This window comes from Athalia rosae, chromosome 5 (assembly GCF_917208135.1).
Source record: "Athalia rosae chromosome 5, iyAthRosa1.1, whole genome shotgun sequence".
Lineage (NCBI taxonomy): Eukaryota > Metazoa > Arthropoda > Insecta > Hymenoptera > Athaliidae > Athalia > Athalia rosae.
Window position 1 is genome coordinate 11,384,280 of NC_064030.1, and position 240,088 is coordinate 11,624,367.

Below are 240,088 nucleotides of genomic sequence, written 5' to 3' on the forward strand. Positions count from 1 at the left end.
CGGCGATGCAGGAATGAACCCCTTAGACACCGCTTGCAGGGAACACGATATAGCATATTCGAAAAATCGTGAAAATCTAGAGGCTCGAAGTGCTGCGGATAAAATATTAGTAGAAAAAGCCTGGAGGCGGGTTCTAGCGCCAGACGTAAAACTTGGTGAAAAAGCAGCTGCCTGGACGGTTACCAACATTATGAAAGCTAAAACGAAATTGGGTATGGGTATCGAGAAGCCGAAGCCTACGGCACTACGGGAGATCGTAGGAGCAGCGAAAAAATCTATGGTTCCGAGTAAAAATGCTCGAGTAGCCGTTAGGACGGCACTCAAGGGGGCTCGGAACGCGGTGAAGAGAGCGGGGGGTAAACGCAACGTACGCGCACCACGCATCCTACCGGTGCCAACAAAAGTTGGAGGCTTCTTACCCTTCCTGGTGCCCCTCCTTGCGGGCCTGAGCGCCACGGGTGCGTTAGCCGGAGGGGCGGCAGGTATAACGAAGGCGGTGAACGACGCGAGTGCCGCTAAACGAGATCTCGAAGAAAGTCGGAGGCACAACAAAACAATGGAGGCTATCGCGTTGGGCAAGGGACTCTACCTCAAACCTTACAGGAAGAGACTGGGACTCCACCTTAATCCAAACAATCGTATCCGTTCAAAAAACTAATAGCGAAGCTACCGCAGCGAGCGTTACCTGATGTGGATCTGTTAAAGTATGCAAACATCCTTAAAATTCCCCATTTTCGCGGGGTCTTTATGCGCACCGGATTACCGCATCGCGGTCCTCGTAGAATCGAATCAGCAATTGTTAATCTCGACGACGAAGATGGACCAGGCACGCATTGGGTGGCGTACAAAAAGATCGGTGACGACGTTGTTTACTTCGACAGTTTCGGTAATCTTCGACCACCTTCAGATCTCATCAGATATTCTGGTGTTGGTAGCGTTAAATATAATCATGAAAGATATCAGAAATACGATACAATCACATGCGGTCATTTTTGTTTGAAATTCCTTTGTAATCAATTGGATCGAAAGAATGTATATAAACTTGAAGCTTACGTGCCACGATCAGTTTAGAATTTGCGTTCATGGGTGATTCGTTGACGCTAACCATTTCGGGAACATCCACGATCCTTGAAACGCAATACTTTCCGCCAATTGAACTTTCCACCCAGAAGAATTATGTCTTGGGATTGGTTGAACTGTTGACCTTCAATTCAATTCCCAACGTGGATTTCGGTCAGAATAAAATTTACGTGGGGGATGAGGTTATCACTATACCTACAGGTAGTTACGAAATAGAAGACATTGAGAGCTACATACAGAACGCGCTAGTGGATAAGAATATCACCATAAAACCAAACAACAATACGTTACGTAGCGAAATCAAGTGTAATCATACGATAAATTTCCAGCCCAGCGACTCTATTGGTCGCTTGTTAGGGTTTGCCCCACGCATCTTACAGCCTGACGTTGTTTATCAATCGGATCTCCCCGTAGCTATTCCGAAAGTAAACTCGCTGCGGGTGGAATGTAATATTACAACGGGTGCTTACGCCGACGGACGTCAGGTGCACACGATTCACGAGTTCTTTCCAACTGTCCCACCAGGATATAAGATCATCGAAGTACCTTCGCACGTCATTTACCTTCCGGTCACCGTCAAGACCATAGATCACATTCAGCTGCGAATCGTTGATCAGAATGGAGATTTGGTTAATTTCCGCGGAGAAGTTATAACTGTGAGATTGCACATCAAATCGCAGTAATGGGAATCTGTATAACAAAAAAATTGGAGGTGATTATAATCAGTTACCATGCACCCGAGGAGTCAGTCGTGCACCTGTTCCCACCGCGCTAACACGTCAAAACGTGTTGCTCCTGAAAAGTTTAGGTCTCAAGGTTGGAAAAAAAGTTTTAATAGATTGAAGCGTAGGTTTATTTGCATCTGTATCCTCTTCTGTGAACCATGGAAGAAATCTTGAACATTCAAACACCGGTTATGTTTGATGAGTCTGTCGCCCACGACGAGACTCACTCACACAAACCGTATGCCTCTTCGAGTTTCAATAACAGCGATGAGATAAGGATAGCCGTACAACATCAAGATCTCACCCTACTACCGAGCAAGAGCTCGCTGCATGTTTACGGTAAACTTATGAAAACGGATGGAACTGTAGCGGTGGCTACAACTCTCGTAAACAATGCAATCTGTCATTTATTCGAAGAAGTGCGCTACGAATTGAATGCTATAGAAATCGATATTAGCAAAAATGTAGGTCTCACCAGTCTGATGAAAGGCTACGCTTCTCTGAATCCCAGTCAAGCTTGGTTAATGGAGAATGCGGGTTGGTTAGATGTTGAGGAACGGAATCAAAAACTGACCGATCCTAACGGATATTTTGATGTGTCTGTACCGTTGAGTACGATTTTGGGGTTTGCTGAAGACTACCGTGAGATCGTCGTTAACGCTAAACATGAGTTAATCTTGACAAGGTCTAAAACGGATGCAAACGCGGTACTGCAATCAGCGGACGAAGATTACAAGATTCGGATCGACAAAGTGGAATGGTTAATACCTTACGTGCAACTGTCCGATCAACGAAAATTAGGGCTCCTGAGTTTCATTGAAAAAGATTTACCTATTTCTATGAGTTTCCGGACTTGGGAATTGTACGAATATCCGATGCTGCCTACAACATCGAAACATGTATGGACCGTGAAGACATCGACGCAGTTGGAGAAACCGCGATACATATTATCGGGTTTCCAAACAAATCGGAAAAATAACGCAAGAAGAAATGCCAGTCGTATCGATCACTGTGACATTACCGACGTCAAACTGTTTTTGAATTCTCAAAGCTATCCTTACGGCAATATGAATCTTGACATGAATCATAATCAGTACGCTCTGCTGTACGATATGTACGCACATTTCCAAGCCGTTTACTACGGTAAGGACCCCGAACCATTGTTGAAAAAGGGTGAATTCTTACAATTCGCACCTATAACCATTATTGACTGTTCGAAACAAAACGAATCTCTGAAATATGGTCCAGTCGATATTCGTCTGGAATTTGAGGCTAAGGATAACTTCCCTACTGAAACATCAGCCTATTGTTTAATTCTACACGATCGTGTAATAGAATATAATCCAATAAGTGGTGGGGTGAAAAAATTGGTATAAGACTCATAGCGTTCGACTGCGCTCTTCAGTCAAACTCAGGATGGATATGATTTTAGATGTCCAAGGTTTCGCGCAGCCTACCGAGAATTTTGTGGTAAAAGATAAAACTCGCGCAGCCCTATCGCAAACTTCAACCATAACCGAGATGGATATGATTTTGGACGTTCAAGGTTTTGTGCAACCTGACCACAAATTCGTGCTGAAAGAACTCTCCGCGATTAACGTAAAACGCGATGTACAAGGTATATTGGGCCTCGCGTGTATCCTGTTTGGACCCCCCTGCTCTTGGGATGCTCTGCCGGTAAAATATAAAGCTACTGAAACCTGGCTAATTCGCAATTTTCATGGAATACCTTGGGATGCTGGAGACGTGCCTTATAAGAATATGGAAAAAGCGTTGAAGACGATTGTGAAAGATGCACGATTCCTGTACGTAAAGGGATTGGAAAAAAAGCGTTGGGTTGAATCTGTAATCGGTAGTTCAAATCTGGTCTTCAACTTGGAAGATCTGGGCTGTCCAAATTTGCGCAACCCGGACCCTACCAACTGTTGGTATCACGATTATCATAGCACCGTTCCCGATTACCACTGCCGCCTTTGAAAATGTTCTTCTGCTGAAGACTTGGTTTTTGATGAACGCGACTAGTATCGTTGAAAAATTGTTGGAACAGATTGTTTTCACCGGGAATTTGAACGAGCTGAGTACGGAGGATTTTGCGCTCGTACCGAAGGGTGTTTTTCTCACGCACTTCTCAAACTTCATCGATTGCGTATGGGACAAACTTCCCGATTCGATGAGAAATGATGGAGAAATCGCCAATCATCGTAGATGCTCGAAACATTGCGAGTCGGTCTGGACGACGACGACGACGACGACAACGAAGATTTCGACGATCAAGACGATCCAGACTTCGATGAGGGGTGCTACGTCGACTGATGTATACATAATAACAACACTAAAAATTTTTTTTTTGTAACATGATTTTTTAATAATACAAAAAGTTTTTTTTTAATATAGTTCTCTTACAATTAGGTGTGTGTGAATATATATATATTTTTTTTTCTCAATTTGTCTTACAATTAGGTGTGTAAATATTTATTTATTTTTTCTAAATATACAAAAAAGATAGAAAGATTGTTTAACAATAATTAAATGTAGTGGAATTCCATCTTGTGGTATTGGCCTCCAAGGTATTTCAGATTCAATTGTCCTTTTGATGCCGCCTCCAGCATTTGGTCGAAGAAACTACTATCTCCAGCGAAGGTGTCATCCCCCGCAAAGAGTGTGCGAGCCAAGCGGGTAGGCAAATATACGCTGTATTCGTTTTCAATATCTACCACCACCTTAGGTCCGTATCTTGTCTGGACTTTGCGGAGGTCGCTTATTTTGTAAGTTTTGTTTACTTCGAATTCGGTCAGTTTTTTGGTTGGGAGAAAATTATCCAACCTGGCTACTTTGTTTAGCTGTGACAAATCCATTTTTTTATTTGTATTAATTGGCTCTGGTTCTACTTTTTTACTAACGTTTGACAGTTAACTCTAGAATTGTTGTGATTATCGTTTTGATTCACTTTTTCTCAATGTTCCACAAAAAAATTCACTCGACAATGATGAGCTTGGTCGATCACTTGCAAAAAAAGGTAAGTGTGCTGAGCGACTGTGCTTGAATAGTACGCTGTCTAGAAGTGTTCCGATTATATACTCTAGCCCTTAACCCCTCTATACCAGTTAGAAATCCGTAATTGTTTATAAATAAAGTAACAAACGCTCACACTAATGCATCGGTGACCCGCCTGACCGTCGGTTCTTCCCCAGCGGGGTGGAGTACGAGGGATCGAGAGGACCCGTTCGATGACCCCCAAAGTTTCCGTCTAAGCGAGTTCGAACCTACCCGCCGACGCTCCAGAATTTGTTTGTTTGCAAATAACAACGACACCGACGATCGTCCCATGTAAAATGATCCCCTTCGATTCGACGAAAAAAAATATTTACGAATTCCTTTCATCTCGGCGATAGCGCTAAAGAGAAGGGCTGAGGGGGGCTGCGGGTCAAAACCGCCAGCGTTTTTGAAAGACCAAAATTGCGGTATCACGAGGATTGTTTTGTTTGCAAATAACAACGACACCGGCGATCGCCCCATGTAAAATGATCCCCTTCGATCGGAAGATTCGACGAAAAAAAATATTTACGAATTCCTTTCATCTCGGCGATAGCGAGAAAGAGAAGGGTTGAGGGGGCTGCGGGTCAAAACCGCCAGCGTTTTTAAAAAAACAAAATGGCGGTCTCACGATGACCGCACACCGCGGGCTACCTCGCCAGCGGGGGAGGGGGAATCGACGGTGAGACACGTGCGTCTCGGCTGACGGGTTTGCGTCTCAGCTAGATTGTGGGTTATGAAGGAATTTTCATCCAGAACCCCCCTTGTATATCTACTAAACAGGCCGGAGTATAAGTGTCTATGCTAAAGATTTGGAGCTGCCCTTGCTACACCCTGGAAATCTACCCTGTAGAGCAACTGAAGAGCCTTCCATGTGATTACCTCATCTCCTATCACAAAATTATATTTCATTAAGTTATTTCGCAAAGATTTTATCAAGTGCGGAACATCGAAGACCGCGTAGATTTTCCTACCACCCACAGAAATGAACGAGTTCTCTCTGCTAACTCCTAGCAAGCGAAACAGTTTTTGGTTTGGACCACCCTGATCACAAGCGAACGCCCTAACATGCAACCCTATTTCAAACAACGCTTCTAAAACAGGATTAAAAATTTCAGCTAATTTGAACGCGGTTACTGGACCTACCGATAAATAGTACGCTACGGGAATTTTCCATTTGTATACCAAACCACAAGCCATAAAAACTAACGCATGTGAAGCGGATTTCTCATTCCTGCCCAACTCCCCAAGATCCTCGAAGCCCTCAACACAATCGAATTTCTTATTGTAATTTAGCCAATTTTTTATTCTTATTTCATCGAAAATTAGAACGCACTGCTTCTCCCGCCTATCCATCATTTTGACTGCACCCCCAAATTGCTTCATCAACTCACTGGATATCCCTGGCAACACATTTAATGAATTCACTCAATCCCTAATAGTACGAACACTTGGCAACTTGAAATTCATCTTCAACATAGCTTTGTATAATTTTGGTGACCTGTAAAACATCGCTAGACCTAATTCCTTCTCTTCCTTCGACCATTTAGAAAATTTTTGCTCTACTCGAAGCTGCGATTTCACAAATACTAGAGGAGCCCCGCTAAGTTGTCTGTCGATTTCTGCTAAAACGCCCTTACCTACCCTGCCCACATCCGAGCTACTCCTACGCAACATTCTCAACTTCAAATTACGAAGGTCTTTCCTAAGTCTGCGATTATTTTTGACCACTCGGTCGTGACGAATGTTATTGTTTGTGTCGTCCGCGTTTGTCGCCGTAACGTTCGTCACTTCCGTCACAGTCGCTTCGGGAATTCCTGCGGAAGTCGTCGGGATTTCTATGGGAGTCGTTGGGATTTGTGCGGGATTTTCCTGAAGAATTACAGAAGTTTCGATTTCCTCCCTAACACCATCTACTTCGATCACTAAATCTACCATAAGAGGAACTGCGTTGTGAACTAACTTCTTCCTAAGCGAGTTTTGAAAAGCACTATCTGCAAAATGAATTTGGCAGATGCGTTTTTCCCTAAGCCTCGAAGACTCGAGATCTTGAAGATCGTCATTCCCACTACGAAGAATCCATTCCAGACACCTGTTGACAAAAGATGTTTGGTATTTATTCTGAATCGTAAGAGTTTGAATCGACGTGAAATTTATAGAGTGATTTATGTTCATATGTATGTATAAGCCAAAGCGCCTAACACTGAAGCGAACCTCGGTAAATCGGCGAAAACAGTGGCTGTCATCATAGAGTCAGCGAAGTATTATTTATGGGATCATACATATAATCTTAAAAAAATTATTATAGCCACTGTTTTCAGCAGCTCATAGCATGTCGCTATAATGTAGTGTGCTGACCCTCTAAACCATAATAAACATCGCGAGACGAATACATTGTATGTAGGCGACACGTATGAGGCATATTGCGTTACTTGAGCGTAAGCGCCAAAATATCAATTCGAACTCTAGAAAGTCATAGAATATTTCTTTCCAAAGTTTTACCTCGGAAGAGACAAATACACGTAAATGGATCTGAAACGAACAATTTGATCATTAAAAGAGGTAGGTTGTATGTACATACAATGTCTGTACAAACACAACCACTTCATAGCTTCAATTTTCTTAAGTTTTTGATAAGAATTGAAGCCGAAAGGACGTATTTTCGAAAATGTTACAAATAATATGATTGACGAAACAAGTATCAAATAAAGCGATGGTAGACAAAGCAGAGCATGAAGATAAGTAGTTGCAGATATGATCTTGGACCTTTACTTTTGAGAGAAAAATAAAAAATTTCATATTGTTAATTTGTAGTTTTTAATTTTCTTGTCAAACTAATAATTCCATCGGAGGCATCAAAGAAAAAAAAATTCGAGTTGACAATAGGCGTAATGGGGTTGAATCATTTTCGGAAACTCACCTGTTATTTCCGACTACGATTTAATAAATATAATTATGGGTTTGAAGTGCAACATATACATACCTATCGTCATCTTTTACGGGGAATCTGAAGAAACTAACCGAATCCCCTTGCAAATTTCCCTGACACCCCTTATAACAACACCTATGCTTCGGCATGATTTCACAAATTCTACTACACTTGGTCAAATAATCCAAACGATGATCCTGATTCCAGAAATCAATAATAAAGTACGATAGACACTGGATATCAACTGCTATAATATGTTTTCACAAAAAAGAATCAGCAAATTGCAAAATAGTCTCAGTAAGCGTATCACGTGTTTTGAGTTGTTCGATTGCTCTGGTTCTGAGTTGAAAACGCAGAACGCCGCGCGCCAGCGAGAATCGATTGTGTGCGTGCATATCATTTACAGGGACCCGTATGCGGTAAGTGACCGACTGCAGCGCACCAAGTAGTGGGGAGGGAAAGCTCGGGGCTTCCGTGAGCCTTTGCATGTGGTGAGCCTTCTCATGTACGCGAGACCGCTCTGTGTGTGCGTAAAATCAGGCAATTTTGGAAAACTGCGAGTTATGAGACCAGAATTGCAAATTAATTAATTCCAAAACTTCGAATTAAAACTGGAAATTAGATTTTCAGTGAAAAATTATATATGTAATTTTGAATTCGAATCATAATATTAAAAATCAGAAACGGGTTTTTAACTCAAAAATTAGGATTAAGGAGTTGCAACATAAATTTCTTATTCGAATGACAGAACTAAAAAATTTATAATTACTTTTTTATTCGAATGATATAATTAAGGATGCAAATAATATTGTATTACTTAGTTCTTATTTTGACAGTAACAATTAGGAAATAAAAAAAAGTCACCTAGTGCTAATTCGATTACTTTCTGTATGCGCTTTTTGCAACCCCGCAAGCTACACAATTGCCAGTTCTCGATTGACGCGTAAGATCAAAATCGGAACGCCGCGCGCCAGCGCGGATCGATTTTTACGTGCATATCATTTACAGGGACCCGTATGCGTGTTAGTGACCGACTGCAGCGCACCAAGTAGTGGGGAGGGAAAGCTCGGGCCGTCCGTGAGCCTTTGCATGGGGTAATCTCATATACGCGAGACCGCTCTGCGTGTGCGTAAAATCGGGCAATTTTTGTCAGCGCCATCTACTAGTGGGGAGGCAAAGCTCTTGTATTGTAACGTGGTGCGCCCAATCTTCTAAAAAATAGTAAGAAAACGATACGTAGAACCATTGAGTAACTATACTTCGTACTAAAGAGAGCCAGCCCTGGGTAAATTTTCGTGGAGAGTTAGTGGGCGAAGTGGGCGAGGCGTTCAGTCGGTAACTTCCGAATGGGCGAAGCGTTGAGAAGGTAACTTCTGAACTGGGTGATCGTTTAATCGATAACTGGGAGCGGGAAAGGCGTTGGTCGATAATGATGAAAACTGAATTAAGTGGCGCGCCGAGATTTCAATTGTTTAAACATTGTTCATATTGCTAGCATCAAAAAATGCAACAAATTGGAGAAGAAAGCATGGCGGTAAGTAAAAAACGAATAATAGTAATATACATGACTAGTTTCAGTAGCAACTAATCAATATTTGCGAGTAATTATAACATTGGGTATATTAATGTTATTGTTTTTGCTTTTAACAGCAATATTGTTATCGTTAATGTTTATACCTAACCTAACCTAACCTTTAAATTTGCATGGCATATCCATTTTCTCCATGACCCATATCAGATTTTTTCATCTTTCGGGAATATTTTTGCAAGTCATTATGTGATCAGTGTTCAGGGGATATAACATACACCTAGAATATGGAAGAATATGGTGAATTTTGAACATTTTTTTTCTTGTGAAAAATCAATTGCCTGACTCAAATGATCGCAATTTTAGTGATTTCCAAAAAAAGTCTAGAGAATTGACATGTTACACCAAATATTTTGGAATGCGTATGAAATTTCTGTTAAAAAAAATGTTCACTGGATGAGAATAATTGTTGAAATTGACCATGCTTGTGCTTTTCGAGGGTGTTATGTAGCTCATAACAATTTACAATTGAAATTGGCTGTATTTTATAATTTGACGATTTCACATCAATGAAGAACATGGACTTGGCAATTATTGAGTCCAGGCTCAAAGAGCTGGATGAAACCAGGGCGCTTCTCCTGGCCATGAAGGCGGCCCAATAGCCGAATCCCACCGAACACAAAGGTGAAGCCGGTGTGGGAGAAAAGGTAAATCGATAGAATAGGTCAATAGTTTTTTTTTATAGGTCGTAAGCCGTGAAATCGACTTCTGTTAATGGTGAAAACGAAGGTCTCTACTTCCTTATTTTATTCTATTGATAGGTAATTACCTTTGGTACGCTATATTGATTTGCAGTGCAAAATGAAATCTATGATGTAATAGGTTGAACTTTTTTCAGAAGTGTCTATTTATTTGATTCATGCAAAATTTCACGTTGTTTACTCATGCTTCGCATCGCAAATATTTTGTTGTATTTTTTTCTCCTTGAAAGATTGTTGTATTATATTCGCACGATTCCATCGAGCCGATCAATCGCCTCTTCTGGATCAATATCATGGTTATCCTAGGCCAAAAGTTATTAACATGGATCGTGTATTGTGAGATAAGTAAATACAGTAAATGCAGAACCATAAATATATTGAACTAGATCGGACAAGTTGCTGGCAAATTGTAGTGTCGCGACATGAATGTAGTCAGCGCGCTCGGCGAAAATATCTTTTTTGAGGATTTCGCTTCAGGACGCTGTTTTACTCACAGAATTACCTAAAACCCCATGATTTGCTTAACAGGTCGATATGATAATTTTATGAAACTGTTCGACTTGACCGACAGATATGTGACCAAGCGACATGAGCCATGTTATACACGGTATCCATAAATTTTTAACGTGATATATTAGATATAGTTATACATGGCTGTTTTACCCGTGATAAATTATTGCAGTAATGTCTCAACAAGCAGAACACAAAATCCAAAAATGCACGAATGCACGGCATAGTGGATTGTACCCTCCATATAAACAGGATATATTTTTCGAAGTGTTACAAGGTGTTTTCTCAAAAACTGAGGATTATTTTGGAAAATTTTTGAAACAAAAATTGCAGAATCATAGAAGGAAAATTCAATAATACCATGGATATTGAAATTTAGCTGGATTGTATGGGGGTTTTGAGGGTCACTTGGTTTTCCGAGCGGATATCCATATTTTGTATTGCAGATTCGTAATCTACAAGAAAAGCTAAGCAGAATTCGAACAAAACATTTTTTTCATAATCATCATTTTGCAATTATAATATACAAAATTAATTTTACACGCAAAAACTAAAACTTCTGAAGAAAAATCGCAGAAGTCAAAGAGAAGATATTAGAAAGTTTAGAATTCTATAAATTTCTGAACGAGGAATTTTGGCACTTGAAATGACCGAGAGGGTCATTTTAAAGGCCATGGAAAGTCAAAATCAATTTTTTCAAACAGTACGGAAAATTTGGTAAAAAAAAAAGGTGTATCGAGATTTTTTTTCATTGTTCCGAAATATGACATCCTTGCCTATCTTTGAACTGCTGAAATTAGAATCAATAATTTTCAAAAATCTAAAATTTTTACACAAATCTCAGATGAATATTCTCACAAGGTTCAGAGAAATTTTTTTTTGCCACATACGTACCCATATGTATTCTGTATTGCCTATGTATACAGCTTACGATGCATTGTACACCGAGGATGATTGTAAGATCTAATATCTGATCATAGTGTATCAATCTTAGAACACTGAAACAAAACCTGTGATTTGGCAATGTTGCACCGAGTATATATAATATATATTTATACATATATATAATTCCTACTTTTGATTCTACAATATACTCGAGATAACTTTATGCGCAGCGTTGCCGGATCACCATTGACCACGAAAATAACGTGTTGGAATTAAAAAGAGAATGATATTTCAAATTATCGTATCGCATCCACAAAAACGGTGAAGTGCTTTTTTTTTTTTTCTTTAAATTTGTTTAAAGAACTTTTTTTTTTACTCTCATAAATTTGTTCAAAAAATTATCTCAGAAAAATTATTTTTACATTTCACATCAGATTCTACCTGGTAAGAAATAATTTCATTCTGTATAGAGCTTTTGTGGAATCTATTTTGTTTCAATTGGTGATACGACTCTGTAACGAAGCGTTCCTCTTTATCAAGTTTTTATTAACCCGCTTTCTTGTCTATCTGTTTGTCTGTTCAGTAAAAATTTTGCAATCGATTTTAAACCAACTTCCCAATGAGCTAGATATTTGAAACTTCAAACACTCCTCATAACTGGATGACAATACAATATGAACTTCTTTTCGTAAAAAAAGAAATAAAAAAAAACGGATCGATAATCAATGAGATTTATAATAATGAAATTTAACAAAATATAGTTATTGACACGATTAAAAGCAAATAGCTTGTTCTTCGAATAAATTTTGTTCCAATATACCACGTTTGGTTTTTTGCGGATATCTCGGAAACTATTGCAGATATCCCGAATTTGAAAGAAGGTTCATGAAGAGCAGAAAACATACTAAAAAAAAGTCCAACCTTCCTGAACTGTACCGCGAATATTCATAACTTTAATTGAGCTATGAAAAAATGACCGATGACGCCTGATTCGGCTCCCGCGCGCGATGATTGTTTCAGAGGCATATGCGAAAAAAATGTATCCAACATTTTATATATGAATATTAAGGAATGAAAAAATTCGAGTACGTACTGGACACTCTAGTAAACAATAATCAGTTGGAAAAAAAATTTATTCATCATTTTTCAATGTAATATGCTTTTGTAAATTGAAAACTCTTTCTCAATAGGCAAATAACAAAAAAACTCGGATAATTAACAAACCGAAAGTTTCAAATTCCTTCCACTTCTTGAAGCTATGGAGAAAAATTAAAAATATAAAAAAAGGAGTGACATTTTTTTTTAAGAAAACATTTTCTTGTTTAAATCATAATTTCAATTGTTATTTGACATTCTAAAGGAAAAAAATTTCTCAGTTATTTTCAAAATGTTTTTCGCATAAACAATTTGTTATAAACAAATGAATTTTCGAGCGAGATTTTTTTTTATTACTAAATATGATACAATAACAACTGTGTGTGGGTTTCTGAACAAAAAAAATTCCAGTTTTTTTTTAATTAAAAAAATTTATGGATCTTGAATTTTTTCGTTCTCTTCGAGTTTCTTACCTTTGTTACCAAAATTACTACTATCGTATTATTACTTGCCGTATCAACAGTTAATGAGTAATTCTGGTTCTAATTTTTTTCCAACTGATTATTGTTTATTAAAGTGTCCAGCAAGTACCTAAATTTTTTTATCCCTCAATATTCATATATAAACTGTTGAATAATTTTTTTTTTTGCTCATGTCTCCCAAACGAGCATCGCGCGTGGGAGCCGAATCAGGCGTCATCGGTCATTTTTTCATAGCTCAATTAAAATCATAAATATTCGTGGTGCAGTTCAGGGAGGTTGGACTTTTTTATTGTGTGTTTTCTGCTCTTTTTGAATCTTTTTTAGATCAAATTTCAGATAGCCGCAATAGTTTTCGAGATATCCGCAAAAAACCGAACCCTACTTTTTTTTCCATTAAATTGTTTATTACTTTTGTAATTTTTTCAACCGCGTTGTCATGCGATTTCTGAAGTTTCTCGATCTCATTCTGGATCCAAAAATCACCTTTACATTGAATTCGGCGAAGGCTAACTCAAATTTGACCAAAAGGCACTTGTTGACTAGACTATAGGACTAGAAGGACGAAAAAAGAGCGAGGTGCAAAAGTGATAATTTGCTGGGAAGCGAGTGTCGTCGCTTTGATGCGCGGCGAGCTAAAGCCTGGTTGCTGGTGCGAGTGAGGTTAGTTTGGACAGAAATCGTTTAGACAGAATCCGTTTCTACGGAGAAAGTTTGCCCAGGGTTCGTTTGGACATAAGAAATTTCGACTTAGGTTCGTTTGGATACAAATGCAAACGACCCTAAGTCGGTCGGTAGAAAATAAACTAACTAAAGAAAATGAATCGAAGAAAATGACAACACGTTAATGATAGAATTAAGTTCCAGTGAAAATTAATTGAACAATCTAATTTCTTTGAAAAACTTGTTACAAGTTTTCTTCTCACTTAGAAATCATTATTTCCCAATTGATTTTCAATTAATTCTCCTTTCCTCGGCATCTTTGGATTTTGATTTTGGTTTTGTTTTTCTAAATTTTTTCTGTACTCGAAAATCTTTCCATCGTGACATATTAACAAGTTCACAAAAAGCTGAACAACGAACAAACTCCTACTCGCAAGCCCCAACAAAAATAACAGTTATATTCAGTTTTTTTTTTGACCGATAGTTTGTGTTAGCGAACATGAAATACTACTTTTTTCCAAAGCCGTAATATTGCGAACTATACTGAAATTTTTTTCAACCGAACAAGAATAATTCTCCTTACAGAAAATATTGTATTTCAGATTTTTGTATTCAAATGTGAACAAATTATCATAATATCCATTTGCACTGAAATCATCCTAGTGATGAGAGAAGCTCATCTGCTGCACCGTAATACCGATAGTCCGGACGAGCGTGTTATATTTGTCGCGCGTCACCGTCTATAAGGATGAATTTGAAGATTGGATCTACAGATCGTTCGTGCGGTTGACCGATAATCTCTCAGAGGTCGATGAAGGGTCTGTTTTACCATGAAACGCAGAGGGCGCTCTGGGCTGGCACTCTTATTTTGCGACTTAATACCCTATGACTCTCACTTTTCGCAACTTGTCCGATCTAGTTCAATATATCTATGGCAGAACAATCTTCCAACAGAAAATGAAGATCGGTAAATGATCGCGTTATAAATGATCAGCGAATATCGTGCAATTTTCTATAAACCACAAAAAAGACACTCCTGCGACAATTCTAATTCTTTACATCATGAACTTGATTTTTCACATCGAATTTAATGTAGGGAGACGACAATATGGAATAAAAATCTGGAAAAATTGGAGTTTTTGTTTTCGCCATTCGGGGCTGATTGAACTTTTTCGAAATTTCGGATCCATTTAGGGACTACCCTTACTGCCCATAGCAATGAGAAGCATGAGATGAATCGGTAGATTAATACAATAACAGCATAGCTGTTAACAAAAATACAAGAATGCAAAACTTAACAGATCAATTAACGAATTAACAGGCAGTTGAAAAGGCTCAAGCGGCTGGTGGAGGCGGGAGTATCAAAAGAAAGCATCGGGCCGGAAAAGATAAGGATGCGAGGAGAAATAAGTAAGTGTTCCAAGTAACATTGGCATGTGGCATTATCGGATACGACGGAATTATCATGCCGCATACAATTTGCTGTTCGTTGAAAACTTCATTCATGTAAAAGTATCTCGAATACCTCACTTAAGTACCATTCTCATAATTAAAAAATGTAGTCACAGCCGTTTGTCAAGCGTTTTGGCGTAATGCAATTGTGTGAATTGGAGTGGATTTGCTCTAATGATCGATATTGTTGAAGGTACAAATGGTCAGCACGTAAAGCTGCTGGTAAAGGAGGGGAAAAAAGCGGCAATGATCGGAAGAAAAATGAAAAAGAGGAGACGAAAAAGTGGAAGAAGAACAGAGGGCATGAAAAGAAGAGTTGCCATAAGAAGAAAAATTGGCCACTGAAGAATGTCGCGAGTGCAGGTGATGGGCCTCAGCCCATCACCTACACAAATTGTATCTTCGGTGCCCAGGGGCCGCCAGCGCATTAAAGGCGCGTTTTATTAATATTATTATTACTGTCATGATAAAAATACCCATTAAAAATTATTTTTGAACAAAGAACGACATTTTTTATTTTTCTGGCCAATTAAGATATACTGCGAGAAATCCAACTATTATTTTGAAGAGCAGAACCAAGCCTAATCCAAAGCTAGTCTACAAAGTACTTTGGTCTACAAATTATCTACCATTATATACAAATGTCTTATACCACATCCATACATACGCACAATCTTTAAATAGTCTATCATTTCACGTTAGATCCGCTCTTTAAATAATCATGACAACCTAATAATCATGACAAAAAAAACTTTCAATAGTTTCATCGATGGATTTCATTCTTCACAACTAACAATAAGTCGACTCGATAAACTTTGTCAAAGGAATAACCACTTTACTTTGCTAGTAAAAGATGATTCAAAACATGGATAATGAGGGGCACACCCTCCAAACACTCCCTGTATTTATCAAAATTTAACAGAATCCTGAATTCGCACACAAATATCCATTTTTTAATACTCGTCAGCGTACGCACCCCCTGAACAGCGTTGGATCCATCCAATTGTCTCATATTAGTTGATTTAAAAATTATGTTTCTATCGAATATACATTTCAGAATCTCATACTTTTTGTAACAAATGGAAGTTGGGGAAGTCGCAAAATCACCAAGTTTTACAATATAATAACGTTAACATATTTTTTTTTTTTTCAATGAGGATTTTAATCTTTACCGTAAAGATTATCTTGTTGGCTCACCGGATCAATTTCTACGTGCGATGCATTCAAAAAAATTGCGAAAACAAATGCGGCGTCTGTGAAAATATCAATAGCGGATAAAAATTCGATAATCGATTCGACAATCGATTCATCGCCACCCACTTCATTGCTTATATCAGACGAATTTGATTATTCATGTTTGTTATTCTTGAAAAATCAACATCGTGTCAGGGCTTTACACGCGACAATCATACCTTTGTATAGAAGTCCAAAAGTGTAAAATATCGTGATCCAACGACTTTGGTAGATATTTCATAAACAATACACGACCCTTCCACAAATATAATACAATTTAGGTTCGTCTCAAGGGCCCGCAATTTTCGGTGAGTTGAATCGTGTCTCCTAAAAATTAGCGACTTCTTTGAGTCGAATTTCTATAAGTATTTGTATCTTTTCTGATTCTTCGCTCAAATTGGGCGGAAAGAATTGTACAACCCCAATTCATCGCCCCAACTGGGCGGAAAGAATTGTACAACCTCAATTTATCGCCCCAACTGAGCAAAAAAGATCATAACATTTCAATTCATCGCCCCAACTGGGCTGAAAGAATTGTACAACCCCAATTCATCGCCCCAACTGGGCGGAAAGAATTGTACAACCCCAATTCATCGCCCCAACTGGGCGGAAAGAATTGTACAACCCCAATTCATCGCCCGAACTGGGCGGAAAGAATTGTACAACCCCAATTCATCGCCCCAACTGGGCGGAAAGAATTGTACAACCCCAATTCATCGCCCCAACTGGGCGGAAAGAATTGTAAAGTAATTTGAGTGATTTCTTGCCTCACCTGTGCGAAAAGAAATTCATAATACATTACACACATTATTTGTGAACATGGACGCTCCGGCTGCCAAAAAAAAATTGTCACACAGTACCACATGCATTTATTATCGCTGTGGCGCACGAAGTAGAGAAAATGTCCCTGGTCTCCGATTTCATGCTCTTCCGATTAGGGATAGAGACCGACTAAGCACGTGGCTCGTCAATAGTGGACGAGACGACTTAGCTACCGAATCTGATCGAGAATTGCAGAAGCTCGCTTTATGTGGTATGCATTTCTCAGAAAACGACGTTTTTCCTCGATCAGGGTGGTTGAAGCGTGATGCTGTGCCTCGCCCTTTCGAACCAGATTATGAAAGGGAACCGAGCGAAGTTCCGTCTTTCGAGATGCAGCAAGAATGGCGCAGAACACGGCACGTCTTGCGTACAGGGCTGAAAACACAGCGCAGCTTGATTGTAAAGCTCACAAAACAAAACCTTCGTCTACGCAAAAGAGCAAATGCGCAAGATGAGAAGATAAGACGTTTGCGAAAATGCATTCGTCAAGGATCATTCTCTGACGAGAGTTTGGTTGAAGCATTACGTCGTCGCATTCATGGTTTTCTTTTGACCTTTGTGATGATGCAGCTCTTCCATAAGCCAGGAAACTCTTTTACGGAAGAGGAGCGGCAACTTTCGATGAAGATGCATTATGCATCTCCCAGTCTCTATTGGAAAATGAGAAACGAACTGGGTTTTGTGTTACCATCGATAAGCATCATTAAGGAATGGTTTAGTTTGATCCGCTTATGGCCAGGTATTTGCTCGACAGTTTTTCAATCCTTGAAAATTAAAGCCTCCGTTATGGAGCCCAAAGAGAGGAACTGCGTACTGATTTTCGACGAGATGAAAATCAAAAAAGGTCTCGATTTTCATGAATCGCTTCAAAAAATTGAAGGATACGAGGACCTTGGCAGTTTGGGCTGTTCATCCGCGGTGGCGACTACTGCGCTAGTTTTCATGGTGCGAGGATTGTTATGCAACTGGAAACAGCCGCTAGCATATGTCCTAAGCGGTACAGGTGTAGATTCTGCTAACTTGGGCTCACTGTTGGACATGATTTTGCATAAAATCAACGAAACGGGTCTACGAGTCCGGGCTATAGTATGTGATCAAGGTACTAGCAATCAAAGTGCCACGCATGCGAGGACGCGCGACGGTGAACCATACTTCATGTTTAACGGCGCGAAAATTTACACGTTCTTCGATATTCCTCACTTATTCAAAAGTATAAGGAATCAGCTCATACTCCACAACTTCCAACTCGGTGAGAATACGGAAGTATCATGGATGGATCTCAAATCCTTATGGGCTATCGAAGAAAACAAAACTACAAGGGCAGCTTGTAAACTAACTAGAAAGCACGTCTACCCTCACGACTTTGACAAGATGAAGTGTCGTCTGGCGCTTCAGGTATTTAACCGCAGGGTAGCCGCGGCTCTGGAAACTGCTTCGGTAACAGGTCAAATAATTAGCAAGACCAGCATGAACACGGCTAGGTTTTTTGAGCTGTTGAACGATCTTTTTGACAATTTGAATAGTCACAGTCCAATAGATCCGAATCGAAACAAGTGTGCGATGTCTGACTTTTGTCCTAACGTTCAAGAACACTTAGAACGGGCACTAGAGGTATCTTCCAAGTGGCGAACTATCACTAAGGATGGTTTGAAGATTCCTCCATGCTTCCGAGGCTTGCAATCGACCATCAGAGGTATCTTGCAACTGTGGCAAGATTTGAAAGCAGAGGGTGTCAGATTCTTCCTAGTAGCTCGTGTCAATCAAGACCCCGTTGAGAATTTGTTCTCCATGATCCGTACGTACGGAGGGACTTTTAATCCCAATCCCACGGCGAAAGCTTTCCGGCAAATCCTACAGAAAAATATGACTCTGAATTTGCTGAGACCAGCACAAACTGCAAATTGTGTTGACGACGAGGACGAGATACTGGTTCAGAGAACAATCTCAGAACTACGAGCACACAGCAGTGAAGCTCGTGCTCACGAACTAGAGAATACGCTTGACCGTTTCTCCGTCGACATTGAAGACGAGTCGCAGGTGCGGGCAAATGTCAACCATGTTGTCATCGACGTTGACGAAAATCCCGAGGCAACTCTCGAGATTTGTGCCATTGAGTACTTCGCTGGCTATATTGCTAGGCGGTGTATCCAGCGTACTGAATGTGCGCGTTGTCACGAGACTCTGCTCGACACAACGCAGCAGCTGGAACGTAGTGAGCAAGTACTCATATATTTTCGGGCTTACGAGACAGCCGACGGCTTAGAGCTCGGACATCTCTGCACTCCATCGAAAGAATTCTCTTTCGTCTTTTGGCTGCTAACTGCTGCATTCGATAACATATTTCCGGTTATCAAAGGAGAGTACGGAATCCTGGACAAGGCTTTCAGTCTCATTGTCTCGGTAGTGCACAGCCGTTTTCCCAGCTGGTTCGATGATCAAGTTTGCAAAGAACATCGAAAAGCCATGGCATACGACGTGATGACGATTAAAGTTCGTTACCAAGTGGCAGGGAAACGCCGAAAGAGTCCCGAAACCTCGGGGGCAGGCCTCTGAGACACAGCGGAAGCTGGCGATTCTTAAAAGCGCTTAGCTTCTTCCTCTCGGCTGGAATGCATCTCGGACGGAATATTCTGCACATATTTAACGCTCTGCTAAGCAGAGGGGCCGATGTTTCTATTGATTCGCGGCCCCTTAATTGAGCGGTGACGAGTAGCATGTGTGGTACAAATGCGTAGATATTTTACGCATTGTTTAACTCAGGGTTCACAAATCGGGAATGGACACTAGTTTTATTTTCATGTTAATGTATGTTATAAATTTTTGGTTTCATTAGCGAAATGCACTCGCTTTTATTGGATTTCATTTAAAATTAGATTTAAATCAAATAAAATTGACATTTCTCATACAAACATAAGTTTACGGGTACAATTTCAATTCAAATATCATTCAAACATTCGCGGAGGGTTTTGACACTTTTTATTTGCATCATATTCATTAGACCGCGCCAAAAAAACGACAATTTGTTTTTCGCTTCACGTTCTCTATATCATTCCCAGTTCGGACAAAACATCCCCGATTTGAGTTCTGGAGACTTAGAATACCGTGTACCCCTTTTTGGATCACTTTTACTTTCGTTCCCAAAATATCGTGGATATTATCCAACCACATTTCGATATGAGAACTGAATGATCCAATTCCTATGAGGCAAGCTGCCATATGGGAGACAAATCCGTGGTGAAAGCATACGAATGCCTTTTACTCGGGCTATTGGACAAATTTTCACTAGTGAAGCCTGTAATTTCTTTTCGCAAAAAAAACAAAAATTCTAGAAATACTTCAGCGTAGATTCAACATATACATGTATAATTCAGCGAGTTGTAACCGGAAACGTACGAGCGGTGAAAGTACTCAATAATTGGTCGCCAATTGCCATATGATATACAAATATTCCAGGTAGACAGAAATTACAGGTTGCAAATCAATCGGCCTCCACGTGGCGTTTCCTGGAAATACTCGTAGTCGAGTAGCTAACAGATTGATTGATTGGGCGAAATCCCTTTTTCGGATTAAAAAAAAACTTTTTTTTTACGGAATCTTGTACTTAAAGGTCTGAAGTAAATGTGTGGTAAATTTCATGTCGAAATTTTTTAAATTGCTTTAGTATTAGCAGGGAAATAATATACAATATATAAAACTTAATATGTGTTATCATAAACTGTACTTGAAATTTCAAACGAGTTTTTCTCGACATAGCTTTTTGGCAATTGGTTGGCATGATATCTAAAAAAGTATTGACCGATCGGCATCAAATGTTTACTGCATAACGAGCATTGTTTTTTTATAAGCTACAAATCCTACCCCCGACCTAAGAAATTTTTTTTTCGACCCACCCTAATGTATATGGAGTGAAACACCGTTCGTTCTATTGTATCAGACCAACTGGAGGGTAAAAAACATGCCAACCATTGCCGGACGCACTCGCGCGGCGTCATGGTCGAGGACGGATGGCAAGCGTGTTTCTGCAGGAAACTTATTGAAAAAATGGTGCAATTGCCTGAATATATAACAAATACATGTGCAAAGCTCGAATCCAGTCCACCGAATAGTTTCGTCAATAAAAAATGTCAAATGAAGCCGTAATTTCACCTCAATAAAGCAGAATGCCCCCTCAAGTTTCGTTTAATTTCTTTCAATTCTTATATTTCCTACTTATTTTTTTATAATAACTACTTTTTGAAACTCGTCGAAAAAAACGGCGAAGTAGAATTACTTGGTTTGGTACGTAACATCACTGCCTATTCGGGAGCAAGCAGAACAAGTGATAACTTGTATAGTTACCTAGCGCGCGCGCGTCAGTATAGTTAGCGGTGCCGCTACGGCAGACGTGTTCTGCCGGACTCCTGCAGACGGCGCCTTAGTACGGTACACTAAACTCTCCACGCGGAGTTCCGTAAGGCTGGCTCTCTTTAGTACGAAGTATAGTTACTCAATGGTAGAACAACGAATTCAGACCTTCTGAATTCGTTGACGTAGAAGTAAGCGACACGAATACTGATCCACGGAAGTGTGTAGGCCAGTATACGTGAAGCGCGCTTGCACTTGTTTTAATTTCGCGATCGCCGGGAGTACCTCAGAAGGCCCCGAGCAAATAGTTTAAACAAGCTAAGTTGAATATGTGACTCCTAGAGGGAGATGAACGAAGAGGGGCTCTCGTAAAAACAAAAGGATGAAGGGGATTTATAATCCGCCGAATTCCCCACTCAAACAGACTTCCATATCCCTTGTACCTGATCACCCAGACGAAGTTGCTGGCATCGCGGAGGGGCTTCGGTTTCTCTGCCTGTCCAGATCTTTACCCGTAAAATCCTGCAAAATCTGAGTTGCTGGCATCGCGGAGTGACTTCGGTCTCGCTGCCTGTCCAAATCTCTGATTTTTCCCCTATTTTTTGGTTCGCATGCCGGCATCGCGGAGACGCTTAGGTTTCTCTGCCTGTCCGGAGTTATAACCACCTCAAAACACAATGTCCGAAGAACTGCCCAGCAGGAGCAATACTCTTTTCCCCCTAAATTCAATTGAATTCGCGAAATACTAAAAGTCAACGCATTGAGGTTGCATTAAATTCCCTCCTTGTGTCTAGAATCCGGGATATGGTTGTTCAAAAATTGCCCGATTTTACGCACACGCAGAGCGGTCTCGCGTACATGAGATTACCCCATGCAAAGGCTCACGGACGAGCCTTGCTGGAGATAACGTAGTCACCGGCGTAGACGTCTTGTTGTGGGATGTCACCCGCGAGAGCTGATTCGGCAGTAGATCAGCCCTTATAGGTGACATCTCACAACATTATGCCTACGCCGGTGGCTACGCAGCTCCAGCAATAACAAGGCTCGGGCTCGCTCGGAGACTGAGAAATTCGAATATTTCGACGCATGCTCTGATCGCGGCCACTTTCAGGTGAAACGCACGGTATAAGCGTGTCATGTGAGCGGAGTACTGCGTCCCACAGTAATTGCTGCACATGACAAGCATCAGAATGATTGATCTATTTGACGTAGCAGTGATCGCATCGAATGGTAATAAATGGGTATTCGAAACAAAACACACCATCAATGTTATTTTCAGTTCTGGCGTTGCATTGAAATTGCTGTATTGTAGTCATCTGAAGGTCAAGGACGGTTGGAGCGGTATCCAAATGTCAAAGGAAAATCGAAGCGGGTTTCCATATAGCGACGGGGCAAAATAACGTACCGTTGACAGGCCAACTTCGATGTTATAACAATTGGCAATCAGAAATCGAAATCGTCGTTCGAATAAATGTCAGGCTGATCAAATAAACGCATCGAAACAAAATACAAGCGCAAATAATGGTTTATATCCTCCCCGAACACCGTCCATAGTCAAAAGTCAGGCTTAAGACTGACTATCGTTGTTTACAAAACAAAGACCTTCAGTCAATAACCGAATATAATTCGGGGGTAAGTTCAGTAGGCGGATATAAATAAAACGAGCATCATCCGGCAATGTCGACATTTTTGACGAGGAGGATCATATGTGTGACGTTCATCTTATTTTTGCAGCACCAAATGTGAAAATCAAACATTGTCCATAAGTACAACAAAATCTTTAACGCATCAAATTAATAATACCGGCACAATTACGATTGACAAGGAGGGAACTCGTTGAATAATCGGTAATTGTAATCAGCAGAGATCGCGGAGATGAAAATGATTTCAATTCAAGATTTATGGCTGTACGAACTGCAGCCCAATCATGTCCAGGTCACCTGTCTAGCAATCATTTCTGAGCCAACTACAATCTATGCCCTTCGTCATACCAAGTATACTGATTCATGAAGTTTAACATTACCTTCTCTCATTTAAGCTGTAACGTGGCGTTTTCAGCCCCGTTACTACGGCACCCAAATCTCCCGGAATTTCCTCCCGTTTTTCGTTAATAATATAGAAAACTGCAGCACACCGAAACGAATCACCAAGGCTAAATTGAAATAAGAGATATTCCGTATGCTAAGCTAATTTTCGTTGTTGTTCCGAATATTCTCTTATGTGACCTGGGAAAATACCGACAAGTTGAGCCAGGACGACCTACGAGGACCTCCCGGGCCCTTTCCTCCAAGGGTACAACTCTGACGTCATCCGTGCCATTCAGAATACCGATGTGCACTCTCCCGCGGTGGACCGGACCACCAGCTGATGACAGCATCGCCAACATCTCCCGCCTCCTGATCTACCGAATGGCTACCGGCGTATAGGACCGCAAGACGACCCGTCTACGATCTCCCGCTAGACGATAGGTGCGTAAGACGCTCTGCTATCGACGAATGGATGCTACGGAAGGCGGCGTATAGGGTGGCATCAACCGAGTAGTGTCACCTCCCGTCCCGTAACTTACTGGCCAAGAGCCAGACCAAAATAACATCTACCGTTCCGGAACTGATCCTGTCACCGGGTAAAACTTGGTAACCTCCAGAAATGACGTTCTGCCTAGGAAGACATGTAGGAGCCGAGGCACAAGTGAGCCCAGGACTACATTCCGACTCCCGAGACGACATAGGATAGAGATGTTGCTCTTGAAGATGAGGACTCTAAGTGCCTGAGTCGACGCAGCCTTGGATGGCCTTCTGAACGCAGACAGCCAGCCGGTCAGTACTCAAAAGCGAGCGCGGCCGATGAGGAAGCATGGATGATGACGTCAGAGGAGAGGAGAGGCGCCGAATAGGCAAATTCATTTGTCACGCGAAGAATTGCGCCCTACACCTGTGGCCTAATTAGGAGAGGGAATCGCCAATCCGGACGATTTCCGAGTAAGAAGATCCTGGACACCGGCGCTCAACTCGTCCTACTCTGCGAGATACCGCTGTACCGACAGGACGTTTTTGGCTGGATCCTTCCTCACCAATTCAGATCTTCCTTCTCCGCTTTCCAAAACCTACCGTCTCTCTACCGTTTTTCACCTAACGCTACCGCTACCGTTGTATTTAGATTCATTCCCATCCGCCCTTTAGTTGCAGTATATTTAAATCTAGAGTCCGTTAGAATATTTGTATTAAGTTAGAGTCAGTGGGTGCCGAACTCCTTCGATAAGGTAAGGTTTTCCACCTTCCGAGAGAGGCACGAAGTAGCCACGTGGGGATTGAGAATTGCCTAAAGTATTACGTATTTTTGTTTTATTGTTTTGTAAGTCGGTGAGAACTAGCCCCACCGCAGTTTATTTTGTGTGTGAGTCAGTGGGTAAAAGGCCCACTGCATCCCGTTAATTTGATAAGTCGGTGGGAACGAGCCCCACCGCAATTTGGTACGGTCCGGTCCGTTACGTATTTCGGTTTTTGGGCAATTCTGTAATTCCTCCCGGTGCACCTCGTGGCCGAATTAAGTTACCGTACATTTTGTATTTCTGTTATCTGAGTTTTTAATTGGTCTTCTACCGTTCTCCCGTGCATTTGCTGCACGTGGCATCATTCAATACGTTCAGGAATTAAGTAAAATTTAAGTAATACGTTAAGGAAAGCCTTGGTGATATTTGGTGGTGCTGTATGGTATTTTGTTATAATTTATGTAATATTTTCTCCCGTATTAATTTGTCATTTCTTTGGGTAATTTGTTACCCCTACGGTAAATCTTGCGTTCCGTTACATTCCCGATCAATGTGGAAAATCTATTGTCTGTTACCGTAGAGTAGCCACGGAAAAGCGCTCCGTGTAAAACCGCGCCTTTTCTCCCGTTCGTAATGATCGCACATTCGGATAATTTGTAAAAGAATTAGTGAACTCCCGTAGGCCTTTCGAATATCGAAATTATAATTCTGTACTCCCGTAAATGACCTCCCGCTACCGTTAAACGAATTATATTTTGTTACTCTCGACCTATTGTAAATCTACCGATTCTGTATTTCCTACCGAATTTGTTAAAATACAGTCTCCCGAAATTACGAATTTGGTTTTACGTTATCGTTATTTTATTCGTGCCCGAATTGTTGTTGTGAATCCACGCCACTCTACCATTTATTTCGCTGTTGAACAGCCTGTGCCTAGCCAGCCACTCCGCCGGATCTGCATTCGTTTATTCTGTAAGTTTTTGTTATTTCGTTAAGTGACGCGACACGCGTCTGGCGCCCAACAATCTTTTCGTTCCGTTTTCCGTTTTCAGTTTCGTACAGATCGCGCCGAAGGCACGTGGGTTTTCCCGGGTCCAACCCGCCTGGGGGAAAATAAAAAACCTCTACGTCGCAAAGCATACCGATATTGAAGGACGTATCAGTTTCAATTCCAATACCACAAACCAAAAGTTCCTGCTTTCTCAAACAAATAAACTGAAGTTGAATTGAATCAAATGTATGAAGTTAAAAAATCTCTACGTTACCCTTTGGTATAATCTGCAGCCAGACTGAAACCTGGTCATCTGCTTTTTAGTTGTTTATAAGTCAACATTAATTGTTTTCTTTTAGTTCATACTCACTGTACTAATTCATTATGACTAACGCTCTCCTCTCACCCACAATCATACGGATTATGAAAGAAGTATCATCTTCTGTTTTGGTATCACAAATCGAGCTAACTGATGCGGCTCAATTGGACGCTTACTACCATCTTACCCAAAAGGAACTGATCTCTCCCTTGGTATGTTGTCAAACGTTTATAAGATGCAGCTTGGAATCCAAGATCCATTTCGTCAAACAAATGATCCGAGGATACTGCGCCTGGTGACTTGTAATATAATTGCACAAATACACCTAGTGAACCGAAAAACCGTGTAAGCCAATTCGCAAAATAGCAGCTATCAAGCCTTTATTCAAATTGGACACATGATCTGATGTATATAAACTCAACCTATAGAGTAACTAATCGTTAGAATAGAAACCCATAGTACTTCACGGAATCTTTTGATAATTGCTTAACTCAGATGTGGTAGTAGCGGAATGTTTCCTCACCCGATGATCATCCTACCACAATAGGATACTAAAGGATCCGTAATCAATACTGCAATATTCTTTGAGAACATACAAAAAGTTATGAAGTCCCACAGAAGGCACCTATGGTGCAAAAAAGTTTGCCAAGTACATCAAATGTTCAACAGTAACTACCATCAAAATATATCTAATTATTAATTAGAAGAATTCATGAATAATAGGAAACAAAGAATCCAAATCAATTACTGTGCCGAGTACATGGAACTTTGCTATACGAATAGAAATTCTCGAGAAGATTGGAATAAAAATAAAACAACCCCAATAATTATTTGAAAGATGTCGAAATTGGAAAGCAATTGATGAAAATCAATTCAATGAATCAAAAAACAATTTTGATGGTAGTTACTGTTGAACATTTGATGTACTTGGCGAACTGTTTTGCATCGTAGGTGCCTTTTGTGGGATAAAGCTATAGATATACGCCAGTAGAACTATGGATATGCACGTTCATGTCCGTTAAGATTACATTTGATAATACGATGATAATTTTTTTTTTTTTTTAAGTTTATATTATTTTTTCAACTGTTATTTTACTTTATGATTTATTGTTATTATAGCTGGTCAGCGCCAAATATCTGAGATGAAAAAAAATTTATTGTTGTTATTAAGATTAGTCAAAAAGTGTAATTGTCACACTGCGATCGACATTTTATTTAATGTCTATGCCTTATTCAAATTGTAGAGGTAAGTAAAACCATTGAGTAACTATACTTCGTAAGTATAGTTACTTAATGGTTTGGTAATTGACGAGTTTTTGTCGAACCCCAGTATGCCTGGCACTTTGAACATCGCGCGCACAACTCGCTAGAACATGGCGTCGCGTTTGCCAGTTGTAAGAAGGATTACATCTTGAGGGACTCCGTTGAGTGTAGATAGGAATAGAGGTGCGGAAGACGTGGTGGGGGTATGCTTATGTACTTTTCCTCATATACAAGAGCTTTGCCTCCCCACTAGTAGATGGCGCTGGCAAAAATTGCCCGATTTTACGCACACGCAGAGCGGTCTCGCGTACATGAGATTACCCCATGCAAAGGCTCACGGACGGCCCGAGCTTTCCCTCCCCACTACTTGGTGCGCTGCAGTCGGTCACTTACCGCATACGGGTCCCTGTAAATGATATGCACGCACACAATCGATTCTCGCTGGCGCGCGGCGTTCTGCGTTTTCAACTCAGAACCAGAGCAATCGAACAACTCAAAACACGTGATACGCTTACTGAGACTATTTTGCAATTTGCTGATTCTTTTTTGTGAAAACATATTATAGCAGTTGATATCCAGTGTCTATCGTACTTTATTATTGATTTCTGGAATCAGGATCATCGTTTGGATTATTTGACCAAGTGTAGTAGAATTTGTGAAATCATGCCGAAGCATAGGTGTTGTTATAAGGGGTGTCAGGGAAATTTGCAAGGGGATTCGGTTAGTTTCTTCAGATTCCCCGTAAAAGATGACGATAGGTATGTATATGTTGCACTTCAAACCCATAATTATATTTATTAAATCGTAGTCGGAAATAACAGGTGAGTTTCCGAAAATGATTCAACCCCATTACGCCTATTGTCAACTCGAATTTTTTTTTCTTTGATGCCTCCGATGGAATTATTAGTTTGACAAGAAAATTAAAAACTACAAATTAACAATATGAAATTTTTTATTTTTCTCTCAAAAGTAAAGGTCCAAGATCATATCTGCAACTACTTATCTTCATGCTCTGCTTTGTCTACCATCGCTTTATTTGATACTTGTTTCGTCAATCATATTATTTGTAACATTTTCGAAAATACGTCCTTTCGGCTTCAATTCTTATCAAAAACTTAAGAAAATTGAAGCTATGAAGTGGTTGTGACTTCACTTGTTGTTTACTGACTGTCAGTAAAGGGTCTCTAAGGTCCCCTATGAATTTAAAAGTCAAATAAAATCTAAATTTTATAAAATTTTTTTTAAAACCACGATAAAGAACGATTTTCAAAAACCAAATTTAAATAATCATATTTGGAATAAATATCGTTGACGCAAAAAATTAAAAATTATTTCTTGAAGAGAATAGCAATTATCAGAAATAGAAATAATAAATTAATTGTTTCATTCGCAAGTTTGCAAAATGGTCACTTTTTTGAGTTTTTAAATAGAAGTCTCAACAGCAGCACATTTAAGCTTTTGATCTTTAATCAATTGCGATAGTTCATTATTCTGCAAAAATAAGAAAATATACTTAGGTACAACAAAACTATTTAGATGCTTAATAAATTACGTATGAGAGTTTACTACCTTCCGCTTTAAGCATAAAGTCTTTCTCTTTTGGGAAATTAATTCACGTTTAAGCTTATCACATTGAATTTTTAAATTTTGGGTACTTTTATTATCTCGATTTCGGAGTTGACGCCAAAGAGTTCGGCAAGGTTGACATCGGATGATACCCTGATAATATCGTTGATTTTCATTTAACAATGAATTTTTACAACTAACTAAACACCTGTTGAAGATCCACTACAAACAAAAATTAAAAATATTAAAATATATACCACAATATTTAATGCTTTATCAATCTTAACGTGAAATTTTGATGATAAAGATTTAGGATCAGCATAAAATAAAAATATTTTTTGATTTTGTTTCTCCTCGACTCAAATTTTCACGTTGAGTATTTTCAGACTGCTATTAAATAAAATATAAAAGAAATGTGTAATTAGCTTTAATCTAAGAAAAAAAAAATTTACTTTGATAACTGAAGAAACAACTTACTTCATTAGGACCCGGAGCACTACTATAAGTTTCAACTTCGGGAGTTCTAGCGGCTGGAAGTACGTATGTACATACGTACGTATACGTACGTACGTAGTACGACATACATTATCAGGATCTATTTGCGAATTTGCATCTTCCACGAGATTTGGAATTCTATCAACTTTCGGAATGGCATTCGGCTTCAAAGTATATTTCTTTCGACTTGAAATATAACAATCTTGATTAAATATTGGTATCACATCTGTTTTAATGTGATCGTCCGAAAAATGTAACTCGCAAACAAATTTGTCTGGTGTCAAATTTTGATCTAATGCTAAGCTCCATTTGCGCAATTTATCGGCATCCTGTATGAAATTTTATGTTGAATATAATACAGCGACATTGTCTATAATAAATTGTTACGTCCGATCGGTTTAGTTTTGTTTGGGATGGATCTTACGTGAACAGGAGAGTGTGTGTCTCGATTTTTTGGGTCCAAGTGCTAGCACTTTTCACCTGGGACTCGAGACCAGTGCAAAGTTGGAAATAGCGGTGGTTAATAATAACACGGGAAATTTGAGGATGATGTTTTACTCGAAGAGGGATTTGGTTTTATATGCTTGTCTCCTCGGATCTGATTTATTGACTTGCTTATAATCGGGAAAATTAGGTTTAAACTCTACTGGTATTTTATATAAAAATCGAATTTACTCGTAAGAATCACTTGGTTCTTGAGATAACTACAGCCGGGTTAAGCGAGTTTCTCAATAGCCGCCTGATTCATAAGGAAAATCTAGAGGAAAACGAACATCAGCCGGTTAAAGCGAGTCCGTTTTGACACAGACTTTTCCTTTTGAATAAATTCGAAATTGGTAAAATTGAAGAATTAGTGATTGGAAACAAGGGTGAATTTTGAATGAATACGTGGTTATATTTCCAGAATAAAATATAAAATACAAAATTTATAACATAAAAATACTAACTAACAGTTGATCAAAGGAAAAAAAAACTCAAGTTAGAATCGGGAGTGGAATGAATTGGGGAAGTAAGAATTTTGGAAAGAGTGGAGAATGTATGAGAATAACACCTTGTTCGAATTGGTTTGGAATTGGAGAAGATGGTGCGAACTGCACTGGTGGACTTCCGATTCAACTTTTAGAAAACTAGACTGAAGTTAAGTTTTTGGTGGATGAGTTAAGTGAGTGAGTTTTGTCTGATACTTTTTAGTCTGTGACTGGAACTGTATTACTGAGACTGGAACTGAGACTGGAACTGAGACTATGTAACTGAACTGCGTAACTGAACTGGGCTGTCTGATCTTATTCTGTGATTTTTTGTTGAGTTCCAGTTTTTATACCAAGATTTTGAGGGCGGTGTTTTGTAAATTCCTACAATTGGTTGGAATTTTCTTTTGGGGGTTCTTCCAATCGTGTGTGTTTATCTATTTTGTTCGAAATGTGTAAAATATCCCATTGGTTGAGTTTTTCTCCCACTTGGGCCTGGTTATGCTGGGGTAGTTTTCTGGGGTACAAACACTTGAGTTTTATTACTATCCTCGGGAAATTGTTCGGTTTTTGAAAGTTTACTATTATTTAATGAACAAACTGGATTTTTACCAACTCCGGAATGGAAAATTCTTAGTGAATTTGAATCATTGATTTGTGTTTTTGAACGAACCTTCTATCATGTTTTTTACGGATTTTATATTATAAGATTGAAATTTGACTGAATTCTTTCAATTTAACAAGGGTAATGAGTGTCTGATAATGTTTTATTAACGCGGAGACGGTTTAAAATTGTTCATTAGTAAATGTTAAAAATTGGTTCTTAATAATTGAAGCAATATATGAAGCTAATGGAATATTTCGAACTCGGAGTGGTTTACAATATGAAGAAAAGGGTCTTGGCCTGAAAATGTGCGTGCGGACCAGGGATTTGTTTAGACTATTCTAGGGTTTTACGACCGACTCTCCAGATTCCACATCTGCAAGATCTCAGGTTCAAACGGTCATCTCTGGGACCTTTGTTTAGTTAAAACCTAGAGGATATTAAAAATTTTGAATTTAGGAGTCCCGTGGGACGTAACAAAATACAACTAATTATTCCAAATTGAATATTGTTACTAAAATTCTTATAAGTAAATTTATTAAATAATACAAAATCTATTATTTATAGGTTACTTGTGGAATTTTAAATAAAGAAGTCTGTCGAAGATTGGAGTCCTTATTTTTCTTACGCACTTTTTTTACCAAATTAAACAATCTAGAACAGCACAACACTTTACCATTTTTATTTAAATTTAATCCGAAAATAATTAAAAATTACATAAAATATATGAACATTTAGCGAATTTAACGTATTCTCAGAATTCATATTTTATTAATAAAAATATTGGGTTTCGTCGTTCCTGTAGAAGATCTCCTGAAGGTCCTTCACAAAAAGGTGTCTGGCGGTGAGGAAGATATCTCTGATCCAAATTATCTGAATTAAAAAAAACCAGAAGGATTACTTTTAAGATAGATGAATGCAGGTAATGATCGAAGAAATAGTCAAAATTTTGATTCTAGACAAATTGGCGGCTTCCCAACAAAAAAAATCTTGTTTGGCACGAAAATTTACACTTCAGTGACTTAACAAATCGAAATTTGGATCAGAAACTTTATTCCTTCGATCATTACCTGATAAAAGTATCTAAGAAGATCCTGTGAAAATTTCAAGTCAATCGGTCAAGCCGTTTCGGAGAAATATTCCTCACCGACTTTGAAAACATCGTTTCGATAAAAACGCATTTAAAGTTTTGGCTATTATTTAAACTAAGTTAAAAAAATTTTTTTCAAACTTATTGTTAGATCGAGTCGTCTACTCCAGGGCCATAAGATGAACCCTCTGCTTCATCGTTTGCTTCTAATATAGCCAATTGTTTTTGTGTACGTGACATTGTCCCCTCGCGCGTGCACTCTTCCACTCTTGCGTCAGCGTTGGGGATGCGCTTTGCGTCCTCTTTTTCGACGTAAGCATGGGCATTAGGTCCAAGCAATAGTCCCAGTGCGTTCATAAAATATAAAAGAGATGTTTTTCCTTCATTGAACATGCCGGCAGCAAGGTAGGCAGCAATTTCAACAATATTGGAATCACACGGAATTATTTTTGGAGGTCTTTTTCATATCAGCTGATTGTAACTTTCGTTATTGTTTTGCGTGAAACCACCAACGCATCTTTCTAATAATTTTTCATTGCTCAGATCTGTATAAATTGGAAGTATAGCTTCAGCAACATCAGGTGGTAAGGGTTGATAATCATGTTCGTAGCTTGATAATGTACCCAAGGCTCGCGCTTTCTGCCAAGAACACTTGTAAGCCATAATACACAGTCAATTTAGTGATGATTTTACTAGTCAGTTTACCCTTTCCACCAAGTACCTTTTTCTGTCGTCTCTTTCCATTTTTATCTTCAGTTTCAATTGTAGTTTTGTTCACACACTCCCTTAATCGTTTACTCATTTGCTTCTGAACATGGCCTATGCATTCTTTCTTCATTACTTCAATGTCACCATAAGGTGCAGCCTTTAAAATTCCTGAGTAAGTTTTGGAGTCACCATCTCCAATGTAGTTTCTGTAACGAACTCCAAGATTTCCTAATGAACGATTAAACATTTCAATGAGCGCATCAACTTCCATTTTTCCCGATGATTCAGCGTGATTAGCAAAACAAACCTCTTTATGCTCATCCCACCACTCTTCATATTCAACCATATCTTTTAAATTTTTCCAAGGTTCACAATGTTTATAATAAGAACTTTTTACACAAATATCAATAATTTGACCAGTATAATAGCCAATCAATTAAGTCACACCATATAGAGAACTAAACCCTCTCTTTTTCCAGGTACCATCTCCAGAGACTGTTGGGTCATTTTTATTTTCATTACCCTGGCTTTTCGACGTCGCTTCTTTTTCCTCAGTACAAGCTTTCTTTAGCAATTTTTCGTTAGTTATTTTGATACATTCGTGTATATTTTTCATTATCATGTCATATGTACTCTGTAGCATAAAAGCTGGGATATCCATTAATCCACAAAATTGAGTTACACCTTTTAAACCGATCCCAAGAGTTCTCATAACAAATAAAATTCTCCGATTTATTTCATAAGAATGTTTGACAAAGGCACATGAATTTACGCTACGACGATCACACTTATCACAGATGATAACAATTTTAAAACCAAGTCCCCGATGTGATGCTGTTTCAAATTTAACTGGTCCATTACACGACTTACATTGAACATATTCACTGATAGCCGCAAATACTGTAATAAAATTTATAATTCGATATTCAATCGAAGTATCGCGAGTCACTAGTATTTCGTCTTGGGCCCTGAATTTTTTTGCTGACGCACTGAAACTACTTTCATCATATTCCGCTGTTTTTGGATTATGAACAACTCTACGTTTATTCGGTCGTGATAACTGTGCACCGCTACGTCTTCTACTTTCTCTGCTGATTTTACGAGGCATTTTTATACGCAAAACGATGTACACGCTGAGAAGATGAACAGAATACTGGCACGACTTGAAAACGTGGCAGTTCGCTAAACTCATAAAATTGACTGCCTTGGTCCCTAAAACTTCTAATTATAGCTTCCAGGTATAAAATAACCATTTCATATTCTTATTCTAAGGAGAAAGTCATTGCGAGAAGCATGGACAAGGACATAAGGGTAATACAATAGACGAGCAGCTGCTACTCCGGGTTACGGTTCAGCAGAATGGTACTCTTTTACATATGTCGAGACGCAAGGCTGGCTTTGTCGGATTTTATACAGCTGTTCTGGCAGTGATAAATATCTATGATGCTTACGTCAAGCCGCCAAACTCACAGATGTTTTACTTGATGCCATACCAAATGAGTCAGGATCACTTGGAGCTATTTTTTTGTGCCGTCAGGGCACGAGGTGGTCGGTGTCCGAATCCTACAGCATCTCAATTCATTTCGGCTCTCACAAGGTTGCTAGTGCGTCATGATGTCCAGATGTCTACCGGTAATGTCCAACCCATGGATAATAGAAAAATTTTGACTATTTCTTCAGCTTGGTCAAAGGTAGCTCGGATTGATAGATATGATATCAGTGTTTACAATGCGATGGATAATCTTAGAGTTCAAAACAAATATGGTTTAGATACTCCAGAAGATACTCCTAATGTACTAGATGAATTTGTCATCTTTGCATGGTCTATACCGAGTAGCCTGAGTGAATTTTCCGAACAGACCGTCAGATACATTGTCGGGTTTATTGTTCCTACCATTCGTAAAAAGCTAAAATGTCCTGATTGTTTAAGTGCTTGTGAATCGATAGCTGCTTCAGATATGTCCGTTAATCGACACAATAAGATAGCTCTCATAGCATCTAAGAGTAGAGGTGGATTAATAGTACCTTCAGCTAGCGTTATAACAGTCTGCATTGTCGCCGAGAATTTTTTTAGAAAAGCTTGTAACGCAAACATGGGTAAACCTCCAATTGAACCGAACTTTCCTGCTGTTCTGGCATCTCTTGCATTTCGTGAATTATTTTCATCTAAGTACAATCTACTCGCAGATCTTACCGAGCATGTTACCGATATGTTTGTCACTGAAGAATTTTCACATCATCTCCATAAGCTGGTCAAACATATTGTCGTAGCTTATGTTGAACTTCGGCTTTATGCTCTAACGAAAAACTGTGCTCTATCTGTGACTGGTACAAACATACGCCATTTTTTGAGTCGACAGATCATTTGGGTGCATCAGTAGCCCAAATCAGTAGTAGTAGCTATATGTATAACTGAATCGGCAGACCATATTATTACCATTACAATTACATTCATCACGTTTATGTCATATATTATATTTTTGTGTAATTGAATTCTATAATTGCATATCTCAGCAGAATTTACAGTCAAATGCTTCTACTTGATTACCTGGTGTGATTGTACAAGGACCTTACTTTTGATTTCCCATGATTTTGCACTTCCTATTATTTTTATAATGCTCTCATGTCTGTCCAATTTTATAATTGCATGCTACTGAAACAAATTTCATGTAATTAGTTACCTGGTGTAATTGTGGAATGACTACTTTTAATTTTCTATGATTTTGTACTTCTTATTATTTTTATAATGCTGTCATGTCTGTTCAATTTTATAATTACATGCTACTGAACCAAATTGCTTCTATTATGTTAACTGGTGATTGTCTAAATACATTACTGTCAAATTTTCATGTTACTTTTATCAAATTTATAATACATTTTCAACATACTAACCCAATCGTTGTGATCCTAAAAGATTTGAACCCTACTTTGATAATAAGCATGTATATGGTGTTCTACAGTTTCAATTTGTTCTAATTCGACATATTCTTTTGATTCTGCACAGGTACAAATTTTATTATCGCTAAAGCATCTCAAGGCACTGGAACACAACAGGACAAACAATTGAAATTTCGGAAACAGTAATGAACATTGATCAAACCACATGTGATGAAACTCGTGAACTCCCGTTGCAGTAAAGATACTCGGTAGCAACGAATTCAGAGCTGAATTCGTTGTCGGTAGTGCGCCCGTTTTTTTGGAATGTACTTGGCGCAATCACTTGATGCGAGATTCTGACGAGTCTCTTGATGAATTACGCTTGAACTTTACAATTTACCAATTCCACTTACAACTGCGGAACAACTGTAACATACTTTTGTGGTTATTCATGAATCGATTTCCAGCCTTTTGAAAAATACTTCAATCTGTTATTAGAATTAAATTATTTCATTGATGGTGTTACATAATTTTGTTTGTACAATAATTGTCTCATTGTACGTACGTACGTACATACGTACGTACTATACTACTATGTATGTATAATAAGCACATTCAGTTTATACGGAAGCCCGGTGGGGACCGTTGAGTGTAGATAGGAATAGAGGTGCGGAAGACGTGGTGGGGGTATGCTTATGTACTTTTCCTTATATACAAGAGCTTTGCCTCCCCACTAGTAGATGGCGCTGACAAAAATTGCCCGATTTTACGCACACGCAGAGCGGTCTCGCGTACATGAGATTACCACATGCAAAGGCTCACGGACGGCCCGAGCTTTCCCTCCCCACTACTTGGTGCGCTGCAGTCGGTCACTTACCGCATACGGGTCCCTGTAAATGATATGCACGCACACAATCGATTCTCGCTGGCGCGCGGCGTTCCGCGATTTCAACTCATTGCCAGAATCAGAGCAATCGAGCAACTCACAAGGGGAGGTTGAGAACTCGTCGTCATCGATTTCGGCCAAATTCACAGTATATGTTGGGCTCGACTAGAACTTAAAGTGAGCCAAGTAAAAAGACGAGATGGCCAAGCGTTTTGCAGATATTATTGTTTAAACATTTTATGTGTAGTACACAAGCTTTTTAAGATTACGTGTGGAACAAATAATGGTCAGCGCAGCGGCAAGCGTTCGGATTCATAGCATGAGGCTCGTGGGTTCGATTCCGTGTGCGTGGGGTTTTTCTTTAGGTTTTTTTTTTTTTTCAATGTTTATCTCATTTACGTCGAAAATAAAATGAAATGATGTCAAATATGTAGTATCCACTCTGTTCCAGGCACAGAATCAATTTTACTGTCTGCCATTTTCGAAAGATTTGATTCTCGCTGGCGCACGGTGTTCCGATTTTGATCTTACGCGTCGATCGAGAAACTGGCAATTGTGTAGCTTGCGGGGTTGCGAAAAGCGCATACAGAAAGTAATCGAATTAGCACTAGGTGAATTTTTTTTATTTCCCAATTGTTACTGTCAAAATAAGAACTAAGTAATACAATATTATCTGCATCCTTAATTACATCATTCGAATGAAAAAGTAAGTTTCAATTTTTTAGTTCTGTCATTCGAATAAGAAATTTATTTTGAAACTCCTCAATCTTAATTTTTGAGTTAAAAACCCGTTTCTGATTTTTAATATTATGATTCGAATTCAAAATTACACATATCATTTTTCACTGAAAATTTAATTTCCAGTTTTAATTCGAAGTTTTGGAACTAATTAATTTGCAATTCTGGTCTCATAACTCGCAGTTTTCCAAATCACCCGTGAGGAACCCGCCATGTAAAATAAAGGGAAACGAATCTGTCGCAGTACCTCACGGGTGATTTGGAAAACTGCGAGTTATGAGACCAGAATTGCAAATTAATTAGTTCCAAAACTTCGAATTAAAACTGGAAATTAAATTTTCAGTGAAAAATGATATGTGTAATTTTGAATTCGAATCATAATATTAAAAATCAGAAACGGGTTTTTAACTCAAAAATTAAGATTGAGGAGTTTCAAAATAAATTTCTTATTCGAATGACAGAACTAAAAAATTGAAACTTACTTTTTCATTCGAATGATGTAATTAAGGATGCAGATAATATTGTATTACTTAGTTCTTATTTTGACAGTAACAATTGGGAAATAAAAAAAATTCACCTAGTGCTAATTCGATTACTTTCTGTATGCGCTTTTCGCAACCCCGCAAGCTACACAATTGCCAGTTTCTCGATCGACGCGTAAGATCAAAATCGGAACACCGTGCGCCAGCGAGAATCAAATCTTTCGAAAATGGCAGACAGTAAAATTGATTCTGTGCCTGGAACAGAGTGGATACTACATATTTGACATCATTTCATTTTATTTTCGACGTAAATGAGATAAACATTGAAAAAAAAAAAAAACCTAAAGAAAAACCCCACGCACACGGAATCGAACCCACGAGCCTCATGCTATGAATCCGAACGCTTGCCGCTGCGCTGACCATTATTTGTTCCACACGTAATCTTAAAAAGCTTGTGTACTACACATAAAATGTTTAAACAATAATATCTGCAAAACGCTTGGCCATCTCGTCTTTTTACTTGGCTCACTTTAAGTTCTAGTCGAGCCCAACATATACTGTGAATTTGGCCGAAATCGATGACGACGAGTTCTCAACCTCCCCTTGTGAGTTGCTCGATTGCTCTGATTCTGGCAATGAGTTGAAATCGCGGAACGCCGCGCGCCAGCGAGAATCGATTGTGTGCGTGCATATCATTTACAGGGACCCGTATGCGGTAAGTGACCGACTGCAGCGCACCAAGTAGTGGGGAGGGAAAGCTCGGGCCGTCCGTGAGCCTTTGCATGTGGTAATCTCATGTACGCGAGACCGCTCTGCGTGTGCGTAAAATCGGGCAATTTTTGTCAGCGCCATCTACTAGTGGGGAGGCAAAGCTCTTGTATATAAGGAAAAGTACATAAGCATACCCCCACCACGTCTTCCGCACCTCTATTCCTATCTACACTCAACGTGGGGACATCCAAGTGTATCACTCACTGTGTTCATAAACGTATCCTAAGTCGATTGAACGACCACAGCCGACCGACTCAGTCATTCGCAGTCATTCGATTTCCGGCAATCGCACGTGAATTGACGGAGGTCGATGCTGTTCACGGATAATAATATTCGGTTTAAACTATTAAAGGTAGGTCGTATTTTTTTCACGCAGGAGGAGACTAAAATCAATTTCAACTAGATTTTTAATATTATATTTTTTACCCTCTGGAAGCATGGTCAACGGGCATGGAGCCGAAACACGTGCTACCGACGCCATCAACGCATTTGCAGTCATTTGTGACCACGCCAGAATGGCATCTTCTGCAACTTTTTTGTTTCCTGAAGATATTTAAGGTATTTATACCCCCATGTGATAAATTTTAACATCAATATGTAAAAAAAATTCATGAATCATTTAATCAGGAGAAAGCAAAGTGCAATGCTCGCACCCGAACGCGTAATTTATGAATGATTCCCTTCCATCCTAATAAATTTTACTTTTCAACATAGCAAAGGTCAACGCGCATTATTCCGAAATCAAGGTATTGAAAGGTTTTTAAAAGTGGAGCAATGTATTTTATTCATACTTCTGATTTTTCTAATCTGTAGTCAACAAGCATTTGGAATTATGAGATTACTTTTTATTACCCTTTTCCTTTCTATTTTATTATTATTATTATTATTATTATTATTATTATTATTATTATTATTATTATTATTATTATTATTATTATTATTATTAATATTATTAATTTATTTTTGCAGATGGCTAACATCACGGTATTTGATGAGTTCAAAGAAATTGTTTTTACTCTTAATAGTCGCGGTAACTTGACCTTCATTTCCTTGCGACAATATTTTCCAAATGCTCAAGGTTTATGTTATTACGATGATGTTCATAACATACATGGCTTAACAGTTTCATCTGGGGAAATTATAATAAACCCTGAAGTAGATAAATATGAGGTCTTTATTACCAAAGGTATGAGTGTTTTCATTTTAACACTTTTACAGTTGAAGGTATGTATCAATAAGTCAAACTTGTTTCATGATTCAATATTACATTACAGACGATATTTCAACAATCAAATCCTCCGAACGTAAGAGACGCCGAGTTGATGAGATATTGCGTGAACTATGTAGCAGTAGAGGTAAAAGTTCCGGTAAACAAAATCAACATGAAAGTGAAGAGAAGAAGATTAAAATGGTGAGTTTGAGGGCACAAAATATTGTAGATTGTCTTTATTACTTCCATTTACCTTTTCTCTTACCTTTTCTACTGTGAAAAACAGTCCGTGTAGTTGGTGACCACTTCAGAACAAAGTAAACTACGTATTCTATGATTTTACTCTATCTTATTTCTCTTTCTGAAATACCCCTTCTCTAACTTTCTTACTCCATCTTACCTACCAGTATCCGTGTCATCTTGGCTGATTCTGCTTTTGCTTCCACTTTTCTTTTACTCCAACTTCACCCCTTTGTTTCTGCGCTCATCGTAACGTACTCGACGTTCTGTGAGAACGTTATTTATTGTTCTTTTGTTACAGAATCATTCCACAAAGGTAACTCGCCATTTATCAAAACATCGAAGCATCCATGTAGGATGGCTGCATAAATTGGGACCTGATGGTAAATACCTCCAGATGAAGAAGCCTGTAGGTGGCATCAAGGAAATCACATTGCTCACTTCACAGAATTACTTAGTTGAAGATATAAAGGATTTGGCCATTCAGGCTTTTACAGTAAACAACAATTGCCCCAACCTTAAAAAGCTTCAGGTAAAACTTGGATTTTTCGATGGTACTGTGATCACAAAATTTCAAAAGCACGATGGTGAAGCTTGTGATTTATGGACCTATTGTAAAGTTAACGATCAAAAATATCATTTCTATCTTTTAACCATTGAAACTGAAATTGTCCAAGCTCTTGCTCAAAATGAAGATAAATTTGGCCGTGCAATTTTATTTAATAATGATAGTTCAACTAAGGATGATACAAACTTTGACACAGATTATTCATATGATCAAAGCAAAGAGAACAATGAATTATCAAATACCCATGATATTGAAGCACAGAAAACCACTTACGTCAATGATATCCAAATTTATTATCATTATATTCGACAGTCGAAATATTCAGGATCAGCATCAATCATGGAGGTTGATAAGAAAGATCTTTTTAATAGATACCAAAATAATTCTCACCATCAAGATCTTCTGTTTGGCGATTTTGACCCTACAGACTATGGCTTTCAAATAAGCAAGATAGTTAAAGATGATCGAGTTCTACTAGATATTCAGATAGGAGATGATTTAAAAAGAATATACTCGTTTCCTTCAGCCGCTCCTGAAGCTAATGAACATGGTATTTTACATAACATTGATGAAATCCAAGGGAAATATTACGGCAAGTTTGGTTTTGGCATTATTCCAAAATGCACTGATGAATGTAACCCTACTTTTACATGGTATAAGGACGGGAAGGTATTCAAATCAGGGAAATTTTTGTACTGGATCAATCATGATTTAAATATATTGGACAATGTGTTTAACAGTAAGTGGAGTTGTACTATAAGCTGTGAAAAATTGTCTTCAATGAAGTCAGATTCAGTTGATAATAATGAACATGCGAAAACTTCTATCATAAGTCCTTACCAAAATGTTTCAATGCCTATCATAAAACGGGATCAAATACAGTTAACTAGGACTATAATAGGAGCTGGTGCGCAAGGGACCGTTCGTAAAGGAATATGGCTTGCTACGAATGTTGCCATCAAAACGATAAAACTTTGTACATCAAATACAAAGAATTTGTTGAGAGAAATTGAGTTGTTGGACCGCATACGCCATCCAAACATCATACAAGTTTTGGGAATTTGTTTAGAAGCCAACCAATTTCATATTGTGATGGAATGTTTCGATAGTTTCTCATTGTCCGATATTATTTTTGAACAGTCCACTAAGGAAGAGTTTATTTCAACTACTGAAAAGAAAAATCAAATTGGAATTCAGATATGCCAGGCAATAACATATTTGCATAGTCAAGAAAATCCGATCATTCACAGGGATGTAAAGCCAGATAACATTTTAGTGAGTAAGGAATGTCTCGTTAAACTTTGTGACATGAGTTTAAGTAAATTTACCCAAATGTGTTCCGCAGTAAGAAGTACTGTGGGTACAAAATCTTTGAAAGGAACTCCGCTTTATATGGCACCCGAATTACTTCTTAAAAAAGGAGAAGCCACTATATATTCAGATATGTGGGCTTTGGGTTGTACGTTGATTGAGATGTATAGTGAGAAGTTTGTATGGGATTTGAATGATACTGATCTTAAAACAAGTTTGGAACAACAATTAACAAATGAAAAAGTACCTGATTTTAATGTAGTTCCTTTTCAACTCACAACTATAATCAAACAATGTTTTGATTACGAACCAAAGAAGAGACCACACGCCATCGATATCGTCAATGTTTATGAAAGCATCAACTAAAAATTGGTGATATTAGCCATCTTACCTAGTATTAGACTATGCTGACATTTATTTCGTATTTTCTATATCATATTTGTAATGCCTACAAACTTTTCAGTTGTTTACGCGCGTTCCTACTCTTTGTGATAATATAACCCTTTCTTTGTAGGGATCCACCACTTTGTATCAGTGGGTTGTCAGTAGCTGACTATACAAAAAAAAAGTTCAGTTTTTATTTTGTAAAAGATAATAATAATCTTATTATAGACGGTATAAGATTGCCTCGCAAGTATGTGAAGACTGATATTTTTCTACACCAGATCTTTGCGCTGTTCTTTGTGATAAAAGTTTCTGGATGTACTTTTAATTATCTAAGATTACTACGAATACCGTACTTACCTGATTATTGAAATATATTAAAACATATATTATTGAAAATAAATACTTTTCCTAATATTATATGTTTACTTTTAATTACCCTGATAATATAATCGAACGCGGAAATGAATAGGTAATATAGTGCATAAGTTGTGATAGGCACAGTAATCAGATTGAACTCGTTAATTTGGAAGTAAAAATTTATTATCAATCGTTACAAATCAAAAGCAGTATATTCATATGGGTTGGGTGTATTATATAATGCAAAACACTTTTTTACATTTCGGGATACATAAAGGATATCTGGAAGACCAAGAAGAAGACACAACCAGCAGATTTGTAGGACCTGAATCAAAAATGCAAAAAAAAAAGAAAGGAATTAGTGTACAAATTAAATACGTTACATTTTAATCTTATCAATCTACTCAATGTTCACAGCAAAAGCCAAAATCGTGTTAATTTTTCATCCGAAATTGTAACAATTTGTTTTGTCAAATGGCTTTAGTACGCTCGAGGGACTACTTTAACTTGACGTTGCAATTTGCAAGGATTAGAACTCCAACTCATTTTTCAGTTGCCTTAAAATACGATACATACAAAGAATTCACCTATCTACGTCAAATATAGTGAGCTCCAAAAATCTGATATACCTATACATATAGCATATTATACATCTGTTTTATATTTTCCGATTGTTTCGGTTAGATTGACATACAATCGTAGAGCTTCTTCAACATTATTCGGTGAAATGACATCCGGCATTATTAGTCTAACCAATTCTTCAGAAACTGGTTGAACAAGAATAGGCTTTGAGATAAACTTATTCAAACATGTCTCAATATCTTGTTCATGTATTTCTTTTTTGTAATCTTTGGTGCCATATTTCTCAGGGAGATAGAATAAACAGTTTGGCTTCCCTGGCAGAGCTTCTCTCGACTTCTGCTTTTGAATTCGGTGCACATTCCATTGTGTACGTATGCTATCCAAATCACGCTTTATAAGTGGTCCGAAGCAATAGCGTAAACTTTCTGTATGCAATCCATTAGAATCGTTGAAAATGTTCGAATCCCTCATGTCTTTGAACAATGATATCCAGAATCCAGCACCTTGACGCCTCAGTTGAGACCAGAAGCTTTCAATTCTTTGGTTGGATGTACTTTTACCTTTGATAAAGCTTCTGTCACCTGATAATTTGTCTTCATGATAGTATTTCTGGCTTATTATTTGACGCTGCTACTTCAAGCCACAAAACTTTTCGAGAAAAACCATCGATACATCCATGTATAGCGAAGCCAAAAGGCTTAAGTTTATCGTAACCATCGATATGCCACAAAAAATTGGGCCCAGGTACTTTATATTTGCGTCTTTGCAGTCTGTGCCGTAACCGCTGATCAATACCATCTGGATCCGCGATGTGCAATAACTTGAAAACTGTATTTCTTTTTACATTCAAACCATACATTTGTTTCAGTCTTTGCCATAAACTTTTGTATCCCAAAAGACACCCGCTTCCATCCAATTCCTCTAATATTGCAGCACAAATGTATTGTAAAGAGCTTTCTGAAATTCTTTTTCGCTTCAAGTTCAAAGTTTTCAAAATTCTTTTTAGGTGACGGAGAGAAATGGGTGTGTTGTGATGCTTATTCAAAAATTCAACTATTTCTGAATAAGTGAAACCATTCTCAAAATAATACTGGATATACTGTTCTCGCGACATTATTTTAAATTAGTAGTTAATTGATTAATAATTACTGTTACTCCCATAGAAAGTTGCACTAAAATTGTTGTTTAGGTTAGGCTTGAATTCAATATTGCAATTAAAGTGTGCAAAACTTATTGAGATGTAACTAAAAGATATTCATTTAATTACATGTATACGTATGTCTTACCTATTTGAAATCCTTGAAATTTGAAGTTCGGAGATCCAAGCCGCACACCAAATGAACACTGACAGCTGTCATTATCGATCGTAGATGCTCCATGCAAGTGACTGATGGCCGGTTTCTTCACCTCCGTATAAGTTCCCGATAACTTTATCCGGAAGATATCTCCCAGAATTGGTTTTCTTCACGTCTGTAAAGTCCGTATCCGGCAGATAAAGTTATCCGCTACCCGAAGTACCGTATATCTGGTAGATATTGGTTTCAGTGTCCCCTAGTAGGATTGTAACCAACTAACTACTCCGAAACTTTCTCTACATAACCCTAAACTGTTACAATATACTGCATAATTGCGTTGCTGATTGAATGTAAATAATAAAATAATCATGGATTTGTTGTTCGTGGATATCAATATATTTGAATCAGACGACGACGATGATGATGATGATGATGATTACAACTTTGTTGTCAGAAGACCCTATACAATAAGAAATAAGCCGAATAATATTCAAGTGTGGGATGACACGGAATTTTTTAACCGGTTTCGCTTGAAAAAGGAGACAGTGATACATTTATTGCATAGAGTAGAAGACCGATTGTTAATTATTCGGAACAAGTATGTAATGTCTTTGAATGATTTACTTATTTTATCTGAAAATACGATTACTGAAATCAGTTTATGATTAAGAATTTTCCACGTAATTTTAGATCAAGATCGTTGACACCGATCAATCAATTGTTGTTAGCATTGAGATTTTATGCTACGGGCAATTTTTTGCGTGCCTGTGGTGATTTCAGTGGAGTAAGCATTAGCACAGCTTCGCGTATCATTGCAAAAGTATCTTTGGCTATTGCTTCATTATCAGCTACAATGATCAATTTTCCTGAAACAAATAAGGAAATTCGAACAACCCAACGAGCATTTTATGAAATGTACAGATTTCCAAGGGTAATAGGATGTATTGATGGAACACATATTAGAATACAATCTCCTGGTAAGTCAACACTATGAACTGTACATTACGAATTGTAACGTAAAATATAACCTTATTCAACTCCAAACACTACCTACATTTACTGTGTTCACATTCATCTAACGAGCTAAATTAGGATTGTGCCCATTACACGAAACGATATTTCTGAATTTTTCAGGAGGTGAACATGCAGAGGAGTTTAGAAATCGAAAAGGATTTTTTTCTCTTAATACTCAGGTTGTTTGCGATCATAATATGAAAATTATAGACATTGTGGCAAGATGGCCAGGTTCTGTCCACGATGCGACAATATTTCAACATAGTCGACTGCGTCAAAGATTAGAGGCAGGCGAATTTCATTCGGGAATATTGCTTGGCGATAGTGGATATCCCATCAAGAAATATCTTCTCACGCCGGTCTTGCATCCTACCATTGTAGCTGAAGAACGATACAACAATGCTCACATACGAACAAGGAACATTGTTGAACGCGTTTTTGGGGTTTGGAAGCGTCGATTCCCAGTTTTGAGTTTAGGCATGCGAGTCAAAATGGAAACTGTACAGGACATAATCGTGGCTACAGCAGTTCTACACAACATTGCCAGGAATCAAAATGAAGAAGAACCTCCTGCATTTGTGGATATTCCGGACGAAGAAATTGGCGATGACAATGTGAATGAAGAAGCAGTTCCAGTGCAAGATAATAATATCAGACAAGCGCTCATCAATGATTATTTCTCGAGGTACATTTCATTGCAGACTTGTTCAAAGTATAAAATATTCATCTTTTATTAAACAAATTATATTTTATAAATTTTTGGAACATAAAGTCTTATTACTATTTTGTACGTAATGTCTTATAACTTCTTTGGCACGTTAGACAAACTTATATTTTGTTTTATAGATTACACAACTGAGACTCGATAATGGGTTCTCCTGCTGATGCAACGGAATTCGCAACAAATATCCATTAATAATTACTAAAAATAAATAAGACCAATTGTACATATGAAATAATAATCATGTATCTCATACATAAAATGTACACTACGAAGTGTACCTATGTTGTATAAATTATCAATGAAATATACTTACTCATCATCAACGAAATTTGCTTCAAGTTTCTGTTGTAGTAGTCGCTGTGTGATCTTTAAATTTTCGATTGTCAGTTTATTGATTTCTGACTTAGCGTGTATCTCTTGAATTATCATTTCTTTTTGCAATTCCAATATTTCTTTTTTCAACTGCAAGTTACCTTGCAGTTTCTGATCTTGATATGCATTTTTCCTCAAACGTTTATTTTTAAAGATAAACTTGCTGTCAGTTCCTGAAATGATTAATTATGGTTTGAAATTATTAATTTAAACATTGTGTACAATTTTATACCTATAGTCGGTGTATCATCTTTATCCAAATCCGCAACACTAATTTTTCTCTTGGAACCTTTCTTGTTCGGATTTGTTGATTGCTCTACAAATATAAAACAGGATTAATTATTTAGAAATAATTATAGAGAATTAACACAACATATCTACCTGCTTTTTCTGACGCTGCTTGGGGTATTTTTGAATTTCCAATTGTGCTCAAGTACTCTAGAAGATCTTTAGCAAACGATTTAATTAGAATTCATGTTGCCTAGTATCTATCAATATTTTCAAATACTAACCATCATTTTTGCCGTCTATCACCTCAATAATATTTTCGTCCGTCACAGTCGCTCCTAGCTCTATAAAAAACCATTATATTGTTACAAAGATTGTGAGCGCCAAAAATAATTCAGTGTTATAGATTACTAACCATCTCCTTCATCCTCTTGCGACATCCACTGTCTTAAACTACTTTGACCTGGCTCTGAAATAAAATAATATACTCATAATGTGACATATTCGCGTTACTTATATACGATTATAGGTATAGTTGTAATTATACCTGCATTGTCTTTGTCAAATCTCGATTGGAGACCCACCATGGTGTTCGGTGTCAATGATAAAATTTTCTCCTCGCTAGGAGTCAAAGTCACTGGGCACTGACCACCACCAGTTTTCGTCTGTTCGGTTTTAAGGAATGAGCATTTTTGTCGAATTCCTTTTTTAACGGTGTCATATTTTGCACGAATTCTTTTAGTGGAGCGAGGAAAATTTCCCGAAACCGCGTTAAATTCCTCACTAATTTTTTCCCAGGCCGCATTCTTATCTTTCCACGTGGTTGCGTCAGTTTTTTTGTTTTCTACAATATGCTTATATTTTAGAATAACGTCAATCAAAAGATCGATTTCAGTTTTCGTAAAATTAGCTCCTCTTTTTTCTTTATCCATTGGCCCTTTATTTTCAAAAAACAGTATCACAGATGTATGTATGTACGTACTTATGTAGTACGTAAACAATGAGAAACCTAACCTCACTTTGCTGACAGTGTATAGGAATCAAGTCCCCAGTTTTCAACCAATCGCAATATTAAAAGACTAGGGAAAGTATAGCCAGTATAGCTTCCGGCTACTACCATCAGCATCAAAAGTTAGTCGCATGAGGATTAGCTACCAACAGATACGTAACCATAGCTTTCAGTGAAGAAAACGGATTTTGAGTTATCTTACAGATATCTTTATCCGGAAGATAGCTATCGGGAAGGCGGCGCGGACATCTGAGTCCAATCTTCTAGTCGTAACATCACAATGGCGGCGATACCGTATCCAGTGTACTATACATATGTATGTATATCAGTGTTCCTAGTAACATTGAGTAACTATACTTCGTACCGTTTCGTACTAAGTATAGTTACTCAATGCTAGTAATGTATCTAGCCTTCGTGGGGACTCTAGTTGAAACCTTCGGAAAATCGTGAATATAACCTGCGAATTCTTTCATGACCATAGTCATAGACGTGAATGCGAGATAGATACGGAGTTGATCGAAAAAATTTTTTGCGATAGCGCACGCGTTTGCGTCTGACGATTTGACGTTTCGGGAAATTGATATGCCGGGAATATAGCGAGTCGGGAATTTGACGGTCGGGAGAATAACGATTCCGGAAAATGACACGTCCGGAAAAATGGGTGGTCGGGAATATAGCGATTTAAAAATTTCAACGGTTCGGGAAACGATGTAACATCTCTTTGGTGGTAGCTGCAATGTCCTTTTATGAAACGTCGACTCATAGATATAATTCAAGATAGAAATGATAGGTCAGAGAACAGATTCCTTACGACAAGAATTACGAGAAACTACCTGGCTGGAGAGAAAGTATCATCGTAATTTGGCATGGAACAAGAATCGTCCAGTTCTCGGTGAAATAATAGATAATGAATTCTACACGCCAGAATTTGTCAAGACAAAGGCCAAGGAGCTGAAAAAAAAGTCGTTGTCCATCAATGAATTTCAACAACTTCAAAATGCGTTTTTACAAGTATGTCAAATCACTAGATAGTCACATTTAACTTTTTGTCATCACATCTATGAACCTGTACTATGTAAATTACTGATATCTATAATTGTGCCATTACAGAGCAAAGAAAATATCAGTGCATTCTTTAGCATTGATAATATTTTGGACGCTTTAGTTCGTGAACTTTCTGGTAATAATCCTGAGTGTCAGCTAGCCGCGGCAAGTTGCTGCTGCAATTTGGCTCTGGGTAATACTAAAACTTGCACCGCGCTGGCTAAGGCAACCGTACCCTATCTGTTGGCGACTTCATCTAGTATCAATTTTAATCTCGTGGTAAATATGATGCTAAATCAAATTTCAAGGAATAAGACTCGGATCTGACTTGACATCGTTCAACACTCTTCAGGATATCTGCATCTGGACTATAGGAAACTTGGCTGCGGGAAGTGAAAAGGCTTTCAAAATACTATACGCCCAGGATTGTTCAAGGATCTTAGTTTCCCTGCTACAACGATGCGACCTTGTATTGTTGCCTTCGGTTATTTATGCTATTATGCATTTTACATATATTGGCTACAAATACATACAGTAAGCAAATTATTATGAATATGCACATACTGTACAAATTCAATAGCACATGGCATCAATGTTTGAGTTACTGCATCTGTTTTTAGAGATTCTGAGATGATCGATGTAACAAGGGCAATTATTCAGCGGTACACTCATTACCTTGACCCTAACATGATTTGGCTACTGGCGATATTATCCTCAAAAAGCACGTGCATTGAGTATATCCTCCCATTACTGCCTTCACTTGTTGAATGGCTACATGTTGCTGTTAAAACTGAGTCCTCTGACGTTCTTTACGTGAGTATAATTTGCCATAATTTTTGCTTTTCTAGTCCTTGTTTGACTTGGTAATTTTTGTTATCACGGAAATAATTCAAAATATGATAGAACAAATTTTCTATCTAATATATCGGTCGCAATATTAGTTACATTGAAATTCAATATAGACCACAGGTGTTGTCTGGATTCTGGGAAATATTGTTAGTGAAACATCAGGAGAAGCGGCAAATATTTTGCTAAATAATCGACAGTACAGCGATGGAGAAATGAAACTTCTTTTGGATAAGTTATTGCGGCATCAACATACCCATTTACGAAGAGAGACATTATGGCTTATAGGTAAAAAAAATAAAAATAAAAGACTCGTGAAAGTCTTTGAAATTTATTGCAAGAGCTGAGTGGGTCCAATATTGGTTTGACTTTTCCGCGAGTGATGTTTCTTTTTTGTTTGTCCCCACAGGAAATCTCTACAACCATTCCATACCACAGCTTGGTGGGCGAATACGAGCTCTAATTTTTGGATTGTCATCCTTGCGGATGGCTGCATTTTCTATTGGAGCCTCATTTTAAACTGTGAGTTTACTTCCATGAATTGTAATTGTCAATATTTAACGTTTTGCTGTTACTATACTATTCCGATTTACATGGTTCTTGCTGATAGTTACACCATGTTACAGTGTGTTATTTATTTGAAATATGTGATACTGAAAAGGTCATTGATAGACTATCAAATTAGTTTTAATTTTTTTTTCATTTCGAAATCGACATTAAATATCAATTCTAGCAATATATTTTTGGCTAACATCCATCTTAAAATTTACTACATGACACATGCCACTTTTAACACACTCAGAAAAACCATACTGATTTCGTAGTAAAATAGAAATAGATAATAAATAACCCAGTCTTTGAATCAAAAAGACCTCTACAACTGAACTTGTCAGTATAATATGATATTGCTAAAATAAAAGTTCAACTTTTATCACATCTAACGAATTAACATCTACACAAATCTAATCATCACTCGAAGTTATTCTACTGATTGAATATTGTAAATTTGGAAACAAAGCAAACCAAATGTTTGGCCCAATAAACGAGGCAACTAACTAACAAATACTACTGCAGGATAACTGTGCATACAAATCATTTGATATTATAAACATCTACTTGGAAATGTTTTTCTTTTTTTGCGGGAGAAGGGAGAGCGATGTCTAAAGCCTGTTGTACACGGTGCATTTTCTGTGCTGGATTGCCAGCTTAACGTGCCATACTAGTTGCCTGGCGTGACTTAATGGATACTTGCGAATCAGTTTCAACTTGGAGGTTATGAAAACTAGTGCATGATACAAGTAGTCGACCTGACCTTCTGGTTGGTCAACTTCAACCGACAGCAACAAAACATGTAAAGAAAATAGTGCAGGGCCTATTTTGAAAAACCAGTAAACTAGTAGCGTTGGGAGTAGATATTTTACTCCCGACGCTATTACGTAGTACAAACTGCTGTCTTGGATTCAATTGGATTTATCCATCCTGTAGCACGCATGGGTGCCTTCGTAGCTCCTTCGCAAGCAATCCGGCAAGAAAAACTGTACCACGTGCACCAGGCTTACAACGAAACTTACTCACATAATTTTTCGAAGTTTGCACTAAATTTGACAAACTTGCAATCAATTATAGTGATATTCATCCTGAAGAATTGCAACATCAAAATCTCAGTAATTCATTTTCACATCTATAAATCTTTTGACTGATCCTTGTGTACCGTTAGTCACATCTTCAACGCAGGGTACTCTTATAAAGTTGAAATATATACGCCCCATAACATCTGCCGTTGGGTGATATGCTTTCTTTAAGCAATGATAAAGCATCTCATCGCACACACAGTGGGACCTGAAATTTATCATGTCTTAATGATGATGCAGCACGTTTCACTCTGAATTTGAAACAGTTATTATCAAAGTTCAAAAGATTCATTTGAGTCCTAGAACACCGATAACCTACTTAGTATAGATGGAATTGTTGGTCAGATTATATCTACTTTTCTGAGCCCGAACTTTGACCGGGCAGAGATCGTGGCTACGACAGCACCTGCATTAGTAAGAAATAAAAGAACAGATGAGAAGACATGATCTGTCTGATCGAGTTTAACAGATAGTCTACATGCCCGCAATGTACCATCTTAGAATTATATTTTACTGATTAAATTAGCTAGCATGAAATATCCAGGTTTACCTGTCAATTCGAGCTTCTTGTCCTAAATCGTGGTAATTATCAGCAATATCTCCCGTGCCACACCACTTTGTTCCTATCAGAAACCAATATTTCGTTATCTTTCATTATAGTAGCAAGCAATTTCCTTCTCCAGATTTGAAAGTTGGAATATGTGTGGTGTCACTCACCAGGCAGAATCCCAAAAAGTAAACTGAGGGGGTTAACACCAGGCTTGCTTCCCCTATTTTTTGTATCAATTGGCAGAGTAGATATCGCATCTTCTTTCATATCTTCCAACATTTCGCATTGTCGCATCAATGTTGTCATTTCAATAAAGGATACCTGTTGCGGTTGAACCTCCGTTGATAGATTTTTTATGACCTCCATTGCTTCCAAAGGTTCACTACAAGGAAAATCATTTCATATACTCGTTTGCTTTGTCGTATGGTTAACATTTTTTCTAGCTTTATAGTTGCCTTGAGGCTCATTGCTGCTGTAACCATACATATATGGTTTTTTCATTGTGTCTAAAGTATAATAATTGTTGGACTTTGGGATAAGGTAAACATGCAGCTGTAGGTAGAACAAACTGTCATTCTGATGCAATTAGTAATTTTCAAAAGCGTGTTGCGGCTTATATTATTATAATTATACTCATGCAGCCGTCATAGATCATTTATATAAAATTCGAGCAATTACCATTTCTACCAATAAAGGCATTAACACACGCAGCTTTAAAACTTAATGAACTGATTTATTCAAATGAAAATGGTGTTTTAATTTCCGAACACTGGTTGCTCATTAATACAGGTGAATTCAAACGATCACGTGTAATATGATGAAAAATGAGAATGAAGGTAAAACAGACTTTTATGAGTCACCCTGTACAATTAAAAGTATAGTAAGGGATAATTTGTTATAATTGAAACGCGGCTACGCGCATAACAATCTGTGTAACTTTGAGAATCGAAAAATTAAGGACACTCACTAAACCTCGATGATGTCACAATTTTTCAACTGATTACTGTTACTAAGGTCGATTACTGCAACGGTTTGGTCGTGGAAATATGCGGCGCGAATTTCCTCGTCAGCTAACCTGACCTTCGGAATAACTCCGCGAAGACCCTTGTACGTGTTTCTGAATATAGTTGGCTGCTGCAAGGTCTGCACCGAACATGTTATCACCAATAAGAAAATCACAGCCAGTCCCATTTTCGAAGATCTGAAAATTTTCCACGAATTTTATTGCTCAACACCAAAACTGCTCGCATTTGCTATCAAAATTTTGAATAATTACGAAAGCTGTACAAGGATTCTGAAAACCTGCGTTTTCCTCATTGTGGCGATTTTTTTTCTAGTGTTTGGCGATCTTTCAACTATCGCGCTGAAAAGTTTAAATTTATTTTCATCGCCAAAATAGTAATAATTTTCACTCGTAAAATGTACTCTCCCTGTATTGTTATTCTTAACTTTAACAGTGACAATGAGTATAGAAAATACAAAACGGCCGAAGCACCGTCTCACCGTAGGATAATTTCAAAATAGTATTTCGAACGACGACTGATAGCAATTCGGAGCACGTTTCGTTAACTGGTATTCATTATTTTCTAATTATCAGTCTATCCCCTGAGGTTGCGATCCGCACAATCGCGGATAGTTCCTTCCAGTTGAATATCTCTTGACAGTTCTACACGCGCTGGTAACTTCGAGGACAGGTTTAGTTGTTGAAAGATTGGCCTGCTTTCACATTTTATTTTCTAGTTTATATCGAGAAAAAGTGTAGTCTTTTTCTCCCTCCTTCGGTGTCAGGTCTTCTTATATGCCGACGATTTATTAATTTATGTCCGTTTATTCCAAATTTGACACGACGAACATCGTAACTTCACTTACGTGAATTAAATAACTTGCAAAACGAATTTAATTGAGTAACCGACCCCGCGAAGCCACGTGAAACTTTCTTATATCATTATGTTCAAGTATCCGCTACCGCACGAGTGAAAGTATTATGGATGCGGATAATTCGCGGTATGTTGATCGTGTTATCCATTTTAGAATATATCGCAGTCAATGCGGAGTTCAACCAGACGAAGAATGGTAAAGACGCTGACGCGTTACCTGGACAATCGAATTCGGATAAATAAATGAGTTGAAATCGCCGCGTGCAGTATACCATTGGTATATCTCTTTCTCTTTACCTTCTTCGATTTTTTTCTCTATCTCTCTCTTTTTTTTATACCTCCATCTTTTACTCACTATCAATGCCTATGAGATAATGTAATACTCGATCTACCACATTGTCCGAAAGACCCACTTTTACAGACCGAAAGAAAGTGGGACACTAGCGTACGAGTGGCCCGCAGATCGTGGACAGACTACAGACATGAGTATACTAATGATGTATCAACGTACGTACGTACAACGGCTGTACTGTCACAGGTGACTTGATTATATATTAGCTGGTCCGTCCTCGCTTCTACATTAGCGAAATAAAATATTAATAATTATACCAGTATTATTATTTGTTCATCTACTAATGACTCACATTTTTGTAGCACGATAGTAGCACATTATTTTCACGTATATCCAACTATTTGGCCATCGCACGCCGATAAAGCAGCCAACCAGAGTTTTATCTTGCGACTTAATTCACAAATATTGAAATTTCGAACTGAAAATTACTATTACCAAATTGAATTGTAGCCTAAATACTCAGGGGTAGCATAGACATATTGAAGTGCAGCTTTTTAATAGTAAAAAATTATCTTTAAATCGTTTGATTGGTTCCAGAAATTACCTACTACATACGTCAAAAAAACCCTTTGTAATATTGGTGTCGATTGGAACCCTGTATAAAGATAGCAGAAATGTGAAGTTCAAAGGATACTGAAACTGAAGTTATTCACTATTCTCTATCGAACCCCTGAATAGAACCGCTAAAATCAAACTGTGCAGATTAAACAAATTGAAAATTTTTGGTAAAATTACATGCCAGCTGTGTATGTATATCCAACGACGAGCAGCTTTTCAAATGTACAGCATATCGCCAAAGTTGTAATAACAGAGGTCTGATTGATCCAGAACTTATTGTTGGTTCCTTTACCCCTACGAATAAATTAATAATGGGAATAGTTATAAACTCGTTCTCCGGAATTGGACCACCTAATTCGATAACAAATTTGCTTACGGAAAATTATTTATACATTGCAATGCCAAAGCTGACGAAGCTGATAAAAATTTGGAAAATATAAAAATGACGCATTATGTATAATAGGTATGTTATATTCCTCAAAATCGCATTACATAAAAACGAGCATCGAAAATTATATTGTTACGATTGCCAAAGAGGGCTATGAATGGCGCCAGCATTGGGCCATGCCTTCTCGGCCCCAGGTTTCATTTTTTAAGGATAAAAGGGACAGAGTGAGATTCTGAGGTAAAATATAGTGTACCATCAATTTTCTAGCACATCCGATGTTTCAGGAAATCGTACGGGCTGGTTAACATATTTTTTTCCAAAGTAACTCGTCACATATCAACGTTAATTGTGTGCCCTGTGGCGTGTACGTTATACCGCTCTACGGGCGGATATTATTTGAGATTGATATTTACATTTACGGGGCAAAATTTAGCAGTGACAGACCACAAAATTAAGGTTTCGAAACTCTATATTTTTATTATTTCTTAGGGTATATACTCATTGCTTATAGGAGATAAAAACGGCGTCTGTTGCGTCTGCAGAATGGAGGATGTGCCTGAGGAGCGACAAGCAGAAGTGACAATAGCAAAACCTGAATCCTTGATGAATCTGCGAGATTATGAAATACCTCCTATGGTGCAAAATACTGAATTTACGTGTTCGTTGTACATCTCACGTGCCAGCAGTAGCCAGAATGACCATAACCTTGAGGGTAAAGAGCTGCTGACAACCACTCTTGAGAAAGCAATACGCGCGGCAAATCCTTCTGCCGGATGGAACGTATCGAAGACTTCATGTGGTCTGATTGCTGCTTTTATGCAAGAATCTGATGTTGAAAAATTTCTGCAGCGTGGGGATCTTGCTCGAATGTTTGAAGGTCCTGTACAGGTTGGTAATTAACATCTAGAAGCACTAATTACTCCCTACCTTTAATTCTGTTTTTTTTAACTTGTAGGTAGCTCGCTTCTCTGCAAGAGATTCTCGATATCACCAAGCGGTTTTGCTTCGCGATGTGCCTTGGATAATTCCACTTCAAGACTTGAGTTCTGCATTATCAAAGCAAGGCATAGCCACGGGAAGTGTTGAACGTTTGCGCCAATACATCAGAGTTGAGGTAAAGTCAAGTATATTAGCGTTAGATTCAAAAGTCTGGTACAAAGCAATGTATACTTTCGGACATTTATCCAAATCAATTTTGGTTTATTAAACAGGTTCTCAATGCAGACCATTATGAACTGCTTTTACGTCAGGGCCTTGACTTTTTTGGAGCTGCCAGATTTAGTGCGGTACCGGAACGTTGGTGGCGAGGTGGAGGAGGCATCGGAGGGGTAACTCCACAAGCGACAGCTGGGGGAAATGCAGCAGGTTGTAATAATGTGGGATTACAATCTGCTCACCAAGGAGATGGTGTTCTGCAGTGCTACAGGTGCCAAGGTTTTTGGCATGTCGCTGCTAATTGTAGGCACTTACCAAGATGTATTCGCTGCGGTGAACCACACAGTGTGGAATTTTGTCCGCATCCTCGAAACAATCCCATCTGTTGCCATTGTGCGGGGCCTCACCATGCAGGTTAGAATACAGCACTTTAACTTTTTGTCAATGAAATGAACTTTATTTTCTAAAAATTAATTCAACAGGCTATCGGCAGTGCCCAGTTAGACTCCAACTTTTAAATGCAACACCCATCAGTATTACATTAAGTACTTCCCAGGCAGGTGGGGGGTTCAATCTCCATTCTTTGACCAAAAGTAATACTCCCCAAGAGCAGCAATCACAGCCTCAAATTGCACCAGGTCTATAAAATCTGGCTAATACCTCTCACAATGATTAATGCCAACCCCCTGATTCAATAATTGTGTTCCATGTATAAACCTCATAAAAATTAGTCTGATCTTATGGCGATGTCCCGTTAGGTAATGACTCGACGAGTAATAAGTTATTATAATTTTGTACATTCAATTTGAAGCGAAAATTAAGAGTAAACTAATTTACTCAGCAAATCATATTTTTGATCAATTATTTTATTGCAAAAAAAAAAAAAAAATGTGGAAGAAGCCTCGAACATTGTGAATGTGTAAAAGCGACTATACAAAGGTATATGTATGTATCCGTGATACTTTATTGAAATAAATGCGAATGTAAATATCATATTCATAAATGTAAACCAGATGTGTTTGTCATTTGAAACCACACGATTTTACTTTTTTCTTTCTAACACGTATCACTGCTTGTAAATGAAACCATGTAATTTAATTTAGAAAGATTTAATAATATTTGCTCAAGTATGTAATCATACCTATTATTCTGTACATCTTTAATTTTCAATTTAGTTTCTCGTGACATACATTATAAATTTTTGTGTGATTTTTTTTTTATCCTGGTAGAATAATGCACAGGTGTTACTTTGATAGAAAAGTCAAAACTACGTCAAAGGATTCACGTCTTCTTTCAGGACATTGAAACTGAAGATAATTTTTTTTCAATTTTCAATATACAAATAAATGTGCTATTGATATTTTTAATCAAATTAAAGAGCTTCTGCGAAACTTTTTCGCTGGGTAGAATTTTACCAAAAATTAGAAGATTTAAGTTCACTTGAAATATCCTCAGAGTTCGTCTACTTCGGGATTCTAATATTCTTTCTAACGAACGTGAAAAGTCAACAAGGTTTCTAATGTCCTCAAAAAAATAGTCGCAATCTCGTAAATCTAGATTATCACAAAGAATATATTCAGGTATTAAAAGCAATCCTCACAACTTAAAAAGATCAGATTACTACAAATATTTTAGGATGACTTGGGATTGCGAACGGTAGTTTTGGGTGATTAGTAATAGTGATCAAACATACTGGACCGTATCCTAACTTGGGAAACTTCACATCGCAATTATACACACACATAAGTATAATAGATAACAGCGAGGCAGTCGAAGATATGTTAATATGTGGAAAGTCCGTATCCCTATACAAGTAATAAGATCATAAATCTGTAAACTTTAAGATCGTTCGCAAGCCGAGACTGTTGATAAATACAATATTACAACCAATATGCATATACGCATTGATAGTAAATGGATCGGTTCAAGAATACCTGTAATATGATTGAGTACACATTATGAGGTGGGAAGAGGGAGGGGAGAATTGAAATATATCTTATTAATTATATCAACGAAAAGGGATGGCACGCAGTATGAAAATTTTTAATGACAGTAGAAAAACTTAGAAAATAAATAGTAAAACTTAAACCATTATGCGATGTTTTTTGTTCGTGTATCTTATACTTAACATTAAAATCAATAGTCCAGTTAAATTAGACGAATTCGGGGCCAAATGATGGAATAATTCAAACTAAGCTGGATTTTGGTGCACATCCTTATTGATTGTTCTGAAACATCCGAAAAGTACCCTTGATGTGACCTTGAGCTTCGCGAGATATAAGGCCTAAGAGGAACAAAAATTAGGCTTTTCACTTATATCTTCTTTTCTATCAACTTTGGACGTTGGACACTAGATAGTGAAATTAAAGAGCACAAAATTCTGTACAACAAATAATTTTTGTACTTCTTTCGTAGGATCAACCGTTTAGGCGTAATGTAGGCAATAAAAGCGCCTCAACTTTAATAGGTGGTGTGGAATAGAGACGTACTCCGCATTGAACTCACACTTTTGATGCCTACATTACGCCTAAACGGTTTATTCTACGAAAAAAATACAAGAATTCTTTTTTGTACAGAATTGTGCGATCTTCATTTTCACTGTGTAGTGTCCAAACGTCTGAAGTCGATAGAAAGAGAAATATAAGTGAAAAACCAAATTTTTGTCCCTTTTAGGCCTTATATCTCGCGAAGCTCAAGGTCAAATCAAGAGTACTTTTCGGACGTTGTTTCAGAACACACAATAAGGGTGTACACTAAAATTTAGATCACTTTGAATTATCCCGGCATTTGGCTCCAAATTCGTCTAATTTGACTGGGCTACAAGTTGTATTGGTTTATCTAATAGTAATGATTTGCTTTTTGATACTCGTGCTAATGAATTAGTATAATATTTACGTCTCTTGTTAATTATTACAGGGTACTTATTTCACATGAGTTCAAAAATATTGAGCAAGCTGCCTGCGAACGTTTTGAAAATAAATATTGACTGTAATCAAATAACAATCCGTCGTGCTAACAGGTATTCATGGACCTAATAATGTATAAAATAAACTATTCATCGAGCTATTTATTGGCCTAAATTTGCAAAAGATACAAGAGTACTCCCAGTCCTACTCTATCTGGACTTGCGATTTCTGTACCGAAATAAAAACCACGGGTGCTTCTAGCTTTTGGTGCGCGGCTTATAAAACAACAAAAACATAATAAAAGTAAGATAATAACCTCAAGGCTAATTAAATGATATGTCAAAAAGATAAAATAAAAATGATTGCTTTCGTGATTATAAAACGAAGGGGTCACTCTTGTATTTACTGTGAAATGTGCTTTTGTAACAATGACTTTCATCGATCTATCCGCAGTACATCACTTCATAAATTCTGCTTTGGCTTGAATGACGCCCTGCTTGAGATAATAGTCAATTGGGCAAATGTTTAATGATACTGGACACCAACTGTGGTATCACAGTGAGAAGACTGCTTGTATTACTTCCCTAATTGGCTGAGGTCCTTTTTGCAGGTCGATAGGTGGATCGTCACATTGGGCGTGCTCGTCCCTCAGTACTTTCCAACGATTAAAGGTATCTGTATAATCTGATACCTTTTGGTTCTCATTCAATTTTGCATATACATTCAAGAGACCACGATAATCATACTCGAGTCCGCTGTAGCTCTCCCCGAAGAGTTTCAAACCTGAAACATAGGAAACTATATCAGCACGCAGTTGGATAGTTTTATGCAAAATTCAACTGCAGATTGCCTTACTAATTGCTATACTACGGTGATAGAGTTTTTCGGCATCCTTGTATCGATTCATATGGAAATTATAGAGTGATGCTAAATGTCCTATGCTCAGCCCAACTTCATAGTCCTCTGATCCTAATAGCTCTTCTTTAATGCTAATGGCTTTGAGGTGCATAGCTTCGGCTGCCTAAAATCATTATTTTTTCAATTCTTCTCAGTTTCAAGAAGCCTTTAATCGATGAATATTATCAAAATCTATAGAAATATGTTGTATATCGAAGTGGGTGAATTGTGAATCTGAAATATTTTTACCTGAAATTTGCGCATACTTTGATATAATCTACCCAAGTTTCCGTAATGCTTGGCTGTTTGTACGTTCCTTTCGCCAAAAGCTGTTTTAGCCAATTGAAGAGCAGATAAATGTAGACATTCCGATTGGGAGAGGAGATCTTGATCAGAATGATCACTTGGCCTATTATCCAAGGCGATCTCTTCTAGAATTAGCGCCTTGACTCTCTTTGCACTCGCCAACATCAAGTGTTCCCCAGGTAGTAGTTTTTCCATGATGTTGATTGCCGTTATTGCATGATCACTAGAAACATCGTACTCCATATACTGCTTGTTCAATTATAGATCTGATCATCAACATTAGCGAATCATGTTGCCCTGCAATATCAACACGCATTTATTGGTCTATACACATGTATAACTCACCATGCCTGTTGAAAGTTACCGGAACTGTAGTCATGTACGTATAACCCGTATGCCAGATCTTCATGCGCGATGGCGACAAGTAGGTTCGTTTTTCCAAATATAGTTTTCTTAATTTCTAGAGCAGTCTGAACAAGAAACCATATATTATAATTCAAAATAATCAAGTAGCAAGAAATGTGGAATCCTTGACTTTTTTGAGGTTATGTGAAAGACAGCTGAGCACTTAGTAACTCCACTATATTTTCAATTGGATCACATTCGCTTACCTTTTGCACAGATACACTGTTGATTACGCTGTCATAATTTAACAAATAAAATCCATAGTCTGTGAGGACGTCGCTATATTTTGGATGATTTATGTCGAAAACTTCTCTGGCAAGGTATACAGCTTGTCTGATTAGAAGACCAGCTTTTTGGAACTCGCGTTTGACAACACAAGATTTGGCAGCTTGCCGTAAAACATCTATAATGAAACGAGCAGGAAGAGATGGCGTCAATTGTTTGAGAGCTTCCATGCTCCACCTGCAGAACACAGAACAATTTTTTAATCACACGGATCTACTCGACCACCCAAGTTTATAACAATGCTTCGATTTACAAGTTTCTCAATGATATGTATAATAACCCCATTTAATTTACCTATAGGCTTGGTCATATTCGCTTCGAATGAAATAGAGGACACTGAACTCTGCGTAAAGAGCGGCGTGATTAGTACCATCGCAACCTGCTAACTTCAATTTTTCAACGATTTCAACAGCTAGTTCACGGGTTTCTGCTGCTCCACGAAATTCACAGTAGGCTGCTTGTGCATGTAACAATCTATGTTTTTTCAAAATCATTTATCAACCTCTCTCAATTTGGTGTTAGCTCTAGTAATGAACCGATCGTTTTAGAAGATACTTTATGCACTCAAGACTGTGACCATGATATTTTATGAAGTTTGTTAAAAATATCATGGTCACAGTCTCGTCATTCATTATCTTTGATCAACACCAAAACTGACAAGACCATTTTTAGAAGCAACGAGCAATAAATTTAGTTTTTATGTGCAAAGTTTGATGATGCTTAAAATAGGTATATACAAAGTTACTTACTTGTGACAACAATCCAGTGTTCGGCACCAGTTCTGTGGATTTGGTCTAGCACTTGTGCAGAGTTTTTTACAAGCTAACAGCACTTTTTGACTTTTTGCATACCAGCCAGCATCGCTGAGAAAACCTCCAAGTCTGAGGCCTAAATTGATCACTTTTCTATGAGTTACCGGATCACCCAAGCAACGCATTTCGTATTCCCTCACCAGTTCCTTGTCCACACGAGTATCATGATCCATAAGGGCCTGTTGCAATAGCAATCATTTCAAAACTAGCCCATTTTTTTATTCTCTTTTATCGCTAAACTGCCGAACATAGACAAACTGGCATAGAGTGAAGTCGTTAACTATTAATGAACCTGAAAAATCTGTAGAAGATGAATCCGGCGGCTTGTGACCTTTAGTAGTCTGGAAAAGGTATCCAACTGACACAGTTCCACACCAAGTAAGCATAGTCGTTTTTCTTTATACAACTGTAATAATAAACAACAAAAATATACTTGTAGTAGTAAAGAGTTGCTCTAATTTCCCAAGATTGTATCAAGTTCGACTTTTGGACCTTGATTCTTTTGAGTCAATTTGCAAGTTTGAAGCTGATATTAATGAGAACCGTACTAACGTAATCAGAAGAAATGTCTTTCGAGTACAGAATGAGAGAAATCATTGGCAGAAATATCTAAATGTGCTTTAAAGATTGTCTACAGATACTTCGTAACACTTTCAGACTAGATCAAACTCATAAAAATTATAGAATTGTCGGAGGCATATTGACACCATGTAATGAGATCTGAATTATTTGACGTTTGTCTGATTACAAATAGTTCATTTGCTGAGGCAAACCGATTACCTGGTTACCAGAGAGGCTTAGTATTCAAGTCTTACTATGCTTTAGTATTATGATACGCATGTAGATTGAGTCCATTTGATGAAGCCAATGAAATGATAGTCTCAGGAGTCGGTTTTAGAAATCCGAGAACGTGAATTAGATAAAGTCATAAAACTAAGCTCGTGACACAGACTGTAATAATGCTCGTAACAAATTTAGATTCCTGCGCGCAGCGTCAAACTGGCGATTAATCTTTTTTATAATATTCGAGACAGAAGTATCATTGCGAGAATTTGGATTAATAATGAGTAACGAAAACGTTCAGTATTTACCTGGTAATAGAGATCGAACAATACGTTTTCTGGAAGATATGGCAGATAATTTTTTAAACTCAAAAATTTTTCAGCTACCGCAGAAACACTCAACTTGTATAAACTGTCAGTGCTAAACACTGGCGAATTCTGAATATCGGCCATTTTAGTACACGGCCTTCGTACTGACGTTTATGAACGTAGTATGTATGTATACTCGATCTGCTCGATTAGTGAATATGATCGTTGCGAATCGCATATTAAGATTCAGGGATTTAAAAAGCACACTTATTTATCGTTTCAATCAAATTATTCAGACACCCATCCACGATCACCAAATCGACTCGCAACGAGGTTCTCACTTGCCTTGTCTTGCACAAACTTCTTAAACGTTGAATCAGACAAACCGAGTACAATTACCGTTTCAGTCAACGGCAATACGTACAACTGTGAGACGGCCAACCGTGGGTAATAATTGTAAGTTCGCCGAAGGGCACAGAGGGTATGACGCGGCGATAGCGTTTGGTGTCCTATCTTACCGGACGTATCGATAAAAAAGATCATAATAGAAGCAGCGTAGCCCAAAATGAGCCTAGAGCAAGCTATTTTAACGGATTCACAATCAGACCCATAAAGAAGGATTAGGTATAATTGATGATTTTTTGCATAAATATATAATCTGGTATTCAAGATGGTTGCATTCTATTTAAATGCCCATTTTTACATAATTTATTGCAAATTTATCGGCGAAATAAGTTTACGAAATTTGATAAAGGTATCAGTATAAGTTCAATATATAATTTTTTGAAATTTGGTAATATTTAATTGTAAGTTCAATTCCAATTTTTTATTTTATTTTATTTTTAAATTTGATCCGATTTATTTTTTTCTTTTGAATTTTGTCTTCAAATTTGATTAACATATTTTTTTCCATTCTCTTTCAGATTTTATGTTCATTTATTTGATAATTCCAGTCCTCTATAGTACTCTTGTATACAGGTATGTATGTACATACATACAACAAACCGTGTTCATAAGTGGAGCATGTAAACATTGCGCGATTTGATTTAGGTTCTCGCAAAATATCCCTAGTCGAATTTACAGCAGCGCCACAGCAGAGGTTGGGGGATCGCATCGACCGGCCACGACTGTTATGATCCACGGCGTGTTTACCGAAATATAAGAATCTATCTGTCGATAATATCGTAGAAACCACGACTGATGTTGTTATTTTGATCAGGAAAATAATACGGTGAATTAAATAGGATAGGATGATCTCCGTTGATGACAGAGTAAACACTTGCCATTGATGCATTCGAAATGAGTGTTGAAAGAAAAGGACAATAAACGAGACGCATAATAATGACGGATAATAATTGCATGCTAACTTCTAACTCCTTCAGACTGCCAACGCGTCTCGTTCATCGTTAAATCATCGTTGAATGGCTGTGTCAGTTTTGTGAGGTGACAACGCCGTGGATCATAACAGATCGCACCTCCGTGAAGTTGGCGCCTGATTGAAATATTTTAATTTTATTATTGTATCAAAAAATTGCTCCTTAATTGCTCCTCTGGAATACGTTATTTTTCCTAATTGCTCCAGCGCCGTTTGGTCGTAAAAAAACTAAAAATTTTCCGGAATTTTTTTTTTTCTAGATTTATTTCCGAAGCCCGAATCTCCGCTTGAGGAGGGCCTATAGTGTTTTCAGCTATACTAAAAAATTGCTTCCAATTTGCTCCCAATTTGCTCCCAATTGCTCCGTACTTGTTGTTGGCTTTTTCGTTGTAATTTTGCATAAAAAATATAAAACTTCGTTCCACGGTAAAATTCGGTCTGCGCATGTGTCAACTAATGTATTGTCAGTTGCGACGTCACTCGCCAACTTCAGAGCGGTGGGTTGTGGCTTCCCACTCACGTTTCGCGCTGAAAATTACACCGAATTTGGTTTTTCATATCAGCTGCAGTCTAAGAAATTTAACGATGTGAAAAATAACTAGATTCCGGATCTCCGGGTCTGAATGAAATTGCGGAGCATGGGGCGCCAACCTAAGGACATCACAATTTATCAACTATCATAATCGGTCCACTTGTCCAACAATTTGAAAAGAACTCACCAAGGGATTCCCGAGATTCAAACTCATGTGGTAAAAACAAATGCCGTCCGCCAATACCATAACCAACTCTAAGACGACGTATAAAGTCTAATAAATGTGGCGAAATTTTCCATCATGAGTGCGTGGGCTGCAATATCGAATAAAGAAATACTTGAGGTTCTAAAAGATTATCAAATATTGAATGAAGCCGGTAAAGTTAAGTCGAAACGTGATCCTACTTGGAAAACAATTTGTGCTACGTGGAAGAATCGTAAAAGAAGCATGAAACCAGTAGCGTTATATTTTTATATGTTACAAAATAGAAACAATGCCCTAAATGATTATAAGAAAACTCGTGAAAATACAAGTCTCAATACCAATGAAAGCACTTATTATGATAATGACGATTGCAGTGACCAAGTGTGCGACTCAAGCGACAGCAGCAGTGACTCTGATGAATATATTGTATTTGAACAAAATAAGAATCATCCAGCAATAAAAGCAAACATGTCTTTTTGTGTAGTCTTTGAACAGAAAGAGTGGTCGAAAATCGGACCACATACAAAAATTGATACAAAGGGGCAGTCGTATTATGCTCTCAAAAAGGGTTGGTCACATGCATTAGCAGAGCATATTTGGCAAGAACAAAAATTACCATGTGCTTTTAGTTTCAAGAGTGCTAAGATACGCTGCAGCAACGAGGATTCTACAATGCAGAATATCAAAGTAAATGGTATCTGCAAAGATGAATTGTGCAGAGCTGTAATTTATGGAGAGTGCAAACTGAATCCAGAAAAAGAACACGGCCCTGTTACATTTCATATTCAAACGCTAAATACTAAAAAAATACCACATCAAAAAAGAAGACATGTGCTAGGTTTGTGACAGAATTTCTTATCGATATGGAAAAATCACTTTTGGAATTGAACACTTCGGTTTTGAGGATGTAAGGGCCACAAAGTCTGGTGAAGTTTGTTATCATCAACCCTTTTTTTTTATAGCCTAAATTTGTGCAATTGAGATGTTTTTGTTCCACTCAATTAAATTCGCTGATTCAATTACTCTCTTGAGTCAGTCTATGAATTTGTTCTTTTATCTTACATTTGAAGTTTTTTTTCATTCAGACCTTTGACACAAGAGACAAGGTAGTAATTTTCAATTTTCCCAACTTTAAGCGTTTCATTGCGGTAAAAATTTGTTAAAATCAAATGTTTCAACAATGTTGGTTTAAATATAACTACATGACTGTTTTAACAATCTAATCAATCGATGCTAGGGTCGGCTCACCCAAGTGAAGAGGCACCGTGGAAAATTATAGAACATAAATAGTTCAATATAAATACAATATCCAAAGAAGTGTTATCTAAAAATAGAAATAACAGGGATATTTCTCACAGGTGCCCAAAGGGCCAATTTGAAATCGCAGCTGCTAAACAAGAAACCAGTTGTAGTGAAGCGCCAATTAGTTGAAGAATATATGAACTATGGTGATGAAATATCTCCTCTGATTCCTAGCGATGGAGTTCTGAAAAAAATTCGACAAGAAGCTAAAGATGAAGAACTTGGAGTCACTCACTCCAATATATGGGAATCCTTTGAAAATTTGTACACCCATGTTGAATTTTCTAAGGCAATACGACAATTAGGATTCCAGAAATTTTTTCTTTTTTACTGGACACCTGAACAAATTGACATTTACAATGATTTGATAAAACTCAATCCTATTGTATCTATAGATGCGACAGGGAGTATTGCTAAAAAAATTATGCGAGCTGGTAACTATCTTAGTGGGCATATATTTTTGTATGTCATAGTAACTTACATAGGTAATATAATAGTACCTGTGTGCCAACTACTATCAGAAAAGCACGATACACTCTTTCTTCAATATTGGATTTCTGAGTTTTTTAAATCAGGAGCTTCTATCCCGAAGGAGATTGTCACTGATATGTCTGCTGCATTACAGAATGCAGTGAGCCTTGCTACGAATAATATGAATTATAAGACTTATTTGTCAACATGTTATCTCATCTTAATTGGCAAATCACAAAAATTGCCAAAATGCTTTATAGGAGTAGATATTGCACATTTAATGAACTGCGCAGCTAGGCTGAAAAGCTTATCTCAAGTTGGTCCTGCTATCAAAGATTTTTATTTAAGATGTATAGGCTTCATAAGTACTATTAATGATTTCCCGAATTTCAAATCAGCTGCAACAGCAATATTTACTGTGGCTCAGAATAGGAGTAAATGCACTGATAAGGTATTATGGCTTATCAAAAGACTTGAAACTTTCAAATTTGATGATGATCTTCAGTACAAAGAGGTGAAAAAATACAAGCCATGCTCAAATAATGCTAATGATTGCGCCGATCATACGCAGTGCAATATAGAAATAAAAGATTCGGATACTGAGGACTCTATTTCAAATTTTATCAACAACATTATTCAGGAAACATGTTTTAATGCGGATAGCAGCAACATCAGTTCTAGTAATTTCGAAGATAATAATTTTTATTGCTGTCCAACCGCAGTTAGAGACTTGAAACGCTTGTTGTCCCAATTCCCTGCTTGGACAAATATAATGAGAAAACATTACAATTCACCAAACAAAATTGCTACCTCTGCCAGATCTGAAGCATACTTTTGTGACTTTAAATCATCAGTATTAGATGATCGAAAGCCTTGTCGAAGTGACAAACTATTCATCAAACATGTGAGGTCAATTGATAGTGTCACCAAATTAGCACGAGCTACCTATAATAATCAAAAAGAACTACAACAATTCGGTCAGAAGCAACAAAAAATGGGTCAGAAACTACCGAAAGCAAACAAAAATGTAGAAGAACGTAGAATCTTATGCGCTAAAGAAAATTGGAGAAATAAAGCATCGGACGAACATACTTATACGTATCTAGATAATATTTCCATGGATTCTTACACAAAGTTTGCGGTTGCAAATACTATTGACACAGTCGCTGTTGTATCAATGGATCACACCTATTCAATAACGAAAAATAACATTTCAACTGACAATTCGTCGATGATACCTGGAAAAGAAAGCAACTGCTTATCAGAAAAACCTTCACTAACTAGTACGGATGCCAAGGGCAACAGCGAAATTCTAATAAACTTCAATTCTCAAATATTTGATGAAAATGGAAATTTGTCAGCTAATAATTCTTTTGTAACGAGAAAGACTTTGGAGGGTAGCTTGGAACATAATATTATTTCAATTGACGATTTTTCCACAATATCTGGTAAAGAACATGAACGCTTGTTGACGAAGCCTCCGTTTGATAGCACTATTAACAACACAAACGAACAAATTTTTACATGCCTACAGGACTCAGTGATCGTAGATGAAAATAAGAATTTCACAGTAAATAGTTCTTTTGTGAGGAACAAAACTTTCAAAGACAGCTCAGATGACAATGAAGTTATTTTAATTCATGATTTGTTCACAATATCTGGCAATGAAGAAAATCACTTATCTCGAAGACTTTCACTTAATAGTCCTAATGGCGATCACAAAGACGAAATTTCAAATAATCTAGACTCCTTGATCATGGATGGAAATGTAAATTTTGCAGAAAATAGTTTTCTTGGATCAAATACGACTTTGGAAAATAGCTTGAACTTAGCTCCAATTGCAAGTTCGACAGTGAAAAGCTTACAGAATATTTCATTGATTGCAAATTCGGAAAACAACTTCTCTATTATTATAGAACCTGAAGTACCGATAGAAGACCGAGTAGCTGAAAATCAGAAACTGTTAGAAAGAAACAATCATCATTTACGAAAACGAGGAAAGTATGTGAGTGCATGCCCTGATGTTAGAATAGTACACCAAAAACCAAAGGGAACAAAAATATCAAAGAAAATTATCTTCAATGGTCACAGGTTGCCACCACGAATCATATTGGGAAGTAAAATAGCATTGAGAAACACCTGTGCTTTTGACAGTGTAATAGAAGTAGTCACAACAGCTTTTAGAAATACACAGAAATTCGAAGATTTCGTCACTGCATCTCTAAAATCAAATCATCCAAATTGTTTCTTATCAGCTATGATTACCTTTGCACGAAATGGTCCGATAGATTTATTTTACAGTCAAAGAGCTAAGATTTTGCATTCAATATGTGCGACTGAAAACTACACAATGGACTGCCAAATGAATGTTTGTAGTCTATTCCACCATATGATGAATAATTATGATGCAACTGTTGAAAGCGAAATTTGCAGCAATCAAATTTGTAAAGCGAAAAAATCAAGAAATAAACCTGTAATCAATATTGGGGCACGTGAAATTTGGAATGCTGGTATTCAATGTTTAGAAAAATGCGTTATAAGCTCTATAAGTCAACGTACAGTTTACTGTAGAAATTGCAAACAAACTACAGCTCAACTAGTAATCAAAGTTGGACCGTACTTATGTATTAATACCGAAAATATATATGAAGGATCGATTGCATCATTTTCCGCTGGTAAACAGAATGAAGAATACTCCAGCAATCTGAAAGAAATTCCTACGACTATTGATATTAGGGGTGAAAATTACGTTTTGTGTGGAGCAATAAGATTCATTTCACCACAGAAGGACGGTGGCATTGGTCATTATATTGCTTATACCAGAACCATAAACAATACATGGAGAGAAATTGATGACTTACGAAATACTGCTAAGTATTTTGAAAATATACTTCCGGATATCAAAATAGCTCTTTTGTTGTACGCACATGTTTAATCTCATTAGCTGTTAGGTTTGTGAAGAAATGAAAGAAAAAACAAAAAATTTTTGGTCGTATGCCTTACCGTGTGAAGTTAAAAACTAAAGGTGCTCTCTGGACGGCTTTGTGTATTTTTTTTTGTCTTTTGTACTCAACTTGGGAAATGACTACAAAAATATCATTATTATCTCACTTCATTATAAAGATGTAACAACTTTATGGCTGTCATTTTCCAGTATTTTTCAGGGCTTTTACAAAGGCTAGATTACATAAGCTCTAGCAGTTATTTAAAAAAATATATCAATAACGTATGTACCTGATAAGTCTTGTAAGAATTACAAAACAGAATATACTACGTATCATCATCTACACACGTCCGTATGCAACATTACAAAAAAATGTTACTGTGATAATAAAAATAACTGTTAAAAAATTGATATAAATTTGCTACCCACCCTTTAATTTATGTTTTTTTCAGATTTTATTGGCATTTGCTGTCTACTTTCATCAGGTTTTTTTTTTTTTACTATTTTACATCCGTGACAATAAGGTGTCACTTATTCTAAATTGGGACTGGAAACTATGAAAATAAATTGATAATCTGAGAATAAGATCGTAACACGAATTCGGTAATAATAGGTAAGGTGTATGCGAAAGGTAATAATAGCTGGGGTGGAGAGAGCAGCATACATACCGATAGTAGATCTTGCAGCGAGAAAAATAAATACTAGACCACACACAATATTAGTTTTCCTGTTGATTTATTATTGAATTTTTTAAAAGTAAGTGTTCATGCAGAAACAATAAATTAAAATTTACGAAATTTTCTTACATTATTATTTATCGATTTATAGGTGTAGTGTTGGGGATAATAACTTCAGAATTAGAAATATGTTACAAAATTTTTTTGCACTTATAATGTCTCATAGATCATTCATCGCAGAACAGGTCTATCTAGTGCAAATGACATTTCAACTGGTAGTCTTTTCGGTTCCATTATGGTGTGTCAATGGGCTGTCGCTGAATACTGAATGTGTGCAGCCGAACACGTACTGCATGAATCTCCAGTTTCTTCAGGATGTAACTATAGCAAGCTCAAGAACTCTGGAATGAAGCACGTGGTGGTGTTTTAATGTACAATAATCCAAATTTCATGAGGTTTTGTAATGATAATGTTATCATACCTATATTGGTTTTGTAATCATCTTGTTCCACACGGTCTTGCACTGTGACAGGTGTCTGAAAAAAATATTGTTATTTTGATTGTATTTGCATCAGTGTAATTAAAAAATAGTATATTGTGCACCAAGGGAGGAAAGTAGATTTTTGCTCATGAGTAAAACTACTTTTTGCTCCCTCTCTACAGGTAGCAAAATAAGCCTTTCCGTTCATGTGTGGAAAAAAAAAGTTTTCCCTGCTTGTTGATGAACCATGTTATTCATTCTCACTGTGACACTTATTACTCTAGTTTTTTGACTTTTTCCGATTATGGGTAGGGTACATTCATACTTTGAAGTAGATGATAGAAATGTCAGAACGTGTTGGTGACTTTTTTTCTTCAGTAAGTTTTTACACTCTATTCGAGGGTATGTGTCAAAGATATCATTACGAATATGGATAAAAAGTTGCAAAGGACCCCGCACAAACCTCATGGGAATTGGGTTTTGGCAGAATTTGTCAACTTATGTATACACCACTCCTCACGTATAAAGCAATTTGTTGAAAAATATTCATTTTCAGATAAAAATCACTACATTGAATACTAACAAGAAAGGCCACATTGACTGGTTAAACAAATTGCTTCATACTTGAAGAGTAGTGTATAGACTAGTTGAAAAATTCTGCCGAAATCCAATTCCCATAAGATTTGGAGCTTTTATGCTCCATAGGAGTCAAAATACTGAATATAGAGCATCGTGGCCATGGCGACTTTTGTTCAAAATGACAAAGCTAAAATTTACAAAAAATTCAGATAATTCTGCCGAAACCCAATTCGAATTCCCAAAAGGTTTGTGCAGGGTCCTCTCTATCTAAATTATTGCAGCTTTTGAAACTTCTTGCATACACAGCCGCATAAATAAATGAATACATTCATACACAGGTACACATAGATACACTGAGAGAAGGATATGCAAAATTTGGTTATATTTTGTAATTACTAGATGGATCCACTGCCAGTACAAAGGCTAGTATGATATACATGAATTATTTTTCAATAATTATACTAATGCATAGTCTCCTCAGTATCATTCATTAGTATAATTATTGGAAAAAATTCACGTATATCATACTAGCCCTTATACTGGCAGTCTAGTAATATACAAAATAAAACCAATTTTTGCATATTTTTCTCTCAGTATACATACTTATTGCGTGCAAGAGGCAAAAGTTTATAATTCTGAGGCAACAAAATCATGAAAAATTTCACCCAATATTATTTTTTGATAATTTTGTTGCTTGATGTTCATAAACTTCAGCCTAATTTGGTGTTCGTGTGATAAAACTTCTTTTAAAACAAGACAACTTTGGGTAATCCGAAGATCATTCACCTGAAGACGATGTCATGTATATCCAAATGACGAATCAGCCTGTAAGAGAAAAAAAGGGCCAATGAAGTCATAATAGTACAGAGGCGGTAAACGTAACCTAACGTAGCCTGACAGGATTGCAAGTTGATTTGCTCTATTAGCGTCGTAATTGAATAAAAAGAATATGAAATTTGTGATTGCTTAGAAATATCCAATCGGTGAATAATTTTTGATATAATTAATCCATCAGAAATTCGAGTAAACTAATCACACTGATAAAATTTCGATAATCTAAATTGAGCCAACCACCACAAATCTCCGAATTACATGGCAGCCTCCTATGCCTCGTAAGATCTTAATCCTTTTTGCTTCATGCGTGACTGGGCCTAAACCACCTAGCAACTCCAAATAAAGAATGGAAGCCTGTAAAAAAAAAAATGAGTCAACAATGAAATTGAAATGTCACACAACTTACCAAACCTAACCTAATCTGACCCGACATCGGTTCTGTTTCATTCGCGCGGAAATTGATCGAAAATACACATAAAATTAGTAATCAAATCGTTCAGAAGTTTGTCATCCACAAATTATACCTTCGATATTGATAAATTTTTTGGACAAATTGATCGGATCCTCAACTTAACCTGTAACTTAATCGAGCGGTCGCTAATGCTGACGCAAGTAGAAAATAGATTCACATCGCTGCCGCGCCCTTGTCGAGCCAAGTATTAACCCTTTCTGCTGTATGGATTATTAAAAAATTTTCTTATATTTCGATATTATAATTGGAAAATTTCTTAGACTGCAGCTGATATGAAAAACCAAATTCGGTGTAATTTTCAGCGCGAAACGTGAGTGGGAAGCCACAACCCACCGCTCTGAAGTTGGCGAGTGACGTCGCAACTGACAATACATTAGTTGACACATGCGCAGACCGAATTTTACCGTGGAACGAAGTTTTATATTTTTTATGCAAAATTACAACGAAAAAGCCAACAACAAGTACGGAGCAATTGGGAGCAAATTGGGAGCAAATTGGAAGCAATTTTTTAGTATAGCTGAAAACACTATAGGCCCTCCTCAAGCGGAGATTCGGGCTTCGGAAATAAATCTAGAAAAAAAAAAATTCCGGAAAATTTTTAGTTTTTTTACGACCAAACGGCGCTGGAGCAATTAGGAAAAATAACGTATTCCAGAGGAGCAATTAAGGAGCAATTTTTTGATACAATAATAAAATTAAAATATTTCAATCAGGCGCCAACTTCACGGAGGTACAGATCGCGGCCGGCCGATGCGAGTCGAGCGGCGCCGGATCCCCGGACCTCTGCTGTGGCGCTGCTGTAAATTCGACTAGTGATATTTTGCGTGAACCTAAATCAAATCGCGCAATGTTTACATCCTCCACTTACGAACACGGTTTATGTACATACGTACATACTTGGCACAATAATTGATTTGGATTCTTTTTTCTCCGAAGATTTTCATTTCACGGTTATTCTTGAGGAAAGACTTTTCGATGGCGATTGATTTGGATGAATTAATGTACTTGGCGAAGTTTTTTGCACCCGAGGTGCTTTTTTGGGATTTCACGACTTTTTGAAGATATTTTTTTTCTCGACATAGGACTGCATAGGAGTAAATATAACCACTATCTCCAAATTTTGTTTGAATTTCGGCAAAAATAATTTTTTTCGTGCACATCTTCCGAATTAATTTGAGTTATTCATTTTTCCAGTACAGCCAGGCGTCACGCATTTCGTGCACATACTCGGTATAATACAAATGATTGATTTGGATCATTTATTCTCCAATGAATTTAATTTACGGTTATTCTTGCGAAATGACTATTTATAGTGGCGATTGATTTGTAAAAATTAACGTACTTGGCGACGTATTATGCACCTGACGTGCTTTGTTGGAATAATCATTTGAGAAACTGAGAAGGCTGTTACAAGGGCGTGCGTCGCACAACCCACATTCCAGTAATGACGAGCCCGCCACTTTTATGGTGTCTCCATCAGGTTGGATTTTCCAACAGACGACACGCAGTCAGCGCGGCACAAGAGCGCTATTATTTGGAGGGTCAATGAAAAAAAGTTGCTGTGCGGTGGTAATTGATAGTCCGCCCGTTCCTTCCGATGTACGTACATACATACGTATGTACTTGGCGCGAGATCTACCGAGACTCTTGATGTAGCCGAGTAGGATTGGAAAGGAACTTTCAAGTTTGTGGCGTGCCGGAAGAACTGATTTCTTTCGTTAATTTACACAGGAAGAGCCAAAAGACTTGTTGACGTCAGTTTACCTGTGGGAGTAGGATCCTTCTATTCGTCGAATTTGGACAGAAACTGATATTGATATGCTTGTGGTGAAAAGGAGGGTGTTAATTGTGTTGATTCAGTACAGTAGATACATTAGAGAGGCACTGATTATGATTAACTCATAAACAAGTTCAGGGAAGGTAGGTTGGATCTTGTCAACTGCAGCTTGTTATAACGAGACGCATCAGCGGAAGACTTCCATATTGACGAGTCTTCCTCTCTCTGATGTCATTACTGATTTTATAGCCAAGTAGGATTGGAGGGGGAACCCTCAAGTAAATGGCGTGCCAGGATGGGAAGCGTCCTTTTGTAAACTTCGGACGGTAATGTTGTATCGTTCGGTGTTGGTTTGCCTGTGAGAATAGAAATTCTCGTTTGTGTCGTTGAAACAGAAACTGCTGTATTTTTCGATATCGGTATGCTGGTGGAATAGGAGGAAATACTGGTTGTTTTGATTTGATACTGTACAAAATTAATGATTGACTCACACCCATGCTGTTTGTTACTCATGTGATTGCTTCCCGAATTCGACGAACTTGACCACCCTGCATAAAAATTTCACGACCCAATCACTCCCGGTAACGATTACAGATGATTCTACGAGCTTTCTCTTCATAACCTCATAAGCAGTCAGCGAGCTGGCGAGTGAATCAAAGAGGTATACCTCCTCGAGTGAACACCCGGCATTTCGATTATAGATCTAATAGACAAACATATTGCACTATTCGGAGTTTTATCTACGATCATTAATGTTCATTTACGGAACTGAGAGAGCTGTCATAAGGGCATGTAACGCATGTAACGCATGTGACATACGTACGTACATACTACACTCAACGGTTCACCTAGCCCCCCCCCGCCACCACGAAACGTATAAAAAACCAGCAAAAATCGGAGATAAAGCATTAATTGAGCACTTTCGACTATCACGAAAAAAAATTTTTGCATTACTTCCGATTGAGAGAAAATATTCATTGCCGGTGGGGGGGGGGGGGGGGGGGGAATACTGAATAATGCACTAATTATGCACCATCAGGAGAGATGGTTCGCAAATTTTGTCATGCCATCGATCCACCCGTACCGTTTCAGCGGACTAAAAAATCAATTCCTTTTTTTTTAATTCCCTGGTTGGGTGGATCGAAGATAGGGCCTTAGAACACGAAGCGAATCGGAATCAAAAAATATCCACATTATGCATGAATCATGCACTACTCGATCTGGTAAGTTGCGATTTTTGCACCCTTACAGTTACGATGAAAAAAAATACATTGTGAGCGTCTCAAAAATAGGTGATTTTTGGAAAGTTTCCCAGAGAAATCTAATAAAGCGATTTCTCAGAAATTTTGAGGCTGTATTTCTAAAAATTTCAAATACATAGACAAATTTGTTGCAAACAACATTTTTGAATATTTCGAAAGTTATTGTATATCTCTTGCTGCAGTGATTGCGCTCTTCACAGTGCCTAGACTCAAACAAAGGTGGTAAATTAGAATATATTTTCCATAAAATCACCCAGAATAGAATAACAATTTGAATCTGAAGAAATAGCAGAGCTTCGAAAAAAAAAGTCAAACTTTCGCTCGGAAAGAGAAAAGGCTGGCCAAAATGAAAATTTTCGTGCGATCAAAGAACTGAAGGGTCATTTTATATAGAGAATTAAGTACAAAAAAAAAAAAAGAAAGAAAACAGGTCGATCAAATAATTTGTTTCCGAGTTACAACTGCAACAAATTTGAAAAATGTAGTTTTGAGACAAACGCGTTCAAAGTTTTAAATACCACTTTCATAGTCCTAAACTTATAATGTAGTAAGGATGGTAAAAGGAGGTGGGCGGCAACGGATCCACATGCAGGGGGGCGATAATAACGAATCTTTTCAGTTTCTTATATTTATTCGCCTAAAATAGCGTCGTCACAGAACTAAGTATTCGCGTCCCTTGTTTAAACTTAACTAACTTTTCGCCGTCCGGGTACCCTACTATTCCCCGGACGGGGTCTAATCCCTATTTACGAATCATAGCATGTATACGAGCATGTGCTGGAATCGAAGATGATACCGGCCGTCTACAATAACTATAGCTCAAAAACTTTTTAGGATACATATGTACTTAAAATTTCAGTATGTAATTTGTAAAAGTGTAAACTATCGGAAAATGCAAAAAAAAATATCCATTTCGAATATTTCACATTACATTTATTTACTTGATGCAATATTTATTTATCTAGCAATTCTTATTGCTATGGACCTTTATTCTTATTGTTTGAGTTCCATTACTTCGTTTATTTCGCCCGTTCACTACATTTTAAACCCACTTTAATCTTTCACCAACTATTAATTATTACCTCGATTTTTACCGCTCGCGCCATTTCTTACGATATACTACAATGTAGTTTATCTGAAACGCTATGGAATCCCTCGACGAAGTTCTTGCTCATTGAATCACGATTCTTCTAACCAACGCCGCCCGCGCACAACAAACACTTAATAAAAACAGCGCTCCTGAATCATGAAAGGATATTATTGTAAATTATCAAGTGATATCTAAGAATTGTGCCAAGTCGACTGAAATCGCGCAGGAAATCACTAAAGGAAGTGAACAATTTATTTCACCAGGTGCTCTCCACACAATTGCAAAAAAAAATAGATACGGTATATTTCATCTGCCAGATAAGTTAAATTTCTGAACTCCATGTTTGATAATAATTCTGTACTTCCCTAAATCATTTGACGAGTCGTACTCAATATGTGTGTGAACTTATACCGCTTTTTCAAAATTTCTGACAGTTCCGTTTGCATCTGGACAGTTTTACAGTTCTCAATAAATAACAAAAATGGTTCTGTCGATTTTTTCCAAAAGTCGACGATGGAAAAATATGCGGGCCCAGCATACCGTGGTACCCCATTTCATTGTCAGAAAAAAAATAATTTTCTCTGCACAGATCGATAACCATAACTCAGCACAATTATCATGTTTGAACATTTCGAAAATGCTGAAGTCAAGTTCGTGGGAATTTCGAAATGATCAGAACTGTAGAACTCTTCGACAATTATCGATCTGTCCAAACGGAAGTTTTTTCCCAAAATAAGGTGCCACTGAATGTTGGCACCGCATATTTTCCTATCGCTGACTTTTGCGGCAAGTCGACGACACCATTATTTTTATCTATTAAGAACTGTGGAATTATTCGGGGTGCCATCTGAATCGTCAGAAATTCTTCAAATTCAAGAACAATTAGTGCCAGGTTCACCCACATACACTACAGGCAGAAAATTTGGGTACACCTATCGAAATTTCTTGCCGCACTAAAAGTTAAATAGCGGACTCAAAAAAAAAGATAATCAGGTGTTTGAAGCGGTGTTTCGAAGAGGATGGATTTAGCTTCATTTCTGTATTTTTTTTTTTCAAATTACGATTTTTTTGGTCCCGGTACGAATTTTCCAATGTGTCCTTTTTTCAGAAAGTTTTCGCTCTCCGAAAATTGGCCGCATATCCATGGAAAAAATTTTGTCAACTTTGTTTTCGAGAAATTAAAAGGGGGTGTCAAGTGCTTCATTTTTTTCAAGTTTCCTGTGAATTTTTTTTGCACAGTTATTGCATTATTTTGCGAAAAAAGACAAATTTTATAAATTGCAGCGTAATTGAAGAACTATGGGGCTTAGAAGAAAATGTCAAAGGAGTGAAAAGTAGAACGGGCTCACACTAGGATGGCTGGAATTTTTTCGGAAATTGTGCCGGAATTTTTTTTCACAGTTTTATTCGGGACTCTGATGATTGGAGGGGCACCATTTGAGAATCATGGGGTTTAGGACAATTCATCACACCACAGTAGATATCACTTTTTCGAAGTTGGAATTAGATAGTTTGATCACTTGCAAACAATATAACAGACCGGAGAGAACCAGAAAACATATTCCATTTAGAAAATATTTCGTATTGGAACCTGGTAAATGGCAACGTGTCATAACCGAAAAGTTATGGGGAACGAATAAAATCACATGTGGCTATCAATTCAAACGAAACAAAATATAAAACAGTACAATCGAAGTGACCGGAAAATGTGCTTTCGGGTCCGTTATTGATGGTAAAATTCACGACTACAACTTGGTGAATTTGTTGCTCCGCGAAACGACCGAAGGATCCAGCATTTGTCGGAAACGTCCTCTGCGAAATCCTAAACGAGAAGAGATTGTACGAGTACTATGTGAAAGAAACATGGCAGCTGAAATTTACAGAAGTGACAGGGCTAAAGAATTGATGAACGTCCACGATGCTGACAATGAGCCTCCGCACTTGTATGCTGTCAAAACACTCAGGGCTGCTAAAAAAGAATACATAGACGCTCAATGCTTTAATACGAACCCGATAGTATCACTTGAGTACGCACAGCAGGCCAGTAGTTACCGAATTCCATCTACGGTATTTGGCATGGTCTGAGTCTATTCTTCGTGCATTATTGGACTAATCACCAGCTTAACTTGTGCAGACAATACTGCATTCAAGAAAATTCAATTCTGGCTATAGACGCTACTGGGACAGTAGTTCGTAGGATCTCAAAGCCATCCAAGACCCTATCCAAACACACATATCTATACTTGATAGTCATTAATAGCTTTGGACATGAGAAAATATCTTTGTTACATTATGCACTATGTCTGCATGGGATGGGTGAACAATAAGTTGTCAACACATGGTACAATGATCAGCTGCTTTTGGTTGAGTATATAAAGTATTGCTGCTCATAGCTAGCTCCAAACATCCACTGAACATACATGGTACTAGATGTATGTCCATAGAACCCTAGAGGTCTCTCTCATAAGCTGATACAACAATCTTTTGCTCAGATGCTCACGGAATCGCAGACGACGAACTCCATAAAATTTTGGCTGTCCGAATGGATTCGGACAAGAGCCCCAATACCTAAAGAAATGACTTGCGATTCGTCAATTGCCTCGTTGCCGGCCTTGGTCCAAACATTTACCACCTGCAAGACTATGACAACTAGGCAGAGAGCCTTTGGGGTGAGCATCTCGGTCGCGCTACATACGCATCGACGTGGTTCATTAATTGATCAAGGGCTACGCTAACTTTCTAAGTTTGCAAAATCGACGTGTGAAGAAATGTTATTCAGCTTGTTTAGGTAAACTGATCTTGGCTACCTCGTTGGATCAAGCTGAAGAAATTCTGACCGCGATAATCACTATCGCCAAAAGCGAGACCGAAGGAAGCCTCCACAACGGAGAATCCACGTTGTGCGGAAAGCAGAAAATCAAAATGAAAATGATCCTTACGAACATCGAACCCCAGGGAGATCGATACAACCAGTCGATTCTCGAGGAAAAAGACAACGTGAACCTCGGAGTGTCCAGTGATAAAAATAGTTGGCAGATCTGGGCTGAAAATGAAAAGGAAAGCTTGATTAAAACAATTGATGACACCGTATACAAGAAACAACGATATGTAACGCCAACTGCCAACCAAGGACAAAACCGTTTGAACTCATACAACTTCTAAAATCCGATGTACTGGAAAAAGATTTCCCAACGACTGTTGAAAACAATTTTCGAATTTAAAAATCGAAAATTTGCGGGTCAAACTGTCCAGGAACAGCGACTACAAATATTAGTCACGTTGCTAAGAAACATTATTAACAAAGTTACTAGACGCATAAACTTACGATTAATAATTAGGTCAAAAATCTCTTAACTGTTCGTCTTTCGTTATCTCGTCATACACCTCAGAAAATATGGAATTAGTACGCATTGCGAACGGAGGATTTTATCGCGTGGGCTAGCCAACCATCTTGACACCTGCAATAATAAATCTGATCACACAATTATCGCTCACGCCATTTGGTCTGATTTGTTCTACTACTTCCGAATTTTTAAAAAATAGACGAATCGCAACACTGAAATTATAAAGGAGCCATAAACTGGGAGAACTCGAATTAGCCAAGAAAGCTTATTGTGACCAAATAACCACATTGAATCTAGACTCGAGCTGTATTTAATTTCGATGAATCATTGTTTAAATCCTACTGATTGTATTGGGTGTTTGTTTCAGGGTCATTCTTGATTTTCGAGATTTACGACTCTTTGAACAGAACCGCTGATTTCGAGTTGTCCAAAATTCCGACGGAAATAAAGATGTCGTTTATGCAACAAGCATATTCGTTAAAATGTTTAGTCCGTTACATATCATCAGCGGTCAATCGAAGATTGATTGACGGCGAAACAGCTACAGGCGGTCATTTTACACTCTATATTTCGCTACGATATATCTAATGCTTGCGATCAAATAGACTCAAGGCAGAGCTCAAATTTAATTCCATAGACCTAATGACCCATCATCGACGTCGCACTTTTCAAAGTAAGAATGTGGTACTGACTTATTAGAATTTCTTGAAATACAATACAGCGTTATTATGAACTTGTTCGATCAATTCCAACTTTCAATTCGATTTTTTGAATATGAATGTTCCCACCAAATATACATATGTATGTGGCATCTGGATCGTTGAATGTAGATAGGAATAGAGGTGCGGAAGACGTGGTGGGGGTATGCTTAAGTACTTTTCCTTATACGCATACAAAAAGTAATCGAATTAGCACTAGGTGAATTTTTTTTATTTCGTCTTGTAATTCTAACACATCGATTTCAATTTTCAATTCCGTATTTATTAATTGATAAGTGAAATGAACGGTTCTATTTTCAAGTCCCGCATTGAAAAATAGTTCTTCCATTTCTAATTCCTAATATCATTTACAGCAGCGGTGCCCAACCTACGGCCCGCGGGCCGGATCCGGCCCGCGAAGAAGCTCAATCCGGCCCGCGAGCTCCTAGTCGTATATTCGTAAATTATTGCCCAAATACCGCGTATTTTTTAAATTTATTAAAGTATTTTCTGTGAATTTTATTAATTACAATATTTCTGATATTGTTATATGTATTTTATGATTTACATTAAATTCTAAAAATAAATTAAAAAACGCAAAATTTTCATAAAATTTATAAATATTTAAAAAAAATGATTCACCACAAACATATTCGTGAATTCATTTAAAATGTTGAATTTTTTTCAAAGATGTTACTAAGATATGTAATTATAAAGAATCCGGCCCGCGAAATCGTATGTCATGATGAATCCGGCCCACGGACAAAAAAAGATTGGGCAACCCTGATTTACAGGGACCCGTATGCGTGTAAGTGACCGACTGCAGCGCACCAAGTAGTGGGGAGGGAAAGCTCGGGCCGTCCGTGAGCCTTTGCATCAACGAATTCGTCTGAATTCGTTGCTTTGCATGGGGTAATCTCATGTACGCGAGACCGCTCTGCGTGGCGTGAAATCGGGCAATTTTTGTCAGCGCCATCTATTAGTGGGGAGGCAAAGCTCTTGTATATAAGGAAAAGTACATAAGTATACCCCCACCACGTCTTCCGCACCTCTATTCCTATCTACACTCAACGCTACACTCAACGCTTCGAATACGCCCGTTGTATCACGTGGTACTCTTTCGTTTTTAAAAGCGACGCGCTACGGCGTCTCAGACTTTTAGCATTGTAGTGCATACTATTCCTATTTTTTTTCCTATCGTTTAATTATCAGCCGAAATATTATGGTGCTCTCTTGTTGCATTTGCAAAATCGAAAGTGGCCAATTTCCTGGCATCAGTTTTTACACGTAAGTAAATTCTAGCTTACCTAACTGATTATTTATAAGATATCCGGCTTTGTTCCGAACAGCAATCAGCCATGGTAGATAAATAAGGGTCATTCCATTCGGAATCGCCAAATTTCAGAATAGTTCAGTCGAATTAAGCAGAAAATGGCGTCTATATTAATGTGGAAGAACATAGGCTGGCCGATTTTTTCAAATTTTCTTTAGACCAGTAGAAAGCTACTCTCAAAAGTCTAACATTTTTTTCGAACGGGTTTGGCCGCAAAAAATTCTTGAAAATTGAAAAACCCATATTTCGCAATATAACTTTTTTTCTTTAAACTTTTCGGAAAAAGTTTTCGTACAAAAGTTGTTCGTCGTAAAGAGATCTAAACTATTTCAAAATTTTATAAAAATTAGTTTACTTGTAAATTGCAAGCAAACACGGAAATTTTTTTTTCCGATTTTTTCGAATAACTTGATCAATAATCAACTTGTGGTATTGTAACTGATGGAGCCGTAACTTCAATCCTTTTCCCAGAGAATAGTCGAAGATTCGCTCACCTAGGTTTCATAGTTTAGCAACAATACGCGACAAGGCAAAATCCGCGAATTGCCCATACAAACGATCGTCACACGGTGCCAAAAAATCACGAAGGTAGCGTTCTATGAGTACTTTCTAGATACAAAAAAAAAATATTTTCATCCATAAAAACTGACTTTTTCTGCGATTTAAAAATTTTTGCTCTTAAACAAATAGAGATATCTCTGATAATTGAATCCAAATTCGAATGGATCTTAATAGATTCTTATTGATCTTTCTTTATTGAGTATTTTGGAAAAAAAAACTTGAACTTGTTAATTAGAACCGAAGATAACAGTATCTTAGATGTTGGGTGATATTTATTGCTGTAATTAATATTAAGAAACGAAAAAAATTTCAAAATTCGTCAAATACTCCAAGGAATATCCCCATGAATTTTTTCAACATCGTCAAGGTATTTTAAAATAAATAAAAAAATTCATATGTATTAATTCGAAATATTGCTATAAATTATCTGAAAATCATATTCAATGTTTTTATAAAAATGAAAACAAATATTATCCCCGTAAATTAAGACTTATTTATTAGGACAAATGAGTCCTAATTTGTATTTACATTTAAGACCTAATATGTGGCAGTTTTCTTCTGTAATGGTTTTCGGAAATTATTTACAAGTGGGGTCCATGCTATTTTTAGCCATAAAAAATCGAAAAATTAACATTGTATCATATCGTGTTGTGAAGCATTGTCGTACCACTTTCTCAGTAAATTTGGCAATGAATTTTTTTTTAATAAAACTCTAGAGTTCAGTGTTTACTTGAGTGTTAAACGCCATTTTCTGCTCTGACAGTCAATGTTTTTACGCGAGATAGTCCCTATACACTAGAGACAAGTGCGCGTCCGACTTCAACTACACACTACAACTAGATCTTCCTCACCGTAGCTCGCTACACGAAACATAGGCTCGCGCGCGTTTCAGTATAGTATAGAGTTCAGTGGTCCTTACATCTGTGGCGCATTCAACCTGTGCATTCAACGGTCATATATTGTACCGCTATATCAAACTAGTACAATTTGCCGTATGTTGTAGGAACGGTCTGAAAGAAATAACAAAAATGGGCAAGATAGCTAAGCGCTCAAAAATCATTCCCGATGAATCAGGTATAGTTCCCAAAGTCAAGAAGTTGGTCAACAATCCCGGAGTGAGTAAAGCAAATTCAAAAGTTAACCTCAAAGGCGCACGTGGTCCGTTAATGAAACAGCTAGAAAATAAATCCGACGTTTTTGAAAATACGACCTTCATAGGAAATGGGAAAGTCTTAAAAGCTAAGAAAAATATTTCCAAACAATCAAAAAAAAACGTCAATCTAAAACCGAATTCTCAAGTGGCACCGCAATCTATTACTAAGGCCCACGAAACCAATCCTACATCTGAAAATGTCATTAGCACGTTGCTCTCTAAAACTAAAGTTGTTATGCCACAAGCACCACTCAGAGACCAAAATGACGCGAATATTAAACAAATTTTGGATAGAAAAGTCTTGAAACGCAAATCAGGTTCAGAAAGTACATCCAAAACGTTGGAGAAGAAAAAAGATCCACCTTCCGAGACTTCACTTAAAAAGCCAACAGTGAAGGTAACTCCCAGTTCAAATTCATGATAAGTAATACTTTGAACTTTTTGCGACATGCGCACATATTTTCATCTCAAATCAATGAGATTGGTTTTTTTATACAGAAGTTGCTTGGCATTCAAATAAAAAAAGTGCAAAAAAATAAAGACTCGAAAACCGAGATAACTGAAGAAAAAGCGCAACTCAACAACCAGGACCAGAATACTGAACATCCGAAGAATGCATCGCTCGATGAGGAACAAGTAGCTAAGGGTATAGCTGCTGTATTGAAACTTGCCGAATTGCAGACTGGTAGCAAGAAAAAACTGTTTGATGAAGAACCCCAACCAATATTTTTGCAAGTATCTTGCATCAAAGTGCCAAAAGTACCAAGAAGACAGTTAAGAATGTGAGAATATTATATTGAAATATTTATTTTCTCTACTAGAGTTTATGCAAATCTATTTAACTAAAAACAATATGTAACCATTCTAGTCTGTTGCCGAATACCCTGGTGAGAGATAACGACGATGTAGTATTGTTTGTAAAGGATCTGAGAAAAGGTAGAATTACGGATTTTGAACCAACCATTGAACACTATCAAGAGTTATTGCGCAAAAACGGTTGCACACAAATCAAGGATGTGATACCGTTGACTCAAGTGAAAACTGAATTCGATCAGTTTGAATTGAAAAGGAAACTGCTGTCGAGCTACGATTACTTTTTAACAGAAGGTAAAATTGCCGGACATTTGTCGCATCTTTTGGGTAAAAATTTCATAAATAGACGCAAACTGCCAACATCTATCAAATTGGATAGCGAGAATTTAAAAGAGGTGATAGATATTGCGTTGAGGAAAACCATTATGCCATTACATTCGAATGGTAGCAGTCACATTGTGCAGGTTGCACATACAGCGATGAAGCCGGATGATATAGCGAGCAATGTTGTAAGGACCTGCAAGACGCTCGCTCATGAATACCCAGGTGGATGGTCTAACATCCGAACTTTAATTCTAAAAACACCGTCCAGTTTGGCAGTTCCGATATATGTGACACTGAGTGAGTTCAAACATTGATTTTTGATGAGACTGGTCTAATTTATAAATTTCAAACCTTTGCTCTCCGTATTTACACTGTCGTTTTCTTAATTATTGCTCTGCAGAGAGCAAGAATAAGGTAAAGGTACCAGTTATTATTCCCAAGAGACCCAACGCACACCGAATTGTGACGGGTGAATTGAGCACCGTACCTGGGCATGTCGGTGTTATTGTTAAGCCAGATGGTACAGTTACAACATTCAAAACTAAAAAAGAGCATGCTGAAGTAAGTCCCATTCCAAACGTTTATAATTAGGCTTTCTAGCAATAATTACGCATTCTTATCTATGATTATATTTTGGATCCAATTCATGATCGTCATGATTCAAATATTCCGATGAGATTATTGTATTTGAATGAGAGGTTAACCAGCCATTACATCATTTATACTCATAGTTGTGATGTTCGTTTTGGGTTTACAGAATGCTGATCAACCAAGTGCAAAGAAAGTAAAATTGGTGAGTAGCGTCACAGGTAGATAAATAATGAAACAGATTTATTCAAGTCGCTAGTGAAATGCTTGCCGACTCAAAATAATATGTTCATCTACTCATTTTACAGAACAACCTGGGAACAAAGAAAACTAAGCGTAATAAAAAGGTAGGCCATCAGTCATGTTTTGGTGAAAAATAGCCAAGGACCTCAAATCCCTTCGTCATCAATGATTATAAATTGGATCCAATTCATGAGTGCCATGATTCCAAATCGTTACTGAGATAAAAATTTACCCTTAACGTTGATCCCGATTGATTAACTTTGAACTAAACATATATTAATTATTTTTAGAATTCCGCTGCAAGTGGAGGAGTCGATAAAGATCTCGGCGTGACAGTAAGTATTCGGCAGAAATACAACTTTTTTGAATTATTTTCACCAATGATTATAAAAATGGATCCAATTCATGATTGCAGTGATTTCAAACTCTATTCATGAGAATTATATCATTCATTGCAATTTTATCAGTTCTCCGTAAACAGAAGATGAACGAAGTTGATTTTTTCTTACAGGAAACTTCTGAACGATCAAGTGCCCCAAAGAATCAAGATACTGAGAAGTCAAAATTGACCGAAAGGAAAAATTCTGAAGGTTCAGAAGACGAAATTGAAGCGGCTGAACGAGCGTATCTTAGTCAATTGCACGAAGAAAGCGTCACCACGACGTATACCAGAGAGAAGTCATTGGCTAAAAAAAAATCAAACATTGTAAAGAAAATAAAATCAAAGGCGTAATCTCGTCTCACATCTTATCGAGATTTTAAAACAATACAACCATTCTTAGTAATTAATAATTTGAAATACATAATTTCGAAGTTCATAAATAGCAACAAATTTACTTTCGACCTCACTTGATACTCTGTGATGATGTTAATGCCTACGTGGTCTTGTGACCAACGGTGTGGAGTACGAATTCATTCAGACCGCAACTCCGTTGTGGTTAGGGGTGCGTAATACGCAATTGTTGCTATAAATTGTTTCTTCAATTAATGTGCCTCGTTTGATTGTCTGAATGCCTTTTTGGGCATACCGCCTGGTCAAGGATCTTGAAAACAGGTTTGGCAATCATTCCGACTGGTTACCGGTTCATTATTAATAAAAATAAAAATAAGTATGTTCAGTGTTTGACAGGTTAGAAATTGTGGTCCATGGCGGCCATATTGAGTCGTAGCTTTGTGGGAGGGGGATCTTGTAAAAAGATACTGCAGTACATTGGTACAGATCGACATTTAGCCTCACAAGATATTGGCAAGAAGAAAATGGTGAGAGAGCTTTCAAATTAATAAATTCGCTGTATATTTTCGGAAAGACAGTTTTCTACAAAAATAATCATTTTGCGTTTCATTATTTCGAATCGTACGATAAAACAGTTGTCGCGATTCTTGCAACAATATGTCAGTATACCGTTATGGAATTAAATGTTGTTAACTGTTGCAATGCGATTAGTACAAATTTAATAGAAATTTAACGTGTTTATTTTGAATCGTATATATTTTTCTTTTCGTTTCTTGTACAAACCTATTGATTATGGAGTACCGTTGCAACAAGTGGTACGCGCGCTGTAGTCGTAATCAATATTTCGCAATTGATATGAAAAATGAAAAAAAAAGCAAAAGGTCTTGAGCACTTTTCCGCAACAGGTAGTTTTGGTATCAAGCGTAATTTTCACCGCCTCTTTGGCGTTCAATCATTTCACAGTGTTTCTAATCGGTTGGTTGCTTTTTATTTTTTTACTTTTCGCGCGATCTCGAGGTCTCGGTCGCACGTAATTATCCTAATAAGCGTGACCCTAGACCCCGATTACCCGAAATAATATAAAAGATATCAGTATTTTAATTAAATTATTCTTGCGTAGCTTGCTCACGATGCTTTTTTTGTTTCATTCACCAAAATATTATCTACTCTAGGCAAAACTTACAGAACAAGAAAGGAAGTCGGATTTGATTCCCTTGTTCGATAATGGATGGACATCAAAATTTGATAGTCGAGATGCAATTTACAAAGAATTTCTCTTCAAGGACTTTAATGAGGTAATTTGACATTTTTTTTAATACATACCGCAAAGATTCATACCTAAATCAAATACATTTCTTTTATTTTAGGCCTTCGGATTCATGGTAAGAGTTGCACTGCAAGCTGAAAAAATGGATCATCACCCAGAATGGTTTAACGTATATAATAAAGTGGAGATAACGTTATCTTCTCACGATGTGAACGGGTTGTCTAAGAGGGATGTTAAACTAGCAAAATTCATTGATATTGTGGCTAAATCATTCAATGAATAAAAACTTCGGGTAAATCGAATCTCATGGCTGCACAACCGATTGTTACAGATTGTCGATTGATTTGTTTGAATAACTGTTGTAAAAATATTTGTTACAAGGTTACATCGTATGTAGATTACGTTGCACGGATGAATGGTATATTATGTATTCCTTAAAATCAAAGAGATCAGCATATTTGGAGGTATTGGAAACGTGAATTTGAGGCGAAAATATACCAGAATCGTTGACGCTTGAAATTATTGTAATTTGGCTCCAGCTTTCTTATCTCTTTTCTCACTTGAAAATACCTACAGAAGCTCACAATCAGAGCATAGAAGGAGAGAGCAAGCTCGGAACATTCGACTCATCATCTCATTGGCCCGTTCTAGTAGATCTCATCATACAGCCAGCGAACGCCTCTACGTGCTTTTCCATTCCATCAGAGCTAAGAAGAGATTCGTCGACTCGTGCGCTGCCTATTTGTCATCTGTTTCAACAATCATTTTGCGGGTTTACGGCAACGCACGCCACTGCAGGCTGTCAGTGGTTGTGAGACGGAGCATAGAACACAGAGGTGTGGTAATAAGTTGCAATCATTGCAATAAATTGACGACCGTTCGTGTGCTAAAGTAGTAGGCTCTGTACTGTGACAGTTGAACGAGGTGTGGGGAGTTCCGGTGGGATCATTTAACCCGTTACTTTGAGGCACAACTTTTCGCTACAGATAATTAATGAACGACAGGATGAGTAGTTTTGTAAGGAACTGTGGCGTTGCTAATACTAATAGCTATAACTGGAAAAATCTTTCATAATCGGTTGTAAAATATCATGTTGGTCCTGCTGCTGCTGCTGCTTTGACGGTGACGATTGCATAGCCGTGCAGAACATCGAACGAACGTTAGGGAGCGCAGAAAGTAGAAGGTGGGTTGGCCTGCCAAACCTAACTGTAAATTTAGTTACGAATGTGTGAGTGTTCGTGAGTGTGTCAATATATTTCATACACCTTTGTAACCATATATAGATTCCAATTTAGTTTGGGCAGTTTCTGTTCGTTCCTAAAACGTATCTGTATGAAAGTTTGATTGTTTCCTTTTATTCTTCAGCTGGTTATTGTCTCGGTTTTTCCACAGCTCTTTAACAAGCCTTAGAAATTGCATGGCCGCGTAGCAATTTGATTTCTGTAAAAATGTAGGAACATCTGCAAGCATTTATATCCACTTTGGATTTCCTACATAGAAGTTTGAACTCTTGGTACTTGAAACTTATACTGAAAATTTAATGGACCAAAGTGTTTTAAAGGGGTTCATTGATACTACTACCAAACCTTTGAGAAGTGAGAATAAATTTATATTACAGAATAAAGCGTAAGACCTATAACGCATTTCCCGCTATTCGTAATTCTTTTATAATCTTAACACACATTAGACACATTCTCATGCGTCCAATGGAATAAATCTCAAGCAATATTGTCAACACGATGACAGTCCTGCTTTCTTGATCTGTAAAAAAAGGTTCACTTTTTCTCCGGCTCAACGAGTCTTTGGCTGAGGCTTAGTTGGGAGTAGTAAATGACGATCGGTAAAGTATATTTGTATTCATTTTGCAGTGGATTGGACACAAGTTATCATGGAGGGACCAGAGGTCACATTCCTATTTCAATTTGGTTTGACGCGCGACACTGTAACGGTCGAAGCGAGTGCCTTAACGCTGAAGGCTCTGAAAGACTTTGCTTGTGATTTTGTGAACGTTAAATGTCCCGATCATGGGTTGAGTCGTCTAAATGAAAGGCTGCTACTTTTCAAACATGATTACAACTCTACCAACATTCTTCAGCGTATTACAAATGCAACCGAAGTTGTAGATGAAACTTTGGTGGAAATAGTACTGACTGGTAAGTCTCTATGCTGATAAGATCTCGCGCTAGTCCATCTACCTGAATATTTGATGACGAAATTTTATTCATTTACAACTGGTTCTGTTCTATATTTTAGCACAAGTGCCAAGCGAAGAAGTTCCGATACGACCTCATGCTTTGACCGTTCATTCATACAAAGCTCCAACTTTTTGTGACTTTTGTGGTGAAATGCTTTTTGGCCTGGTTCGTCAAGGACTAAAATGTGAAGGTAAGGTATGGATAGTTGATTTTTGAAACATTTTTCACAAGAAACTTCAATTTTTTCAGGATGTGGAATGAACTATCACAAAAGATGTGTGACCAAAATTCCTAACAATTGTTCAAATGATGAAAATCAGAGAAGACGTAGCTCCACATTCCTAAATGTTCCGAGATCTCCGAGCCAAGGATCAACGAGCAGTTTGGCTAGTGCCAGTGATGACAATAACACAAATCTCAGTACAAGCACTACTTCGCACGCAAGCCTGAGTAATAGCACGCTTGTGAGTATTTCCACACGCTCAGTGTTTTGATTCAGTCTTTCCCAAGTTTTTTGGATGTACATATTGTTATGCCAGATTTTGTTTTTAACTAATAGTAACCATATCTGGTGGTAATTATTCGATACTAATTTTGATATCTCCCTGGTTTTGTCTAGGTAAAGAGGTACATACTATTACACGCAGGCGACTGCGACCAGCGTCGCGCGACAAAAATCGTCCGCCGACACAAATTTTGTTGCGAGCATGTAATACGCTAGTCTTGCCGCACTAATGTTCGTCCAGGACCAATTTTTTTGCGACGCGTGTGACAAAAAATTGGTTTGGCTACGACGGAAGTGCATCCCTAATCCATTCAATTTCAGCGAATCAGCAGATGCTTGTCGCAGTCGCATGCGTGTAATGGTTACCTTAACACAAAGAATGTGACCAATCCAGGATCTCCCAATTTCAGCTTTCCCACAAAACCTTATCATTCGTCTTATTTACAGTTCAAAAAAAGCTTCTGCAATATTTATTGTGATTGAAGAACAAAGTTTCTGTTTAGATAAGAATAAAAGAGTGTGAGATAATATGTATATATTGCCTTTTCCTGTCTTCTAGGTAATTCCTAATATATTGGCAGCTAAGCAATCTTCGCGCTCGCCATCATTAGGGGGACGTCCAGTCTGGGTAGAGCGCGAACTCGCATCCCGTATCAAAATACCGCATACATTTGTTGTGCATACTTATACTCGGCCCACGGTTTGCGGGCTTTGTAAAAAACTGCTGCGTGGGTTGTTCAAACAGGGCTTACAATGCAAGGATTGTCAGTACAATGCTCATAAAAAATGCATTGACAAAATTCCTAAGGATTGTACCGGTGAGAGTCCAAGGGATAATGCAGGTGATCAGAGTCTACCTAACTTTTTTTTGCACAAAAACAACTTTGTCGCTGATATTAAAAAGTAAATAACTTCTTCTCATTAGGTGGTGAGTATCCGGATAGCGGCGTTGGCAGTGAACCGGAGGGTCGATCTGACGGTCGAAGCGAAGAAGGGGATGCTGACAGTGATACAGAATCTTCGTTGCCGCCTCCACATTCTTCATATACTACAGACTTCAGCAACCACCACAATGGAGGGTGCAATTCCGTGAGTTGAATATTGCTTGATAACGGCTCAAATAAATCTACCTGTGAAGACTTCTCAAAATTATAGGCTACTTACATTAAAACGTGTCTATTGGTAAACGTTCCGTCATACTTTCATAGGATCTTGTACCAAGTCATGAGGACATCTCATCTGACGAATACCAAAAGATTAGACCCTCCAGGTGAGGATTTAACCATTATAATAATAATTATTTCTAATTACGTTTGTTTCATTCTTCTATTTGAATCTTTCTTGAATTTCTCATTGATTCTATCTTTTTCTAAGAAAAAATGATGTTCTAGCTCCTCACCGAGTAACAACATTCCACTTATGCGAATAGTGCAAAGTGTTAAACATACGAAACGGCGTGGTTCCAAAGTTCTCAAGGAAGGATGGATGGTACATTTTACGAGTCGTGATCCAATGGTGAGCTAAAATTAGTTACGTGACACAATGTCGAACAGCTTGATAACACGTAATTACGAAAAACTGACAAATAAGTTGTCCATGTTCAGTAAAATATGATTTGAGATCTTCAATACGATAAACCTGGAGCTTCATAATGGATTATATTTTCAGAGGAAACGGCATTATTGGAGACTGGATACAAAAGCTATTACATTGTTTCAAAGCGATAGTGGTTCAAAGTATTACAAAGAGATACCACTAGCAGAAATCTTGGTGATCGATACCGCCAGAACAACACATTCCAGTAAGTTACTTGACCGTAATTAACTTTTCTGATTTCCCATTATCTTTACGTCATTTATGAAGACAAATCCCACACAATTGAACAAAATAATGAAACATCAAAATTACGAAACGTAATATGAAATATAGTTTTTAGAACATCTCTATTTTACTTTTTTCCATTTAAATTTTGGTTTTCTATTTATGTGGGCTTTTGGCATCGCAAGGAGTACAAATTTTTCTGAATTATGCCAAGCTATCGGTTGGCGTAAAAAAAAAGATTGTTGAAAAAATGATAGACACGCTGGTCTCTTTCATTTTTGATCCACAACTCTGTTTGTTCAATTTCATGAGACCAGCTCTTATAGCAGAAACAGCACTTTTGCAGATTACACCTTTCCGGTTATCAACCCTTGATATGACAAATATGGGCAAATATGGGCATGACACCAGATCTAACGTGCTCTATTTCAGATTCGATGCATTGTTTCGAGTTAAGAACTGCAAACATCGATTACTACGTTGGCGAAGACCCACTTTATGGAGGGGGCACTGGACAATTACCTCCACCAGAGAGTGGCGTCGGTGCACATTTGGCCAGATCATGGGAAACAAGCATTCGGCAAGCTTTGATGCCGGTAACATCGGCGGCATCAAGTGAGTACACTGTGGATGAATTATTTGAACAATTTCCAAGGGCACTGGTTGATATTGGGAAATTGACATTCGTTGCTCTTGTGCTTGCAGGCCAAGAACAATCAACAGAGCCAGAGGAATGTGTCACCGATATGTCACAGTTATATCAAATTTGTCCTGATGAGGTTCTAGGGTCTGGTCAATTTGGTATAGTTTACGGAGGAACATATCGCAAAACGGGTCGAGCAGTAGCAATTAAAGTGATTGACAAGTTACGATTCCCAACTAAGCAAGAGGCACAACTTAAAAATGAAGTTGCAATACTGCAGAATCTATCTCATAGCGGAGTCGTGAATCTAGAAAGGATGTTTGAAACACCGGAACGAATATTTGTAGTGATGGAAAAATTAAAAGGAGATATGCTCGAGATGATTTTGAATTCCGAAAGAGGACGTCTCAGTGAACGTATCACAAAATTTTTAATAACGCAAATTCTAATCGCATTGAAACATTTACATAGCAAGAATATTGTCCACTGCGATTTGAAACCAGAGAATGTTTTACTAAGCAGTAACAGTGATTTCACTCAAGTGAAGCTCTGTGATTTTGGATTCGCAAGGATAATTGGAGAAAAAAGTTTCAGAAGAAGTGTTGTCGGTACTCCAGCTTACTTGGCTCCAGAAGTATTAAGAAATAAAGGTTACAATAGATCCTTAGATATGTGGAGTGTCGGCGTTATTGTTTATGTATCACTTAGCGGTACATTTCCATTTAACGAAGATGAGGACATCAATGAGCAGATTCAGAATGCAGCTTTTATGTACCCGCCAACTACTTGGCGGGAAATATCCTCCGATGGTGAGTTTTCTTTATCAGCACACGAGTGACTTACATACATCTCCTATTATTGCATATCTCGGATACAATTACATAATGAGATACATGATTACCTGTATACCGTGAATCTGCTGCTTGTCAATTATTTAAAAATTAATGACCACTTACAGCGATCGATCTGATCAATAATTTGCTACAAGTTAAACAACGGAAGCGGTACACGGTCGACAAAAGTTTACAACACGTCTGGCTGCAGGTAAGATGAGTTCTCTCTTCAGAAAAATTTGATCTCCAAACTCGTATTTGGTATAATTTTCACGTCTGTGTCGTTTCAGGATTATCAAACTTGGTGTGATCTCAGAGAGCTCGAAGCGCAGGTTGGTTGCCGTTATTTGACTCACGAAAGCGATGACGCACGTTGGATTTCGTACGCTAATCAACAACGGACATGACAAAACTTTTCTCCTAACGTGACTATTGAATCACCAACTTCAACATCGACATTGCATAAAGGTTGGGCTCGGAGCGCTCGAGCTACCTTGAAGCGTTTTATTCGCACCTGACAAAGCAGAGATATTTGAACTGCATTACGTTTGGAATGTCTTCAATGTTTGCTCTCAAAGTTCATTCATTCAAAAAATATCACACGTATTCCAGAAGCATTTCTTGCAAGCTCACTCGTAGTTCATTTGCAACATTACTGATAATCACACTTTCTATTCATTCCTACCATATTAATGGATATTTTAGTAGTATGTATTAATGCATGTATCTGTTTGAATCAATTATAATCATATACCTGAAAGTAACAGCTGAGCGGTGGCTAGAGAACAGTTTATATCTTGCTCATGAAACAAAATCGGCGTTGATTACGATATCAATATTTTTGCTCTCATCATTTCATTTGCGATAAATCGGTCGATAGCCAGCGGTACAGAAGCTCTGGATTACGATTTTTCCATTAGTTCGATCGATCGGTGCATTTTTTAGCATCGATCGTTGCATTTTTTTTGGATTGGGTGATACAGGTCACCTATATTATGAAACCAATGGCACTGATGAAAATATGATAATAGTTCGATAGTTAGACCACATTTTGGATAAATTTGAACAAAAATTTTTTTTGAAAAAAAGTTGTAACAATGACAGACGGTGACACCTCTATTTATTTTAAAATCACCATGAGCGCGAATCATCATTCTCAGATGTTATGATAATTTTAAGAATCTCTAAGTTGTGACCTGGTTGTGGGATCTGATTAATTTTAATTCGCTTAGTGTAATTTTCAACAACTGTTCAATCAGTCTAGAAATTCTGAGAAAATTTAGTACCATCTTCTGGATTGATTGTACACAATATTATTACTACGTTTATCAATAATTCTTGTTTGATGCATTATATATTTTATTTGATGCTCAGAGTACACTAAAGATACGCGAAGCTTCCCAGGAGTTGGTGGAGTAATTTATGCGTAGGAGTAACTTACGAATCACTACATTCTGCAGAACGTTCAAATCATTGCTCAAGGGGACGTTTGAGAAATCCAATAGACTCCTATAGGACTTTGGAAGGCTCAGACATTCATAAACTTTTATTTTTTAACATCTGTTGCTTGAGTGATAAACTACATACTTCGTTGCTGAAAAGCATCACATCGCCTCGGCTGATGTAAAATATGTATTGTGGAGATCTAGCGATCTGAAATCCTCCCTGAATTTATCGAATTCAACCAAACTCCTGAGTTTATGAACAAAAAAAAAAATTTATTCCCTGAATTTCAGCCTATTTAAAGGTGTACATAACCCATTATCTTCTGCTTGTTATGATGACGAATAAAGTTTCTAGATTTTGTCTTTACTCGAAAGCGATTGTAGTTGAGAAAACAACAGGTCCTGGTACGCTATCTTTTTCATCATTAATGAACGTATATTCGATACTTGGATTTTTTTTTGTCACATATGCGTGATTTTTCCAGGCGATGAAGATATGAAACTGAATTATTTATGCCCGGTATTCAATTGCAGTGTTGAAGGATCGTGTTTTTTGAATTTCCGTTCGTATCTTCTCTCAAATAAATTGGCGATCTGAGAATCCTCATTATGCTATACAGAGACTGCAGCAGGTAAAATGATTATGTACAATAGCATGATGTAGTTCTTAACGGACACGATAAATAAGCATTGATAAATTTATATCCTAGTTGAGTTTTTGACAATTTTTCTTCGTTACATTAATAACTTTACACGTATTTTCATATTAGTCGAATGCTTATACTCAGCATGAAATATGTATGTATGTATGTATGTATGTATTATTATTATATTATTTTAAATTTATTTATATTCATTTTTTATCAACATTCACATTCTGAATATCTAAGAGATCACATCCACCGATTTTCAAATATTCTCACCATCGTAGACTAAAAATTCAAGCGCGATTATGTATGGTGAAAGTTGGGGATTCCAAATAAATTTTATCACAAATCGTTGCGGAAAATTTTGTTGAATAACCATGTGAAATTGATCATTTTTAATAATTCGGATATCCATTTAAGCTTAAGTCCGAAACAACTGCTTGCTTACACAAGACTGCTCTCGCCATCCAGATACATGTAAATAGTTATTCGTGAAAGATTTCGTTAGACGGAAGAGGCCGTTGATTTTTTGATACAAAAATGAAATTGGTGCTTTGACTTGATGAATGAAGTCTTGTCCAACTTTTCAATAACTTTTCTGGCTTTAAATTAGCTTTAGAGATTTCGAAGCAAAAGTATGTATTTGCAATCTATGAAACTTAATAGACTTGTTCAAGGAAGATAATGGATATATTTGCTCTCCATTCACCTTCTTCAATTAAGTATCTCGAGTAAAGTAATTCGTAATTTCACGATAATATTTGCCTGACAAAAAATGTCTTTTGAGAGTGAGTAAGATTTTTAAGTAAGCAAAGATTTACCTTGTCAGGGATCGCTGATACTGCCGAACTAATATACCAATTATTCCTATATATAAAAGCAAGAAGGCGTGCATACATTTGTATGCCACCACGTATTATAGGCACGAAAGTTTCAAACGCTGAATTCCTGTAGTCACCTCTTAAGAGGTGTTAGTGTTTACGGTGATTGAATTCTATTAGTCTTCCAAAGTTGTTACTTATTACATAGAAATAGCTCTTCATGAAAATTATTTTTGTTTTTGATAGTATACATTGTATTCTGCGATGGATTCGATTACGTAATACTCACGCTTTAGAGAATAATTTTTCTCAGAAGTTTGGCACTGTGTTACAGTCTTCTAAATTATCTGCAATATTTATAATTGAAATCCCTAAGCCATGTCTTTATGTTATCTGATATGCTGGCTATAAATAAATCATACACTAAATTGCTGTAGTTGCATAAGGATTAAGACTTATTAAGAGGCTATCTGGAATGCTCCGACAGCTTTAAAAAACGTGACTTGTAATTTACTTGTACTACTATTTTTCAATGGTTGTTGTATGAAATTTTTGAGAAACGATACATGAGTCTGGTATAAATCGGCCAAGTCCTTCACTCTTTCTGAATTTTGAAAATATTTCTACTCATACCGAAAAGGAATCACGTTTTAAAAACGATGAGTGCATCTCCAAAATAGCCTCTAAACACGTGCAAGGGCCTAATGATTAATTAGAGAGAGCAGATCGAGCAATATCCAATTGTATTATTGCCTCGTTTCTATAGATGATGATACATTTGTCTTAATTATATCGAACATTAGCCTAGAAACGAAATAAATAATTCACCGTGCTACAATAAATAATGCGTATTGCTGAATTTACAGTACTACCAGAAGGTTGTTCATGAATCAAATTTGAAAAATACATGGAAAGAATAACGAAAATAAATTTGAAATAATATTGAGTAAATACACAGTTTAAGCAAATATGTAATCATTTATGTAATTCTGTAAGGGCACAAGATATAAATAAATTGTTTTATACTCTCAATCACCGAAGTTTACAGGATTGGTGAGAAGGGATGGAAGATTTTTGCAGGCTGTCATAGTAATTGCACGAACATAGTGTCGGTACTTTGGTCATAATAACAGGAAGTGGACAGTGCTCTGCTTGAAATAATTACTCTGGTTCCTCGTCCTTGCATCCATGATCATAAGAGATTTAGTTCAACTTTGGTTTTTAAACAAATATCACTCGGATGATATTCACACAAGGAAAACTAAACAGTTGATTGCTATTAATTATTGACTCAGTGCTAATGAACCTGATGCAAATTCTCTAATTCCAACATGAAACTTTGGGTCACAATGATGTTGGAGTACCAATTGATTTTTATCATCATTGGTAAATTATTTGCAAGTGGGGAGTGGATAGAAATGCCGCAATTTTCTGATGAATCGAAAGTTTATAAATTATCTGTGCAGGGGCAGAACTTTTTGCAAAAAAAACTCCTAAAATATGGCCAGAAAACTATACCTGACTATGATTTCAAAAGGGTTGCCCAACTCTTGAATGATTTTGAAACCGTAAACGGCAATACCAGCAGAGAAATTACATTCCAGAAAAGTGAAAGTACCATCTCTTTGTCGGAATCTGATAATTTTGCTCTTGTAAACCTATCGGAGGAGTTACCGGTTGGTCACACAAACAGTGTCGATGATCCGGTGAACATCTCAGCTTCAAATCCTAAAGAGAGCTTGGAATTAGTCAAAGTTATCAATAGTGGTATAGAGTCGTCTACTACTGAATCACCTTCCACATTGGAATCACCTACAGATGTATTTACAAGTATTTCAACAACGGCACAACCAATAGTACCAGCAACACCAATTCGGCAGATTTTTTTTGACAAAAAACAGTATATCAATGAGACTAAAGATGATTTAGCATTCCAGGATTACTTACCAATGGGCATGTTAAGAAAGGTTCATCAAAATCTTAACTCTCAGCCTGATAATATAAATGGGAAAATGCGGTTTTTGAAAAAATTTGAAACAGAATTGATCGTGGATATTGGTGACTATCTTCAGTGTCAAGAATTTTTTGATGATCCATGAAATGGTTTTTGTTATTGAACCGTTATTGTGAAAATTTGTTCCAGAGGCACGACTCAGTACGGCATTAGCTCCGATCAGACAAAAAAGAGGAGCTCATGATCACTGGGATCATGATGATGAAATTGGTTTCCCATCTTTAGAAGGAGCTCTAATGGCAATTTCATTTCTAACTTTTGCAGTCTACTTGATACGGCTAGTTATGGTTAGATATTGTATCTTTTCAGATGACTATTATTTAATATGGACAAGAACATCTACAGTTTAATGGTTCATAAAATCTTTATTTGTCCGCAGTTGCTATTTCGTAATGCAAACAATACTACAGCTGGTCAAGCCACAATATTATTTGGCAGAAAGCGTAGATCGGATAGTGAGATGGACACACTAGCTGACAAAACGGAAGAGATACTGAAATACCTGAACAGTTTTAAAAACAACTAGTTATTACTTGTCTATTTTTATTTCTATCTTCTCAGAATTATGAATAAATGTTCATTCAAGCCCAATATATATTGTGATTACAAGATTATGTTAGCATACATGCAACGTATAATATTCATACACTTTTAGATAATTCATTCTGCGTTATTAGGTCTATAAGGTAATCTCCAACAGCTACAGACTTATCACATTATCTGTGATAAGTCTGTAGCTTCTATTCGATTTTGGTTATGGAGATAAGTTATGGTGAAAGTTCAGGTTCAGATCATGTTCAGACCAGCTGTCAGAAACTCATGAGGAATTCCATTATTTATAGAACGTAAGAGTAGTAACAAAAAGATATCTACGGCACTCAGGTAAAGTTAGTTTTTTCAACCTTGTAATGAATTCGTTGCTCCGAATCTACTATCAAGAGGATACAATTTTTTCATCAACAGATCATGGATGTTCCAACAATTGACAAAGCACTAGCTTTGCATCCAAGAACGCACGATGGTTATGTTGAATATGGAACTGCTGGTTTTAGAACAAGGTATGTCACATATGGATTGATATTATTTTTCACTTTTTGTTTTTGTTTTGATATCAACCAAAGATTAATTAACGTATGTATGGGTTTTCACGTATAACCTATCAGCGATGGCTTGATGCCTATAATGATTGATGACATATGGAATTCACAGATCTCACATGCTGGAACATGTTATGTTTAGAATGGGACTCTTGGCAGTATTAAGATCAAAACTAAAACGAGGTTAGCTTTTAGTATGGGTCTATAATGTAATGGGCCGATACTGTGAATAACATGTTTATTGCAGCAGAATCTGGAGTGATTTCATCTTGATTTTCAGCTGCAATTGGTTTGATGATAACTGCAAGCCATAACGAAGAGCATGACAATGGAGTTAAAATAGTGGATCCAGCTGGTGAGATGCTAGAAGCATCTTGGGAACAGATCGCGACTGAATTAGCCAATGTTGAAGACAGTGCAGTGATATTGACACTGCAAGAAATTGTCGAATCTCAAAATATTGATATCAATACTCCCGCAACAGTGATCATTGGAAGAGATACTAGATCCAGTAGCCCTATTCTAGCTACTGCAGCTGAAGATGGAGTCCAAGCTTTGAAAGGCATTGTGCAGGATTTTGGTACAATTACTACTCCGCAACTGCACTACCTAGTAGTTTGCATAAATACAAAAGGAAGTTATGGAGCTCCAACGCTACAAGGTTACTATGAGAAACTCACTAGCGCCTTCAAAAAAATTAGAGGTAGCTCCGTAAAGAATGGAAAATACATCCCTCGACTTATATTGGATGCTGCAAACGGGGTAGGTGCTATTGCAGTTGAAGAATTCAAAAAATATCTGGACTCTTCCATCAGTATTGAACTTCATAATAATGGAAATGGAAAGTTAAACTACATGGTAAGTTTTGGCAAATGGTGCAGAGGATTTCCTTTTTGGTATTCACAGACTACGACACAAATTTATACGGCGACGATATGATTTTTTTAATATTATTATTCCAACAGTGCGGGGCTGATTTTGTTAAAGTACAACAGGCTCAGCCATTAAACGTGCCTCTAAAACCCAATATGAGGTGTGTTAGTATCGATGGTGATGCAGATAGAGTCATCTATTATTACACCGATGAACAGGATAAGTTTCATTTACTGGATGGGGACAGAATAGCCACTTTGATAGCAAGTTATTTCAAAGAATTACTGCTAGAAAGCGGGCTGAGCTTACACCTTGGCTTGGTACAAACGGCTTATGCGAACGGAGGTTCAACAGATTATATATCTAACGTTCTGGTTTGTTCAGTTTATTGGCAAGATTGCAAATAATCTATTCACGTCTATTGTACGTACGTACTTGGTAGATTAAATTAAATATTGATTATAGAAAGTTCCAGTCGTTTGTGTACCAACGGGTGTGAAACATTTGCATCATGAAGCTGCGTACTTTGATATTGGGGTATACTTTGAGGCAAATGGTCACGGAACTGTTACCTTCAAGAGTACGGCGTTAGAAAAGATACGCAATACTCTTCAGGATTCAAGGTGATCTATCAGTTGAATTAACAAAAAAAAACAATTATGCCACCCTTGCTACAAATAATATGGATTGCAGTCTACCAGAAAGTGCACGAAATGCGGTAGCGAAGCTTTTGAATACAATCCAAGTAATAAATCAAACTGTGGGTGACGCCCTTAGTGATATGCTCCTAGTAGAAACTATTCTACATACGAAGGGGTGGGATCTCACGGAGTGGGAGAAATCTTATAAAGACCTTCCGAATAGACAGTCGAAAGTAAAAGTTGCTGATCGTACCATATTTCATACAGCTGATGCTGAAAGAAAATGTGTGGAGCCTATTGGGTTGCAGGAAAGAATTGATCAGTTAGTGGCACAGTATCCTAAAAGTCGATCGTTTGTGAGGTAAATTTCAATTATTGATTTATTAGGCTGCAGTAATAATGTGAAACATAATATTGGTATTTCTTTTTCACAGGCCTTCTGGTACAGAAGACGTTGTAAGAGTTTATGCAGAAGCTGGAGATGTGGTCGCAGCACAAAAACTGGCTGCTGAGGTATCGCTGGCAGTTTATGAATTGGGTGGTGGAATTGGACCTGAACCAGCAATGCCAAGCTAAAGTGCAGATGGTTTATGGCAAACATTCGAATGATTTATAAACTTGTTAATACTTACATATATGAATTAATTGAGGGACCATGGGATGTTATACCTGTACATTCAATTATATTTTTGTCATATTAAGAATTGAACCCTCGCAATATAACTAAATATTGTTAATTTAGTGAAAAATATCAGTACCACTTTTCAAACACGGTGAAAAAGTGATCACCAGAGAAGCAGCGCTAGCATGAAAGTTCAGTTTCAATCATGGAACACTGAGTTCTCTTAATTATTTTGATTGTGTTTGCTTGTCCCTATTTTTGTCCCTTGAGGGTCTCTACTTACCGGTAATCATGGACCGTCCATGCCGGTAACATCAGCACTCACCCAGCGGCTAACGCGAAACTAAGATTCAGAAAGAAGCCAACATTCGTATGTTATTCGATGGTTCTACCGCCAATAATATATCCACTCATCGCTCATACAGGTTTGGTATCAACCGACGGGTTGATAGTATCCACGTAGGGTACAAGCACGGAGGTACGAGGGTACAAAATCGAGAGCGCCAAAGGTACGCAATAGCAAGAGTGGAGTGTAGTCAGCCAAGAAGATCAAAGTAGTTGTGTTGCTAGTCGCCGTTCGCTAGGCGTTTAGTCGGTTTCGGTCCTCGGTCGCGTCAGCAGCCGGAATCCTGTAAAGGTGTACTCTACTCGAGGTTTTTTTAATGAAAACAATCATGTTCATTTCAAAGGATAATTAATTTCGTCATACCGCTTGAATATTCGTTTGAATGTTGTTGAAAAATCAATTATTCGTTAATCACATCGCAGTTGTACTGAAATAATTTTTGAGATAGCGTACGCGATTTTTATAAAATTATTTAATTCTAAGTATTCGATTTTCTTCTGATAAACATGAATAATACGTTTAATTTGTTAAAAATTAAGTCAATCACGCTGAAATTCTTGGCGTAGTTCAAACAGCATAGCAGAGACACAAATAAACTAACTAAACCTTGTTCTTAAACGCAATTATCTCACCATGAGCCGGTAAGTTTGATACGGATCGAGAGGCTACGATTTCTACTCTAGAGGTACAAATATTTAAACTCAATTGGACGGCGTTGAGCAATAACATAGTCGACATTCTTTCAAATAATCGTACGTTCGATATATTTTGATTATACGGATCGCGCTTCACATTTTGTCAATAGTTCGAAAAAAAAATCTCTTTTATTTTTGTCATTGAAGACGTTGATGCTTATACTTGTACATCGGCGACGTTTGTATAAAAAAAAAACGACGAAAAGGCAATGAGGATTTTATGTGCCGTTGTACGTAGGAGAATTCGAAATTTAAGGACATCTAAAGTACGAACCGTTACGGGTGCGTCCTTCGACCCTATACACTAGTGATCTGAATTTCATTAAGCTTGTATACGTATAAGAATCTTGTAGAAAACGGTCGTTTTATTGCTAAGCCAGGAAAACAGACGGTATGAAATATCTATGAATGAAAATACGGAGGCTAACAAAAACGGTGAGACGTGTTTATGTAAATTTGATAATATAACCTATTATTTATATCGTACATGAATTAACGGAAGACGTGCAACTGAAAGAGATGACTATACAAAATAGACGTTTTTCTCACTGCTGTGCGAAAGCTTACGGAGATTATAAGCTGCAGCTGTAACACTCAATGTCGGAGTAAAAATTTCGAAATTCTGGAAATATTCTTGTTTCTCGAATCCAATGATGTCTCCATTTACTTTATATTAGCAAAGTTAGGGTATCTTGTAAGTTTAATATATCTATGCTTGTACAAATACTCCTAGATTTCATGAAAAAAAATTTTGCTCACTGTTCGCGTTATCTATCAAGTCACGTGATCGAGGTTTTTACATTCCCATTCAAGGTTGACAAGAATTACATGACCTTCTTCGCTTATCGATAATGATAAATTCAAATTAAACTACTCACTTTCTTCTTGGAGAAACATCAATCCTTCGATATGGAAGCCTGTAAAAAAATTGTCAGACGTTGGGCCTTCTCAAATACTTACCAATTCACTTCGTCCTAAATTCCCGAAGTATAATAAGAGGGAAGCGACATAGGGTGGTAGCATGTGATAGAGCTGGTAGTGATGGCAGTATAAGCTCGATCTGGTGTATAAGGGAACAAAAAAAGAGAGAACAGACGGGAATGGGTTCCATTTTCATCTGACCACTTCTCTACCTATTCGACCTCTTCTATTTCTTCCGGGAAAGCATATATATATTTCTGAATTATTTATATGAACTTATCCTTTATGCTACGAATGGGTAACTCCGTGTGAAATCGACCACTTTGAAACCCGACCCCTTTCGATTTTACTGAAACTTTCAAAAAAATTTTTTTCAATCGTACCAAAGACATTTCTGAGATTTTTTTCCAATTGTTTCACCCAACCCAAAAACAGTAAAAAAAATGCCTTCTTTCAAATAGTCATAACTTATTAAAAAAATTGACTAAGCGGGACGCTTTTTTTCAAATTTTTTGTTTATAAACGTACTTTCCAACAAAAAAATACATATAAAATTTCAGATGTAATTTTTTAATTTTTTCCAGAAAAACCGTCGATTTTTTTTAAATCCGATACTTTCAACTTTCTCGTTTTTCTGAAAGAAAAACTTCAATTCATTTTAGAAAATACAAAATTTTCATGAAAAAAATATTAAAGTTTGAGAACGACCCAAAAAACTTTTTTATTTTATCGAGAAGGCCCTAGAAAAAAAATTCAGCCCGGTACGTGGGTCGTGGGAAAATTCACATACTAAGTTCAAGTTTTTTTTTTTTTTTAACGAAAAAATTGCATGTGTCGGATTTAAAAAAATGGATGGTTTCTCGAAAAAGTGAAAAATGTCATAGCTTTTTACATCCGTTTTTTTTTATGTTTATCGCTTAGAAGTACGTTTAAAAACAAAAAATTTCGAAAAATAACGTCCCGGTTAGTCCATTTTTAAGGAAGTTGGACAGATTTTGGGAATTATTGAAGTCATATGTTTTGAATCGATTAAATATGATTAAATATTTTTTACGTCTACCGAGCATAAGACTAAGTTTACATATACATGTATGTATACCGAGTGCAAGCATTCGAACAAAAGCTATACTCATAAAGTATTTTGAAATATTCTACGAGTAGTTAGAAATTTCAGTTGTAAAGTATTGAATTATTCTTAGTTTCTTTTACGGATATCTGCCATTTTAAAAATTCGAAATAAAATACCAATCGATTGTTCACGCGATTCTATTTTATACAGGTTTGTTCTCCGTGGGGTCTCAATAGAATCTAATTTATAGACTTATTTCTCAGTATTAGTATAGCGGGGGGCCTTATGACGTTTTCGTCTAGGCCCCCCAGAATACGAAAATTTACAAAATAGAACTGCTTGAAACCAGTGATAATTTCTTTCAAAATTTGAAAAAGTGACGAATCTCCGTGAAAAAATCTTTGAAGAATCGAATCTTTCAGGAGAATCGATACGTTAGTTCTTCAACGATCGGTAAAACTTTTCAAAACAGTTTTTTGTTCTATTGTTTGATTGAGTTTTCGCGAACATTTTTTGTTATGAATGGCACCCGAGATATTTTCTCAAAGTGGACTATATCTTCGGTTTCGTCTTGAAACCTCCAATGTTAATGAAAATTGTAAATTGTGAATAAATAGAAATATCTGACAAATCGTGTCGAAATAATAGGAAACAGCTAAAAAAAAGAATGACGAAAGTAAAAGGGGCTGACAATGAGACTGGAAAATGTTTGGATCGTTTCATGAAGTACAATTTCAAAAAATCCCGAAATCTGGTCGATGTTTTCTAGTATTTTTAATAAAGGTATATTTTTTGGGACTACACCATGCTGGGTGAAACGCGTGAGTGAAATATCCCATAAATTTGTACATCGGGTGTAAAATTTGCGTCCGAGGGAAAAATTTCAATCATTGCATGAATTGGGTTGTAAGTTCCTGATATATCTCTTGGGCAAAAAGTATGTATAGGGAGAGACAAAATATTTCAGCATCGATCTGCCACGTGAATTGGCAGCTCAAAATTAGTGATGGTCTGTGAAAATTTTTAGCGGCGGAATTAAGGGTATCCCAGCGACCCCCACCACTGCTTATATTTTTCCATGGTTGTGTGACGTCTGTGTGAACGCAATCGCATATGAAAAATCACTCCTCGGTAAAACAACAGATCACTCTGAAACTGCTTGGGAAAACTCATTGCAGCGTGGTGAAGGGGGCTCTGGTCAACTACGAACGAACAAAATTGGTTTGAATAAATAATTGATTCATTTTTGCGAGGTTGCGAATCAGCTGTCACTGATACCAACTCGCAGCACATGGAAGCGAACCACAGTGATATCATAGATAATGTTCAATATATCTATGGTGATATGAAAAACGCACAATTTACGGAAAAGGCACCGAATAACGGACCAGAGCCCTCTGTACGCTACTCCTGTCGACCGTTTGGAAAAAATAGAGACGCAGATTATTGCCATTTGACGACTTGAAAGCGAATATGCGAGCCGAGCATGTGGTACCGGGGCACGGCCATGTTAACACTCACATTCGCCCGTTTACAACTGGATCTACGCCGATTCGGCGTTGACTGAAGATTGCTATCAGTCAACGGATTCGGGGTTCGGGCTCGGCGCTGGGACAGGCTTAAAGTTGATCTTGTTCAAACTCAAGGTGAAAATCTGTCATTGGCCTCAAAAAATCTACTCGCCCTTAGGATCAACAGCTTCAGAACTCAATCCCCATGGGTCACCAATAAAGCTGTTAACCTGGAAAACAAATGACGAAATCAATTTGAATCGAAACACGATCATTTTCAACGGTTGACCTACGGTACAATTGAAACGTTTGGTTTTCCTAATCAGTAGAATCTTTCGAAGTCATACAAAAGTCTGATCTGGAATCTCATGGTCAATGTCAATTTTTCCGGGATTGTGTTCAGGAGAGACTTTTACCAATCTCGAATTGGAGAACCTCTCGGCAGAGCGACGACATAACGGTTAATCCACCCTGTACATACGAAAATACCGTGTCGAAAATTCGTAGGAAGAATGGGAAGAAATTCCGCATCGATTTACCGTCGTTTCATTCCAAGCTCATCGCTGGAATGTGTTTAATGAAATTAGTGAATCTTGCGTAACACTGTAAGGTACTCGCCCCGCGAAAAACTGATGTCAACTATCCGTTTTCATCTTATATCAATAAATGTTGAGAATGTTTTTGGCGTAAAGGTTTCGTCAGGTGCCACATAGTCAGCTTCAATTGAGAGGTGGATTTTTCAGCGTTTCTTCAAATTCTTCAAGAGTTCTATGGTGGGATTATTCTGTTGAAAAATACGCTTAGATCCAGACATGTAACGAGCATGATGCACATCGAATTCTTATCCCTTTCAACCGATGATTTTTCTACTCTAGCTTCGTTTGCGGCAGAATCCATGGTGTCTTAGACTCCTTACAGCTCACTATTTAACAGTGTTCGAGTAGTGCTTCCAAGTGATTATTTTGTCCCAGATATATCCCATGATTTCTTCTTATGTTCATTCGATCTGGAGAATACTTCTATTCTTCCATGTCTTGAAATTCGAATATTCGTTTTAGATCGTACCAGATTTTAGACTTCCAATTTCTCTGTCGTCGTTACCAGCTAGTATTATATCGTCAACATAATCAACGGAACTAGTAATTCCAATTACTTTGGTTTTCACGTAACGTTGAGGATCGTACTTTGATTGCTCTAGCTCTTGACTTTTGGTGAATTCGTTAATTTTTTTATTCCAAAGGCATCGTGCCTGTTTGATCCGGTATGAAGCTCTATTCAATTCGCATACCAGATCATCAGTTTGCTTCAATCCTTCAGGATATTTCATGGGGATATGTTTCTCATTGTTTTCATGCGAGGAGACGAATTTTATCTCAATATGCCGAACTTGTAGATTTTCATGGTTTATTATTGCAACTATTGTCGATGGTTGTCAGTCTGGTAACTGGGGCATATATTTTTTTTATAGTCCAAGTCTTTTGTCGGCATAAATCCAAAGGACCAAGGGTTTGGCCACATTTTCGAGTATTCTTTCGTTTTCATCAATTCTTAGATTGAATATTGAATATGCATCTGCTGCTTTCTTCTTGTTCAACTAACATCTATGCTTTTTGGGTTCTAACGCATGTATTTTTATCTTAACTATTTACAACCAACGTCTATAATCTGTTATAGTTTTTACTTTTTCTGGGCTATTTGGTACTCCATCGATAAATCATTCGAAATTGTAGACTAATTCGACACCGGATACAAAAAATAGCACATTTCAGATTCACCAGAAATATCTTAGCAAAATTTAAGCAAACTTGAATAAGGCCAACAGTTTATGTCCAGCCCAACTTAGCAAATTAGTGTAGAAAAATGACGCGCCATCACTTCGTCAGGTAGCTCAAACTTCTGATTCAGCCCAAGATTAGCAAAGATCTGTGGAAATTTGTAGCTACAAAGTTGAGCTTGACCTTAAAAGAACTGAAGGACGATTTTTTTTAATGGCAAAAGACCCTCAATCTCGAAAAACAAAAATTAAGTAGTCAACAGTAACTAAAAAATAACGATACATTTGCGGCTCACATTCCCTTTCCTTCTTGACAAATGAAATTTTTTCATGCAATACAAAATTTAGACCCTGACTTCCAAGGTCGACATCAATTCTGAGGATCAAATTCTTTTTAGCTCTTAAGCGATCTCGAGCTGAAAAAAAAAGCCCCGAAAAATTGGAAATGCATCAACTTTATTCACCCTTTATGATACCACACTGAGATCAAGTTTTTTAATAGAAATAAATGAAATTCAAATCGATTCACCATGCGTTCAATCCATTAACCAATCGAAATTTTCCGATATACCGGTCAATCGGAATTTACTATTTCGCGAGAGAAAAGCAAATGGGCACAGCTTTCGAATCGGCCTGAAACATGCTTGTTTCCATTCTCATTACGAAAAGTGCTCTTTTTCATTCAGGAATCCGTTCCAATCGAAATTTGTAACGCGTTGTTCTTCGTATTGGGCTGTGAAATAATCTATCTCGTAGTCTGCTAGGTGTAAGGTTTTTCGCCTTACTCGTTGATTTGTCTGATTGCGTCTGCAATTCTGTTTGATTCACTTTGTTTCTACCCGTCTCTTTCCGGTTGATTTGGTTCCGCTTCATCCCTTTGCGGTTCATCCGGTTTTTGTTCATGCTATTTTTGTGTCTTGGATTTTAATCGTTCTTCTGAAATTCTTTCGTACTTTTTATTTCAGTTTTTTTCTTCTTTTTTTTCATGTTCTATTCTGTTGATATTGTATATTCACAACTGTTTTGGCCTCAATGAATGTGATATCTTTCGCCAAACGATGATGTTATCTTCCTGCTAACGACGTTCCATAGACGATATTCATTACAAGTACATCTAATCATTATTATGTATATTCCATTTACCTCGAGGATCGAATTTTTTGTTTACTTTTTATTTCAAATGTGTTTGTTATATCAAGCAATCTAATATGCCAAGTCTTCCGATTCGGGTCTTCTTCCATAAAATATGTCGGCTCGAGTTACATTAATTTTTAAGTGCTGACTATCGGCTTCCAGGTTATGTTCTACAAAGCATACCTGAGTTCTCTTCATTTGATTCGGAAATTATTTTCAGTTTCCATTCAAGCCTTCCGCTACCTCGTTTAGCTTGCAGGTGTGAAAAATGGTATTTCGTACTAGATTTTATTGGGCATTGCAAAAATCTTGAGGATAATTTGACAGATATTCTCTTCCGTTATCCCGGCACAGACCTGACAACCTGATTTCAATTTGCGCGGTCACAGTAGCTTCGAATCTTTTGGCCTATTTGAACACTTTACAATTATGTTTTGATAGAAAAACAGCAATAATTATTTCATGTATCAATATATCAGTACCGGTGGATAATCATCCACAAAAACTACAAAATAGTTTCTGTTTTCATGTCTCCGTGAGTTTATTCATTCAATAGTTTCATTGAAATAGATTGATATGTGTTAATTAAACCAAATTGGATCAGAAGTTTTGCAGTGAGCGTCAAGGGTATTTGACGGCTACCTTTATGCCGACGGCAATCTTCAACGTTGTATAGTTTATGCCGTTGGATACCAATGGAGATGCACTAATTACTGATTCAAAGGGAATTTGTCTATTCGAAGCTGAGCAGAGCCCTCTGTATCATTTGCAGAAGTACATTCTCATGGAGATTCCGAGCACTCCGGTGTTTCGCACCGGTTGTGGGCGCATTTTGGAATATAAATGCTGCCATATGCTGAAGCCTTTTTTATGTGGGTTACATACCCCTGGAATTTTTAGAAATTGATTTTTTTTTTTAGATTTCTGATTTCTTTGCCAGACTAAAATGTTCTTGAGATATTCCGACGTGGGAAACACGCGCCAAAAAAAAAAAAGACCAGAAAAAGAATATCAAGAGATACCTTTAGACGAAATACTTTCACGGTTTCCCAATCAAATAGTATACTCCTAAGATTGATGAAGAAATTCAAAAACATTTCGTTCCACTAAAAAGTTGTAGCATGCAATCACAATTAATTTGTAGATCAGAAATTGCATACTCAAGTTTGAAACATTCTAAGTTTGAAAACCAAAAAAACCTACCGACTACAAATATCTAATATAATATTTTTCAAGATTATTTCTTATTTTTGGAGATCGGATCATTTTTGGTAGAGTTATTGTGCCGACAAAGGGGCGTCCCCTTTTGGTCAGCAGTTCAATGGTACCAATGTTAAAAAAAGAAATTTTTGTCAAACTTTTTCACTATAATTTGAAGACTAATATAATGATTCAATAATCAAGATTCTCTTATGTCTTTAATTTGAGAACCTTTAAAATATTTTTTAAAATACACATACTTTTCGCAGCGCCCAGGATTATGTGTCCCCTTGAGAGTGAAAATGCGTTGTCGCGGACATAGGTTGCCTACTGCTGTTGAAGCAAACGTTTTTTCACGAATATGGTTTTAGTTTCAGATGAAACAATAATCACGCAATAAGGAAGTAGGACAAGGCCCGGAGCGTCAAGAAATAAAATATGGGAAAAGGCGACAAGAAAAGTGCAGCACAGCGTTCGGACGGTGAGTCATCTTCGGTCGCAATTTCTACACGTGTTCAGAACATAAATTACACCGAGTTCGAGTTCGAATTTTCGATTCGCGATACTCTTCGGACTTGCATACCGATTGTAAGATGGTCAACTGACCATAATTCACCGAAAATATCTGATCTAAACTCATGTGCAATGAAGAACCTTCTAGATTCTCGTTGAATCATACTAGAGGTACAAGCGAAATACTTGAATCTCTTGAGATAAAAGGTCATGATGAAAATCCAACGAGAAAAGTAAAAACGCAAAAAAATACTTCGAACCGGTCGAATAAATGTCAAACTACAGAAATACAATTGAATCATCAAAGAGGCCTATAGGAAATTTTCATTTCATAGCTCCCTGTCGAAGCTTCTGGGAAAACATATGTCCGCCGTATTGAAATTAGCATATTGTGCATGAAGGGCGAAGAATTCGGGCGGTCAGTTCTAATTTGAAATTTAAGAGTCGAGTTGAAGTCAACTTCGAACTTCACGGGTTCAAGTGCTGGGTAGAACGAAACGTGTCGTAGCTCTCTGAAGTCTGATAATCGGAGGAGTCGTGAACCGTAAAGGTATGATCGTTTTTTTTTATCTTCAGTTCAAAGAATATCAAGATCTATTTTGTGGATACAAATTTGCACCCGTCGAGCGTCGCGAAGCCAATTAGTGGATACAGCAATCGACCATCTTGGGCTTGCTCAAAAACGATTCCGGCCATGGAGACGCTAGCACGTGGAAAAATTTTCATTTGCATTATCTGAACTCTGAGAAAATTCATGAAGAATATACCCCAAACAAGCACCTCGGGTGCAAAAAACTTCGCCATAAGTACATTAATTCATCCAAATCCATCGCTATCAAGAAGTCAATCCTCAAAAATAACCGTGAAATAAAATTCTTCGGCGAAAAAAAGATCGAAATCAATTAATGTGCCAAATACGTACATTCCTGTTCGTTACTCTGCATTATGCATAAAAGTACTGTAGAAAAGACTGGCATTATTGTGAATGTAAGATCTGAGAAAAAAAGGAACAAAAAAATAATAATCAAATTCGAAAAAAAAAAATTCAAAAGAAAAAAAAGAAAATAGATCAAATTTGAAAAAAAAATAAAATAAAAAATTGGAGGTTGTGGGACTTGGCGGGCTATTCAGGATTAAGCAATCCAGAATACTTTCACAGTAATATCACACTAGCCCGCCAAAGACCACTACCTCCAATTTTTGGAGTACCTCCGCGTTTTGGGGCCTCCAACATATTGTAGCTCAGGGCCTTCGTACACCTTAATCCTGGCCTGACTCTTGTCAGTGATAAAAGTATATCGAAAAGTCTGCTATTGGTGGAAAGTAAAACTAATAAAAAAAAGAGAAACAGCAAATATTATCCGATACAAAGTAAATTCGTCGATTGTACCAGCTGCAGAAGATACGGTTATAGATTCTACTTTTCTAAGGTACGTAATTTTTTTCGCACGGGTATTCTAAGCCGGGCTCTTATAGGTATACATGAAAGACCAGAGTGAACCGAAGCCGCCAAGTATAGAGGACGTCTTAGGTTTTCAAGATGTAACAATATTTCGCGAACCTCTTCACACTTGCCTTTTAGATAGACAATGAGACGCGAGTTTAACAAAAGACGGAGCTTTGCGGGCTTGCACGCTCGCGTGCCCTTATAACGACGACGGATACGCGCGCACATTTCTACATCTTCCACCTACATCTAGAGCGCGTCGATTCATGCATCGTATAATGAAAATAAGTGGTAGAAAAGACAAGGGTATATTGGTCTACCGGATAAATTGGACTATTCCCAATACATATAGAAGGTACCTTAATTGCCCTATAATTTCCTATAGAATGGTCCAGTCAACGGTCCGATGCATCTATCCGTCCAATGTACCCTTCTATGTGCTTAGTGGTAAAAAAAAGTGAAGTTTTGAAAAAATTTGAGAAGAAAATATTGAAAAAAAAAAAATTCAGAATTCCAAGACGAATTCGAAGATCTGATAATCCTGTCAGAAGGTGTAGATCGTAACAAAACACGATCACGAAGCAAGGCGGAGACTTTCGAAAGTAAAATGATCGAACAACATTCAAGATAAGTCGGATTTGATAAAAACTTTTTCAGACAAAAGATCTTGAAGGACAAAGAATCGTGAGCGAGAAAAAAGAAATTCGAAATGAAGAAGTGCCCACTTTACTCTGCTCTCCCTTCCGTGTAGGCAGGTCTGTTTGATCGGTAGTGCCTGTAGGTATGGAAGTCGAGACAATTTCACCCAGTTTTTCAGGTCGTTGTTCACTGTCGTCTACCAGTACGCCATGGCTATGCGGACTACGGTTATAGTTATTTGTGTGGCGTTTCGTGCGGGGTCCGAACCTCGCCCTCGGTCGAGCCCGTGATCGTTTTTTAAAATTCTTTTAATTCTCTAAGCATTCGGTTTATTTTTTCGAATGAAACGCAATGTTGGCCGGGGAGTTGAAAAATCTGCAACAATTTTCTGGTATAGTATCTTTTATCTCCAAGTTCGTCGGAGCTTTCAGGGACTCATTTAGACTTCTTCCCTCGAATTTAAAAAATTCAAAAAGATACTTCAACAGATTTTTTGAATTTCCCAAATTTCGAAAGATTTCTATTTGCCGAGTCCAGAATATTAGGACCAATAACGATGACCTGTGATTGAAACTTCTTATTAAAACTTGTCACTTTTTAACATTTGCGACTTCAACGTAACGATGCTATTCAGAGTCACGTGTGATTTGGCTTGCAAGCTCTGTTAATGCTTTCCTTCATTTTTGTTCAGAAGTTTCATAAATTATTCCCCTTGCTTACCACGATGTGTTCTTTCTTTGGTATAGTAAAACATAATCCCGTCCGTAAGAGAAGACATAAAAAAAAACCCTAACGAAATGAATTGAAGACATGTTTACCACATTTTCAAAATCAATAGTAGCACCACTTTCAATGTCACGTAAAAATTTTGGAGCAAAAATTCATTTTCATCGTAGAAGTTTCAAATCTGGTAGTTGTTGGTTATGTTATGGATTAGTTTCTCTTCAATTTCGAATACACGCACTTTACAGCGAATGGCACGGAGCGAATAGTCGAAAAAATATCACGATTGTTTTCGATTGGTCGTTCGGAATTATCCCGACGCTTTCTGACCCTACGGTATTGCTATGGGAGTCACGTAAATGTATACCCAATGGACTCGACCGTGCTCCTCAGATTTTGTTGGCTTGATTCATGATCGATAATTTGCTTCATTCCTGTTATTGGTTTTATTTTCTTTCCAAAATTACTTACCGCGTGGCGAATCAGGGATTTATTAGTCTACAGTGTTACGTTGTTATCAGAATTCATTCGAGTAAGAGTACTACTGATTCTGTCCCTATGTTCGTTCTGAATTTCATTTATGTAATGTGTTTTTATACTTGTTGAAATACTGGTGTCAAAGACCGAACATTTCAAAGATTCATCTTCACTTGTACGTACGCTTTTTAGACGAATCCCAATGCAACGTCAGACCGAGCAACACGTTGGCGATAAGAACCACCGGCCGTGCCAGAAAATGATCATAATAATTTGTACCTACATTCAAGTCTATTAAGATAATGAAATTCTTGAATCCATATGCTTAACGTACGTGTTACAACATGTGTAAATAATAATTTTCTATAGTTTTGAAACTTATATAACTGCTGACTGAATGGTGGTACGGTGCGTAGAGATGTCGAGGGCTAAAGACAAGAAAGACGCAAGCCACTTGATTCGACTTTTAATTAATTTTTATCCATAGGGACGTGTTCTACGTGAAATTGAAAAAATGAAAATACATCAGAATTAAAGTAGCACAAGTGAAGTTTGGTTCTAAAGAAAAATTCAGAACAATCCGATTTTAGCTGTTCATTTTTTTGTTCGAATCTTATGAACCATTGGCCAGAAGGGTTGAAAAGAATGAAGTAAAAAGGAAATTGAGTATCCGCGAAGTTTTTTTTGTTACATCTCATTTTGGGAGAGGAAAATCTTTGCTACTCGAATTTTCAAACGACGCTCAGTTGATTCTTGACTCGAGAAATTTTTCCACGTAACTTTTCGGGCAGCTATAGTCTGTGAATGGCTTTTATTCGTCACGACCGAAATCAAAGAGCGAGAAAAAAATTCTTCCAAAATGATCGCATAGCGATTAAAAAGTGCATGGTGCTAAGAAATCAAGGAGCATGAAACCTTTCAAGTCCGAGATGAACGTTCAGCGGCTGCTACTGCTGGATGTAGTTTCGGGGGTGAAACTCTTTTTCGGAATATATATAGCGTACGTAAGCTTGGCATGATGATAACTGAAATGGTTAGACACTACGCGATATGATTTAGGTTGGCGCAAAATATCCCTAGCGGAGTTTACGTACGATGGATGCGGGTCGAGCGGCGACAGATCCCCACCTTTTCCGCTGCGCTGCTGTCAATTCGCCTAGGGATATTTTGCGCCAACCTAAATCATATCGCGTAGTGTCTAACCATTTCAGTTATGACTAAGGTTTGTGTCCATCGCGCTGCAGTAATTTTATACGCCATCGCAGGAAATGAGAGGAAATTTATGGCGCATGCATATTTTAACGGGCCACTTTATAGTCCGTACAGTACACCAACGCGATGACTAACCGAGTAAATCTACGTCTACTTTACGATCTGGTATAACTCAAAGAATTTTTTAAGAAAAACAAGGTTCATGGAGAGGAACGTGGAGAAATATTGTTGGCTGTAGTTAGTTTTGCAAATTTAGACAAAAAAAAAAACATATTAATAATCCATAGCGGCGCTAAAAAAATGTGTTGAAGAAGGGATTGGTATTTTATAACACGAGCATGAAATGTGCGATTCTGTCATACAAAAGTGGCTGAAGAAACCGTGATGGTTTGTGGGTTCCACAGCGATCATCAGAGAGAGCTTAGCGCGCGAAACATCATGGTCTCTCGACGAAATATGGCGAAATATCGCCGATTTCCGTATTCATTTTTGCCTGAATCAAGGATATCTTTAGACGAATGCGTTCGGAATTTCATCTGCTACAGCGCTCCGTTCCTGCTTTTCCAATCAATCATGCGCGGACTTTATTACGAGTCGAAGTAAGTGACGGACCCACAGTTCACGATGTGAAAAAGGTGAGTTTCTCTCGATTTACGTGAATTTTTCGCACTGAATTGTATCTATTTCTCACAAATCGGTCGGAATAACCGGTTGGGAGTCGCTGTTTCGGATTTTTTTGGTTTTAATTTACTTGCATGGTTGAAATCGACCAGGCGCTATCGGAATTTGATCACCTGCCTTTTCTGAAATAAAGCTTCCGATTTGGGTGAAGTTTAAAAAAAAAAAAATATTGATACGGCAGAAAGTGGCTGAGTATTACACTTTCTAAAAATGATAAAAAACTTTTAAAGATTGTTTCATCAGAAATCGGTGTTTGTCGGCCGTCCGTTCCCAGAACAAGATGAATGGAGGCCAAGAAACGTTGTTTGTCATTTTCGAGTGGTCGAAGATTTGAGACCGCAATGAATTCAGTGGAACAGTGAACTCAAAATACTATTTCTTTCGGCATTCAAAGTTCGAAATTTTTTTGCCATCGAAACCATTCGACCGAATTCATTGAAATTTCGGGGGTGTGTTCATCATTTATCCGGATGATCACACAATTTTTCTTCCATAACTTTTATGGAAAAACCTGCTACTCGTCCTCGATCATAAGGCCGCAGGGATCGCCAGTTGGGATAATGTTTTTCTGTCGAATCATTTAGAACCGGGAAATTCAATGGCGTTTGAATTCGTAACGTGCAGTTCCAACACGTCGACCGAAAGATACGAAGAGAGCTACCCATAAAAAAGGCTGAAGCCTTTTTCCCAATTCCGCGACCCCAAGGTACTATAAAATTTCATGTTAAGAAAAGTGAAAACGCCGGTATGGCCGCAGCTCGACGGTGGAGTTTAAAAGTGAAGGATGATGTTCGAATGATTCTTCCCGCCTATAGCGTTTTTTGTATTCTAATAGGTTACTGAGTAAAGAGGTTAGCGAAAGCGAGCTGCGTCACACCAATCTCGTGTGTCAAATAGTCCACCTCGCTATTGGAAATATTTTGATTTTTTCCACCCACCGATGTCAAGAGAATTTTTACTGACTCGAACTTCGTCTCGCAGAAGCCTGAAAATCAATATCTTTACATCGGTATGTCGACTACTCAAACCCATTCAAACGATACGGCGTGGCGTTTCTTGCAAACCACTACTAAAAAATGAGGAGCCAGCCGAAAATCAACCCGTGAAAAATCGTTCGATAGCGTGTAATAAGAATCAAAAAGTTCCCATTAATTGGATGGGCTCTTTGACACGGACGGAGTCGGTATGGCAACTTACTTCCGACGTCTTCATTTTAACGGAATTTAATAAAAAACGTATTATGGAGTAAAAAATCGTTGGAAACTGGACTTTTTTCGATGATCTAAAGGAGAAAAAAAAAAAAACGCTATCGTCGAACATGATTCGTTCTTCTCGGCATGAAATTTATCATCTCCAGGGGGTCTGGAATTGCGAAAAATCATTCGGTTGTTTCTTTGTTTTCTACTCTAATTTGATAGACCAGTGGGAGCAAAACCAAACAAAGTGAGCCCCATGAAGAGTGTCGATTTTATTCTAGAAAAATGAAAATGGCTACCGAAAAAAAATTCAACGTATCTATTTTTCGTATCGTCACTTCATTCTCCGGCTGCGGAATATGTAAGTACGTACATGAAACGCAAATGAGTAAGTCTCACGGCTTAGTTATCAAAAATGGATAGCCGGCTCATCATTTCTGCATAAAAATTATTTTGAGGCACGCGCTTCTGAAGTCTCATTGTGATCTGCTAGATATTTTTGTCATTAAAAAAAAGAATCCCGTTGGAGAAATTTCCCCCCCTCCCCCTCCCACCCATTGTCGAAGTACAGATTGAACATTTGAAATTCTTATTTATCGTCGTATAACATTATATTTATTCGAATATACTATTGCCACGAGATACGTATGTACATATCTATCTATTTTAGATTTGATCGGAAAAATGCTGAATCTCGAAATCGATTTCCTATAACCAAAATAGGTGTCACTAGTGTGTGACTGAAACAAAGTGAATCAACGGGATAGAATCGCAGCAAATTATGCGACATCAATAATTTTGCCAACTTTATTGAGCTGCTTATTCAGCGGAAAGTTTTGCGCGATCACTTTACGAAATAAGTACCGACTAGTTGCGTTTTTTTTATCAATCCTAACGTAGGTATATCACAAAAGGTGTAGAGCTAGTAATTATAAAATTATTCATATTACATTCAAATGGTTAGAGTACAAATGTAAAAGTACATATATCGTTATTATTCTATGACAAGTCGTGCGATAATATCTCATATTGTGTATTCAACTGAAATTTATTTATATTTGCGAATCGATTTTTTGGATGTATAAAAATCCGAAAATTATACGGGTTACATAGCCTCTATGGTTTCACAATTTTGAAATAATTTAAGTTATCAATAGTCGTAGCCTATAAAATAAAATATATGTAATAGATCGTAGCTGCATTTGATCGATAAGATAAGCCATAGGTGTTAATAGGTGTTAAGTGGAATAAATCCGAGAAAAGGGGGGTGAAAAACTGATAAATTTTCACTCATAGAGACGACAATATAGCACTTAGAACTCTGGAAATCCAGAAACCGTCGCGTGTAAGGTTCTTCCTCCAGTGGGTATTTTCGAACGTTGAAATATTCATGGCGTTTTGTACACAAACCTTAGTCATAACTGAAATAGTTAGACACTACGCTATATGATTTAGGTTGGCGCAAAATATCCCTATGGAAATTCACAGCGGCGCCCACGGCAGAGGTGGTGATTTGGCGCCGCACGACCCGCATCCATCTACTAGGGATATTTTTCGCCAGCCTCAATCATATCGCGTAGTGTCTAACTATTTCAGTTATGATCACGCCAAGCTTACATGACTGGCTCGATCGAGCGGCTGCTTACGATTGTAGCTAAAAGAAAATGGTCAGAATTCACAAGTGTGTTCTCCGAACTTGTGGAGTTATACTTTCAGTTCTTGAGTTTTTTTCCTTCGGAAATTTGAAAGTATCTTTTCGACTGTACGTCGAATAAGTGGGGTCGTTGACGAAGCGGCAGTGTTGAAATTCGTGATTGATTAGTCCCCGTAATACTTGTTGACCATCTGGATCGCTATTGCTGTTTTTTCGGGGGTGCAAGGATCGGGATCCCAAGCTCCACCGGGACAACCTTTCGCTTCGAAACACGTCGCCAGTCGATTTTTGTTCGAACAACAATTAATTATCGCCCAAACGCACGGCGATGGTCCTTCGACCGGAGGCCTCCTCGTCGGAGGCGCCGGAAACTGAGGGGCTCGCAATCCGTTGTTCGTTGGATTTAAACCCTGGAAATTGGAAATTATTTCTCTTGAATTATCAGACCGCATGGGGCTTCACTTCATGGAATTGGGATATGCTTGGTCAAATCCAACAGGCGATTTTCCTGACCATGTCGGATTTTCTCGTTTTTGCACACAATCAAAGCAAGTATTAAGAGGGCTGAGTTCATGACATTTTTTTTTTTCAGTTTTACCGGTAAACAATGTCCGTGACAAAGTTTATAAAATGGTCAGTTTTTTAACGCAATGCAGATGTTTCGAATCTTTTACGAATTTTGTTTTCTATCACGTCCTCTTTCGAGAAAAATTCTGGGTCAATCGATGGTAATCGTAATTAGCGCGTGCTCTGTTTCACGGAGATGCTCTGTAAAGGTCATAAAACCGAGCAGTACTCCAGAAATGACAAAAACCATGAATCGTTTCGACGACCGTCTTCAAAAACGCCTAAATCAATTACTTGGAAAATTGCAGATTTAGAAATTTCTGTAGAAAAAAAAAATGAATAATCATAATTATCGTCTAGAACCTCTGAAGTACTGGTTAGTCTATCATTCCCTTCATAGAGCATCTTCGCGGTATAGCTGTCAAAACAAATGGTGACGATCCAGTTACGGTACTTTTTTCTCAAAAAGCCCTTTATGCATTCAGACGTTATTGAAAAAATATCATGAAAAAATTTTTGAAAAGCTTGAAGTACAAAATCCCAAAACTTTCTTCGGGAAAGTTTCTCTGTACCATTCCCAAAGTTTCTTTTCAACAAATCCATCATTTTTTAAAATTAATCACGCTAATGAATTTTGCTTAAAAAGTATTGATCGAAAAAAGATTGAAAAGGAAATCTAAAAACTTCAATGTTTTCATTATGACTGATTGTGTACAAACACAATACTACATGAGAAGGGTTATAGTTTTTCGTTGATCTTGAAATGGAAGGCCTCAGTTCTGCGGGTCTCATTTTCGAGACGTATTTCAAGAATTTATGCTGACCGTGAATCCAATTTTGTCGTCTCCTTCGTTGAAACGGGATCCGATGACTGGAGGAACGTTGTTAGTTTTATCTTGCTGAATAACTATTCGAGCTTTCACCGGTAACGCGTAGATCCTCTCTATTTCTTGTCGGCTCCTCAATTTGTATATGGAATTAGGATTTCGTGTCTGATTCTGCGGTCTGTAAGTCAAAGACAAAAAGAAGATACAACGTCAGTCTCATTATCAGCGCGGACGAAAAATAAAAACGAAACAATAGGAATAAACGACCGCTGTGTAGGAATTGTATAACTTTGTCAATTAGTCAGGGTGAGATATTAGAGTTCGTGCACGGTTCCCGAAGAAACATGATCCGACGGGGAGAGCAGGAGGTGTCAAGATGAACGAAAAATGTCGTTTATGCAAATAACTTGAACTTTGACCTCACGATTCTTCAAATATTGGCTCAATGCCTGACTGCAGGAAGTTCTCAGTCACTTCGCTGTACTTGCATAGGCATAACGCGACATAATTGTTTTGGTTGAAAAAGGGGCCAGCAACTCTTCGGTCTTTTTTTCCAACCTTTATTCGCGCTAAAGGCGAGACAGCGGGGCGAATGGAAACGAGCTTTTGAAAGAGCAATTTTGAAAAGCGCTGCGACTGTCGGGGAGCTTACAAAGAGATCGTCATCTTTTTCGAGCCAACAACCTCTGTTAGCGTACGTACGTACTTCACGCGTAACTCGACAACGGTTTTTAAGATTCCGTTTTTAACCGCCTCTTGTCGAAACACGGAAGGTTTTATTGGGGATTCTAGATAGCAAAAATGAGCAACCAACATGTATTCATATTTCCGAAAATTGACCACGCCGCAAAAGTTCAGGCTCCGTACGAACGAACTAGCGACTAGCAGTGCGAGTGCAATAAATTACGGTACGAATCGATGAGGCGCGGTACGTTCCGGCGGATCTCCGCGAATCGCTATCACGTCGGTTCGAACGATCGACTGACGATAGGGAAAAAATGGTGTCGAATAAAATTCTCCACCGAATTGGGCGTGGGATACGAGAGGAACTCGAACTCGTCTCTACCCAATGATGTATGGAACGTTACGCTTTTATTCGGGCAATGTTTTGACGAGGAAGGAGAATGAGTTTGTCGGAAATACTAATTCGCAACAAGGGAGTCCTACTTGCAGAAAACAGCTGTGTTATTGACCCGTGTCTAAATCAATTCGACATCGCGAGGGAGCTTTCAACGAACTCACGAAACCAATCACGACATCGCGCACTCGTTCAAATCACTTCCTCGCTTATAGTAATTTCACTCTCCCGTTACAGGAATATACAATCGAAATGGTATTTTTTCAAGTTTCATCCGATTTCACTCATCACCTTTGTCTAAGCAATATTTTGAGAAAGAAGTATCGTTCCCTCTATTCTTGGGGTCGCTGATTCGAATTTAATAGCTGTCAATTGTCAACTTGACTGTGAAAACTCGTGAATAGAAAATAATTGATATTTTGTACGGTTTTGGGTTTGCTTGATTCAAGACAATTTCCATATCTTACAAATCTCCACAACTGCCAAAATATAGATTTATATAAAATTCAACGGTAAAGCATACTCAAATACGATGTTTATTTTATTAATAGGTATAATTTTTCCGAGTATTTGTTGTACATCGAGCGATTCGACAGTCGGTTTGACAGCTGACAATTGTCAAAATGTATCTCTAACGTAAAAATCGTGATCAGCGACCTCAAAAACATAACATACGTACCAAAGTCATATTACCATTCACCGGAATGTCACGTGACCGAATTTTCTTTGAAAAATTCAGTTTTTCAATTTTTAATTGTTCATAACTAATTTCTGGAGAGCAATGAATTGCCAAATTGACCCTTAGCGGCCACTGAGGGTTAGGTAGAAACGGTTACAGGAATAACTTACTGATACAAAAAAAACGAGATTTAGCCGTACAAAGTGCGAAGTATAAAAAATATTGGGATTGGAACGAAAAGAGTTGGTGTTTCGAATATTCGGCTCATCCTAATCTACATGATTAATTGCTCTTACTTCTACCTTGTCATCGCGGATTGTCTTCGCCTCTCCGATTCTGTTTGATTAACGACTTTGTTAGTTTTCTCAGCTTCTCGTCGTCGTTGTTCTTGAAAAAGTGCGCCACGTCTCGCTGCATATTCGTCGACGACTCGGCGGTTATTATTGGTCAGAGGCGTTGCGGGCCGGCGTAAATTTTCGGGTGCTATATCGTTATCCTGCTGTGATCGCGTTTTTTCATTTCTGTGTTTGAAGCTTTTCCGCCGCGGTATCGGCGTATTTCTTCTTCTGTAATCTTCTAATTTCTTTTCATTTTCATCTCTGAGTTGCCTCTCTACCGCGCTACGCTTCGACTTTTCTATCTGCAGTTGGTGATCTTTGGCGTCTTCGAGTCGGTGCGTTGGCGTTACACCCATTCCCGGACGTAGTAAAGTGGAAGCTTGGCTTCTGACGGCGGCATCCCGAAGAACCCCCTTACGTTTGTTGTGTTTCCCCTTCCTTTTCTTTTCGTTATCTCTTCCGATTGTATCGATAGCTTTGTTTCTCCCTCTCACGTCCTTTCCTTCTCGCTTTCGTTCCGTTTCCTGTGGACGGTGTCTTTTTGTTCCGGTGTGTCGTCCCGGACGAGAACTACGCCAGTGATGCCTGCGTCGTTTTCCATGTTTGTGCGAGATGCTGTCCTGTTCCGCATTCTCATTTTCATCCAAGGACAACAGTTTGCGACCGTTACCGAACTGCGCGCGTGAAATTTCAAGCGGTGACCACAAGGTCCTCAGGGGGTTCGCGTGACTTATACTCTCTTGACCTCGAATCGATACATCGAAATTTTCATTGGCCGCGGTGCCCAGATCCCCCCGCAGCGGGAGTTGGTCTTTCCGCTGCAGTTTTTTCTTCGCTTCGAGATCGGCCGGTGTTTCGACTCTGGGGTCAATGTCGCCCCTGCCGTTGTTCGGGCTGACGGTAGGTGTCATGGAATTCTTTAAAATTTTCACCAATTCATCCCCCCCGGAAACAACGTCGAGATATTCGTCCGAGTTGTAGTCCAGGTCTATATGAAGGACCGAACTATTCGGAGTTGTCGAACCGTCAGAATTGTCGGATCTTTTTTGTCTCCCGGAGTTTTCGACCCCCTCGCAGCCTACCTGGAGCTCCGGAACTCCGCCAACGCCGAATATCCTCTCTTTGATGGATTTTGGGCGCGACGAATACTGATCGGAGTAGTGATCGAATCTCGTTGAGCTTCTTTCACGGTAATTCGATTCCTTGGGGTCTTTGACCTTCCTGGATATCTGGTCAACGACGTTGACTTTTTTTGGAATTTTGCTTTTGTGTTTCAAGTAATTTTTACCGGAGGGTTGAGGGCTGAGGACAGCCCTGTCCTTGTGCAAGTCGAGCTTGTACACTTCCACGGAACCAGGACCTTCGTCCTCGAACGTGTCGTCGGCTAAAAATTCGTTCGACTCTATCGCGCTACCGTCTTCTTCGATATCGTGGCTGATCCAATCCCGTTGACCGTTGTTAACCGATAGCTCCGAGTCGATCGGTTCGTCGAATGCTACCTTGATACTCGACAACTTCATCGCCTCTCTGTCCAATTCGGTGTCGATTCTCGTGTCGCTCGATCGAAACCGATGCGAGGTCCCGGAGTCATCCGCACCTTCGACCATTCTTCCTCCGAGCAATTCTGCGCGAGAAAAAAGCAAACAGAATGAAACGGTTCATATCTTACTGCGAATAAAATTATCCACTTTCAAACTGGATTCGGAACGATAAAATGGCGATTCTAACCGTTCGGCGTCGATCCGAGGGGTATCGACGCGTCGGGATCGGTAGCGACCGATTGCCTTCGGTCAGAGCCATCCAGGCGATTTGCAACTTTCGTCCTCGAAGGTTCATCGTTCATCCAGTCCCGGCCGTAGTCGTCCTGGCGGTAGTTGCGGGGATTTCGGAGCAGCGCGGGGGTGTATTGATCGGGCGAGGGGCCTGGAGAACGGAGGATGGGATACGCGGGTGTTACTCCCAACGGAACCGACGCCCCAACAATCGACGCCAGCCAAACCGTGGCTAGGGCTACGGCCACCCGTTGCTTCATTCTCCTGGAATCAAAGAAATTATACTTCGCCTTTTGACGTTAAATTTTTGCGACCGAATATATATCTCGTCGATCACTTTTTCAGTTTCTCTTTTCCCTTCCGCGATAGGTTTTAAAAGCAGCACAAAGTGCAACGGTTCGAATCCAGGGTGTGGAAAGATGAGCAATACAGGCGGAATAAAATCAAAGTCGAGCGAAAAATCGAAGGAAATTAGTACAGTTTCGGGAAAAACTTCAACACGTAACTTGTTCGTTGGAGGTAGAAAAACCTCCGGCAATTACATAACGTGAACGGCCTACTGCCGTACGGAGTCTAATCGCCGCTCGTTATTCTCGTAGCTCGTTGTTCCCCGAAAGAAAGAAATAATTACAATTCCTTCGATATTATTTACCATTCCTACGGACGATTTACTTTCGCTGCGCAAGCTTTTTTTTTCTTCTCAATTTTCTTTCATTACTTCTGGTTTACGTTAGCAACGATACCCGCTTCCGAAGTACTCAGAAACGTCGCGAACAGTTACTTTATTCCAGGGCTCGGGCAGCGCGCTGGTAGGTAACGCGATCGTTCAACGGCACGGGAAACGAAGCACGAAATTGTACAAACTACGCCATACCTCAAACGGGATCGAGAAAAATGTGGCTCTGCGAGCTGATCTATTTTGACAAATTTTAATCCCTCGGCACATATACGGGGTTTTCACGCGAATTTGTCCGGAGAGAAAATTTAATTAGTACTTGTACAATGCACTCATTATATGCAGGGCATTTTTTCGAAAACGAAACACCCATTTCACTCGATTGTGACGAAAGATATCGTTTAGGACCTCCTCAAATGATTTTCTCCAGTTTTAGGGGGCGGTCAAGGGGTATCATTTTTTTTTCAAATTACCAGAGGCGCCGCTGGAATTTCAGGACCGGCTCCAGTTTTTCAAATTACAATCTCTACGCTTTTTTCTTGACTTGGATTCTCCAGTTCAAATTACGAAACTTTTGTCCCGATCCTAGCACGTGAGAGGCAAATTGTCTGGTTTCAAGCAATAACGTCTTAACCAAAGAACCTGAAATTTCGAGGTCTCGACGTGTTTTCCTAGTTTATCATCTACGGGATACATTCATCGTGAAAACTCGATTTTTTCAAAATATTGGTGGAGACGTTATCGCCTAATACCACCCGATTAAACTCAACTAATTCCGTAACGAAGAAAGTCAAATTTCACATTTGATGAGTCTCTTATTTCTTGTATGTTATTGATTATCTGAAACGCTTTACGGACACGCACAGCTTCATCGCGCGTATTTCCGAATATGGTTCGCCACCCACGTCACGTCGGTATAGCCATAATTTTTCTGAATTATGTCGTTCTTTCAGATCGATCGATTTATATACGAGGATTTGTGAAAATAATTGGTAAGACTATAGGTGTAATGAAATCAAGACACTCTTTTCAGAATTTCGATAAATATTCGAAAATTGAAATCGTGATTAATTCGCGTCGAGGGCAAACGTGCAGCCAACGGAACCTGAGGGTATGATGAGCTCGGTTTACTGTAGGGACAATTTTGCTCACAAAACGTTCGGAAAGTTTCGTTTGATCCGTCCCGCCCGGTACTCCAATCATTAGCAATCGACTCGGTCAACAGTGCCGGTGATCATTCACGGCTTATGAATAGTCGAGTCCCTGTATACAGTCATTCGCTTTCCATTCTATGTATATATATTTTCACGTACTTGTTTGAAATCCTTGTTATAAGAAATGCGAATAAAATATGCGGAGGTCATCATTAATTTCAATCACATCCATTTTTAGGCTTAAGTTTAACAAAACGGAACCCTCGTAGGATCACTCTCGTGTTTGTCTGTCTGTCCCGGTTAATTCCCTTCGAATCTATATCGGAAGAGAAAAGTTGGAATTTTATAGGTACGTACCATACGTAGTATTGGATGGCCCGATTACATACATACAGACTTAGATGTAAGAAAATATTCAAAAATTCATAAAAAATAAGCAAAAATGTTTCGCATCAGCTAACGATGCATGGCTGATTTTGTTCAAATTTGCCATATTTAAAAAAAAAAAAATGATCACAGAATTATATTTGTTTATAACAAATTGTTTATCAGATAAACAAATGAGAAATGGGCCAAAATCTTTTTTTCCTTGGAATATCAAAGTACAATAGAAACCATGATTTTTAAAACAAAAACGGTTCCTTAATATTGATATTTAACGTAAGAAAAAAATTGTTAATCAACAAATGCGATTTTCAGCAATAGATAAATTTTTGTAAGAAACGATTCTTCGCTTAAAAATCATTGTTTTCATCAATGAATAGATAAACAAAAAAATCTTTTGAATTATCTTGTAAACAATGCATTTGTTTATAAAAATTTTTTAATCAACGTGAGTGAAAAATTGAAAAAAAAAATTTTCGTGTAGATTGTGGTGATAAAAATATGAAGTAGTCGTAATATTTGAGGAAAAAGAATTTTTAGTTGTGTTATCTACGATTTGAATTTTTTCATACCTCAGATTGTTGATAAAAAAGTGGAAAATCAAAATTTTTCAGTTTTTCCAACGGGGATCGCTTCTGAAGCCTTTGAATCATAGCTCCAGGCATTGAAAAAAACCTAAGGTTCCTAGTTCAAGAATTATCTGAATTTGTGAGTTCAATTGTGTCTTGTAAAAAAAACTTGATTAACAAAAAGATATCTGATTGAAAAATTGAGAGAGAAAATTTCCTCCAGCGGATTATCGTTCGTTCAAGTATCCAAAATGTATGTAAATTTTTTAATCCCTTAATTTTAATATTTAATGGGTGAAACAGATTTTTGTTGTTCAAGTTGCCAAATCGGTCGGCGCGCGCAGACACACTTTACCCGTTTTTAGCCCTATTTTCGGCTCCAAATTAAAATCATAAATAATGGCGGTGGAGTTTCGGGAGGTGGGACTTTTTCGTAGGAAATTTTCTGTTCTTCAAGAATCTTTTTTCCGAGTATCGATATCTGCGATAGTTTTTGAGATATTCGCAAAAAAACCAAACCCCCGTTTTTTTTTCACTAAATTGTTTATAACTTTGACGATTTGTTGTTCCGCCACTTGAAATTTTTCAAAAAGTTTCTAGGTGACATTCCGAATCGAATGATATAATTTTCGGAGAAGGTCGACTGAAATTCGCAAAAATGGCACAACTTTACTAGACTAATTGACTCGCAGACACGTCAAGAATCATTTCTATTTTTTTTTTTTTCTGGCAGTTAGGGAAATTTCTCATCTTTAGTTATTCTCGTGTTTTCTTTCACTATCATATATCGACCAAAAAGATGGGCTAAACACTGACTGGACATAATCCTCGCTTTATATACTTTCCAGCAATTTTCCAATGCGACAAAAGTAAGCAAAAAAAAAAAGGAAAAAAATCGCAAATATTCGGATAAAATGTAATGCACAGTAAAAAAGTGTTTTACAACTTCACGATCTAAACTTTTTTTTTCTTATGAGATGCTTTTCTGGCATGAATTTTATAACATCACGTCAACTATTAGCCGGATAGGTGCGTAGTCACGAAACAAAATAAAAAAATTTGATTTGAAAAATTATGAAACAGTTTCTCATGTCGCATCACACTTTTGTTCTGGGACATTGTGATTCTGCTTGGTTTTGTTGTAGCGTCCATAGATATCCGTGGGTTACGCGCTGCTGGTTCTTAGCTCTCGATTCACAATTCGAAGCACACGGTGTGAGTTTTATGCTAATGAAACGAACAAAAGTGAATGTTGAAACTTCGAAAAAGGGTTAAATTAAGTGTAATACAGGAAATAATTGAAGAGATACGTCTCTCGCAATTTTTAAAGAACCATTACTCACGCAAAGAGAAATACGCACGTGTGCCGTGCTCTGTGTATCCCTACTTTCAAATGCAGGGTATAAAACAAATCCTAAACTCGACAGCCAACTCCGAGCCTTGGAGCCTTCAACTCCACTCAGCTCTGTCGTTAGCAACGTTTTTCGTTAGGGAATAGAGAATTCCAAAGGAATATTTCCAACGTCCAAAAGATCCGAGACTGACATCCAGAGATTTTCGAAGTGTCACGTGGTATGGTATGTTGCGGAAGGAGTTCATGGTATTTTTCCGAATTTTTGCTCAAAAATCCTATCCAGAGGTGGAAATTTTGTATATCGTTTTCATCATCTCTATATCAATAAAGTTAGTGTTTTAGCGTCGATCTATAGTGTTTTTTTTTTTTTTTTTTTGTCGAAAACTTTGAGCTTCTATTGGCTAGTCGTGAACAACGCTAACCGTGGGCTCTGGAGCGAATTAACTGATTGGCTCGAATCCTATCGTTACGATGTTGCACGGGGTTAATTGAAGAGCAAATTTTAATTGGGCCTAGTGGAATCATATTGGACGTTGATGTGTAACTTTGGCTTTAAAAGGTTATTATAATTATACATGAATAGCTTTGAAGTAGCGCGTAGGTAATACATGGGTAGTCAATTTTAACTTGATTCTTTTTCTTCCGTTAAGTTTTCTCTTTTTTAGCGTCGATCTAAAGAAATGTATCTCCTTCTTACTTACAATTAGCAAAAAAGTCTCTTTACCAACCGACGGTATAGTTGGCGCACGGCCAAGGATTTGTTCACCGGAATAGGATCAGTCGATTAGCGATAGAACGGTCGTAAGACGCAACTTTTCTACTCCTTTGACAGCATATCTCCTCCGACTCTTTAATCTCCGAACAATTCATCTGCTGATTAAATTACTCCATTACTCCATCGCAGCGTTTTTACCATATCAGAAAAAAACGCACACGGATATGCCTCATTTATTAGGTTTCTACTTTTTATCGTCGCAAAGCGATGTATTATTGCTAATTAAGCTACAGATTTTAGTTTCAGCATCTCCTTCGGTACTCGACAAGTCTGGAGCATCATCATAGCGTATAATGGGGAGGTATTTCTGAGGGTTGCTGAAACTCTGGATTCTAGCCAAAGTTGAATCAACCGGTGAATTTATCAGAAATTTATCAGAATTTTTAAGAAAATTTCGGTTGTCGAGGAAAACGAAAGTTTCCAACGGACCATGTGGTTCGAAAGTCGATCTTTATTTTCCAGTATTCGATTTTCTTTTGCTGTAAGTCCATCGGAGTCGATGGCTCATTTTTGTCCGACTTGAACCTATCCTCTCATCTAACCTTACGCTGGAAATGAATGAAAAAAAAAAACTTTGGACTCAACATAGGTATATTGCTATCAAGGTTTCAGAAGATATACGAAGGGAAACAAGGTTCAATTTTGCTGGCCCGCAATCTACAAGAGGCACTGCACAGTAACATTAACTCAAAACTTACTACCGAGTTTACACTCACTTATCACTTGAACACGGGTCTGAAAACATTTCCAAAGAAATGGGGATGAAAAAAGGGAACATGTACTTATTTCATTGTCAGTAACAACAACGAAGCATCCTACACCTTTATCACTACTGAAATTGTCTCATACTAGTGTAAAAGAGAAATGCGGTCAAGCGTGTAAATATTGTAAGAGAGGTTACGAATGAGATTTCTAGATGAAAAATTGACGCCGAAGGTTATAGTCGAGAATTCAAAAGGTATTCATTTGTTCGGAGTAACAAGTAGTTGACAATTAGTTGTGGTGAACGCTTATCAATGAAGTTTGTTGTAAAATCAAGATCGAAATATTTCAAAGTCTAAAGGTTAAGTTTCTATCGAGTGTGGGAATCAAGGCGGAAGGTTAGTCAGCAGCCATCCGCGGTCGAAGGCCAATGTGCGACCAACCTTTGATCTGGTCAACTTTGACGCTAAATGCCGCTCACAATCAGATCCCGAAATTGATGATGTTTTGAAACGCGCACAATAAGACAATTTCGTACGCAGAAACACCACATTCAATTGGTATTAGTTTCGAATTTTATCGAAATAACTTGAACATTGATAGAACTGTGGTTTGTGAAAAAGCTCGTTTTCAGTGCTCACCATTTATTATTTTTTAAGTATGCTGAAATATGATTTCTTGTGTTAGAAATTTGGCTCAATATTTTACAATATTCAAAGGACCTTATATGCCTTTTCGGTCTCAATCGAATCGATAGCTTTCGTACGGTGATCGTATTGAAAAATCGATCTGGTCAATTCAACCACGTGGGACTAGCGTGATTGAATTTGAAGGTCACAGCTGGAGAAAGTCAATCGGTGCATCAAATGATGGATGTGGGAACTTGCAATTTTAGATATACCGGAACCTTCTGAGTTGACCTTAGATATTAATTTATATTGAGTGCGAAACGAATGATTAAGCGCGAAGATAACGAACCGCCCAACACTCGCGCATCTGTACATTTTTTGACGAAGAGTCGTGCAAAAATGTCGGAAACATTTTGGCAGCTTTTAAAAGGGGGGAAAAGGAACATGGAGACGCAATTGTTGATAAATTACGTAGTATAAACAAAAAGACAAGATCAAAAAACGGATGAAGGTTCAGTTCTACTGCGTACACCATATGAGGAAAAACTCTTCTGTTACTCTACGTCACGATGGTTTAGAAGAAGTACGTACACGAACCTCACTCATAACTGAATTAGTTAGACACTGCGCGATATGATTAAGGTTGGCGCAAAATATCCCTAGTGGAATTCACGACAGCGCGACGGCAGAGGTGGGGATCTAGCGCTGCTCGAACCGCATTCATCGTACGTAAAGTTCACTAGGGATATTTTGCGCCAACCTTAATCATATCGCTCAGTGTCTAACTACGCCAGCTATGAACGAGGTTTGTGTACATACCGCGTGTCCCAGCGTTTGCATCGCACTTTGCCCGGTTGCCCGTTCGAATTTTGCTGCGCTTAGGGCCAAGCAGAATCTGATCCGGCATTTCAACCACCAGTCATACTGCAATGTAAACGCTAAGCATGCGATACACGTAAGCATCGTAAAGTACAACCTAAAACTGCAATACGTATATTACGACGGATAAGCGGATGTCAGGGATATCGCGACCGCGCTTTAGCTGCAGGGTGCGTTTTACTGAAATGATAAAGACTTCTTCCGCCGCATTGCATCGCGTCGCCATAAGCTATGAGACCAGGTTTTCCTATTACACTCGCGGGACTCTCCAGTATGGTAACTCGGTTGATAGACCTCGTAAAATTTTCAACGACGAGACTAGGCCTCGGATATCTTCTGCGGAGATAAATGCCTATGTACGGTCTGGCGTAAGTGGTGATTCCAAGATTTAAAAAATTCTAGAATCTACTATTTACACGTTACACCTCGGAAGTATAGTATATCGTACACCGAGAGCGAAAACGTGCGTCAGCACGTCGCGAAAGTTGAGGTCTCTCAAGGTTCACATGCTATTCTATTCAACAGCGGACGAAAACGCAAGGTTACGTTCCTCCCGAGCGGACTAAAAACGAGTGTTTTCGCTTCGCTGGTGGAGAAAGTAATTCAACGCATCGTACTTCAGATTCAGAGTACACACAGAACCTTGAACAACCATAAGACGGTAGTAAGTAAAACTAAATGTGGCGTGTAAATTACTGGTATTTTAATAGCGTGAAAAATCATTCCATGGAATCTTGACTATCGTTGGAAAATTTGATCTCTGTTAGTAATAACATAGATATATTGAACTGAACCTATGGTAATAAGATGGAGGAGAGGTGGTCGTGAGGTAGCTATTGTAACATGCAAATACTATGAGATGACGGTCACCTTGCGACAGGATATTCTTGAAACCGCCATGGAAAGACGACACATCGCGTTTTTGTAATTTAATCTCATTGCCGGGTCAAGGGACAGTCATTAGAACTTGAAGATTACCTCAACAATTTGTAGTCACCCGGTTCTCAATTCGATCATTCGGATGGTTGTACATTAGGGTGGTCCTTATTTTGGGTATGTTTGAATTTTTTTTGACGTTAGTCCTGAATCGGTTCAAAATATACAAAAAAACAAAAAAAATGCCTGCCAAATTGCAACCCTTAAATTCAATATTAACCCGTGCCCCACCGCAGTCGAAGTTTTAAATGTAAATAACATGTGAAAATGTCATCGCGTTCATTGCAATTTTGTAAGTCGTTAACACATATACCTAAAATTCTAGACTCTATGGTTTATTGTAGGACATTTAACGCTCTACAAAAAAAGTCTACTATGATTTTTCGCTAACTTCATCGGTTCAATGGATATTCGAGGTCAAAGTTGAATGTATGGGCTTTATCAATTTGGCACACATATTGTAAAAAATGTAATTAGAAACATATCTTTTCGTTTATCGTATTTTCAAAATAATCTATTTATTATATATTTGATTTTTTAATGCATCAGAAAACTGTTCTCTGTAATTCTTAACTAATGAAGTTGCTTTTCATCTTTGGTGTATCGCCCACAAAAATCTTGTACTAATTTAACTTCTCTCTCAGCACAGTCATTCACAATTGTTAAAGCCCATACATTCAACTTTGACCTCGAATATCCATTGAACCGATAAAGTTAGCGAAAAATCATACCAGACCTTTTTTATAGAGTGTTAAACTTTCTATAAGAAACCTATAGAGTCTAAAATTTTAAATATATGTGTTAACGACTTAAAAAGTTGCAATGAACGCGATGACATTTTCACATGTTATTTACATTTAAAACTTCGACTGCGGTGGGGCACGGGATATATCTATGGTATTACAATTAAGGGTTGCAATTTGGTAGGCATTTTTTTCAATATATTTTGAACAGATCTAGGACTATCGTCGAAAAAAATTCAAACACACCCAAAATAAGGACCACTCTAATGTATGTACATATATCGAAAAACGATTGCATACTGCAAGATTTACTCGCAATCGGATAAAAAAATATCGCGTCACCGTAATAAATAATCAGCTTGACCGCATCACGACCAAATATCGCTTCCAAACACCCAGGGGAAATTAGTTTCGAAATAATCAACAATTTGGTAAAAAAAAAGGATACTTTTTTTCAAACCAATGATGGTCAAGAATTCATGAGTGACGATACAACCGTCGCCATGTCGTTGAAATAAACCAGAATTGCGCCGCGCGCCGTAGGACGATGAAGACGCCTTCTCAAGTGTCCTTGTACTCGCGGTTCAAAGTACATGATATACTTTATACTGTTTGAGAACAATTAACTATACCCCAACGTATTTACATATTACAAGTTGTATGTGCGGATACCTCACCTACCCATCTATTCGGGGAGAATTATATTCGAGCATTTCTGTATATACGAATATATTGTGCAACGCAAGGGAAATCATGATTATTATCCGGTGTTAATCACCCCAGGGGATTTTTCCCTGCAGACAGACCGGATAACGTGGGTCAATTCGTATTGCCAGCTCGTTAATTAAAGACAACTGAAGTAAGATGAGAAAGGGGGAGGCGGACTCCCCACTGGATTTCCAAAAAGTGAAACGACTTTGCCTTCTATTCTTCACTTGTCCTGCGACATGGCGCGTGGACGAAGGAGAGAGAAGATGTAAAGGTTGGTAAAAAAAAGTGGTCGTAAAATTATTCAAAAGACGGGAAATTTTCACTGCTTTGCGCACAAGTAGTACGGTGAGGAAGAATGGGCTACGTGGAAAAAATTGGTAAAAAAAGCGGGCAAGGGTCGTGTCGAAATCGTCAAAGAAAATCAAGTGCAGGGAATAATACAGGAAGAGTGGAATTTAAATGTGACGAAGTCGCGCGCCAAGAATAACTAGAAAGTGGTCGGTAACCTGAACGGGACAAGTTAATTCTACGTAATTATCGGTTGGAAAAATTGGGGTGCCCATATAATTACCGATCGTGAAAGGATTATTGAAAATTTGAAAATTGAGTTGGAAGAACTCAGCGCTTCTTCTTCGTGTGATTTAATTTCAGTCCACGTTTACTTTAAAAACTTTCATTCGAAATCGTCGTACAAGTAGTTTTCTAAGACTGCCACGAACTCCACCAGGCAATACAGATATTTGATTTCTCAAATGAAAAATGATAAAAAAAAGCATTCTCTCCTTTCGGCCTAATCGGAGTTTTTTTTTTTACCCGGTTTGGTTTTCTGATTGATTTATCCACCCGTGCAGCTTCGAGATATAAATTGGTATAGACGTCAGCAGCGCAGAGCATCTGGTATCCAGTCGCCCCAAATACGATTTCCAGAACGAACAAATTTTCTAGTATGTAAAATACAAAAATTAATCCCAAAAAAATTAACCATATATCTATATATGTAACGCATATATCGCGGTCTAATCCTACCACCCCGTAATCTTTCTGGTTCACGAGGAAAAACCGAAATAAGAGAAAAATAGTGTTTCGTGATTTGGTATAATTTGCGTAAACATCGTTGCAACGTTAATCACGTTACGTCCTCTCGCTAGGACGAGATCTTCTGCACGTTGATAAATTATGGTGTGATTATAAATTAACATCACGCTATCAGAGCGTAGCAGGCAGAGTGTTACGCCACGTTATCGAGTTAGTCCCGAGCCAGCGGCCGAAATAATTAGACTCACCCGGTATGAGCGGAGCGTGGGGGAAAAGCCTATTTCCAACTAACCCGAGCCTCAGATATTAATCTGGGCAACAGATGCCGCCAAGGGGTCCCTGATACGTCACGGGCCTGCGCTAGTGGACCTGTTACTTCACATTCAGGATCGAGGATTCGGGTCTTAAGATTCTGATTGTCCTCGGATCTTGAGGTCCTCGAAAATCCTGCCGGGACCTGCGTAGATGAACATCAATCCCTCATTGAGATAGCGCCCGGAATCAGAATTTTCAAATGAATAGGGAGAAGACGAAAATTAATGAAATAAATCAAATGAAAAAGCGAGTGGAATTGTTGCGATGGAAAGCCGTTCCGTCAACCTGTCGCTTCCACATAATTAAGACTTTTTTCAGCTGTAGGTATCGAACCTTGGAACCGAGTGGTAGATTTGAACCAGAAACCTGCAATATCGTCTTTCCGCCCCACTCTTTTTATGTAATTGCCTGTCTACCCTACCGTTGTTTACTTTTTTCCGACACCCGACTGACACTGTTTTTGGTCGTTTTTTCATCGTTAGTGGCGAATAAAAAATAAAACAAAAGAAAATTATACTATGATTGTGAGACAGGAGCGTATCCAATTATATCGACGCTGCACAAAAGTTCTGTTAGTTTTAAAGGTGTCGGAATGTAGTTTGTGAAAATGCAGCGGCGCGATGAGGAGGCGCGAATAGTTTCGAAACGGATTACCTCTACGTACACGAGTCTGCTGCAACGGAACCAAATCTAGGTTAGGTTAGGTTAGGTTTCATTTTCATCAAAATTTTATTTTATTTCACCGGTTCTTTCAGTAGTTCAGTGGTAAAAGGTGAATGAGATTTTGATAGGCCAATCTGTGGTTCAAGTTCGTGGCATTTTCTGAAATTCGATGAATCCATTCGCCTCGCTGTTTGCGGAATTTATCCGCATCGCCATCCGGTTTGAAGGGGATTATCGGACACGTGAATTTTGACGATGATGATTTAATGTCTGAATCCCGCGCGTGGACTTCTTGAACAGATGTTATATCCCCAACCAAGGCTTGTACCGTTCACGTACGGAGTAAAAGTGTGGAGAAATCTCGTGTCACTGCTTAGGCGGGTGATTCTTCCGCTGGAGAGCGGTAAAGGTCTGTTCACTCGTCGTCTGTATACTGGATCTTTTACGGCACATTCGGAGTTTCGAACTCAAAATTTGGGGAAGATTTTGAAGGACCGAAATCTCGAACTTGTGGATCTGTCAACTGATATATGACGTAGTCCACAATTTGAAGAGCTATACCGACTTTCATCCATTTTTTTTCAAATTCGTAACACCTCCAAGACTCCCGCTTATCCCGAATTCACGAAAGATGTAGAATTAGTGTTGTAGCCGGACGCTTACAACTTTAAATTAATTTTGACCTCGTTGAAATTCGCAGCCAAAATTTCTCATTGACCCACGTCAGAGAAATTCATTCGTCGCGAAGAACCAAAATCTCGAGAGACTCTCACGTTTTCCGGTCTGTGGCAACTTTTTATATTTTATATTTTCTTGTGTTCAAATGGGTTCATTTTTGACCCAATGTGTTAATTCCACAAAAGCAGTAGAACTTCCTCAGCCAACAAAAATGTTGAACTTCCGTTCCGCCAAGGTCTCGTTAAAATTTTCGGCTGGAAACTTCGACGGATCTCACAATTATTCTAATTTACCGGTCTTAAATTTTAGCGAAGCAGGGAGCACAAATTTTTCTACAACGATTCGCTTCGCCGTGTGACGATCTGCAGTGTTCAATTTTCCCTGATTCTTCAACCGCTTCGGACAATAACGATAAATCGTAAAATTAATTCACTCTCTCGCTGCCCGACGAACATCAGATGTTATCACTTATAGTCGAGACCTTTGGTTGAGCGAAAAGTAACAAGTGACTTAATTTAGTTGTTGGTATATTAACGCAGCGGCAACAACTTTACGTGGAAGAACGCGTCGCATGTGAAGGGGGGTCCCTGGCCGCGTCTGAATAATTTATCGACCACCAGACTCGCATCGGCGGTGCCTATATTCTATCCACGGAAGCCGAGCTACTCTTTAAAATCTGAATACTGCGTATATTACACTCGAGCGGCGCCAGGCGTCCTTGACTTCAGATGCACAACTTCTTTAACGAGGATTTATGCCAAGAGCAAATACCCGTGTCGCCCCGGATGCAATTCCACGTAATTGTAGCCATACCGTCTATCAATCTTTATCAATTGTTTGTATCATTTATTTTTTTCATTTCGATTCTTCTTGCTATTTAAATCAATCTCATCTCGATTACATTCACATATGTCTAATATACGTATCGCATTTTAGATTGCGCATTCTCCAATTGTTTCGTGAAGCATAGTTTGATTCCTTTGTTTTTGCTACTATTACCCATCTACCCTGACCAAACCAATCCGTCGCGTCGTACTGGGCAATTTTTGATCGGGTCACCGAATTTTCCGCTGGTTTCATCTTCGCAAGATATGAAATATGTATTCACATACCTGCGCGGGTACACCACCTAAAATGTAACCAATTGAACTTTGTTGATTTTTTTCTGCGGGTTGTTTCCCTTTGGTTTTTATAATGGAAATCGAATTCGCAATACGCAGAACCTGAGTGCAGCGTTTCATGCGAGCTATTTCGATACTAGGGTAGGGCAAAAAAAAAAATATTAATTTTTGCTTTCTTCGATACCGTAACAATATCCTTCCACATGACGAAAAACAAATTTTGGTCAAGTTGGAGCTCTTAATATTAATATGAAGTTTAAATGTTGAGTTTTTTTTTTGGCCCACCCTAATGGACACTATGGACTAAAGACTAAAAAAAATCCTCAAATCGGGGTATTTCGTTCGTTTTCGTCCGTGTTTTCAGAAAGGAAGAAAAAGGTCACAGGTTTGTAATTTGTACTATTCTTCCTATTACTTTTAATTTACTTTATGATTAAATATTTCGTAAAGAATTACGGTTGTTGCGGAGAATGCATGATTCAATGGCGAGCAAGAAAAAGTTTGCCGATGATGAAAAAAAGTGTTTTAGCGTGCTTCGGTTCTTAGAATTTCTTTCGGAATATCATACTTTTTTTTTCGCATCGCTTTCGACCCAATCGCGGACATTCCTTGGACCGATTAATTTTTCCAGCTGACCTTTGTCCATGTTTCAAAGGATTTGTATAATTATGGTTGTTCTGTATTCTTTCGAGTTGTTCGTTAATTTCTATCAACTTTTCATTATTCATCGATTAATTAAATCTAGCGAATCGATTGCCGACATGAGTTATTTTCATATCATCCGAATATCTGATGATGTTAATCTCAAAGAACATTTAAAATATTCACTTAGCAGTAATTAATAAATTTCCGGTACGGCAACTATTTCAATTTAATCCATCAAAAATTGGTTGAAATAGCATAATTGCTTCGAGGAATTTCTGAGATCGGATAGAAATGACAAAAATAGGTTCTCCAAATATTTCCGATGAATTCTGCTAAAACCATGTTATAAGAAACACATCTTTTTCTCCCATTCACAACTTTTTTCGAAGCGTAGTTTTTTGATCGGTTTCATCTCAAAATCACAACGAACTTTCTGAAAATCATACTTTATCAGAAAAATATTTATAGATCCGCATCTTCGAAAGCCGCTAAGAAATTCTAACCACAATCCCCTGAAGAATTATCCGAAATTTTATGACATTGTAAGAAACTCCACATGATAAAGACTAAAATTTTCAGCATAAACTCGTGAGCGAATGAAAAATCGTAAAAATATATCTTGAGAAGCAAAATCAGAGTGAATCCCTCCTCTTCCAAATGTTTTCCAACTTATCCAGGATCCGCGATTTTTTTGGCCGAGGGAAGTCTGCCTTTTTTTTTTTTTTGACAAAAATTTGAACTTTAAAGTTCGGAGGCGCTCTCGAAGTTACACGAACGGTACGTATCGCTATATAACCGTATATAACGTATATTGCACAGCATATCGAATTCAGCTCTCGTTCAACACTCGAACCGTGTTAAAATCGTGACATAGGTATGTACATACGTACCTACTATGAACAATGTACACACGCGTTTAACTTGGACGAGGGACTGTACAGAGTTATTACCTCGGCGGCTCGTATTTGTGTTTGATAACGATTGGATAATGGCTAATTTAATTAGGTGTACCCGAGGACGCGCGCTAATTACCAGAAGTCTACAATTTGACACTAACTTCTATCGCAGGCTGATGCATAATGTGCACAGTGTAGATCTGTACATACCGTACCTACTTATGTATATTATAGCCAACCTAACCCGCGCGAGCGGTCGGCGCAGCGGTACGCCCGCGACACTCCATCCTCGTCCATTGAACGAACGTGTCCTGAACTCCGCGATAATAACGCGACACGTGCATGCAGCGGCAGCGACAAACCCCGCAATCTACACGGTCACGTGTCGAAGTCATCGCATTGTCACGCCCGGACCATTGTCTCGAGATACGGCTATTGTCCGCGCGTTACGAAGGCTAAAACAATTATTCCGGTACATTTAACGCCGCCCAGTCCTGTGCCCGAGTCCCGATCCCCCCCGCGAACCACGTGCGCTTCTTCTACCTCGTTTCATCAAATTCTCTCGATAGCCTATCAACTTTTCTCAAGACTCTGACGTCGGTTGGTCAAATTATTCACCCTTTGAAGCAAGAGAAGTGAAGATAAAAACGAAAACAAAATAAATGAACATCAAACCCGATGTTTTTTATCGCGGCACATAAATATTACAATTTTTGCAAGTCCCACAGGTACGGTACGATTCGATAGCACTGCGATAAGAGCGAAGTGTTTGATGTGCGTGGATTTACGTTTTACAACTGACTCGTTTTTTTTTTGTTTTTTTTTGTTTTTTTTTGTTTTTTTTTTCCAGTCCGCAGACTGTCGGGCTCCCGAGATAATTTGAATATCGTCGGTTTATCGGTTTTATGGGTATAAATGTAGCGAGATTGGCGAACTCGGGGATAGTATTACAACGCCCGCCGATCGTACGTGGTTCATAATTTATTTATATCCGCCGATCGAATGCTGTGGAAGGTAAAGGAGGCGGCGGGCGGAATCCTTTCGGAGTTTCTTCGATCCACGTCGCGCGTCGACCACCTAAAAGCCCAAAGAGTACGGCAGATTCATGTATGGCCGATATACAAATCTGTGCCGTGTAGTACATAAGTATCGATAGGCATTAGCCATGTTACCCGTGTAAAACAGCGACGGTATTCGCTCGGTGAGATCAGACGACGTTACGTCATCGTGCTGCAATTTCAAGGTTCGATTCGTTCGGTTTTAATTGGTACGGTGTCGGTATTCTCTAAGCAGTCGTCGTCGTCGTCGTCGTCGTCGTCGTCGTCGTCGTCGTCGTCGTCGTCGCCGCCGCCGTAGTGAGGTCTTTTCAGGTTTTGAGGAATGAAAGGCAGAAGCGACACGCGATGGAGCGGATCGTCGTCCGCGTGGTACGGGTTCTGTTTTAGCGGTACCAGTTTATACGGGAGACGAGCTCGCTGGCGATGAATTTTCTGCGACACCGTTGCTACGTACCGATAGACGTATAGGTTTAACCTTTCCCCTTTCCTCGTCGCTTTTTATTTTGCTTTTTCCTTTTCTTCCCTCGAGAGGGTGCAGCCGGGAACGAAATTGTGGGCACGAAATCGAACGTGAGGTGGACTCGTTATTCGGGACGACGAGCATTCTCGACTCCGGAGCTCGGAATATTGTTCTATTCGATATTTCGTACATTTAATATCCTCCGGTGCGTCCTCGTTCCGCAGCGACTCGGAAATCGGAATTCTATTCGTGCAAGAATGATCTTCCGGAGAACAGCTTCCTTTTGAGGCTGTAGAAAATGTTTCCAACGATCGCAAACAAAACTTCATCGTTCGATCGACGCTTTTCCGAAACTCTCACGACCCCTTGAAGACATTCGCACGACAATTACCGCCACTCTGGTTATCGCGAATTCGGATATACGGAGATCTTTGGTGCAGATTGCCATTGACAAGCTGTAGTTAGCATCAGTCATTTTTAACGCAATATCTCCATTGTACAGTCGAATGTTTCGGATGTCCGAATGTGTTCGAGACAAGTGAACGCGAGTATAGCGGCAGCAGCGGCTCATCTCTCTCTTCTACCGCACATAACGGGGTAGGACCTTATGCCAGGATTTTTTGGTGCGCTCGTTTCAGCCGTGGATTTTTTTGATGCGGCTGCCCGAGCGCTGGGATTTTCTCAGATTTTCGTTACTCCTGAGCAATTTGGATTCAAATTATCAGGAGTTTGGATGGTCGTTCGTCAACATTTCAAATCTGGTGGTCCACTGTCTCCAGCGATTAATCTCATCTACCGGTTTCGCCCGAAGTCCGTCGCGAAGTTCGAATAAGTTAGTCCGAGATTTGGTCGATCGAAGCCTGGTTATCTAATCGTAACCGGATCGAGGATACTTTTATTGTTCAGGGCGTGACTTCGAATCGTTCGATGTCGAAATTTCATCGTTGAAATATCTCGCGTTGAAACGACGACGCCGGAATTGGCCCACCTCAAAATTATACTACATATAGACAAGTGAAGGTATTTGAACGCAGTTTTGAAACGACTCACGTTGTTCTCTCTGACGATGAGACTAATCGACTGACCGTACGAATGATGTTCGCGATACGCCGATAGCTCCGACAATAATGACGACGACGAACGTAATGCCTTTGAGGTAACTCGCGTATGACAAGGCGAAATTTATGAATCCGTCGATGACATAATGGAGAGAAACTCGATGGCTATAAGCGTTTCATATGACCGAGAAGTCAGTCACCCGAATTTTTCTAATAATTCAGATTCCATTTCTTATTAATCACTCACGCGTACGCAAATCACGGTGTCAAACTTCCACTCGCTCATTTTAAAAACCTCATTTTTCGGTTTCGAAATTCGACGGTTTTTGCTCAACCGTTCGACCCTTTCGACCTGTATCACCTATTTTCGAGCTCAAAAAACGCGGTTTTTTCATCAATTTTTTTCGAAGAAACATTCTATTCCAAGTGATTTTCAGAGAACATCACGTCACGAAGAACGAAATTCGGAGAATTATCTTAACGCTTGGTATAAGAAAAATATACCAAACCCGGAGTATTTCGAGAAGAAATTCGGTGAAGATTTTGAACTGCGATAAAAATGAAAGTTCCAACCACTGCGACAACTAACGAGAAGATCATGATTTCTTCGAAATTCAAAGACGGTAGACGCCCGCCGATTGTTGTCGATAAGTAATTCGACGTTACTTTCGCGTCTACCGCGTTCCTGACACGGTTCGCTAACTTGTCCCACTCGTTTTCCGAATAAACACCTTTTTTCAACCGGGATTAGGAGAGCGGTAAGCGAAACACCTCATCTCGAAGATATATCGCCGCACTGGCTACGATGTCGAATGTAGATAACACGTATTTCGTATCTCGCGAAAAGGAGTATACATGGTATAATGAGATTTTATGAAATTTCTGCAGGGTTAACGGGTTCCGCTATCTCCACATCCTACAGCGCTATGATCTCCCTTTTAAAAAATATGCTATGCAAATCCCGGCTTTAACGCATATAAAAGGTTCTTCCCGCATGGTCGTTAGACCGACTTGATTAGCTTAATATTGTAATTCGTAATCCGAGTTCACCGCTCAGGTCAAAGGAAGTTGTGCTTTCATTACTCCGTTAAATGACCATCCCGATCAAGGTATTCTTCGGTCTTACGAAAGACGGAAAATTCCCCGTTCAGTTTCTGAGAAATTGAGGTACCGAAACAATTATGAAAATTATACCACGACCGGGCATCCAAGGTGCTAATGAGTTTGCGGATTCAACCAAACTCATTCGAATTGCAATTAGTCTACACCGCAGCGTTGAGCAGTTTCTGTCGTCTCTGCTAACTTGGCGCAAGAAACGTTGGTGCAATTTTTTTTCCAACTCAATTTTCCATGTTTCTCTGTACAGGAATGTACGTTTGAAAAATAAGAGGTAATGTGGTTTCTCCATTGTTGGAGGGGTGGTAGCACTTATCGTTTTAATACGCGGCCGTGTAATGAGAAAAATATGAGAAAACGGTGCGGAGGGAAATGGTTGCCATGAATAAAGTCGGGGAAAGAGGAAAGTGAATGAAAACGAAGCAAGGGGAATAAAAGAATTGGAACGTGAAGGCCGATCTGGAGCAATAAAAGCAAAAGTTATTCATTTTTTCTGCCGCAGACGGAGCGTACACAGAACCTTGGCAAATTGATTTTATGCAAATTTCCTAAGAAAAGGGACATATTTATTCAGCGCTGGTGACATTTGCATTTCTATGTAACCGGCAGCGCTCACAACGCTGAGTTTTCCTTCCGGCTTCCCCCGTTTTTCCCTCTGACGATGTCGTCCAAGAGCACCGATCACGTATCCCTAGGACACGCACATTTCAAATGTCGGATTGTACATGAAAGGGAATCCGTGTTGCGTTCTACGTTCGCAGAACGGTACCAACGTCGATATTATCAAAAGTTGCGCTCTGCGGGTAGAAATTTTCAGAAGCAAAGGATTTTCGGTTTTATAATTATGGATAAGAAACTTTCGGAAAGCGGCTTACCAGGCTCTCGACTGATCTTCCTCCCTCGAGTTTGCGCCTCGAAGTAAAAGTTCCCGCGGAACTTCGAGACTAATTGTAAGATGATTCGAGCTTTGCCTTTTCAAAGTTTCATATTCACGGTGGAAAGAATCAACTATTTTCACCTGCGGCCACGGGCCCTAATTGGGTTTGTCGAGTTATAGGCGGTAAACAATATTACAAAGTTGAATAACATTGCTAGGGTGGAAACTACGAGCACAAAGGTGAAATTCCGTAGAGTATGCGTATGTACGTACGTACGAAATTTGTACTCCAATTTCACAGATATACGCGGCACAGTTAATGTTGAGGGTCCTCGTTAACCGGGACGTCACGTCAAACCCCCTTTCGGTATACCCCATACATGTGTATGTATATTAATTGCCGAAGTAATCGTATTCGGTCAGACTGCGTACACAAATGTTAGAAATATTACCCGTTATACGTTTGTTAATTAACAATTTTCCGCTCGTGGAAACGTATAGACTGTTTTGGGAAAGATCAACCATCCGAAATGTTGTGAAAACTTGGGAATTCCATCGCTTCGACTAAATTGGAGTTTGTTTACTTTTTTTACTCAGAAGGCGACAAACGTTCATGGCCGAGGGGATTCACACGAATGACAATATTTTACTCCGAATGTGTAAAAATATATCCGATTTAGTTGCTCTGCCCCTAATTAATTCCGCAGCGATATCGCCAGCGGAGTACTGCTTTGGCACCCTGATTACGTCACGTCTTCTACCCGTCGTTCTAATCAGTATGGTTGAAGTGATACTCTCACAATCAGTCTGTAGACTTCAACAGAAGCGTATCGACTGGTTAGAGCATGAATAAAATCAAGTGGGGTAATTTCGAGATAAGGGGTCAATGGTAAAAATTTCATTTTACCATTTCATCATTGCTAATTGTAAGAAGTCGAAGAGTAAAATTTTTCAAAAAGCTGTAAATTGTATCAAAGATTTGTATCGATTCTCATCTCTGATAGGCAAATTTTCAATATCAGCCTCATCCCCGGAAATTACCCTGTATCACGTGATCCACTATAGCGGAAAACTAAATTAGGTATCAGTCCAGTCAAAATCGCCCGAAATGAGTGTAAATCTCGATATTTTCGGGACCCCCGCTCCATTGCATTTCGTTGTTCGAATAACTCGCTTATTTCTAACTCTGTAGTGAAAGTTACGACAATCAAAGCTGTGGGAAATGTAATTCTCCACGTGTTTTGTCGTCATAATTTTTACTTCAGAATTGATATTCACAGAGATAGACTGCATGTAATAGGACAAACGTTTTTCCAAATATTTCACTTATTATTAAGTTTATCGCAAAAATGGTGAGAAACAATCGGTTAGGGAATCTTATTAACCTCATTATTATGAGTTGTTGCTATCGTTATCCTTCACTCAGTATTTTCAGACTCATACTTAATTTTGGGGTTCACTTGTTTGTATTTTTTTTCAGTTATTGCGATCCAACTCTGTAAATATGGCTTCTAGAGTGGAAATGATAATTACCAAACTTATGAGGAATTAAATTCTTCACAACTTTGACGATAATCACTTTCACTCCAAAGTTGAAAATGAACGAGTTAGGGGGGAAAAAAAAACAAAAAAAAAAACAGAATGGCAGCAAACGCTATGAAGAGATTGACTCGATTGTCGAGATTCACACTACTAACCCCCTTCCCCTCCACCCTCAAGTATAAAAAAAGAACATCGTAGCCCTTAATTTTTCACGAGTCAAACGCTATTTTGACTGGACTATATTGCTTGGAAAAGTCTACGATTTTATTTATATTCACCCGACGCGCGACGTCTTTATGAATAGCGAAAGCACGAAGATCGAAGTACAAATTTTCTAGTTCTAAATGAATACAGAAATTTTTTTTAGGTACGTGCCGACAAAAATTGAGATGGACCAAATGACATGGGCGTTAGCCACTACCGGTTCTATATCTGATTCAAGGCTATAAAACTTGATTACCGGTAATAGGTTTTCTATGTTCAATTCGAATCACATATCATAGTTGATGTTGACACATGGTGCCGTGAGCTCCGATTTATAATGAGCTATGATCAGAATGTTTGCTGGTACAAATAATAACGGGCGTCGCCATTGGGTAAGGCACGAATAAATCGTGTAAGTAATGAGTTGTTAAGCCATAAAACCGAACAACATATTCGTGGTTATACACGCACACGTGACACCTGACGGTAATATGCGATAGTTTGCGAACCGACGGTTGTTTTAATAATGTTATAGCGCGAAATGGTTTGTTAATTACATCGGCGATTATTATGATTTCATCAATGGGTCGTCACTTATTGGATCTTGGAAGAAAAAACCGGTATTTCCGTAAATTTATTTGCGATGACGAAACTTGTCGATTTTTCCAAACAAATTGTTTGCCGGTGATAATAAACATCATCTCCCGTTTCCAGTTTCCATTCACTTGGATTTCGATCAATTTGACTTTGAATTTAAAATATTAATTCGCTACGCGAAATAATGTCAAAATTTCTATCAGATTTTTTGCGAGACGCGAATCGTGGTGGATTCGTAGAAAAAAAATTCGATGTCTGGTAATTTTTTTGGAACGCGTTTGACACGAGGCGCACCGAACTACTGACGACTTCTGGTCGGGTGAAAAAAATCAAACATGAAAGTTTCGAATGGATTCAGTTGTGGTATCGAACTGTCCAGGTCACCATGTCGGGGAAAGTAATTTTAGGAAAAACTTGTTCACGAATTAAATGCTTTTTCTATGCTAAACGCAACTTTACTAATCATTATCGGATGTACTTGAAATTTCCATAGTTTGTTACCAGTCTGTTTTTTTTCCGCAAACCAACGTAAACTAAACTAAATCGATTTTGTCACAAATATACCTACGCTACGCGGAATCGTTCGAAGGGATTTTTTTCAATTCATCGAAACGTACGACGCAGGTTAACTCGTGATCCCAACCTGAATTGAACAGTGTCTTAAGTATTCAGTTAACGATATAAAACATGGTTATATCGTGCACTCGATCAATTTCATCCGAAAAATATCATACGCATTGATATAACGATGTTCAACATTCCGCCCTCCCCCCCCCCCCCCCCCCCCCCCCCCCCCCCCCCCCCCCAGATGTACAAATCACAAAACAATTGATAAGGTTAACGGATTGTCGTTGAATTCAAATCCGATTACTCGTAGACTTTCACGGACGCGGAAGTATAACACATACACACACACAATATCCAAGAATCGATTTCACACGGGTGACCTTCGAAGGGGTAACACACATTCGGAGAGGCCATCCTGTCACGGTACAATGAAACCTTTTTCATCTTTATTACGTTTTTAGATCAGAGAAGCAAAAAGAAAAAAATCACCGCGTAATAGATCTGGGTAAAGTCTTCGGTATATTCATATCAGATGTTGAAAAACGATCATTTTTCAGCGCGGGTTGAATTGCTTCTGCCCAGAAAACAGTGATAATAATTGTCTATGTTTGTCGGGGTGTTTCGGAAGAGACTCTTTCTCTTTGTTTTTTTTTTTTTTTTTTTCTTCTGAAACACCCTCGTGTGCACGTTACCGTGGATATATTGAACATTGATGTTAGCGAAAAAATGAAAGTAGCTTTATCTTGTCTACGAGAAACAAATTTTTTATGAAATTGGTTAAAAATTGTAACATGTTTACGATCTTCTACAACATTTTAAACTCACGGGGTGGTGGTATATCAACGTTTTGTCATATGACGTACGTACAACGACCATGGCGGACGATAGTCGTAAAATTATATTCATGAACGAGAGAGTTAACATATATCGTTCCCAGAGGCATTGAAGTTGATGAAATTTTTACGGATAGATACCCATGTGCCCGTGTGCGGTACATACATCTTGAATTCGATCTACCTCGGTTATTATACACACACTTTGTAGACGGTAATCAACGTTATTGACGACATTATTATTATCAGAAGAATAATAGCACCGTGCCGAGTGCCGTGCGTTACTTATCTCCGGATGGCCTCGGGCGGGAAATCAAAGGTAAGATCTAAAGTCACAACTTGACGGGGGATTCGTTGCCGCGAATTTCGGCATCGTCGTTCGGATGATCCGCCGAAGAGGGTGAACGGGGCTTCGAACAGACGAACCGAAGGAAGAGTAGTCGGTTGTCGGCATCGTGAAATTCACGCTGTTACGATTAATTAGCGACACCTTCGAAATTGAGCACTTCATAGTGATCCGCCATAGTTGATCGCCCCGATGATTATCGTGCATTGTAGTGGTAAACGCAATTCTCCTGTTGCAGGTGGTCTCGGGTAGGGTGAGTACGGCGGGTACCTTTACAGTCGGTACTCGCTGCCGCTGCGATCTATCTTGGACTAACCCTAGGGATATCGCCGTACCGGGGATATCTATTTCACAGAGAGATGTATAGGGTGTTACCTATCGGTCGCGACGTAGGTGGTACAACGGCCGTAGCTGCGTGACACCTACAGTATCGTATCGCGAGCTCATGCTCGTAGATTTTACGTACCGGGTGGTCATTTTAACTTGAGTCTCGAAAACATTTCTGGGACAATGAATTTCCGGAAATTCACGGCAGTAATCCTGTTGCAGTTTTCCGACCCGTGGACTCTTCGATGCAAAGTCACTGGAAGGTCGATTCCTTTTTTTTCTTTTGATTGAAAATAGGAGCCCCTGCTTCGTTTTGCAGATTCGCCTTCTTTCAAATAGGAAGCTTTAACGTTTTCTTGTCTGTTTTTTTTTTTTTTTTTTTTTCAATCGATTATGCAGTTGTTGAATGAGCAGAAACGAAACAAGTACATTGCCCTATTCCATCATCAGACCACGCTTCGATTCTGAATTCTTTTTCACGGACATTGGAAGAAAACTCGCGATACTATTTTTGAATGAATTCGAACGTGCGTTCGAGTTGATGGTCTAGACAGACGGAATTGCCTGATTAATATCCGAGAAAAAAAAATTTCAAAATTGAGGTTTCGGAAATTACACTGCAGATTACAGCTTTTTCGATATTTTGCATTATTCTACTAGAATGGGAAAACGGTATTTGAAAGATCGCATCGAAATGTCTGAGCAAAAAACTTACGTGCACTTTTAAGTGGATTAATATTTTTGGTTCTTTTTGGTTTTGCAATTTTTTAGCTTAGCAGAGCTCGATCATCGATGTTGATGACGTGACTCTCGCAATATCATTCTCAAAAGCGCCACTTTTCATAGGCTTCCAAAACAAATTTAATGAATTCGCGAAAATGACTTCGGGAATTACATTTTAGACTCTTCTTTTGATTTGCAAAATAAAGAGTGCGTTCTGGATATTTTCCGAAAAAAAATTTATCTCTCGTCACAAAAATACATGTGAAAGTCTTGCTATTTTTGATATCATAGATTTCATGCTTCTGAAATTTGGAGCTCCGGAATTACAAAATAGCTACATTTTGGGCGTCAGAAAATTCGTCAATTTATGTTGAATTATCTTTTTTTGATCACCGTACACTATTATTTTTTACAAAATTTCGCTTCTAAACCTCTGAAAACTGTTTTTGATATGCTTTTTTGAGTTTACAGTAGAATGACCCATACATCAAACTGATATACGTACGTATATCCAGATGTAAAGTCTATAGCCTGGAGCGAAATCGATGGCTGATAACAAAGTTCAATCACTTAACTACATCGACCGAGACGAGGTACATGGATTTTTAAAAGAAAACCGGGTGTCTCGAAGATTTTGCGATTAGGTACATAACGAAATTTCCGTGGAATGGCACAATTTCGAGCATTCCCGAAATTCTTAGAGTCGACTGAAAAATTTTCTCGACAGTTTGAAATTTTTAGCATCAAATATTGCGCGAATTGATTAGTCCGACGTACGCGATACTTGTCGTTTGATTTTCAGAAATTAATCAAATGAAGTATTTTTTGATATGACGTTTTCCTACAGCTCAAAGCGTTTTTCCATTTATAGGGACAAAATTGAGAAGAAAGAGTGACTGAGAGGAAACGTGTTTGCGACATTTGTACTTAAATCGATCCACATTAATATACAGGGTGGCTGATTTTGAGTAAACTACCGCGATATTTGGATATTTGGGGGCACGGAAAAATGTCTATATGAAAGTTGCAGGGTTGAGAGGGGAGAAGTAGACTTGGTGTCATCGAAGTTTTTTAAAATTACTTTGTCTGGGTCACATGAAGGTCAACTTGGCGTTTGTTATCAGAAAATGTTATATTCTTGATTCTGAATCGGAGGATGTAAAAAATTTTGCACAACAAATACATCGAACCTCTCTGATCTCGGGTCGGTACGTAGCCTACAGAGAAATCGAAATGATTCAAATTCCCGTCTATTTTCATCATTATTAAACGCAAATCACTGTTAATAACTCATACATACATGTATTTTTATTCTCATTTTCCTACAGTTTCTTGGGTACAAGAAAATTGCGTAGTAAGTTACAGTAATCCAATTAAATAACAAATGGTAACAAAACAATGATAACTATTTCTCATCGAGAATTCGTTTGGAAATATATTTGTTTCGAACGTAATATAATTAATCTCTGAATAGAAAGAGAAAAATAATCGAGAGGTATTTTACAGGCGTATAACGAAACGAGTGTTTTGCATGAGACGATAATTTTCCATAATTCATGTTATTCGCGGGACTCCAGCTGAGGGCGAAAGGATATTGTGCGGCGTCAAAAATTACAATCCAGCTGTTACCCACGGGCTGCGCGAAATCGGAATTCGTGCGTAACATCTGTTATAAATTTTTTCGTCCTAAAAGTTTGATCGGTACATCGATATTTATTATCAGAATGAAGGTTCAATTATAAAACGTGCATACACGTGTTATGATATAATAACTATCGATGAGCGCCAAATTTCAATTTATAAATGGTGATAACGTTCCACTCTTATGCATTCTAATTTCGTCCTTGAACTATTGTAAAATTCATTTCCGAAGTCCTTATAGATTTGAAGGACAGCATTACTCTGACTGACAATGACTATTATATTTATACTGAGAAATTCTTCGATTACACTAAATTTATTCTAAGTATATTTCTGTACGTTTTTTGCGTTTATGTGATACCGCATTATATAATAAAAGCGTCAAGACAGATAGGGAGAAGCGCATAAAATACACCAGTACACTCGTTTTTTGAGTATGGATTTTTTTTCTTTGTTTGTTCGATTTGACTCGAAACCAGTAAAAAAAGACTCACATTCGAATTTTCGCGAAAGTGTAATTACCACCTCGTCATTTGGTGTACCACACAAAATCCCACAATTCGATTGACTCAACAATCTTTTGTTACGATTAATCGTTCTCAAAGTATCCCAATCTATCCCAACTTGATTCGAAATAGGACACTCTGTGTGATATGACATGTGGGTATGCATTACGCTTGAATTTATTGTAACAACGGAGATCAATTCGGTGCAGTGTTTGTATGTAATTTCTAGATAACTGCAAAGTAGGGTGAACCAAAAATACTAACCTATTGAATTTATGGTCGTGAAAGGTCTTATTTACTGAGGTGAAAATTCTTCCATTGGGAAAATTTTTTATTTCCAATCTTAAGAGGTATTCAATCAACGAGATTAACCATAACTTATCGCCGAGTGGTTGAAGATTTTAACATGATAATAAATGTCAAACTTTTGAGCAAGTAAAATTCTCAATCACGTTATGTCGAAATAATTTGTAATTTTCCAGAGTTTCGTACGAATGGAAAGCGTTGTTACGAAGAAACTATGAATCGCATTTTCGAAGTGCACAGGAGATCTGTTATAACCTTCAAAACCGCCAAGACGCGTGAAACACGAGTTACAATAATTTCGTTCTAGTCTACGATTCAGCGATCAGGTTGGTATTGTGACATGAAAAAGTGAACTTGAAATTCATTCCTCTCGTCTGTTTTTCTTTCTCTTTGATCAGCTGTTATACATACGCCATAGCTATCGGAGATATTTTTTCTGTTTATTTCTCACGACTTGGCTCGAAGCCATGTAATAAAAATTCTTCAACATGATATATAAAAATGCGGCGTAGGGTGGCGCTAACTTTAAATGTAATCCCATCAGAGATATATTCTATTTTGGGAAGGCCAACGCCATTTACGCATGCTCGTTGAATACAATTAGAAATGCACTTGTAAGTATTTTTAGTTATTAGTTATCGCGGAACGTGCGCATGATCGATAGGGTGATTAAAATATTGATGCTAATCGAACGGTCGGCTAATATTACGTGTATAATGGAATAGAGAACTGTGTGTATAGTCTGAGTTTCTATGTTGATGGGAAAAATGTGAAACTGTAATGCCGACGACGTTGGATCGGTGAAAGGGAATTTCATGATCAAACAAACGATCGCTCGTGCAACACCCGACGAGGAATGAGTCACCTCGACCTAGGTCAACGAATTGATCCGCGCTCGATTGGCACCCGCTTAATCTATGCAAAAGATTGTCAATGACCCCGATTTTTCGAGGACCTGTGGACCCTAGCGTACGGCGATCGGAAGACCTTCTGTCAGCGGCATCTGTCTCTCTCAAAAAACGACGTTGTGCTCGTTTCAATCCCTTCGAGCTGTGCGTCAGATTTCAAAAACCTGCCGGAGCTGACCGGACTTCTCTGCGACAAAAACAATCGAGATAACCTCAAAGACGAAATACGGTCGGTGTCCAGATAAAAACAATGCGTATTGTTTTCAACGATATTTTTCTATTCTACCTTACGTCAACTCCATCTTCACGCATAAATTCTCAAGTTTTATGTTAACAATCCAGATGTGGACGATCGGACGCGGGTTGTGGATTTATATTCCTAGACTGAAGTACATAGACAGATCTATTACAAATTGTAGCGCCACTTAGTTACTGAATAATAAGAATTTCGCATCATCAGGATGAGTTATTTATTATTCATTTCTCGGTATTTTTGAGTGCTTCCAAGCTGCGTTTTCCGTTGTGACAAACGACTGGCGATGGCACAGATATTACAGGTGTAAATCACCGGCGTGTTTATCTCGTTACATCAAGGTCGGCAAATATTGATTCGAAAAAATCTATCAATATAACGCATACCTAATGTTTATTAACAAAAATCTCACCGCGTCTATATTTGGATACAAGCGGAATGGGGGTAAAAAAATTGTTCAGGCGATTATTCAACTCAAGATTATAGATAAAGATCTATGGAACACAAGTTCACCTTGACCTTGTCGAAATCGAACGTCAAAGATCGAAAGGGTCTGTATAGGTCGCTAATGAATGTTCCGAGTCGAGAAAAAACATCACTAATTGTTAATCAATGAAAATCAGTTCGTTCGCGAGCACCGTTTTTATCGATGGATCGTAGGATTTTTCGTACTTGATGAAAAAAGTGTAACCTTCACTTCGGAGATCGGTATAAATTTCGGTAGTTGTTTACCCATCTCGGGCTTGAAAATCTGCGTCTGGTGGACTGGTGAGCAAATATTTTTGTTTTACACCCTGTAGATCAGTAGTGATTCGTTCGCTGAAAAAGCGAGCTTCGTCTTTGAGTACATAACGTAGTAGCCCATTATCCTATTACTTCAAGTTAAATGAGCGGCTCTTATGGAATATTTTGTTAATTAACCAGCACATGGACAGTGGTTGCGTCGTCCAACCATCTGCAGCTGAGATGTTCACGGATCGGTTCAGACGGATGAAAGGTCTCTTCATGATTTTTCAAATCCATCGCGGGCAGAAACCTTCGTTTCACGACCTCGGCTATTCTACTTTAGTTCTTACAATATTTGCGCGATCGAAGATGTCTCCGATGATCTACGCGTGAGAAACTGTGAATTCCGTTGCATTTTACGCACTTATGCACTTCATCTATCTGCAGATAAATTATCACTTGATTAAATGGCACGATTCTTTTAGCTAAACTGAATGACGAGGTGATCGTGATCGGAATTTTTGACGGAAACGTAGAAAAAAATTCGAGATGTTTTGACGTACATCGATAAACGGTTCAGTTGCAATTTCAACGATTCTGAAATAAATTCAAAGTTGACTTACCCATTTGTCATGACGCGATTAGTTCTGCTGCACGGGGTTGCTGGAATAATTCATATGAAGGTCAGCGGTCGGCGAGCTGCAGATGCTAGTCAAGTTGCAGGGGTTGCACTGTTGACAGATATTAAAACGGAATCGGTGACAAATACGACGAAGAATTTTCCTTCCGGGTTTCGTCTCTCGAATTAATCTGTGAAATTGAATGTGCAACGGACCAGAAAGTATACGAGCGAATCCCCATTTGTCACGGTTATCGAATTCGCGATGCATGACCTTGTGTTTTCTTTATTTTATTCTCTTGTTTTTCGTTGTCTGACAAAATTCGCAATTTCAGGAATAAAAGGAACTCGCAATCGATGGTCGAACGACCGATTCTGCGGCTATTATAACAACGTCCGGTTACTGTACGAAGGGTGAATGCCCTCTGCTAATTATAAATCCGCCAACGAATAACCTTGACAGTGATTTGTTTGGATAGTTGTTGGCAATTAGCCGGAAATACTGTGAATATCGATTTTCAGATGGAGACGGCGGACTGAATTCAACCCAAGAACGCCGATCTCGCTATTCTTGCCTTCATGCACGGTAATTTCAGGCAGGAACATAACCTACTTGTTTTCGAGCCGACCAACTCGTTCAGTCGCCCCGTCATTCTGACAATGAGATATTTCCTACGGTTAATCGAATGCATCGCATCGGTCAGATCAAACTATTTGAAAGAAGCTAAAAAGTAAAGCCAAATGAATAGATTCTCCAATATTTCTGTCATTTCTTGCAAACTTGACGGATCATTGCAAATGATTAGAGGCTACGGGAATACAGGGTGAATCCTTCAACTCTGTCAACCCGTCAGGGGTATGTTGGGACTGCTCAGACAAGCATTTTTAGGTAACACACCTCTGGTCGGAAACTCCTCCTAACGGCTGTGGAGGGCTTTGGAGTTTTGTTTTTAAAAATTTTTTTTTGTTTTTTTTTGTTTTTAATTTTTTCTTTATGGTACCCAGTTTCCCTCGCGTGACGATTAACTGCAGCGAAAACTTGCCTGTGGGGAAAAGGTCGGTTTGGGAACCGTTCACGATACCAGCGTTGCGCAGCGAGTGAATTCGAATCATTGGCGCGGTACGCATAATGCACATCTGGTTAGCTCGACCCAAGTAAGGCGGTTCATAATTACTCGACTTGTACCGATGAGACACTAAGAAGTACGTTGTTTAGCGCGGAATAAACCATTACGTTCGAATCCGAGCGAAAGTAGGAGCAACCCCTGGGTACCAGAAAAAATAAATAAATAAATAAATAAATTAAAAAAAAAAATCTTCAAAGCCCTCCACAGACGTTAGGAGGAGTTTCCGACCATAAGTGTGTTACCTCAAAATGCTTGTCTGAGCAGCCCCAACATACCCCTGACGGGTTGACAGAGTTAAAGGATTCACCCTGTAGATTACGAGGAGAATTGTGTTTAAAATTACAACAAAACTATGTGGTAAAGCGTTTCGGGAACCCGTACATAACCGTTCTGTAAAATAATTTTCAATACTTCTCCATGTATTTTTCAATATTTTTCGCCAGTTTTATGGTAAGATGCGTGGTAAAATTTTCCGTGTTTTGTTAACAATTACTCAGTAACTGATAGGAGAATCGGTCTCAGATATATGCAGCTTCGGACATGGAGACCCAGGGGCTCTGGCTGGACAACAGAGTCAGGGCTTCTTTTTTGAATAATTAAATAGCGCGAAAACGAAAGGGTACCTCTTTGGGTTTTCTCGATTTTTGGGCCAAAAATGGAGTATTATAAAATTCGATTGTGGGACACTTTCCTAACGTATTATGACCTCGGGAACACAAATCTGTCAACGAAACGGAACTATATGAATGAAATTTTCCCTTCGAGATATTCTTGATTATTCACTTTTTGGGTCGATAAATTAGCGATAACTCGATCAATTTTATAGAAGTTTAATTTGGCTTTCGAATTCGGATTCTCGAAATCATGATATTCAAGAACACTGTAGAAATCCCTTAATTTTGACAAAAATCTAAGTCTAAAAATTTTTCTGGCTGGGCAATTCTTTGGTTCAATCGAAAAACCATGTATAGAAGCTTTTGGCTGACGTGTTTGAGAAAAGAATTATCAAACCCTCAGCCAATGAATAAAATGTCATCATCGTTCAGCGGTGCAATTCATCCACCCACAAGCAAAATCTAACGGCACCAATCGGTACACGCTATTTTGCTGCCCGAATTTAGAAACGTGACGCCCATTTCAGATTTCGAGTTTTCATCTGGCGTGAAACCAAGTTTTTAGAAAGGGATTTGATTGCGATAAATATTGGTTTTCAATACGAAATCACGATATTTGTAAATCAAGTCGAAAAAAAATGAGCAGGTGAGTCGCTTTATCGGCGTGCGCTGACGAAATAGTTGGGTATACGTAAAAACATTGTAGTACTACAAAAATATTAGTCATCGGTAGATGAACACATAATAATACCGATACTGATGTACATTCAATTTAAATAACCGCCCCCAAAATTTGCTGCCTCGCTCTCTCTAACGGTGAATTCACCCCCAGTACGTAGGAATAATAAAGTGATTGACATTTTTTTTTCAATGTCCGGTGTCCATGTATACCATTTCGGTACATACGTGCCCTATAAGGTTGGGCCCCTAGGCAACTGCTTATTTTGCCTAGTTGTGCGTTAGATCTATGGCATCTCAAAGTTAACTTTACTAAACTCGAATGGGTAACAATATTTCGGTGTAACTTTTTTGTTTATCCTTCCGAGTGACAGTTTTGCATGTTTCATGAAATTTGAGAATTTAGGTACTGCCGAAACGGCGGATTGACAGAAGTGAGATTGAAATATTCCGGTAGTTCATCCTTGCATCAGATTCCATGATTCCTAACCATGGATGTACTTGACTCCCAGAGTATTGCAGGGCTAAAGTAGCGGCGAACAAGGAGTAAACGAAAGAAACAAGGAGTCATCGCATGCAGAACTGGTTTTCTAAAATCGCATGATAACTTGGTTTTTATTTCTTTTTCCATTCACGCTCTGGGATTTCGAACCGGATACACCGATATTTATTCGATTAATTAACGACCGAAAGAACATCCGAAGGTGCGAAACTGATATTTTACGACGTAGGCGCGGGTTATGTCGGCCTGCCTTCCGGCAGGAAGAGTAATTTTTGTTTCTCGCACCTACGCAGCGTTTTGACGGTGGTCATTGAGAACAATTTTCAAATAATAAACAAGTGAAAAGGCTCATTCTAACTTGTTTAACAAGCGCAAAATAAACCCTTCGATAACGTGTATTGTAGTATTAGGAATTCATACAATCTATTGTTTTATCTACCGCGGGTCACACTTCAGCTGTCAAAGCATAATGTGAAGTTTCCAGGAAAACATACGCTGTGAATAGATATCGTCAGATTAGGAGAAGTTTCGTTATTCCTTTAGTACGCAGGCTACCGGAATGAGACACCCTTACGTACGTATAATATAATATAATCCATCTAATCTCTGGCGCGTATCACCGTTGCGGCTGCAGACGAGATGAAATCAAGATTGCACAAATATGCAGGTCAATTGAAATATACGCCTTGGTAGACACGATCGTTTCTACGGCATAACGGCGATTTTCGGCACTTGCTCCGAAAACAATCATGATTTATGAAGTGTGCGGGAAAAAATTAATCCAAATAAAAACACTGTCAAAGTATCGTGCCGCGACCGTTACCATCCGCCAGCTTCGAAGAATTTCAAAAAATTAGAAAGTCATGCGAATTGAAATAGCTCTTTGAACGGAGATGATCTGATGGATCGATATCGATCACAGGCATATGCAGATCCCATGATTTTCTAACAACTTCAACAAATCACGTTCGATTCAACTAAGAATCGGTCTCTGATTTGCAGGTGTGCAAAAAAAAAAAAAAAAAATCACATTGATCTCTCGTTGGCGGATTCACGTATTTCAAACGTCCGGCATCAACGATAACTGAGGAGTAGAAAAATAAAAAAACAAAGTAATTACTTTTTCTTGAAACCTTGTTATATCCTATATATCGTATATTGCCTCGCGTCCAAGTTTGTGTACGGTCGTACGAGCGCTATTCACGATGAAAAATTGTTACGGCGACAATTCGACGTCGCAATTGCACAAAAAATCCCTTCAGCAGATGCAGGAACAATGTAACGACAAATTCATTAATATTTCTCACCGGAGAAAATCACGCTACATAACTTCACGATATTTCCAAACTGACAACGAAATAGAGCAAAACAAAAAAAAAAAAAAAACAAAAAAAAAAATAAATTCAAAACAAAAAACAAACGGTTCACCCGATTCAATCTTCGAATCAGCGATAAATGACCGAGTGATTGAACAACTAGCTCGTTTCAGCCCCGGAGTGAAGCTCTACTGCGGTAAGCGTGAATATCGTCGCGATATATACCTAAACTGACTAGCTGCTGCTTCTCAGTCAGTCAGTCAGAGAGTATCTCTTGCTCTCAGATTTCCCCCACTCCTTGATCGTGTGTAGAAAAGTTACGTCTACCTCACTTATAGGCTTCAATGATGATGTTCAAGTTCATCGACTATTCTCTGAAGGCGGAGGAAAGGGATGTTAATGACCTTGACATGGAAGATCTACTCACTCCATTGAGATTCTTCCGAAATAATGCGTGTGACAATGCGGACTGAAAAAAAAAAAAAAAAAAGAAACGAACTGCGGGCCATCGATTGCAACCACGTGACGTTGGTTCGGTTCGGAGCAGAGCGAACGGGGCTCGACGGATTGCAACTCGCGATCCCTAACGACAATGACGAGGACAAGGACGACTACGACGACGTCGACGTATAATTGCAATGACCTCGAATCGCTGTACGTACAGTTCCAGGTCACGGTATAGACAAAAATTTTATAGGGCGATGTCAAAAACGTACCTTATACCCCAGAAATTTCTATGCATGCTGGCTCGATTTTTCAATGTATTCCTAGTGGAGATATTCAATTTTTGGTTTGCCATAAAAGTCGTACTGGTCAGAATTGGAATCGGATTTTCTTTCTGGATTTTAATCAGCAAGCTGCAAGATGTGGTCAAAGTTGGAATAAATATGCAATCTGTTGGGGAATTTCGACGCATTCGAGCTGATTTATAACCAAGCCACCAAAAATTAATTCATCTTTTACATAAAGTCGTATACGGGACGAAACAAAATGGAGTTGACGATCTGCCAGGTCGCTCCTGTACCTCGAGGTGGGTGAAGATCTGTGAAAAATTTAAGCCCGAAAATTGATTTCGACACCGTTAAAACTTGAGGTGAGAATGATATCTAGTCGCTCTGAAAAAAACACAACTCGACAATAGAGTGAAAAATCTGTGCAAGACACCATAAGTCGTCGTATAAATAAAATATCCGACTCGCAGTGAAAGTACAAAGTCAACAAAACAGAAAAAAATAAATAAACAACGCTATTTGCAAACCATAAAATAATTTTTTTCAGACTTTGATTTTCGCCGATGCAAGTAAAATTTTTCTGAATGAATAAACCAATTTGGACCTCAAATTATCGGATCAAGGTCAATTTCGCGACACCACATTAATTGGGGGTGATATTAAACGATCTTCAGGTGAAAACTCACTTGGCAAAACGACGACACAATTCAATTGTTCCACACTGTGTAATTCCACATCAATTCGATGAAACAAAAACAGTGACCCACTTAGATTTTTCATATGATAGCTCCTGGTTCGAGACACTTCTCCAATTTTTTCGATTTTTTTCGTCCAGCCGTTTTTGAGCTTGAATTTTCGAAAACTCAAAACGGCACTCCGACCGATTTTTGTTAAAAAACTATGACGATAAACATTTTCTGCTTATAAGAAAAGTTAAAAGATCGTTTTTCTTTTTTTTTCTAATTGTTGGTTACTACAAACATTCTTTTCTCTAACCCTTTAAGTTGAACAGTTTTCGGGTCAACCTAAATGGTTTTAAAGTAGGTATCCAAGGGTCTAAATAATTCTGAGAGGGAGAAAGAGAGAGAGAGAGAGAGAGAGAGAGAGAGAGAGAGAGAGAGAGAGAGAGAGAGAGAGAGAGAGAGAGAGAGAGAGAGAGAGAGAGAGAGAGAGAGAGAGAGAGAGAGAGACTATCGTTATCATTCATTGATATTAGTCATTGGTTCAAGATCATCAATCAAAATTCCAAATCGTACAGATTCAAATTCACCAATTGGATACGTCTATCAAGCTAGCACCGCCACAAGAGAAATATTGAGTTCAGTATATGTAATAATTAAATGCTAATTAGATGCTAATTAAATGCTCTAATGCCGAATTTGTCGCTCTGCATTTTATAAAAAAAACCTGTGGCGGTGCCAGCTTGGATTCAAGCTAGCAGCGCCACATTGAAAAATCAGCTAAGAGAGGGTGATTTCGAAAAAGTGATTGGGCAGTAATTAAATGCTAATTAGATGCTCCAATACTACCCAAGGCCCGAATTTGTCGCTCGTCATTTTCGATTTTTTTTCAATTTTTTTCGATTTCTTCTGCCGTCTGTGGGGCTGCTGACGGTGTCGAGGGTCGAATCTACGACGGGGATGACAAATTCGAAAAAGTGATTGGGCAGTAATTAAATGCTAATTAGATGCTCCAATAATACCCAAGGCCCGAATTTGTCGCTCGTCATTTTCGATTTTTTTTCAATTTTTTTCGATTTTTTCTGCCGTCTGTGGGGCTGCTGACGGTGTCGAGGGTCGAATCTACGACGGGGATGACAAATTCGAAAAAGTGATTGGGCAGTAATTAAATGCTAATTAGATGCTCCAATAATACCCAAGGCCCGAATTTGTCGCTCGTCATTTTCGATTTTTTTTCAATTTTTTTCGATTTTTTCTGCCGTCTGTGGGGCTGCTGACGGTGTCGAGGGTCGAATCTACGATGGGGATGACAAATTTGAAAAAATGTACCCCAAGTTTCAGGGCTCTATCTTAATTTGAATCCGTGCCGCTTAATTTTTTAATTCTTGATTTTTTTATTACGGTTAAAATAATTATCCAAAGAATTTGAAACTCTGCAGACTTTATCATCATAATAGTACCTGCCCTTCGGTAGAATGTGCAAAAATCAATGTCATTTTTCATTTTTACGTGAACTCATGTTGAGACGATTGATTCTATGTCGTATGTTCATTGAATTAGCAATGTCACCAGTCGTCAACCAATGACTCGAACCTGAAAAATTCGATTCGTGTAAAATTTTTGCCACTCGCCTCAAGATGCTTAGTTCACCGAATTCAGCCCTTGAGGATGAAAAAAAATTAAAAACGATGAGCGACAAATTCGTCGTTATAGCATTTAATCAGCATCTAATTATCATTCTATTATTATGTCATTCATTCTCCGGATTTGTCATCCCCATCGTAGATTCGACCCTCGGCACCGTCAGCAGCCCCACAGACGGCAGAAAAAATCGAAAAAAATTGAAAAAAAATCGAAAATGACGAGCGACAAATTCGGGCCTTGGGTATTATTGGAGCATCTAATTAGCATTTAATTACTGCCCAATCACTTTTTCGAAATCACCCTCTCTTAGCTGATTTTTCAATGTGGCGCTGCTAGCTTGAATCCAAGCTGGCACCGCCACAGGTTTTTTTTATAAAATGCAGAGCGACAAATTCGGCATTAGAGCATTTAATTAGCATCTAATTAGCATTTAATTATTACATATACTGAACTCAATATTTCTCTTGTGGCGGTGCTAGCTTGATAGACGTCAATTGGATCCGCCGCCGTGTGGAATTTTGGAAAGCTGCCATTACCTAGGGAGGCGAAGGTTCAGGCCAACTATTTAGGGTGACCTGAAAAATGCTTGACTCGAGGGGTTGAAAGAACTAATGTTTGAGTTACCAAGAAAAATCGAAAAATTTTCTCAAAAAAATCAGTCACGGTGCTGTTTTCAGTTCTCGAAAATTTAAACTCAAAAACGGTTGAACGGAAAAATTTGAAGAAAATCAGAGGAGTATTTGGAAAATCGATGGAAAAATCGAAGAGGGTCACTGCTTCTGTTTCACCGAATCGACGTGGAATTTCCCATTTGTGTCATGTATTTCTCACGATGATCTTGATTCTGGAAATACCCATATTCTTAATCTTATTTTCACGTATCAAGTTTCGAGTATAATAAACATAGGTAATATAAAATGACATAGTCGCGCGTACATTAATTTCTTTCGAAAATTTTCCCATCGCCGGATATTCTTTTTTCGTACATGATGCGATTTTTTTTTGTCAACTTTCTCGTACCGTACAGATTTTGAACTTTATGTTTAGGTACCACGCACGTTGCTCTTCAGGGTCGCGATCGAAACAACCAATAATACGCTTGAAAAACCAGATCGTTGAAAATAAAAATTTCTTCTCGAAAACGTACGGACGAAGCGAAGGGAAGAAAAGGATGGAAAAAAAAGAACAACCCAGATATGATGTAACTGTTTACATCTGCAGCTAGTTATACTTCAATTTGATTATATCAGAGAAACGCTACGCGAGTGAATTTATTGACGCGTTCTTGAAAGTTGACTTTTGATTTCTCACGGCGATTCTGGAATGCCGGCTACAAAGTGGTCGCAGGTTTTAATGAGCCAGTTGCCAGTTCATTCCGAGTACGTATTAGACGACAACATATCGCGTGTGCCCACCGGTACAAGGTCGTGTACGTTTCATTATATTGGTTTTTTTCTTTCGAATGAAAAAAATTGAAATCAGTTTTTTGGATCTATCGAAAGAGAACATTCACGTTCGGAGGATTTTCGATCACAAAAAAAAAAAAACGAATCGCGTGACAAAATATATTTTTTTTTATTCGAAAAGAAGGACTGTCAAGAAATGGTCGTCCGTTCTTTCACACCGCGATGTGTGTCTCTGCGTTGCACACGTTGTTGGAGCGCTTGTCGTGCAAGAAAAAAAATGGCTCGAGCGACTTTGCGTCGTTAATAAAGTTGACAGAATCGATCAAAGATCTATTCTGAGAGGGAGTATCCATAAAATATACGACCATCGAACTTGAGCTGTTTTTTTGGTTCTCGATCTAATTCCAACAAGTTTTTACGTTTCCGGGTACTTTTGCGGTAAATGTTGCAAAAAAACAAAAAATGAAAAGAAGAAAATTATTTTTGACGACCGAAATCGCACTTTTTGCGCGAACGACCTAGTACCAACGGACGTGCGGTCTACAAGTTTTCGATTATCCGCGATTTGCCCGATTGGCGAAAAAAAGAAGATGATGAAGACGAGCGAGTTTCCCTGTTTTTTTTTCTCGCTGCTTCGTTATAACCGTGACAGCTGTGTCGATACTAAAATTATCAGTCTTAGTTCGTTGCCAATAAATAACAGTCTCGCAAAAAGCTAGACCTATATGATCGTCTCGATATAGCACTTGACGTTCAGAATAGAATATTTATTTACCCACCGGCTGTTGAACTATCGAAAAAAGTAGGTTGAATCAACTTGAAAGAATATTAAAAGAATCAACGGATATTTTTTACTTGAACATTGAATAATTTTCAAGTACAACAACAACAATAATGATAATAATAATGAATAATAATAATGATAATAATCGTTCATTAAGCCCCTATGATCGCAGACGGGTTAATATCCATTGCGAGGAGAAGAAAATCGATTAGCTTCCTCGAGCATACCTATTATCCTATGTACACAAACCTTATTCATAACTGGCGTAGTTAGACACTACGCGATATGATTTAGATTGGAGCAAAATATCCCTAGGGGAATTCAGAGCAGCGCGACGGCGGAGGTGGGGAGCTCGACCTGCATCCATCGTACGTAAATTCCACTAGGGATATTTTTCTCCAATCTAAATCATATCGCGTAGTGTCTAACTACGCCAGTTATGAATGAGGTTCGTGTACGTGTACATACCTGAATACGACATCGTCGCTTATACTAATTGCTATGCAGGACTTGGGTTATTCGCCGTTATTCATCGACATCGCATATCGCAAACTACATCGCTAATTTCCATCGTCAGCTTTATTGTTCAAAGGTTTGACGCTTGCCGCGCTGCAGCTGCGCGAACATAGGCATATAAAGGAGATCATTTTGCAATACTCATGCGAACATCAAACTCACCCTATATGCACGCTAAGCATATAGTAATAATTATTCAGTTCAAGGGCATAACGATAAATCGCGGTGAATCGGTACGGGTACAAACACCGCTGTAAGATATACCGTAAAAGTTTTTCAAACCCATATAAATATACGGATAGTTTATGATGTATCAGTCACGCGTGTTACGCGTTATGTATAGCAGCTCTGTTCAATTACGCTACGTATCTTCGGGGGGAAAGAAAAAAAGGAAAAATTGAATGACGGAGCAAATACGTAAGAAATGTCTTCTACTCCAAAACGCGAAAGCTCTCAATCTTGAAGCGCTGTTACGAGCTGCACGGAACGGAAAAAAAATAAAAGCTTTAGCGTCGATTGGTGATATCCTGTCACGGAGTCATCGATAATACGTTGTGCTCGATGTGTGGAGAAATACTCTCGAGGTACGCGTGAGCTAGTTACATTTTTTGTTCACAGACTTTTCACGCTAATTGACCTGTTGATTAGGATGAGTCGATTTTTTTTTCATTAGTTCGAGGGTAGAATTTGTATTTAAAAGAAAAAAAAAGTTTTTTTTTAAGGTAAATTTTTTCTTTCAGGATCTTAAGATGGCCCCTTAATTTTGAAAATTACGCAATGAAAATAAATTTTCAACCCAACTTTCACCCTAATAAAAAAAGCAAGTTATTTTTTCAAAAATCACCATAATAATACTGGAATTTTTTTTTCCTCAAACGATCATTTTCGGAAATTCTCAGATCGAAAATTTGAATTCGTCGATGATATTCAAAATAAGGGGGAAAAAATTCTTTTCAATTCTCAAAAATTTTCTTTTTTTATAAGCTACAAATTATACCCCCAAAAGAATTTTTTTCCAATTCGACCCACCCTATTGTTGGTTCAGTTGAACTTATGACGAAAAAACTGCCCAAAATTTTTTTTCAATGTGCGAAGTCGTTTATCTAATCGGTAAGAGCCAAGCAATAATGAATGGAATTGAAGGTCAGGTTTTTGTTTAGCATCTAAAAAACCGCGAAAAGTAATCGGAGTCGTTTATTATGCTAACATAAAAAAAATCAAGAAGATACTAGAAACTTGTTCAACTTTTTTTCATCCCGTCTTTATAGCGACGACATAACCGTAAATCAATGAATGAATTGATGAACTTGATCACGGCGTGCATGAATAAAAGAAGAAAAAAAAAACACTTGAACAGAATTAATGTCTGACTTCGAACGATGTGGTACGGTTGCGTGTCGGTCAGAGTTATTTTTATTGGAGCATTTAACATAACACGTATTATTATAGAATAAGTTTAAGTATTGGCTCGTGTATAAAAGACGGGATATTTTCGTAACCCTACTAGAATCGCTACAATACGGCCTGTTTAATATCATTGAAAATTTCGCAGATATCGTAGCTCCGCATTTCGGATATTAGAAATCATCGTTAATCGACTTATTTGAAGTCCACTAAAAAACTTTGGATTGATGTTTTATCTACTATTTGAAAAAGATGAAATTCGTTTGTCTGCATATTGTATACACTTGGTAGACTGCTGAAAATCAGTTAATTTTACAAAGCGAATTAAATTTTGACTGATTGTGAGTAAAATTTTGGACGAATATAATTCAAATTTTTTCACAGTGACGCGAACTAAGAAAACCAAGCTTTCATTCCCTTATCGAAATTTGGAGTTTGACTTTATTTTTGGATTTTGATCTCATTTTCCACATGTGCTGATGAGTCAACCCCATTGTCAGCTGAAAATACATGTATATTAGGGTGGCGCAAAAAAATGGCTATTTTTTTTGCGTCTCTTATGAAATACACTAGTTTGACATGTTTCAAGTGCCTCCTCCAAAGATCATCTCGGAAGAAAAATTTTAGACGCCGCTCAAGATGTTGAAACATTTCGAAAGTCGCCAAATTGTTTTTTTTTTTTCAATCTTTTTTCTCGTCATTCTATTATATTTTAGGTTGTAAATGATGAAAAATTCGAAAATTGCAAGTCATTATTTGTATTTCTAAAAGTTGCTCCAAATTCTTTCAACTCTCAAAGTAGATTATTTAAAATATTTGTGAATATTAATGGAAATATTAATGGAAATTACATTCGAAAAATTGTTTGGAATTTTTTTTAGTATCTCGTCCTTTATTTTTATTCTTTGGTAGGTATATCAGCTTCCACACAAAGAATTGAAAGCTCATTTATATTCAGATTTGAAGGTTGCTCGAAAATATTTTAAGTACTTTACTTTGAGAATTAAAAAAAATTTGGAGCGCTTTCCGAAATCCAAACGTCGACTGAAAGTTTTTCGAATTTCCATATTTTTCAACCAAGCATATAATAGGATAACCAGAAAAAAAGATTGAATTTTTTTTTCACTTTCGACGATTTTGGAGATTTTCGAATCTCTTGAGCGACCCCTACAAATTTCTTTTTGAGCTGCTCTTTGAAGGGGGCTCTCAAAGACACGGTAAACTAATATACTCTTATAGCAGACGCGAAAGAAATATTCGTTTCGTTGCGCCACTCTAATGTGTATGTAACATATTTTTGTTCAGCCGAAATCGGATTTCTTCTAAAATTTATTCGGAGCATTTTTTCTACCGATTAAGAGAAAACCGTCTTCTCCGATTTTTCAAAATTATTCGTTCCTCTATCATTTTCGCTCATTAAAGATAAGGAGGTCGGAGAAAAAGATAATCGAGTCGAAGCCAATTTTCATAACGATATTCAGGGATCAAGCTTCTTGAATTGAAAAAAAATTTTAGGGATCTTGAAAGTTCGTCGAAAAAAAGAGCGAAACAAATGCATCACCTCTTATCACTAGGTATTCATGATTCACTCGACTATTGATCTACTGGATGAGCAGTTGTTTGTGTCATTTGGACCAAGTCTGTTGAAAAATCTGACGTGATGGACGCTTGAAACACTAATTGCCTATACGGGGAGGCGATTGGTTCGATCGAGGAGTGAAAAAGTTCAAATTCTTCGGGGGATGTCATCCAACTGGAGTTAACAAATCGAACGAAAGTTGGGACACCGGTGGCGTGAGCAAAGGGAAATGAGACGCACAGCGAAAGTGATCCTTCCCTCGCTATTCCATTTCCTAGTTTAAAAAATTTTTTTTTCCAAATATGAAGCCATTTCTCGATATTAAAGAATCGTTCGCGATCCTGTATTTCTCAATGTCATTCATTCATTCCGAAAGCAGATTTTTTGGGAGCTTTCATAAAAAATTTCGACATTGACTTTCGGGTTGACAGTCGATTTTGCGCGGTCATTTTCGAGGGTGACCTTCACCCATCTCGAGCTGAAGAATCACTCGGAAAAGTGTTGACCAAACATGTGGTACACCCTGTACACATCTATGATGAAACTAATAATTTCATGTTAGTTTTATCCTTGCGCCGTCGAGAATTATATTCTGATTGAAGAAGAATGTTATAGCACATTGATGATATCAATTGAGTGATGATATCATGCGTATTACTAATTGTAAGTTTAAATTTCTCGAGCGTGCCAATGTAAATATAAAATACACTTATGTACATCTGCGGCAATGAGAAAGACAAAAATCAGTTGGATATAAATCAGGTTCAAAGTAATAGTGAAATTAGTGGTAGATTATTCAAGTGGTCCTTGGAAACATCCTTTTTGAATATTGACTTCGACATAAGCTCAAATCATTTGAAATGGTAAAAAAAAGATTTGAGCTACACAAAGGGCCCTCAATTTCACGTTAAAAATCTCCGTTTGGTTTTGCAAACCTCCCGTTTGCATAACACAAAAAAAAAAAAAAAACGAAAAATTCTTTCCATTCAACTCGAAACTATAGAATTGCAAAATATCCTTTAGTTTCATGAAATGCATAATTTTTTTTTCGGAACACAATTCTTCGTATCTTTTTCATGAATTTTTGTATAAAGTATTCAACAGTTTGGAAAATATAGATACTAGAAACTTCAATTCTTCGAAAAAGCTTTCGTCTGTTTGTCGAATATTCAGGACAATCTTTGGTAAAAAAGTTTTGGAGAATTTCATTCCGAGACAAAACTAAAGTTTTTTATTTTCGGTCTTTTCTATGCCATTCGAACAGAAGAAGAAATTTCTGCTCTTTTATTTGCATAAGAAAATTTGCAAGGTCATGAAATTAAAATTCGGGGCTCTATCAGAGCTCAAAATTCCAAAAAGATTCTTTCGAGGCACACCCTATAGTACGTATACATATAATACACGTGCGTGCGTAGACACAGAGGTAATTTATGTATACCTGGGACCTCCGCATTTCGAAATAGGAAGGGATGAAGGAAGAACGAACGTAAGAAGGGAAGGAATGGAATTGTAACGGCGTATACCCGCAACCAAGTCGGGATCTCCATACTAATTAAAATAGCAATCTTCATGGCATCTCCTCTACATTCAGGATTTAATCAAACTACATTTAATAAATTGTATCGAGAAAAGTTACGAATAATTAACCAGCGCCAGAGTATTATTCGTTCCCAGAAATTTCCGCTCTATTGACCTTGCCGTCGGAATCACATTATATAAAAAAGAAATGAGGCTGAGAAGAGAAAAACGGCGCAAATTATAAACTTGAAAAATTTAACTGAAACTTCGTAGTTATAAATGTAACGTCTGATCACCAGAATCGAAAGCGCTCGAATTCCGTTGAATTTCGCGGTGCAGGGGAGCGACGTTGGCGTTAGATCGAATCAATGAATTCATCAATCGATGAAACCTAATCACGTGCGTGAGTAACGATCAATTTGTTATAATCAACGATCGGCGAATTACGGCGGAACGTTTACGCGACCGAATATCGAATATGGAACAAAGTGATTATATTCAACGAATTATTAGTCAGTGGAAATTATACAGAGAACTCGGCGGTTATGGGGTGTATTATACACCATCGGTTGTATGTACCCATTGTGCGTATCGTACCTCGGAAATCGGCGACCCAGATCTAGACGTATACACACCTACATAGAGACGCGTATACATATGTATACACCCGTATGTTACATACGCACGACGAGTCAAATTAACTCGTGCCAAAGTCATCATACGAGTTATGTTCACCGGTCACAATAATCTCGATGTAAATTGTAAAAGATTATTTTTTCTCCCCCCGTTGTTCCCACATGTAGTTGCACGCGCAATTACAAATTTCAGAGAATCTTCGCACTGTTATACGTCACGTTGATTAAAACCGTAAATTGGCTGTACGAAGCAAATGTTAAATTAGATGTATCGACTCGGTTACATCTACTGTGTACGTATACGTATTTTTATTTTTCTCTGAATCACGCCCGCAATTAGAGTCCGCGGGTCGAGAGACCTTGTAATAACAGAAGATGTTGATTCGCCCGGCGTCAATTAGAGTTAAATACACGATTTATAGAACTGAGGATTTCGCCGTTTAACTTTTGCAAAAATAATTAATTCACTCTCCACGCCTCGCAAATTAGAATACAAAAACACGATTGATTTTTTTCTTTTCTCTCTTTTTTTTTTTCAACGAGATCCCATTCGACGCCTTCTTCTTCTCCTTATTCTCGAATCACCATTTCACGCTCGGTAGTGAAGTTGATTCCGCATCTTAGGAGCGGCCATTCTGACATTGGTCCATTTTTTTTGGATTCTCTAGGCAATAAGAAAAGTTGTCCGGCTACTCAACTTTAATACATCCGTCGCACGTCTCGGAAAATCTACGGAAAATTTTGTTGTTTTAACTAAATTGACTCGTGTCACGAATCAATATTTTGTATTCGTTGAAAGTGCGGAGACGAGAATAGAATATTCTGACGCAAATGAGCGGAGTTAAAATTACATGAAGTATCAATCTTTTTTAAGCCTAATATTTAGCTTGGTAATTACACAAATTCTACGTTGAACCAATAAAGTGACTCAAATGTAAAATTTTTTGTCGTTTGAACGCAGAATATATTTAATTTGGAAGTTTCGCGTTAAATTTCAGGTTCATCACACGGAGATGAATGCACATAAATCATTTCAGCAGTATCAACGCAAGGGCATGTTGTGCTTCTAACGCAACAATTTTTCACAACAATTTCGCTAACCATGAAACACAAAATTCCCACTGTATAGATTGTTTAAAAATCAATCTCATCGGGCTCATCGGGCTCACAGGATACGCGGGTGTTTTTCTGAAAACTACCCTAGGCCACCAGCGATCCTCGAATTTTGTCTTTCGTGAAACGCGTTCAATTCATTTTTTCCTGGAACACGGACGAAGGGGCAAACTTTGAAAGTTGGTTTTCGTTCCGCGAATTTGTGCTTTATATAAATAATCTCGAAGCCGCTGTTAAAGGGAGTTCAAACTTCAACTTGGCAAAAAAAGACTCTCTCGGATGCCCGCGCAGCACTACCAGCGCGCTTGCAAACCGACAGGTTGACCCAACCTTACCGCTGTTCATCTGATAATGAGAAGTGGATTTCTCATATCTGTTACGGGTAAATGTTGAGTTTCTCATTCAAATGCGTAGAATAAAATCGTCATCTTTATTTTCGATTAATTGAGTCGAGTTATGTAAGTATATAAATACGAAAAAGTGCAAAGATGGTGCGAAAAGAAATTTCTCTGATTTTTTTTTTTTTAAATGCTGATACATTTCTCGTTTTTGGATTGGCGGGATTTTTGATCTGGGAACTTTCCTCTGTAAAGCTGTGTACGTAAAAGTTTCTATTTTCCTTTGAATGTACCTTTATTTACTCTTTAAGGGTCTTGGATACCTCGGAGGCAACTCCGAAACGATGATGTATATATGTTTACTCGATCGGTCCTGCCCTCTTGCCGGAAAATGTAGAAGATATAGTCGATAAAAACAGAAAGAAAAGTGTTTGGCAGGATACGAACACATACGAATTCAGAATGGATTCATAATACGCGGTTGGAGCGCGCTGTGCAGCGGAAAATTCGAACACTAGTGTACCGTATGTGGGCCTGTCTGAAGACAATATGGCCGTCCGAAAAGCGTAGATTGTCGGATATTTGCTAGTTTCAAGTATTCGAGCGTATTTTAGACTTTTCCAAAAAAGTGAGAGGTGCATTCTCTTTTATTAATTGCTAGGATAGTGCGCTGGGTAGTCAAAGTGGTAAGCAAGTGACTAAACTAGTGTATAATTGATGCAAATAGAGATGACGGGTCCCCATGCTGGGAAATCATCACGACGCACCTCGCATTTTATAAAATTCAATTTCATAGTTTTTTGACTTTAATACCTGGTTTTTCCGACCAGCGCACCTTCCTAGCAATTAATAAAAGAGAATGCACCTCTCACTTTTTCGAATAAGTCGAAAATACGCCTAAATAGTTGAAACTACGAAATCTCGCGTCAAAAATGATATATATATGTTGGTATCCAAGGCCCTTAAGGTAACTGTGCGATGCACGGTGGTGAATCTGACAAATGATACTTTCCATTGTCATTCTCTCAAGAATCGCATCTTTTCGGAATAGAATAGATGTAATTTGAATTTCAAAGTGTCGGGTATCCGATAAAAATAGCGTACAGAAATTTATTGCAAGTTTTTTTCATCATTCAAATAAACACAGGAGGCGAGGAAAGATATTTATCGTAATAAAATTCATCACGATTCGAATAAAAGTGGCAAACTATACGAGATGGCGATTCGGACGTACCGGCACCCTACAGATAATGCATTATATGTATTTACAATAATGGTAACGGCACGTGGCCTTTATCTTTGCTTTAAATGTATGTACGTTTTTTTTTCTGCACTCAAGAACCCTCCTGGGTTATAAAATATTGGTCATAACCTTTTGTCTCTCATGACTTATTCGGAACATCCGAGGTCAAGGTTAGGTTAGAGCGTCTCATTTTGAATTCTTCTTGCTACGATGTTACATCTACCACGAAGCTATTTGTATTTCTATGATTTTCACCATAGCGCTGTCCATCGCGCTTTCCTATTTAGAGAAGTTCATTTCCATAGTAGGGTGGGGTCCATAGCGACCCCGCAGATGACGCCTTGAGGTTTAAGAACGAAATTTCGCACATCGCAAATTCCGTTCCATGAATAAAACTACGTTAAAATCTCGCCGCTCCTTTATTCGTGTAAAATAAGCGAAAACATGCTTTTCAAGGTTACGGAGTCGACGTTCATCTTGACTCGGGAAATCCCCATGCACAAGGATTTGGCTCCTACGATTGAAAAATCGTCCATTCACTCGGCGCCTTCTTTCAATCTTCCCTCCGTCGTGGACTGTTGTATCGTAAACGGTACACCTAATTGAATATTTATCAATATATGTCTCCGATGCAAGTCGGATCTTTGGAACGGGCGCAGTTGATGATCCGAGGCGTGAAAACCCAAGGAGCGTTCGAGCCTCGCGGATCGGCGTTGTTCGCAATGTCGCATATTATTAGACGTACATCGCTGCGTCGGTCGTCACATGCATTACGTGTGATCGTATTACGTACGAAGAAAAGGAGGGAAAAGAAGCTAAGGGAAAAGCGCGTATGAAATGAGAGACGGGGAGAGAAGAAAAGAGGTGAAAATTTACATTTATACGGGTTATCGCGGCATCGCCGCCTTACGTAAACGTACGAATGTACGCGAACTTCTTGTTTGCGGGTATCCAGGCGTGTCGCAGGGTGCCGTGCGACAAATGTGGAAGAAAAAGCTTTTCCGTTTTTCAAACTATGGAGATATACACCTGTACAACGGCGTATACTATACACGTATAGGTATAGAACCGCGGCGAGCGAAAAGAGAAAAGGTGAGTTTACCGAGGATAAAAACCACGGAAATAAAAGCAGAGGTATAACCAGACGAGATGAAAAAAAAAAAAAAAAAAAAACATATCTCGCAGAAGAGGCAACAGAAGCATTCTGAGGCGAGAGCATCGATTCCTCGCGCCCTGTAGTCGGGGTACAGGTATATGGATATACGAATGAGGTCGTAGTATAAATATGAAGAGAGAAAATCCCTGTATCTTGTTCGGGAATACGAAATACAGGCCGGTACGGATATACCTACACCTAAAGGTTCGCGTATGAATAGCAAATACAGATGTATATCTATATGTATAATACATCGTGGTAGAAGTATAAATTCAAATGAAACGCGGTATATGGGCGCAGCTTAAACGTATGCACGGGGTGTATGTAAAAACTCATGTGCCATACCGCTTTGCTGGGTGATTTTTATCCACTCCAAGAGACTGGCGAAGTTCCGTGGAAATTTTCGGCCTCCATACCGATCCCCCGACTTCATATGGGAACTCGAGGTCAAAATTTTTTTTTTTTTGTCTGAAAAAATCTTTTCATCGAGATAATCAAAAGTCTCGGAGAAACTATGGGTTGCAGTGGAACGCTTCGACCAAAAAAAATTATTAAGTGAAAAAAGAAGGAGAATAAGGATACATCGGCGATCCGTGGTCCTTTGGAAACGTCCATTCGTCTTGGAGAAATAACTTCGTTGGCGCGATAAAAACTTTCCACCTACCGTTGAATTCCAAGGTCACGGGCAATTTGGCTGCTAAAAATTTTCGTAGATCTCTTCCACGGACTCGAGACTTCCACCAGGTGATTGCACCAGTCGAAAATCGAAGCAAATAGATTAGTCGGAAATAATATAAAGCTAGTTATGAAATTGTTGAAAAAAAGAAATTTTTCACCGCAAGTCTTCGTTATGAACCCATTTTTCGCTAAAAATGTGACAATGAAAATGGTACCGATAAACGGAATCAATACCTATCGCATAACAATGCTGTTTTCTCGATGTATTATACAGTAGCTCGGACGAGATTGATCATGATCTAATGCGTAATATGCGACCGTTACATGGACGGTAATAAGCAAAAACGTCTCAACTAAGAAGAAAATTTTCATTTCAAAGCTGTTGCGAGAACGTGAAGCGCGACCGGCATCATAAAAATATATCGATTGCTCGTTTTTTTTTTTTTTAAATGTTAGTTGAGACGTTATTGCTCAATATCGTCCGCATTCTGAACGGACATGTATTAATAACGTGCTTATTTTCCACATTGTACGACTCTCGTTTCTAATTTTTCCGCATTAAATAAGATAAGTGGATTCTTTGTATACTTTGCGTTCACATTCGCGAATAATTTTTCATGGCAGTAGCGAATTTGTTGCAATAGGGCATTTTTGTTGTGTTTGAAGTAACATTGTATCTTTCACAACAAAAAAATTGGAGAAAAAATGTCAAATAAAGAAAACAATTCTCCATAGAGTTTATGAACAATGTGTTCATTCCTAGTAATTTTAATCAGGCTCAAAATAAAAAATTTCGAAATAGCAAATAGATTCTGACACAAAACGGATTCTCGGCCCATTTGAAATTTACAGGGGTTGAAGCAGAGGGAACACGGAGAAAAAACTTACGTTTAAATTTACCATTTTTTGATGGCCAAAAAACTGTCGTTATTTGAACTCGAATAATGGTTAATCCAACAGAAAATTGTTGACATGGTCACTTATGGAGTCAGATTTGCGATTTTCTCTGATTGGGCACTACCATGATGGAAAAATTGATGTTGGAATTTTCTAAATCTGGAGCGGCGAGAATTTTTATGTTAATTTAACGAAGAGAATGGATACAATAATTATCACTGTTGAACCAAATGCAATATTCCGTTGGAATCATTCATCGTGGTGTCAAATGAACATCCTTAGCATTGTCCCCGGCGCGGGCGGATATATCCTCGAATAATTACGAGTTTTATGTGTCATGTGTATTTAACTCATCCAAAGAAGTCCCATGAACCAAGATTATAATAAATCCAACCACGTTCGATGTGATGTCTACTTCACGCTATCAGGTAGCTGTTACAACAGGAAATCGTAAGACTCACGAAATATCTATTTGTCGGAAAACAATTAGCTTAAATTATATATGTAATTGATAGAAAATTCTGAACTCACACTATAATGCTATTGATTGAGGAATAATTATTCATGATGAACAAAAAGTTTCCAGTTTTAATATTCGAAAGTTGTGCTTATAATCAATATGTATAGTTTGGCGAAGTTAGTAGGGCGTCCGGTGTATAGTGCCAGCGAAGCGCAACGTCCCGGGTTTATCTTTCGCCGGGGACGCTTTAAAATTTACGAGTTTTTTCGATCGAAATTACGTTTCATCAGTCGATATTAGGTCAGTTATAAATTGAATGATGTGTAACCATTAATATCTTCTTTTTTTTTTTTTGTTATTTTTGTTATATTTTATAATGAAAAACTGAGGTCCTATACACATTTGTGTAGAAGTTGCAATCGCAGTTATTTGTCGTTCTCGCTACGACTATAAGTTGTTGTTTCGACAAACTAGATCAGTGGATTCTACCACACAGGTACTGCAATAGAACCGGAAAACTAACTTGCATGGACGAATTTGCAATTTTCTCCGGTTGAGGGTACGTACTTAGCGCTCAAAAGTGAGAGTAACAGTCAGTCAATTGAAATTCTTGAAACGTGTTTTCATGACCGTAGATTTTGTCTATAACAAAAAGGATAATTTCGCGTGAAAGTACGAACAAAATTCTACCGAATACGTAGTTTTAGCTATTTTCTTTCGCTTTAACCGGGGTAGAAATATTTGAAAAAAGGGGAAACGTCGAAATTCGCAATTTTTAGCCGATTTCAAATATTCCCGGCTGTGCTGATACGATACGATTTTCCGAGGGATCGGATGATATGAAATATTTTCCGATGTATTTTGAAAGTTTTTCAATGGTCAGTTTCATTAAGATATCTTTAACAATAAGACGAGTCGAGAAAAAAAAATAAAATATGACAAACACGTTATTCGATGTATGTGAGCAGGGAATAGAGACGCGGGTTTCAAACTCGTTGGAAAATCTTTTCTAGTGATGTGAAAACTTCGGTCACAAAACGAATCAAACACCCTGTGGCGCTCATAGCGCCCATCGGACAATAAGATGCGCAACGAAATATGTAAATTCGGCAATTATCGTGGGAAACGAAAATACACGAGAGGATAGGAGGAATACCGAAATGACCACGATGCTGCTCTCTCCTCCCCAGGCCCTCGTGGCGAGCACGCGTCTGATCACTAAGATAAGTTACTAGATACGTATCTATATTTCAATAAATGTTAATGCGCCAGGAAGATTGAGTTAATTTGGGGAATCGCATTTTATTGTTACCGACATTTCGCACTCATTTTATGATTTACTTTTATATGTGTACACGTTTACTTATACGCCATTTTATTTTATACTCTAAATGTTCACCCGTCTCTTCGACTTCGTTTCATTATATGCAATCATGGGCGTGAACTAATTTTTGTTGGACATTACATTTTACCCTGAGTGCCTGTCGGTTATTTTGGTAATATACATATACAGGGTGAATCCTTCAACTCTGTCAACCCGTCAGGGGTATGTTGGGGCTGCTCAGACAAGCATTTTGAGGTAACACACTTATGATCGGAAACTCCTCCTAACGGCTGTGGAGGGCTTTGAAGATTTTTTTTTTTAATTGATTTATTTATTTATTTTTTCTGGTACCCAGGGGTTGCTCCTACTTTCGCTCGGATTCGAACGCAATGGTTTATTCTGCGCTAAAAAACGTACTTCTTAGTGTCTCATCGGTACAATGACAAGTCGAGTAATTATGAACCGCCTTACTTGGGTCGAGCTAACCAGATGTGCATTATGCGTACCGCGCCAATGATTCGAATTCACTCGCTGCGTAACGCTGGTATCGTGAACGGTTCCCAAACCGACCTTTTCCCCACAGGCAAGTTTTCACTGCAGTTAATCGTCACCTGAGGGAAACTGGGTACCATAAAGAAAAAATTAAAAACAAAAAAAAATTTAAAAAACAAAACTCCAAAGCCCTCCACAGCCGTTAGGAGGAGTTTGCGACCATAAGTGTGTTACCTCAAAATGCTTGTCTGAGCAGCCCCAACATACCTCTGACGGGTTGACAGAGTTGAAGGATTCACCCTGTATGTAGGAAATGTGCACAGTAGGAGAGGTGAACCGGTATAATATAAAATATTATTTTATTTGGTATAATCGGTATTCTATGCTAGGTGCTGTCTCTCGTGATACTGATCTGTTACTCCCAAAATTACCCCCCTTTTCCCCCGCTCTATTAGACGAAGCCGGCCGAGGCTCACTCGGCAGCCTCGTGGTTCCTCGGTCCCACATATATTATTTGTTATTTATTTATTTACATTGTGTCGCGTGCTATTTGCTCCTTTTCTTCATGATTGATTTATCCCACGATTTGACGGCGTTTCATTGTTTATTCGTAACTCAAACATAAACGTCAAGAGGACCGAAGAAAGTCAATCAAATACTGTGCATAATGAACGCCTTAGAGATCTATCATTGACATAATTGCACCGCTAAATCCAAATAATCAAAGACAGGGAAATTACCTCCTACAATCAATAAAATAAAGAGATAGCATACGGCGATACTTGTAATATTTATATCCGTTACGTTTTGATAATAAAGGAAAAAACGTTACAACCCCTGGGGGCAATTTTCATGTACTTCCGTCGCTGAGCTCAAAGTCAGTTTTAATCAATATCGTTTGCGAAGCTGCGAATCTTAATTCAAGCTTCACAAACTTGATCAAAACTTCGTCAAAATTTCAACCAATGAACTGCCAATTTCACATAATGATCGATTCCGCAAGGTTCGAACCTTGCTTTGAACTTTGAACATCACAAGGTTCAGAGAAATTTTTTTTTGCCACATACGTACCCATATGTATTCTGTATTGCCTATGTATACAGCTTACGATGCATTGTACACCGAGGATGATTGTAAGATCTAATATCTGATCATAGTGTATCAATCTTAGAACACTGAAACAAAACCTGTGATCTGGCAATGTTGCACCGAGTATATATAATATATATTTATATATATATATAATTCCTACTTTTGATTCTACAATATACTCGAGATAACTTTATGCGCAGCGTTGCCGGATCACCATTGACCACGAAAATAACGTGTTGGAATTAAAAAGAGAATGATATTTCAAATTATCGTATCGCATCCACAAAAACGGTGAAGTGCTTTTTTTTTTTTTTTCTTTAAATTTGTTTAAAGAACTTTTTTTTTTACTCTCATAAATTTGTTCAAAAAATTATCTCAGAAAAATTATTTTTACATTTCACATCAGATTCTACCTGGTAAGAAATAATTTCATTCTGTATAGAGCTTTTGTGGAATCTATTTTGTTTCAATTGGTGATACGACTCTGTAACGAAGCGTTCCTCTTTATCAAGTTTTTATTAACCCGCTTTCTTGTCCATCTGTTTGTCTGTTCAGTAAAAATTTTGCAATCGATTTTAAACCAACTTCCCAATGAGCTAGATATTTGAAACTTCAAACACTCCTCATAACTGGATGACAATACAATATGAACTTCTTTTCGTAAAAAAAGAAATAAAAAAAAAAACGGATCGATAATCAATGAGATTTATAATAATGAAATTTAACAAAATATAGTTATTGACACGATTAAAAGCAAATAGCTTGTTCTTCGAATAAATTTTGTTCCAATATACCACGTTTGGTTTTTTGCGGATATCTCGGAAACTATTGCAGATATCCCAAATTTGAAAGAAGGTTCATGAAGAGCAGAAAACATACTAAAAAAAAGTCCAACCTTCCTGAACTGTACCGCGAATATTCATAACTTTAATTGAGCTATGAGAAAATGACCGATGACGCCTGATTCGGCTCCCGCGCGCGATGATTGTTTCAGAGGCATATGCGAAAAAAATGTATCCAACAGTCTATATATGAATATTAAGGAATGAAAAAATTCAAGTACGTACTGGACACTCTAGTAAACAATAATCAGTTGGAAAAAAAATTTATTCATCATTTTTCAATGTACTATGCTTTTGTAAATTGAAAACTCTTTCTCAATAGGCAAATAACAAAAAAACTCGGATAATTAACAAACCGAAAGTTTCAAATTCCTTCCACTTCGTTGAAGCTATGGAGAAAAATTAAAAATATAAAAAAAGGAGTGACATTTTTTTTTTAAGAAAACATTTTCTTGTTTAAATCATAATTTCAATTGTTATTTGACATTCTAAAGGAAAAAAATTTCTCAATTATTTTCAAATTGTTTTTCGCATTACAATTTGTTATAAACAAATGAATTTTCGAGCGAGATTTTTTTTTATTACTAAATATGATACAATAACAACTGTGTGTGGGTTTTTGAACAAAAAAAATTCTAGTTTTTTTTTAATTTAAAAAATTTATGGATCTTGAATTTTTTCGTTCTCTTCGAGTTTCTTACCTTTGTTACCAAAATTACTACTATCGTATTATTACTTGCCGTATCAACAGTTAATGAGTAATTCTGGTTCTAATTTTTTTCCAACTGATTATTGTTTATTAAAGTGTCCAGCAAGTACCTAAATTTTTTTATCCCTCAATATTCATATATAAACTGTTGAATAAATTTTTTTTTTGCTCATGTCTCCCAAACGAGCATCGCGCGTGGGAGCCGAATCAGGCGTCATCGGTCATTTTTTCATAGCTCAATTAAAATCATAAATATTCGTGGTGCAGTTCAGGGAGGTTGGACTTTTTTTTAGTGTGTTTTCTTCCCCTTTTGAATTTTTTTCAGATCAAATTTCAGATAGCCGCAATAGTTTTCGAGATATCCGCAAAAAACCGAACCCTACTTTTTTTCCATTAAATTGTTTATTACTTTTGTAATTTTTTCAACCGCGTTGTCATGCGATTTCTGAAGTTTCTCGATCTCATTCTGGATCCAAAAATCACCTTTACATTGAATTCGGCGAAGGCTAACTCAAATTTGACCAAAAGGCACTTGTTGACTAGACTATAGGACTAGAAGGACGAAAAAAGAGCGAGGTGCAAAAGTGATAATTTGCTGGGAAGCGAGTGTCGTCGCTTTGATGCGCGGCGAGCTAAAGCCTGGTTGCTGGTGCGAGTGAGGTTAGTTTGGACAGAAATCGTTTAGACAGAATCCGTTTCTACGGAGAAAGTTTGCCCAGGGTTCGTTTGGACATAAGAAATTTCGACTTAGGTTCGTTTGGATACAAATGCAAACGACCCTAAGTCGGTCGGTAGAAAATAAACTAACTAAAGAAAATGAATCGAAGAAAATGACAACACGTTAATGATAGAATTAAGTTCCAGTGAAAATTAATTGAACAATCTAATTTCTTTGAAAAACTTGATTCAAGTTTTCTTCTCACTTAGAAATCATTATTTCCCAATTGATTTTCAATTAATTCTCCTTTCCTCGGCATCTTTGGATTTTGATTTTGGTTTTGTTTTTCTAAATTTTTTCTGTACTCGAAAATCTTTCCATCGTGACATATTAACAAGTTCACAAAAAGCTGAACAACGAACAAACTCCTACTCGCAAGCCCCAACAAGAATAACAGTTATATTCAGTTTTGTTTTTTTTTTTTTTTTTCGACCGATAGTTTGTGTTAGCGAACATGAAATACTACTTTTTTCCAAAGCCGTAATATTGCGAACTATACTGAAATTTTTTTCAACCGAACAAGAATAATTCTCCTTACAGAAAATATTGTATTTCAGATTTTTGTATTCAAATGTGAACAAATTATCATAATATCCATTTGCACTGAAATCATCCTAGTGATGAGAGAAGCTCATCTGCTGCACCGTAATACCGATAGTCCGGACGAGCGTGTTATATTTGTCGCGCGTCACCGTCTATAAGGATGAATTTGAAGATTGGATCTACAGATCGTTCGTGCGGTTGACCGATAATCTCTCAGAGGTCGATGAAGGGTCTGTTTTACCATGAAACGCAGAGGGCGCTCTGGGCTGGCACTCTTATTTTGCGACTTAATACCCTATGACTCTCACTTTTCGCAACTTGTCCGATCTAGTTCAATATATCTATGCCTCGGTGAAAAAACGATTGACCATTGAATCACCCCTTCAAACTTCTGTTACTATTGTATCGAACATTCACTCATACAATCTTTGATTTTCGAGATATATTGGCCGTACCATTTGAAATGGAACACCTTATACACAAGATTTTTCCTTCGTCGGTTGGACTGGCCTGAAGAGTGTTGATACAAACCTGGTTAGAGTAGCAAAGCTTCTCTAACATGCGTGTAACATATACATATTCTAATGTAAACCAGGTTTTAACTATGCAAATATCAGTGTTTGCTCGAAGCAGCAGCGGCAATTCTAACTCTTGTGGGTGAGATCAATATTTACGTTTCGCTAGTTGTATGGTATGCAGAATTGAATCCTAGTGATCAAGATTGGCGCCACCAGGTACCCTTCGGCCGGCAGCGCGAGCGTGCATCCTTTTTCCAGACAAACTCGCTTATCTCTTTAACACAGGGGGAAATTTTTCATAACTTCCGAACGACTGGATTTTTCTCAATGAAATTTCCATGATATCAAAGCTCTGTCAAACTGACCTTGACTGCAAAATTTGGGCGAAAACGATCCGAGGAATTCGAAGTTGTTAATTATTAAAATTTGCAAAATGGCACAAATTTCAGTATTTTTCCTCCTCTTCTTCGCAAAGAATCCAAACTTTAGGCCAGCAATGGACCGTGCGTTGACAGTTATCATCAGTCAACGGACCGTGTGTCGCATCGTTTACGCCGCAGTATGTCTGGTTGCCTGCTGTTAGGCGCCACCCTTCTCTGTAGTACCACGTGTAAACGCTGGGACACGCGGTATAGGAAAAATACCGAAATTCATTTGCTCGTTCTTTTTTCATCTGTAACTTTTGACAATAAACCGGAATAAGCCATTCTCTTTCTGAATCGTTCCACCAAACGTATTTACGGCAATTCGAAAAATCGTCAAAATTCAATAATCACAACAATAGTGAGTTGCATTTCTTCAATTATTGTTAGACAGCGTTATCTTCTTTGGTTGTCCTGGTTGATATGAAATTTTGATGAAAAAGTATGCGTAAGATGAACACAAAACTGGAGTTTCGCCCTGGCCGCTGTGGGGCGTTCGGCGAATTATCTTGAAGAGAATCATCGAGCCCCCGCTCCCTCAACCACGGCGAAACTTCACCAGCATAAACCTGTATGGTGCTGTTGAAATGATTGTTCAATATTTATTTATTTGCTTCCACCTCAAATACTGTTAAAACAGTAAACTTATGGTTAAAACGATCTCACAACTGGTACTCGGCGGCGTATTTTCACATTTACAATGTTTTTTCCATCATCGTAGTTTTTAATGAAAGCGAATTATTTTTTGATAGCTCCGAATAATTTTGATTGAGTATGAGAAACATCTAGGCTAGAGACAATGGATAAATTTTTGACAAGCGGGACGAAAAGTCTTTGCCAAAACGTGGATAAAAATTTAGCAAAAAAATAGGTAGTATAGGTTAGGCAAACGCCATCTCTTCTCTTGTTTGGTAAAATTTCGGCCCTGACGTTTCTTTAAATTGTTTCTAATAACGAGAAGAAAATTCTGTCGGAGAGTCCGGAATCGTTGGAGCAAAAAAAAGTCGTGCCCCAGGGACCTTTCATTTTTCGAAAATGAATCTTGTATAAAAAAAGTGACTGCAGTTAATTATCTTTCATTTCATTTACTATTTATGAGAGAAATAATACCCTCCGCTTTCGTTCTGCTTTGGCGTATGTCCGGTTGCGCACCATTAGGCGAAATTTGTGGTCTTGGCACACACGGTACGCGAACGAGTATTGAGTGTTGAAATAAAAGGCTAACTATTCTGTTACAAATTTCAAGAAGTATTTTCGCGTAGTTTAAAAAATGATTCATAGTTCTACCGAAACACCACTTGGCATACGCTCATGTGATTACCTTGAGAATTTTGAAACAAATTGAGAAATAATGGAGATCTCGAAAACAGTCGCGAATTTATGGTCAGAAGCAGCTGAAAAAGGAGATCAAAAATCATAATTTTAACGATAGATTTGTCAAAAGTCGCTCAGGTAAATTTTGCACATTCGAATGCCATCAATTTTTCAAAAAATCGATTTTTTTGTGGTAATTTGGATATCTAATAAAAGAAAGAAAGTTCAAATGCAACGTCATTTATTTTGTTTTTTTTTTTCACGAAAGTAACGATCATCGAGGCTAGCGAAAGATCTCCTAAAAAAATTTGACAATGTTTATGAAACACCAGAAGCTTTCTTGCAGAGTCGAAGAGTATCTAAAAAAGCTCATCCAATAATCCCAACCATAGGGTGCTGGTATCAAACATCTGTTTAAATTCATCATAAACACAATGCTTTCTATTGTTTCTTCCGCGGCCTTTTTTTATTTATATATTTTATATACTTTATATTTATATTTCATTTCAGTTCTTTTCCCATGGGGCTCACTTTATGGAAATGTGAACTCCATTGGGTATGACTTTCCATCGGTCTAGCGATCCAAGAATTTTCGAAAAGATTTTTTTTACAATTGGGTAGCAATCGAGGGACAGCTTGGCCGGGATTTTTTGAACCTAAAATCGAGATGGTGCCGAACATGTTTCCATTAGTCGGGCGATTTTCACACTCAACCAAAATGGTATACATATCTCATAGCCTCGTTCAAGTAGAAGCGTCTCCCTGATGATCGTGTTCAAGTGGCCGAACTCTTTATTGTAGACAACTGCAGGATTTACAGAACCGAAATGCTGAATCGACGATTGATTATTCAAAAGCCAATTTCAAGATCAAAAGACACAATAGCCCTAGTAAAGGGCCTCGTTATGTCTCGAGTGCGTAGTTTTTTCATCCATATTTAATCACACTTTAACTTACAGGAAAATATGTATGACCGTTGACGAACAGGTTAATCACCGGCGTTCTACGGAAATTTCTCCTTACGCCGAGGGTTGTCGCTATGCGGTCTTGGGAAACAATGCTATTTTAGTGGAATAGCGGTGTAATTAAATCCCATGGGAGTCATGTCGAAGACACTGTCCACGAATACTCACAGTATGCGTCTTTTGTACCCCGGTTGAGATCTCTCGGTAAATCTACTCTCATTCACAATATACATAGTATGCGACGTTAGTGCAATTCGTTCGTGTGAAAGAACGGCGTATAAAAATGTATTTTCGACAACTTCCCACTCAAATTTGATTTCAAGGTCCTACAAAATTTCCTCGCTTTTCGACTACCGAAAAATTTTTCCCACAACGCTTTGAATGTATTTGATGCAATTGTTCAATTTGCTCAATCGTATAAATTGATGGGACAATATTTGTGTGTACGATATCGCCAAGAATATTCCGTTGATGTTCGAACATGAGAGCGGTATGAACGGCTTGTATCGAAGGTACTCTTATTCTTTTCGATACATTCATCCGACGTTTTCACATTGCTATTCAGAAAAAAAAAGTTTGCCGACTCTACCCCCGCCCCTTTCTCCACCGATAATCGTGAGAGATATGGAGACAATTCGCCGACATGGAGTATAAAAACATGAACGCGATCCTCTTGTCGTTAGGAAAACTCAAGAAGGAATACATAAAAAAAAGCACATCGCCCGAGGCATCGAGCTGCGCCCTCCAACGCTCTTGGAATCCGAATATTCTTAGGGGACGGTGATGTTCGTATCTCGTTGGGGTCTCCGGCGTTTTGAAAGATCCCTAAAAGTGCAGAGAGCTTATCGAATGGCCAGAGGGTAGGTGTTGACTGACGAAAAGGTTAACGCTTTGTGGCGTATATCTCACCCCCTAGACTCTACAACTAGCGATGTGATTGATATCCTTTGTGATATCAATTCTACAAATATCTAGGAAAAAGTTACTCAAAGTGCAGGATGGACGTACCAGGTTTTTTCCATGTATACAGAGTTATCGGATATCTCACTTTCATCCTTTATTCATCGATATTTTTCGTGACCTCGACTCAATGTCGTCTCATTTTTTGGAGGTTATCGAAGAGACTCACACCGATTGACTTTTAATCTTTTAGTTTTTCGTCGCTACAGCAGCTGTTCGGCCACCGCATTTTCCTTGATGAAGGTGGCTTTGTTCAAAAAGTAGATAAATCTGCTCGAACTACTTCGGGGGCTGCTCGGCTCGCGACCTGTCCTAGTAGGTTTGTGGTTGCGGCTACTCTCGCTCGAACCAAAATCCGATTACCAAATTATCTATCCACATTATATAGCTATAGAGTTACCGGTAACCGTATACCGTAAAACAAACACCCCCCCCCCCCCCCCCCCCAACCCCAATATTGGTAGTAGCTATGTTCCAAGCTTCACCATGTTGTAAATAAATGTTCTGCATGCACTCGGCGTATCCAATTATAATACTACATATATACCGCCTTTTCAAGTGGTCAGTAATTAATGTTAGGAATATAAGTTAGGGAGAGGGCCTAATCCGCTTTTGAGCGAGGAAGGCGATTATCGCGGCATTCGGGGACGATACGGCAAACCTGACACATGTAAAATTACGTGAAACAAATAAAATGTGATTGAAATATATTATAGAGTAATTGAGACACCCCAACTACCCCAATCTCACAGTTCAGAAGTGGGATTTTCGCTGAATGTTAAGCAAACGCGTGCAACGGAAACTAAAACAACTTAAAATAAAAAATAAAATAAAATAAAATAAAATAGAACAAAATAAAATATACGAGTGAATAAAACGGTTTCGCGAGTGAGTGAAGTCGAACAAGATGGATGAATATATGAAAAACTTAGAAAAGCTTGCAATGAGGCAACGCGAAGATCAGTCGAAATTTCAGAAAACATTGGAAATAGTCCTTTCACAAGTTGCACAAATGACACAGCTTATTGAAATACGTGACAAAGAAATTATACAGCTACGAGAACAGCTAGGCAACAGGATGGAAGGAACTGCGCCAACGGATCACCCGGAATTGCAAAATTCGGTCAGACTGCCATATAATGAGATCGCAGCGCAAATACCACGATTTGGTTTCGACGACAATGACAACATCTCTCTGGAGACATGGCTAAGAAAAATCCAATCAATAAAAATAACATATAATATATCAGACGAAACAATTACGATGTTCGCGACCAACAAATTTGAAAAATCGGTTAAACGTTGGTACGACAGCCAAGAAGAATTATGGGGTTTATCATGGAATGACCTTGTATTAAGACTCAGTGAAAAGTTTGGTGAAGTGAAAAATATCGCTAAACTAATGGAAAAGCTTCGAATGCGCATGTGGAAGAAGGATGAAAGACTCGAAGATTACTATATAGAAAAGCTGAATTTGGCGAAAAAAGCAAATCTCTCTGACGCAGAAACGATTCCACATATTATCCAAGGTATCGAAAATTTTACAGTACGAGTACAATTAGCGGCAGGAAATTATGGAACTCTGGACGGGCTATTCAAAGCCGTTAAGGGAATTTCAAATTCCATCGAGTGTACCAGAGGTAATCCACGTAATGGAACGGCAACAACATCGACATCAACATCAACATCAAGCGGACGAAGGTGCGTTTACTGTAAGAAAACAAATCATAACAGCGACGACTGCTTTTTCAAAGGACATCACGAGACAACAAAACCTGAGCAACGAAGATCGGATAAACCGTGGACTTCGACCAGCACCAGCAGCCAGAGGGCAATCTATTGTTTCAAATGCAACCAACCTGGACACGTGGCGAATCTGTGTACAGCAGACAATCAAGTAAGAACGTCGAATAGGAATGTGAGTACCACAAATTCAAATGTAATGCACATCGATATATATGAGATACCCAAACATCCGAAAGTGTATCACAAGGAAATTAGAGTCGGCAAGGATACGTTGACAGCGTTGCTAGACACGGGTAGCGCTTTAAACTTGATAAAAAATAAACACGTTGCGCTTACAGACCCCGGTGACCACATCGTCGAGACCAGGACGCTTCGAGGCTTTGGCAATCAAATCGTAAACAGTGATATTGTCGTATCGCTCAAAGGAAAAATTGACGGGGAAGAGTTTCGCATACCTACCTCGGTAGTACCGGACAACACCATGAATTTCGACGTGGTATTGGGACAACCTTTTCTGGATTCAATCTCTTGGTCGAAGGAATGTGACTACATACGCCTCCATACCACCCCAAACACTGAGCACACCATAATGAACATCGAACTGGAAGAATCCGAACCGCAATGGAACTTCGGTGCCCCATTGAGCACCGAGCAACGCAACCACATCGAAGAAATCATCAATTCGTGTATTGGTAATAGAAATAAGAAATTAGACGATATGCCAGTAAAATTACAGATAGATATGCGTAGCGACAGAATCATTAGAGCACAACCACGACGTTTCCCGGTTTACGAGGAGAGAGTAATCGAAGATATTGTCCAAGATTGGCTAAACAAAGGATATATTCGGCCAAGTCATTCCGAATATGTCAGCCCTGTTGTGTTAGTGAAAAAGAAAAACGGCGAATATAGGCTTTGCGTAGACTATCGCGAAATTAATAAAATAACAGCTCCAATGAACCGCCCGATCCCAAGAATCGACGATCTGGTCACGGAAGCAGGAAGCAAAAAATATTTCAGCCAGATTGATCTCAAAGATGCATTTTTTCATGTTCCGGTGAACGAAAATTCAATTAAATACACCGCATTCATTGTCGCGAGTAATCAATACGAGTTTAAAGTTTGCCCATTCGGATCACGTAATTCTCCATTAGTATTTTTCGAATTCATTATGTATATATTTAAAAAACTTATCGACGAGAAGAAAATCTTCGTTTTCTTCGACGACATTTTAATAGCGAGTAATACAGTTGACGAAAACGTCGCGATCATAAAAGAAGTGTCCAAAATTATGTATGATAACGGTTTAGAGCCTCGCGTAGATAAGTGCGTGTTTGTCTCTAATGAGTTAGAATATCTTGGGTATAGACTTAAGTGTAACGAGGTTAGACCAGGCGATCTCAAATCACTCGCAGTAAAACTATTCCCGATACCTCGAACGCCTCGCCAATTGAAGAGTTTTCTGGGACTAACTAGCTATTTCAGAAAGTTCATTAAAAATTACGCAATAATAGCATTACCGTTAACAGACTTATTACGCATAGACGTTAAATTTGAGTTTAAGGATAAACATCTAGATGCTTTCAAAAAATTAAAGGATGCACTATCCTGCGAACCCGTACTTAAGATATTTGACTTTGATAAAGAAACACAACTGCATAGCGACGCGAGTTCAAGAGGCTATGGTGCAATTTTGCTGCAGAAACAAGACGATGGGAAATTTCACCCTGTATTTTACTTTAGTGCTAAAACGACAGACGCCGAGCGAAAATACCACAGTTTTGAGCTCGAGACATTAGCGATAGTAAAAGCATTGGAACGATTTAGAATCTATTTGGTTGGTGAACCGTTTACAATCATAACAGATTGTATTGCCTTGAAACAAACTCTTGCTAAAAAGGACATAAATGCAAAAATTTGTAGATGGAGTTTGCAACTCCAAGAATATGATTACGAGATTCAACATAGGAAGGGTGACCAAATGCCACATGTCGATACCCTTAGTCGCTGTTTCGATGTTAACGTAATTAATGCAGAGGACACTATAGAAGATCTGTTAGTCCTCGCCCAAGACTCTGATCCAGAGCTACGTAATTTTAAAAACCGCCTTCAAGAGGGAGATGGAGACCTAAACAATTATACTATAGTTAATAACAAGCTATTTCGCGTCCTGGGAGATAAAAAACTGTTAGTGGTTCCCCGGGGTATGCGTGCGGAGCTTGTCCTGAATGTACATAGAAAACTAGCACATCCCGGAGTTGAGAAAGTTCTTAGCGAATTACGGAATAGTTATTACTTCTCGAATATGCGTAAATTTGTTAAGAAATGCATCTCGAACTGTCTAAAATGTATTGAATACAATAGGAAGGTAAATCCACGAGAGGGACTGCTGCATCCTATAGATAAAGGCTCAGTTCCTTGGGACACATTACATATCGACCACGTGGGTCCTCTCATCAGATCACCAAAAGGTTATCGTCATATTTTTGAGATCGTAGATGCATTCTCAAAATTCATTATTTTGCAACCAACAAAATCAACCTGTTCGAGCGAAGTCGTCCGAATATTGAGTGAGCTCTTTAGTTTGTTTGGTACACCAAAAAGAATTATATCAGATCGGGGCACGGCATTCTCTAGCGAAGAATTTAGTAAATTTTGCGATTCGATGGCGAAAAAACATGTACAGATAGCCGTAAGGACTCCTCGCGCCAACGGGCAAATTGAGGTTCACAATCGTACATTAGTACCAGCGATTTGTAAAATTATATCTGCACCGAATAAGTGGCCTGAAGCTCTCGAACATGTACAATCGGCCTTGAATAGCACAATCCAGAAAACTACTCGCTATAGTCCCGCCGAAATATTATTGGGCTACTCTCCACGAAGAGGTGATCTTGAAGTAGTGCCCGATGCAATATGTGAAGAATTAATTTATGACGATTATAACAAAAACCGAAATGAAGTGCGAGAAAATGTTGTAAACAATTTAAATGAAGCAAAACACCGTATGCAGGAGCGCTATGACGCAAATAGAAAACCCTACCGCGAATATAAAGTAGGGCAGTATGTGATGATTCAGCCTACGACAGCAAATGTTCCGGGTTGTCCGAAGTTGAGCAAAAGGTTCGTTGGACCATACGAGATCAAAAAGAAACTGGATCTAGATCGCTATTTAGTAGGCGACATCCCTGGACACCTTGTCAAGGATCGCTTTTACGAATCGATCTTACCGCCCGAACGGTTGAAACCGTGGATCTCTTTTGCAGAACCCAATGGTAGCGCTAGTGAGGAATCAGGTGTTGACGAGGAAGAAAATGATAGCGAGGGTTTAAACGACCCTGACAACACACTTTAAGAATACGAAGCCGAGGCGTCTTCCAGTCAGAATGACCGAACTGTTAGGAATATAAGTTAGGGAGAGGGCCTAATCCGCTTTTGAGCGAGGAAGGCGATTATCGCGGCATTCGGGGACGATACGGCAAACCTGACACATGTAAAATTACGTGAAACAAATAAAATGTGATTGAAATATATTATAGAGTAATTGAGACACCCCAACTACCCCAATCTCACATTAACAACCATCTAGAAATTAACGTTCATGTTTTGATATTTGTTTTTTTTTCGGAGAAGTTCGTTTGCTCTGAAGTTAAATTAGTAAACATTATCCACCGCTGGTAATATCACGTGACCGGGATACCCGAGCGCGGTTCTCATCAAGGGAATTGGGAGTCTTCAGACATAGATACGTCTTAAATTGGGATGATGAGGACCTCAGAGTTCAACATCGAACGCTCTTCTTTACTGTCTCACTTTTTTTTTTCCATTCATTTTTCTCCTGTCTTTTTCTTTTTGACAACAATCGATTCACAAAATGCTGCAACCAAAAAATGGAGCCGGAGGAAAACAAATGGCAAGTGGAAGATCACTTTACGACTGTATGTCTGAAGTGCAAGTATCAAATATTCGATCAAACGGAAAGTATGTGACGCTTTTATGGCGTACCTTTCAAATATCGCAGCTAAGAGAGTTGCGCGTGCAAGTTAACCGTCGCTCCGTTCCTCGCGATTACATACTATGTTTGAACCTATAATTTAGTTTATGTGATCCTGGTATGAATTGTTATAGACTACTATTTGATCAATACACAAATAAACCAATTGTGGCAACCCATCCCGAAATGCGGGTATCAGGGTTACACTGTGGTATAATATGCACGAATAAATTTATTTGAATTCAGATTCGGATTATCCAACCTGCAGAGGTTTTTTTGATTAGAGTTCGTCGATGAATTTGCTGAATCGCGAAAAAACAGACTGGATGTTCTCAAAATGCTGAAAAGGTCATAGAGATAGTTTAGTGATGAAATCCCGGAAGTATTTGTACTGCTCAAAATAGTAGGGAGGTCCCTAGATTTTTGTACCCTGTATTTTTGAAAATCGAATTTCGAATCTCGATTTCACTATTTTGAATCTCAGACCGAGTATGTGCATTGGAGTGACTCAAGCATTTCTATTTTTTAATCTTGATTCCCACTCCAAAATTTCGTTATTTATAAATCTCTTGGAAACTGAAGATTGATAAAATTATTTCGAGGTCACTCAACAATACTGAGAATTATTTTTCGATTATTTTCTTTCTCTTCATCAAAGTTCTCACCTCTCATGTTATTCTATTATTGAATGTGGTTGGAATATTTTCCAAATATATCAAGATCTAACGGTCGCTCAATAATATAGAAAAAAAATTCTTTTTTTTTTTTGCAATTTCGAGTTATTGAACGTCACAATTGTGTAAGAATTATTGAGCGACCGTTTGGTCTTGATATATTCTGTGAAAAATTTCAATAACTAACTAGACATCCAGCAATAGATGGAAATTAGGGGTAAGAACTTTGACGAATCAACAAAAATTTCGGTCGAAAAATTCTCACATTGTTGGGCGACCTTAAAAAATTTTTGTCAAATTACAATTTCCGCGAGATTTATTCTCTGACCGTGAACAAATCAATCTGTGGGTAAGACTACGAATAGAAAATAGAAGTACAATTTGGCTCACTGTAGTATAACCGTGTGCAGAGAAAATTCGACTTTTTTACGGCGAAATGATGTTAAAGAAAGTCTAGCTTACATTGGGAATATGTTTCTCAAAAATCCGTCCACACAAATGTAGATTGGTTCTCTCATTTGCCATATTCACGGCGATTCAGACGTCATCCCAACATGTATGCGTATTAGTCAGTCATTATACTACACGACAAAGTGGTTTAAAAATGCAAATGAACCGAGAAAGCTGATTTTTGGATATGGCGCGGGGGGGTTAAAAGGGGTTTACTTCGAATTTTCGACTAAGATTTTCTATGTGCGTTCGCTGCCATCATAAAAAAAAGGTTAAATTTTGTTTTTTCACGATTACTCAGCTCTCCGTAAAAATACAAAAATTTAGGTCCAACACTTTTTTGTTGCTTTATTGACGCTCGACAATTAAAGTCGTTTGAGTTTTTCACCTACAATCGATCGTTATCGAGCCAGCGAACAAACAACGTAAAACTTAGGAACTTGAAACTGGTTTTTCTCCCCCCTTTCTCGGGATATTCAAAAATCATGTAAAAAGAAGATGTGAGGAACGTAAACGCATGTTACGATTGCTACGGGCCAACATGCAACAACATCCCCAACATCGACATCTTGAAAGAAGTAGATGATGAGGATGACGACGTGGATGAGTCTAATATCGATAAATCGTTGCACCTGGTCGGGATCAGGACTCGGAACAACAAAAATGCTATACTTTTTTTTTCTCATCAAAATTACGACTTCTAGCGCACTGCGAAGTTGGCAAGTCCGTGCGAAGTTTAGATTTTATAGCTGGCGCACGTCTTGGCAGCTGCACCAGCCGAATCAACCTTCTTGAAAGAAAGTGGTGGGGGTTTTCTTACGTTTTTATCACTAATTGATCACCACCTCACCAAATTTTTTACCCTTATCAATTCCGAGTAATCGTCTTGCGTTTTAGCTTCGGTCTGAGCTGCAGCAGCCACATCGTAACTTCGCTATGTTTCGCGGGATGCAGGCGTTCCTAATGTCGCATTTTTTATTACTTTCAACAAATATCAATCGGCATTTTTTATTATCGACTTTCAAGCGAAATCAACCGTTCTTTCACCGCAACTATTTTACGCGATGATTGGAGGTCAAAGTCGATTTCGGCGAGGGCTAGTTTCCACTATTAAAACACAGTATCAAAAAACAATATGAGACCTTTCTTGTAGGGCGTTATATTGCATGAAAAAAATATATGTTGGTCATATCTGTACACAATTCATTGTGAGTGATAAAATTCAAAAGCAAGAAATAAAAATTTTTCCGTGTTAATCTTACAGAAATCAAAAAAGTACGGCGAGGGACATGTCAATAATAATATCAAAAGTTCAGATTTTAACAGGCGTCTTTCTAGGCTGAAATGAAAATTTACAGCCAGTTTCAAAACCAAAAAAAAAGTTATCTCTGAAACACCAGGGTAAGGTCACTCCGACTCAACTTGGCTGCAGACCTCACCATCTCTGGAATGATCCATAAGTTTTTCTTTTATTGTGCTTGCTTTGAAATATTTATATGAAATTTTTCAAATCGTATTGATTCACCCTCATTCAAAGTTACGATTTTTTTCTCTAGAATATCGACAGTTTTTTCTAATCTAAACTAACAATAAGTCATGAAAATTCAGTGGACAACATAAAACAACAGTTAACGGGGAAAATTGGGAATGCTACACTACTCAAGCAGCCTCAAGTTCACTACAAGTTTTAGAGTTTCAGATTTTCTCCGCAGATTGTTGATGTTGCTGGAGCGTTTTGAGTTTGTCAGTCATTCGCCTTCTCAACTTTTTTGCAGACGATTGTTATCAACGCGCCCTTATGGCGCGCTTAGAGTTGTTGGCCCAAATTTTGAGCGCAAATATAAAATTAACAATTGTAAAAGGGTGGGTGCGATTTGATTATCAGTGAAGAATGAGAAAATGTTTCAGAGCCAGGGCAATCTCGCTGAAAATGATGAATCCGTAGGCGAGTTGAGTTCACGTGGACATCATCATGTTTTCTGCGAAGGATTATTCAAAATCTCACATAGATTCCGGAATTTCGTTGATCCTACACGACGTATGACTCTTCTACTAACAAGTGGAAATCGCAGGTCAGCTCGGCAGCCAGATTATATTAGCGGAATACTAGGATCCGAATATTTGGAAAAATCCATTGTGTTTCTAATTTATTAATGAAAACTTTTCGCGACGATTCTCTAAATTTTAAAATAGTTTTAGAATTCTGACGGATTGAATTTTTCACCATCTGGAAAATTCAGAATTTTTTGCGTAAGGTACTCAGATGGAGGTACACTTTCGGACCCATGTTAACTCAATATTAACAAGTGGTTCATATCTCTGAAAAAAATCTCCGACAATCAATATTTTTACTATTTTTCGATGATTATCATTAGATATTTTTTTTTGAGCCTAAAACGTTTTTGTATATCTTCTATCGTTTTTTCCTTCTGGAACTGCTAAAAATGGCGTTTTTTAAGGTCCTGCGCAGCCCCAGATATTTTCAAAAAATTGAATCCCTGCACGAATCTTTTATTCTGTAGGGTCACCAATAATTTTGATTTTATTTGGATCCGCCTTATTCTTCAGTATATTAACGTCAAGACAAAAAATTGGAAGATTATCGAAATTTATATTCAAATGTCGCTCTAAAATATCACGAGTACTTTACTTTGAGAGTGTAGAAAATTTTGAGCTACTTTTAGAAATCGAAATATGGACTTGAAATTTTTAGAAACTCCATACCATTTTGGTAATTATGTAGTTTGATGGCTTTTGCGAAAAATGGCGAACAATTTTTCTTTTCTTATATGGTGCTGCTTATTCCATCATAGTAAATGATATTTTGTCGGGGGTGGTTGATATTTTTCATTATTTTCGTCAACTATGAGGTTCGGATTACCAAACTCTCCCGCCATTCTTTCCATTGTACCCTCGACCTCAAGATTTTCTGATTATTACAGTTCATCAACAGTTATATACAAATTTGAAAACTGTTGAGTCTATTTTTATCTCCCCACCCCCATGCAGCTGTTGCGGTCAGGTATCAATTTTATTAATCTGTGCTATCTGGTGGACATTTGCTGCCAACTGCATCAAAAATAATGTTTGCGACTCGGGCGTAGGATTCCCGCCCCCGTAGCGATCGCTATATTCGACGCGTGAAATTCCTCATTTTGACGGATTTTAAAACTCCATAGTTTAGAAAAATTATAGGCAATGTTAGCCTCTCCCGAGTTTATAGTAAAAAACCAATTTTCCAATCGTTTTTCGGAAAAGCCATCAAACTGCATAATTACCATTATTTTCAACCTAGAATGTAATGAAATGTCGAGGAAAAAGATTAGAAAAAAATTTCAATCTCCGACGATACTGAAAATTCGAAAAAATTTTAACCGATCCCTAAAAATTTTTTTTTCGAACTGATCATTGGTAGGGGCTCTTGCAACATGTTCAAATGATATATTTACATAGGAGACGCAAACAAAATAGTCGTTTTGCTGGGCCACCCTAGTACAGCCGTATGTATATTTGTGCTGTATAACCTTTTCATCTTACATATATTACTAATATATGAAGCTGGAGAGTTTGTTTGTTTGTTCGAACGCGCTAATCTCAGGAACTACTGGTTCGAATAGGAAAATTCTTTTTGTGTTAGATAGTCCATTCATCGAGGAAGGTTATAGACTACATAACATCATGCTATGACCAATAGGAGCGGAGCATCAATGAAAAATGTTGCAAAAACGGGAAAATGTATAATAAAGTGAGCTCCGGCAACGCGTGGCCGGATCAGCTAGTTGACCAATAAGATTTCACATTAAAGGTCACTGCAAGTGTAGGTCTTCTTAAAATTTCAAGATCAGTCAATTATTGCTATTGAAGGATCATATAGCCCACTGCAAGGTTAGTCCTGGGTCAGGAAAATCCGGTGAAAGACATGTGACAGGTTCAATCAGACACGAAGTGTGTGAGGAGTTGGAAGGTGTAAATAACGAAGCATGTTATAGAGCCGACAAAGCCAAGAAATCAATGCAAGAGAGAAATGTCGACATCCCCGAACCATCTATTCTTTTTTCTAAACAAGTTTTATACACGGCAAGAAAGGAGGAATTATTAAAACAATATTTATATCCGAATCCAGTGATCGCTTTGGAAATGATACAATGTGGAGAATACGCCAATTGCATTGACCATATCGGACCTTATCCGTCTTGTGTACGTTACAGTACAAATGAACAGCTTCAAGTATGCAAAAAACTTCTTATGCGACAAAATAATCAGGCATGCATATGTATCCACAGTCCTGAAGAAGTGGTGAAAGAAACTCCACGACCGAATGATAATGTTTCCAAACATATTTTCCTACACGTCATTGTCGTAAATAATGATCTAGGACAATTCACGGTATCACACATGCTTCCCGAGGAATCACATACATCAGCTATGACGTACTGGCTGCTCATGTGGCTACGATCAAGAGTCCCGATGCCACTATGACCTTACCGACTGCTTTCGAGCATTACCTAATGCTGTGATCATATCGTTCACAAACTTCAGAAGCATTGATGATTGTGCAGATGCTCTTAAAAATGATTAGTGGCCCTATACATACATCAGAGTAGATGTTGGTCACACATTAAAGAAATATTCTAGATATTTGAGTGTACTGCAAAGACTGATGTTGCGAATAATAATACGAAAGTACTGACGTTGGTGATGCTGAAAAACTGATAACGAATATATTGATAGTATGTTCATCCGAAATGGAAGGGCACTTGCCAGATGGAACAGAATCCAATTGTGAGAAAGCTAAAAACATATTGGTGGCTAGAATTGCGGGTGGGAATGCAGTTATGGTAATCAATAATTTCAACACAAGATGTGGGACCTTTTTCATTTTATCCATCCTACGAAAATTATGTTACATCGTGTCGAAATAGTTGGAAAAGTATTGAATATCATTCTACACAGCGAAACACTTTGGAGAAATTCTATTCTAATATAGAGAGATGAATTATGGTTGCAACGAACGTCAAAACCTTCTGGTCACTGATCTCGGGACCTCGGCGTTTTCTGCGGCTTCGTACCCTTTTAATTTTGAATTTAAAATCCTCACAACAGGAATATCCGAGCCTGAGCTTATCGATGCAATTGTTCGATAAAGAGAGCCCCACGTTGGGCGCCAAATATAACTTTCCGCAGTATCCTCGTCACAGAAGGTGACGAGTTCCAGAAGTTAGCGTGAATGTTCTTGCTCACGAGTTAATTTATTCGAGGATTGAACTAGTCGGTGAATTAATAAAAAATTATTAGTTCTCTTGATAACAACAAATTTTAGCAAGTTTGGTCAGAAGGTCGCGTACGTTGTCGCAAAATGGGGCAGAATCACTCCAGCCAGAGCTACCTTCTAAACTCAGACTCGGGTATCGCTTGCCGTGCCGTCCTCGGACACGGATTATTTAAATATTAACCGTCGCCGTATACGAGCAGGGTTTGCTCCACCAGAGCTGTCTATGAAGTCTATGCGCACTAGCCAGGTCTTCCTCAGACTCGCGTAATCGCGAGATCACCAGAGCCATCCAAGAACCGGGCTTCGTTTGTTAGCCTTCCTGTCAATCTAAAGGATGCAATGAGGAAGTAAGGTTTGCTGCTAGTTGAATGATTCGAGGCTGAAACTGGCAGTTAACTGAACTCAAGGGTTTAATGAACAGAAAAATCTTGAAATGAAATAGAATACAATTTTGGGTTTCGAATGTGAAATCAAATCTTCACCTGATGGTCAGAGAGCTACGTTTCCTAATACTTGACTTAATACTAATTTATCGCTATTCTGGTTCTAGAGAAAAGATTGGTTTATAGAGCGAAGCTACGTCCAAGACGTGAAGCTGAATTGGACAGATCATTGTGGTTGAAATTATGCTCTGAGGCACGAAAGTTGCGATGTGTCTGAAATTTTATAGTGAACGACTCTTGTCACAATTTGTTTGCTTTCGATTTGAAATGATTCTAAGTTTAACTTGCCGTACAAGACATGGGCGATATTATAACTAGTAAAATATTGAAGAAAGAACGGGTCAGAATGGTGCTATACCTCATATGCCCAGGAACTTTAAGCTATTTGAGTCAATCGGGTATCCTGCCTACGATTGTTCGCGAACCGTGCGCCTTATGCGCTTATATTCCGGTGGGTTCTAAAATATCTGCGCTCACGTGATCTACGCACCGCGCTACGGGTGACGTCGCGTCGGTCTGCCTCCATCCAGGTTGGCTGCTGGTTCGTTTCGATACATGTGCAATTTCTCTTGATATTCTGAACATAGGTCATGTCTATGCGGACAACTCACGCCAATGTCAAATAAACAGTATCCCGATCTCTTTCATATGTTACTTCATCGGATGATATTGCTTACTCTAGAAATGTGAATTCAGACAACAATATCGGAGAAGATGACATTCGTGAAAAGGCTGCAAGCAATGTATGGACAGGATGGGAGAAAACCATTTTAATATCTATAATTATGTATATACAGGGTGGTCCATTTAACTCTGCCACCCCGAATAACTTTCCTATTATTGATTGTATCGGAAATTGTCCCAGATAAAAGTTGTCGCATTCGAAGGGGGAAAATGAGTCCTGGAAGTGAATGTCATCTGATGAGTTTTATGGCGGTCACAATGTTTTTTTAAATGAGACCACCTATTTTCTTGTTCACCACAAGAAAGCTGACATTAAAACGCATCCAACAATATGCAACACCATTACCTTCCGATGATCTTCGGCTTCAAAATTCATGATTAAACAATGGAGGTGGGAATTCAAAGCTCGACTGAAACAAATTCGTATGAATTTACGAGAAAAGAAAAGGTGGTTTCAGTTTTATTATTGCTCGTGAAAATAAAACAAAATCACGAACCCTACAATATTTTTAAGGTGTAATGAGGTGTATAAAATAATAACATATATAAGATGTGGGTTTTGATGAGATGAATACACACGTTGAAAACACTTATAATTAGGATAGGCATCAATGATTGAAAATCGTTCAATACATAATTTGGTAGTAATACAATTAGGAGAGGCCTGGCTAGACTAATTCATGTCTTTTTCTCGTACATTTTTTAGCTAGAGTATTTTGGTGCTAACGAACAGTTCATAAAGTTATTTGCAATAATGAATTCGAGCCGGGTTTTTCTTGGGAATTATCGGCTACGTCAAAAATAAAAATGAATCTTATTTTTGGTTAGGATCCACGCGGTAATTTTGCATAAGTTTGAAAAAACGATTACTTAAAAATAAAGTTGAATTATTAATTGTTTATTCAGCGAACTCTAATAAAGAGTCTCAGAAGCGTGAGAGGCAATTGCGAGTATCACACGTGGGTTACCGTCGCTCCATCGTACGCTATTTTATGTTATGTTCGATTTGCACAGGAATCGACAAGAATCCGAATTACGTTAAATTTAATAGATTTTTCCCACTAAGGCTTGAAGCCATCAGTCGAACTCCAAGAAAGATTCCTTGTTTTTGATTTGAAGATGTCTTATCTAGCAGTTTTTTTTATTACCACATCCCAATGCCCTCCAAATGTCCCATATTGCTCCACGGTTCATTTCCATGCCCCTAAGTGGCAATTAGCCCTCACCGAAATCGACTTTGATCCCCAATCATCGCGTAAAATAGTTGCGGTGAAAGAACGGTTGATTTCGCTTGAAAGTCGATAATAAAAAATGCCGATTGATATTTGTTGAAAGTAATAAAAAATGCGACATTAGGAACGCCTGCATCCCGCGAAACATAGCGAAGTTACGATGTGGCTGCTGCAGCTCAGACCGAAGCTAAAACGCAAGACGATTACTCGGAATTGATAAGGGTAAAAAATTTGGTGAGGTGGTGATCAATTAGTGATAAAAACGTAAGAAAACCCCCACCACTTTCTTTCAAGAAGGTTGATTCGGCTGGTGCAGCTGCCAAGACGTGCGCCAGCTATAAAATCTAAACTTCGCACGGACTTGCCAACTTCGCAGTGCGCTAGAAGTCGTAATTTTGATGAGAAAAAAAAAGTATAGCATTTTTGTTGTTCCGAGTCCTGATCCCGACCAGGTGCAACGATTTATCGATATTAGACTCATCCACGTCGTCATCCTCATCATCTACTTCTTTCAAGATGTCGATGTTGGGGATGTTGTTGCATGTTGGCCCGTAGCAATCGTAACATGCGTTTACGTTCCTCACATCTTCTTTTTACATGATTTTTGAATATCCCGAGAAAGGGGGGAGAAAAACCAGTTTCAAGTTCCTAAGTTTTACGTTGTTTGTTCGCTGGCTCGATAACGATCGATTGTAGGTGAAAAACTCAAACGACTTTAATTGTCGAGCGTCAATAAAGCAACAAAAAAGTGTTGGACCTAAATTTTTGTATTTTTACGGAGAGCTGAGTTATCGTGGAAAAACAAAATTCAACCCTTTTTTAAGATGGCCGCGAACTCTTACGATTATTCGAACATTTGAAGTTAAGCTTTTTCAACCACCCCCGCGCCATATCCAAAAATCAGTTCTCTCGGTTTGTTTGCATTTTGAATTGTATACAATCATGATGGGACTGTAACATCGGCTGTGTTTTTTTACATAAACGCATGTCTTGTACTTTTCAAATGCACGAAGCCACAATTTCCACTGCTGTAAAAGTGGAACTCTAAAACTATCTACCACTTCATTCGCAAAACTCATATGTGGGGATGGAACAGGTTCTATAATTGCACTCCAGACAAAATTTACAACCAGTAATTAGTTATTAAAGTCTCGAGTACCATGATGTAGCCACAGAAATTTAAAGAGTGTGGACGGGCTGAACTCAGATATTCTCTTTTGAGCTACAGGAGCGTTGGCCGAGGCGTTGGCTTATTATTAACGTGGTGAAGAAGTTTGATTAATTTTCAATGCGATTTAGTTTTTCTCCTAAATAGTCAAATATCACACATAATTGAAAATTATGTGAATCTTGCGGTTATGTGCATGTCGTCATGGTCTAACACGATAATATGATTTTTTTGCGAATATATGTAAAATTTTTCTTGTTGAACTAAATGAGGAGCACTTGAATAAATCCAACGGTTGTCGCTCACCGCAAAAATATACAAAGCTTTTCGGCATATGATTGACATTGAACTGCCTCAACCCAAACCTAATACTCGAGCCAAATCGTCGTAGCCATGCGATGACTAATCTATGATTTCAGGTATTCGCTCATGTCCTGCACACATTCTCAACATTCCCACCCACAATTTACGTTCGTAACAGAAATGAGAGTTGTTTTTTTTTTTTTTTGCAAACGTCACGTTTTTATTTCATCTGTGCCAAGAACAATACACTAAGAAAGATGTAAAGAAGATTTCTGGATCCATTGTCTATGGATTTCCATATCATCTTTAATACTCCGGTAAACCGTTAAAGTTGAAGGTACGCAAAACTGTTTCGAATATTTGAGAATTATTTAAGGTAAAAAATTGTAAGCATTACTTGAATCGGCCGTGAAGAGCATATCTGGGACATGAATCACATCAGTGGATCAGTAGATCAGCGTTCCGTGAAATTTGATCTTTGAGATGGAGGAAAAGAGACCTTGAAAGACCATAGATAATAATTTTATAACCACAAAAAACAGAAACAAAGGTGACAAATAAATAAAAATCTTACTAATAATAAAACTAATGGCAAAAGGGATGGAAATAAGCTTACAAACAAAAGCAGAGAGAAAATTATACGTGGAGCAAAAATAAGTGGAGTCTAAAACGAAAAAAAAAGACAAAAAGTGTAAAGAACAAATAAATAAAGAACTAAATTAATAAATGAATGGACAAAAAATTGACATCCGTAGATCAAACTTACGTTAATAATTAACATAGCTGTACAAATTGTATCGATCAGATTTTTTAGTTTATGGAGAGTAAATGTCAAACATGTGAGTTTGAATGCACTTATGCTTCCTGTGTGGGAATCACATCCCATACGCCTGTGCCAGCGATCCTAATACAGATACGCGTGTACACACATACACGTGTTACGTTTAAACACATAATCATATACTCACACATACTTTCAAACACTAAAATTCACTATTTATACACACTCCGGTCAAGTTTTTTAAATTTCAAACAATTTCTACTCTGTGTATGTACGAACATTTCCATTGTTTTTGCGTAGTCCCGAACCTTCGCTGTGGCGCTATTCGTACCCGCGGGTCCGAGCCGCGACGGCAATATGAAATTTGGCAGCCAGAAGTTGTGGCCTAAGAATCGGTTGCTAGGACTTTTTCTGGGATTTTCCGTGCTTCTCTTGTTTTTACCACTTTTTTTTTCATCTTTTCCGCGTACCTGGTCTTTTCCTTATTTCTTATGCATTTTTACCTTGGTCATATGTTTTTTCAAGTACGTACGTACGTAGCCTGCAGCCAGATCCTAGCTGTGAAATAGCGGTGGTTACCAACACCCTCTCAACCAGAAAACACGCGTACCTCAATCAATACAATCCTAAATAGAATGAATGAATTTTCACGGAGTCACAATCGAGAGTAATCTCATTCAGTATCTCTACGTTCACCTATACCAGGGTGAAAACCGGATGGAAGGGTGGAAACAATCGCTCCCGCTCGTATAGAATCGCCTTTCATCTACGGATGATGAAAAAGGCAGCTGCATACATCATGTGTATACCGTATCGGTTAACCAGAAAGGGTGCAAGTGAACCGTCGTGTGTGATCGACTAACTGTTTGAACACCACAAAGCTACGGTCAATATATTCTGCCGTGTGGTGGGATCGAGCTCGGTGGTCACTAACCGCCGCCTCCGTTCGTCCGTATTCCCAGTTTGGCTATCGAATATTTTACTAGCTTATACCGCGAGAAAAGGGGATTTATGCACGCACCCTTAAAATAAAGTTCAGAGGTTTTCAGACCGTATCCGTTGCGCAGGATGGGCAATATTTCTCCTTGCTGGATACATGAAAACACAACGCTCGACTGTTCTATTTATTCATTTTTCTTTGGCAATTTGGCTTCAACATGACCGGCTGATTTTTTTTCGACGCTCTCGTACTGTGTATCTCTTCGGGCGTAGCTTTGTGACAGCGAAATGTACCTAACAATTCATAGCTCTGGCCTACTTTGCTTTGATCACCCGGCATCTAATCCGAAAATCATATCCCGTACCTGCGATGGCATGTTCTAACTTATCGTTGGCGCGGCGCGACAAGGCACTACTCCTTCGCTAAAATCAGCTTCACCGATGTTCGCTCAGAATCGCTACCCGGTTACCAATGGGTTATGAAAAAAATAAAAATTAATGACAGAGCATGCAAATTCAAATCCTTTTCAGAATACACCGAAGTAAGAAAAAAAATGGATATGATCGGTCATGGATATGGAAAAATGAAAAAATTTTAATTTCACCTTTCGTCGGATAAATACAGAAATACAAAATAAAGGCATTATTTCCAATAAAGTGGCTTTCCCAGTTCGATGTGTAAGATGCTTTTAACCAACTTTCCAGGGAATCGAACTATTTCAAAACTTGCTTTTATTCCTGTCCAAATGAAATGGCATAGCGATGCCAACGATGCCAAAAAGTGGTGTGCATTTCACTCGTGACGACTTGCGGAATGACGACAGGACTCCAGTGGTAAAGTCAAAACGAAGAGTAGAGATGGAGAGTAGAAACGACTCACTGATATGCGTGCCATTCCACGTGAACCGGATCAGTCACCTCTCAGATATTTTTTTAATTTGGCATGTCGATTGTCCATGGGGAGTTAGATTTTTGTGCCAAAGGATTTTTGAATGAGTGAAAATTTCGATTTATTATGAACAATCGAAAAATTGAGAGGCGGTTTCTTAAAAAAATCATAACTTCGTCAAAAATGATCTTGGATCCAATTTTTTTTGAGGAATTTACGCGGATGAGACCATAAATTTAGAAGAAAAAAAATGAATGGTGCCGGAAAAGTTTATTTATCATTTGTTTATTTGACAATGAATTTTTAAATGATTTTTAAAACACTGATGGATAGCACCGAAAAATTAAAAAAAAAAATGCTGACATATACTTTGAACTATACTTCAGCCTGTGAATTAATTTCAAAGATGCGTTCGGCTTCGTTTTTGAGTAAAAAATCATCAAAGTTGGCGGCGCGCATGAATTCGAGCTCGTCGACGCCTATGCGCGTGATGACGCGCGTCGAGCGACAAAGACCCTATTTACTCTATACGGACGCTACTTGGTGTACGCTACTTGGTGTACGCTCGGCGGCGGCATTCACGAGTCATTTTCGCGATGATCGACACCGTTAAAAAATCTAGAAGAAATTCCATAGCTTCCCCATAACACGGCAAAGCGATCGAGTAAGTTCCAGAGATGTGTTATTTCTCGTTTTCGAGATGTGGCGAATCATAGCACGTCTCACGCATGACTCAGCGGTACGACAAGGGTTGCTACCTGCACGTACCTGTACTTATGCAGGTAGCAAATTAATCCATTATGCACCTGATTCGGATTAATCAATAATTCTGCGAATTGTGAATTTGTTGATTGTGTTATTTCTTTTAATTATTCAAACAATACAAACACGTGTTTCGGAATTTCGCATAAGATAATTCAAACATGATGCAAATAAATTCGCTAAAATTAGGTCCGTTACATTGCACTGCATTATTGATACCCTATTGGTGGAATTTGACCAATTACATGGCTTATTATGGTATTTAATCACTATTCGAAACGAATATAAACCCCAAACGATTTAAAATTTATAACATTCAGTCTAGTGCGAGTGTGTTGACAAGTGCAAGTATCTTATTGTTGACACCCAAATTCTGTGTTTTGCAATAATGGCTGAAACTATCAAACGATGCTGCAATCCTTTTCGTAAAAGTGGCCATAATTGGCGGAGAAAAGTTATTCCAGTTTCATCCACATTAGTGAAGAAGTTTCCCAACCTCTGAGATTATTTGTGTGCGACTTGCCGAATACAATTGTATAAATGCAATGAAATTACTTCGGCAGATAACAAATTTTTGATTTTATTTTTTTTCAAAGTTAATTCAATTTCTTTGTTTAAATTTTTTCACCATTTTTTATTCTTTCAACTGATAATTTGGTTTGTTGTGCGCGTTTATCCCAGTCATCATTAGCATAACTTGATGTCAGTCAGTTGTCATCTTGTATTTGGTTTTTACATAGTTGTTTCTGATCTTTTTTACGACACAATTCGAGTGATCCCTCAATTGTTGTACGCAGCCTATGATACCTATTTTGAGTTCGACACACCAGCCTGATATTTTCTATTACGCCTGCATGACCGAATGAACCTGCCTACGCTCCGTGCGTTCACTCGGAGGTGTTTTGCGTTGGTCTTTCCTCTCCCATCAATAAAGCTCCAAGCACTCTTTCGTTGAATTCATTGATGATTAGAAAATACGGCCCTCTCTGTCATAAAAAGAATTATAAGCATTCAATTAGACGCTGAATACGTGATGCAACGCTGCGTCAGATTTTTTCGCAATATTCGTCGACCGATTATCCAAACGGATATGCACAATTTATCTGTTATCATTTCTCAAAACAGATTTCGTTGAACACTTTTGAGATTATTCCGAATAGAATTGAAGAAGTCATGAAGTAAGCAATTATGGCGGTTCCGTTCTCGTCCCTAACAACCAATGGGAAAAACTTTCTGACGTCACAAGTGCGCACTCGCACTTACCGATTGGAACACAGTCTAACTGGACAACGAACATAAAGCAGTTTTGCGCTGGACAAATTTATTAACTGTTGAAGAAAGGCGAGTTTACTTTTTCACGGGTAATATGTTTCTTAGTTGGAGGACATCTATGGGCCACCGTCTACAGTAAATTTGGCCAAGGACTCGCGATTGGAGAAACGAAGATTCGATTGCATCTGACAGCTGAACTCAAAACGATAAGCGATTGATAAAAAATGTCAAATGGTAGATGTTCATCAAACAAACAACTTTTGTTTCAGAATACTTTTGGATCAAACTAACTAGAACTTTATTCAAAAAATATGGTTTTTACAATTCTTGTTTTTTTTTCAAAGCCAACTTGTTCAGAGCAAAATTATTCGAGAAAAGCTGGACTTGTCGTCCGACACCTTCGATTTGGCTGATTTTAGTGAGCATATTACCTACCTATAGAGTAGTCCAAAGTCAAAATATAGGGCCCCACAAAAATTTGGTGGCTGCGCCGAAGCCATTTTTCGTTTTTTTGTTTTTCAACTTTTTACTCGAAATTGGGGATTACTGATCACAGGAAAGTTTTTTGAACTCATTATGAATGGCCGATGATCAGTTTCCCACTGTAAAATCGACGAAGAAACCAGAAAATGGTCATAGATGTGATCTGCAACGAATACCTATAGAAACATTAGCCACGCACCCTCAAAGTTGACGAAAAAAGTCGCAAATTTTGGAATATGGTGAAAAAATATTTAATTTTTGGTATCTGCGGCAGCCGTCTTGTGAAAAAAGCACCAACAAATTCAATGAGTTCACGCCCAGATTTTTAACACAATCCGTTCAGGAAATACGTGACGTTAAAGTTGGCGGTTTTTTTTCTGACAACAATCGACATTCTTGTCCTCGTAGGACAATGTCCGACCTATAGGCCTATTTTGTGATGTACCCCTGCCTTTCAGGGGTACTTGGTGCGAGCAGTGATAGAACGTGGCAAACGTGCGCTATGCTGGACGAAGTCCTATAAACTTCAAATTAATCTTGTTTACGATAATAGAATGGAACTATTTCTGAACATTTTTAATTATTCTGTATTTGTTTTTCATTTTTTATTCAAAACCATTCTTCATCATGATTGACAGCTCAAATGGGACCAGAAATTAACATATAATAAGTTTTATTCCAATGATAATAAAGAATAACAAATATAAATTCATAAAATTCAATAATAAACTACAATTATTGTACAATCTATATCATCATCAATTTTATTTATGCAAAAATTAAGTACAAAGATTCCGAAGCCACTGATAAATAGCCATTTTATAATTGCCACCTTTTATCGCCTCTCGTTTTCCACATCGAATATCGATTTTTGATAAAAAAAAACCTCCATCCTTGACGCCACGTATGATCTAATTGGTTCGTCCTACAAATCTGGACATCGGCTCATTGGATTAGTTGGTTCTTCTTCTATGAGATAATCGCTTCGGATAGTAGAAAAAAGTTTTTTTGACCATTTTCTCAAGATTTGGTACTTTTTCGGTCAACTTAAAAGTTTTTCTTGACCCATTTTCTTGTTCCTTAGTTGATGGTATACTAGAAAACCAATCGTCAACCATTGAGTATGAAAACTTGCTTCCAAAAATTTAGCTGAATCGTGTGAAGGGGGGGGGGGGGGGGGGGTACCCATCTACTGAAATAATTTTGGTCATAGTAACTTCAGGTGTGAGTCGTTCACTAGCATCTGATGAACCTATGAAAAGAATCGGTATCGCGACCGATACAAATTGATTGCAATAATCAGTGAAAATGGAAATAACAGAGAAGGAAAGAAAGCATCGGGAATGTTATTCATCGTTGCGATATCGATACCATCAAATTTTACGGCTATCTTTTGAAATCATTAAGGTGGTTCATTCAAGTTGAAGAATAGGACTGCCAAATTCTCGACGTGTTCGGCGTTATATTTCGTTTCACATGAAATGCAGCTTTCTTACTCTCGCAAATGTGATAAGCCGACTATGGATTACAGGTTTTATGGCAGCCTTTGTTCAGACTGTAGAAGCTCCGTATTGTTCACTATCCCATCACAGGTCAGGTATGCCCATGACTCATACAAAATAAAATTCAAGATCTACCGCGAGATATATTTTACCCTCGTTACGCATAAGAATATCAAGCGATTTTTCGTTCTTTCGGTGCTGCGATTCTCCACGTTCTTCGCTAAAAGTGAAAGGAATACCGGTCCCCGGATCCCTTTCGGTTGCACCAAAACAGTTTGTTAGATAAGTTGCATTTTTAGGTTGACTGTGAATTTCTACGTTGTTCCTGTGGAACGGTATAGTTCTGTTTTAGTTGACATTGTAGAAAGCGGTTACGAGCATCGTAAGAATGCCTCGGGCCTTTGGGGGCGAATATCACCCTCGGGTATGGTTGACGTGTGTTTTAATGCGTTGGTGTTAGTCAACGATCCGTGACTCTTGGTCTACTACCTGTCAGCGTAGAAAATTGGTTGAACGATCTTGCACGAGGGGTTGCGAGTAGCTGTCGTATCCTTCCCTGCCAGGGCTGCCAACCGTAGAAGGCGATTTGCTCGGGACGATCATTGCGGGCAATTTAGTGTCAAACTATGCGGAATAAGCGAGGGAATTGATCTAATAGGTGCCGCATACATATCTCCGGTGTGACGATTTTCATCGTACACTTTGGATAGACTGGCGTCACTAAGCCTGTAAATATATACCATTAAAAATTCTTCTGAAACCTCGTTGCGAGTAAAATGGCTGGATTTTTGGGCAAAGTTGCATCGAATCGTCAGAGGTATGGGTGTTAAATATCGAGTTATACAACAAAACTCCCCGAAAGGCATGGGAACAAATTGAAAAATTTATTTTCCGCGTATAATTCACAACGGTGTGGGAAAAGGAAATAGTCTGAGGTGAAAATTGTAGTACGGATGACTTTTCAACGTATTTTCTTTTAATCTATTCAATGGCTTCATACTTATCCCAAATCCAATGATTTTTTTTTCATCAGAAAATGTCGGTCTAGTCAGTCGGTCTGGAGGTCTGTTCCGATAGGCTCCATATATGATTCCGAATACGGCTTGATACAAAATTGCAACAATGTAAGAATTTTTGATCGATCCGAATGCTTATCCAGTTGACATGTGATCATTGACAACATAAGAAAATAATTCACTACATAAAGATGATTCGGTAGCATGTCGAAGGATCTTCTTCAAGCATCGCTTATTGTCAGTGAGATTATCATAAAGTAGACGTAATCTCGCTAACCGCGAAAAAACGGCCAGTAGCGCTCTTCCCTTTTCACGGTATTGAAAAGCGGGAATCACAGAGGCTTCGGAGATGGACTAGCGGGACAACGGTTAAAAATTATGTTTATCATGCCCTTTATCTGTATGTACATCAATTATGATTTCCGAGGACCTTTCATCAAACATACACACATATGTATACACTTCATATAGAAGTATACATGTGTATGAATATCATGTACATGGCCCGATTTACCGGATTCTGCCGCGACATAACAGTCGCTTTGTAGATAATGATCTTTATTGTTTAGCTTCTTGTTAAAGTATTACAATAGGAGTTACAGCTCTTTTTCTCGCTCTACATAAACTATTCTCCATACAATAGAAGCTCTGCTTGATACATATTTTATCAATTATATTAGGGTAAAGTCGGGTATTATCGGACAAATAAAAATTCTTCGAAAACTATTTGAACAATGGATCGCGATATGTCAATGAATGTTTTGTGGTTTTTTTTGAACAAAATTCATGTTAGATTTTTTTTTGAATACATAACCAGGTACACGGCAAATAAAAACAATGTCTTCAATTTTTAAGAGTCTCGGAAAGTGATCGGGTAGTATCGGGCACTAATGAAAATCTGAAATTTTACTTCACATATTGCACATTCCGTTTCTTCATTTTGGTTTAGTTCATCAATCTTGAGTTATGATAATTACAGTACTAAATTGACAGTGCCATCGTTTTATCAGTATGTTTCCAAAGTAATTTCGGACGGATGATAGAAAAAAATGACATAGGAAATGATTACTACAGAAATTTTGTAACGCTTCAGATATTGGTTATGACACGCTTATTATGTAAGGAACAAAGAAATGCCCAAAAAACAACTTTTCGGATTCCGAAAAAGATGCGCCAGATATATCGATCAAAGTAATCAATTTCACGCATATTGGGTGCCATTTAGTGTCTTCATCTATTGACAAATCGTTAAATGACGGTGTGGCCGATACTAACCGCTATCCGATATCACCCGACTCTCCCCTAGTTTTTTGACATACTTGCACCGACATTCCTTAATTATTTCATGTAAATACTTATCATTATTCATTAATAGGCCAAGTTCTATCATTTTCTCTCCATGATTTTTACAACATATCAATAGGTGGAGGAAATTTTGCTCTGTCTCGCAGTAAAAGCAGTCTGATGATATTTTCTCTGAATTGAAGTACGTGGTATTATAGATATATTGGTGGTATCAACGATAATTCTGGGGCGAGTCGAATTTAGTACTCTAAGTGGTGCTAAAATTTGAGTATGTTTCACTGCTATATTCTTCTTCAAATATGTAGTTTTGTACACCAAGTTCAAGTTTTATCTCGGGGTATATCGTAAGGCAGCTAGAATTCCTGCGATCCTCAAGGTCCGTACGTGGCATGTATGTTTGGTATTTTTCGCAAGGCTGTTGCCTCCGCTCTAAAAGAGAGGCTGTAAACAGATTATTTCAGAAAGGTGTGTCATTGATTGGCTCCAGAAATACGTCGCATGATTGAAGTGCCCAGTCATACAGTGTGAAAAGTGTAAGGGTGCAGACCCACAAACGGTGGATAGGCGGTGCCTGTAGGAGAATTTTGGTTGGAGACACTTGGGGTGGGTGACGTCTCGTAAGGGCGCTGCAGCACTTCAAAATTTTGGAATTCCGCTCCAGGTAGATGGGCAACACGCCCTACGGTTCAAGCGCAACGCGCAGAATAAATGTACCCGGAGGAACAAGTACTGGCTAGCTTCATTTTGCTTGCCCACCAATGTCAGTCAGTTTCAAAAAATTTTCATGTTAGGTTGAGGAAAACTTACAATGGCTTGAATTTTTACAACCGTAATAGAAATGGATCTCTGTAAGTTCTCGCCAGTTGAACCGCCTCATTGTCAGACAAGTACAGTAGAATCTCAATTATCCGAGCTTCGATTATCCGAGCTTCCGCGTCATCCGAGGCACCCAACTCACCAAAGCTCTCCGTCTTATCCGAGGTGTAGTCTCGGATGATTGTTATATACTATATACTTACTTCTTGCATATAATACGCGTTTGTACTTGTTCGAGATTATTGTGTTTATTAAATGTTGCGAGTTACAAATAAAACAGTTCTCATTCGAGCATGAATGGTGGAGTATCGCGATGTCACAAAAGAGAAAACAAAGTCGTCGTGAGTTTCGAAAAAAGCTTAGAAGCAATCGAAAGATTGGAGAAAGGTGAGATTATCAGAAATGTTGCGGCTTATTACCGAGTTGGAGAAACTACTGTCGGTGATCAAGCTTACAATTAGTTGGAAGAGTACGCGACGAAGTCATGTGGTGGCATGAAAAATAGAAAAACGATGAAGCTTGCAGAATTTGATAAAGTCGACAAAGCGTTATTTTCATGGTTCATTCAAATGAGAGAAAAAGGACTGCCTTTATTAGGTATGTGTGAATTCTTTGGATCTGACGAATCTCACGGATTTTTGTTTAATACGAATCGATATTTGCAAAAATGACCCCCCTTCTCCTCTTCGGGCCCGATTTCGCAAGAGCGAAATTTCCGTTATTTTTTCGAATATATATAATACCCCAAGCTATCTGTGTTATCCGAGATTTCGATTATCCGAGGTAGGGTCTCCCCACCATACCACGGATGAACGGAATTCTACTGTAAACGAAACTAGCGGCGATTCTGCTCCTGCGTATATTTTCTCTACTCGTTGTGATCAAATCGTCGGACGTGGTGGCAATCTACCAGGTGCAGAATGCCAATACTTTGAAGAACTGTAACTTCCTTAGGAGACGTTCCCGACCCCAAGTGTCCTTACTCAAAATATTCTTGTAAACAACCCCTATCTACCGTTAGCGGGTCTGTTCCCTTACACCTTTCACCCTGTGCTAATTTTCTCATCGAACTCCATAAGGGAGACCTGTTTGAAGAGACATACACTACCGGCAGAAAGTTTGGGTATGTAGTACACCTGTCGAATGTTCTTGCTGCTCTAAAAGTTGGATAGCAAACTAAAAAAAAAAAAAAAGATAATCAGATTTCACAAACGGCGTTGCGAACAGCATGAATTCAGCTTCATTCCGGTATTAGAAAAAAAAAAACATTTTTTCAGTCTTGGTGGACTTATAGTATTTTGATAGTTGTCATTCAGGTCAACATGTGACCTTTGCTTCATCCACCGTAAGTGGTGATGTCTGTTATCGAGAAAAAAGGGTTATTGACAGGCAGAAATATTAATATAAGTGCGAGCCAACCGTATAACCATTTGCCAAAGGTGTATCAAAACCTTGACCTACATCGGGTCAATCTGTTGTAACTTTTCAATAATCACAAAACGATAAACCCCAGTGACTATGTCTATGTGATAGAACAAAATCAATTCAAAAAGTCATTGTGTGTTTCGATATATTTTATAATGTCCACTTCCATGCATTCCTGTAATGAGTGGGTACTCGGCGGTGGTTTTTGCACTCGTTCGTCATTTTTCAAAACTCCTAAAAGCATTTTATTGGAATTTCGAGAATCAAAAATTTTTCTGGTAGTTGGCCACTGGGACGTCTTGTAGAAGAAGCTACTTCAGGTCGGTACTGCACCGAAGTTGAATGTATGTACGAACGAGACCAACAACAAGTTATAAGGGCTTTTGGGGAGGATTCAAGTGCCCGAATCCCGGCGGTCTAGAGGATAATTTAGTCGTAGAAGATTTTTAACAAATCGTTGCACAGAGTCCGAGTGGAGCCAACGATGAGCGAAGATCGGACATTGTTTTCCGACGTCAGGCATCCAAATCTAGTAAACTGGTCAACGCAGCTTTTGAATCTCATATATCGGCTCTACTGTGACGACGTGCATTCTGTTTCTCGTAGAATTGTTTGAAGAAAAAAAGTGAAAAAATGATAAAAAAAAAAACACTTTTAACACGAGCAATTGTACATTAATATATTGTACATTGTATCGTTGTGTACGTTGTCCATTTACCAAAATACATAATGGATTATAATCGTTTTCCATCGGAAAGGACTAGCTCTAAGGTGAGAAATACCATGTGTAGTAGCAAAGTAAAATCGTTTATTGATTGCCGGATTCAATTCCTAATGGACAATGAAAATCAACGATCAATCAAGGTGTGATTAGAACTGACTCCCCTGAAGTAATTTGACAGCTTTTAGCTGATTGAACTCAATACATATCCAACTTACCGGAACTCATGTCCTCGCCGAATAATTTGATAAGATTTGACAAATGGCTTCATTTAAACTTCTCATTTGATTCTGATAACACCCATTTTTACCTCAAGCACCGCTATTGAACTTTCTTCCAAAATATATTCAATTTTATGTTTATATTTCTGATTGATCATTATAATCATCATAAGCTTCTCATCAGAGGAATAATCATCTCCATACTCGATTACTCACCGGATCGTTCTGTTTCGCTAATCTGTTTCAGCTAGCACAAATTTGGTGGGAAAATTTACACAAAGCGTGAGGAGGATCGTTCAGGATGTCAAGGACGAAGGAACCTCCAGTAAGAATTTCATATATCGTTTGTATAAATCTTTTTTAGCATGTCACTATAGAGGGTGAGTTTTTTATTTCGAGAAAATAAATATCTTAAAAACTAATAATATTCTGGGAAAATATTTACGACAAGAGATGATCAAAAAGAGAGAGATCAAAATGGCGCAGTCTGATGACGCTTGATTTTTTTTTTTTTTAGGATGCGAATCTGCAATGTAGAACTATGGGTGCTCATTTGATAAAAAAAAGTTTTACCGTCTAAGACCCTCAAATAATCCACGTAAATTTAAAAATCTGTAGTACGATCAAATTTTTATTTTCTTAATCCTGGAACTTTTGTTCCACACATTTTTCCAACAAATCCTTAGTTATCGAGATATTCACTTGTGTCGAGATAAAAAACTCATCCGCCCAAAGAACATAATTAATAAGTTTTAGCTTATCGTGTATTCATATTCAGAAAAGTAAACCATGGTAGGTATACTATGAGTTTTCATCAAGTTGACACGTTATTTATGGTTCTGCTGAGTTGCGTGCCACATTAATATGCGCCCTAGATGAATACAACGTATCGTTTGGGGAAAGGGGCAATGACGTTCGACGCTTTGTAGGGAATCCATAATTCTGTCTTCGAATCAAAGGCAAATTGATCATCATCGACGTCAGAGTTGGAATAAAGATTTTGTTCAGCTCACCACTTTGTAGCTCCAATCATTTTTTCTTCGGCATCTGAAAGATGTCATTCTGGCTTCCACCTGTTCATTATTTTTTGATCTAATATAAGTACCAATCGTTGATTTTCCAAACCAACAACCTATCGTCTTGGTACTTTGCTACATATTTTTTCTCTTTTTCTTTTGTCTTTTCACTCAGCGTTATGTTACATCATATGTCGTCGGAATGTCGACGCGCGCTTATATGAGATGAGTTTCATCACCAGTCATCTCTAGGAATAAAAATGGCTACGTGGTAAAATTTATAACCGGCAACAAAGTCTGATCTAAATTTTTCGTTTATCCGTTAAACTTCGAAGGAGCGTAGCGTGAAAAATAAAAACGAAGCGTAGTGTAAAGAGGCATGAAACAGACGTTCTATGTAAGATATCACTGATGACGATTGCATTCACCGTGTTTTTCTGTTCGTTACGACAGTTATTAATTTTCTCTTCCCTTTCAAATTAAGGTGGACAGACTAAAGAAGAGGTAATTGAAACCAACGAGAGGCTGAGGACCGTTAGGATACGTCTTGATGGAAGTTACGATACTGCAAAAAGGGCTCTCGTAGGTCTGATGTGCAAATACACCGACAGTAAACAGGTTCGGAATATTTTTCAACGCTACAAACTCTTGAAATCAATGATCAAGGTAAGAACTCACCCTTGGTGCGTAATAATTCATTCTCATCCAACAATCGTGTGTCGATTTCTTAATATTTCTGGTTTCGTTTTCATAATTATCAGGATGTGATAAAGTTGGAAACGCAGTATTGGACATTGGTGGATATTCCAAAGCAGGAAAAACAGGAAACGGTACCAGCATTTGTTCTTAGAGCTTGCGCTATAATGGAAAAAACGCACAAGAGCGGCGAGGGCGTTAAGACTTCCGCGAGATTGGCAGAAGAAGCGGAAACAAAAAGAGAGCGCATTGAGCGACTGGAAAGTATGTCTGAGAAACATCTTCTTTTTCTTTCTTTGTTCTAAAAATTATAATCCAATTATTTTTGCCGTACAACCAATCGATTGCACGACGATGCTACCTATATACAGTATGTGCCGAGTCAAAAGTTGGACCTTACTATGAATTTGAAGTTTCCCTTTTGCTGTAACTTGAAAGGACCCGCAGAGGGCCATCTTTCTATCCAACCTTAATTTACTTCAGGTTTTATTTACCTTATTCTGGGCTCAAAACTGGCAGATATTTCCTCCATTGATTTTACGTTTAGGCATATAATATCTCTAAGACCTCGATAAGTCCGTCATATTCTGCACCGTAAAATATATAAGGTAGCACAAAATCGCAGAGAGACAGCATAACCACAAAAAATTAATCATTTGAATCACGTTTCACGAGATAGGTGGTGTCAACGGTGGCAGAATTCGGCATTTCTGGTGAAAAAATTTAACCAATGGTGAAAGGGCAATGCTACGCGTTCGTTTTCTGGTTTCTTTTTAGCCTGTGGCAATTCGCTAACGTTTTCCACTGACAATACTGAATTCTACTACCCTGAATGTTGACGTCGTCTGTAGTTTCATGCACATCGCGAACCGTCTGCTGAGTATTATCAACAAACATTCATAAAAAAAAAAGAAAAAATTAAATCCAACTGTTTAATTTAATTCAACACGGAGCGTTATGATGGTTTATGCATCATAAATAAAATAACTACGTCGGAAATTTTTCTGACAGGACGATGATTCAACCCCTGCGGAGTTTTTCATTACCAGTGGTATGGCTTATCCACTACGCTAAACAAGTGACCGAATATTAATTCAATTTTCAGATATTTATATACGAAACTTCGCATACATTGGTTCACAAGATTTATTTTATATGGCTGTAGCTATAGAATTTCAAAACTATTCTGAAACTTATTAGATCAAGAATCTTAATGCATCCTTAATTTTACTAATGTATGGTCTCCGCACTGATCTCCGGCATACGCATCTTATTATTTGGGTATTCAATTGTCATTAAATTTCAAAACAAGATATTTTAAGAGCGGTAAAAATATCCAAACAGGTTGGAGCTGGTGATAAACCGAAAGAATTGAACGCAATAAACTAAAAAAAAACACCAATGAAAATTTCTGGCTTTATTACCAAACGAATAAAATAGCCCAAAAAAGGGAAATCCCAGCTTAGTAAAAAAGGAAGCGGAAGGATAGGGCGATATGTTAACTCAGGAAAAAGAAATAAATGGTACTTGGGGAAATGAAATTCTTACATCCTATCAAAAGTCAGGCTCAAGTCTGACTATCATTGTGAATACATGATGTTTTATCGCCAACTGACGAAATTCTGATATAAAAATTTATCGTAGTTTGGAATAACTTGGAGAAAGCAAAATAAGGGTGAATGAGGGGGCCATCAATGTTACAGTATATCAAAAATCAATATACGGTCTTACAAATTTTGTGTCACATTGTAATCTTCAATTCCATTCACGTCATTTCAGATGGAAAAGCTGAAGATTCAAAGAAAAATGATCACGGACTTCCAATTCTCGAAGTTATCCACTAAATTAATTAAGAACATATTTTTTATGATTATTAGAGCTATGAAAAATTCAGTAAATTCATTGAATATCGATACAGGAAATGTGAAATCAATAGCTTTTGCATATCAACTTTAACTCACCTACCAAGGTTTATAAATTTTGTCGCAAAAAGTGGAGCACGGAGATTTTCAGAGCCCTGAATCGGGTCTAAGACCAAACCAAGTTGCTTAAGATTGTGTGTATTACTTGTAGGTTAACGGCAGGTGCGAAATGTCGATTCAAGGTGTCTCTCCAAATTCCGAAAACTCGAGACGTCGACTTCGATACGTATAAAGCTCTGCTTTTTCATTCGTTCAGCCTGCTATTCTCGAAATAGCATCTACCATTTTTTTTTTCATTTCTTGCGATCCAAGCGCATTGAATGGATAAAAAGGCTGAATTTAGGCTCTTCCCATACTCGGGGTTTTCAGTTACTCGCATTGTTAATGGCGCAAAACATTCATCAAACCTTACCTAACCAGGAAACGTTAAAAAATCTGACAAATTATTGGTGAATTTGTATCTATTGTCGAGTAAGTTATTGAGGAATTTTTAATCTGGATAACGGTATTTGTGATTACTTTCAGATATGACGACTGTACAAATCGAGGCAGAAAATACGCAGATGACCAACGATCTGTACAGACTTCTGAAGAAGTACAGCGGACTTCGGAATCTAATAAGAGTACTCAAGGCTAGTATATTCATCGTTTTAATGAGTGTGTGATATGTTCTTAGATTTCAGGACTTCCTTCATCATCGATTGATTTTTCGCAGCGGTTCCGTTGCCTCGAATGAACAACTTTCGTACGGATTCGATTTCATTAACGTCAGTGTCATAATTCGTTAAGGTTATTGCATGTGCATGAAACAATTTCGAATACAAAATAAACGATTAGCATTCAGGGGTAGGATTTCGGGCTCATGTGTAACGTAGACACCAGAAAATTCGTGATAATTCAATTCGTGCACGTAGGTTGCATGACCACAGTTCAGAAAACTGTAGCGAATGGGGTTGGTCAGTAAAAATAATAAAGGGGACAGTAGAAAATACGCATAATCCGATTTTTAAGGATCTTACCACCCTAAACAGTAAACCCGAAGACGAGCAATAAAGTAACAAATATAACGCCAGGTGTTTGCGATCCACGGGTTTATGTCTCGTTGCGCGCAATTTTTTAACGCCACGTCAGATTATTATACCTATTTGGATCGTTATTTGATATAGCTATATATTACATCCTTTTACTTGGCGTTGAAAATTTTCCTCTTCCATTTATTAATCGCATAGAAGGGAACCCCGTCTCAGGTGTCTTGTCATATTTCCTCAAGGTAACTTTCGCCGAAGCGTGTTTCAGTTGTATAACGATAGCCGAAAAACTTGGAACACTTACTACCTAAATTACGAATGTAATTTATTAGCTTAACTTAGCGATTTGTTATACTATTCGCGGTACTTGTACTCGTCATCGTGGAAACACGACGCTTAGGAAGAAATTACTCGATCTTTTCATCATACAGATGAAGTTCCTCTCGGAAACTGGCAGCTCAATACGGTTACCGAACAACTGTCAGATAAATCTCAAAATTACTAAACAAACTCATTCTCTTGAAACGAAGCAATCCTCGAAAAAAAAACCCGTTTCATCTAGCCGTTTAGGAATTGCAGTCGATAATATTTTTCGTGGCAAAACATCCTCTTAAGCTTAGCAGTTGAATTGTACGTTCCACACGAACGGATCGCTCTCCACTTTCTCTGAATTGTTAGGGTTACATATCCTCAAATTTGAAGGTGATAACTTGAACTTCCATGGATCACCTTCAATTTTGGAGGATAAACTTTCAATTGTCGCGGATCACCTTCAAAACTGTTCGTTGAAAACCCTAAAACTTTAGGGTCACCTTTACAATTTTGTGGATATAACCTAAACTTCAGAGTTTATCTCTAAAAGTTGGGTTTTCTTTACTGCGATGTTCGTAAGAAAGAAGCAAAAAAAGAAAAAAAACACCATAAAACAAAAGTAAAATAAAAAACAAGGAGACAAGGTAAAAGGCAAACAAAAGGAAGTGAAAGAATTCTGTAGTTTTCGCCTCCGTATTGTCGGGTCAGCAGGCACTTTCCTTTACGAGGCAATTTTCCACTTACTTTGAAACCCCTTAGTGGTTGGTTATCGTCCGCTCGCGTTGCGCCATACTAGGTATGTACACAAACCTCGTTCATATTTGGCGTAGTTAGACACTACCCGATTTGATTTAGGTTGGCAGAAAATATCCCTAGACGGAATTACGTACGATGGATGTGAGTCGAGCTCCCCACCTCCATCGTCGCGCTGCTGTGAATTTCACTAGGGATATTTTGCGCCAACCTAAATCAAATCGCGTAGTGTCTAACTACTTCAACTATGAATGAGGTTTGTGTGCATACCTATGTAATATAATAGGTATGATTGCGACCCATATACTTTATGTGAAATTCTACTATTGTTCAATGTTATGAGATTGCCAATTGCACACGTTCAACGCTTACCACTATATCGTTTATTATAGTCCATATACTGGGGAATTCCTAAATTTTTATCTCCTAAACTACAATTGTTAAAGCTTCTTTTCCGGCTATAAAGGTTTGTCGATAAACTTCGTGGTCAAAAATGAGAAAAAGCTGCATATCCACTTCTCGCGATCTATCAACATAAATGTTGTATCGATCAATTTGTATTGAACGGCTGCAGAGAAATCAGGATAACCTACCGTTGACCTCGATTTTCGAAAAATACAACCAAATTAGCGATTGATTATCAACACTTTTTATTACTCACTTTTTTCCATACTTAAATTTTTGTTGTAGACGGAATACAACGACTCCAAGATGTACCCGATGTTTCCGAGGTACACGATCCTTAAGGACCTGATTAAAGCCATAATGCACGACCCAGATTATATGGAAGTATGTCACGAGGTGGATCAAGCATAGCGTCCCGACCCCCTTCACCGCTCTCCACGCATGACGTTATAAGTGCAGCATTTATCAACAAAGCATTGTCTAATGTCAAAGTTTTAATTACGTGGTGATATGGTGCAGGGGGTGCCAACTTTACGGTTATTTATATTAGGCGTTGAGGAACGGGTGGTATTATACGACTCTTGGATATCATAGCAAAGAACATAGCTTGATTATGCAGACTTGGTGTGCTCAATGCTTCATTTCCGGATGAGATAAACAAAGTGCAATGTTGATTTCTTGTTTATATTTTTATACCAGTTGCCATCAGTTGGGAGATTCCGAAAAAAAAACGACGTTTTTTTTTAATTGTTTTAATTTGACGTTACCTAACTCAATCCGACGATATGAGAAATTGTGACGTAATAGTACTATAGTGAATTTTATATGGATGAGATAAAAAAACTCATGATTAACAGGATAAAAATGATGCTGATTTGGCACCTTATTTTCATATCGGCTGCATTTCATAGTTTTACTGAATCTTCGAGTTGAAATTCATAAATTCCTTGTATTGGTTTATTTATTTGACCAAAACACAAAAGGGAGAACTTGAGGATTGGAAATCTGGAATCAAAGCTATCGTAGTAATGAGAGCCAAAAAGATTAGTCTGAGAAGAACGGTCCGATGATTTTTTGTACCACATCGGCGGTCAGTGCCAGTGTTGGGCGAAATTCGACAGGAATTCGAATTGCATGATCAATACATTAATTGATCGATTGATTGCTGATGATCAAAAACAAGATAAGTGTCCCATATTACCACCCTTCCTTCGATCAATGTGAAAGGTTGAACGTTGACTCGAGAAATTTTCCCATGCGCTCGAGAACGTGTTATTTTTTGAATCCAAAAATATAGAGAATAATCGACGGAACAAAATATCAACAGATGAGAGGAGAGAGATGTACCTTTCAAATCTTATATATTGCTATATACATATATAGGGAATAACTATCGAGAAAAAAGCACATAATCGTCGATCAAATGCATTCAAAAATGTATCCAGTTTTTCCCCCATTTTTATAACCTCTGACTCTTCGGTTACAAAGGTGGAAAAGTAATACCGTTACGATAAAATCTTCTGATCATTTTTTCACGATTATCGAAAACAAAGATCGTACTTGAATGCGCGGTCTTTTCCGGGATAGAATCAAGATAGCCGTTTGCACATTGAAACACAAATAAAATTAGGTAAATTTGTGTATGTAAGTACTTATATTTTGTAGTTTGTACGGATATAGAATGTCAAATGGATGTTTCCAAACAGTTGGTAACATGTGTAAAGAAGGTATTATCATAACTATAGGTGAGTGAGATATTATAAGTATATCTACTAACGGAAAACATTGACACTTTAAAATGTATTGTATGTTACGTGTTTCGATTTTGGCCAGCCGATTGTCTAAAAGCAAAATAGCTGCAAATTATGATCGGAAAAATCGAATCAAGATTAGAAATTAATTCAACAAGAAAACGTCCGATGAATCATTCCATTTTTGAGAAAAATTTCGATATCACTTTTTTATGCAAATGACCTGTCACCATACTTGAAGACCAAATAATCTCGCGTTTCTTTTATTTTTTTTCGCGAAGAGCGGCGAGTATACGTATAGATACCTATTATAATTAGGCGGTGCTGGTCAATATGAGGACATGCAATATATGACCTAGATATAATTAAATGTAATCAAAATAAAGACTTATGATATTAGTACAGATAATTTAATAGAAAACATATCCAGGTGAATATCATTTGATATAGTTAATGAATATCATGCTGTTCGATTTTATGGATATAAAAAAGTTTAAAATAGTAAAATCTAGCGATAAAAGATAAAGGTCTAGGTATATATCGATTGAAGATCATACGGTGATCAGACGCGTGGAATCGAGAAGTCAGTTAGTGTCGTAAAATTGTGCCATTATAATAATTGGAGTGCTAAAGAAGTATATTACAATGTGTGTATCATATAAGGAGTAATTAAGACATAGAAAAAATTCCGAGTGATCCTTTTAATATTCATGCTACTTACGCTGCAGTGTGCTGTGCGTGATTTGAGAATAATATTATCTCTGTGAGGTTACAAATCTATATTGTTCTTGTACCATCTAGTGTTGCATAATCCTGCGTTTAGAAGAATCCTATGATCGATTTTCATCCGGCGAGTGAATTTTGATTTTTTTTTCAATCAGTGACATTCGATCGTTTTCCTAGCATTGCGTAATTTAAGAGAAATAGATACGATTCGGCACGCAACATTAATTGAAATTGAAAAAAACTCACCTTTTTTGCATCACGAATTGTGGATTTGTTTCAATTAGTATCGAAATCTGCCTATCACTACTCTAAAAATCGAGAGTAAAAGTCTACGCCAGGAGAAATACTGAACACAATACTCCAGGAATATTTCAAGCAAAAATTAAGAGAAAAGTTGAAAATCTGCAATGCAGAATTCTTTTCGATCTTCAAACGCTGGGAAGCTACGTTAATCTAGAATTACTACAATGCCCACGTGATAAAGTTATGCAATGGACGCGTTTGGTCTATTGTTTGAATACTTGTTGAAGATATCAATCGATAAGTGTTCATGACAGCGTGAAAAAAAGGATCCAATAATTCACGCGCTACAATGAATTCTTTCTCGCGCGTTAAAAAAAGTATAAATTAACATGGCTACCCAACCACCCAACTAACATAAGAATCGTCGGGTTTTCAACTTTCACCCTCGATTTTGTCTGAAACAAGGATCGTTTTAAATGGATGTATTCAGCATGTTACCTAGCGCAACGCTATTTGTTGTTTTTTGGGCCGATGGATTTTAGGATTGAATACCGAACAGTAAATCTATTGGATGCCAATGTTTCTGATCAAAAACTCACAAACTTCACATGTATAATAAAATTTTATGATAGGATCCCCTGAATTGTGCGCATAGGTGTAGATACGGTTAGAAATAAGATAGTATCTAATGGCTGACAGCCCGAAATCAAAATATAAAATAAATCATAATTATCATGAGACATTGAGAAATTCAGAAAAACCGCTTCATGAGGCGAAGAATATATGGTGCTTTTTCAATGTCTGGTGAAACTATGACATTAGCAGGCTTTGCAACTCAACTATACAATCCACATATGTATATGTACATAGTACATGTATACATATCTGCCTATATCAAATCTGTGTTGTCAATCTAATCCACATTCGAATCAAATAGATAATCAAACGATACCCATTTATATACATATATATATCTGCATATCTCTAGAGATTATATATGGAAATTATCTATTCTATCGCGAGTTCATTTTTTTTTTATCATTCATTTAATTTTTGTTCGTGGGCCTGTACCTATTCTCCATGTATGTCGATTTTTAATATCTTCTCAGTGTTAATTGTGTCGTGCATCTTATTCGTAGCTCTTCCACTTCTAATCGGAATCATATGTCACATTATTGTATACGTAGACACTAGATAATATGGAAAACTTATTGAGTGTTTTAATCTATCGGATCTATGTGACTTTGAAGGATGATAACTGTTGTATTATATCGGGCGAGCTTGGATCACGATTGATCAATTTTCAAATTTCATCATCTGAAAATCGTATCCGATTTCAAAAAATCGTGTCAAACCTGCTTCATTTCAAAGTTACATCCGGAGGGTTAGTGTCATTAATCATTTTTAGATGCTTGTTCGTACACTTTCTGTACCATAACAAATCCAAAGCCGTTCATACGCATACAATGTGCACGCAAATATGTATACATATAATACATAAATACTATGCATGTACGTACTTCTATCGTTAGATCCGACCCAATCGAAGCGCCTAATTTTCGAACATGAATGAAACCCCGAACAATTTATGACCCAGAGGAGGAAAAATTCAAAAAATTTGATATTTTGGAGATTTTTATTGCAAACCCTCAAGACCGATCGTCTTCTATCGATCGATATCTAATTTTTTTATTCCCACTCCTATGCGATTGGTGATAACTTAATGACTTTTTGACATAGATTTTTAAGGATTCTAAGAATGCAAATGACCGAGAATTTGTTTCACTTTGCTGGATCGTAACTTACTTGTTAGATAACGATAAGGAAATTTAACAAGTAAATAACATCAGAAAACATTCGGCTTCATAAGGACTAATGTCAATTTCAAATTTAGTAAAGGTTGAAACGATTTCTTTTTCGTACGATCTTTTCGTCATAATTCTGCGAAATTGAAATCACGTTACAAAGCTAACCCGCACTATAAACCAACCATCTTTCTACTTTGTCTTGCTTCTATTGTCACACTCATTTGAGTACTGAGTTATAATTTTCCCATATGGTTTTTGGCGAAGCGATTTTTCGGGAGTGGGTATTCAAATTTGAGGGTGTTTATTACTTTTTCATGGCTCTGATTCGAACCATAAAATATAAATGATCAGTAGAAGATTTGTTTTTGCTTTATCGCAAGGTATTTCTGTGCAAGGATCTGTGCGAGTAATCACAAACCAATCAGTAATCATTAACGTCTCACCAACAATTATTATAAAATTATACGATCATATGTATTGTGTTGAACAATTCGTCGTGGTACTGCCAGGTATCACCTTGGCAGTGACTTTCAAATTTCTGTTCTCATTATCAAAAGAGATAGATTTCTCGAATTTTTGAAAATACAACACTAGCTGATGTCTGAAAATTTTTGTGGAGAAAAAATTTCAGATCAGATTCCTTCATACGTGTTCAACTTTTATCCAAACATCGGAACTTTGCCGCTTTTTTTTCTTACCAATCTTTATGAGCTTGTAGGTTACAGCTTGTCTGTTCGGTTTGGGTAGAAGGCCTTGTGAGCTCTGGCGCTCGTGTCGCGATGCTAAACCTCCGAGCATATACGTCTTTGATGTGCTAAACAAATATGTAGAATCAGACCCTCAAGATATCAGTGTCCCTCAAGAGAGAGATCGGACACCTCGCCGCCATTTGTGGCTAAACCGGATGTGACGAAATGGCGGAATAATATCATTGTTCTGAATATATGGAATTATACAAACTCAGCTTATAACTCGGGTCATTGTTTCGAGACCAATTTATATTTTTTGAGTGTGGAAAATATTTTAGATGTGTATAGCGACGTGTCGAAAGTTGATCACACTTGTACGAGTAGACGGCTATTGTCATGAATGTGAGATTGGGGTTGATATTTAAAGTTGCCTGTTTTTTCTGTTGCACTGGGGCACAATATTTCTGTGGTGCATTTTGCTTTTGTCATACATCCGATTGAGACACAAATGGCGGGACCAATCAGGAATTGGGGTTTGGGGTGTCCGATCAGTCTCTTGAGGATCTCAAAATAAAACTATTTCAGTTCCAACTTTTGCCCGCTGCTTGAACCATGGATCTAGTCTAAACCGAATAGATGGTCTGTATACATACGTATGTCTATTGCACATAACGCAAAGCAATGCCCAAACAACGCGTTATACATATTTATATTTCTAGTTGAATAAGGAATGAGAAACTCTTCAATCAAAGGTGTTATAAATAACTAGATAAGTTATTATTCCGTGACAAATGAAAATAAAAATATAATTATTATACGTAAATGAAAGAGAAAACATTCTAACTACTTATAAACAGAGATTCTATAATCGATGCAATGTCCTTGAATTGAATAAATAGTCAGTGCACTCCTCTTAACGGTACAAATGATGAAATGATAAGCTGACAAATAGATAAGTCAATAGATGAATGAACGAATGAGTGAATGAGAGTAACAAATAAGGGGAAGCGCTGAATAGATCTGAAATTTTATACATAGTATATGTAGGTATAAAAATCGACCCAAGCTGGTGAGACTACCGCGCGTATTAATTCATATTTGTCAGTCCAGCTCGGTCGGTATACGATCGACGAATAGTAGCTTCATTCCTGCGAATGTGAGGTGCTTACGCAATGTCGTCGACGCCAGATACCACTGTCTACATATTCATTGACTTGAACATAAAACGAATGATATTCGTAGGTATGGGTATATGAATATCGTAATAGATAGGTTGAAGAATATTTTACCCACGATTACCTACGGTCGAATAATACGGGTGTGCGCGACTCTATCGATGGCCATATCAAGATTTAGAGATTTATGAAAAATAACAGCTATGTAAATACGATAGGCTACTCGAATAATTCGGACGAGTAAATGTATCCCACGTTACAATGCATATGAACCAGAGGGGCGCGTACCTTACTTTTCGAACTTCCGAGCAATCTCCCGGCATAAGAGCGTACCCTTCATAGAAATCAAAAGAAAAAAAAATCACAATTTGTTTAATAAAACGTGATGCAAAAAAACTTTGTTATGATTGTTTGAATACTTTTCCTTCGGAAATGATTGCTCTCTCATCGACATGCGCAACGTGATGTTAGTAAAATCATGCCTAGCCATTTACAAGGAGACCGTATCACACAAAAGAAATTGGATCGAAAATTCAAGAAAACAAAATTTTCCTCTGTATCACAATTCCTCTGGAAAATTTTGATGAAGATTATTTTTTCATCACTTCTGTAGGATACGCTCGTACGACAATATTAATTGATTTTTGTGGGTTACGGTCTTTTAGTCCTCAGCTCTCGATGTGTAAGTACAGGGTGTGGAACAACTTTGTGTCGCAATCCCACCGAGAGATTTACCCGCTCGAAATCGGTAAATTTCTCCACATTTCATGCCTGACCTGCATTCTATAGGATATATTTTCGCAGATATTCACCGCTCTCGAGCTGAAATAAACCATCAGGTGAAGCGATACGATGAATAATTCCTTGTCACCCCGTAAAACGTGCTATATGTATAATAATTTTATGAGAAGTAAGAACGTGCATATGCCTGTAAATAATTGATGAAGCTATTCGGGTTACAGTATACAGACCATAATCAAATCAATGATTATACTATTGCTCCAGCCAGTCTAGGAGGGGGTACACCATGAGCACATTATCACTATCTTTCATTATACTATAGCTGTTTGTTTCGGGATTTAAGTCTTGCGGAGACGAAGGCTTGAGAAAACTGGATAACATCGATATACGCAGGTTGTCCTAACTATGGGGTCACAATCAAATATTTTGAACTGAGGCTACTGAAAAATTTTCAGGCAAAAGTTGTGTGGTTCCAAAGAGGACGAGAATAGATAATATTCGTTTTGAAGTAAATAGCGTCAGCTTTGAGAAATCTAAGACTGCATTTTTATTCTTTGTTTAAAGGTAATTTGTTCATTTCTGAGTTGAAAAAAACATTTTTTGGAATAATTTCGAACCCAAACACTTTTCTGTCTTTAACATTTTTACTTACAATTAAAGATACTGTGAATAAAATAGAAGGAGTTTCAAATATATTCTATCATGTCTTCAAATTTTTTAAAAGTTCATATTGTTTCTGTTTCTTTTTTTCTACAAAATTTTTTCATAAAAATAATGGACCACAGTAGTTTGTATGAAAAGGTAGATGAAAAAAAACTTACATCATTTTGAATTGGAGATATCTTGGAAGTGACGCTTTCCACGTCAAAGGGAATAATTTTCAAATGCCATTTCTTTTGGAACTATTCAATTTTTTTTTTTCAACAGCGGTTTAAGTTTCAGGAATATTCGAAATCGTCCTTTCATTTCGGATACTCTATGCATGCGTTATAATTTATATGGATAGATTTTTCGAACAAATGTGACCTGTCCCGGCCGTTTTCCTTCGTGGCTGAAAAGTTTCAAGATTGGTTGATGGATATGATTAGGCAAACGTTTTGATATTCAAACCAAAAAAGTGTAATAAGTTATTCTACAAATATAAGCGTAAGTTCACATTGGATGAAATCCGACCAATCTAGTTGTCTGTAAACTATATATATATACACATATACTTCTTCTATACACACACACACACACACATGTATATATAATAAAAGTGATAATAATAATTATTATTTTAATATTGCTGACGGCTTTCAAGCTTTTGATGCGTATTAAAAAAATTTCTACTGAAAGCCATATGAATTATATATTTTTCAATTGAATAAAGATGTAACTCTCAAATATTGTGGCGAATTTCATCTTCGAACAACAATAGTTTTAATAAGTACATATTCATGACGACAGTAAGGATGGAATAGTAATGATTGTCATTTTAATGGTTTTTTTTTCTCCCAAACTTTTTCTTCTCACTGATTATCCAACGCGTGAATGATGATCACAATTTCTTTGTATACATTTTTTTATGACTCATGTATATATATGTCTAATGATTTTTGAAATCATGAACCAGATACTATCACTTATTAGGACATTCACGAATGAATAATCTTTAATGAACTTCATTATTCCACATTGCTGTAGATGTCGACGAACCGTAATAATAAACATGTGTCCCTTTAGTCAAAGCTAGCTTCTCGCATTTGTGTTTATATCAAATAATGAATTATGAAATAATAACAATAACAATAACAATGATAATAGTGTTATTGATAAAAACAACACCAACAACAACATTATCAACAGAAATGATAATTACAATAATGATGATGATGATGTCTATAACAATAATAACAATAATAACAATAACAATAACAGTGACGATAATGATAATGATAATGATAATGATGATGATGGTGATAATAATGACGAAGAAATTCAAAAACATTGGCGTTTGATAAAGATAAAGATGAAGATAAAAATAACTTTACCTTTAGCACACGATACTTAGTGTCTCCGATATAGTTGGTATACTTGTATTATATGCATAGAGTTGATTGTACAGCGATATTTTGGAGTAGGTCTGATCTTAAATGATTAACATTGTTATTATTGTGATTATTATTAAAAATATCAATCGCTTTACCTTATCGGAATGATAACATGTAATCGATGATTATCTTATGTGTAATATAGGGGAGGGAGGGGGCAAAATGGGGTAGGGGTGGCAAAATGGGGTACCCCAAAAATTTGGTAAAAATTTTGATATTTTCAAATTTGACAGTATTGAAAAAAAAAACATTATTTTTCATTGTTAACAGCATTTTATTTGATAATAAAACAAAAAAATTTCTTTTCTACGGCAACTTGAAATTTGATTATTTTCCTTTAATTAAAAGTGAAAACGAGTAAAATCAGCATATTTAAGTCCTTGAAAACATAACGGTTTCTTAAGTACCCCATTTTGCCCCCCCCTCCCCTACGTATATTTTGGTTTTATAAATATCTTTAGAACCCTGACGTGATAAATGCCATGCGTAATACGAGGATGAATTTACAGTTTGCTTTGAAAAGACTTTATTGAACGTGACGAATTATTTCATTAGTCAATGAAAGTTCAATTGTTATAGATGGAAATCCCGCGTTATTTCGCCGGACCAAAAAACAGCATCTTCTATTTTTCCAGCGATTTTTCTTATGATAGCTCTTGATTATCCAGAAATTCAAAACTAGAAAACGGTTGGACAAAAGAATTGGGAAAAAATTACAAAAGTTTCTTGAACTGAGAGCTATCGTGAGAAGAATCGCTGGAAGAACCGAAGAGAGAGACTTTTTTGGTTTGTCGAAATGATGTGAAATTCCCCATAGGTTTGCTGACATAAAATAATAATAAAATAGATAGAATTTTACGCCTCCTTTGTTAAATATAAGATATGGATGTACGAACAAAGTGTTCAATATGATATGAAATGATATAGTGAAACGTGTTTCGTAGTTCTTGGCTAGAGCAGTTGATTGTTATTTGCGCTTACGGCTGTCCCAGTGCCACCACCGAACTCCAAATCGGAATCGGTGTAGATTCAGTTGCAAGATGCTAGGCGAAATTCGCACACGTACAGGGGGAGCTGTCTGTGTGGGTCGGAATCGCACGGTGAACAGGCGAGAGTTGAGCTTCAACATGGTGGCGCGCTGGAACTGCATGCTCGGCTCGCATATTCGCTTTCCATGTCGCTAATCCGCTACACGACAATAATTAGCGTCGTGATTGATCCGAACGATCAATTAGATTAGCCTACAGAGAGCTCATTAACCCGATTCAGTGTTTTTTTCTTTAGAAACTGCGTATTTCGTGTAAATGTGGTTGTTCGTGTCGCTGTGTTGCAAGATGGTGTTATTATTAGTGATGGCTGATTTAGGACCTCGAACAGATGAATATTTCATGATTCTGGCCAAAAAGCCGCCTGTAGCGCACTCCAAATAGTATTCTCAGCAAATTTCAGACTGATCCAATGTTTTACCGAGGCGAAATTTGCCATCTGCGATTAGGATCACACAGCCTAACAAAATCATGAAGAAATGAGAGATGGTGGGGGTCGCTGAGACAGCCTTACGATTAGTGTATAATATTATATATATATATACGTAGATATTATTTTAATCAAAGCTATTTGTAAGAAAAAATAATCATGTACTATCATATTAGGATTAGAATGGTCGATAGTCAATTTAGTTGACGAAAGTGTATGCCGCAATAAAAAAAACAATATGAGTGTGTATTATTTATGTTAATTCTAATATGAATATGTTAACTTTTGAAATGCATCATATTGATTTGTTAACTGGTACGCTTTGCTAAATGAAATAACATGAAAAATTTTCGAAACATCTCTTTCTCGTATTCTGTATAGTATCTTGGCCCTTCTAACGTACACTTACGACATGTGCTGCCGTAAACAAATTTATGTGAACCTGTCCACTCAAACATTTCTTTCCTTATATCGTCTACTGATACAACTATGAAAGAGGTGATCATTGCTACCCGCGACTGGTAACAACATTAATAATAATAATGATCGCAATTATTCAAAAGGCACATGGTCAGAAATCTTTCTATTAACAACCCACATTCAAGCCGCACTCCGGATACATTTTGGTGACAGTATAGGATACGAAAAAAAAGGAATCCGTAAAGGACTTTGACAATTCAGACAGTGAACTTCAGTTCACTTTTAAATTAGTGTCTAAATTCAAGCAGACGCTGAAAGGAAAAATATGATTCGCGTCAATTCACAATAAACTTTTTTTTTCAAGATTTGCTACAGAATCTGTGGAACATTATAATTATTTCAAAAATTCCTCAAAAAGAGAAGTTCGCATCAAAGCATGTTAAACTCGCTGAGTCGGCTGCAGTTGTGTCTTGCATCGAACTTTCTTTTGGGTCATACGATTATTGAGAAACTCGGTTAGCCGGCTGCAGTTATCATCAAAAAATCAAGTGACTCCGACGATTTACTTTCTTTACAGTCTAGGGGTTTCGCCCCTGAGCGCTCGCGCCTCTGATGCTCGCGCTTGCTTTGTTAGTAGCAAGGACATATTGAACTAGATCGCACGAGTTACGAAAAGTCAGAGTCCTATGGTAGTATGTCACAATGATGATAAATTCATTTTTTATTGGCCACCGTGAACTAGAACTACATAGCATGTACATAAAACAATTCTATACCCATTTCGATGTTTGTCTGAAATATTTTGCTGATTTTGCGGTGGCCAATTTCACGTGTAATTTGCCAGACAGCATATTATTCTGATGATATTTTTATAGTATCAAGATGCGTTGATACTATATTTTTTGCCAATGTTAGTTAAAGTGACACATATTTAATACCAGGCATCGACAAAAAAACGGAAACTTGACGATCCCGAAAAAGGCCTAGGGAAAGGACGAAATAAAAAACTATCAATTTTGGAGTCGCAAGAAGCTTTCGTCCTACACGTCTGTGTGAGTATATTGGGTGATATTCATTGATAAGAGGGTACAACGTCATGGAATGAACATCTGCGATGTTTGCCAAGACGTTACTAGCATTTACAAAAACATTCCGGCATGCATAACTTGCGAATTCGAGACAGCTGTTTTTCACAACTCATTCATAACTGGTTATCAATATTTTGATTATCTATTTACATTTATAATTGGTTACAGAATGCTACATCCGTGGAGCCGGCGATATCCAATAAAAAGGCACTGTTGCTACAGCAAGGACTAACAACCGCGCAACCTCACATTGTGCTTGTAGGACCGTTGGATGATATTCAAGCCAGCTATATGGTGGTGGATGATGTCAGATACACGACACATCTCCGCTGAGAGCATTGGATCTAACCTTCAAAATATTCTACGCTACCGATTGCCAGTACCCACTCCAAGCATTTCATATTTGGCTTTTTATTCAGAAGATAGCGTACGATATCACAAATCCAGGTGACAAATTTGGTACGAATATAAATACCCTCATTGGGGAAGTTCTTACCTCGAATCAGAAAATCTGAAAATACACAATATTAGTGTACATTTTTCATGCGCGATTTTGATTTATAATTTGTCGGTCAAATTTTGAATTCATTCCGTAAACACAGACACAAGACACATTTTTTTGCAAATGCATCTTCTTCATCTTTAACAATTTTCAACAACTCTCTGTCAGTCAGTATAAAAGCGACGATTAATCAAGATGATTCAAATTCTCTGTCAAAGATTGATTCGAAAAATGACGACTTCCTTCCAAAGTATGTTTCAAATGAAGGCGATGATAGTATTGCGGAGGTATTGCACGCGGTAGACAATTCCGACTGTTCCACCAGAGCGTCTGATGACGAGAATCTGATTTTATGGTAGCTTCAAATTCTTTCATTCCTACGACATCTACCGATATACTTACAGACAAATTATCCAAATATTAAATGGAACAGGCAAGTCGGTTTCTGAGCAAATTATACACTTTGTCGGATATGCCAAGAAAGAGGGCACAGTTTATAGTAGAGGAAATCACTAATCTAGCCAATGGAGGTGCCACTCAGTTAGTACGAGACCAAGTCCTAGGTCGTTTGAGAGCTTTAAATGAAAATCCTGAAAATTTAGCAGGAATAGCTGCTTTGTTCGAAAAACTCGCAAACCCTTTAAGCAATTTCGAAATTGTGAGTATTTTCGTTTCAAACATTTGGTTTCATTTAGAAACCTAATTTCACCGGAACAAGTTTTACTTGGCCAAAGAAATGAATATAGAGAAGAGAATGGTGTGCAGAAATTAATACATGTTCCTGTTACCGCCGAGTTCGTACCCATTGGCAAAGTATTTAAAAAGTTTTTTGAGATGCCAAACGTGTATAGTAACACGATGACTACCTTCAACATCTTCGCGAAAATTCGGATATAATTTCAAATTTTGTACAAGGGTCGTTTTGGAGAGACAAAATTTCATCGTTTGAAGATAAGATTGTTTTACCCCTTTTTCTATATTTTGATGATTATGAAAACAACAATTCTCTCGAAAGCCATGCGGGGATAGCAAAGTGTGGTGCTGTGTATCTCAGTATACCTTGTTTACCGATCGAATATCAGTCGAAACTGGAAAATATCTTTTTATTCATTTTATTCAATACTAATGATAAAAAAATTTTCCGGAACAAGATCGTTTTTTCTCAACCTATCGAAGAACTTGAATTTCTTAGACGAAAGAGTATTACGGTGTCTACTCTAATTGGAAATGTACAAATTTATTTTGAATTGGCACTAATATTAGGTGACAATCTTGGTATGAATGGGATGTTGGGTTTGGTGGAGTGTTTCCGAGCGAACTTTCCGTGTAGATTTTGTTTAGTTAGAACAGATGAAATCAATAGCACTTTCGATGAACGGTTCTGTATTTTGCAAGATGCTTCTAATTATAAGTATGGTTTAAAGTTTAATGATGTCAGTCTCACAGGAATCGCGGAGGAATGTGTCTTTCACGAACTGAATGATTTTCATTCAACTCGGAACATATCTGTAGATCCAATGCATGATTTGGCTGAAGGCATTTGCCCATGTGACGTTTTAAAAGTATTACCTATGGTATTAGAACACTTCATGTGCGTCGTAAAATTATTTACCTTGGCGGATCTTTACTCGAAAATCGTCGGATTCCATCATGGTTCCCACGATAAATCAAACAAACCACCTGAAATTACTCTCACACGTTTGAAAGTTGGTTCTTTGTTCATGAGTTTCGCGGGAATGTTCATCTTTGTTCAAAATTTACCACTCATTATAGGAGATTCAGTTCTGGAGGCAAATATACACTGGCGAATAATCATACAGCTAAAGATCATAACGATAGATACGATCTACTACGAACTCTGATTACCGAATATTTCACACTAATTTCTGAATTGTTTCCGAATTTTTTGACGCCAAAACATCACTTTTTACTCCATTCCCCTTGCGTTATGGCTCAAATGAGTCCTTTATGGAAACTGGCCTCAATGCGGCACGAAAGTAAACACAGAGAGGCAAAGGTTACATCCCGCGTTTCGATCAGCCGTGTGAATATTTGTAGAACCATAGCTATAAAACATCAACCTGAATCATCGTTTTATCAATATAGTACCCTACGCTGAGTATTCGTATGGCCTCACACGGAACGTCCCTCTCACTGAATTACCTAATTATGCAGAGTTTTGTGCGGTACTGCCGGTCAATATCAGTCAAAATGTAGATGTCATTGAATGGATAGAATTTTCGGGTCAACGATTAAAGACGAATTCAGTATTGGTGAGCGCTTCTGAAGCTGGTCCGGAATCCTTTATTGTTGATACTATTTTCCTGGAAAAAGGAAATCAAGTTGTTTTGGTGGGTAAAACTTTGAAACAATGCTTCTTCAATGTACATTACCAAGCGTATAAGGCTATATTCACAGATGAAGATTCTTGGGCTGTACTATATGGTCACAATTCCGGTATGCATTCGGAATATCGCATATAGTTGCAACAAATAACGGCAGTTCTTATATTACGAAAAACTGGTATTAGTTTCTAAAAATACCATACAGTTTTACTAATGTATATATTTTACATAGAGTGTTCTGCGAACAATTTCTTCTGGCTCTTACCCTCTAAATTATTCACGTACGAATCGAATCGTGGAGGTTTGGCGTTGCTTGCATGGGGTTACAGATTTTCCATCCGATTCTCCCGGAAAAATTGCGAATAATTTTATTTCCTTATTTGTTAACTTTCAACCCCAATGTTAATTGGTCATATAGATTTTTGGTCGTATAATAATATATTCGGGCGAAGTTTCAACGCGATTCGTCAAGATTGGAAGATGCTTTGATGAATTTGTTCGCAATCATGTTCATTCGAGTCTTTAAACCGATCAAGGCACTCGCGAATCTTGATGCATCCTGTCGAAAATTCGGAAGCATATTTGTACGCTTGTAAATGAATAATATTGAAAGGAAGTGCCAAAGAAGAAGAATTTTTTTATGTAACACACCATGATACCTACATGCTTATACATTCTATTATAGATAATGATAATTCTATGATTTCGAATGTACCGGACGTTTTCATTAATAAATGGAACCTTACGTAAAAAAATTGCATTTTCATCTCTGCCTCCACTTCCGGAAATTTATACGAGAATACAAATAACATTTTTTGGGTGTACATTGATATAAGTTTTTTTTGTTTGTAACGCGTGCGATTGGTAAGAAATTCGAATAAGTATTCTAGCTAAATAATTAGTTACATATTTCAGTGCTTCGCACGATTATTACTTATTGTTAGTCAGATGCACGATCAATTAGCTTTCGGTTGTAGATTCTGATATTCATAAAATACCAATACATCAATCGGATATTAATTAAAATTTTGGATGACTGATATTCAAATCCACGAAGAATTATGTATAATATATTTATAGAGAAACATCTCAATTAATAGGTCGAGTAACAACATCTATTCGATAAATATCAATCACTGCCCTACTTACATGGAGCAGTACTCGACTACGTATAGCAAATCCTACTATCATTAGAAATCTATCGGCTTCCATGTTAATCGCGTGAATATTGCCATACTACCAAGGTCTAGATACGAATAGTTCACGAATTTGAGGCAATTGCTACAAGTGTGAGAGGCGTATTGTCGCACACTGATACACTGCGTATTAGCGTACACTTTCGCAAAATTTATCCCATTGAACCGGTGAATGATGCCGTGATCATATGTTACAATTGCTACGCGGTTTTACGTTCAGTACAACACAAAATGTACTCTTTGAAATACTCATTTAAGTGACGTCTAATACCCTGTCTGACATTGTTTGCCATACAGCTGAGGACTGTTAGCGGAGTCAAAATGTAAATTACGCTACGCGTATTTTACATTGGTTACTAGAATATTTTCGTGTCCCCCAACTGCCACACCGATTTGGGCAATTAATACATAGATTTCAGGCTCATAATGCCAGAAAATCGAACCTCATTTCTCTCAGTGTACCAACGCTATTATTGTTTCCAATGTTGACGATGGTGTTGATTACGTGCTATTTCTCAAAAAGTGGCGTAATGAATCTGAAGTGCTTCGGCCAGTGAGCCCTGCAAACCCTCAGACTCTTGAAGAGGAATCTGCAAAGTCCGAACTACCATCCATTACGTCAGATCCCGCAACTTAGAATATCACAGACAAAATAAGACCAATTCTAATCGAATAAGGACCCACCCAAATACGTAATATTAATTTCCCATGCGACGTCGAAGGCAGACATTTCTCGCCGAACCACCATGAGCACCGATTCAATGATGGCGAAATAATATCCCGACCATGGTTGATTGTTCAGCATCGAAAAATTCAGTGTACTGTTTCTGCTGTCTATTATACTCCAACGATCGTGCGCACCAGCCTGTGATAGGAACATCAGACTGGATCCAACACAAAATATTTCTGCACATGAAAAATGCCACGAACATTACAAAGCTTTTAAGGAATGGAAAGAATTTGATTTGCGATTGAAAATACGCAGAACAATAGATGCTGAACATGAACGCGTCGTGGAAAATAAAATTCAACATTGGCGTGTGGTATTAAAACGCATAATTGCTGTTCTTCAACTTCTTGGCAGTCAATCCCTTGCTTTGCGTAGAACATCTAGTTCACCTCATGATCGCAATAACAGAAATATTTTAAAGCTGATTGAATTGCTCGGTGAATTTGAAACAACCACGGGAGAACACTTGCGTCGCGTAACTGCTCATAAAACAAGTTATCATTACTTTAGCAACACAATATAGAACGAATTAATTTCATTGATTTCAAATAAAATACGAGAAAATCTGATACGATTGATTCTAAGTGCAAGGTACTATTCGATAATCCTCGATTGTACTCCAGATAAAAGTCGTCAAGAACGAATGTCAATTTTTATAAGATTCATCGCGTATAACGACGAAACGAATCTGTTCGAAATCCGTAAACATTTTCTTGATTTTCTACCTGTTGTCGCGACCACCGGTGGAGGACTAACGGAAGCAATTTCAACTGAACTCGAAAATCTCGGTTTACCAATCAGAGACAGACGAAGGCAAGGATACGATAATGGCGTGAACATGAAGGGAAAACGATCCCGTGTTCAAAGTAGAATTCTAAAAATTAATCTGCGCACGACTTTTGTCCCCTGTTCTTGCCACTCCTTGAATCTTGTCGTCAATGATGCTGCATCCGCTTCCGGAGAGACTGTTTGTTTTTTCGATATAGTTCCGCAGCTTCATGTTTTTTTCTCTGATTTTACAAGTAGGTGGGACGTACTGGAGAGATATATTTCAGCATTAAGGCTGTCTCAGCGCAAAGTCGCCATTGGAACCATCGACCATACCAAACGCGTGCAGAAAAAGTGCGTCGTTTCACGTCTTAATCTCCAGTTCTGTTAGCGATAATGCGCTATCGAACAAGAGCGAGCGCTAATCCTAGCAGAAGAAGCTGTTTAACCTTTTGGATTAGTCAAGGTTAATCCAGTCGCGAGTCCTCCACCTGAGCCCGGTGTTGGTCAACAATCAATGCTCCGATCGACCTCTGAGGACTCGTGGATCGATTTGTTGACACGCGAACAGTTACGATTTGGATTAGGCGCACGGACACTGTCCTCAACCGATACCCTACCAACCCTTCGGAACCGACTTCTGCGTGTGTGGAGAGTTTTCCGGGGATAAATGTCCGATAGCCCAGCAACCCCGTGAGACGGACTACCCGTCGGTAAAACTAACCTCATGGACACTGCAAGTCCACAGTTTCCCCATTAACCGAACCCCACACCCGAACTCGTAGTGACCACAAATACGCCAGATTTTTCCGTATCGCCCGTACGAGCCGCGAATCCTCTACCACCCGCACACGCTGCGCAACCCCCACTGCCCGGGACTAACGTGAACCCGTCCTTTCAACGATCACCATACCGCAACTGTGTCCCACATCACCCTGATGCTGGGCAATACCCCGTCTTTCACTGCCCGGTAGAACCACAGTCATACCGCGAAAACTTCCGATCATTCGCGCCTCGAGACCATACGGCAACCCCTCTAACCGCCATCAGAAGTGGAACCTTCGTTTTTCTGGTGCTCGCACCGATGACTCTGAAGCGTTTTTGATACGGATCTAGAAAAGGCGGTCGCTTATTGAGATCCGCGACATCGACGTCCGAAACTGCTCACTCTTTTTCCTGTCGGGTGTAGCCTTGTATTGGTACCGTAGCCACCGGGCCACCTGGAATACGTTCTATGATTTTGAGACGACATGGCGTAATCGTTTCGGAAACCCTGACATACAATTCGACTCACACGACGAAATTCGGAGGCGAATATGACATACGTGCGAGCCTACTTCGATCGCTTACCAGGGTGTCCAGTTGTTTGTCAACACGGAATCCATGAGAATTTTAGGTTTTCCAGACGAAAAATTGATTCCGTCCAGGATAAGTTCAAGTACACGATGAATAAATATGCACTACGAATAGACAACAGAAATAATTAATTCTTAACTAGAGCGCAGCTTAGTACAATAGAAACCGTCATGGAAAATTTTCGAACAATTGTGGAAATGGAACAAGAATTTTTTTTTCAAAACAACTTACAATTCAAACTCAAAAGTAACTTCATGACTCAAACTAGATCAATTCCTCTTCAATTCGAGTAGTTTCTTCGCATGCTTCTTCTATAATCTTCCTGTTCCTTGCTTCCAATTCTGTCACAGCTGTTAGAGCTCTCTTTCGTTCATTATATAGCCTATCTTCCTCCTCTCGTTCTTTTTTTCTTTTAACAGTTCTTCGGTATACCATGTATGTGCATTGCCTGCAGCATGAATCATACCTTTGGTGACAATGAAATTCTCGAGTCTATTATCCTGTGATATTATAGCATCATGAATAACCCTTTGTGCAATCAATGATTTTTCTTTTCGATTTTCTACTAAACATTCGCGATCAACGGAAAACCCTATTCCGAGAGCAGCGTTACCATGTAAGAGGATCACTACCATCTTGATGAAGTTTTTCATGTTAGCAAAGCTTTCTGCACTGTGCAGGTTGACACGGCGCATCCATAGATGGTCCAGACGTTAGCTCTGATTGAAATTTTTTAACTGTTCTTGAACCATTGGTAAACTAATGATTCGTTTGTAGTACTTTCTATAAATGTTGTCAGCTTGAGTACCTGAAATCCAATTACTTTCAACGGAAATTTTGAAAGTCTTCGATAAGCGCCGGCGAGTTGAATCATTTTGAACAGCTATAGCTGGATCTAAGCAAGATATCACTTTTTCTATTAGAAATTTCAATGGTGATTTGTTTAATATCTCAGTAACAAAAATTTGAAGGCATTTGCGACACAAAATAAAGAAATGGGCTTCCGGAGCAAACACGAATTCGCCTATGTAGGCAAATTTCTAGATACATTCTGAAATTCCCTGAGATTTCCAGGTCTATTCCAGAGAATATCAAATTCCATGAGAAATACACAATTTCAGAATTTTCATGATAACTGGACACCCTGCTTACACCCTGCATGGCCCGAACTGGAGCAACTGGACGATGCGTACCGGAACTTACTGCCTCGTTTTCGTATCATGATCCGTCGCGATGAGGTATACGATCTCACGGACTTGGAAGATTGGAGCCCAGCGCCTCGAAATGAGTTTCCGCGCCGCCAACTCGTACTAAGGACCCCCTGTACCTGAACGTTCATTACTAACGAAACTCGCCTATCAGGGTGCCCGTTCGATTTCCCGGAACCAACGATTCTCCTCAGCCGCTGCCCTTAATCTACGGGAAGCACCTCTCAATGAAGTGAGTGCGGCCTTTCAGCCCGTGTCTGGCGCACGTAACCAACCCCCGTTTATGCCTGGCCGTGGTAACGCGCCACCAACCGCAACGATATCGTCAGCCCGTACTTTCTCAAGGTGCGCCGGCTCCTCTCGAACGTCAGGCTTCTCGCCCGTCGACCTCGACGTTCAACCCTCCAACCGCGAATCCCTCCAATGTGAGTCCGGGTAGCAACCCGTTTTTACCACCGAC

General features: G+C 38.0%; 17 protein-coding genes, 4 long non-coding RNA genes and 1 pseudogene across 38 annotated transcripts; 11 read left to right on the forward strand and 11 right to left on the reverse strand.

Moving 5' to 3' along the window:
* Positions 1 to 1,963: 1,963 nt before the first annotated feature.
* LOC125500988 lies at positions 1,964 to 3,181 on the forward strand. The gene has a single exon (XM_048655416.1). The coding sequence runs from the start codon at positions 1,964 to 1,966 to the stop codon at positions 3,179 to 3,181; it is 1,218 nt and encodes a 405-aa protein (XP_048511373.1).
* Positions 3,182 to 27,804: 24,623 nt separating this feature from the next.
* On the reverse strand, positions 27,805 to 29,816 carry LOC125500963. Its single transcript, XM_048655323.1, has 3 exons — positions 29,424 to 29,816; positions 28,950 to 29,168; positions 27,805 to 28,871 (listed from the first exon to the last, which is right to left on the reverse strand). Exons 1-3 carry the CDS (start codon positions 29,526 to 29,528, stop codon positions 28,803 to 28,805), a joined length of 393 nt encoding a protein of 130 aa, XP_048511280.1. The 5' UTR covers positions 29,529 to 29,816; the 3' UTR covers positions 27,805 to 28,802.
* A 1,798-nt stretch (positions 29,817 to 31,614) lies between these two features.
* On the reverse strand, positions 31,615 to 36,325 carry LOC125500968. The gene is made up of 2 exons (XR_007278430.1): positions 35,912 to 36,325; positions 31,615 to 31,886 (listed from the first exon to the last, which is right to left on the reverse strand). It is a non-coding gene; the product is annotated as an uncharacterized LOC125500968 (long non-coding RNA).
* LOC110117357 lies at positions 31,680 to 35,918 on the reverse strand (annotated as a pseudogene).
* A 1,601-nt stretch (positions 36,326 to 37,926) lies between the features above and the next one.
* LOC125500966 lies at positions 37,927 to 38,570 on the reverse strand. Its single transcript, XR_007278428.1, has 2 exons — positions 38,157 to 38,570; positions 37,927 to 38,049 (listed from the first exon to the last, which is right to left on the reverse strand). It is a non-coding gene; the product is annotated as an uncharacterized LOC125500966 (long non-coding RNA).
* A 186-nt stretch (positions 38,571 to 38,756) lies between these two features.
* On the forward strand, positions 38,757 to 42,698 carry LOC105690972. Its single transcript, XM_048655307.1, has 5 exons — positions 38,757 to 38,917; positions 39,002 to 39,123; positions 39,535 to 39,751; positions 39,840 to 39,976; positions 40,317 to 42,698. The coding sequence occupies exons 2-5, from the start codon at positions 39,016 to 39,018 to the stop codon at positions 42,258 to 42,260; spliced, it is 2,406 nt and encodes an 801-aa protein (XP_048511264.1). The 5' UTR covers positions 38,757 to 38,917; positions 39,002 to 39,015; the 3' UTR covers positions 42,261 to 42,698.
* Positions 42,699 to 42,803: 105 nt separating this feature from the next.
* On the reverse strand, positions 42,804 to 44,710 carry LOC125500965. Its single transcript, XR_007278427.1, has 2 exons — positions 44,507 to 44,710; positions 42,804 to 42,963 (listed from the first exon to the last, which is right to left on the reverse strand). It is a non-coding gene; the product is annotated as an uncharacterized LOC125500965 (long non-coding RNA).
* A 38-nt stretch (positions 44,711 to 44,748) lies between these two features.
* Positions 44,749 to 46,581, forward strand: LOC125500962 (putative nuclease HARBI1). Its single transcript, XM_048655312.1, has 4 exons — positions 44,749 to 45,113; positions 45,206 to 45,492; positions 45,650 to 46,214; positions 46,376 to 46,581. The coding sequence occupies exons 1-4, from the start codon at positions 44,884 to 44,886 to the stop codon at positions 46,386 to 46,388; spliced, it is 1,095 nt and encodes a 364-aa protein (XP_048511269.1). The 5' UTR covers positions 44,749 to 44,883; the 3' UTR covers positions 46,389 to 46,581.
* Positions 46,221 to 48,191, reverse strand: LOC125499675 (fibrinogen silencer-binding protein-like). 2 transcript variants are annotated; one of them, XM_048655313.1, is made up of 8 exons: positions 48,065 to 48,191; positions 47,401 to 47,697; positions 47,269 to 47,322; positions 47,138 to 47,197; positions 47,007 to 47,072; positions 46,858 to 46,941; positions 46,567 to 46,798; positions 46,221 to 46,451 (listed from the first exon to the last, which is right to left on the reverse strand). In XM_048655313.1, the coding sequence occupies exons 2-8, from the start codon at positions 47,438 to 47,440 to the stop codon at positions 46,442 to 46,444; spliced, it is 546 nt and encodes a 181-aa protein (XP_048511270.1). In that variant the 5' UTR covers positions 47,441 to 47,697; positions 48,065 to 48,191; the 3' UTR covers positions 46,221 to 46,441. The 2 variants fall into 2 exon arrangements, with proteins under 2 accessions (XP_048511270.1, XP_012269632.2); XM_012414209.3 differs by lacking the exon at positions 48,065 to 48,191 and having other exon boundaries at positions 47,401 to 47,861.
* Positions 48,075 to 55,675, forward strand: LOC125499678. Of its 3 annotated transcripts, none has more exons than XM_048655310.1 (7): positions 48,075 to 48,178; positions 48,628 to 48,873; positions 48,973 to 49,185; positions 49,259 to 49,440; positions 49,527 to 49,719; positions 49,869 to 50,040; positions 50,162 to 50,278. In XM_048655310.1, exons 2-7 carry the CDS (start codon positions 48,646 to 48,648, stop codon positions 50,269 to 50,271), a joined length of 1,098 nt encoding a protein of 365 aa, XP_048511267.1. In that variant the 5' UTR covers positions 48,075 to 48,178; positions 48,628 to 48,645; the 3' UTR covers positions 50,272 to 50,278. The 3 variants fall into 3 exon arrangements, with proteins under 3 accessions (XP_048511267.1, XP_048511268.1, XP_048511266.1); XM_048655311.1 differs by lacking the exon at positions 48,075 to 48,178 and adding an exon at positions 55,598 to 55,675 and having other exon boundaries at positions 48,298 to 48,873; positions 50,162 to 50,274; XM_048655309.1 differs by lacking the exon at positions 48,075 to 48,178 and adding an exon at positions 55,620 to 55,675 and having other exon boundaries at positions 48,298 to 48,873; positions 50,162 to 50,274.
* On the reverse strand, positions 50,476 to 54,845 carry LOC105687905 (group 3 secretory phospholipase A2). 6 transcript variants are annotated; one of them, XM_048655314.1, is made up of 7 exons: positions 53,437 to 53,577; positions 53,210 to 53,296; positions 52,901 to 53,134; positions 52,101 to 52,315; positions 51,934 to 52,006; positions 51,703 to 51,789; positions 50,476 to 51,591 (listed from the first exon to the last, which is right to left on the reverse strand). In XM_048655314.1, the coding sequence occupies exons 2-7, from the start codon at positions 53,248 to 53,250 to the stop codon at positions 51,414 to 51,416; spliced, it is 828 nt and encodes a 275-aa protein (XP_048511271.1). In that variant the 5' UTR covers positions 53,251 to 53,296; positions 53,437 to 53,577; the 3' UTR covers positions 50,476 to 51,413. The 6 variants fall into 6 exon arrangements, with proteins under 6 accessions (XP_048511271.1, XP_048511275.1, XP_048511272.1 ...); XM_048655318.1 differs by lacking the exons at positions 53,210 to 53,296; positions 53,437 to 53,577 and adding an exon at positions 54,707 to 54,845; XM_048655315.1 differs by lacking the exons at positions 53,210 to 53,296; positions 53,437 to 53,577 and adding an exon at positions 54,455 to 54,700.
* LOC105687904 lies at positions 54,238 to 57,272 on the forward strand. The gene is made up of 5 exons (XM_020853451.2): positions 54,238 to 54,348; positions 55,651 to 55,996; positions 56,064 to 56,222; positions 56,320 to 56,677; positions 56,746 to 57,272. The coding sequence occupies exons 1-5, from the start codon at positions 54,293 to 54,295 to the stop codon at positions 56,907 to 56,909; spliced, it is 1,083 nt and encodes a 360-aa protein (XP_020709110.2). The 5' UTR covers positions 54,238 to 54,292; the 3' UTR covers positions 56,910 to 57,272.
* Positions 57,273 to 57,356: 84 nt separating this feature from the next.
* Positions 57,357 to 63,425, reverse strand: LOC105687903 (amyloid protein-binding protein 2). The gene is made up of 9 exons (XM_012403846.3): positions 62,966 to 63,425; positions 62,167 to 62,280; positions 61,812 to 62,053; positions 61,357 to 61,536; positions 60,984 to 61,239; positions 60,718 to 60,842; positions 60,316 to 60,595; positions 60,025 to 60,190; positions 57,357 to 59,952 (listed from the first exon to the last, which is right to left on the reverse strand). The coding sequence occupies exons 1-9, from the start codon at positions 63,107 to 63,109 to the stop codon at positions 59,723 to 59,725; spliced, it is 1,737 nt and encodes a 578-aa protein (XP_012259269.2). The 5' UTR covers positions 63,110 to 63,425; the 3' UTR covers positions 57,357 to 59,722.
* Positions 63,426 to 79,638: 16,213 nt separating this feature from the next.
* Positions 79,639 to 82,834, reverse strand: LOC125500964. Of its 3 annotated transcripts, XR_007278426.1 has the most exons (3): positions 82,316 to 82,834; positions 80,292 to 80,424; positions 79,639 to 80,009 (listed from the first exon to the last, which is right to left on the reverse strand). XR_007278426.1 is itself a non-coding variant. In XM_048655324.1 (2 exons), the coding sequence occupies exons 1-2, from the start codon at positions 80,375 to 80,377 to the stop codon at positions 79,751 to 79,753; spliced, it is 315 nt and encodes a 104-aa protein (XP_048511281.1). In that variant the 5' UTR covers positions 80,378 to 80,583; the 3' UTR covers positions 79,639 to 79,750. The 3 variants fall into 3 exon arrangements, 1 of the variants encoding a protein (XP_048511281.1); XR_007278425.1 differs by lacking the exon at positions 82,316 to 82,834 and having other exon boundaries at positions 80,292 to 80,583; XM_048655324.1 differs by lacking the exon at positions 82,316 to 82,834 and having other exon boundaries at positions 80,322 to 80,583.
* A 719-nt stretch (positions 82,835 to 83,553) lies between these two features.
* LOC105687909 (ribosomal L1 domain-containing protein CG13096) lies at positions 83,554 to 86,841 on the forward strand. Its single transcript, XM_048655308.1, has 8 exons — positions 83,554 to 84,452; positions 84,554 to 84,837; positions 84,924 to 85,489; positions 85,593 to 85,753; positions 85,950 to 85,985; positions 86,089 to 86,127; positions 86,314 to 86,358; positions 86,535 to 86,841. Exons 1-8 carry the CDS (start codon positions 83,931 to 83,933, stop codon positions 86,754 to 86,756), a joined length of 1,875 nt encoding a protein of 624 aa, XP_048511265.1. The 5' UTR covers positions 83,554 to 83,930; the 3' UTR covers positions 86,757 to 86,841.
* A 96-nt stretch (positions 86,842 to 86,937) lies between these two features.
* Positions 86,938 to 88,542, forward strand: LOC105687910 (pterin-4-alpha-carbinolamine dehydratase). Of its 3 annotated transcripts, XM_048655322.1 has the most exons (5): positions 86,940 to 87,077; positions 87,143 to 87,283; positions 87,929 to 88,051; positions 88,124 to 88,315; positions 88,405 to 88,542. In XM_048655322.1, the coding sequence occupies exons 2-4, from the start codon at positions 87,170 to 87,172 to the stop codon at positions 88,304 to 88,306; spliced, it is 420 nt and encodes a 139-aa protein (XP_048511279.1). In that variant the 5' UTR covers positions 86,940 to 87,077; positions 87,143 to 87,169; the 3' UTR covers positions 88,307 to 88,315; positions 88,405 to 88,542. The 3 variants fall into 3 exon arrangements, with proteins under 3 accessions (XP_012259288.2, XP_048511279.1, XP_012259287.2); XM_012403865.2 differs by having other exon boundaries at positions 86,938 to 87,077; positions 87,153 to 87,283; positions 88,124 to 88,542; XM_012403864.2 differs by having other exon boundaries at positions 88,124 to 88,542.
* Positions 88,543 to 88,680: 138 nt separating this feature from the next.
* On the forward strand, positions 88,681 to 97,965 carry LOC105687906 (serine/threonine-protein kinase D3). 2 transcript variants are annotated; one of them, XM_012403858.3, is made up of 13 exons: positions 88,681 to 89,206; positions 89,892 to 90,176; positions 90,277 to 90,408; positions 90,468 to 90,682; positions 91,283 to 91,565; positions 91,649 to 91,812; positions 91,932 to 91,993; positions 92,115 to 92,238; positions 92,392 to 92,524; positions 92,977 to 93,159; positions 93,250 to 93,996; positions 94,146 to 94,231; positions 94,311 to 97,965. In XM_012403858.3, exons 2-13 carry the CDS (start codon positions 89,912 to 89,914, stop codon positions 94,425 to 94,427), a joined length of 2,511 nt encoding a protein of 836 aa, XP_012259281.2. In that variant the 5' UTR covers positions 88,681 to 89,206; positions 89,892 to 89,911; the 3' UTR covers positions 94,428 to 97,965. The 2 variants fall into 2 exon arrangements, with proteins under 2 accessions (XP_012259281.2, XP_048511262.1); XM_048655305.1 differs by lacking the exon at positions 88,681 to 89,206 and adding an exon at positions 89,262 to 89,618.
* Positions 97,966 to 98,057: 92 nt separating this feature from the next.
* Positions 98,058 to 99,538, forward strand: LOC105687893. Its single transcript, XM_012403835.3, has 3 exons — positions 98,058 to 98,991; positions 99,077 to 99,234; positions 99,327 to 99,538. The coding sequence occupies exons 1-3, from the start codon at positions 98,265 to 98,267 to the stop codon at positions 99,471 to 99,473; spliced, it is 1,032 nt and encodes a 343-aa protein (XP_012259258.2). The 5' UTR covers positions 98,058 to 98,264; the 3' UTR covers positions 99,474 to 99,538.
* LOC125500967 lies at positions 99,293 to 100,351 on the reverse strand. Its single transcript, XR_007278429.1, has 2 exons — positions 99,850 to 100,351; positions 99,293 to 99,449 (listed from the first exon to the last, which is right to left on the reverse strand). It is a non-coding gene; the product is annotated as an uncharacterized LOC125500967 (long non-coding RNA).
* On the forward strand, positions 99,611 to 102,295 carry LOC105687899 (phosphoacetylglucosamine mutase). Its single transcript, XM_025747303.2, has 8 exons — positions 99,611 to 99,829; positions 99,911 to 100,005; positions 100,157 to 100,227; positions 100,325 to 100,902; positions 101,010 to 101,291; positions 101,383 to 101,540; positions 101,611 to 101,919; positions 101,993 to 102,295. The coding sequence occupies exons 2-8, from the start codon at positions 99,914 to 99,916 to the stop codon at positions 102,132 to 102,134; spliced, it is 1,632 nt and encodes a 543-aa protein (XP_025603088.2). The 5' UTR covers positions 99,611 to 99,829; positions 99,911 to 99,913; the 3' UTR covers positions 102,135 to 102,295.
* A 145-nt stretch (positions 102,296 to 102,440) lies between these two features.
* Positions 102,441 to 222,316, forward strand: LOC105687908. Of its 4 annotated transcripts, none has more exons than XM_048655319.1 (7): positions 102,441 to 103,656; positions 111,202 to 111,311; positions 213,429 to 213,506; positions 214,682 to 214,863; positions 214,959 to 215,157; positions 217,341 to 217,447; positions 219,599 to 222,316. In XM_048655319.1, the coding sequence occupies exons 2-7, from the start codon at positions 111,269 to 111,271 to the stop codon at positions 219,722 to 219,724; spliced, it is 735 nt and encodes a 244-aa protein (XP_048511276.1). In that variant the 5' UTR covers positions 102,441 to 103,656; positions 111,202 to 111,268; the 3' UTR covers positions 219,725 to 222,316. The 4 variants fall into 4 exon arrangements, with proteins under 4 accessions (XP_048511276.1, XP_048511277.1, XP_012259284.2 ...); XM_048655320.1 differs by having other exon boundaries at positions 111,208 to 111,311; XM_012403861.2 differs by having other exon boundaries at positions 102,441 to 103,167.
* LOC105687907 lies at positions 118,311 to 158,637 on the reverse strand. Of its 2 annotated transcripts, XM_012403859.4 has the most exons (6): positions 158,207 to 158,635; positions 154,170 to 154,277; positions 124,590 to 124,897; positions 122,826 to 124,485; positions 120,764 to 120,944; positions 118,311 to 119,782 (listed from the first exon to the last, which is right to left on the reverse strand). In XM_012403859.4, exons 2-6 carry the CDS (start codon positions 154,178 to 154,180, stop codon positions 119,537 to 119,539), a joined length of 2,406 nt encoding a protein of 801 aa, XP_012259282.2. In that variant the 5' UTR covers positions 154,181 to 154,277; positions 158,207 to 158,635; the 3' UTR covers positions 118,311 to 119,536. The 2 variants fall into 2 exon arrangements, with proteins under 2 accessions (XP_012259282.2, XP_048511263.1); XM_048655306.1 differs by lacking the exon at positions 120,764 to 120,944 and having other exon boundaries at positions 119,579 to 119,782; positions 158,207 to 158,637.
* Positions 222,317 to 240,088: the final 17,772 nt, after the last annotated feature.

What these genes read in the sequence shown, in the direction of transcription:
- LOC125500988 (XM_048655416.1), top strand. Translation starts at nt 1,964, where the DNA reads ATGGAAGAAATCTTGAACATTCAAACACCGGTTATGTTTGATGAGTCT.
- LOC125500963 (XM_048655323.1), bottom strand. Translation starts at nt 29,528, where the DNA reads ATGTCGTACTACGTACGTACGTATACGTACGTATGTACATACGTACTT. An exon ending in GTGCTCCGGGTCCTAATGAA is followed by an intron (nt 29,169 to 29,423) that starts GTAAGTTGTTTC and finishes TTTTGTTTGTAG; the next exon opens with TGGATCTTCAACAGGTGTTT. An exon ending in CTTTATGCTTAAAGCGGAAG is followed by an intron (nt 28,872 to 28,949) that starts GTAGTAAACTCT and finishes TTATTTTTGCAG; the next exon opens with AATAATGAACTATCGCAATT.
- LOC105690972 (XM_048655307.1), top strand. Translation starts at nt 39,016, where the DNA reads ATGGAGCCGAAACACGTGCTACCGACGCCATCAACGCATTTGCAGTCA. An exon ending in GTTTCCTGAAGATATTTAAG is followed by an intron (nt 39,124 to 39,534) that starts GTATTTATACCC and finishes TTATTTTTGCAG; the next exon opens with ATGGCTAACATCACGGTATT. An exon ending in TGAGGTCTTTATTACCAAAG is followed by an intron (nt 39,752 to 39,839) that starts GTATGAGTGTTT and finishes ATTACATTACAG; the next exon opens with ACGATATTTCAACAATCAAA.
- LOC125500962 (XM_048655312.1), top strand. Translation starts at nt 44,884, where the DNA reads ATGGATTTGTTGTTCGTGGATATCAATATATTTGAATCAGACGACGAC. An exon ending in TTGTTAATTATTCGGAACAA is followed by an intron (nt 45,114 to 45,205) that starts GTATGTAATGTC and finishes ACGTAATTTTAG; the next exon opens with ATCAAGATCGTTGACACCGA. An exon ending in TATTAGAATACAATCTCCTG is followed by an intron (nt 45,493 to 45,649) that starts GTAAGTCAACAC and finishes TGAATTTTTCAG; the next exon opens with GAGGTGAACATGCAGAGGAG.
- LOC125499675 (XM_012414209.3), bottom strand. Translation starts at nt 47,785, where the DNA reads ATGGATAAAGAAAAAAGAGGAGCTAATTTTACGAAAACTGAAATCGAT. An exon ending in AGCAGCGTCAGAAAAAGCAG is followed by an intron (nt 46,942 to 47,006) that starts GTAGATATGTTG and finishes TTATATTTGTAG; the next exon opens with AGCAATCAACAAATCCGAAC. An exon ending in AGATGATACACCGACTATAG is followed by an intron (nt 46,799 to 46,857) that starts GTATAAAATTGT and finishes TAATCATTTCAG; the next exon opens with GAACTGACAGCAAGTTTATC.
- LOC125499678 (XM_048655310.1), top strand. Translation starts at nt 48,646, where the DNA reads ATGATAGGTCAGAGAACAGATTCCTTACGACAAGAATTACGAGAAACT. An exon ending in GTATCAATTTTAATCTCGTG is followed by an intron (nt 49,186 to 49,258) that starts GTAAATATGATG and finishes AACACTCTTCAG; the next exon opens with GATATCTGCATCTGGACTAT. An exon ending in AGAGACATTATGGCTTATAG is followed by an intron (nt 50,041 to 50,161) that starts GTAAAAAAAATA and finishes TTGTCCCCACAG; the next exon opens with GAAATCTCTACAACCATTCC.
- LOC105687905 (XM_048655314.1), bottom strand. Translation starts at nt 53,250, where the DNA reads ATGAGGAAAACGCAGGTTTTCAGAATCCTTGTACAGCTTTC. An exon ending in AGAATCCTTGTACAGCTTTC is followed by an intron (nt 53,135 to 53,209) that starts GTAATTATTCAA and finishes GAAAATTTTCAG; the next exon opens with ATCTTCGAAAATGGGACTGG. An exon ending in AACAATTCCATCTATACTAA is followed by an intron (nt 51,592 to 51,702) that starts GTAGGTTATCGG and finishes GATAAATTTCAG; the next exon opens with GTCCCACTGTGTGTGCGATG.
- LOC105687904 (XM_020853451.2), top strand. Translation starts at nt 54,293, where the DNA reads ATGAGTATACTAATGATGTATCAACGTACGTACGTACAACGGCTGTAC. An exon ending in CAACGGCTGTACTGTCACAG is followed by an intron (nt 54,349 to 55,650) that starts GTGACTTGATTA and finishes TTGCGTCTGCAG; the next exon opens with AATGGAGGATGTGCCTGAGG. An exon ending in GCCAATACATCAGAGTTGAG is followed by an intron (nt 56,223 to 56,319) that starts GTAAAGTCAAGT and finishes TTTATTAAACAG; the next exon opens with GTTCTCAATGCAGACCATTA.
- LOC105687903 (XM_012403846.3), bottom strand. Translation starts at nt 63,109, where the DNA reads ATGGCCGATATTCAGAATTCGCCAGTGTTTAGCACTGACAGTTTATAC. An exon ending in TGTTCGATCTCTATTACCAG is followed by an intron (nt 62,281 to 62,965) that starts GTAAATACTGAA and finishes TTATTATTACAG; the next exon opens with TTGTATAAAGAAAAACGACT. An exon ending in ACAGTGTATCTGTGCAAAAG is followed by an intron (nt 60,843 to 60,983) that starts GTAAGCGAATGT and finishes TTTCTTGTTCAG; the next exon opens with ACTGCTCTAGAAATTAAGAA.
- LOC125500964 (XM_048655324.1), bottom strand. Translation starts at nt 80,377, where the DNA reads ATGCGTACTAATTCCATATTTTCTGAGGTGTATGACGAGATAACGAAA. An exon ending in GAGATAACGAAAGACGAACA is followed by an intron (nt 80,010 to 80,321) that starts GTTAAGAGATTT and finishes TTTCATTTTCAG; the next exon opens with CCCAGATCTGCCAACTATTT.
- LOC105687909 (XM_048655308.1), top strand. Translation starts at nt 83,931, where the DNA reads ATGGGCAAGATAGCTAAGCGCTCAAAAATCATTCCCGATGAATCAGGT. An exon ending in CCAAGAAGACAGTTAAGAAT is followed by an intron (nt 84,838 to 84,923) that starts GTGAGAATATTA and finishes TAACCATTCTAG; the next exon opens with TCTGTTGCCGAATACCCTGG. An exon ending in TCCGATATATGTGACACTGA is followed by an intron (nt 85,490 to 85,592) that starts GTGAGTTCAAAC and finishes ATTGCTCTGCAG; the next exon opens with AGAGCAAGAATAAGGTAAAG.
- LOC105687910 (XM_012403865.2), top strand. Translation starts at nt 87,170, where the DNA reads ATGGCGGCCATATTGAGTCGTAGCTTTGTGGGAGGGGGATCTTGTAAA. An exon ending in ATATTGGCAAGAAGAAAATG is followed by an intron (nt 87,284 to 87,928) that starts GTGAGAGAGCTT and finishes TATCTACTCTAG; the next exon opens with GCAAAACTTACAGAACAAGA. An exon ending in TCTTCAAGGACTTTAATGAG is followed by an intron (nt 88,052 to 88,123) that starts GTAATTTGACAT and finishes CTTTTATTTTAG; the next exon opens with GCCTTCGGATTCATGGTAAG.
- LOC105687906 (XM_048655305.1), top strand. Translation starts at nt 89,564, where the DNA reads ATGGACCAAAGTGTTTTAAAGGGGTTCATTGATACTACTACCAAACCT. An exon ending in GCCTGAGTAATAGCACGCTT is followed by an intron (nt 90,683 to 91,282) that starts GTGAGTATTTCC and finishes CCTGTCTTCTAG; the next exon opens with GTAATTCCTAATATATTGGC. An exon ending in GGTAACATCGGCGGCATCAA is followed by an intron (nt 93,160 to 93,249) that starts GTGAGTACACTG and finishes TTGTGCTTGCAG; the next exon opens with GCCAAGAACAATCAACAGAG.
- LOC105687893 (XM_012403835.3), top strand. Translation starts at nt 98,265, where the DNA reads ATGAAACTTTGGGTCACAATGATGTTGGAGTACCAATTGATTTTTATC. An exon ending in AGAATTGATCGTGGATATTG is followed by an intron (nt 98,992 to 99,076) that starts GTGACTATCTTC and finishes AATTTGTTCCAG; the next exon opens with AGGCACGACTCAGTACGGCA. An exon ending in ACTTGATACGGCTAGTTATG is followed by an intron (nt 99,235 to 99,326) that starts GTTAGATATTGT and finishes ATTTGTCCGCAG; the next exon opens with TTGCTATTTCGTAATGCAAA.
- LOC105687899 (XM_025747303.2), top strand. Translation starts at nt 99,914, where the DNA reads ATGGATGTTCCAACAATTGACAAAGCACTAGCTTTGCATCCAAGAACG. An exon ending in ATTATATATCTAACGTTCTG is followed by an intron (nt 101,292 to 101,382) that starts GTTTGTTCAGTT and finishes TATTGATTATAG; the next exon opens with AAAGTTCCAGTCGTTTGTGT. An exon ending in AAAAGTCGATCGTTTGTGAG is followed by an intron (nt 101,920 to 101,992) that starts GTAAATTTCAAT and finishes TCTTTTTCACAG; the next exon opens with GCCTTCTGGTACAGAAGACG.
- LOC105687908 (XM_048655319.1), top strand. Translation starts at nt 111,269, where the DNA reads ATGGGAAAAGGCGACAAGAAAAGTGCAGCACAGCGTTCGGACG. An exon ending in TGCAGCACAGCGTTCGGACG is followed by an intron (nt 111,312 to 213,428) that starts GTGAGTCATCTT and finishes AATCTGTTTCAG; the next exon opens with CTAGCACAAATTTGGTGGGA. An exon ending in CAAGGACGAAGGAACCTCCA is followed by an intron (nt 213,507 to 214,681) that starts GTAAGAATTTCA and finishes TTTCAAATTAAG; the next exon opens with GTGGACAGACTAAAGAAGAG.
- LOC105687907 (XM_012403859.4), bottom strand. An exon ending in AGACAATCCGCGATGACAAG is followed by an intron (nt 120,945 to 122,825) that starts GTAGAAGTAAGA and finishes TTTGACTTACAG; the next exon opens with ACCGCAGAATCAGACACGAA. An exon ending in ACGACAAAATTGGATTCACG is followed by an intron (nt 119,783 to 120,763) that starts GTCAGCATAAAT and finishes TCCAATTTCCAG; the next exon opens with GGTTTAAATCCAACGAACAA.